The following is a 276,028-nucleotide window of genomic DNA, read 5'->3' on the forward strand; positions in this document are numbered from 1 at the left end:
ACCAACTGGAAGGTAAATAACTACAACTGAGTTACTGGTCCCTTTTCTAAGGATGTGGTAATCTCAGGTTGTGGGTACCTAAACAATTTCTGAAAATTACAGAGTGCACAAGTAGTCAATCACAAATCAGAAAAAGTAAGTGCACTTGAGGCACCAAGACGAAGAGAAAGTTTCTGGGAAAGAACAGAAACTGCAGTCTCTGTGCCACTTGTTCTTAGCTTTTCCATTTGCCAGCTGGGAAACAGGATGGTAGGAACCAGCAGCTGGAAAAAATGGTTTGCATTTGGGCAATTTGTAAAAAAAAATTCTGTAATAAAGATTCAACTTGAGCTAAATGAGAGTCCAATTGATTTTTCCCCCTCTTCTTATTAGTATCCCAGTGGTGTCATAAAGACATTTCACATCAGACCTGTCAGTTTTCTGTAATGACAATAATGCTAGAAACATGAAAAAAACCCCAGAGCAAACCAGACAAACAGAAGAGCAGTGAATGGACCACAGAAAACATATACTCCTTAAGGAAGAAATCCAGGTCTGTTATTGAGTATACTGGAAAACCTTCTTGAATAAAACAGAAATTTTAGGTATGCCCCTTTAAAAAATTATAAAAATAGGGTTGTGGGATTTTTGGATGGTTTCTAATGGATGGTTTCTAATTTGTTATTTCCCTTATCATTAAGAATTACGCACTGCACTCAGCCTTATTTGCAGTTTTGAAGGATAAATTCTATTCATCTATGAAAAACCTTTTGGTGATGGAGCTTCTCAAAGATAGACAGTAGTCGCTTCCATTCACAGCAGCATGTAATATACTATTTCATTCTTTACATTGTTGCAGAAATTATCTGCATCACGAAGAAGCAGTGAAAACATCTAAACTGGGTCTTCACTAATTTTTAAGACATTATTTTACACATGAAAGCAGGAGGAATGGGGAAGAAAATAAAATTTAAGTAGTTGTGCAAAATTGCAGAAATATACCCTTCACGTAGAATGTGTGGTTTTGTCCTTCCATGAACAGGGACAGAAATGAGAGTGAAGTTAAGTACATTGCTGCACCTAAACTAAAGACCAGCTAACTCCTGAAAGAATCTTGCAAATACACAATTTTAAGCACACCTAATCTCTATATACTCCAAATTCTAAGTCTTTCCTGCTTTTAGTCCGTTCCTTTTTAAGACAATACAGAAAAAGACGGTACCAACATTTTAAATGAGAATATAGTTTAAAAAAATAATAAAAATCCTCAATTCTCATGGAAATTTCCATGATTTCTTCAAGAAGGGCAAAACACCATGCAATTACATGCCTGAAACATTGATTTGGATCACACGATTTAATTAGCAAATTACACCTCTGTAGAACTTTTCACAGAATGATAGAGGAAAAGAAAGTAGGTCTTCAATTCGTCATTCTTAATTATCTCTTTATCAGAATTGTTATTTAATGAATGCCTCTGATTAAGTTTGTTTCATTAAATTACGAGATCTGAATCATGCCATAAGACCTGTATAGACTTATGGATTTTAAGAGGTAAGGAAGCTGGTCCAGTATGTGTCAGCTTGACATCTTATTCATATTTTTTCTAATGTGCGTATGAGTTGCTGGTTTGCTACCTTAATAAGAACTGTACAATTGTACAATTGCTGTCTTGTCTTTGTCTTTAGCCTGGCATTATGAAATAACAGTTATTCGTATGACCCTAATTTTTAATCACTTAGGTTTACTAACAAGACTTCAGACCAAGCGATTTTCACAAAGAAGGGTTTAAAATATTTACTTTGCTTTATTTCACATAGTGTTTGGGGTGACTTTTTTGTTGTTGTTTTTCTTTATTTTTGTTTTGTTTTCTTTTTGATCGCATCTGTTTTGAATGAAGTTGCAAATTATAGAAAAACTGAAGAACAAACTAAAATAATTACATGGTATGAACTTTTACTGTTGTGATAAGCATAATGAGATAAAGATGGTAGTTTTTTCTTTCATTAGTAGAGTAGTTTTGGCAATTTAATCTTTATCTCAGTGGAATTCTAGTTGCAGTCATATTTCTTTATCTTCCCCATTAAGCATTTAGACATTTAAAAGTTCTTTAAAGATCAACCTTAGGCAATTTGTGTCCAAGAAATGAGATGAGAAATGTTGTTGCACAGAAAATTAAGGATTTATTACACATCCCTGTAAGGCTTAGGATAAAAGTCATAAAGCCAAGGTATTCAACATAAATGTGCATCTTGAAGAGCAATTTTTAACAAGGCCCTTGATTCATTATCATCCCAATAGTTGTTCCTTTGTTGCTGTTCATGTTCATGTTCCTTTATTTCATCAATTCCGGTACTTCTACTGTAATCAATGTAACAACAAGTAGGAGTAAAGGAAGGAGTTCTTGCTAATGAAGTTATTAAAAGAATTTTGCTTTTTCTTTCTTGAAAAGAGTTAAAATTTAGTTTTCATATTGTTCTTTTGCTGCAATAGATATTTCTTAGAATCACTAGAATTCACATATTATATTACTGGAGTTACTAGAATAACTAGGATTTACTAGATTCCTAGAATTTACAACATTATCTCTAGAATATGACCCAATGAGAGAACGATGAAACTCTTAATTACAAAATAAAATGTCTAAAATATTCCAAGTTAATTTCAAAAAGTGCAATCTTGGAAAGAAAAAAATGACAAATATTAGAAATAGCTTTCTAAATACCTCTCTTTTAACTTAAAAATAATTTTCTTACCCAAGCAAAAATATATCCCTAAATACAAGCAAACCAGATGATTCTTCATTCATAAGAAGACATTAAATCAGCTTTGTTTATAAGGTGAATTAATTTCCAGTATGGTCACTTTCAGCTACTACCAGAATATATCCCAAATTTCCCATATGAGCAAATAGATTTGTGTTCTTCTAAATGCCTTTGTATCATTCATGCAAAATTCAATAAGACTAGCTCTAAGGGTAGAAAAAGAAGTTACAGTGACAAGGAAATTGCAAGTTACCAGAGAAAACTCCTTTCCAGTTGGAATTACTAGCTTAATCCAGCTAGTATCTATAGAGACGTTTTAATGGCTGGTAAAGTGTTTTCTATTCCACCTTGAAAATAGGCTGGTTCTGGCTGAAATTATATTCACAAAAGGTTTTGTGACACATTTTTATGTTATATAAGCCGTTTCGATTTCCTATTTATGATTTATAGTGGTTGTGTGTTTTTCTTCCTCAGTTTAAAAGCAAAAAACATAGGAATTAATATCTAGTTCTAGGCAGAGTCAGTAATAAAATCCATAAGAAATAATTCAGGTTTAATGTCTATTCTGCTAAAGATTATTCCATAAGAAGATTACAATTTCATATGAACGTGTTTCACAAAACAGGTGAAACTAAAACTTTCTTCAGAATTATATTGCCCCACTCAAATACTTGCTAGATTTCACTATATCCCCAGACACATAAACTCCATAGTTTCACAATACAACATGGGGCGAAGTTTTCCTTCTGCTAAGCAGGAATTTAAGCCTTCTGGGTAATACCTCCCAAACTACTCAGAACAGGCAGGGAATTTCCCCCAGTTTTCACCATGGATTTATTATTGTAGCTCCACAACATGGAGCTGAACGACCTAAAAGCATGTTAATGCTGCTACAGGACACATTAAAGTCATACAACAGCATTTTCCCTGAGTGGGTGTATTCAGCTCATTTAATGAAGATTATGAGTGACTGCACCCTTTTTTTGGCTATGACACAACTCAAGGATAGAGAAATTTAATAGCATACTTTGCCTCTGGGCATATTAGTCATTTGCCCAGAGGTAAAGTGTTTCATAATGAATTGAAAAGCCAGAAAATTGTGTCTATGTGTGTGTTTTAATATTACTCTCTTCATACTAATGAAATTTATGCAAAGCACCACAAAAGCTGATAAGTGTACACCCATAACATGACTGAAAGACACTGCAGGTTGCATTAGGGTGAGTTGTTCAATTATTTATTACATGTCAAATTTGTTTTTTTCTTTTAATTGCTTTCCTGGTATTTTGAAATTATTTCCGATGTTTAGGATGAAATTATTAACATAAAGATCAAGTTAAAAAAAAAAAAAATCACATTTTCATTCCTGCTGCACTGTGTGCCTTGCCCAATGAAGATGGCAAAGGCAGGAATGTCCCAAAACATCTGTAGGCAGAAATTTTGCCCTTTTTACATCTTTAAAAATATATAAGCAAGCTAGATGTGAGTACAAGTGAGGGGGAAGCAGGGAAAGGACATGGTGATTCAGAGGACTGGCAGTGGAATAAAGAATATGTGGGAAAAGAGTTTTGCTTGCAGGCATAAGGATGAGTGCTGGCATGGCCGACCTGCTTACTCACCTTTGGAGCCCAGAGCCCTGAGGTTTGCTCCATGTGCCTTATGGGTGTTGGGCTTGGCTATGTGTGATGTGACACCATGACCACTGCTGAGCCTGCCCTGATCCTTACCCACGGAACACCGAGGTGACATTGATGGTGAGCACCAGAAATCTGAGTTTCCCAGCTTCTTGGACTTAGCGTAGCTGTCTACATTTTTGTACGGTCAGCCTGGTGCCAGGGAGGAATGCGTACCTGCCTTGGTACCCATTCTAGCTGAGGCTGGAAATCAGCTGAGGGTCCAAAAAGCCAAGAGTGGCCAGAAGACCTTCAATCCTTCACATGAAAGGAAATTTTCCCATTCTACTTAAGCATATGTGATAGCAGTGCTCCTTAAAATCCTCTGAAGAACAGATCTTGGGAGTCCCATGTGCCTGGTGAGCCTCCAAGTCTTCCTATGGAAATAGAGGCTCATTTGGGGTTTTTGCTGGGGGCTTGAGGAATGGGAGATGGCTCCCTTCAGCTGGAATGCCTCCCCCACTGGAGGATTACTCACAGCGTCTGGGTGCCAGCCAGGAGCCGGATGGCAGGCTGCTGCCTCACAGGTCTAGGTCTCCTCCTGCAAGTACAGATCTGTGAAAGCTGGCACATTCCCTTCTCTTGCAAACAGCAATCTCCAAGCTGGGCTGCCAAGCATGCTGGAGAATCTCCACCACTTCACCCCACCTTCAGGTGAGGCCATCTGATACATGGTCAGGGACAAGCTCACAGGATGTCTTGTGTGGCCATCAGTTGGCTGTGACTAGGGAAAGAGAAAAATGGAGAAAATACAAAAGTCCATAATTTTATGTTTTTAACTAGCAGTTTTAAAAAACTTGTTGCGAGTGCCTTGGGAACAAGACAATAGATTGGTGTCTTTGGATTTAATTTTCTGTATTTCTATTAAGTAGCTTTTAATAAGATTTTTACTAGTAGCTGTGTTGTTGCATAAGAACCAAGTGACTATTGCTAATTTTAAAACCTACAGTGATTATTAAGTTTTTCTCCAATCATCTTAAGTAAACATTTTATTCCTGTTGGCAGTGTGCACCCAAGAAGAGGTTAAGAAAGCCTGGAAGAGACTCTGATTCATGTTAGAACACAATGCTTTGTGATGAGCAGCAGCAAATTTTAATTTTTTGTTTTAAGGAAAGAGCAGTAAAAGCTACAGACCCAAACAAATGGGCAAGTGCTGCAGGCAGCACTGCTTAGAGCAAAGGTGTGCTTAAATGCTTTACTGAACTGAGGTATGACAGTACAAATTATCTCCCGAGAACCAAAATCAAGATTCCTAAATCAGTTGACATGTGTTTGATGTCTTAGCCCTAATGCTATTGTGATTTATTAAAATTAATGTATTAAAATAAATATTAAATATAGATAATGTAAATATATTTATGTCTTTGATCAATTTAATAGAATGGGTAATATCCAAACAGAAATACTCTTGATCTCAATCACCACCACCGTACAGCAGAGCTATCTATTTTTTAATTGTCCAGAATGCATGGTTTGGTAGAACCATGCTTCATAAACCCAAAAAGCTCTTTTTAGCTGATTCTGTTGGTTCAGTTGTTTGTTTTTTTTTTAATCAGTCCTCCACATCTTTACTTTCATTTGAGCCGTGCTTAACGTTAATAACTCTGCAAAGGATTTGTTTTCTTTAGGTCTTGAGGTTTGCAGAAAATCTGCAAAGATGGTCGTTGGTCCTGAAAAAGTGTTATGCATGAAATTTCAGAGTACATGAAATTTTTTCCTTTCCTAGTGAGGGCAAAGCATATTCACTCATGAGCAAGAGGACAGAATTCTCTGGCTTGTTGAAAATCACCTTTCTAGATGCATGCCTGGGCAAACGAACACTATAAATTGCTCTTTCCAGAAACCAGTGCAAAAATCTGTAACAATGTAACAAATTTATTTATTTTCATAATAGCATAATATTTATGGAATTCTAATGCACTTGTTTCTGTTGTAGAACAAGTATATAGAGTACATTTTACCTGATTGTAAGGAAGTTTGCTTTTCTGATTCTTAATTATAGTTTGTAGGAACAGTCTCAAAACCAGATCTGTGCAGCATCAAAGCATCTGGCTACAAAGGGCCTGAGTTTATTATGCATTGACTAACATCAGAAATAAACCCCTCTGAATTCAAACAGAATTGATATTTGCCTGTGCTTCTCTTACTGCTTACTAATAAACATTGTTTAAAAGTTATGCACTCCTACTTACATAACCTGCTTTCATGTTATGTTGTTGATTGTTTTGCAAAATCTCTCAGTTGATTTGGCTAGCAGGATGTTAGTTGGAAACTCAGAGATAAAATACAATCCTCTAAGTGTTTTTCTTCAGAAATTAAAGAGTTATTTTTTTTACATTGCCTAAAAGAAAAGTGTGATTTCTGGTGCTCAGACTTAGCATGTCAAAACTCAGCTTTCCTGTAATGTTCCTCCTGATTTATGGTTTTAAGAATGACTAAATAAAAACTACCTTTTTTTTTCTCCACGCAGACATGCAAATACGTAGCTCACAATTTTTTCCATCTTGTTTTTTAAATTTGCTTCATGTTGGTTTTGTTCTGTCCCAAAATAGATCACTAATACAACAGTCAATATGCCCATGTTCCTTATATAAATATTATTTCAATGCCTAATAAAAAATTTAATAATTGGGAGAGAGAAACTTATCCATTTTTAAAGAAATTTTCAAAAGCTGTGTGAGATAACAACCACACATGATAAAAGTTATTTATATTAAAGAACACCTCTTTCAAGCTTCCACAGAATTTCACTGAAAAAGTGAAAGCAGCTGGTGATGCCAGAGTGGGCAATGTAAACATGATTATGTGGATAGATCACAGTATATTCACATACACAGAATACTGAGAAACTATGTACAAGTTCCCCAAGAAAGGCCAGAGATTTTATGGAGACTTTTGTATTCCACCCCACCAATAATTTCTAAACAGGAGGGAAGAAAAAGACTTAAGCAAGTTATGTAACCCAGTCTCATACAGTCCCAGACACTACCTACCATGACTGCTTTTATAAAGGATCCCATAGCAACTTGAATTATTTCTGACATGTCTGTTAATGTCTGTTATAAATGAGGTTAAAAGTAATGTCAGGTTTTTTAAGCATCAGTATGCTCTCGTGAGTCATTCTTACTCATCCAAGCAACCTGTTTTTGGTGTAAAGGGACGGTAGACAGATGCACTGCAATTGTACCTCTTTTGATTTTTTAAAAATAAAATTACTACCTTGTTTACTGTGTGCCTACTTGTTAGCTGAGAAGGAATATATTCTAAAATGTTATAAAAAGCAGGAATATGAAGTTCAATTGCAGTATTACATAGCCTCACAGACAATTATGGAGATCTATCAAACTGGAAAATAATCAGGGATTTTTCATCAGACCTACACAGAAACACTCTCTTTCACTACAAAGAGCATGTAAAATAATAAATAATTCCACTTGTGATATTGGAAAATGGAGAAATGAGGAAGACTTAAAGTGCAAATGAAAAAATATGCCAAGTCTGTCAGAAAAGAACATACTTTTTTTTTTTTTGCCAAGCCTTTGACCTCCCCCGTAAGAGCATTCAAAAGTCTGCATTGCTCTGTGTGATTCTGAATGGTCTATACAGAAAAAGGATATCAAATCCTATCAAATCAAACAATAATTAACTAAGTAACTAACTAGAAACCCAACAAAAATTCTATCTAAATGAACATCTTCTAGAACCCGGTGTCCTGAACTTGGGATAAGAAAAGTAATCTGCTTCAAATACATTAAGTTTGGAAGACCATTGGCATAAATGGAAGAACAGAAGAAGGACATGTGTGATGCTTCAGAGAAAACACTACAACCTATTATTGGGTAAAAAAAACACATGCTCTATCCTACAGCTCTTTGGGACACAAAATGTGGGCCAGAATCAGGAAAGTGTCTGGGAGCAGAACTAGGCTTCCAAAGATCTGCAAGAGCAATTTTATCTCGAATACCACTTGTCCAAACCTAACAGCCCATGGTGGCTCTGAGACATGCAGCGCAGTAACTTTACACAAACAGCTGTACATAACATCTGTGCCAGACATTACTGCAAAGGGTCCCACACAGACACCATCTGCCCCTGAAGATGACTCTGTTCAAGCTACGGGTCACTTTGCCACTCCAGATTCTATCCATGTCTTTGAAGATTTATTTGCTGCCTTTTTCTTTGCCAAGTGTCTCCCAGCACTGTGTAAGACCCAAGTACTAAGGGGAAACACAACAAGTGAATCTAATCTTTCCAACACTACGACATGGGACAACTCAAAAATGACAAAAAGTGGTTTTGTAGCCTACAAAGTCTCACTTCAAGGAAAAGACACATCTGCTTTCAGATTTTTAGCTTTACAGTCAAGCCTTTACTTTTTCCTATTTTACATATGCTTACATATAAATACATATGTTTTCACGTGCATATTTCTGTGTTTGGAACATATAGATCAGCATAGAAACATATTGGCTTCCTCTCCTTTCCTCATTCACAAAAATGCTGATATGATAGCTTATAAAGAAGCCTCTTACCCTAAGATTGGTTTTAGTTCTTTCATTTAATTTGGCATCTAGAAATACCCATGCACACATATACATACATGTGCATGCACATGTGCATGTGCTTAGATAAAGGAGAGGTAACATTCTCATCCATGTAACTCCCTCTTTAAGAGGAAATTTGACCTGGGATCAAGGGTCAGGATTTCCACTCTGCTTACCATACATTAATATCTGTTCTGATTTTTAATTACTTACATTAGTCTTAGATGATCACGTATTTTTGCTGTTCTTCTATTCATTATAATTAACAAGTAAAGTGAAAGTCCCATAAATTATTGTGACACTGCACATACAGAAGACCCAGTTTTCAGCGATAGATATCTTTGGCCATTCACGTACTCCCAAGTTTGTTCTCAAGGTAGACAGGTCGTGCAATGATGCCTGGTTTCAAAGTTTTTTTTTTAGACTAATGCTTGCTCTTTTAAAAACAGCAGAAGCTTCACCTTTAACAATGTAACATGCTTCAAATTTATTTTTGACATTAAAAAGAATGTGAAAAGTGCAGCTATTTTTACACCACACTGAGAACCTAATAAAATAAAGTGGACTGTTTCAAGTCATACAAATAAAAAATTATTCTTTTGCTCTTCAACTGGCATCTTGCCTGCCAATATTTAAAGAAATGTTTTAAGTTTCTACAATAAAAATCACCAAAACTCAAATAAATGCTCTGTTATCATTCCAAAATTAAGCCATGAATAGAACGCCTGTGGACCTTTTGTCTACTCTGGCACATCGCATAAGCACTGTAAATGCAAATATTGTGGCTGTATACAGCTTTCCCACATGTTAATATTTACAGCTGGAATTAGTCAATTTTTGTTGTTTATTGTATTCCAGTTTGTCTGAATTACAACTACAGCATCAGATTGATAAGACTGGAAAATGAAGAAGAATATAAGTAACATGAACCAGAAGTTAATTTATGTTAAGGTAAATCAACTAAACAGCGATATTATTGCAGCTGTTGAATTTATAGTCTATTTTGCTGTTAACACTTTAACTATCCCATCCTTTTTGGAAATATTGAGGTCTGCAGGCTGGAATTCTCTATCCAAACAACCTGTACTTTGCAGACAACAAAGTGAAACTCTTCACCAACACCAAGTGCACAGGTGACCCCAGAGTTAAAGGGGATCATCATAAAGAAGTGAGAATATGGTCAGTCTCTCTCTGCCCAGAGGTTCCACTCCTCAGGGCAAGAGAAGTCTCAGCCAACAGATCGAACGTATTAATATTGCAGAAGGGTTTTCACACACTAGGCATAACTTTTGGGGCAAGTAAGGAATGCTGTGTATTAAATATTTCAGTACAAACTTTATAAAAGCGTGGGCAAAGTAAACTCAGGCTGCTGAAAATATGTCCAGTTTTCCTCTGGGAAGAAGTGAGGGTATACGAAGATGATTTTTTTGCAACATTTCTCTTTTCTGTCCTATTATGTACAGCAACTAAAACTTCCCATCAAGTGCATCTAAATGCTGTATTTCACTTACCTGTGTAATCCCCCCCTTTTTTTTTTTTTTTTTTTTTTTTTTGAGAGTATATACTTCAAAGTGCAAACTGCACCTGGGAAGAAGGCATAAGACACCAGGAATCCAGGAGCATAATAGAAGGAAATCATATAAGGATTACAGTGTACGGCAATCTGAAAATTAGCCAGCAGGTCAAAATTTTGAACAAATGACAAAAAAGCAAACAAATGACCAAACTCAAATTCAAAATAAAACAAATAAAAAAATTCCCTCTAAATATTGCTGTCAGTGGTGGAACTAATGAAATATTAACTTGTATTTAGCCTCTTCCTGATCAACACCTGCAGCTATTTCTTCTTAAACATCAGCTTCCCTCAAAAATATTTGCAACATACTCTCACACTTATCAAATCGCTCTCTTTCTGACCCTTTTTTTGCCTCACGTGCCAGAGGAAGAGGAAGCCGGATGTGGATTTCAGTGACAGAATGGACAGGGCATACATGCCAACCACCCAGGCTGTCAGGTGTCTGTATCTAGGAAGGTAGCTGAGTTATCTATTACCTGTTCAGACACAGATTTTCACAAAATTCATAAGAACTATGGATCCTCATGTATTCTTCAGTCAAACTTGGTTGAAATTGACAAATTTATATAATACGAATTTGCTCAGAAAAAAAATGGCACATATAAAATGAAATGGAGCACAGCATAGAATCCTTAGGAAGAATGAGAAAAAGGAACCTATCCTGGGATGTTATTCAGAGGAGTGGTATTGGAAGCTAATTACTCTAATATTCACTACAGATTTAGTCCTGTATCCTTTCATGGATCTGACTTTGAAAGAGAGATTACTTGCACTGCACTCCAAAAACATGAATGGTAACAGACTGGGAAAACAAGACCTATAGAATAAAAAGTGAGATGAGTGGATATGTTTACCTTGGATATAAAAGTACAGAGATGGGAGATTATGTAAAGAAGTTATTAATGAAGTGATCAATTGCTCTCTGTGCTGGAACAGAAGAGATTGACTGCATTAGCAGAAAAAAAAATCTGTATGAAATCAGTCAAGTCTTCCAAAGCAGTGTGTGATCTGCTGCCATGGAGGATTTTAACAGAAATTTACAGAAGCATAGTCTCTTGTAAAGACTTTCAGCTTTATGTTTCCGTCTCTGCATCTTAAACTTTTTTGTCTGGGGAGATTCTGGGGACACAGTAAGGATCACTACAGTTACAGCAGCACAGCTTGGGCTCCATTTGCATAATTTGCTAGACTTCTAAAAATGTCCTCCACTGATAAATCTGAGAAAAATCCAGTCGAGAAAATGTGAATCTTGATGTTGGCTTCAGTTAATTTTGGCTCAAGATCTGAATGCATGAAAAGACTGTGCTTGTGTATTTTAACATCTAATGGGGAAAAACGCTTCTTATTCATGGTCTCAGTTTTATCAAGCCAGTGAAACAAATTCAATTCAAAGAAAGTAAAAAAAAAAAAATTTCTTAATTTTTTTCCATTCTGTGTACTCCAGTCTCAGATTAAACAACAAAAGATTAAAACAACAAAAACTAAGCTGTATGTATGTATGTATGTATGTAATAATCTCCCAATAAATATTAATAGTGAGTTTTGTTTAGTGGTTATTCCCCTCTTCAACCTCTCTCCAAACATTTCTTTAAAAAATTAGTTAATGACTAGGGAGGCATCTCTTCATTTATGGAGAAGTGATTTTAATCAGTCATTTTCTATAGGGCAAATTGGTCTCAAACACTGTTTTTTTAGCAGTTGTTTTATTTTGTTTTGTTTTCTTTTCTTTTTTTTTTTTGCCTGGGATATAGTAAAATTTCACTCTTGTAAATCTGATCTCATGTGGACAATCCTTAGTTACCTAAACATTTGCTAGTTTCAAGGGAGACTTTTCCATGAGTAAAGTTCATAAGCAAATAAATTCCAAGTGCAGAACCTAGAATCACATTCCGAATATGAGAGTAGAAAAGCAGATTCTTTCTTGCTTGTTATGCTGCAAAGGGGGTTGTACTACAAGATGCTATATAAGATTTTTTAAATGGAGAAACTGGGATGCAGCTGACAGCATTTAAAAAATTTGGATTGCAAAAAATTGTGTTAAATTTGCTCATAAATATGTATTTAATTCATGTTAATTCATCCATTGTTATACACAAATTTGTATGAAATTTGGGGGTTGGGTTTTGGAAAAAAGAGAAGACCAGAATTGTGCCCCTTTTTACATATAAACTTCATATTTAATGAACACATCGATTTCTTGTCCTTAATATATTAAGTCTGACAATAGTTATTTTATGACTACAGCCCTGAAAACCAAGGTACTAATTGAACAGTCATTCCAAACTTTGAAATAACAAAGGAATAAATAGATCTCTCATATTAGTGTTCAGCATAAATTGTATTTAACATGGCACTTGGAAGGTGGATCAAAGGAGCAACAAAAAATGCATAATACCCCACTTGTGTAGTGAAGTATGCCCACATTATTCTCTTTCATCTGTTTATTCTCTTTTATCTATTTAATTTTCCAGAAAGAAACCTCTCTAAATCCAATGCTTTGGAAATCTGAATAGTGGTACATCAGCCACTAGTTTGGCAGCTCTCAAGTTGTTCTGATTGGTAAGGTTATGTAGCCATCCTTGTTAGAGGATTTTGGGGACTCAGAGCCCTTATTATAAGCATTTCCCTAAGAATACATGAGTAGCCCAATGGGAGCAAACACAATAACTTCCATGCAAAATGTGTGGATGGATCTGAGGCCAAGAATCACATCCATAAGATGAAGGAAAGGAAAGAGAAGAAATTCCACAATAATGATTGCAGCACTGTCAGAGGAAGAGTAGAGGTGCCAAGGCAGCAGCAGCTTCCTGAATGTCAGCCCTGAGCTGCACCATTTAGTGTCATCATGTTTGGTTTCAAGTTCATTACAAACAGGGTCAAAGGATGAAGAAAAACACCTCTAAGATGACAGTGCAAAATTTGCCCCATCACACCAAGCCAAGATTATGTTTGTTACCCCAAAACCTGATGCATTACTTGCATGTTCAAAATATCTCAAAATCAGCAAATGCTAAAAATGTTTCTGCTAAAAATTTCAGTGCCAAAAGCCATACAATTGACTCAAAGTAAAAAGCATTTCAAGCGAATCGCTCCTCCAGGCAAGCCCAGACAGGACACTGTTAAGTATCAGCTGGCCATCATAATGGTTATCTCTCTTTAGGAACTTCAGCGTCAACAGAACCAACACAGACCAATCTCACGTGCTGGGCCCAGACCTGTTCTCCTTCCTGCGGCAAAATTCCCACAGGTGGCAATGGAAATTCCACCTTTAATATCTGTGCAGCTCTGCCATTTGTGTGAAGAGCTGAGTCTTCTGTGGACAGCAAATAGCTACACACATATCTTGATATTTCTCTGCATTTTGTCCTAGAGAGACTAGAGAGACTCTGATGGACTGTCTGAGGAACAAAGGGTAAAAGAAAATGAAAAAATGTGGCCTCCCTCCCTTGATGCAGTTTATGCACCAGTTTACCAATCCTTCCTCTACACTCATGGTCAAGTTACTCAGCAGAAGTTTAGCCCAGTGCTCAACATTTTATTTCTGCCATTCCTGAATTTCAAGCGCGCAATTCCTGAAAGGCATGAGGAAAAAAAGCACTGTCTGTAAGAAGTGGAGGTGACAGTTCTGTCACCAGCAGAGTGAAGATGACCTCTCTCATCTACAATAAGCCAAAAGTGACACCATGAGCTGGAGCACTTTTAGTTACGCAACACCAATTCCAGCTTATGGGAATATATCAGATGACCAGTTGTTAGCTAAAACTCTCTCCAGTTCTCCAATAAGTCAGGATCTTCCACTAAATTCAGCCATTGGCTCCCTTAAAACAGAAATCGGCTGATCATAAGGTAGTTTCAGGAGCACTAGTAGAAAAACTTAACCAATAACTAAGGTGTTGAAAACATCTTAAGGGAGCTGAAACTGAAGAGCAGAAATTTTATCTGTTTACATGTTTTTCTATAGTTCCCACTACTGAATTTCTAATATAATATTCAATCTAAAAAGCCAAGTATCCTCGAGCTTCAGGACTGTAATACTACTTCAACCAGAACTCAGATATTTACCTTCTAGCTCTGTTAAATGACCCACTTGGAGGCAGTTGTGCTCACTGAAGGCAAGTGTATCTGGTGCGATAATGCTTTGCAAATCCTATATAAACTATATGGCACAAGTTATAAAACTTACCCATAAATATTTCAGAGACCATCTGATGTAATACAAAAGCAAAGTGCTGCTTTCAAATAATCATTGAAATCTTGCAGCTTGGAACACCTTTGTTATTTCATTGGCCCAACTATCGTGCATTTATTTTCAGCAGAAAACACTGCTTTGTACTCCTAAAAATTACCATGGGTGTGAAACCCCTCCCGTTTTCCATCCCCCAAACAGCTGAAGCAGATAGATGTAGCAATGGCAAAAAGCTTTCTTGCCTCTGTGAAATTATGTGGATAATGGGATTGTTTTCCATGAAGCTCTTCACAACATTCATTGCAGAAACTGCTGTCTAAAATCAACAGAAAAAACTCAGACTCTTATCCAATGTAATTAGTGAATAACCTATATTGTAGTATTTAATGATATTTAATTTCATTAATAAAATAAAAGTAAAATGCATGTTGGCATTTTAAATTAGCAAATAAGGAATAATTAATACAAAGTATCTTCCATGTCATGAAAGTAGTTTTATAATGAAATAGCAATTGCACCACAGGTGTGAACAAAGCCAAGCCGAGTCTTGGCTGTCACCAAGATACGAGAAAGATTCCCTTGTTACAATCAGTGATAATGTTTTATCTTAGGCTTCAGTGATTAGCCAATATTAGCCAATATGCTGACTTCTGCAGTTATTTTGATTGGAAGATGAAAAAATATGGAGGCACACAAAGGTTTTTTTTCCTGGAATCTAACAGAAAGAGAACAACAGCATTAAGTCAGTCAGCAGTGTGCTCAGAGAACTCTGACAATTCCCTTCTGCCCGTATTATTACAATCCACGAATTCCCTGACACCACAAGATTAACTTCCCAGCCACCACTGTTCAGGACTGCATTTAATGACCCCTTCCACGTAGACTTTTGGCAGAAAGGATGCCAAACATAGCTATAGGGCCAAATCAAGTCTCCAGCTGTCTCTAGTTCACTGTCTGATAGATCCTCCAGTATAACAATTCCATCCCTAGATCTGGTTTTTCTTCTACTGAACCTGGCAAAACATCACTGGGACTAACACTAGAAGTGCAGACACTCACAACAGGTTCAGGCAGCTACCTTTTATAGACAGGGATGAAAAGAAAAGCAATCAGGAGGTAAGATATAATTACAGGGTAATAAAAGTATAAACATTGTTAATACATTAATTTAACATTTGGACTTCACATCTAGGTGTACAAATCCACAGATGTCCAATTGTTACCATTTTAGGTTGGAGAAAGTAATTTTTTCTTACTGATGCCTATCAACAGATGTGTTTTTTTCCAGCAGCGACAGAGGAGAAAAGATATCAGAAATATTACCGAGGGAAGCTCATATGAGTTACACGTAAGCAACAAGAATAAAATAAAACGTCCTATTGTGTCATAAAGATTTAATTTATCTGGTTATGAAAAACACCTTACTGGAGGAAAATTGTTGATATAAAAAGTAGGAAGGGCAAAATGTTACTGCTACCATACGATGTGCCCCTGACATCCTACTTTCTGATTTCTTTCTGAACATTTCTGCTGAAATTCTGAAACCCTTGTTTCAGATGTTCTGAAAAACATTGTTTCAGATGAGGCCCATAAAAAGCACCATTCTCACAATTATCCTGGTTAAAACTTTGGTATTCTTACAACAAATCTCTGCGGACAGCAGAGGGAACATCATTCTGACCTTAATTTTGAATGAAGCAAGGAAGTCAGCTAATGACAGTGTGAAGAGATGATGCTTGCAGGAAGGGACAGTGTGACACAGAAGGTCTGTAAAGGGTTGGGTGGGAGGGAACAAAGGTGAAGGGACAGAAGAAGGGGAGAGATGCTGAGTTTGTTCCAGGAAATGACTGTTGAGCACAAGAGGAAGACTGCAGGAGTCAGGGATATCTGTGTATTTGGAGATCTGTCAGCTAATCATTCACCAAATTCAGAGCAGGATCAAACTTTACAGCCAATGGAAAACTCACAGAGGTTTGCCAGTTGCTGGTTTGAATAAAGTGAAAAACGTAAGTATCTGAGAATACCAGACATTTTTATATCGAGAATAAGACTGTGAAACTTTTTATTTATTTGTCTACTTTAAGCTACCTCTTCAAGGAAGAAGCTCTAATACTCCTTGAGACCTGCACATGCAGTTGTTCTTCTTTTACTTTACTTTGTACTTGAAAAATACAAGGAAAAAATGCTTTAAATGAAGCAGGAAAAGCATTAATGTTTCAATGGCTGATCCTATGTGTTAAAGAGAGAGCTTTGTGTCTTTTTCTTGTTACAACAAATGCAAAGCTGCCATAAAGCACTCCACCCCTTATTTAAAGGAAGAGTTTCTGGATATGAAAATCACGAGACCAAAAGCCATTTATACCGCCTACAGATGACTGAGACATTCCAACTATGCTCTATTTCACTTATCAACAATAATAACTGTAATTAACTCATGGTTCTGCTGCAGTCTGAAAAGTCTGTTGCAGTTAAAAAAAAACCAAACAAGCCAACACCAAAAATCCAAACCACAACCAACAAGCCTCCTGCAAAGTGATATTAAAAAAAAATTGAGACCTGCACAGTACTGTCGGGAGTTCTGTAGAAGCTTGCTAGGAATAAATAAGAATAATGTCTGATAGGTAGGAGAGAAACCTCTGAGTGACAGCAATAAGGTGAAAACAAGTAAGGTATAAAGATAGCCATTAGTGCAACAAAGTTTAGAGATTACCCTGTGAGGTTTAGGGATGCAATCCCTTTTTGTCTTGAGGAATAGAATAAATGTATGCTGCTGTGAATTTCACTGTATTTTCCAGAGTTTATATGTTGCTTTTCTGCATAACTGTGTACACAATTTTACTAGAAGCACTATATTTTTCGACTGATCAAATTACCCTTTGCAGATTATCACTTTCAAGGCTCATTATTGAGGAATAAATAATCAGGGTGTCTCATGAGAGGACATATTATACAACCCTTCAACGCAGGCAGCAATCTTTTCAAAAGCCATTTTACTCCCAATTTCCTTTGGGGAAAACACCATGCATACTTACTTTTCTCACAACAACAAAATGTCAGCTTCAAACAATATTTGAAAAGAATATTAAAAACTGGAAAAAAGTGGAAAGAGTTGAAAAACTGCAAGTGTTTTATATAAAATTTTATCTTGTCAGCTCTTTCAAGAGTTACTATGCAAAGGATACCAGTGCCCTTTGCTAAAATTAATTCACTGAAAAAATATTGCCACAGTAACTTATAAAGATTGTTATAATTTTTTACTACACCACCTTAAAAGTAAACACAAACTAATTTAAAAAAATCTATGGAGAACTCAAGCCAATAATATATTCTTATAAAAATTTCTCTGTGTGTATATTTATATAAAAATATATATACATAAATATACAAAAGTATATATATAAAATAGTAAACCTCAGCCTTACCTACAGTGAAAAATCTTGCAGTCATATAAGAATGAAGAGCGATGAAGCCCCTACTCATAAAGAGAATCGGATCACAAGAGGGAAGAAGGTGAAATCAGGAAGCTAGTTCCTACTTGAAAAACCACAGCTGTGAGGAAGGCTCTAAGTTTGTCTATGAATCAGCCAAACATCTGATCTCTGGTGGTAATTAAGTGCTGGAAAATAAATTCATCTGGAATCTTTTTGTGGAATAGGAGGTATGGATAAAATAGAAGCCACATGAAATAGCAAACTCAGGAGTTTTTGGCAGAAAACTTCTGTAAATGTTTTAATAATTTCTTGCTAAAAAATTAAAGACTATTGAACACAAAGGAAAGAAAGTATTAATTTTAGCAGTAGACAGTACTTTTTGATCTCCATAAGTAAAGGGAAAAAATGCAGAATTACTGAAATGGTAGCGTTATAATTTTTAAAGCAAAAGTGCTCCAATTGAAAATGTTTGTATGCATTTTTACCATAGACAGAATGAGCAGTTGACATGCAGGCTTTCTGCAGGCTTTCTGCAATACACAGATAACACAGGTGTTTCTTCACAAACTGACAAGTAATACAAAATACAAATCAAAGCTGAGGCACTTCTGATTTTCACAAATGCAACAGAAAGGTAAGTCCAGGCAAATCCAATTATCTTGCTTTCCAAGTGCTCTGTAAATAAAGTGTAATTGATGATGACTGTGACACTTCTATGCAAAAGAAGTAGGAAATAGACATGTACTTGCCCCATTTTGTGTACAATTATACATATTTATGTATTATAGCTTTATCATCTGTAGTGTATCTAAATTGGCTTTAACTCACTTTAAATATGAAAATTACTTAGACACCTTTGGCTATTTTAACACCTTTTGGACACATATTACAGGCAGAGGTTTAAAAAAATCACAGAAGGAAATAGTATTTTTATTGTAAGTTATTTAATTAATTCAAAATAAATAAATAAAGAACCAGTGCTGCACCATCCCAATGGTGTATTTTGCTCTAAAATCAAAAATGTATAGAACTGGGCTGTTTTATTGGCCCACTTCAGCCTGTGTATGTTCAAATGTTACTCTCAGATTGGGAGGATATTTGTGTCCTTTACAAATATCAGATTCCCAGCTGTGAAGTGGCAATTCTGAGGCTTTGTAACATCCAATAAAGTCTTAAGGTCCCAAAAGCAACTGATAGGTGCAATCTCCATATTATTATTTTTCTTTCAGTCAGAGAGTCCCTCTAAGAAGCATTACAAAACCACAAAGAAATATTACAAGGTACTGAATTGTAACCAGTACATTAACAATTGTAGAAAAAGAAAATTTTAATCTATTCTGACCTGCTGAGAATGTGAATGATACATTCTGGGTTTGCTCTTCCTGTAACAAATTTTAAGGGAAAGGCAGTGCCCAAATGCTGAGCAGCTACATGTCCTTGTAATAGAAATGTATTATTAGAACAGACAACAATCACAGAGAAACACAACAAAAACTGTAACAGTTTCCTAAAAACCTTGCAATAGATGACTCTAAGAAGGAAGAATACAAAAAGTACTCGCTGTGCAGAGAATAAAATGACACATGAAGAAAATCAGACTTTCAAGAGGAGGTCATGAACCTTCTCGACAACATGGAAGAAGAAGAGCTTGTCACAGAACTTTGCAGAGGGAAAAATAATTACAACAGAACAGGCCAAAAGATAGTGCAAATGTTTTATTGCTCCAAAAGAGTGTGCACATTTAACACAAGAAAGCAGACTTGATGGAAACAAGCTAAAATCAGTTTTTGGGGCACTTTTCCCTTGAGAAGCACAGGTGGAGACTGGACCATGCTGAAGAGCAGCTGAGACTGGCTCAGTTGGTTAGAGCAGGGTGTCAGTAAGACGAAATTGTGGGTTCAATCCCTGTTAAGCCCTTTGCTTAAAAGTTGGATTTGATGATCATCGTAGGTGCCTCTCAACTCAGGATATTCTGAGAATCTGTGGTGCCAGGTGGTAATACAGGATGGTAAGGCCACTATGGATTTTTGCTTTTGGGGACATTGGACAGTCATGACTTCTTTCCTGGCCTCCTTACGGACAGCATCACCTCTTGAATATGATCCCACCCTAAGGCATAGTCCAATTCACTTTTCATTCATGAAAAAATGACTTTCTTTCAGTTCCAATTTAGATCTTTCTTAGATCAAGCAGATGCTTGCTCCCTCCTACTTCAACCTACTTCAACCTACTTCCTCCTACTTCAACCTGAGCTAAGCTCAAGGTCTATTGATGTCTCTGACATTCTCATCAGTAGCCTATTAGCTTGATTATAGGTTCAGTAGAATCATCTGTTAAGACATGAAATAAAACCTTCCATTCATCATCTCCAACTGCAGGTCTTCAGTCTGAACATGCAGAGACCCAGACTATCATATAATTTATTATATATTATATCCCTTCACACACAGAGGCCTCAGTAGAGCCATCAATCAGAGGAGGAGATCCCTAAGGGATGTGAGTGGGGAATAACAATTCCTTGGTCCCCACAACTGAAAGTAAGGCAGTCCATCAGAGCAGGCTGCCAAACACAGACCTTTCCATTCAAACACACAGAGCAGAAGTACTGGTTATTGGGGGACATCTTCCTGTGCTTCAGTCCTACAGCAGCATGTAACTTGAGGAGAGCCTGCCATGGTCCCTGCTGCCTACTCTGAGCAGCCCATCCACACCCCAGGTACCGCTCATGCATCCCAGCACGGTGCTTTGCTAACTGTCACCAGTCCCTCTTTGGTAATGAGGCTTGCTCTTGTGAAACTCACACCCAGTTTCAATTACAGCTAGACTGTGTTTTTATTCCTCATCATGGTTGTGTGTAGGTGGATTATGAAAGGCCCTGGGCTCCTCTCTGTTTTGAACAAACTTCACTGCTGTACACCGGGGCTTGGAAGTGCTCCTGGAACTGATGGCGAAGCCAGCGCACAGTCATAGGACTACTTACAGGTGCCCTTGGCAGAAGGGCTGGATTTTATTTATGCTTTATCAATAAATCCTTGTACATCTTCTCCCCCCTCCATTTTTTAATATATTCCATGGGCTAAAATTCCATTCTACAGTGTCTGCTATGTGAGAATCCGCTGAGGTTTCCATGGGAGAATCAACAGAGCCTTCCACATAATTCTACAGAAGATAGTAAACCACATTTTTTCTTCTGCTTTTTCTAGAGCTAAGTTACGAACTTGTACTGTCTCCTAATCTATATACCATCATATCTATTTTCCTACAGAGACGCAAAATATCATTGGTGGCAGGAAGCCTGCATGTAGATAATTATTTCACCTACTTATGAATTTTCTATCTTATGGCCTTCAGTCCTTAGTACCATGATGATTTCCTTTTCTCCCTTAAAAAGTTTTTATTGATCAGATGACAAAAATCCTGTCATTCCAATGGCAGAGAAAATTCAATGTCTGTTCCATTTGTCCTCTTTTAATTTTCCTCAAAATTGTCCAATCTTTGCAATGGTGTTACTAGTGCCCATTTTTTGTTGTTGTTGTTGTTGGTTAGTTGTTTCTTTTGGTTTTTTTTTTTTTTTTTTTTGCATTTTTCATAAGGGCTAGCCATGACTAAATGATGACAGGGAGGTGAGTCCAAATATGCTTTATATTAATTTTTATTCACCTCAATTGATTAGTAGCCATTCAGGGAAGAAGATAAGGAGGACATTTTGCACATGCTGAAATTTTCAGAAGCATATTTATTGTATGAAATTACTTTTGGAGACTTCTAACTTACCTGAAGAGCCAATTGCCTCACCGATAATCTGTTGTTTAAAAAGAAATACATGAGATATATAGTGTTATATATGGACACAAAGCACAGATGGGATAGATTCCACTCCAAAAGGTGCATGGTTCAACCCAAAGAACACCACAGCACATATCTGCCATTCTGGAGATGCTTCCACATACCTGAACCCACATCTCATGTGAAGAGACAAACCAGTGCACAAAGGTGGTGGTAGATGTTTCATAGTATGATAGCATCAGGGATTCCTTCTGTCACTAAGAGCATGTAACCTATTCTTTCTGAGCTGGAAGTACCAAAAACACCCCTGTGTAGCTCCCCAGTTGTGAAGGAGCAGCACAAATCCTGATTTGGACTTGGTGAATATCTGTGGGCTATCTACTCAAGAGTACTGCAAGACCACTCACAGGGCCAGATCAGCTGTGTATGCAGGCAATAAACTTGCCAGTGCAGCCCCAAACCTAGGCAAGGACTGCTTTCCTTGAGTCTGTCTGGTATGTGACAGACGGACTTAAGCTGTCTGGAGGCCATTAGGTGCACATAGAGATGCTGCCCACAGGCTGACTTCAAAACCACTATATGGAGTGGAAGATCCGAAAAACTTGCTTATTTCCAGGCATTTCTCCAATGCCTGAGAGTACTGTAACAGAAAAATAAACAAAAAACCAAACCAAAACAAAACCAAAAACACCAAAAACCAACATCTTTCTTACTTGCCGCTGAATCTCTTTTGCAGTAAATATTTTGGCTACTCCTTGTTTTCAGACAGGACAGTCATACAATTCTATTTGCAAAAAGCCTAGCAAGCCAGAAATGGGCATCCGGTGTCCCTTAAAACACTCTATCAACACCCATTAGCAAACAACACTTAGAGCTTTCTATAAGATTGCATCTATTATCCCAGGCTTTTTCTTTCATGCTTTAGGCTGCCACATAACTTATTCATTGTGTTACCAAAAATTTGGTAAAATTAAAAAAAACCCACTCCTTAACGCCACTGTAGCATTAAGCAGGCATTCTATATTTGGCCAGAGGCATGGGGGAACAGCTCCTCCCAAATCCATGCATATTGTGTACATGAAAGTTGTTATTTATATGTATTCTACATACATATTCATTGATTGTCCCAGACCAAACATATATATAATAATGATTTCCCTGAAACATTAACCTATTTTCCCTCCCCTTTACACATGCATGCTTCTGTCCTTGGGGTCACTCTGGTGGTCCCTGGTGGCTGGAGACCCCAGTGTTCCAGTTGACCTGGCTGAGCTGGCAGGGCACTGGGACTGGCGAACTTCCAGTCCCCCTTCTTACAAAATGGGTATTGTGCAGTTCATAGGTCAGTAGTTTTAGAGAAAAAGGATTGTATTAGCTCACCAGGTGTAGACAATTTGTCATCTGATAACAATTGCAAAATGGGACTATTCTGTTCTTATGGCATACCGGTATATCTTGGTAGTTAAATACTGCCAAGAGACACAAATGTTCTTGATGTGATTTGCATTTGAATGGCACAGAGTTAACAAACTCATACCCTTTCCACCACTGATATCCAACAGGTAAGGCTGTTATTGGCAGCCAACACATAACATTTGAACTGTTCCAGTGCAATTGTCGGTGTTCTTTGAAGACAGAAATTACACAAAAAGAAGAAACAACAGTTTCTCAGCTGTGATTATTTGAAATAGGTAGATAAGTTTGTCCAAGATGTGAAAGTGACCATGAATACCAGTTTGAAATCTAAATCTAAAGTAGCTGCATGAGCTTCAAGACTTCTTTTGTCCCAGGCCATCTACTCATTATTGACAAGTCACAGACCCAGTAACAACAAGATTTCCTGGTGACTCATATCCATGAAAATCCCTGGCATGCAACATCTAACAAGTAAATCCTCTAATGAGATTAATCGCTGTGTCACCAAGGGAGGCTGAGAGTCTTGCAAAAGGGTGTTTAAGAGACAAGAATTTTACATGCATTGCAGCAGGTGGACTTGGGAAAGTACATTCTATTTTACTAAAATCCTTCCACGGGACATTGAAAAATCTATGGCTTTTCTTGATTTTGTTAGATAGACCAGCTGTGTGAGGAAAAACAGCTTTGTGGGAAACCATAAGCCTGTTGGAGTTCAGGTAAACTAGCATTTTTAAAAAAGAAGGGGAGGCCCATAGAAATGGCACAAGTATAAAAAGTGTCAAACTTATAAGGTGTTATGAGATGAGATGATATCTCCAGGGCAGAGGTGTAATAATATGGATACAATCGCTTGATGCCTATTGACTACACAAAGGGGAATTTGGAGTTCCCGGTTATTAAGGGATGGCTTCAAAAACACACAGGTTACTGGTAATTGTGAGGCACGTTGATCAAGAAAGCATCAAACTGGGAATTTTTCTAAATGCTTCTGTTTCATCAGAAAATGACAATTCATTAAAGACAAATATTTGCCAGGAAAATGATGTCTCTTCATGTAGTTTTCACCCAGCTTTCCAGAACATTGGGTTTAAAAGTTCGAACCTAAGATTATTTGGAGAAAAGTCTATATTGAAAGTAAAACTGAACTGAATTTTTTAAACTTAAAAATCTTTTGTGTGCAAGTTGTCAAACCTGATGGAGAGCTCCAGTCTTATGAAAATATCTGTAATGATATAAATCATTATTACTTTTCAATGTTTATTTGTAAAAACAACTCATATGTTTATTTTTGGGAGAAGTGCTACTTAGTTAATTTGCAAGGTGTACTCCTGATCCACTGATTAGAAAATACTACGAGGTGAGGTAGATTCGTCTATTAAAGGACAAAGACAAATGCAACTTCTTTGTCATTGCAAGGAGAAGGTTAGGAAATCTTCTGAAAGAGAAGCCAGACATAAGTCTTTTAATTTCACTATTACACATCCACCCTAACTCAGCACCAATGTGCTGTTTAGACACCTGCCTAGAAAAACAGAAATAAAAACTAAATAAAAATCTAAATCAGATAAAGTGAAGCCTGAAATGGTTCAATGCAAGCAATTGGGGTTTGGTAAATAAATAAAAATATGGAATACAATATTTTTTTAAGCAGATGGAGGGAGGAGGAGAAAAACCTCATCTGCAAGGAGTATTACCTGAGTCATCATGCAATTAAAATCTGTGGGCTAATTTTGGGTCTGTTCCACATGCTTTGCACCAGCTCCAGTGGTACTACGCATTTCAAAACCTACCTCAGCTACCCATCAAATTCTGCCTTTGGCATAAGGAAATTTTTAAACATTCCCTCCTGAGCTTTTGTGTAAGGGGCAGGGCCAGTGAAAGTGGATGTGCTTTGAGACACTCACAGCATACAACTAGTCTCACTTCTGGGGTGGTCCCTTGGGGACAAAGGAAGTGGATGTTAATTTCACTATCTCATGGCTACTTTAATTTACACTGGCAATTGTTATCAGGTAGCATCAAACTATATCACATAAATATTATGAACCAGAGAATAACCACAGGAAGAAAGCAAGCTTCACTTCGTGCCTGCAGGTAAGACTGTTCATGAATGCAAAACTAACAGACTGATTCTTTTAAAACAAGTCTCTTCCTTAGATTGCAAAGTGATATACAAAAGGAGCTGAGTTTCAACTGAATCCACTTAACTCATGCTGGATTAAGTAAGCCAACACTTGGCCAAGGAATGTGAAAGGAGGAGACAGAAAACAAAAAGAATGATGTTGATTCAACAGAATATTTTCTTGAAGATAAGTGATGCTATGCAAAGGGCCTTGCTTCTGTAAAAAAGTTTGCTGCAGCATGAATGAGTTATAACAGGGAAGGAAACAAGGAGGGCAGTTCTGCTTTGCCACCTTGAGGACTTTCTTGCAAACCCAGATTTACATCCTATCAACAACCTCGAGTGATGTACCAGAAACTGTACAACAGCATACAGTATTGTCATGGTACCACAAAAACCTTAAGACCATAGGACATCTTAGAGATTCCTAGCAAGCCATAAATCTCATTGAAGCCCAAACTTTGCATATTCCTTTGTCCTCCCTGACCTTGCCCACAGTGCAAAAATTCCTAAAGCTCTATGATCAGTTTGGTACCTGTCAGCAGGTACCAAACCGTGCCTTTTAGAAGGAAACAAAGCTGCTTGCTCCTAGTGTTGAAAATTTTATCCAAATAATGAGTGGGAAAGGTTATCTGGAGGGAAACAAAAAAGAAAATAATTTCTGTAATGAAGGCTGTATTCCAGTTTGCAGCTTTTTCTGGTAGTACAACACATAAGAGCCTGCATCTTAAAAATCATGATGGATATTTGTCAGTTCTGGCCATTTCTCACCACATATTCTCATTAAGTATAATTACTAATTAAAAATATTAGTAACCACATAAACTGTTTGACATATATCAGCAATCACTCTGAAACAACATGTTTTATTAACTGCTAAATTCATCCTGAATATCTGCATCAGTTACCTTAGACATGGAAATACAAAAAAGCCTTAACATAATGGAGGGGTAAATAAGTGTACAGGAGTATATATATAATATTTTTATGTATATATTCACACATGCACAGACACATACCCAAAAATACTTCAGTGGAGTGTACTGAGTTTTCAAGAGAACCTGGCACTACTGAAAGTTTCTTACAAATGAACCTGAAAAATGGTTGTCAAATAATGCAAACCAAAGCAAAGAACAACATACACAATATTAAATACTTTGAGCTTACTGAGTTGCTTGCTAGGACTTGCAAGAGAAACCTGAAAACTGAGATACAGCCAGTATGAAACAGCACTTAAGAGTTTTGTCTCCTATTAATGCATATTTTATCATTTATGTTAATTATGCCTTTTCATTATGAGTAATCTTCCAAGAGTTATAGAAACGTCTCTGAGAGAGAGGTTGAGTATGAGGAATAGATTGGGTACAGTCACAAACCAAGGGGTAGGGTGAGGAAACAACCTTGGCTGTGTGGAACAAACACTCAACAACATGAGGGGGCTAAACATGGCAGTGAGTCAGAGACAAGGCAGATTTTCTTCTAGGGGAAAGGGAGGGGAACATCAAGGATTGGTGCAGGGAGCAAACTGAAAGTAAGAGTTTGTCTGACATGGAGAAGAAGAAAGTTTTAAGAGACATGTTAGTGGCAGAGCAGGGAAGCAATGACACTGTCAAAATGACTGAAAATTCAGATTTTGTCATCTCCAAGTCTAAGTCATCCCCTAGAGGTTTGTGTCTCTCACTGTTGGCTGTAGGTAGTGTATTAGATAACACCTACTTCAAGGTTTCAGGTAGGAGCCCAAAGACAACTTGAAAAAAAAGATTTTCCAGAAAATCAACATATAAAACATACTCAGAAAAAATGTAGACTTTTTCCTGGTATTCATTGGCACAATGTATCCCCAAGCTTGACCCCTATTGCCTTAAAAGAAAGGAGGAGAAAAATGCTATTACAAATCATTACACAAAGGCCTGATGCTTTATAACCTTATAGTCTCCATAATGGTACAACCACTTGCTCAGCTTCCAACAGACAGGAACAAAATGAAGAAGTATGAAATGACCTTAATCAAGAGGAAAAGTTGCTGTTTACATCCATCTATAACTTGGTTAAAGAACAGTACAAACCTGGACCTGATTAAAGGACAGACTGCTACTGGCTGTATGTCAAAAGACGAGAGGCTACAAAGCAAACTCTTTGTATAAGCATGCATGTATCTTCAGTCTTCTGAAGATACCAAAGTGATGACTGCAGCACGGCCCTGCTGCATGAGCTGTTGGAGTTGCACTCAAAGAGAAGCAGGACAGAGAAAGGAATCGGATCCCCTTCATCTCCTTTGCTGTTAGAAGAGCTGCTTTTAGCCCAAATCTGTGGGAGTTCTTGTTAGGTATCACCTCCTGCTTCTCCTGCTAAAGTATGAAAACTAAGGCAGATGGATGTTAACCAGAAACAGTAGAAAAAATTCCTTTCTCATGCTTTGGAAGGACAATGTGAGATAACTCCATCTCACTTTATGGAACCAAATTCAAAGCTGAATTTTATTGAACACTTAAGTTTGACTATTCCTCATCTGCTAAAATGAGGTATATGGTGGCTTTCAATTCAATTGACAATTGTATTCAAGCCCTATTAGTTGACCATTTAATGAAAAAGAGCACCAAATAGGTCGTCGCCTGATGATTAGTTCCTCCTAACTTTCAAAGTTCTTGTCATTTTCCATCAATATCAGAAAACCTTCTCATTCATTTCTCAGGAAATTTGGGATTCAGAGTGAGATAAATAAACCATCATTTCTGTGATGTATCTTACTTCGTATAACCAAGAACCCACCCCTGCGAGTTCCTTAGCAAAGGAGGATTGGTGTTGTTCCACATGAAGACAGAAACATCCATGGGGCTTTCCCATGAAAAACACTGGACAACCATCATGTTCCTGCTTTTAACTGGCACCCAACCCTCTGTTGATTCCTGGGGGTTCTAAAATTAATTATTGTTGGTTGGGAGGAGTTAGGGTAACCTCTGAAATTCAGTCTTTTGGAAAGTTACATTCCAAGGAGCAGAAAGTAGTGTAGTTGTGCAAGAGTCTGGATTGTTGTATGAATAAAATGCATTTAGACGTAACCACTTTCTGTTAAACACAGCCCTGCAAAAAAGAAAGACCCTCCACTTTGCTTCTTGTAGAGAGGCACAGAAAAAAAAATAGCACATTGACAGCTCTTGAAGTTCCTTCATATTGTCATTTATCTCACAGAAATGTATAACCCTGTTATGACTAAAACAAAATGGCTAAAGAGGACTAGGAAATTGAAGTCAAGTGCACAGATCCATAGCTTTCCTTCAGCAAACTAGGTAGCATTTGGAAATAGGAATCTCTATTATGATAAGGCATGCTACTAGTACATTAGCTTGGCAAGAACACGCTTCAGAACAGTACTGAAAATTTTTCTTTCTGGTCACAAAATCTAGCTTTGTACAACAACAACAAATTCTGACAGGGTTCAGTGGAAAGGACCACTTCAAAATAATTGAATTTAAACACTCTTTTACATTTTCATTGACTTATGAGCTATGTTTTCTTGGGGAAAAAAAATCAAGAAAAGCTAATAATAAATTCCAGAGCTGAAATACTAACTATGAGTAAAATACAAGCCTGAGCAGAGCATGGAATTTCATTTATGCAATATTTACACTTGCACATACTCCTCCAAAATTGGGGTGCACGCCTGCTCTACACAAGGATAAACTTCAAAGGAAATGTTGAATTCTGTAGTCCACATTAATATTGTTACCTCAAAGTCTAACTCTCTCCCTTTTTATGCATTTTATATAGTCTAGCATTTAGGTCAGCAAGAAGAAATAACATCACAAGACAGTGCCTATTCTGCTTGCAGGCTGCTTGTATTAAAAAACCAAAAAATGTTGTTGCCTACAATTTAGTAAAGTACATGAATGTTCTGCAAACTAAATGAGCAAATCCTCAGTAGGAGATTATAGTCTGCATAACACAAGAAGTTGCTCTAGGTGCTGCAATGACTACTTTCTATTTCTTAAGTCTTAGCATATCCTGGGATGGACACCAAGCAAAGGATACCTGCTTTTAATCAAAGAGAACAGTTACAAGATAACTTTATTGTCATCAAGTTATTGATGCTATTAGGCATGGATATATAGGACTACACAACAAAGTCACAAGTAAATCCCAAACCTACATGCATTTATTTTTGACAAGAGTACTGCATAACACACAGATTAAAGCATGTGTAAGTTTAAACATTAAGGAGATACTAATGTTGTTTTACAACATTAGTTTCAGTGAGATTCATCATATCCTTGAAGTGAAGAGTAGAAATCAGTCTGTGTTTTCTCTGTGATGACTTAGTAATTTTTCACTCCGGAAGGTAATCCTCATATAAGGGTTCCCCATGTTGGTGACAGACTTTGCATTCGGTGACATTATAATTTCTTACAGGTGCTCCAAACTTAGAGTACAAATATAAAAGTCCGTACTGGCTTTCACCTTATAAGTACATTTGTACCTCACAAGAATTCTATTCACAATTTCCATCAACTTCTGCTTTTTATGTGTATTTCACGTACATTTCAGTTCTAATTCCTTTCTTTTGATTTGTTAAAAATTGCTTTTCCTTATATTCTTTTTTTTTTCTTTGAGGGAGAAAATAAAAAAGAATAGATCATAATTTTCTTTATCTGTGATCGTTGAATTAGGATAATTGGTTGAGACTTTATCTAAAACTGGCAGCTATAAATACAAATTTTACAGTGCCTAGGACAAGTGAAATATCTTTCTTGATTAAAAGCCAAATACAGTTTAAAAGCAAATAGTATCGCAGAGCATTTACAATGCAAATATTGCCACAAATGCATAAAAATCAATGAAGTCAATGATCTAGAAACTAGATAAAAATTTAGACTGGATGTCTAGGTACATAAATATTCAAGCTGAAAGAAACATAAAGTAAAGAAGTAACTAAAAGAAGCATCATTATTTTTAATAATTAGAAAGAAATGTTTCTAACAAAATGGAGGGTTCCAAAGCCCATAACAGAAAAGCACATAATAGAGGATCAATAAAAAAAGAAAGAGACGAATCAGAATCAGTCAGAGGTTTGATGCTGCTACAGCATACTTCTATATTCAGAGATCACATAATTGTCTGGTTGGAAAGGGCCCTGAAGATCATTCAATTCCAACTCCCTTGCTCTGGTCAGAGACACCTTCCACTAGACCAGTGTGCTCAAAGCCCCAGCCAGACTGGCCTTGAATTCTTCCAAAAGCAGAGCTTTCTGCAAAGGACAAATACTCTTTTTAACCTGGCATTTTCAGATGCCAGAATATGGTGGAAGGCCAAGTCTGAGTAGCAACAAAAATTGGTACTTTATGTGAAAATTGGACAGTTATGGGAAAATCAGCCAGTCTCCTAAATAAAAAGAATATTTTGGTAAAATGAAAAAATAAAAAGAACGGAGTCAAGCTCTTTAGCCTCTGGGTTGAAACAAGATACACAGAAAGTTATTTTGGTAACTAAACTTTTGAAAATATTTCCTCTGGGAAATATCAATACAGAGAATTCTTACGAAGAAGAGATTTCTATACTCATTCCAAGTATCAATATTTTATTTCTATGTTGTTTGGAAAAGAGAACACATGCAAGGAGTTAGGCAAAATAGAAACCACATCTAGAAAACAATACCACCTACTCCAAAAATTTTGTGCCTATAGTGTGGCTCATTTAACATAATCATAGCAAAGCTATTTTCAGACATGGCATTATCAATATCAATAGATCAAGAGTTGAAAGAACCAAAAATTATCTAAAATTGGACCCTGATTGAGCAAAGCAATTATTGTGTGCATAACCCTAGAGGCAATAGCAGTCCAGCTCACCACAGCAGCAATATGCAGCAACATGCTAGAGGACTTTGCTGGACACATTTCAGTCACATACTGGAAAACACTCACCCACAAAGAATATTACTCTGACATTTACTTATTTTTACAATCTTCCTACACAAGGGTGCTTTGTCAAGGAAAAAAATCCCCAAAACCAAATAGAAATCAAATCAACCCTTTTTTAAGAAGATGGTAGGGAACCTTTTTATACCCCAAAACATTGTTGGGCAGTACAAAACACTACTTCTTTTCTGCTTTCTTCCAACCAAGCAGCAAATTTACTCACTGCTCTGAAAAAACAGTTCAGTTTTGGGGTGGGCAGCCTCTAGTGAGTTCCTGCTGCTGCACTGCCTGCTGGCAGCAGGACCCACTTCAGAGAGATAGGCTCAGAAGCCCTAAAGTCATAGATTGCTCCTGCAATTCCAGTTAGTGCATAATACGACTCTTAGTTTGTCCAGAAGGGTCTGAGAAGAGCTAATTTGATGTCACAGGATTGGCTAATGGACACTTCTATAGTTGCTGCCCCCTTGGGTCACATGTCAGCCTGTGATGCTGCATGTGAGTGTCCTGTGGATGCTTGCAGGCCTTTCTCACCCACCTCTTCCCAGCATGTTTTGACAGGCCATAGGTACAAATCAAAGTACACTGATGAGACTTTGCTTTCAAAAAAATCACAAAGTGAAGCACATTATCTAACTTCTTAACAAAGTGTAAGGAAACTATAAATATACACTGTGTGGATAAGAAGGTGTTTTAGCACACACACACATATATTACTACTCTTGACACAAACATAATGCGTAAACTTAAGACAAATATTTATAGTTTAAATATGAGATGAATTTATCCTATTTTTTCTTTTGTAGGTCATCTTTTGACAGCAAAATCATATCAATCACGAAGTTCTCACGATTTTAATGTTATTATGTATTTTGTTTTTATTTGCTAACAATAAGCAGGAGTTATAAAATATTTCACTCATAAGAAAATTTATATTTATATTATTGTCTTAAATTAAAACCTACATGCCTATTTCACATACTTTCCTTTTCTATGTCTTTCCCAATAGAGAACCTCAGTTCTGCTAAATGTAGTCAGAAGAGAAATTTTGCTTACAACAATTCCAAAGATATCCATTAAATAAATAGGTTCAAAGCCAAAGTACACTTCAAACAAAGCCAACCAATCAGAAAAAGTGATCACTTTCTAAAACTTTGGCTTTGTATGTCTCTTTGGTGAAGTATCTTTCATAGCCTTTAGCTTCACTAAATGATTTGTACTACATATAAATTAAACAAGACCTAAGGACAGAGAACAAACTGTAAATATAATGAAGTCTAATTCTTTACTGTCTTTATCTTGCAAACATTAATTTATCAATGCAGTCCTGCAAGGATTTTTTACCTCCTTGCACACAGAGATATTTCACAGAGGTCAATGAAATTTCTGCAAGGAGGGAGACTCAGTATAATCACACACTTCAGGACTTGCTTACAGGTTAGGATTTACAAAATACACTGCATACACTGTATATATGCACTTCCTGTACACATACAGCATTGACCTTCTGCTGCTCTCTTCACTATTTAGTGGATTATTTCTTCTCTTCATTATTTTTGTATTAGTTTTTCATAACTAATACAAAAAAAAGGATTTGTAACTAATTTAAAAAACCACAAAATTTGGATATTAAGGATATGGAGGGTTTTTTGCTCTTTTCACCTAAAAAGGAGAAGTAGGCATAACAGGTACTATGATGTCCTCTATCATGATGGCTTAGTGCCAGTAGCTAACAGATCATACACAAGGACAACAAGTAAATGACTTTGAATAAACCTAGTTCTTTTTATGACTCATTCATTCTCAATGAGGATTTCCTTGTCCCAACTGTTAAAACAGTACAGTCATTTCACTTTTGACAACTAATACAAATTCCAGAGTTCTGCTGCCGTCAGAAATGACAACACCCATCCAATGTTAAAACCTGAGGTTTTTTTTCCAAATCCCAGAAGAGACAGTTATATTACATAAGCCTGCTTGATCCTGTGGTCTCCATTCATAAGAGTATTTTGTCTGCTTAATGACTTTGACACAGATACTCTTGAGTTAAAACTGTTGCAGTGTGCGGGCTTTCTTCAGGGTGACAGAGAGCAGGGAATCTCAAGCATATCCTGCAGAACTTGAACAAGAGCTTTGGAAAAGTACTTTATAAATCTTTACCATCTCAAGTCACAGAGCAGACACATTTTGCATCCCTAGCATGATATCCCATTCCCTATTTGGCCCTCCTTAAATACAAGTTTGAAAACTCTGCTTCAGGCTTGGTCCCGTAATACAAGGAAGACATTCTGAATATTGTGCAGTGAATTGAGTCAACAAATCAAGAGCAGAGAGGAAAAATTGTGCTGCCACTGTATCTGGTGGCAACCCCTCAAATTCTCTCCCATAAAACAAGCCAAGGAACAACATCACCTACAGAAAACCCATCTATCCTGTGATTGCTGAACTCATTTTAAACAGAAACAGGTCTGCAGTTTTACAGAAGAGAGAGTTCCTGATTTTATTTTGCCAGGGCTGTATCTGCTGTGGGTGTCTCAGAAGAGCTATCACACAGGTATCATTTGTCAGAGACTCCCTGCCACTCCTGATAGAGAAGATATGGCATCCATTGATAAATTTGTCTGCTTTCTCTTTGTGACAATAATGTTCTGCTACCATTCTTTTTTTTCCTGCTTTCATGCCATTTGCAGTGAAAATATTTAATGGAAAAACATTTGAAGACATGGAGGAGGAATCATGAAAGTAACTGGAAATAATTTGTTACTTAAAACAATTTCTTTAATCCAAGATAAGGAGCTTGCATACCTTTACATATCCCATTATTTTATTCCTGTCCTGAAGTTATTATTATGTGCTTCAAGGACTGTAACTTACATAATTTTTGTGTGGCATTTTGTCTAGCACTGATAAATGACCACAAGGAAGGGAGGACAGTAAATGAATTCATGAGATCCCATGTTTGTAAGATTTTATGCTATTACTGCATGATTGTAAGATTTATAAGATTTCTTGTTACTTTTGATGGTCTAGAGAGCAACCTACAAAGCATCTACAGATGTGATGTTTTATTTTGTTTTATTGTGTATTACTATATATGAAGACTAAGCAATCATCAAAATAATATACAAATAAAGTATTTTTCTGGAGAAGGTCAGACACTGTAACTCTCCCTTTTTAATGAAAGAAAATCAAGTTTCTTTAATTTTGAAATTAAAGTGACTAAACAAATCCATACACAATAAGGATTGAAAGAGAAGAAGAAAACAGACAAACGAAAATAGTAACAGTGATCTCTAATGCCTTAGAAAACTCACTTCACCACCAAGAAATACTCCTGTGATGCAGAACAAGTCAGTCACCAAGAACATGTTAAGACTGAGCTGCTGAGGTTGCTGTTCTATATTTTAGAAGGCTGTTCACAACCCAGTTCATTTCACTGGCTAAGAGGACACTCCCCACAGATTACTGAGGGTAGTGGTCTGATGAAAAGCTTTTAACTAGATTTTTCACCCAGAAACCATACTGTGAATTCTCACTTTAATGTGCAATGTTAATGCAGCCTCTTAAGAATGTTACAGGACAAAAAAAAATACAAACAGTCCCTTTTATTTTAATCTAAAATATCTCAAATAGGGTTTATGAAGATGTGGATGAAGATCCCTTGACCCTTCATTATGCAAAAAAACCCCATCCCTCTCATCTTCTAAGCAGGAAGGATGGATGCAAAGGGAGACTAAAAGCATAACAGAATTTTTTCAGTGCAGAGAAAATCATGAGGAAATTGTGCACTGGAATCAGGGCAAAGGGCTGAGCATGCCTGACTTCCATGAAAAACTACCTTTGAATCAATGTGCCAAGAAACCTAAATGGGACAGAGGCCTCAGAAATACCACATTCCTGCAGTTTTCATTATAGGCATTCAAGGACAGAAAAATAAGAAAAAACTGCTTATGTCTTTCAGGGCTCACTAATACACAGTGAATGGAGACAGAGAGTCTCTTTCAGAGTGCAGTTCAGACACCTTATGAAGAGTATCTTACAAGGAGCCACGGCTACATACAAGCATTCTTCACACAGCCATCCTTGAATGAAAACCAGTCTGCAAGTCACAGTTGTGTAATGCACTGTCTTGAGAGCAGAAACAAAAGTGTTCACAAAGACATCAAAACCAAAAGACAAGCAGTTCTTCCACAGGAGGAGACAGACCCCCAACACTGCATGTTGTACAGGGAGCACAACTCTATTTCCACTCTAGCTGCTGAGAGACATTATCAGTCATTAAATATTTTATTTCCTACTTTCAACCCTACATCAAATCTAAGTGTCTTTAATCCAGGCAGGGCTGTATTTTAAGCCTTATCTCTAATTGCTCCTTTCGGGCCTAGCAGTGGCACAACTGGCATACATTTGTGAGGCAACACCTTTGCTGAGGGCAATGCCTCCTGAGCACAGCTCACCTGCACCCACACCGGGACTTCTGACTAAGGGATGATTAATACCTGTAAAAAGAGATAGGCTTCTTCTTGAACGTAACAGGGGCTTAAAGCAAACACTAAAGGGCAGTGACAATAGGAAGGTAACCACCTGTATCAGTGCACGTTAACCAGCTTATTGCACAACCTAAATCACATGAGTTAAGACTTTGCCCAGGAACTCAATGAGATGTAAAGGTGTGGGAAAATAATGTTGATTCATTACTTTGAAGGGAGAAGACAAATTTCAGTATGCAAAGTGAATCAAATCGTTTTTTGCCTTGCATCACTTCCTTTGGCAGCATTCTTGTTCCTTTTGTACCCTTTTATATGAAGTAGCTCTGATTCAGACTGATTCTAATTCAGCTTTCCCAGAAAATTCAGTGTGTTTCTATTTGTTCTATGTATCTCAGTTGATTGCCAGGACTCTCTTTCCAGATACAGTTTGAACACTAACTAAGAAAAAGCATCAAGATTGTCAGAAACAGAGCCATGCAGATTATCCCACAGCAAAAAGAACAAGAAATTTGGGCGACAGACTCATCATACGGTCATTGTTTTGATTCTGGCTCTCAGGACACCAGTGTGCCAGAATCGCCAGACCTACTGATGATGCAAAGCCTAATTTCTCAGTCAGTTCCCCATTATTGGATATACCACTTAGAACTCTGATTTTTTTTCAGAAAAAATACCTGGTATCTCAGGTTTTCCTTGACTGCTTTTCTATCTACCCTGAAAGAGTTAAAATGCCATAATTTCACCATGCATTGCTAGGCTTGAAAGTATTTGCTTTTGATGTACTATGGATTTTCCAGATGGCAACAAGAATCCATCTTTCTACTTCTGCTTGCAAGGTCATATGTATAGCTATCTCTGTAAAGGTGTAAATAATAAAGGTATAGGTAATAAGGCAGCAGAAATATTTCCAATTAGAAGTCTCATTGTGTCCCTTACTTAAGATGACAGTTTTATATTTTTGTATATGGCTATATTTAATGATATACTTATATTAATTTGTAAAATCCCTTCAGAAGAATGAATGATTCAGCATCCTCTTAAGACAGAAAAAGTTGTATTGAGGGCTGTTGGAACAGCTTAAAATAGAAGGCATTGAGCAAAAAAGCCCCAAAACATTCAAAATGAAGGGGTTTGAAGAGAAGCCTTGTTCTGTCTTTGTACCGTGTTTCCTTGTTTCCCTCCTCCTTCCTCCTAGACTGAAGTTCAACAGCCTCATCTCAGCCATACCATTAAATTCCCTTCCTTCCTTCCTTCCTTCCTTCCTTCCTTCCTTCCTTCCTTCCTTCATCTCTGCTGTGGCAATGGTTACCCCATATATACCCCCCTTCTCTGCAGGGAACACTGGGTTCAAGGCCACACTCAATAACCAGTTATGTTGAGACAGAAGCTTAAATCTACTTCTCTATGAAGGGATTCTTGGTGGCACAAACAAGTTGAATATCACACTGTTGAAGCTATTGCCTGCACTCTTCTCACAGGCAAAGGCCAAAATTGTAGTAAATTCTACTCTAAGAAAATTGGTTCCTGTTGTATTGATTTGGGGAATACAGACCAGCTTCTGGGGACACCTAGTTCATATTACTCTCAATTTGGAATATGAAAACTAGTATGCAATAATGTGAAGCTAAACAGAAAATCTCAGAGTCCTTCAAAGGAGAAAAGGCTTTTCTTAAGCAGAAAATCTTCTTCGGCTTTAAGTAGAATAGGCCTACTTCACTGAGATACTATAACACATAAAAAAATTACTTCATAAAGGGAAACTTAATATTAAAAAACTACTTGTTCTCCCTACCCAGTTGTTGTTTCCCAGGCATTATGTTTAAAAATTACATCTTCTGCTAATTTTTTCCAAAAATATTCCATTTATAGCTTGCAAAATGAGAAATATTAGAAAGGCGCTACAAGTATAGGAAATTACAAAGAACCTTCACAGGATGTAAAAGAGCTGTTGCAACCACAATTTGTTCTAGCAAATGTGTATAGTGTTCAAAGACCATGGAAGCAGGCTCATTACATATACTGTGATAAATTATGTGTCTTGTAAATTGAAGATTCTCTCTGAGAAAAATAATTTCATGTAAGAAACAGTGGTTCTGTAAAGAGATAAATTTGTCTTTGGGGTTTCTCCTATCACATGAAAAATAATGTAGTCACATGTGGCAAAGTGCTGATGTAGTGTAAAGCAATTCTTCTTGTTCAAATTAGTTCAGAAAACTTTGAAGCTTTAATTTTGTATAAAAGGCTGCAGTCAAGATCAAGTATGGTCAATCCACACAATTCTAATTTCATGTTATATCAAGTTATATCTAATTAATATATCTATTATTATATTTAATTCCATGTTATATCATTAATGATACATAAAGCTGATGTGCTCACTATATTGAGCAGCAGTTTTATAAAAAGGCCCAAGATTATTTGAATGACAACAGGATTACAGCCAAAGACCTTGGATCAGGAAGAAAGGCTCAGAAGTAATTCCAAAGTTGTTGGCCTTGTTCTTGTCTGATTGTGCCTCAGCACACTGACATGAAACGTCTCTTCTTCCTGAGACAATAGGTTCAGAATTTGTCATTCTTAAGACTGCATTTAGGTGTAGGTGTAAAAAAACACAGCAGTAAGGTGTACCTGGCAAACCCAGGAAATGAGTCAATATTTGCTCCTACGTAGTAATTACATGAAAGAGAGGAAAAAAAGAAAAGGTAACAGAAAACAGCAGAAATATATTCCCTTAAGGCTGGGTTTTCCCTTGGTCCATAAACACTCCTACTAATCTCCATCATCAATTAATTAGAAGAATCACAGAAAGGATTAGTGAGAAGGATCACAGTACATCAATCACCAGTGAGAAGACTATTTGTTGACTAATAATTACGTGTCTCCAAAGGCCATGGCTCAAAAGTTCTCACTTGTGGATGGATGGACTCATTCTGCTAAATTTCAAACCTACCCGAACAACTCTATGTGTGGTTCGTATGTGTCTGGTCAGCCAAAATGCAAGCATGAAAGGGAAACAAAGCTGAAGAATAAGAATACTGCAAATTTTGGGAACAGCCAGCTAATAATGCCATCAGACTGAAAAACAGTCCAACAACAGTCACTAAAAGGTAAGGGCAACATTTCAGTGATTTTTTTTTTTTAGTGGAGCACTGAAGGCCATTCTGTGCAATTCTAAAATATTAATATTGATATAATAAGTATTTATATGTGGGCATTACTGTTGTATTTACGCAAGCATGTCTGGTAATGGAAATATTCAGGGCAGTGCTAGTAAACATTCCAAGATTATAGCCATTTTAGGACAAACTGGTTTTTAAGTGAGAAAATTTTTTATATAGCATAGTATCTCTTTCAAATTTTCAATGATATGGGAGAACACACCTTTGAATTAATTTCTAACTATCCATTCATTTATCTATCCTTCCATGCCTTTTGTGGTAGTTCTTTTGTAAAACACAGTACTAAGACCAGTCCACTCTCACTTTATCCTCATTTAACATCCCAGGTTACTTGCCAATGGTCCTTATAAACTTTGAACACGTCAACTAAACAGCCGAGACTTGCAAAAATAACAAGTTCATGTGAAAACAGACATTGTTTGAGCAGATAGCAAATACCCTTGCTTGTGAATATTTTTTTAAAGGATGATAAAAACTTCCTAGCCTTCCTCATCCCTGCTAACTGTAAGATATAAAATCTATCCCCTTTACTGCTTAAATCACACATTCAGAGGCCACGATGCTATTCAGAAAACATCAGATTGGTAAGTACTTTCAGAATGATTAAGTATTCACACATTTAACATCCTCACTTTAGTTTAAAACACACAATAGAAAATATTCCCTTTTTAGGTTGGATGTTTTCTTTTGTGATCTAGTCTAATTGTAGTTACTTTGTAATCTTACTTCTAAAACAAAGCTCCCCAGAGTTAGATAATTTTCTTCAGAGGTATTCCATGGTTTGGAGAAAATGTGATTCTGGTTAAAAATGACAATAGATGTTGTTTACTGCTGTTGTCCACCTCTGATGAATCCTACTAAATTCAATATAATATATACTGAATATATATGAATACATATTTACATATTGAATATAAACATCTCACTTGGGCAAATAGATAACTGTATATGTTGTGATGTGTGCTTCATGCTTATTCAGCTTGAGCTCTATTTGCCTTCATGTCATGGATGGTGACTTGGTATATACACCAGCAGGGTCTTTTACCATTTTGCTGCTGGCTTTGGAAATTACTTGGCACTTATGTTTCAAATAACACGAATTTGTACATTTAAACTCACTACAGATTCCTGGAATCCTATTTCTAAGAAGAATTAAATCTCTACATTAAGCATGAACATTATTCCTTATCAACTGTAGTAATCACATGTACAATGCTAATTCCTGCAGAAGTCCTTCAATGGACAAAGTCTGCTTATTAAAAGAGGAAAAAAACCCTTGGTTTTAAATGAAAGTACAAAGAAGCAAACATCAATAGTCCAGGAGAAACTAACTGCAACACCTAAAAAAATGAAAAATTTACCCAGAAATAAGTCAATCTTTTTTTCTACATTAAGCAACACACGCACTACAAAAATTTTCAATCTGGTAGTTGATTCCTTTTCTGGAGGAGAAGACATTTGAAAAGAAAACCTGCACAACTGCTCATGTGCTGCATTATTAATTATTTCCTTCCAAGTTCGGAACAAACATTTTAGTACTCAAAAAGTACAGTACAATGCTGCAGTATGCCACATACTCTGAAAAGCATAACTTCACACTTTTGTATAGAAAAGCAAAAAATACTCTAAATACATGAATTTTTTTTCTACAAAAATAACACAAGAGAACGCAAACATTTAAGAAAGTTGCTCAGCTGTTTTTAATCTTCAGTAAGTAAAATAGCAAAAGTTCTTTCTGTGCTAATGCAGTACTTCTACTTGAGCTAAGATACACCCTGATTTATCAATTCAGCAAATGGTATTCTTCAAAATACTTCAGGTAATTTGAAAAACACTTTTATTCAACATCTTAGATGTTAGTAAGTGTCCTACTGCAAGTGTAGTAAGAGTATTGCTGTAGACCTCAGCTTCACCTTTGAAATTCAGGAGACGACCCCAGTCCTTTATTGAGCCCAAGGCTGTACAATTGGCTGTATAGTGTCTGCACAATAAACCTAGGAATATTTAATGCAAGTTTTCTTGGCCTTTTGTGGTGGATGCACAAATGTGCCACCTGATCTCATCTGTCAGGCTTTACCAGCGAAATGTCAGACAGGTTGTGTCACTTCTTACGCTCCAGATAGCAGTAATCAGGAAACCAGTAGAGATTAAATAAAAGATATGTTTAGTGACTCCATGTGGTCTGCAGTCACCTCTAGTATTAAGGGGATTCTTCTTATGACAGTCATGTATGTAACAACAGCACATCAGCGTAATAAATGTTAAGTCAGTTGAAACAGGAACACCTGGTTACTCTTCACTTTTAAAAACACTCTCCACATGCCTTGCTTGCTCCCCAGTAAAATTAATCTCACTGAAAGGGCAGATATTAGAATCAGGTGGCAGCTGAGGGAATTAATAATAATAATAATTTTTTGAAAGATGTAGAAATCAAAACAGATACCTGCAATGTAAAGCCACAATGATTAGCAGCTCAAAGCAGGCTTAAAACTGGAACTGAGCAACATATGTTCACTACAGCATACAGATTTTTAAAATAGATAAATAGACCAATCTAACCCGTATCTACAAGCAGAAGACTTTTTGAGATCACTTTTTTGTTTAGTAGTCCAGGTGCTCAACCCTAGGCTAACTTACTGTGGTAATTGCTCATACAGCATGTGTGTCAATCACTCTGCAGCTGAGGAAACCCCACCTTGTCTCCTCTAGCCCCACCAAGAACGTGGTACTTTCCAAATTTCTGCCAAAGGCAGGATCTTAAAGTATAGATAGGAAGAAAAATCTGCCTTGAGTACGCCACTGCCTCTAAAGTGTATTTCTTCTGCTGCAGGGTGAAAGGAGAAGTATCCATACCAGGATTATTATCTAGTTAGCACAAAGAGGCATATGAGAGGGAAATGAATAAAACAAAAAAGAAAGAAAAGCAGGAGGAGTTGACTTTTGCCTTGCAGCCATACAGTTAAAACCAGATGGGACTGTCATTAGAAAGTCATCTTAACAAAGTGCACTGGAAAAGAAGAGAGCCAACTATAGCAGAAGCCTTGCATCCTCCATGGCTAAAGCTAGAAAATGTTTGATTACTTGCAATAGATAGCTTAATCCAGGGCCTGCTGATAAGAGTATGAAAAAACAAAGCAGAGCCTTATATAGTAGTACAAACAGTGAAAATTTTCAAAAATACTCAAGATATGATGACATTTGTGCAATTGACAATGCAAACTGTGGTTTAATCCCAGATTTTAACTTGGCTCCACAAAGATAATACAGGTGTAGCCTGTGATCAGCATTAGGAGGAACCAGAAAAGAAGCATACCTCTTTAGGATGAAGATTCTTCTGGTTAGCAGTGTCTTCACTGATGTATTTTGACAGAATTTTGTCACTCACTGATCAGTCTCAGCAGCTTCACACTGGTACAACTGCTTTTAATCAGATTGCTGACACAAGAAGAAATGTTTTTAAAATATTTGGCCACTTAAGTAACTTTCTGAAAAATACATGGTAAAATATTAGTTTTGTCTTCTAAGCCATTTAGAGCAAAACAACACCATGTTTTGGGACAGCAGAGGAATTGTAAGTCTTAGTAATCTAGGACATGAAATTGTATGACTTTGTCTCTTAAACATACTTTTAAGGTGTTCATAAAAGCAAGCCTTTGGAATGCCCCTTCTGTACAGGAAAAGGGCACTTCTGATGGCACAAAAATCCTTGCAAACTCAGACACAGTTCACACATGATAGGTGACTTTCCATGTTTTTGTTTTTTTTGTTTTTTTTTTTTTTTTCCAAGTGGACAGCACTGGTTTAATAAAGTGCTTTGGAAAAAAACCCACTGGATTTTTCCTCAAAAAGCATTTCTCAGATGAAGCCCTTTCTTCAGAAGATTAGATGGCCTCTGTATCTGGTCTAGGCTTTCTGAGGAAAAAGCATGTTACAACTCCATGCTAACGGTAAAAAACTCCTGAAGTACAGATTAATTATTAGGTGATATCTGGTAGCAATATTGTTTTTAGAAGAAATGTAAAAGCACTGACAACCTATTGCTCCCTATTGTGTTTCCTCTGAAACTTAAGGGCCTAAAAGACTTGAGAAGGCACTTTTTATAAAAGACCTGTCAGATGTAATCACCAAGACCTCTACAAATCCATCTTTGCTTTTCAGATTAAGGGGAGTTAAAGCACAGTATGCAGCTAAAGGGAGTTTCCACAATATTAATTTGCAGTTACTGTATGGTCCTTTTCTGTGTTCAGAGAGAGGTGCTAAAGAATTTTGTTGTAGATAGAAGCAAACCTACATCCAACTAAAACAATGACTAAATTTTTAAAAAGCCAAAAATTAACCAAATTTAGTATGATTTTCAGGGCAATCTCGGTGATTTAGACAAACTACCCTTAATGAAAACCCCCACACTGGATGGTTTCTTTTTTTTTCAGCACAAGTGTATCTGGACAGCTTTGAAAATGTCTGTCTACTTCTGTATTTGGAAAATCACTACCAAACCCTTTTCTTAGGTGCTGCATAAAGGAATTTACTGCTGAGAATTATTATTGAGACTAAAAGCTACAGCGAACAGGATAGACAGCCTTACTATTGGTCCAATAATGTCTGCTCACAGTGTAGGGCTTGTGTCATTTCTACAGGACATACCTATCATATGGCACTGATCTGCAAAACTCAAAACATTCATTGACATGCAAGGTAAATTCTAGCCACAAGTAAAAAAAAAGTGTAACAGAGTAATCAATGATCTCAATTCCGACTGGGATAACGTTGACTTGTTTGACATCCTTGGATTCATTAAATAGACAAAAATGTGTCTAAGAGATACTGCATGTCAAGATGGATTTATGTAAGATACTTCTTTTATTTTAGTTTCATTCTGTTTGACCTCGTAAAATTACAAGCATCCCTTTTTTGTCCTATGCCTTCTTTTGTCCTGCAAAAATTGCTAAGGATTGAAGGTGTTCAATATCCATCCAAAAAGGGGTTACTGTCTTTCAGCTCTGGAAACTCTTTCATGGACTGTGCAATGAAAGCTTTCTGCAGGTATACACAATAAGCTGCTAACAGCCAAGACATGGTGATGAGGACTGCAGCTGAGGACTGTGGAGTATATTTTTCTTTTCAACTGGTGGTTAAAATGTATGCATTTCCACCAAGACCCACAAATGCCAGATCATAAAAAAATATTTTGAATAAACTGTGGGCCTGATCCTAATTTAGAAATCTGTTGCATTTCATTGAACATGACAGCAAATGAACTGCAAATAAAAGCTGCTGTATTGAAGTTCCTCAAGACAAAGCCTTCAGCTGGAAGTGTTCACACAGCTGAGTTGAATGACATAACAAGCCACCTAAACTAAAAAACAGGTCTTTCAGGGAAAAAAAGATAGGGAAGAATTGAACAACATCAATAGTAGCTCATTTCTGGCATCATTTGTATTAGTAAGAAAATGCATTACTCTTCCATGGGTTGGAAAAAAATCATCCTCCTCCTTCAAGTAGTTTAAAATCACTTTAAAAGGGTAGCTACAACACTTAAAATATACAGACAATAATTTTATAATTTTAATGAGAATATTTCTTATCATGCATTGCCATTTCAAAAGACTCTATGAATAAGTAATTACAGAGTAAAAATGCAAGACTTGTTCTGCTTTTGATGCAGAAATCTTTAAGACATTCTTGATAACATCCTTAAGAACATTTCCTATGGGATATGATATTAACAATAACCTTAAATCTCAGATTAGCTTGCCTCTAAAGAGCAGGAAATGTCCAAACTGATAGCCAGTTATCAAGTGCAAAATGTTAATTATTATAAAAGGCAAACACAACAGCAGACAGGCAAATAAATATTTTTCCAGAAGATTCTAAGCATAAATTTAATTAATTAAAATAATCATGACTAAACAATACTTTTCTCATAGGTCCCATAAATGAAAGAATGATCATGTTTGCCAACAGAATTTGAAAGACTTTGAACCATATTTGTTACCCATAAGAGAAATAAAATATGCATCATAAAAGAAAAATAGCAGCGACATAGGGAAAGGCAAGAACTGTGCCATGCTTTCAGTAATACGAAAGCGTGTCTGTGCCCTATACATAACACAAACCTGATAGGTGCTTGTATCCCTCAGTCTACAGAATGCAAAAGGGAAGACTTAAATAAGATGCAGTAGATAATCTGGTCGTCCTACTAATTATCATATTTTATAGAAGATAAGAGTCTAAATGAGAGTGGAGACAACTGATATTTGAATAACCACTGAGTATGTATTTAAAATATTCCACCTATTCCCCAGAAGCATAGAACACTTGGTTTGTTACCTCTAATTGTGTCTGATAGTTCAGCATTACCAGAAGAAAGATAGTGAACTTTTTTATTAACTTACTGTCAGAAAGGTCTGACTACAAAGAGCAGAAAAAACAGTAAAATGAGGCAACTCCAATCCTCTGCACACAGGATTGCAAGAGCAGAACCACACTGTTGAGAGCACAAACCATGGAGGCTGTCACTAGCTGAAGTCACCTAGAGGACTTGGCTGCATGTGCTGGTTTGAGCTGCAAGTAATAGCTTACCTATGTGGTAACCTATTACAAAATGAAGTAGTGTGCACTCTGCATGTGTTAAATCATTCTTCTACCAATTTACTCCATACTGGGCTCCAGTAAGGTTTCGCTCAGCCCATCATTACAGTGGGCTTACAACAGGAAACTGATTGGTGCCCCCATGAGCAGTTAGTGAGGAAAAAAATATTCCACAGAAGGTCACAACTAGACTCCTGATCTGGTTTAGTCTAATGTGTGGTCTCCAAGGAAAGGACTGAAGAAGCCAGCTGCCTTTCTGACACACACTCTATCTGCTGCTGAATGAAAAGCTCCCCTTCAGCTCCAGACTGCTCTGCTTCACTCCTTGCCCTTGCTTCTTGACTCTGCACTCCTAAGCTTCTTCAAACCTCTTTATGGATCTTTACAATCGCATAAGGAAAAAAGTGTTAAGAGATTTTTTTACCCTTGGTTTAGAAAAAAATAGTCTCTGACCTTTGTCCATCTGCTTACAGAGGTTTGTAAGCAGACAACAGTAGAAAAAAGCCAGAGTGAGAGGAACCGGAGGGATCCCCACTACGTCTTTTAGAATCACTCTTAATGAGATTAATTGCAGAAAATAAATGCCTTTCACAATTTTTTCTCCACTTCCATCACTGGCTCTCCAAATTGCAGGAATGCCTAGAAAACACACTAAGAGCAACCAAAGTAGCAGTGCTCCAGTCCCTAGGTCTCCAAAACTACAAAACTAATTTTTTCTTACCTTTTGCTTTATATAGGAAGTTGCAAGTCCTGAAATACATGAAGAAATAAATATTTAAAATTCAGTATCAGGCATCAGCTATTTATTTCAGCTCCTGATCTTGCTCACCCCCAGCATCTGCTTATCAAAGCATGTTGTTAATACATTACAATAACTTGTGAATTACTTATTTTAATTTATTTTCTCTAATTGGTAACCCATCACACCTTAAGTGTTACTGATAGTAGAAAATTGTGTTTACTTTTCATTTGGATCTCAAATTAAAGGAGTCCATGGGACATTTTCAAGATAAAACTCAGCAAATATATAAGTGATTGAAAGTTTACAGTGGGACTTTAAGATAAGGACGAGACACTGAGAAGGAGGCATTCCTGAGTGTTTAATCTCATTTCAACTAAAAGAGGATCTCTCTAATGAATGAAGGAAACATTATATATAATTAGCATCAGAGATAGTGGGTGGTTAAAAATACAAGAAAGTTAGGTAAGACAGAAAAAAAGTTATTGCAAACAGTGAACGTGTCCCAGGAACCGTGAAAATTTACTGAGATAATGTAAAATGCACATGTAATATCTATTAGTGCTGGCTTTCATGCTTTCATGTAGTATTTCTGGCTCTCTTTTTTGAGATAATTTGATATACATTGTACCGGCATCTTAGGAAAGAAATTGATGAAAGAAACTACTTTTCTCTACAATTTATTTGAAAGAAACCCAAGGGTTTCTTTGTTTCACACATGCGCATGCCTATATGTGCAGAAGTAGTTTACACAAGTTAAACAACGCTCATGATTAATTTGTTTCTCTAATTGTTCCTGAGCACTTACTAAAGCAAGAATGGAAAATAAAGCTTCTTTATTTATTTCCAATAATGGAAAATAAAGTTCTTCCCCAAAGAAAATTCTCAGTACTTTAATTCTGCTTATTTCAGAGAAATATGAGACTTGACAAGGGTTTCTTTAATCTATGTTTAAATTAATGGTGGCCAGTGGTGACAAATACATCAAATGCAGTCAGACTGCAGTGTTTTCTAAATGGTCTCACAGATTTACTGCAACTAGGACAAATCATGAGCACCTTAATTAAAGATACTTTGGCTCTTAAAGGTGTGACACATTGTGTAAGGAACTAGCCACCAGATATCCCAATTTTTCCAATATTTACGAATAAAAATGATTCCAAAAGGAAAGGGTATGTTCCCCACAATCATCTTGCATTTATATTTATCATATTCCAATGATCTGTGAAGTCTAGTTAATAAATTCTCAAGACTAAAATAAAATATTTTCTGGCTTATAAAATGCTTACCTAATTGTGTCCAACATACTGATATTTGAGATTGATGTTGACTGCTATTGAAACAGTTTATTTATTACAGTCTTAGAATGACACATGCTTTTGTGTCAGTCCCGGGCCACTGTTTGAAATAGGTCCTGAAAGCAAGCTGGCTGATGTTTATGCACCAGACCTTCATCAAACATGTACCGTTAGAATGGACTCTGCAAGGAATGTATTTTTGCATTTCTTCCATACTGCAGTTGAGAATCCAATACCACATCATATAACAACATGATGTCCCAAAAGAATTTTTCAGAATAAAGCAACACCTCAATCAGTGAATGGAGATCTCAGATTTTGTTAAGGCTACCGGTTAAGAAAGAGGATACACTTTACCTAAATGTCAGCGATGCCAGGACAGTTCTCCTATGGCGAGTGTTTCTGCTCTCCTCAGGCCCCTACAATGCTTTAAAACCCAAACCAAAACCCCTCAAAGAATAGGCTGTGCATATGTGGGACACTAGTAATGATTTCTACCACCAAACTTGGGAGTGGTTACAATCCTACAGATGTAATCTTTCCATTTAGTGATACAACTCCATAAATGTTTGTTTTGGCATTCACCTGTGGAAGCCACATTGATAATAAAAAACTTAATTACTTGCTCCCATGATGGGTGTGGGCATCATGAGACCAGCAGATTCCTGTCAAAAGAGATTGCAAAATACTCTTTTCTGTCTTTTAGAGTCATGAAGATCATGAGAAAGTGGTAGAATATTCAATAAGTTTCACTGTAAAATTAAATCTGGTAGGTTGCATTGGGATTTAAATTCTACTTGACACGTGTTAACACTTTGGAAGGAGTAGCTGCCTCCAAAAAGTTATGAAAGCAGCATTTTCAGGAGCACTCAGATAGTTTGAGGCTATGTACAAGACTACATTTCAGTCTGTCAGAGGAAACAAGATAATCAGTCAGGTCAATAGTATAACTTCTTGAGTTTAGGCTCTAGCTCAGATCTCAGAAGCCACATTGCTCTGTTTGCTGTCGTTACCTCCAGCTAGCTGGTTCCATCTCTCAGAGTGATTGTCAAAAGGTCTCACAGTGATAGCTCTATATCTGAGCGGTTTTGAAACTTGCTCATTCAGTGCCACATGGAGGATCTTTGCAACTCATTTTAATGCAGTTTAGCATCTCCACATCCTCCAAAGGAGACCAAGAACAGTTTTGGAAAGTGTTGGTGCATCCACATCCCTTAAAATATTTGCCTACCAGTGGCAGTAGTAGCATGAAACTCAGCAGACTACAAACCCTTCACTCCACCAGCTGAGTAAACATTCGTGCAGTGGCCTGCGCTGCTCTCAGTGCTGCAACTCTGCCAGCACCATCTATTTCAATAGCTTAACTCAGGTGTGTCTGTAGGAGTGACCAAAGTGTAAACACGCCTGTCAGTCTTTCCAAAAAGTCCACTTCCACTAAACGAAGTGACAAACTCAATCAAGCTCAAACCAAGTTGCATACTGATGCATAAGACAACTGTGTTCATTGTAAGCTAAGCAGCTCTCTTAAGGATGCAGGTTCCAGCTGCATTCTGCACATATATGCACTTAAAGTTCAGGCCCTGCCTTTCTAATCTAGATCTCTAAAAACAGAGACCTAGCACTTTAGGGCAATATTATCGAAACTGCTACTGACAGTTTTTCAAACATCTGCTTCTTTTAAGACTTTACAGAATAATCTAAACAGATTCAACACTCATATTGCCCTATAAATGCAGTTCTCCTTTCTCCAGAAAGTTATATAATTGAAATAAAAAACTTCCTTCATATATAATGGTGAAAGCCTACCATCCATAATGAAGAAAAATCCCACCACTTGTTCTGGTCATTCATATTATCTTATTTTTACATTTTCTTAAAGTCTGTATACGTGTGACCAGCTACACATATGCATGTTGTTCAATTAAATTAAATGTCTCTTAAAACAACACAATTTTGAGATATATTATCCATAAAAGGAACCCTTGAATAGCATGAATATACACAGCAGCACTACTTCTGTTCTTGAGCATCCAGATACAGAATATTAAATAATTCAGGCATTAAAAAAAAAAGGCATTTAATATGAAAGAATTCTTTTTAGGTCTACTTCTCTCATTAGTGATTTATTATAGCCATACTATAGGATCTAATACCACTCTATATTTCAAAAGCCTTTCTGTGCTAGACAGCTCTGTACCATACAGTGCAAAGTTAGGAAGAGCCTCTGAGCTGTTACTCTACACCTTTCTGCATTCACACCTCTCATTTCAAGTTCCATTTTAGCACTTAAATGTATGACTGAACTGCTGTAGAGTAAGAAATTTCACAGTATTTGGCAAAATCCTAACTCTCCAAAAAGAGTAAATGCATCAGAACTAGTAAAGGTCTACGCTCCAGATGCCAAACGAAGATTTTTAAGACAAGAACCAAAAGTGAAAGGAAGAAGAGGGAATGAATCTGGCTTCTGTTCTGTGAAAATAAACAAAAAAATATTAACTTGTTTTCTAATTTCTTGCTTTCTTAAGCATCATACTTGTAATGTTGTGCCTCTATTGAAAGATTAGAAAGTGAAAACAAGAGGAAAACAGAATTCTCTGACTCTCAAAGCAGCAAAAATGGTGTCATCCAATGTTTGTTCTGTTGTGCACACCCAATTTTAATAAATACATTATCAGGAAGTCTATGAGTGCACACAAGCAACTAGCAAAGCTGATCGAGCATCACCATGGTTGAAGTCTTTGAGGTTACTTCAGGGGTAAATATGGTCGTGGAGCTGATTTTGCCACCTCAGACTGCCATGTCTGCACAACAAACTGCTAAGTGATCTTCCTCAGCCTTTGCAAGAAATCTCAGATTTGGCTGCACAGCCCTTTAAGCTGTTCCCAGATGTGTTTTTTCCACTTTCTGCACAAACAGAAAATTCTGATGGTTGGAGATATCTGACACCCTCCCCAAAGCAGGGACACCTGAGATCATGTCAATTATGACCAGGAATCATGAACAAATATGAGGAACTCCTTAGAAACAATAATAAAATTTTTAAACACCCAATTACTAATATCCAAATTAAAACTCAGCAACCTCATTTCAGTCAGTAGCACTCACAAGTTTCCATTAAAGATATGTATTTTTTATTAAAAAATAGTATGAGATAAGGTAGAAAAGAAAGGGAAATTCTACCTCAAAAATGCAATCCTAACTGCCCTAGTTTTCTTGTTGTTGTTAGGGTTTGGTTTTTTTCCTTTTTTTTTTTTTTAATACATGTTGGCTACAAAAATAATACATCAGGTCAAAAGTATTCTGAATGAGATGAGATAGCCTGACCTCTCAAGCAAAACCAATACTCTGTAGAAAAAGTAAAGGAAAAATCCTAAAGCAGTGCAAATGAGGTAAAGTGAACTGATACAACATCCCTGCCTGAAGAAAATTATTCTATCTTATTTTAAGTGTCAGAATTTTATTCCATGGAGTTTTGAGAGCTTTGCCTCTGGGATTCTTTGCAGTACTGCTAATTCATCAACAAAATTTATGTATGTGTATATATATATACATATATATATACACACATACTACATACATATTATGTAATATATGCTCATACATATTATATGAGCATGGAGATGCTCTTGTGCTCATACATATTATAAGAGCATGGAGATGCTCTTGAAACTAATTCTGTTCATTCATGCACATTACATTTTGCCACTGACAAAAAAAGGAACTGCTCAGATGTCACAGTGCGAAGCACTCACTCTATTTTTCTTTTTTTTTCATTCTTACAGACCAGCCTGCCAATAGTTTGAAGTTAATATAATTTTCTCAAACAAACAAGTTCTTTATCCTTTTCTTGTTTCTATATGCAATGTTCACAATACACAAGATAATAAGTTGTCTCAAAATATAAAAATCTTAATTCTGCTTTAAAAAAACAACCAAAACAAACTATCCAGGGAAATCGCCAAACACAGAAAAAGTTTTCTTCCTTTCATTTCTGCCTGACAGATTTTGCCTAAGAATAGATGTCTAGATGCTGAACATTTCATTATTGACATAGAGACCTGGGACATCCCAGAGCTTCTGTGTTTTCTTCATTTAGAACTACATAAAGATGCATCAGTCATTTGGAATTTATTGTTCCTTAATCATTTATCAACAGCAATAAAAAGAAAATCTTGAGGCAAAAATGGGCGGCTTAATATTTACTGAAATGATAACTTATAAATAGTCATTTATTACTTCCAGAAAGCCCAATCCACATTCAATTAAATTCAACTGGTGTGTTGGCTTCACACCATGGCAATAGTATACAGTAAAATCCCTCTCCCCAACACCTAGAGGTATTGTGTATCAAAACCACTTTCTGACTGATGTTGGATTATTTGCCTCTTACAGGGCCTTGTTCTCCAAAAAGTGTGTTTTAGCTACTCCTCAGAGGCTCTGAGGAGAGCTTCTGATTAGAAACTTCATGTATGTCAACATGTTTTATCAGATGCAATACCTGTATTAGACTTACATAATTTAGACTAAACTTTCAAAAGCAGCCCTACAAATTGAGTGTGCAAGCATATAATAAATAAATAAGACTGGTAAATTTAATACATTCCAACTGCATACAAAGTGAGGATTTTTGTTATTGTAGCAACTGGTCTTCAACTGTCTATTTCTGTGTGAATTTATTTCAGTCATAGAGAATAAATACAATTTCTGAATACATTCTCATCGGATATTTTCAGTTTGCACAACCTTCCCATGCAACAGTAAAGCACCTTAGCTTCACTATGAATGGCTAGTACCTGACTAGACAAAGAAAATACTCATCATAATATAAGAATTAAATTGATGTCTTAAAGCAAGAGTTCAAGGAAACAGATGCAAGCTTAAAAACAATTAGGGCAGAACTATACAAGAACTCCATGGAAAGTTTAGGGATGAAAAAGTTACCATTCTGAATCTACCAGAGATAACAAGAGAAGATCGGAAAAAGGCCATCCCTAGAAGCACACACACTGTCATAACACAACAAAGTTTTTCTTCCATAGTATCTCACCTTCTTACTTACAACCCACAAAGCACAGAGACTAATGCAATCCTGTGTGTCACTTTTCATGAGTATCTCCTCTCACTGTTGCTTTGAGGACAGAGCTGAGGGAAGGCACCAACACTGACAGCTGTACAAACTGGTGGGATCCCCAGAAGGGAGCACCCATGGGCAACCATTCACCAATTCCAACTACTGTGCTACCTTTCTGCTCCTTTCTCTCTATACCACATGGATCTCATTTACGGTAAGATCCATCATTCCAGCAGATCAGTAGCAGCTGTGCTGTAAAGCCAGGATTTTTTCATTTGTTTCTGAATTCACTGTTTCCTGCAATACCATCTGTATAAAGTCCCCATGGAGAGACAGCCATGACATCCAAAAAAAGATGAACAGTTTTAAGCCTGTCAGACACTTGCTGTACAGGTTTGGAGGGAAAAGGAGACCAATAAAGCATGGATACTGTGCTCAGACCTTTACTAGCAGACAAAGCCCAACACAAGGGAAGATGGTAAATTTGCTCTGTAACTGATTTGGTTCAAGAAATAGGTGAATCTGGCATTATATCCTCCTAGGAAGCATTTTCCTGATCAAAAGTTGACAGGAATTTCCAAATCAGTGGCGCTGACAGGCTGACAAAATCCAAGCAGTTAAACCAAGTGACTTAGCTGAAAGTCTAGCATTCTTGTTATCTCAAATTAGAGAATTCCTGTATTGCGGTTTTTCTAACACTAATAGGGTTTTTCTAAAACTGCCTCTGCATGACTGTAATGCACACAACTATGCCACTCTAAGGGACAAGGTTTCTTACCTTCAGTTTCAGTGCCATACAATAGCAAAAATCATTGACCTATCAGTGTTACTCAGTTGTCACGCTTTATCCTCTTGGTCATCTTCAGTGGTCATCAAGTACAGACAGTGCTCAGAATAGCTGGGAAAGGCACTGGCTTACCCCACCACAAAACTTCTGTTCCTTAAGACAGAAGCAACTCTCTCGGGATCTGTGTTTTAATGGAGAAAACAAAAGAGGCCTTTTTATGACACTGCATGTACTCACACAAATTACTTGAGTTGTCTGATCCCAAGCTTCCTCACCAGTAAAATGAGGCCATAATACCTACCTACTTAATGTCATTTATCTAGCACTTTGTAGGTGAAAAGTACTAAGGCTAATCTAGCTGGAGAAGAAATCCTGTTCCTTCTGATTTCTACTTTCATATTCTGGGCACTGGAGCTTGCAGCAACTTAATTTTTCAAAACAACAGAAAACAAATGCCAGAATTTTACAGTGGCATGGATAATGAAAACTTATGTGGATGGATCTATTTGATTATCAGTCCAATACATCATTTTGATAACTATTTATGTCAAGCCCATATGAACAGATGTTTACAAACATATACATGTACATATCTTTCTTTCATGCTATCTTCCATGTATCTTTCTTTCATGATAAAATGTGCTGAAATATATAAATCTATTCTACAAACAAATCACCAAGAATTTGTCAAACTATGGTCCGAAAAAAAAAAAAAAAGGAGAAAGCATAGAGATGGAACTCTTCAAATTAACTAAGTTTATGGAAAGAGTAACCCACAAGTTCCTCACTGACATGTATAAGGAAGCTAATACATAGTGTAGTGCTGCTTCTGGGAGAATTTCCTACGTAGCGGTCAACCTCAAACATACTGTTACTACATTTGACATGTCTGCAGCGTCTCATAATGCTTCTGTAGGAGTACAGTAAAGTACATATTTATGAGAGGCTTAAACTCTGAATGAAGAATCAGCTAAGAGTTGTGAAGTCAAAACTCCAGAACGACACTGAAGTTGTTCAGCTTTTAATGTAAAGCAGAGTAAACTAAATGAATGCCTAATACTGCAACACTTGGGAGAGGCAGAATTCTACAGTCAACAGGTTGCTAATTAAGTTTGGAGAGGTTTCTTTGAGGATTTTGTTTTCTACATGCAGGAAATTCTTTAATTTTGAGCAACTTCTGTTCTTTCATCCATGTGGCTTTCTAGGTCTTGTTATACTTTAAAGCACTAGAAATTTTCTGTATTTCAAGTATCCAATAAAAAAGGAAAAGCTTAACTACACTTCTTCAGCCATGCAAAATTTGGTGGTCAGACCAAATTAGCTCAGCTACTGACATTTAAAGAGGGGGAGAAGAGCAGCAGCAAAGTTCTCTGTATTAGAAAGCTCCATGTGAAGCTGTTTGTCAAGACAGAGGTCCTTTGGTATTATTGAAAAGCAGCCTGTAGGAGATCACCCGCCACTCTGCAGGCTGGCAGGAGGTCCAGTTCACATTCTCTTTGTTTTAATATTGTCACTAACAGAATTAATCAACTGGTCATTGAGAAGTAGCTGAGATCTGCTATTCACACCTTTGTCTTATAGCTGAATTAATTAATTTCACAATGTCTCTTTAACCTCATAAAAGACAAAGAAGTATCAAAAATGAAAGACAAAAGAGTATCAAAAAGCTGCAGCTAAACAAATGGTCCACCAAAACAGCTTGTACAGGGAGGGTTAAGCAGCACTTTCATGGTCTCTGCATGCATCTTCGATTCTTCCTGATGAAAGAGGTGAGTGCACAAGCACATACTTTCTATTGAACTCACTTCTTTTTGGCATGTTTGCAGCCTCTGTGGTTTGTCTGAAGGTAGTGGAGAAGTGAGGTGTGATTGGAGCAAAGGAATGGGGCAGGTAAGCTGGCAGACAGGATAGCTTGTGCTGTTTCACTCATATCACTCAAAAACACCTAGTACTGCCTCAAAATGGACTAGTACTGACACAGAACTCAGGGTGACTCATATAGATTTGAGATTCTGCATTTTATTAGTGTTCTCTGTATACTGGATTTTTTATCACTTATGACTCTTCCCAACAAACAGAAAAAAAGACAGATACAAAAAAATTATTCCCATTAAACAGGAGTTCTAAAACTATAGACTCCTGCACCTTTTTGCTAACCCAAGGGTTTTAAAAATCTTAAGCCTGTTTTCTTTTCCCTCTCCAAATCTAGGGGTTAGCTTAAAAAAGCTCACACAAGATTAAATAAACAATGCTTTCATTATGAAAAAAATGTCTTAATAATTTTTAGTTTCCAGATATTACTGCTATTAGAATCTTTTAACATAGTAATACAGTTGGCAAGAAAAGTGGTAGAACTTTCAATCAAAAGAAGATGGATGCTCTTGAAAAACAGAAGTAAAGCTCCAAACCAATAAGAATTTTTGATTCTCTGATATAACTAAGCAATTGTTCCATACAAAGAGATAATTTTAAAGAAAATATAATTTAATCAATAAATATTTTTAATATAATATATAATTTAATGCTGTATTTTCTATCAAATTTGAAGGGAAGTCAGTCCTGACCTTACAGGATAAAAGTGAGAGAAATGTCATGGCACTGCTGAACTACTTAAAAGCTTTCTATACCATTCCGGGAAGCCTTCTCTCTTTCAAGGAAGACATAAAAAAGACAGAGTAGAAGTTCATTTTGTATAATATGTTGGTAAAAGAACTAGTTACACATTGCCAGAAAAGCAACTGAAGAATTTTTTCTTCCTCCTCTCTGTTTACCTTACCCATGGCTCAATAACTAGAATACATGAATTCTGAGTCAGGTCCTTACCTCTCCTCTCACATTGCAAAGCTGATAGGAGAGCCAGAACTGTGTAAAATTCCCAGTTTTGCCTAAGAAGCAGTGGCTTCCCCTTCACCATCTCAGCTCTCTATGCAGAGAGCCCAGGGGAGAAGAACTGTAATTTACAATGCAATCCCCTCCACCATCTTCTCTACCCAGAAGCTCCCAAACTTGACCAGGGAAGTTTTCAGTCTTTGAAGGAGGTCAGCATACAGGGAATGCAGGTATTGGAGGTGAGCAGTCCCCTTCTCATGGGCTGCTCTTTGTTTCTGGCTAGTGAGGACTGTATGGTCTTTCTGTAGTAGCCTGACTAACCACACCCCTGACTCATTACAGCCAGCTCACTGAGCCCTGTTTCTTACCTGCACAAGACATGCAGTGGGTGACTTTTCAAAGAACTGTTTGCTTCAGTGGCTGTATCCTTGAGTAAAAACTGCTACTTGGGTGTGAAAAAGTGGCACTACTATACACTCAGCAAACCTAGAGACTGAAATTTAGGTTTTAGAGCTTTAACTTTCAACAGAAAAAGGCAGTAGGAACTATGTACAGTATTTCAAGCCCCACAATGTATATAAAAATAAAAGCTTCTGTCAGTGGATTTGTAGATGCTTCTAAAAATAATGTAGTTTGGACAATTACATCTTTAAACATTAGATGGAGATACATGCCCTTCAGTTTATTGACATATATTAGGGCTTTCACCATAAGAATTCGGTAATCCTTTTAGTATATTCATAGAATCATAGGATGTAAAGAAGTTCGAATGGAGCTTAAAGATCCTCTAGTAACAACTTCCTATGCCATGGGAAGTCACACCTCCCAGTAGACCAGGCTGCTCAAGGCCTTATCCAACCTGGCCTTGAACACTGACAGATTTGGGGCATCCAGGACCTCCTTGGGCAACCCATGCAGGTGTTTCACCACCTCACAGTAAAGAATGGCTTCCTAATTTTTTCCCCTCTCTCAATTTCTTTTTTTCTTTCCCATTTCATCTGCAGTTTTAAGTAGTCTGAAATCTTTCAGGTTTTGACCAGATGGGGGAAAAGAATCAACAGAATAGAGCACAGTTTTAGTTAAGTATTTCATTTAGGACATATCTCAAAATTATTTGAAAAGTGAGAAAGCTGTGCTGTCATGAGCTTCTGAAAAAAATTCAGGGAAAAAAAAAAAAAAGCACTTCTGGTCAAATCCATGGAGAAAAAAGAAAGCACTCTTGGTCAATAGAAATATCAGAAAAATCATTTTAAAAAATTAGCTGATGATCTTCAGTTTTAAGCTGCTCCAACAGAAATATAGGCTGGACATTAGGAAAAAAAAATTACGGAAAGAGTAATAAAGTACTGGAATTCTCTGCCCAGGGAGGTAGCGGAGTCACTATCCCAGGATATGTTTAAAAAATGACTGGATGTGGCACTTGGTGCCATGGTTTAGTTGAGGTGTTAGGACATGGGTTGGAGTCAATGATCTTGAAGGTCTCTTCCAACCTAGTGATTCTGTGAAATCTGTGAATCAAAGTTCTTTATAACACCTAACACATCACATATCATGTGAATTAATAAGCAGGTATGGCTCCAATTTTACTACAGGGTAAGGATTAGGTTTGACTGGACAAGGCATTAGAATCACAGCACATATGGACAATAAAAAGTGTAAATGTAACACACATGATACTTTATATATCCAGGGAATCTGCACTTCCTGGTATGTATCCATTCACATTGCATACACAAATCTCTGGGAAATTGTATGACCAGCTTGATAACACACATCTTTCAGCCTTGTGTGGGTGTTGTTGCTTTTCTCTTCTAATAATCCAGTCTGGTTCAGTGGTTCCTTCCTCCATTTCAAAAGATTTTGCCAAGGGACATTACAGTAGCAGCCCTGCATATATGACCAAGATATTTCTAGACTGCTCCCCAAATGTTATTTTTAAAGTAAGCAATTTCTGTGTTTTTCACAAAGTTAGGCTTGTATTAATCATGACTGGAAGCAGAGGAAGCCTGCTCAACACATGTGAATATTGTCTATGAAAAACACCTGAGTAACAGCTCCCACCACCAAAAATGAACTGAGTTGTAATGCATGGCATAGGCAGAAAGGGATTTCACACATGCCGTGGGGTCTATTCAAGCCTTGCTTGGTTGTGCAGCAAATTGGTGAGGGACTGCTTTTGTAGCACATGTTGCTTTCCTCTCACATCAAGAGGAAGATGATCAAAACTGACATAATTTTGCAGCTAGTAAAAAATCTACGGCCAGTTTTGCAATGCAAAAAGCAGAGAACTAATGGCTCTCTCAAGTCAGCAAACTTTCTCCTGGAACACAGTTGAGCCATCTCTTACAGAAGGAATAAAGGAAAAACAGTCTACATGTGCATAACTAAAAATCCTCTTAGCTAGGCACCTGAAGATTTTATCTCACTAGCTGCTCTGTCAGTTTTGTGGGTTTACAATTGCCTTCTTTTAATTTCAAAAGTATGTTTCAAATTGCTGTGAGAACACTGCATAAAAGAACATGGCACTATGCAATTAACAGAGCACAGAAGGAAATACTGAAAATTACTCTATACAAAGATTTTTGATAAGAGAACAAACCAGAACAGGAATAAAGAAAAATATATTTGCCTAATCACTGCTTTATAAAAAATGTATTGGAAGTAAATGTAGCTAAATTTAGAAATTAGCACAATTTTTAATTAGCAGCATGTTTCTCTGTGGTGCATGCCTAAGCACTTTTTGGAACAAAAGTTCAGAGTTGACTATCTCATATGTAAATGTTATTTTAAAGGTCACATTTTAAATGTGCTTTTGGCTTTTCTGTATTGCAGCTTCTAGCATAAACTCAGATTGTGAGTAAAGCATCATTGGAGGGAAATCGTGAGGGCTCACCTGCCATGAGAAAGAGGATACAAAACAAACCCATTGCCCTGATCTGCTACAACAATGTTCTCTATCTCTTTCCCCAACCAACCCAACGGATTACTTTAAAAATTGTATATAAGCTTCACTTTACTTTTAATCTTGCATTTTGCTGCTTCTTTTCAGACACAAGGAATTAGGTCCAAAAGTTTGACTGTGTTTCCCAACTGTCAGGTTGGATAATCATCATTTTCTCTGTGCATACAAAAAAAAAAAAAAAGACATTTGATTAAAAAAAAAATAAGATGTGGCTGTCCTAGTACCGTAAGAAGTACAGGAAGTATCAGGTAGTGTTGACACATTGCACATACTACGATATCTTGCTGGTTGCCCAAAAATGAACAGAAAATGGCAAAAGCTACTGAACACTCAACACTGGAAGGCTGGCGTTTGAGATGGGTGGTTTTGAAATGGTAGACGTTGTACAGATTTCCCTGCGTCCAGATGCGTACACCGCCTATGCGAACAGTCTGTAAGCCCACACGAGGAGATCAGCACTCCCCTGTCGCCGGCTGATGTCGCGACAGGGTGCAGCCCCGGAGGCCCCAGCGCCCGCTGCGGGGTTTTTGCCCGGCGGGCGGTCCCGAGCGACCGGCGAGCAGGGCGGCGCTGCAGGGGTCCCGCCGGGGCCTGCCGGCAGCTTCGGGGCCGAGGGGCGGGTCTGGGGCCGGGACCTGCGGGAGCACACGCTCCCGGCCAGGAGCTGGCTGCCACTGGGAGGCTGGCTCTCGGGGAAGGTGTTTCGGGCGCGGCTGCCCAGCGCAGCCCGGGCTAGCCCGCGGCGGGTGTCGGCCCAGAGCGCACGGGGGACAGCACCTGGGGCGCGGCGCAGGAGCGCAGGGCAAACACCGCGCCCGCGGGCCCGGCCGAGCCGGGAGCAGGGCCCGGGGGGACGCGGAGGGAGGGGAGCGAGGGAGGCCGGCCGTCGGGGCTGGCCGCGGCCCAGCGTGCCCCCCCCGCCGCGGCAGGCGAGGCGTGTCCCCCGCAGGCGAGGGCAGCGCTCGGGGCCCGCAGCGGCCGCTCCTGCGCGGCAGCGGCAGCGACAGGTGTGCGGCGGAGGGGACGGGCACGGAGCGGGGCAGCCGAGCCGCAGCTCTCCCGGCTCTCCCGTCCGCCGCTGCAGGTACGGACAGAGTCGCGCTGCGAAGCCGTGCCTGGCGGATGTGCTGGCGCAGATCGACCCTGGTGGTCCCCTGTGGGGGCCGGGGGCTGCGCGGAGCCCGAAGCCGTCGCGGACGAGACCGTCCTCGCTTCCCGCGGCCGGAGGCGAGCCGCGGCAGGGAGTCCTCCCGTCGGGACGGGCTTGGTTTGGAAGAAGGGGAGCGCGGTGTCTCCAGAGGAGCAGCCGCCCCATGGGCTGAAGGGACCCGAGCGTCCCTGGCCAGACTGTGGCCGCAGGCGATGCACATGGAGGTCTGGGTGCCCCGCAGCCCCCGGAGCGGGCGCGGAGCCGGCAGCAGGCCGTGCCTCGGAACCGGCGTCTCCGGCGGGACGCAGGTACGTGGAGAGGGACGCGGATCTCCCGGCCTCGCCGGCGGCACTCGGTGGCACCCGGCTCCCTCCCGCCGGCCTCTCCGGACGAGAGGACGGTTCTGCTTGCCGGCCGGAGACTCGAAGTACTGAAATTCACCTTCCTGTTAAAACAGTAGTTGCGCTAAGGCAAGACAGGTATCCTGTTAGGTGCAGTGTGTTTGAGGAGTGAGTGAACGGTAAGGATCACAGAACAAATTTCTCTCACGCAAATAATGCGGAAAGGGACAAAGCCACAGGCAGACCCTGCCATGGTGCTGAGATGTGGTGTAAGGTAAATGCTTTCATAGGGCAACTACCTTGTTTTACAGCTGGCCATTGGCAAGATGTACTGTTCTATTACATACTTAGTTATGTTTAGCCCTGTTCAGATGTCTGAAATAGCTCTTCCTGCAGATACTGTCAAACATGCCGCGTTTTACTTGCAAATAGTGGCTCCTCCACAATATTTAACTGGATCCTTTCATTCCTATGACAGTTTAGCCATAGCACAAAAATATTTCTGAAGTTTGGGCTCTCACTGAGCAAAAACTTATAAACAATACAACATTTTAATTTTTTTACTTCTCTTTTTGGTCTCTGAGCTACTTGAGTAATTTTGTTGGTGGTGGTGGTTTGGGGTTTTTTTTGGGTTTTGCTTTTGGGTTTTTTTTGGTTGTGGTTTTTGTTTGTTGTTATTGGTTTTTTTCTGCATATGTGTTTTTTTTTTTTTTTTTGGTTTTTGGGGTTTTTTTAATTATTTTTTTTTGCAAGCTGGTAATTATTCTATGCTAGTGAGTTTTAGACCTTTATGATACAGACCACTGTTGACACCTTTGTCTTTAATTCAGCAAAAAGGTGCCAGACACTATGGACTTGCAGCCCATGGTTTGCTGGAATCTCTTGATTTTAATTTTCTGTATTTAGAAAGAGCCCATGAGCCCAGTGAGGCTACACTGGAAGTCAGATTTCCCTTTGACACTGCTTCAGTTTAAATGCACTTAACTTAGTTTCTTCAGAAAACTTCTTTATATAGTAGAACTAAGACAAAAGTATTTACCCTGCACAGGTATTCAGAGACACATAGTTTGATGAGAGGATTTTTTTCTAGATTATTTCAAGACAAAACTTTTACTATGAGAAGTAAAATACCCTCTCAGCTAATCTATAGAAAGATTTGTGTAACTTTTAACACTGAGAAGAGTCTGAATCCATGTGCAGTAGGGTTGGTTAAAAACAGGATAAAAAATCATCCATCTGTACCATCTGAGTAGCCCAAGTCTATGCTGAACAGTCATAACCTTTATTTTATTCTTCAGTATTTGACATCTGGACTCTATAAATGTCACAGTTGTGTGTAGCCATTATTTTTTTAATGCTTCTTGCATCTGGTTTGGGGAGGAGTAAAGAAAAGTTAGATAGGAAGTTAGCTCGGTATAATTAGCCCAGTATATGATTGAATTCTCAATGGGAATTAAACTTTTCTTTATATGGAATGAGTTTTAAACCTTTAAAATCAAGACAAGATTTTTCCTATTGAGTGACACAAGGTAAGTGTTGTTTTCAAGGTAGCAGACTACTCCTTGTAGGCAATAGCATAACAGTATGTAGGGAAAAAAATCTCTTAAGTGTCATTGTAGCTGTAAAGGCTGATTACTAGTGCATTAACACTATGATTGACCTCAGATTTTGGACTTTGTGCAAGTAGTGGTGGCGGCAGGTTTATGCCTTTTTTTGGATTTTGTAAAGCAAACAGGCTGCTTTGAATGTTTGCAGAACACTGCAGTTACTGCAGAAGAGTTTCTATCCTGGGAATAGAATTGGGATTTTTTGCTTTGAGGTGATGTGTTGGGATGCTTGGCAAAAGAACAAGCCAGTATTGTCCTTAGCTACAGGAGGAAGCCCATTCCCTGGTTAGTTTTAAGTGGTCCCTTATCTTGTAGTTTTTGTTTGACCAAGTTACTCCAAGAAATGAAGCAAACTGTCATCTTGACTTCCTAGAACTCTAAAATCTCAGATATGGAAATGACATTTGTTCTATTATGTGCAGTTGTTTGGGTTGTTTTTTACTTCTTAGTGCACGGGTATTGTATGAAAGAGCTGTGAACAGAAGGAGAAAGCACAGGGCTGGAAGAAAGTGAAGAAATTATAAGTAAAAAACAAATCCTTGTCTAAATTCTAATTGTGGTCTTAGCTAGTGATTCTTCATGATGTTTCCATTTATTTCAGCAACCCATGTGACTGTTGTGTCTCCTCAGGAGACCAGTGGTTAAGCAATACTCTTTCTCCTTAAAAATCAATAGGGAGGACAGTCAGGTTCTGTCCAGAAAAAGAAGGCACAGCATTCCCTCACATGGTATGAGCAGTAACATGTCTAGAGGGTGGGACGAATTACAGGATGGGCAGAATTGAGGAATTGAAGCACAGTTTTATTCTTGGTAGTTCAAAACCCACAATAAAAATAAAGTTCCATGAAGTTCTGTGAATACTGGGGATTTGGTTGTTCTTTAAGGAGATTGGGAGCAGAAGGTAAAAGGATTTGCCTCTATAGTATAGGTGAATTTAATGTTGGGCTCAGCTCAGAATAGTTCTGTCTGTCTCTTCTGTGCCTTGGTCTTCCCTCACTTGTTGGTGATGCTGTGCAGTTGTCAGATGAGCAGATGCTGTGAGAACAGTCCATCAGAGGGAAGGTTAGTGATAGGAAGAATGTCTTTATAGGAATGAGCTATGACAAGTTTGAGAATAGGACAGATGCATTAGTTCTTAAATTTGACATTTGTTTTTAAAGAGAGACCTAATGCTGAATGATAGGATAGTACTGTCCTACTGTGCAGTCTGTAGATCTTCCTTCTCTGGCGTTCATCTTTTGCTGTCGGTTTTCGATGTTAGTAGATGTGTTGATACAAATTTTACAATTATATTATCTGTTGTCTTTTAAAAGAAGTCACATCTTTCTGTTTTGACCAAAAAAAAGTCAGTTTATAGTAATGTCCATTTTATCTACTCATATACAGGCTTAGAGTGCATGTCCATGGATCCAGGGCAGCAATGAAATGAGTCTGCCTGTGGCACCAGCATTGGTGTTTCTTAGCAAGGGCTTCTGGCCTTCCCAAGTTGCACACTTCTTTGTTTCTTCCCCTTTTTTTTGGGCACAACAGAGAGATGTCATTTCTTTTAAGGGACAATGGCTAACTTTATTGTAAAATTACTATCAACACATCTACTAAACTTGAAAGCAGACAGCAAAAGACAAAATCCAGACAAGGAAGATATACTGACTATTTTTCATTTAGTAGAGTCCCATCTTTGTTTTGTGAAATGATTATTCTCGCTCTTTAAAAAATTTAAAAAAATAATTTAATACCTTTCACCCCATTTATTTAATCAGGTTTTGATTTTATTTAATTTTATCAATTGTGGACCAAAGACCATTTCTTAAATTTTTTTTCTAAATGTGCCTTTAGTTCAAGTGTTGTGTATGATTTCTGTGTCTCATAACAACCTAATTAAATTTCACAAAACCTGCAAAACTGGGGTAAATAGTAAGGTTAATACGGTCAGATGCATGTTCTGGATGTCCCGGCTCAGTTGGATATCCTTTCAGTGACTATTTCTGCAGCATAGCAGGGAGCTTCTCATCACACATGTTGTTCTGTCTTTGTGTATTTCATCCTGGCTATTCAGAAAACAAGTTGCTAGCAACTAGTAGGCATTTGTAAGAACTTTGAAAGACATCTGATACCTGCTTTGCTTAGGAAATGTAGGCTTGAGAAGGAATTCAGTTTTCTAGGAGGTCTTTCAGCAAAATAACTTTTTTCATCCCTCCCACCCTTGTTATTAATTCACATATCTCCTGTCACGTCTGCAACAAGTGGTGCAAAGTCTGTCCTTTCATGTACTACAATTACTGATTTGCTGGGTCATAGTCTTTTGAATTGACAGTGCAAGATAGAAGATTTTAAAAACTTGTGAGAAGAAAACCTTTTGAGCATATAGCTAGTAAATGTTGTTAATACAAAATCAAATTTATTTAAGAAAGTCAGTGAAATAAAAAACTACATTTGTGTTTGGCAGTAAATAGTTATCTGTGGAGATTTGATCTGGTAGGGTGCAATGCACCAGTCATTTCCACACACTCACTTAGCAGAATTAGCTCTGACATCCAGAGAAATTGAGCCAGTACTTCCTGCAGCAAAAGACAAGAAGCAGTTGTCCTTATAAATAGTATTCACAAATTTTCAAGATAACCAGGCGATGAAAGTCAGAGACTAAAATGTGTAAGATTTTTAAAACAGAGCAAATGAGCGGTAAACTGTTATGCTCTGCATGCATTTTAAAGCTTCTTTAAAATGAGTATAAAAAAAGAAGAATATCAAACTCATAAGGCTGGAGTCCATTTTCAATATTTGTACTATTTTAAATAGATACTATATTATTTGCTACTAATAGGATGCCTTTTTTTCTTGACTTTAACACAAAAGGTGTGTTTAGAAATTTGTTGATGGATACCTTATGGTCACAAAATCTTGTTTTAATTAACTGTTGTGGTTTAGGGGTGCAAAAATATATTTCTTCCTTTTACTGAGTACATGTGCATAATCCACTTCAATATATTATAAAATTAATGAGAAATTTTCAATCCATTGCACTTTTTAAATACAAAATCTATGCCTAAAATAACTCTTACATAGTTTTCATCCTTTTATCTTAGAGTTCAAGAATTAAAATAATGGTAAATCATTTAACTATTAAAAAAAAAACAAAGAAACAAACCAAAAGTCAGTACATAAGTCAGTATGTTTTCTGTAGATTTTCTCAAGTAGATCTTAAAAAGAAGGTAGCTTCATATAAGCAAAACAAAATAATGGAATTATTTTCAAAATCCACTTAGAGCTTAGCTTGCCTGGCAGTAGCTGTGTAGATGTTCTCCAATCCGATGCTGTTTTAGGGAAATCTTTCTGTTACTGTGTGCAACAAATAATGTAATTCATTTTTCTGGCTAAATTAGTCATGCTCAGATATTGGAGAACACTTACGGAACATAAAAATCTTTGCGTGTTTATAAGCAGGACAGGAAAAAAAAAGTTACTTTTTCTCTGTTACTGTGTTGGTCTTGGTGTGCTACCTCTCAGAGACCAGTTCATCAGGTCTTCTCCGTGACTGTCCAAGGAATCCTCCATCAGAAGTAACCAGCCACTTTGAGTCTTCTGTAGTGATGCCTTTTGTGTCCTTAGATGGGATTCAGTATGTATCTACCAGCCACACTACTTGTAGACCCCAGAAAACTATTCTCTAGGGGCTGTTGGGTTTAACCAGTTGTACAGAGGGATGTGTTCTTTAACCTGTTCTGCATGAGGAAGAGTAATTACTGTGTGCTGTCCACATAATTTTTACTGGCTAATCATGGTAAACCTTTCCTTTTTCCTATGATTCTTCTTTAGAATTGTCAATCTACTATCTTTTAAAACTCCACATTAAAAAAAAAAAACCAAAAACAGAAAATACAAGGAAGTGCAAAATTCTGTGTCCCCAGCATTTCATCACTGATGCACTTTAATTTCCAATAAGAAGTTGTATCTTTATTGGCAGCATCTGCAATGTAGGTCATGACATGAAGGGGAAGAAAGGCAGCACTGTGGTAGACATTAGACAACTTTCTATGCAGTGAACTGAAAATGTCTGAGCCCAAAACTGAAAACCAAAACTCTCTTGGTTTGGCCTGAAGCAGGATTAAGCCATACTTAAAAGTCAGAAATCCGGATCAACCGTGGTTAATTTGCAAATTTCTTTCCAATAAAGATATTCTTGACACAGTAGGGAGCTTTACTTAATCAGTGTTTCTTAGACCTACTTAGGAACATGCTGCTCACAGCAAACTATTTTAAGAACATTTTAAATTGCATGAACACATTTGCAAGACACCTGCCCCTGTAAGAAGTTACCCAGGAATAGTAATTAACACCTTGCTTTAAAGTGCAACAGAGAATTTCAGATAGATAGGGTCAGGAACAGTAAAATGAAACAGAAAATGGCACAGAATAGTTGATTTCATAAGTAGATAAATTTTAATTTTTTTTTCAAAATCTTGAAGGAATAATGATGTTTTTTCAATGCTCCAACTCTTACTTTAATGACGGATATCTATACAAACTTTTTATTAATTTGTGACCAAATGTAGTTGTAGAAGTCCTAACCTATAAACTAGTAAATTGTAATTGTGTCAACAGTAACAGACATCAGTTTGTGGGTAACACAAACATATGTCCCTAATGTTATGGCTAATATGAACTAATCATAATGCAAAGGTAAGGATGGATGTTGTATGCTTCTCTGAGGACTATAGTGCAGTAACTTGCCTTGTAACTTCTGAATTTTCCTATGTTGAGAAATCACTGTCTTGTTTCTACGCTGAGTGGAAAAAGGGGCCTGTATAATTTGGACAACTGACAGCCTGTGGGCTGCAGGGTGATTTATACCTCATGTTGTTATCATTTATTTTTCTAGACTTAGTGGTGCATTTGGTAGACTGGGAAGGAACAGCAGGTCAGTAACTAATGCCACTATATGCCTGCAAGTACTTTGTGTCTGCCTTACCCTGCAGTCCAAGTGAAATACACAGGGTAGAAATAACAAAAGGCTTAAAGACTCTTAACAAATACCGTCATTCTGCTTTTGGCTCCATACAGCCTTTGCTATTTACCATGACCTATTGATGAGAGAGAGGGTTTGTTACATATTTGTTACATATTTGTTTAGACCCAGCTGCGCCCTTAGGTCAGGGTATCACGATGCACTTAGATGCAATTTTACAAACCAAAGCTATTATCATTACCACGTCCCATGATCACTCAGCATATGTATCCTACACCATCACATGCAAAGTGAGGATCTCCTTTAAGGATAACTCTAGTAAAAAAGTTATTTGTATGAACAGGACAGTGTGGGCAACACTTCCGTGTTGCTACAGCACATTTGAATTTTTCGATTGTGCTTGGGATCTGCTTCTCTTAATCTGTTTGGACAAATAAAGGAAGTAAAACCTAGGCTGTTTCTTTGCCAGTAGAGAACATGCAAATATTAGTTGGCTTACATTTTCACAAAACAGCATTTACAGTAGTTGTTCCACTTAGGAGTGTTATCTGTCATATATATATCAAACTTTGTTCCAGTTGAAGGGTGATAATCTTATTGAACAATGTGTTCAGGTGCTATCCATTACATCCCCTTTACTGTGGATGTATGTACTAGCAGTATACAAGGTACTCCGGAAAAAAGAATCGTACACATTATTTTCATTATTAAAATGCTGTTAAAATTAGTCTTCCAGGGACAAAGCTGTATTTCCTATATATTTCTATTCCTATAGAATGCCCTGTTCCTATTTAAAGATGACAGAACTTCCTATCATCACTGATATCTATTATAGCAATTTAATATTTATTTTTTGCATTTGGCTGCATATTAGCTAACTGACATCATCAGTTGTCATTGCAGAAAGAGAACTACTGAGAAGACCTGACTTCTTTTTTTTTTTTTTTATGGCAACCTATCATTTCTCATGGCATACTAATGCCTCACAGAGTGTGTTAAAAGGACAGAATTCACCCGGGAAACTGGAAATGCTATTAACCTCAATCTGGTTTCATTCACATTCTGACTTCCAAATGTAAGCATTAGTCTGTCCATGTTTTCACCAAGTCAGTGGCAAAATCCTATTTACAGGAGACTGAACTGTCTGCTGTGAATTAATTTTGATTTTTGGAGTTTTTACTTGCAGTAAGGATGAGAAGTGTCACGTTACACCTGTTTGAATCCAAGTACAGGGTTGAGAAGTCTCAGGATCTCATATTCCAAACTTCTTCCTAAATATTTCAATCTTAAATACAGGCAAGAAGTCTAATGTAATTGTGACAAGCACCTTTATCAGATGTACTGATGTCAGTCATTGATCTTGATCTTAAAAAATTACTGGTTTGATTTTTCGAAAAATATGCTTACTTTCCTGATTAGTCAGGTGACTGACTTTAGTGTTATCTCATACAAGTTTGGATTCAGTTTTTGCATAACAGACATTAATATGATGACTTTCTAGCTAATAAAAATAAAATATCTGAAAGTGTAGTATCACTTTTAACTTCTACAAATTGGCATAATGAGCAGACTATTTAGATAAGTTGAAGAGTTAGTTGAGGAAATGCATATATCACCTGCAGTGAAGTTTGAAACCTGGGGCTTTTTTCCAGATAATTTTTTAGTATAGGGGCTGACATTAAAATCACAGGAATTTCTTCATATATAAGAACAACAGGAAAATTGGTGGATATGTAGCATAAGATATCTTGGCATGTTTTATATGTTGCAATCTAGTTTTATCTGATTCCACTTTTATTGGTTTTGTTTCCATCTAACTCATAAGCGACAGAGATTGAAGTTGTTATTCACATTGCAGATGTCACCATTGGAACATGCAAAGTATATTGTTTAATTCAAATATTGAAAAAATATGTATTTTATTTATATTTGCATAAACATGAATGTAAGTGAATGAAATTAAACTGAGGCTACATTGTCTTTAAACAAACTCACAGGCCATAATTTTTTGAAAGTGAGTTGTTAGAACCAAACACCTGCATAAGGGTGACAGCTTTTCCATTATCAGGTGAAGTCAGGAGTATTAGTGGGTCAAGGTTGAGTGATGCATCATTAAATACTGAGACAAACCCGTTAAATCACACACCTCAGTTCCTTGGCACTGGGGCCACCTTAAATATTGCTGAGTATTCCAGAGACTTGGAATTCAGCTAAATCTGAGAAACTAGGCCCCCACAGGATTAATTCTGGGATCTTCCCAATAATCTTTAGTTTTGAAACCCCACTTTCTTTCAGCATCCATAGAAAGAGATAATGCATCAATTCTCAAAAGACATAGTCTGTCCTATATGTCTGTTATTCCCACAGCCATCTGCAAAATTAGATTATTTTAAAGGACAAGAATCCCAGTTTAAAGAAGATTAGTTCAGTGATTGAATTAATATCCAATGCGAAGATCAAAGGATCTCACAGGCTAATTTTATTTAAAGTAATTTTAAATTGTTTTTCAGCTTGAACTTAAACACCGCTATTTGTGAAGGTAGATGAGGATCAGTCATACCTTAGCTAACTTCAACAATGGAGATACAAAGATTCACAAAAATTTGCACAACCATTTTTTAAAAAATGTTTTAAATGCCAACACATGTCCTAAAAGAAAATGGGAAAAAAAAAAAAAAAGCAGCAGCATATATATACCCAATAGGCTCAATTAAAATCTCACAGAAGTTAACGGCAATCTCTTTGACAAGGCTGTTTCTTTTGAGGCCATGCAGGAAAATTTATGTGCATTAGGCTGTGGCATAATCTCATAGGTTTTAGAAACAAAGGAGGGAAGAAAATTTTTTTCTAATTTAACTAGAAGAAAACCCATGGAAAATGTAGTATGGAAGAATCCTTCAGTTGAAGGAAGAGGACAGTTCTATTCAGTCAAATAGAATAGATAGAATTAATAATGGTTTATACTGTAGTAAGTGAATTAATATTTCTGGGTTGATAATTTATCAAATTCCCCATGGTCAAATAATTTGGTGTGAGGGAGGAATATATATGAGCCTTTATAAAAGAAATATGACAAGGTTTTCCTCAATGAGTATTTCAAGCAGCTATATGTTTTTCAATTTCCAGCTGCTGCTTCTCTATTGTTGATACATTCCCAGCTGAAAATTTTCATGGCAACTAGGTTTGCAGAATCTTCTAGAAATTGTTTGCCTGTTCATTCCTTCCATCTTCTTCCTGGTGCGGAATGCTTTCGGATTTTCAGAAATCTACCAAATGTTCTTTGGGAATCCAGTCCGTAGGAGACTTGACATGTCTTTGGCCTTAGTCTCCATACAACTTGGTGCTCCTCCTGGTTGTTCACCATTCTTGTTGGATTAAGAGTGTTACTCAGCAGAGTTGTGTGTGCATATGTTGGGTTGGTCTCCTTGAAGTGAAGTATTTCTTTCCTTCAAAAATGTGCTTATTCTGCATTTACTGGGAGAAAGTACTTTAGCCAGTGCAATAAATGAAAATTAATTAAAATGCAATTAAGTCAATTTATGACAGACTCTTATCTTTAAAAAATTCAGGCTATTATTCTGAGGAAATTAGGCATAGTCTCTCTATAATTAGTGAAAAAAATATATTGAAATGGATCATGCATGTCAGAGGCTGCCAAAATACTTGGTTTAAAAACAAAGATCCTTGAGGGAATGTCCCAAACTCTCAGTTTTATGAAGCTTCAGAATTTGTTTGTAGATCTTTACATTACCAGGTCTGCATAATTACAGGGATTAAACTATGCCCGTAAGGCTGCCTATTTTCTCCTGGTGCTTTCCCTCATACTCTGCTAGTGCTAATGCCAATGCAGCTTCTGGTTCTGATAGTGGAAGTCCTATAATACAAGAGGCTCCAGGCAGCTGCCAGTGCTTTGAATACTGGTTGTCTAAACCTGCTCCAAGCAGGTCTATACACAATAACTGTGTAATGCTGGGCTTTGGAAGATAGCTTTGCATTCTCTACTGCAAGGTTCCTCCCAGTGAATCAGTATCAACAATCATTATTTCTCCCTTCATTTTTTCACTCCCAAAAGCTTAAGCCCCATTGTCCATGTGTAGTTTTCCCTTTGTTTCAAGATTCTTTTAAAGCTACAGCTTTGCTTCAGTGAAGGGCTGATTCTGTGTCTGATTCAAGCACTTTTCATAGAATCACAGTATCACAGAATGGATCTGGTTGGAAGGGACCTTAAAGATCATCGAGTTCCAACCCCTGTGTCATAGGCAGGGACACCTTCCACTAGACCAGACTGCTCAGAGCTCCATCCAACCTGGCACTGAACAGTCCCAGGGATGAAGCAGGCGCAGCTTCTCTGGGCAACCTGTGCCTGGGCCTCACCACTCTCACAGTGAAGAACTTCTACATGAGAGCTAATCTAAACCTTCCCCCTTTCAACTTAAAGCCATTACCTCTTGCCCTATCGCTGCATATCCTTGTCAAAAGTCCCTCTCCGGCACCTTTCAGGTGCTGGAAGGCTGCTATAAGGCCTCATCAGAACAGCATTCTGTCCAAGCTGAACAATCCCAACTCTCTCAGCTTGTTTTTATAGGAGAGGTGCTCCAGCCCTTTAATGTTTCTGGCACTCCATGGGACTCTCTCCAGCAGGTCCACATAATTTTTATGTTGGGGCCCCCAGAACTGGACACAGTAATCCTGGTGGGCTCTCACCAGAGAAAAGTAGAGGGATATAATCCCCTCCCTCCCCTGCTGGCCTTACTGCTTTTGATGCAGCCCAAGACATGCTTGGGCGTCTGAGCTGTGAGTGCACATTGACAGATCATGTCCAGCTGATTGTACACTAACACTCCCAAGAGCTCCTTTCCAGGACTGCTCTCATTCTATTCTCTCCCCAGCCTGTACTTATGCTTGGGATTGCCCCACCTCAGGTACAGCACCTTGCACTTGGCTTTTCTGACCTTCATGGGGTTTCCACAGCCCCACCTCCCCAGCCTGTCCAGGCCCCTCTGGATGGCATCCCTTCTCTGCAGCACGTTGGCTGCCCCACACAGCATGGTGTCTGTGGCAAACTTGCTGAGGGTGCCCTCAATCCCACTGTACGTGTCACTGACAAATCTTGAACAGCGCCACTCCCAGTGCTGACCCCTGAGGGACAGCACTTGTCACTGGTCTCCATTTGGACATCGAACACAACTCTTTTAAGTGCAACCATCCAATTCCTTATAGATGGAGTGATCCATCTATCTAATTAATCCATGTCTTTCCAATTTAGGGACTAAAATGCCATGTGGGACAGTGTCAAATACTTTTCATAAGTTCAGGCAGGTAATGTCGGTTGGCCTTCCCTTGTCCACCAGTGCTGTAACCCCACTAAAAGACCACCAGATTTGTCAGTCACATTTGTCTTTAGTGAAGCCATGTCGTTTGTCATTAATCCCCTCTTTTTTTTTCCACTGCCTTTGCACAGTTTCCAGGAGAATCTGTTCCATGATCTTGCCAGACAGAGGTGAGACTGACTGGCCTGCAGTTCACCAGGCCTTCCTTTTTTCCCCCCTTTTAAAAATGGGGATCATGTTTTTTGGTTTAGTGGGAATTTCTTTAGATTGTCACAACTTCTCTAATTGGATAGATAGTTTGCCTTTCATCTGCCAGTTCCCTTGGGTGCATCTCATCATGTCCTATGGGCTTGTGCACCTTCAGTTTCCTTGGATGGTCTCAAACCAGATCCTCTCCACAGGGATTGGCTCTTCATTCTCCCTGGTCCCTGCCTCTACCTTCTGCAGCTTGGCTGGAGTACTTGCTGGTAAAGACTGAGGCAAAAGAGTAATTGAGTACCTCAGCTTTCTCTGTGTGCTGTGTAGTCAGGTCTTCTGTTTCTGTCTGAAGAGGATCCATATTTGCCTTAGTCTTCCTTTCATCACTGATGTACCTATAGAAGATTTTCTTGTTGCTCTTCACATCCCTTTAAATACAGGCCAGATTTAATTCTATCAGAGATTTCATTTTCATAGAATTATACAATCTGTCTGCTTGGACAATCTCTCTGTATTCCTCAGAGTCTGTCTCTCCTTTTTTCTATGCTCTTTAGGCTTTCCTTTTGTGTTTGAGTTTGTCTAGGTGCTCTTTGTTCATCCATACAGATCTCTGGGCAATTTTGACATGATCTGACATGATCTTTGTTGGGATCACTCCTGGAGGAGTCTGGAGGAGGTGAATCTTTAATATTAACAAGCTTTCTCTCTTCCCTCCAGGATTTTATGCCATGGTACTCTACCAAACAGATCCTTCAAGAGGGCAAAGTCCGCTCTCCCAAAGTTGAGGGTAGTGAGCTTCTTCTGCCTCTTTCTTGTGGCCTAAGGATCTTGAAGTTCACCACTTCATGATCACTGCAACCAAGGCTGTCCTGGAGCTTCGCATTCCATACCTCCTTGTTGGTGAGAACAAGGTCCAGGATAGCACCTTTCCTTGCTGGTTATTCTGCAGCCAGGCCTCTGTAGTCAGTCTTTCTTGATACTCCTCAGTCTTCTGGCTGTGTCACTGCTGCTGTATCATGTGAAACAGCAGCAGTGTGTAATACTCAGTGGACGGTACAAGGCTCAGCAGCCTATCAGTGACATCCCTGCTATGACTGCCCAATAAGCAGCACCTCTCTAGACTGTGTGTCAGGTCTCTCAGTACCTCTGAACCTCTCAGAAGTCACCTACTGCTATCACCCCTTGCCTTTTCTTGTGCTGGCTGTGGTATGGGACCAGATGGGGCTGCCTTACTGGTTGTTACACAGGGAGCAGATGGGGCTGCCTTACTCAGCCCTGGTGCTTCTCCTGATCTGACAGGTCTTTCTTCTCAGTCTGCAGGGTGTTGAAGTGATTCTGCAAGGGCATCTCAGGCCTTGGGGAATTCTCTTCTTTCTGTGGGTCCTGGCTGTAGCAAGCTTCCATTCCCCTGTGTTATCACCCCACTTTCCTCCTGTGTTTGTTACATATTCCTGTCTCTCTTGCCTGCTCCCCTGTTGCAGCATGTTTGAAAATTGTGAAGAGCAGTCTTAGAGTGGGAGATGTTTTAATGCATCAAATGAATAAGCCTGTATCAAATGAATAAGCTTTCTCCCCTTTCATGTTCTGGCTTGGCTGTACTGAAGATAAGTTGTGTTCTGCTACTGAACTTTTTAACAGGGAGAGCAGATGAAGTTAGCAAGTTATTTAGAAAAATGCTCTATCCCACCTCTGGTTTTATCAGTTATAATTGCATGCTTTTCCTTAGTCAGAAAATGGTTCTTTCAACAGCTTTATGTGTTTGGTAGCATTTGATGTATTGCCAGATACTTAACCTGTTGTTTTTTTTAGCTCTTAGGGTCCATGGAAAAATCTACAAAATATTCAGAAAACATTAATTATATTAATTTTTCTTACTTTCAGCTTACTTTTTCTTTCACAGTAAACTTAGTCTAAAATGAGCTGTGACATTGAAGGGACTTTATCAGCAGATTGTCAGAATCTTGTGCTGCAGGTTTCTCATGTTAGTTCTGCAAGCTCTACACATCTCTGCCTTCAGTTTCAGTGGTGGATTTGTCAAATGGGATGTTAACTTCCAGCAGCAGTTACTGCTGCAAAGCATAGTCTTGGCTGTGTTTGAACTGATTAGATTTTAGGTCATCATAGCATGCCAAGTCCAGGCTCTTTGGGTTAGTGGCACAACCAGGATATGAAGCTCTGAAATAATGCCTCCCTTGGCCTAAGTCCAGACTACGCTGCATTTCATACACTGCCCTCCAAAAAACCAGGCTTTGTTAGGACAGAAATGATTGTATGAGACATCAGATTGGCAGGTCAGAGAGCATCGATGTCAACACACCCTGATCTTGTCTGCTGACACAGCTGTTTAATTTAAATCTTGTTTATTTTATGTCATGTCAGAGTGTAAAAACCCTCTACTCATGTGAGTACACGTACACACAAACATTCTGTAGAATATGATCCCAAATGTAAGCAGTTTTCAGTTCAGAAAAAACGTAGTGGGAAAGTTGTTACCTTAATCAAATTCAGAGATTATTGGAAAAGTTTTAAAATAACCACACTGACTTATAAGAGATCTGTAAGATAATGGTAAAGTTATATATGAACATAAAAGCTTATATAAGGCTTATAAAGCTTATAGCTGATAAAGCTATATATGAACATACAAGTTATATATGAACATTCAATCATACAGATTTATAAACTAAATTCTAAAGGCAGAAAGAATGGCTTAGCAAATACAAAACAGGCAAGTAAATATGTTTTTTTTTTCTGTACATCCATGAATTTTTTATGAAATAAGCATTTGAAACTTACAATTTACTTTCCATTTTGAAGAATTTAAACTTTTTCCCATCCTGAGATATGTAAATGGAAAATTCTAATAAAATTCACTGATAATATTCCCAAATGGTAGCTTTAAGAACTTTTCCTTAAATATAATTTTAAAGGGAGTCTTTGAAATGTAGTGTCATTCATATGTCTTTAACTTGGCAATTTTTTTAGATGAGAGTAATTGGTGGAAAACAGGCTTTCATTTGTGTGAGACAGTTCACATGCTAGTTGTAATGGTAATTAAAGACACAAGTGTTTACAAGGACAACAAAAGATGCTCTCTTGTGGTATTTTGAAATGTGATGAAGTTCTTGGCTTCAGAATGTTTTCTATTCTATTTATGTAATATGGAAAAATGTGCTTTTCTATGTTCACTCCCTTTTTTGGAGAGTTCTAGGTTGTATATTTTGGAGTGGCTTGATCATTGATAGCAAGGAAACACCCAAAGGAGGCTTCATTGTGCAACCTCAGCTTTGAAAGATTTTACTGAACCCCAGCTTCTTTGAAGATTACTGACAAAATTTTAAAATACCAGGGTGTCTAGTGACAATGAATGCACTTATGTTAAAGATGTTGCAACAGATGTAAACAACTTTTCCTTTGCTTTTCTCTTCATTTTTAAAAATCTGTCGGAAAAAAACCCAAAACTACCCAAACTCTACAGTGGTGATACGAACTCAAGGTGTTAGGTTTGAATACAGAGTTTGAAAATGAAAATTAAAGGTACATTTGGCAACTACAGCTGACAACGTTATCTGTTCAGTAAACCACATGTTTGGTACATGATTAGAGAAATAAATTAAAATCTCTCTCCTTGTTTGTTTAAAATAAGTGAAAAGAAAACACCAAAGAACCATCAAACACTGTAAGTGTGCACTGTGGGCAAGGTAAATTGGAGGAGTCTGTCTCCACTTTTGTAATGACTACCACTTTCCGCTTGAAAATCTGTCTCTTTGGCAAATCCACTGGCCCCAAAAATACCATCTGCAAATGTTTGTGTGAATGGAAATAGATTACAAGAAGGTGGCATTGTGATTTTTAAGTATGAATGAAGCTGCTGATGTATTTTTATGACAGCAAATATGTGTGTTTAAATCTTTTCCTTTGTAATCACTTCTTTGTTTAGGTGAATGTGGGGGAAAAAAAAAGAAAAACCAAAGAAAATGAGTTTAAAATGAAGTCACTTGAGAATATGATTCCACTGCAGTGTATAAGATACAGCTCTAGATCATCCACTCTCTCTCTTGGATTTTACTGATGCTTTGGTAAGAAATGTCCTGAATACATTATTGCTTTGTGAAAAATAGTTAAGAAACACTGTCTCTGCTCTGCAGCTGTTATAGACACAGAACTACAAATCTTTTGTCAAAGATTTTTTTTAGATCTCATAGCCTAAGGGGTAAAAATCCACTCACATTAGCATTACTGTACACTGTATGGTGAGACTGATATTCAAATTTTTCAAATTTATGTTTTACATAACAGTGTGAAGCTTTTACATAAATTTTGGTTTTCTATTTTAGATCAAACAAATCCCACTTAAAGATTGTACAGACACCTTTCCAAGCAGCTCCTTTATGCAGAGCTGGAGAGGAGGCAAGATGTTGGCATAGCTGTTGACTTAAAAACCTGCTATGCCAACATATTGTCATCTTTCCTGTCTGTTTGCGGCAGAGGGAGGTTATATTGTAATGGGCATTTGGAACAGCTTTAGTCTTTATAGATAACTTGAACTGTCATTTTTCTGGCCCTGCTTTTGAGTCAATGAGGCAAGTGTTTGTTAGTTACCTAACAACCAAAGGAGGGACAGAACTTGACTTGGGTTTTTTAAATACTCAAATGACAAACAGCTTAATGTGCTCTGAAATAGTTAGTGTGGAGATGCAGAAACAAAGGGGCTTGAGTGGGCCTTCAGGGCACAGGACAAGAATTGAGAGTTTTTTCTGTCTGACCTCTACATATTTGCAGAGAGGTTATGAATTGTCCGCATATGAGTATTTCTGTTTACATATTTTTTCCTTTTCTGATTGTATTCTCCATCCCTTTGTGCTTTCATGTTTGTACTTTCTGTTAAGAGCCATCTAGAAAAGGGTGTTGGGCAATGAGAATACGGTAGTAGTCATAAAATTAACAAGCATCCCCTAATGAAGTGTTGTAGCTGCATTTCACTGATCTGTTTTCAATACTTAATTACAAAAACAAAACACAAAAACAGTAGAACTTGATCTACAAAGTCTCATGATTACTGAACGAGGAACCCATAAAAAATATAAATTCTATGTTTCTAAGCAGTTCCATCTTTCATGTACTTATTCTAAATAAGGTGTTCCTTCACAGAACTAGAATTTTGCTTTGAGAATCTAAAATTAGAGGCTGGATCATGAGTAGTAGTGCTACTTTAAAACAAACATAATGAAGCAGAACTTAATTCCACATTGTCTACACAAAATTCTAGGAAAGTACACATAAAATTAGTCCTTTTACACTTCTAACTTGTTTTTGTCACTGAAGTACTGCATTTGATCTGTATATGAAAAAAAAAGTTTATTATGATTAGGCTATGTCATTGCCAAACATAACTTTGGGTTACTATCTTCACTCACCATAACAAAAATATTCTAATCAAATGTTCTTACTACTTTCAGCTATGTAATATTCAGTTTTTTATAGCCTCTACACTTAAGCCAGGTATGTATCTGTAGTGGGAAATCTTTCAAGTGATGCCTGAACTTTTATATATATATATATATATATGTTTATTCTATATAACACATTTTAATATTTTAATGCACTCATGATGACAAACATGGAGTAGCACACCAAATATAGCTGTAGAAAATTACATCATTCTAGCAGACATAGAGAATGCTCCTCTCCTGGTTGATGTTGAAAGTAATTTGATATTTAAATAACAAGGTCTGAAGACTAAAACAGATCAACTTTGTTTTAAAAGCAGGATAGAGACAGAACTGAAAATTCAGCTCCCCTATTGTGCCAAACCTACCACAGATCCACAGAGCAGCTGTCATCTTTCTTGTGGCAAGGTGACTTCTTGCTCTCAAACGAGTAGTGTCCCCTTATTTGAGCATCTTGCCTGTGATACTGATCCTTGTGCCACTGTTCTAATAAGCAAAATAAATATTACTTGGTTTTCTGAAAGGAAAATAATGGTGCAAAGATACTTAACCTATTAAAATGAAATAAGGAAAAATGGAGACAGGGATTTGATATTGGAAAACAATGATTGTGGTCTGGTCCTTGTGGAGAGATAGTAATGTTTGGCATAATAAGCAAGTTTTAAGTAAGAATAAGGCACTTATAAGGCACTTAGAGTTACAACACAGTGTGATATAGTATGTTGTTTGCCTTGAATTTACTTACTTTGGCATGAATAGCTGAATTTTCTGGAGTTGTACACCAATAGTTGCAAACTTTCATCTAGAGATGTTTCTGGCTGGAATAATTTTCTTAGTAATTTTCCTACTAGCATGTACAGTGAGAATAATGCTGATTACAAACCAGTGTTTAAGTTATTGCCTAGCAGTCCTTACTTTAAACCAATGGTTTCTGAATTTCCCATTCTCTACCAACTAAACTAGCTCATCAGAAGCACAAACCAGAAGATGAGGAGGCTACAGTCCTCAGCAGAAGCTGAGTCTCAATAAGATAAGAACAGTTACTGGCCTGTCTGTGGGGTCATGGGAAAAGAGCTGTTAGGAGGCCCCAGACCAAAAGTTGCCATTGCACCAAGAAGCATGTGCAGGGCACATGAGGAACAAATGCATAAATTCTGAGGCAATTAAGGCCCATGGGTCTTGGTATGGGGTCCCTCAATAGATTAGCTGGGCTGTAGCTGTCCTTTTGATGTACCATTTAATTATTTGGTTATTTTTTCCTGCAGCTGGATGACAGAAACTCTCCTGTGAGGAACCTAGAATGAAGAAATTTCTTCTTTAACATATTCATTACATAGGGCAATGTTTTAGTAGTGTGCATGTAGACCCTAAACAGTACTGGGCCTTATGTTCAACAAACTACATAGCATAAGCATATTCTATGATGAAACAGAAGTTATGGCAAAATCTTACTATTTCTCTAGGAAACAACTGTGTTTTAGGAACAATATGTCTATGATACTCTAGATATTCTAGACTGTAAACTGTCTACTACATCATAGGAAACATACTCACTAGGTGTCCTTCAGGTAAAGTGTAACTGATTTACTTGTTTTGTGCATATAAACTTAAAATTTATGTTAAAGGTGATCTGATATGTTGAGAAGAATGATAAATGGTTCAGGAAAGAGCTGAACAAGAACAAGGAAAATTTTCCATATCTTTCTTGCCAAATACAAGACTGGGCAGAATTAAAAGGAAGGGGAAGGCAAGGGCCTGGGGTGAGATTCTGACCTTGCTGGTGTCAGCACAACTATTGTTCTGTCTTTGTTTAGGATGAGGATACAGACATGGAATTGAATTCATTGTTAGCAAGGTCTGGTTTGGAACATCTTCTATGAACCTCTATCCTTAACAATGCTCAGTTGTTGTGCTTTATTTACCATCCTAACAATAGCATTTCAATACCCTGCTCCTACTTTGTGACACAGGAGTAGAGGGAACTTGGAGGCTTCTTTGTGTTGATAAAAAAGAAGAGAAAGGGTCCAGGAGGGAGCTGGGCAATGAAATACATAAGTACTCCGCCAGGCAGCCCAGTTGATGTTCTTTATTAGTCATCAACATTCAAGAGCAGTTGGCCAACTTGGCTCCTGTGAAATGGCCATGGAAATATACTGTGAATATAACACATGACCAAAATAAGAAAATACCATGAACTGGGAAGGGGGAAGGCAGGAGAGGCAAAGGTGACTGAAGACTAGTAGCACAAAGTATCTTCTGTAAAAGAGGAAGCAAAGAGACTTGATTTTTCCAGTGATTCCATTATCCTCTACTCTGGATCTGGTGCTTGGAATCTCTATCTGATTTCGTGTGACTACACGTTCTGTATAGCACAGACTTTACTCTGCCCTGCTACCTGATAATTGCTAACACAATTGAGACATGCAGTGAGGCAAGAAAAAGCACAAAGAAAAAAGAACAAAGGTTACTGTTGTTTCATAATTTTGTGATCAGAGCACAAAAAAAAAAAACCAAACTGCTTGTTTCAGTGTGTTGACTTGTCTGGAGAGTAGCAGTCAGGACTCTTCTGGAAGACAAAGGCCTATCCTCATCCAGACCAACTGCAAAACATATTTTCCAGAGGGAGACTGTAACTGTTCACTCACAGTGCGTAAGTCAAAACTAGAAGTAGTCCTCAGATGATGCACAATATTGGAAGCTGTTTGTCAACAGCATTGTTCGCTTCTTACTTTGGAATTTTTTTTCAGTAAATTACAAAGACTTTGCTGATCTGCCATAAAGAATGAAATTTCTTTATGGAAAGGAAGAACACAAAGGAAGGATAGAACACAAAAAGGCAAAGCTACATCTCAATTCAAAAAATGAATTTGAATCTAGGTTGACTGCTGGTAAAAATTCCTTTAAATATTTTCTTTCATAATCAGGTAATTTCCTAGATTATTTTCCAAGAGTATGCTCAAGCTACTACCTGATGAATACTCAATTTTTGATAGCTCCATTGACAAATGTCCGTGACATTAAGTATTTTGTATGTACTTAGAAGCAGTTTTATTCATGGTGTCTGCCAGCTCTTGTAGAGCACTTCTTCAGTAATTCAAGAGTAAATTGCATTATTTTTGTTAGCTGGTTTCTATTCTATTCAATCATTACTAAGATTAGGTACCTATTTAGGTTGTGGGAGCTCACTTTTGGTGTTCACTGCTGCATTTGTATTCTTCCAGAACTAAAAAGTTTTCCAGTGCTGAAGTACATGCCTGACTGCAGAGTAGAAAAAAGGAAAAGAGACATAACTGAATAGGAAATGGGATTAAACTGTTTACTTACTGCCATTTCAATGAGAGAAAGTTAGGCTTGCTTAGGAAAGATGATACGAAGTTACTAATGGTACTAAAGAAGTAGTTCTGCTTGCTCAAGAACAAGAAGAGACTGGATAAAAGTTGGCATATACAAAAGGAAAACTATTGCAAAGCTCTTTCCTCCTTTTCCATCACATGATGGAACTTGCTTACATCTTCTGCTGACCTGTGTGCATACAGGGAAATTTATTGGTTGATTCATAGATAGGTAAGTGTGTGTGCCTGCAATAGCAATTCTGAAATACATTGTTGAGAATGCACTTAAGATATTTTAAAATTAACACAGCAGCATGTCATTTTTGGATTGTCTTTCCCACGTCAATATCAGTCTCTCCTGAACCACAGTAAACAACAAAAAAAGCACACAAGCTTGAATAAGTGTCTTGCACAGGACAAACCCCGCCACCCCCTACCAAAACCACAGTTTCTCTGAATAAATTCCATGTTTCTTAAACCCCTGTCTTACAGTCAAGAAGCTGGTTAATAAATTCCCAACATTCATAAGATACTGCAAATCAAAGCATAGGAAGTATGTCTATCTTCAGGTGTGAAATATCTCATGTCTTCTCCAGGTGTGTATCTGAACTAATTTTAATTCAAGTGGTACCTCCTCAGGCAGTGTACCAGGTTTACTCAGGTAACCATTGGCTGGATGGTCAAATTGGGCTCCTGGCTACTCATTTATGCAGATATCCCAATTCTAGGCACAATATACATCAGCCAGCAAGCTGATGTTGGACTGCTAAACTGTTTTCCAGCAATATCCCAAGGAACACTGCACACTCCTCTGCTTCCATCTTTTGCTGAATTTGTAGAACATGGTCTAAGAACTAATCTGTGTACATATTTAACTGTGTTTGGATGAGCATATTCTCACAGTGGAACCATAAACAAGTCAAAATTGACTAAAAAAGCCCATCCAGAATTTGGATGGCATGAAAAGTCTCCAGTGCAGCATGCCTTCTGAGCCCAGGGGTAACCTTGCTAAACTCTCATGTGGGAGAGCTACACAGTTGCTTTAAGTGCCCAGACCTGCTGAAATGATGGCATGGGGTTGCATTCTTTCTTAATGCTACTTCATTTTTTTTTTTACTTCAGGAAGAGTAAAGGATGGATGAAGAAGGATGCAAGCAATAAATACCTGTAACTTCAATTCTGTTAAGGAAGGTTACTTGAATAATTGTAATTTCATGCATACTGGTGACATCATGTCTCTTCAGTACACGACATATGGGTCTTCAGGGCAGCAGACTTCCCTCTCTCTTTTCCATTCTAGAACCAGGAAAAAAAAGTTATTTCCTAAGGGAAAGTCTCCGCACAGTAACTAGCACCCTCTTGTGTTCACGGCGAGCAGAGGCCAAGCCCCGTACCGAGTACTCTGGATAACTCCGGAGCTTCATCCTGCAGCGCCTTCCACAGCCCCAAACCTGACATAACAGCAGGAGCCTGAAGTCTTATACGTTTTTCTCCAATAGCTGCTGGCTATTGCCCAGACAGGAAAGCAGTAATTAGCATGGCTTTATGTACCTTAATTTTCTCAAACACCATCAGAAGTATTCTGATAATGAATAATCTGAACAACTTCTGCCCCAAGTCTTTCTTTTGAGCTACCACGAAGTTCAAAGGAGCTTTCCAAGAAGTTTGGGTGTTTCTCAAAATGGAGTTTACACAATGTCTTCAACAGATATCGGGAAGTTTTCTATGGCTCTTCAGATCTCCCATGCTTTACTCAGTTAAAGATTTATGAGATAGAAATAGCCCTATAAATAACGTAATAGCAATGAAATGGCATAAATAAATCCCAATCAGAACAAATATGCAGTTTGGCTAGGGTACAGTACTGATATCTAAATAAAAGAACAACTGATGCCAGTACTGGTATCTAAATAAAAGAACAACAAAATCCATCAGTGGATCAATTCTCCAGCCACTAAACTGTCCCTGAAGTGTGTTCTTGTTTATGTTGTTTTCCTGTTTGGATTACATTGAACAGAATTCAGAATTGCATGTAGTTTGCATACAGTTCTCTGTAGAAACTACTTCATAGCTGCAGAATTTAATACATACAGGTAGTGTGTGATAGCTCTGAATCCATGCACCCACCTTCCAGAGGAAGTTAAAAATCCACAAGTTCCTCACCTCATTAACCTATAAAGCAAACTGGGTAACAGCCACAGGAGCCCTAATTATAGGACCCATGTTTAGATAAGGCCCTGCAAATGGGAGAAATACAGCCACGACCACGTGCCGCCCAAACCGGAATAAACTAGACCACATAGTGACACTTAACGAGGTTTCTATCTATATCTAGCACACAAAAAAAGAAAAATCAATAGATTACTCAAGAGCCATTATTCCTTTTTCTTTACCCTTTTTCTGTCAATGTCCTTGGGGCCCACGCTTGGGCACTAAAATCTGTCTCAGTTTGAAAGACAGGTGTCTGCTAGGGAAGGCAGGAGCCTCCCTTGGAATGGATAATGTAAACCCTTTCCCTCTGAATTATTATAAATTTAAATTAAGGGGCTCTCAGGCAATGATATTGGAGTAGGACTAAGAGTTCTTTGGCAGTATGTATATCAAGGAGAACAAAACAACAACAACTGCAGCATCCAGTAACAAACAGAACCAGGAACTCGCTCCCCGCCTTCCCGGCCGCGGCGCTCTCCCCTCTGCTGCAGTTCCGGGCGCGGCCGGCAGGGGCGCTGCTGCTCGCGGCGGGCGGGGCAGGTGCGGTGACTCCCCGCGCCTGCAGGGGGCGCTGTGGCGCGGGCCCGGGCAGCACGCGGCAATGGCGGCTGGGCCCAGACGGGGAGGGACGGAGGAGAGGCTGCGCTTCACAGCCCTGGGGCAGCTGATCCCGGGGTCACAGCAGGACTCTGAGGAGCATCGAGCTGGGACGGCAGGGATGAGCAGAAACCCAGGGGCAGTGGATGAGATGTATCAGAAACTCCACAGCCATCGGTGGAACCCGCGGGGTGTCTGGGCAGGGCAGGGGAGGGTGCGAGACCCAGCAGCAGGAGAAAAGCAGCTGCCAGCTGGGTTATGGTGGTGGCAGCAAGATCCTTTCCCCAAGCCGCAAGTCTGACCATCGTCCTCCAATGCCCAGTGAGAGAAAGAGAGCCCCCAAATCCCCAGCCCCATCTTTTTCCTGCCTCTGTTCTTGCAGTATCTCTGTCGTGCCCCCCTGCCCCCCCTTCCCCCTGAGATAAATTCCCAAAAACCAGAGGAGTACTGTCTCAAACACCCAGCCATCAGTGCTTCCTAGCAACTCAATGGGAAAAAATTCCATAAGTAACAAGGAAAGAAAAGGAAAAGAAAAAACCCCAACCCCTGACAGGCTATTAAAGAAAGAGGTGAACAAATGCATGGTTGCTCTACAGAGCATTTTAGAAAAAGCAGATAAATTTCTAGCTGATACAACCAAGAAGAGTGTACTTGAATGTAGGTACGCAGTTCATGGTGAGTGGGACTGCACTCCCAGTGGGCTACAGCTGTGAAAAGCAGGTGAACAGCATTGAAAGCAAGGAGACATGGAGGGCCCAGGTGCGCTGACCAAAGGGAACAGAGGGCACACAGGTGCAATTCATGAACATGAGGGGTATAAAAGGTTGCTAAAGAACAAGAAGGGCAGATGCTTGCAGCCTTCTGAAATGATGTTGCTCTGTGTGGGCAGATGCTTAAAGCCTTCTGGAATTGCATGGTGATACTCTGTGTATCATGGCTGTCTCAACTGCGATGTATCCTGTGGCATATGCTGCGACACCTGAAAATTGTGTGTCATTAATGAGTTCTAAATAGTCTGGAAGGCTAGTCAGGGGAAATGTACTTTAACCAGATCAGTGCAAACAGGTGCACAGGAGCTCCAGCTCCATAAGGGAGAAAATCAGCACATCTAGTATGACCACTAAGTAGAGTTAATAAGTCTATTGTGAAGAATGGTAGGGTGTGATGTCTTTTTTACAGAGTCATAGAATCAATCTTTTGGGGTGGAAGGGACCTTTAGAGGCCATCTGGTCCAATACCTCCCTACAATGAGCAGGGACATCTTCAACTAGGTCAGGTTGCTCAGGGTCCTGTCCAACCTGACCTTGAATATTTCTAGGTTGGGGCACCTACTACATCTCCGGGACACCTGTGCCATTTTTTTTGCCACCCTCATCATAAAATTACTTTCTTAATTTACTCTCTTTCAGTTTAAAACCACTGCCCTCTGTCATACTATAGCAGGCCCTGCCAAGAGCAGTGCCCATCTTTATTATAAGCCCCCTGTGAGTATTGAAAGACTGCAGTAAAATCTTCCTGTAGCCTTCTGTTCCCTAAACTACCCCAACTGTCTCAATCTTTCCTCACATCCCTCTGATCATTTCTATAGTCATCCTCTCAACCTAGTCCAACAGGTCCATGTCCTTCCTGTGCTGGGACCCCAGAGCTGGATGCAGGGTTCCAGGTGGGCTCTCAGCAGAGCAGAGCAAGGGGCAGAATCCCCTCCCTCCCCTGCTGCCCACGCTGCTTTGGATGCAGCCCAGGACACGTTTGGCTTTCTGGGCTGGGAGTGCCCATGGCTGGGTCATGTCCAGCTCTCACCCACCAGCACCCCCAAGTCCTTCTCACAGGGCTGCTCTCCATCTGTTCATCCCCAGCCTGTCCCCTGATGCTGGGGGTTGTCCTGACCCAGGCGCAGCACCTTGAACTTGGTCTTGTTAAACCTCATGGGATTCCTGTGGGCCCCTTCTTGAGCTTGTCCAGGTCCCTCTGGACAGCATCCTGTACTTTAGGAATGTCAGCTGCACGACACAGCTTGATGTCATCTGCAAACCTGCAAACACTGTCTGTGTCATTGTTGAAGGCATTTAACAGTACTGATCCTAATACAGATCACTGAGGGACACCGCTTTTCACTGATGTCCATCTGGACATTGGGCAGTTGACCACTACCCTCTGGATGTGACCTTCTGGTCAATTCCTCATCCACCAAGCAGTACACCCATCCAATCCATCTCTCTCCAATTTAGAGAGGAAGATGTGTGGGGTGTCAAAGGTCTTACAGATGTCCAGATAGATATCTGGAGCTCTTCTCTTGTCACTCTACCACAGAAGGCCACTGGGCTGACCAGGCGGGAATTGCCCTTGCTGAAGCTCTGCTGGCTGTTTCCAATCATCTCCCTGTTCTCTGGGTGCCTTAGCACAGCTTACAGGAGGATCTGTCTTCCCAGGCGTAGAAATGAGCCCTCACCACCATGCACTCTCTCTGTGCCAGAGCCTGAAATGTAATTTGTGGTTCACAGCTGGAACTGAGCAGCTGGTTCTTTGTGTTGGTGTGATCATTTCTGTGAATCCTGTAGGATCCTGCTAGACAATCACAGAGGACTGGAAGATGGAAATTACTTCTGGGACGAAGTCTGGCTCCTGTGTGGTTGTGGTCATTCTGTTACAGTAGTGTCTGCAAGTGAGAGTCCATTCTGCCTCCCAGGCAAAACAGACAGGATCTCCAAGTTGCAATCAAATCAATTACCACATAGAAAAGAGTATTTGCCATTTACTTGGGAGGAATTAAAAGAGACACCCTTGAATGCTTAATCAGTATTTATGTTTTCATTTCCAGTCTCCTTATGGCTGCTACTGCAGACAGAATGTGTGGAAGGGCTCCAGGCAGGTCCCACACACCTTCTGCACAATCTTGTCAAAAGACCTGAACTGAAAAAGTGCTCACACACATGGGATGAGGTACTGGGGGAGGGGGGGGGGGGGGAGGTGAAGAAAGGCTGCTCAGGTTCCCGAGTCTCTTTTTGTGCAGCCTTCCTTTCCAGCAAGGGGTGTTACCACATCTCCTAGGGACCTAGATCTGAAGGGTGACTTGCTGGGACCTGTAAGAGGTCACAGATTCTCTAGACAGGCAAGGTATGGCTGCATGTTCCAGATTGCTCTACTGTAAAAAAAAAAAAAAAAAAAAAAAAAAAATCCATTCCCCAAAATCTCATTCATCGCTGTTAAGCTAACACACTCATTTAGACAAGAGACAGCTGCATCCTGAGAATATCATTCCATTACAACACTGCCACCTCTTGTTCTTTTGCTGGTTTCATTTTTGCCCAGCTCCAATCTGTGGTGGGTCCACCACCAACAGAAAGGCATAAAGTCTCCACTACTTTTGTTAAACAGAAACCTTGCAAGGAAGAGCAACTGGCTGGATGCAATGTCATGTACTTCTATACAAGTTGCAAAAAAGTAGCGCGCTTGAAAACAGTCACATATTCTATCAATCAGTGTTGATTAGTGTGTAACCATTTTCTCTGCTAACTCAGAGAAGGAGGGACTGAAAGAAATGGATTGGGGAAAGAGGGGGGAACAAAGCATACAACAACAAAAAACCCACCCAAGAATCTGAGAAGCAGCAAAATCCATCTCAGGAGAAAATGTCATGGGATTTGTCCAGTATATGGGAAATAAATTTTATCCATGCAGTGTTACCTTCAAACTCTGTGACTTCAGATGTGAACCTCAGTTTTCCTCTCAGTACTTGCACAACCTGTTACCCCAGGGGCTGCCACCCATAGGCATACGTTTTCCGAATGCTGGTTAAAGAAGAGCAGTGCCTGCCTCCACCAGGACCACCAAGCCTGAGAATTATGTAGAGCCTCCCAGAGAAGACTTGACGCAGATAAATAATGTAAGTTGTTTGAGTAAGTAAGTAAGTAAGTGTTTGAGTTTTGACTAGGTGGTCCCTGAGAAGAGGTTTGCTCTAGAAGGAGGATCACACTGTGCTAGCAGGCATGACATAGGGAAAGCCCACAGATGGCAAGGAAAAGAGGCAAACTGGATAGACTGGCTGGGCCTCTTTGTCCAGCTGCATGATGTTCAACTAGTTCTCCACTGGGGTTTGACTACTGACAGAGATGGGGTTTCTGCATGGATTCCTTGATTTCTAGCACTGTATTTAGTTTTTATTTATTTCAGATAGCAATTATATGTAACACTCTCTTGAATTAACACCTTTTTGCTAGATTTTTTCATGATGTCTCCCTATATTTCAGTCTGCATGTGCAGAGTAGCTGAAAACAGGGGTAATGTTTTAGCCAAACCCAAGTACCTGGGAGCTGCCAGAAGCCTCTGACACTGGTGAGTCACCCGTGTGGCCAGCTGAAACTGCTGGTCAACCCACCACACAGAAAGAAGTAAACTGACAGCCAGCCTGTCAGGAGCAGTTTTCACAGCTCTTTCTAGCTGGAAGATCCAGTCAAAAATAAAAATTTGTTCTTCAGATGGAGTTGGCAGGAGGCAAGCAACATTTATCTATGGTTGACTTCTAATACAATAGGACTTGAAGCAGCTGGGTTTTTCTACTTCATGCTCAGTAAACATTAATTCTGAACCACATTTATTGAGTCCAGACTTTCTTGCAACCCTCTCTGGTGTCTAAATCCAAGATAAACCCTCAAAATCTGTGCTTCTTGATTTGGACACGTTGTATGCAGGGCCCACCTTGGAAGTGTTAGTAAGGTGAAATCAGGAGATATTTTAAATTAAAAAATTGTGTCATTTCATGTAATTGATTTCAAGTGAAAAATACACAAATGCCAAGTCTGTCTTGACTCCTACAGTACAAGCTTCTCTCCTGACCTGTTTTTGTTTAATCTCTACAATAGAAATATCTGTCATGTCATGTAAGTGGTCGTGTATAATCAACAAGATAAGAGCTCTGAGGTTAGTGCACACAATATTGTCATAATGAGAGTATCGTCATAATGTCAGTATCGTGAAAGCAATCGCAAAATCCTGATTCCTTAAGTTAGATTTTAGATTTATTATTTTGATCTTTATGTAAGCCATATTTCTAATTTTGAGCACTATGATCTGGCAAAACAAGAACTATAAAATCAACGCATAAGCTGAATATTTCTTCATGTATTTTAGTCCAATATTTCATGTTTCAGTCCAATTCTATGTAAATAAACCTTCAATAAATGCTACATGTAGAGTCAATCTACACAAGCAGTTCATTGAGATGCTTGTGGTACTTGGGGCTGGACACAGCCATTGATTATTAAACCCCTTATTAATCTAGTTTCACCTCTGAATGATCCTGAAGTAATAATATTGTACCATATAAGGTAGCAGAAGGGGATATTTCAGATGAAGGAAGCATGGAAAAATTATCCTGTGTGGGAAAATTAAATGCATCCAGAAATTGGTGCCAAGGAGTGAAGCTGGGTGGCTTAGCTTACATCCTGGATTGTAAATATACCTGTATACACAAAAAACCCCACTCTGTCTGTAAGCTACTTTAAGTAAAAACCTGGATTTACAGGACATAGTTGTATGGACATTCATCACCAGCTCTGTACCACAATAAATACTGACAAGACTATCAAACAGACAGAGTATAAAAACCACTGAAATATAAGTCCTTGTTGTTGTTTGTATGGGAACCAAACAGAGATGCTACAAAAATTATTTCATTATTCATTGACAAATTAAGGATGTCTGCAATATCTCTGGGAAATACCATAAAAAGCCATCCACAGGCAGTTACAAGTTTACAAAACCTGGCACTTGGCTCCAGCCCTGCAAATGCACTATCACACCCCTCCCCCAGAGGTGTTACTCACCCAGGGTCACAAAAGTTGCAGGCAGAGCTGGCTGCCACTCCTGACTGTTCTTGCCCTGGTCACAACATATCCATTTCTCTTTGTCAAGTCCTCCCTGAAGAGTGTTCCCACCAAGAGCACCATGGCTCCTGCTTTAATTTAACCCTGCCCTCCTGACTCCCCCACGTACACAGTCTCCAGGCCAGTCCTCCCTTGCCCATGAATGGCATACCTCAGTCTTGTGGCCCCACCTGTTAGAACAGCCTTCACACTCTGGGTGTTTTCAGCTACCCTTCATTTCGTCCTCCTCCAGGCTAAGAAGAGCGCATTCCAGTCCTGAAAAATAATAACTAATAACAACAATAAACCCAATAAACCCCAGCAACTACAATACTGGCAATAATAATAGTAGTAATACCCATAGCAAAATGAGCAGTGGTGGGTCTCTTTTGAAGTCAGCTCCTCTGTACCTGTTTCAGTCAGAATTCCTTATGTGCTCTTACTGTTTAGAAGTAAAGCAAATGCCTTACAGATGCCTATTTCTCACAAAACTCTGGGTTTCTCACCTACATTTGTGCTCTCTTTAGCATGAAATACGAAATTCCCTTGTATGTCTTTCCCCGGTGTCTGCCTTGGTCCATGCAGCCCCTCATCTCCATGCTGATAGAATTAAGAGCTGGTTCTCACAAAGACATGCACAGATGAATTGAGACAAAGGAGAGGCAAGAAGTTCCTTCAGGCATCCATCATTTATTGGAATCTAACACAAAGTAACACAAATGATCCAGCTCATGGTTGTTGCCTCCCATACACTGCCTCCCCAGAGGAGTCCCTCTAGCCAGGATACACCCTGTCCTCTCCCAAAGAAAAACCTGAGGTCCTAAGCCTCTGTATTTGTCACAGTCCCTCTGGGTGCCTGTGGGGCGGGAGCAGACATCAGCTGAGCAGCACCAGAACACATGAACCTTGGTTTCTAGTCCTGTCCTGACCTGGCTTATAGCCTGGCTAAAGCACACAGTAACACTTGTAGTAGTTTTGGAGATACCCTTAGCCTCTTCCTCTGAGTGCTAGGGATTCCCATGTGTGAATTAAAACACCCAAAATACTGTCATCAGAACACTGACTTTATTAATAGAGACAAATAAAGGATTAAAACACATCATGAGTTTGCTGAAATACACAGTGTACCTGTGGAGGACAGACATACTTATATACATCAGTTCATTGTAGAAACATGAGTTGGATATCCCCAGGTAGTTTGCAACGAATCCAGACAGCTTTCTCTCCGTGGTGGCCCTGGTAAAGCAACCGATATCCCCCCAGCCCCACCCCAGCCATGCTAGTGCCAGACCCCCTGCGCACCATCAGTGTCTCATGCTGGACTTTTACAGCACAGAAAGTGATGAGGTGAGCACAGCTGGATTTGGCCTGAGCCCAGCGGTGCGGGTGAACCCCACCGAGGGCTGCAGGCTGCTTGCTCTGGGGTGTGCCGAACTGGGTCCTCTCAGCGGGGAGGCAAGAGAGAGGGGCCAGAGTGCTTTGGACACACCCGCATCCCGCCTGCCCCGGTTCTCCCAACCACCTCAGGGGAGTCCCCTGGCCCCGGCTCCTCCAGCCGGCAGTGGGTGGATGTTTGCCGCCCGAGGAAGGAGCCGAATAGCCCGGGGCACGGCACGGGGCCAGTACGGCTTCCCGGCACGGCTTGGCACTACTCGGGTCTGTACTGGGACGGCACTGCAGCTCCCAGGACCGGCACCTCTACTCCCAAGGCATGGCCCGGGATTTTCGTGGACGGACAAAAACAAGCGGAGGAGGAGGGGAGGAAGAGGACGGGGTGGGGCGGAGGAGAGAAAAAAAAACAGCTCCACGGATGTCGGATGTCACGGACGGCGTTACACGGGCGACGCGGGGACTTCTCGCCGCGTTTCTCGGGCGGAGGAGCTGCGGGAAGTCGCCGGCACGTCGGGGCGGCCAGACGTCAGTGCCTGCGCTCCCGGCGGCCTGTCCCGGGACGCGTCTGCTTACAGGCACTTGAGAAGGAAGGAATTGCACGACGTCCCCCGGGGGCAGTCGCAGAGCTTCCCGATGCGAGCCCCTTTCCTCACGGCGCACTGCTCCCCGGCGTCGCACTGCGGGCAGCGGCCGGTGGTGAGTGGGACCGCCACCAGCGGCCGCCCAGTTCTATCCCGTCGCGTCCCGTGCCGTCTAGCCCAATCCCATTCTCCGCGTGTCGTCCCGTCCCGTCTAGACCAAGTCCTATCCCTTCCCTTCCCTTCTCTTCCCTTCCCTTCCCTTCCCTTCCCTTCCCTTCCCTTCCCTTCCCTTCCCTTCCCTTCCCTTCCCTTCCCTTCCCTTCCCGTCCCTATTCGGTTCCCATTCCGTTCCCATCCGTCCCTTCCCCATTCGGTCTCTTCCCGTTCCTTTACCATTCCGTCCCGCCCCGCCTTCGACTGTTCTTTTCCCTTCCTTTTTATTCCCTTCCCGGCTCCGTCCCGACCCGTCCCGCCGGGACACCCACCATGGGCACCTGCCCAAACTTCTTCTCGTAGTGCGGTCCCCTCTTGCTCTTGAGCTTCTCCAGCACCTCCTGCAGCGCCTCGATCTGCCGAGAGACCACAGAGCCGCCGTCAGACCGCGACCATCCCGCCGGCGCCCCCCGCCCGGCCCCGGCCCCCGCCGCACCAGCTCCTTCTCCCGGGAGGCGCCGCCGCCGCCGCCGGGCGGTCCCAGGTCGCGGGCGCGGCGCGGCGGGGTCGATCCGTGTCCGCGGGCGCTCAGCAGCAGCGCGGCCGCCACGGCGCACAGCGCCAGCGCCCGGCAGCTCTCCATGGTGCTGCCGCCCCGCCGCCGCCGCCGCCGCCTTTATAGCGCCGTGCCCGCCCCGCCGTGCGTCAGCGCCCACCGCCGCCGCGCCCCGAGTGTCGGCACGGCACGGCACGGCACGGCTGGGCTCCGCGCCCCCTCCTCCCGGCCGCCCCTGTCGGCGCCCCAAAGCGCCGGCCGTCCCTGGCCCTCGGGCCAAACAGCGGATCCATCTCTGAGGGCGGCCGAGGGGAAGGCGGCCAGCCCAGCCGCACCCTGCCCGCGCCCCCTGTGCTCGTCCACAGTCGAGGGCTGTGAGCAGAGTAGGAAACTATTCCCCCGTCCCTGGAGGCTGGGATGGTTGAGGGAGAGGGTGGACATTGGACACACAGAGATGAAAGTGGAAGTTGGGCTTGCAGACTAGGGAGACTAGGCTTGGAAATCAACACAGGGATCTGACAGGAGGGAGGCTAAGTAGCCCGTGGGCTAAGGAAAAACACTAGATGTGCTAGAACGAAGTAAGAGCCATGTGGGAGGATTAGCCTAAAGGAGTGGGGGGGATGGGGGGGTGGTAGATAGTGGTGATGAGCAACGAGCTGATGAGAATGTGAATGCTTGAATAAGGACAGGTGGGAACCAAGAGTGTGGGGAGGCTCAGGGCCGCTGAGAGCAAAGTAAGAAGCAGCATCAAAAGGCCCAGGATAAAAGTAACTGCTTTTATCAAGCAGATATCAAGCAGAGCTGCAATAGTGCTTGTGGTCAATTATCATAACACTGAGCAGGTTCTTGGGGAGCATTATACACCCTGGGTGTGGAATGATGCCACCTCTGTTTTGGGAAAGAAAAAGTGCAGTTGCCAAAAGGCGACCTACCATCAAACATGTCATTCAGACCTTCCCACTGACATTTGGTTCCCAGTGGCCTCGTGTCCATCAACATTCTCACTAAAAAGATCCTTGGCAGGTCAAACCTGCCCAGATCTCCCGGGCATGGTAGTGGCAGGGGCAGCTCTTCCCATTAAGAAAAGCAGTGGTATGCCAAGAAGAGCATGCAAGATGAAGGACAGTCAGTGCTCAGCCTTTCTCCAGCCTCCTCTGGGCCAAGGCTGGGGTAAAACAGGGTCACTGAGCAGCAGTTTGCTGGCATGAGACATTTGGCCATCTGGTTGCTGGGACAAGGAGGCAACAAGCTGGGTCTGCCTTGTGAGGAGGTTTCACTTCAAGCTGATGGCCCTGAAGTGTCCAAAGGGATGTTCCTTTATGTCAACAGCAGCAGGAACTGGGCTATGTCTCCTTAGATGAAGGGAGGATCATTTGGAGAAGGAGGAAACTGGAAAACCTTGTTAACAAAACTTTCCCAGCTTGTTAACAAACGCTTAACAGCTGGTCATTTGTAGGGAAGCTAGGAAGGGGAGCTAGGAACAGCTTGGAAATGCAATGCAATGTGAGCACACACACAAGTTTGTTTAAAGAAAAATTAAACAGGTCCGGGCATGTATTTTTCCAAGCAGACAGGCATTTTTTCAAGGGAACAAGAGGAGTGTGGTTCAACAAGTAATTTTGAACAGCAGCATTTTGTTTGAGGTTCTGATCTCTCTATCACATTGCTTGCCTCCAGTGCTGCGTGTTCACCTCTTGCTGTTACCTCCTCCTACACACTCCTATTGATCATCACATCCAGCAAAGGTCTCATTTGTAATTGCTGGTCAGAGTAGAGATCCTCTGTCTGTCTGTGTGGATCCTCCAGTTTCATTTAGCTAGAAGGAAGGTTAAGATTTCTGATGTCAGCCTGGTAGTAAACCACTCATAGCAAAGTTCAGGCTTTGTTCCCAGGCTGGAGCAAAACCACAACCACACAACCATTTTCATGCAATACTGAAAATGATGGCTATGCCAAAACAAAGTTTCTTAGAACAGAGAAATAACCCAGGCTGTGAAAAATGCAACACTTCATACAGAGAGGCAGATATATGGCCTATTCAACTTTAAAAGCAGCATCTGTGAAGCCTGACCAAAAATTCAAACCATATTTTATAGTATGAGGATTACTCATGCAGTGTTGAACACACCAGAGATGCTCAGAAAACATCACTATTTTCTTTCCAACATACACTTCCAGTAAAAAGCTGAATTTAATGTTAGCTACTCCAGTAAAATTATTGTTGAATACAGAGGCAATTACAAATTTCTTTTTCCAAAAGTAATTTTGTCTGTCTGGCTACAGACACCCACAGAAATATACAAGTTTCTGTGCCTGTTACTGTCTGTATCGCACTGTCTCTGCAGACATCACTGTCCCTTGTTCCCCATTCAGCCATTTTTGTACACTTCGTCTCCAGCACTAGGGGATAAAAACATCAGCAGGATAGCTGAATATTAAATAAGAGTGTCAGAGGCTACCAGAGTGTCAGAGAAAAGGGTCAAGATACAAAACCAGAAAATCACTGTTTACAATTACAAAAAAGCAGGTTCTTTCCAACAGCATCAGCAACCAGTCATAAAACAGCTGGGTAAGGAATGAGGGGAGCTTGTGGCACTTAAGCGCTTAGCTCTGGGTAATCCACATGAAATGAGATTGGACCCTGGGGATGGATGGCCCTGTTGTACCAAAGTACTAATCCAAGTTTCTCAAAGCTTACTTTCTCCATGCAAATGTTATTGCACACAAGGTACAAACAGAACACTACCAATGTGCATTAGCATCTGTACATCAAATGGATATTTTGAAAGTCATACATGCTTTTCGTAATCACACTCTTCCATCATGATCAATTAATTAAGTGTACTTCTAAAAGTGGGAAAATAATGGAGGTTTATGTTGATGGTGGTGAGCAGTTCTAAGGCATTTATGTGTGTTCTAGTTTTGGCTTGGCATAGACATAGAGTTGGGCAGATTTTAGACTACTAGACTGTAGAGATTAGTGTCAGCATTTGAACAAGTGCTCTACTGAAGCACGGACACGCAAATGGACATCTGGCTTTAAGTGGATGCTTTAAGGCTTTGCAGAAAAGCAGCAGGCTTTTATAACTGCCTTGTTAAATTGCCTTAATTTATAAACCACAGTTAAAAAATAATATACCATCATTGGTTTTCTGAATCAAGACTTTTTTTTTTTACTGAAGCCTTGAAAAGTGAGGAAAATCTAAGATAAATCAGAGTTACTGCTGAAGTAATAAGAGTCCAGAGGCACACTTGAAAGATATCTATTTCAGCAGGAGATAGCAATTCATCTTGATGAGTAATAGATTGGAAAGAAGCCACTTAAATAAAAGATGGGTTCTCAGAACAACAGTATATATACCAATGCCCACACAAACAGTGAAGCTACAAACTCCCCAATAAACTAACCCTGCATGGGTGGAAGAGCAGTGGGAACAGGTCCCCAGTGGTTTCTCCATTTCTGCAGGTAGAGCTATCGCAGAGGCTGTGCCCTATCCACATCTCATTTCAGCCCTGGAAGCAGGCTTGTTATGATTGTGTTCCAGAGGCTCTACCTTGATGTTTGTTGAACAAACTGCCACCAATTTTGATTGAAGACCAAATTGTAGCTTCCAGGTTCCCAGCACCTTCGTAGCTGCCGTGAAAATAAAAAGGAAAATGGCAATGGGTACGCTTTTACAGTCCATCCTGAATTCACCACCTCAGCCCAGGTCATTTGAGAAGGAAACCCTTGGTTACTGCAAGAGTCTCTAGTGACATGAAAAGAAGCTTAGCCCACCTCATTCATGGTTTCCCATTTCCTTCTGTAGAGGTGTTTGAAAACACCCTCAATGTCACAGTATCAGCTCATTTAAACTCCTTGCAGTTAAGTGTTAACCTCTTAAAGAGACCATGTCTAACTATCACAGAGAAATGGAACTTGGCAACCTCTTGGCCTCCCCTCTTCTCAGGGGCTGGAGGAAGCCACATAGCTCAGAACAGCTATGCCCAAGGAAAGACTAGATAGAAGCAAGGGTCCCTAGATGTCTAGAGCACCTGGTGTGATGTTCTGGTCCACCACAGTTTGTGTGCTTGATATAGCACAGCTATTTCCCTTGTTCCTCAACCTCCATTTGAAAAATCAGTGTCATCCCAAGCACCACCCTTTCCAGTAAGGAAACAGATTAGTGGTTGTGAGCTGCTTCAATACCACAGTGAAGTGGTTCCACGTACCAGAGACAAGTAGGAGAAGTCTTGAAATAGTCACCCACAGCTTTTACATTGCATCTGCCATCGCAAATATTATGCTCTTACAGTGGCAGCTATCTTTAATCTAGGTTTATTTAAAATTTCCTTTCACTCCAAAAGAGATCCTACTGGTAGCACAGTGCCAATGAAAACTAAAAATTACTGTTGTAATGTCATCCACGTTAAACCTAAAAAGGAGCTGCTACTGCAGAAGCATGAGAGTCCTGGTGGCAGACAAAATCGGAGAGCTCTGCGTGATTATTTTGAGACAGCATGAATAGATCTACAAACATCATCAAACGTAGTACAAGCATGGGGTCCAATTCCTCGCTCCTGCTGACTCTGCAGAAAATGTTTTTCAGCAATCCTTTGGGCAGCAAGAGACCATCTCAGCAATCAGAACACCATCACACGTGAGGGGCACTGCACACAGTCAGTGCCCTATACAGAATGCAGCACGGTAACATGCAAAAGCTTCTCCAAAACAGCTGTGTAGTGGAGGAGTGATAACCACTAGTGGCTCTCTGAACTGCTGTTTTGCACTGAAGATCCTGCTTGGTAGTGACTGCTAACCAGATCATGCTGATAGGATGCTAAGCCTGTGATGATTAATTTCATTTGCTTAACATGTTTCCAAAGCTAAATATTATTAAGGCAGAACACTCCTATTTAATCAGACATGTTTTGACTTTACTTGCGTACATATTCAGAGGAAGAAATTTTGACAAGTGTAAAGAACTGTCTTTTCAGATGTAACAAGAAACAGGGAATTACCATTCTCAGAAGCATCTTTCCAAACATACCTTCTTCTGTCACCTGTATTCCAGGATTATCTATTACTGTCTCCAACTTCCATGATTTAATTACCAATGTAATTGAAAGAATGTATTCAAAATAAAAATATTATTCAGAAGAGATCAGATTTCCTAGCAGAAACAGGCAGTAGTCCTCATGACTTTGGAAGTGATAGGCAAAAGTGACCCCCATAATTAAAAACAGAGAGTCAAGTGCCAGAACTGATTATTCAACTGGAGTAGGAGAAAATACAGTGCATTTCTTCTTATTGAAAGCCACTAACAGCATTTCAGGGTCTGGAACTCTTTTTTTCCTTGCTTATATTTCATATATATATTTACATATTTTATAAATAGGTATTTAAAAGTAGGGTATTTTAAAATGCATTTCAGAAGCCTACTAACCATAAATAATTTCACCTTGCTTTCAGGATCAAGAAATCTTGGGTCTATGCCAGACATGTTCACAAATGTGTGTAGTGAGACAAGTGGCAAAAAAGCACAGCTCTGTGCCTAGTTGGCAGTTGTAATAAACTATTATTATCTGTTAAATATTTATTTAATATACTAAGAGTAAGCATGAGAATGCAAACCCACAGAAGTAATCTTTCTAGTGGCACAGAACACACCAGGTTTTGGATACATTTCATCTCGGCAAAAAGAGAGGGAAAAATGCTCTTTCAGTGCTATTTTTGGCAAGTGTGCCAGACACCACACAGCTCAACATACACTAGGCTGTCTACATAGTTTGTTTTCTACATTGAAGATCCCGATTCCAAGGAATTATTTCATTTTCTTTTTTGCATCTGAGACCCAACTGGAAAGGGTGGTAGATAGTAGACTTTCCATCCTCCTCCTGGATCCAAGGAGAACTCCTTTCCACACAAGCCTAGGAAGATTTCAGCTAGTACCTTACCTCGGGTGATCACTCCTCTTAGCTGTCTTTCCTCTCCCCACAGGCCAGCACAGGAGAGGACCTGTATTCATGTACACTGGCTCTTCTTGCACTTGACTCTCAGTTAAGGACATTTCTGGCAATGGGTATCTGGGCACCTGCAGAGCAAAGCTAGATAAACTGAAATCACCTCCCAGCTAGAACAGTATGTAGTTTCTTCAAGGTGCAATGTTTCTGAAGAGAACAAATTAAATGACAGACACTGAGTTCTTGAAGAACTTTACACTCCAATAAGCTACCCTAAATAAATCAGAAAGCACTCCAGCATCGCAGAACTCCTTAAGTCAGTGGATTTCAGGCTTCTGCTCTGAGCAAAGCATTGATCCTTGTGGAGAGAACACTCTGTCTTTGTGAAACCAAAATTACCAGAAGGACCACATACCAAGATGTTTAAACACTTTTGTAGCCAGTCTCTGTCCTTACACATGCTCTCAGCAACCTGCTGATTTCATAGATACCAGCACACACCTCCCATCTCTTCCAGAAAACATTATAATTCATTAGTTGTTTTGACTTCAGAGAACCACACAGAAAAGCAATGCTTTTTGGATGAAAGCCAGAGATAGAACAAGATGACAACAAATGCATGAAATCTAAAATTTCATGCTGTGTTGAAATCCCTGGCTGCCCTTACAATGCTTCCCTTTCACAAAAATTATTTATTAGTAAAAGTGGGGTTTTCTTTGTTGCTCTGCAAAAGTACTTTGCATTTATAGGAGACATACAAAAAATTAAAAGAAACACAAGGGCTGATAAGCACCAAATATGTAGCTTATTTTGTACATTTATTTATATAAGAGATAGTATCAATGGTTTCTTGTAACATGAAGTACAATGCTAGAAATGGCAATTTATTCATGCAATGCAGTTATATAAGCACTTAAATGACTAATCTTAAATCACTATCAAAAAACTGAAGCATTGTGTGACAATGACAGTTAGTGAAAATAATGATGAAAGTTTCATTAAAAATAACATCTTACAAATCTTTATTTTTAATCACCACAATACTGTAGCTAGTATGCTGCCCAGCCCCAAATAAAATATACACAGGTAATTCTGATGATCACATGTTTAAGTTTACATTCTGAAAACTCCAAATTCTGTCTTCTTTGTGGGTGCATTTAGTGCTGCGCTGAGACTGAGGCCCAAAACCAGTCTTGTGTCAGCTGGATCAATAATTCCATCATCCCATAATCTGGAGAAAAGCCAAAAAACATAACAAACCAAAACTTTTAATAATTAAAGGAAATCAACATATACAACTGGTATACTTTCACACCCATGAAATTTGAAATGCTTCAGAAAAAGAAAGAGGAGTAAAGAGCCAAATTGTACTTAAAACAATGGAGTCAATTCATGCTGTTCATCAATGCAATAGACTGGTATGCATTACTCCATGGAATTTGTCTTCTAGAACAATGTTTACATTTTAGCTAAGTGAAGAATGTCCGACCTACATATTTTAAATAGATTCTTCATACTTAATCATCTCCTTTAAGAAAAAAAGCCCTCTTTGCCTGTTAATGTTCATGTGGAGAATGACCTTTTGTCAATGACCTATCTAATTCTATTAAGAATACTTGCACTTCAAGAATTATGTCACATCATTATTTACACTATTCAGGTTAATTCAACTGCCAGATGAGGATTATACAAGTGTTTATTCTTTCATCATTAAAAAGCCAGAAAAAAATTCAAGTATTTTCAGAATTTCTGTGGTGGGTTGACCTTTGCTTGATTCCAGGTGCCCACGGGGCCGCTGCATCTCTCCCCCTTCCCAGCTGCACAGAGTAGAGAAAATAAGATAGAAAACAATAGGTTGAGATAGGACAGTTTACTGAAGCATAAGTGAAAGTTTGCATCTGCACCAAAAGAAAAAAAGCCTTAACAACTTTATTCTCTACTTCCCATCAGCAAGTGCTATCCAGTCACTTCTCAGGAAGCAGAGTTTCAGTACATATGGCATTTGTTTGGGAAAGCAAACACTGTAAATAACCATTGTTCCATCTTCCTCCTCCTCTCCTTAGCTTTTGGAACTGAGCTGAAGTCATACGCTATGGAATATCCCTTTGGTTTATTTGTGTCAGCAGGCCTAGTTGTATCCCCTCCCAAGATCTTGCCCACCCCAGAATACTGATGTGGGGTAAAATGTTGGAAAGAGAGGCTGGCGTTGTGCCAGCACTGCTCAGCAAGGCACTTCTGTGCTGTCAATACCCTTCCAGCTACTAATGCAAAGCACAGCATTATGAGGGCTGCTGTGGCAAAATGAACTCCACCTCAGCAAGACCCAACACAATTTCTTTCATTTATTTTACCATTAAGTTCATTTCTAAGCAACTGGAAGATACCACCTTCCTTAACCAAAGCCTGGGCAATTAAATTATCAATGAGCAATTGTCAAATTCCCAGGTCCCCAAAATTGCCAACATTTGTAAATAGTCTCTTTGATATTGTCCAAAAATTAAAGTCTTAGTGGCATCAATTCTCAATGACAGCTCCATCCTACCTAAATTAAAATCCACATTGAAATTCCCATGTTGAAATGAAACTGTAAATATTGTTATTTCCCCAGCAAGATATTTAAACAAGATACCACATTGCTCATTGAAACCCAGTCTCACTTAAACAAACACATACTTTAATCAGCATCTGCAGAACACATGCATCTTTGGTTAAGCGAGGAATGCTCCTCCTCTATCCCATCTCTCCCTAGAGACTTATTTTGCATTCTTTGTGAACTTACTTCAGTGTTAGCTAATGCTTAATTCTTTGTGGAAAATTTAAAAATACAAAAAGCAGCCATGAACAGGGAGCCAAGAGTGACTCTACCAAGAGAAGACACAGCCTTTCCCTTCTAACTGAAGTTCCATCTGCAAATTTTATATTGTTTGGAGATAATTTTTGGCAAAACCTGTTAGACAGGAAACAAGATATTTTGCACTCTTCTTTCATTCCTAAATGTGCCAACCTCACCCCCAAGAGGACTGCAAACTGTACATAAATGAATGCTGATAAACTCAAGGCATCAGCACACTTGAGTGTTTTCCATATTTGCTTTGTCATTTGCTGTGAAAGTAATATTGATCAAATCAGACAAATATACTAAGAGACTGACAATATATGCTTTTCATTTCACAAGGTGTATCTATCCTAAGATGCACAAAATGGAATTGCAGTAGAAGACACCTTTAAGGAGACTAGGCACAAGGGTTCAGGCTCACCTCTAGGAGCTTGTTTTCATAGTTAGAGAAGAAAAAGGGTACCCAGCTCAGAAAGAATACTCTACTATAAATAGACCTTATCACAGTGCAGCTTCCCAAGCAGCAGACTGTTAAACTAAATGGGGCACAAGAGTAAAACTGAAGTATACAAGAAGAAAGGGTTTGGAGAAGGGAAGGTTTTGCTGCTAATTGAGCAAAATCAGGCTCTTTCTTTTTTGGGAGAGAAAATCAAATTTTGATTTAAGAAGTCTTGTACTACAGTAGTTGTGGCACTCACTGACCTGGCTGCCAGGTCCCAACAATAAGAGAATGAATTCTGGAAAAATGATAGAATCATAGAATGGTTTGGGTTGGAAGGGACCTTAAAGATCATCTAGTTCTAATCCCCCCACCATGGGCAAGGACACCTTCCATTAGACAAAGTTGTTCAGAGCTCCATCCATCCTGGAACTGAACACTTCCAGGGATGGGGCAAAGGATTTCTCCTCTGGGCAACCTCTTCAGTGCCTCACCACCCTCGCAGTAAAGAATTTCTTCAAATGTAAAAAGGAGAAAAACTTATGCCATGGCATAAAAAAAAAAAAAAAACAAAAACAAAACCAAAACCTGCTATAAACCCAAAATACAACTCTAAGAAAACTGTAGCTCTATCTAACTTCTTCTCATTTTAGGATTCTCAGTTAGTATCTCCCTTCTAGTGGGCTAGTAACCCAAGCATTGGAATATTCTAACAGCCACACTTGTACCTGCATGGAAGTGCTACTAATAGCAAATTCTGTTTCAGATGACACAAGAGCTGTCTGTATCATAACTCGGATAAAGTGCATGGTCTAAGCTCCTGCTGTCTGACTCCTGTGAGTAACTTCTTTCCTAATGGTATTTTTAAATTTAAGTAGTAATGAAATTTTAATTAGTAACTCATTTCATTAAAGTATTTGGGCTTATTTGGCTTATTTGGGCAATACTCAGCTGAAAAAACTCAGGGGAAGTGCTTCTTACCATACAAAAGTAAAAGCAATTGGAAGCTTTTTTTTTGTTCAAAATACCCAAAGAAAAGTATAACTTGGTTTTACAGAGACTTACGTAAGAGATCTTTGAATTTTCTTGATTTTTCTCAAGACAATGGTTGTAGCTCTTGATGTAATCTAGCATGACAGAATGGCCAAGACAGTATTTTCTATACTTTCAACTTCATAGTGTGCCTTACCAAAGTTTAATGCATGTGCTTTTCTTTCCCTTCACCTTGTATTTATATTTTGATTTAGTTATGATGAATATAGTCAGATTAATCTGACAAAGGAATGGAGAAGATCCTCCTTAATAGTGAAAATAAAAGCAGTTCTGTGAGATCAAATCAATCCCAACCTTCTGTTTTCTTAAGACTATGAAAAAACCCCCAAATTTATGAACAATCTCAAATACATTAATTACTATTTTTAAGCAATTTTGGTTTTTTGACTGCTACAGCTTTGTTTGCTCTCTATATAAACTTTTTTTTTCCCCAATAAATACCTGCGATTAACTTTCTTATTTATGAAACACACTGAAACAGAATAAGGAAATTCATAATATTTAAACTGTTCGACACATCTGCTCAGGGCCTGGAAAGGGCAGGGATGAACTGACTCCAAAAGAATTACCAACTTAGTGCAGTACCTTGCAAGACACAACTTCATAGTGATTACTGCTGTAATAAATATCCAAACACGATGCACATTTCAATGGTAGATTTGGGTTTAGTTTTCCTTTTTTTGTAACAACACAATTGACTTATATTGACAGCTGCAGAAATTTTATGTTGCATGAAGTCAAGCTGCTTTCATATGGTCACCCCTGGCTTCTGCTTCTCTTTGTTTAAAGAAAACTGCATTCTCTACTGGGATGTAACATTAATAATTAAACTATCTATTAAAACTCCATTGCAGGAACATGAGTCACACTACACTCATAAAATATCTGTAACTGAGATAGTGGGAGTAAAAGAAATGAAGCTGCCTAAAGTAAAATGCTTGTGCAATTTGTTAAGATGCAAACCAGTGAAATCTTTTAAGAAACCTGTGAGCAGATTAATATAACTCATTAAAAAGGGTGCTGCCTAATGACTGCCATTAATTAAGACTGCTCATTGTGAAAGGTTCTAATCAAAAAATTGGTTAAAGTCTGATTAGAAAATACAACTGCAGGGAACAGTATTGACATCCTGTACACATAACAAGTTATCACTTATAAGCAAAACAACATAAACAGAATAAAGAGGGATATTTTCTTGTCTTTTAAGATCATCGGGGCATTTTCCTTTTCTCTCCTTATTACTGCTAAAAGCTTGATTCAAAGCCTAATGAAGTCAAATTGAAGGGTCACATCAATCTCAATGGCTATTAAGGGTAAGGCAGATATTAGGCAGGAGGACAGCATGAGGGAGCCTCCAAACCAGCTGCACACAAGCAGCAATTCAGACAACAATCTTCGTGCCCATCTATCATTTTTTGCTCTCTCAGAAATGCAAAGCTGTTTGTTAGACTTTCCTTGATGACCTCTTTGGTGGAGGGCTCTTACAAAACAAAGGCTATCTAGATTCTATTTCAATTGCAGTACCCTGACATTTGGTAGACAATCAGCTGGGTTTTTACTGTGCTTGGAGCCCAACAGCAATGGGCTGAAAAAGGGACAGGGTTACTCCTCCCTGAATTACAGTAAATGCTTGCTAATAAGCAGCTGCTGATGTTGGCTGATTGGAAAGGGTTGTCTCCAAGGTGCAAGGTGAGTGGTACATCCGTCCCCCTGAGCACACTTGCTGCGAAGATTGTAATCCACTTCATCTCATTGTCTCTGCTTGGACAGCCTACTTCACAGTAATGAAAACTTCTGAACTATTGATCTGAGATCTTGCTTAGGAATTAGTTAATGCAAAGCATGAAAGGGCAGGAAACATGAGTATATCCCCTGAAATACCCAATTAACTCTACAAGAGAGCAATTAAAAGTTTCCTAGACAATGCAGACTGCACCTACTTGAACTGAAAAGCGAGAGAAACCAGCCAGAACTGCTTTGACCTAAGCCACGCAATACACTGTTCTCAAAAGCACTCCTTTGTGAAAAGAGGCATTTTACCTTCACTGCTTATAGCCAGGTAAGCCTCAGTGGGATTTCAGATCTGACATTTGACTTCATGTCTCAGCTGGGCTTATTATCTTGAATGCAGCATCACATAAACCCAACCACATGCAATCCAGACCCACGCTAGCTCTCAGCCAGCTCACATCTGTGTACGTCACATTTCCTTTCCAAAAGGAAACTGTAAGAAGCGCATAACTACCCTGCTTTTTCAAGAAAATGACACGTCACTTAGCACTAAAAGCACTTTTCAACACCTGGGCTGGGCAAATTTAAGCTATTTCCTGGGGTGACTACTAGATTAACAACTTTAACTTCACAAAATGGCCAGATATTCTGAAAACTGGTAAACGTTCATCAGAGAGCACAAAGTTGACATTAAACACTCACGTTTCATATCTAAAAATCACACATTATTGAAAATTCAAAACGTGATTTTTTTAATGTTAGTCTTAACTTTACATGTAAAACTGCCTTCTTACAGATTAGTAACTTACTGTTGTAAATACTGACAATCATCTGTCAGTTTTTGGGAGAGGATAAGTTTTTATATTTCTAGTATTTCTAATATATCTAATATATTGAATGTTAAATAAATCATGAGTAAAAGAGTCTGTTTCCAGTGAACATATAAAAAAACCCAAATGTAAAAACAATCACATTATTCATCTTCTCTGGGGTAGGGATTAATTTTAAATACAGACAGTTTGACTCATTTTTAAATGTTATTATATAAGTGGAATATTCTACTCCTTAAAATCCAGTTATAAAAAATTATACATATTTTTTCATTTTTAATTCTTGCCTTAGAGCACAAAGTCAGCTGTTAAAGGTCAGATGTTAAAAACTTTTCTGCTATTTCTCTTACTACCCATAGAAGATCAAGCTTGATGAAGGTATTCATTTGATGAAACATTAAAATTAATGTTGATTTCCCAGGTACAAATATCTCAGTTAAGTATATTCCACTATCCTTACACAAATGAGTAAAGGTTAACAGTCATTTCATATCTTACTTCTGATCATGAAGAAGGAGCTCTTCCCAGGTTACCTGCCCCTGCTTCCACAGGGTGTATACTTCCTTCTTCCACCTCAGTTTGAGGAGAAAATCCTTGCTCAGCCATGCCAGTTTCCACCCTGCCACGCTCAATTTCCTACACACAGGAATAAAGAGCTCTTGTGCTCTAAGAAAAGTGTCTTTGAAGAATTGCCAGCTCTAATCAGCACCTCTGTCTTTAAGGAGTTTCCCAGGCGATCTCATTCACTAACCCTTTAAACATCTGGAAGCTGGAAGTTCACTCTTCCAAATTTTTGGGTCTGGAGTTTCTCTTTGCTGCCTCATTTTCCTTGAGATCCTGAACTCGGCCAGGCTGTGCTGGCTACTTCCAGCTATAACCTCTTCAGTGAGCCCCTCTGCACTGGTGAGCGCCAGGCCCAGGAACGCTGCACCTCTGGCTGGCTTGCCAGATACCTGCACCAGGAAGTAGTTCTTTACTATAGTAGTTCTATACTCCATGAGTCTCCTGGGTTGTTCACTGCCAGCTCAGCTGCTTTCACAGCTGACATATGGGTCACTGAAATTTGCTACCCTCTACCATCATTAGCAGCTGAGAGCCTGCGGAAAATTAGCTTTTGGATACCACAAGCAGAAATATATACAGGAAGATTAGTACTAACAGGATGAAACTAATGCGGAATAACCATCAAAGGCCAAAAAAAGCCCCACAAGCTACTTTCCAGATGTATCTGGATCACTTCAGAATGCCACCTTGTTTCACTAGCCTAACTAGTTCCTGGTCATTTACTAATATTGCATCAGCCTGAGCATGAAATGCTGCAAAGGACTTCTCAGCAAACGTGAGTGTGCAGCACCCATCAGCTAAAGCCCTACACCATCACTACTATCATCTAACACAATTATCTACCATGATCATGGTAGATAATTATCTACCAAATTTGCCAATGGCTTCAGGTCATCTTGAAACTGCTACCTCCTTTCCCACTGGCCTCTTCTACTTGCAGGACCCCACTAAAATGAATTCCTCCTAATACACATACAGCTGCTCATTATATTGTTCAATAAGCTTTAGAAAGGTGACCAGATACTACACTGGGGAGAATGATATAAAACTCATCCAGAATAAAACATGTAACATAGAAATTCCATGCTACCGTGTAATTTCTTACAGAACCAGTGAAGTACTTCCTGCATGCGCGTGCTGTCTTCTGAAACAGTTCATGGTACCAGATCCCAGAGGTAAGACAGACAAGGCATTGGTTTGAATGCACATCAAACACAGTCTTTGTTTCCAATTGCTCTGTTCTGCTATTCTTTAATACCAAGAAAGAGAAGTCAAGTCCCGTGATGACAATTAGGTTTTAGAATAGTTATTTGTATGTTACCTTGCACTGGAATAATAAGGGTTTCCTTCTTCCTCAAACCTCCTAATGATTGGCTCCTTCAAAGCTGCTTCATCCGCCTCAGACAACTAAAAAAACCAAATAAAATATTCTTTAATATTTCTTCTCCAATGATAGCAGAGCTTTATATGCAGTATCAACCTGAAGAAAATGCCTAAATTATCTGCCCAATTTTTTTTTTACTCTTTTAGCACACAATTGTCAATTCTGCATGTTTGATAATGAAATTCAAACAGCACTTTCCAAATCAAGGGAGTGCAAAAAAGAGAATAAACATATACTTAACTGAATACAAGAGTAATTGGTGACTAGCACTTGAAAAATTACTGAAGCTAGTGTATTGGAAAAAATGTTTGGGTTGCCTTTGGCAAGATTTTTTAATAAAGTCTGTGCTATTCTAATACTGGGTTAGATCCAGTGTGATCCAGACTGGTCACAGTAATTCAGAAAACTTTCAAGTTTCTAACACGTTTGACTGACATTTAACTACTACTCATTATTTTTCTTGACCTTCTTTCTAGGTATCATGAATTTGGGAAATTAAGACAGACAGAGACAAGGGTGAGTATATTCTAGCCACAGACAGAATAAGTCAAGTGTTGAAAAGTAATAACACTGAGATAACATGTTCATACTGCTTCACTATTCTGATTAACTGTTCATGATAAATATGAACAATTTTTAGACATCAATAAAACCACTTCTTATAGGATCAAGGCAGTAGTATAACCATAAACCTTGCAATTAAAAAAACTCAACTCAGTAGAAAAGAGTGTGCAGTGAATCTAGAAAGTATTACTTTAAGATTTAATAAGTTATGTTTATTATATAAACAATATACCTCTAATTTTCAATTAAAATGTTGAAATGAGCAGAAACTTTTCCAAACCTCTCCAGACTTCTGTTGTTACAAGTTTAATAATTGTCAATCAGTGAAGGTCAACTTTCTCTAAAATTGCCAGCTTCATAATAACAGGAAAGACACTTTTTCCTGACATTGCTCTTCATACTCCCAAACCAAGGAGGTTTCCTGGTTGCCTATCTCAGGTAGAACTAATAACTTGTTGCACAAAGTACAAAACCACAATGGTATATGAAAAACTCCTCTTTTTAACCAAAAATAAGAAATGTTATGAATGATCTTCACATTTCAAAGAAGTAAGGAATAACCTTTCACAAATGCTTCATGTTTGTCAGAGCACTAGTTGGCGCTGGGATAAATCACTGGTGTCTCACTCTCTTCCACCCCTTCCTAGCTCACAAAGTGACCAACTCCACTAAAAGAGTGCATGACAGTGACTTTACCAGAAATGAAAGAAGAAAGATATACCTGTTTTCCCTCCCTTGCTTTTTGATCCTTAGCTATTGTAGCTAGAACAGTTGCAGCTTGTTCCCCTCCCATCACCGATATGCGAGCATTTGGCCACATATACAAAAATCTTGGACTGAAAAAATACATATTAAACATTAAGGTAAGACACTGTCACATTTCCTAGTGAAGAATTTTCACTCAACTAAGAATACATTTTTAGGTATGACAATTTTACAATATAACATTTTTTTAAAAAAGGTACATTAACATACTTCAATGCTTGCAGCATTACATTTGAAAATGTAAAAATTCTGTTAATTTCCATTATTCACCTTTTAAAAAAATTTCTCTTTCTTGGGTCTCTTCAGCTCACATTCCCAACCCACAGGAATTTTTCTCCTAAACATCCCAACTAACTTCAATAGTATGGGGAACCTTGAAAAATTAAATTTAGAAAATCACATAGTCCATGTCCAAAGGGTCAACAAAAAAGTCTTTAGGGATTATACAAATCTTACTCATAAAATCAGGCTGTCTGAAGTGAATAAGGAGTTTTTACACAAGCTGATATACTTTTCCTAGGAATGCAGAATAAAGGACCAGCCTATTCTGCCCAATGATTGTTTAACATTTTAAAATTTTTCCACCAAGAACTGAAATGGGAGAAAAGGATGTGAACAGGTTTACTTTTACAAGGTCTCCTCTGTCACCTCATTCAAGGTGAATCATAAGCCTTATCAGTCTCCACAAATTTCAGGCTGTTATTTACTTATGAACATACTCAATAAGGACTCTTTTCCAAATAGCACAACTTCTTCAAGAGTTTAGACGATTTTTTGGAATGGTACTTCAAGGTTATGTTTTCTTAAATTACTTCTATCTGCTGTAACAATCTGAAGCAACGCTTACCTATATGCTCTTCCACACATCCCATAGTTTCCAGCTCCGTAAGAGCCACCGATAATGACGGTTATTTTAGGTACATTGGCACAAGCTACAGCAGTTACCATCTTGGCACCATCTTTTGCTATCCCTCCAGCTTCATATTCTCTGCCTACCATGAAACCTGAAGAAATACAACAAGAACAAAAGGCTCACCAGTTTATATTATAATACTGTGCCCTATGTCATACCATGTGCTTCACAGAAGAAAGAACTGAGGAGCAAATCATAAGGCAAGGCCTCCACCAGCTGCTGACAGGCTGATTTCCAAACAGGCTGGAGATGTAGGCACTACAAAGCACACAAGAGGCTGTCTAGAACAGAGCCTCAACAATTAACAGCAAAGTCTACAACAAAGTGAAACCTCAAAAACTTGATCTTACTCACCAGTAATATTCTGCAAAAACACAATGGGAATATTTCTCTGGCAACACAACTGGATAAAATGTGTACCCTGTGGAGAGAAAAAAAAGAAAAAGAGTAAACCATTACAAGTTGGAAGAATGAAGCTACCACTACCAGCATTCTGAAGCCTGTGCTAAATCCTTCCACTGAAGTCCATCACAGTATTTCCATCAGGAAGTGCTATACTACTTCTCCTTCACCCAAAGTTAACTGCAATACATGCATTCACAGTAGCAGAAGTAAGAGATTTCCAAAACTGTGTGAGACCATGGGTAAAACAAATAATATCCTTAAAAAGCATTACTACTAATACTGAAAAGCTCAACTGCTGTGACTGAGCTAATATGCAGTTAAACAATGGACAGCGCCAGTGTGGCATCTGACATCGACTTGGTAAGACTGTGTCAGACAAATCAAGTCAGTCAGTCACAAAAACATATCTCTCCGTTTTCTGTACAAAATAAAAGTATTCTCTAAAACTGGGAAAGGCCCATATACATTATTTACCCATGGCCCTGCCAACTGCTGTAACATTTTCTCCCCTTCCTGAAGGCAGATGCCCTCTCCCTATTTACTAGCAAAAGATTGATTTCCTAGCAAAGTTACAAATAGTAGATTCCAAGCCTCTGTTTCAACCAATCCAAATCAATACAGTTCCTTGGCTTATTTTTACACTCGCTGGTAAATAAAACGTAACAAGGTTATGTAGCACAACAACTGAAAAAATATCTAACCTCTTCACTACATAAAACCTGCAAAGGTTATAAAAAGAAAAAAAGAGAGAAAAATAATTAAGTATAATCTTCAAAGAAACATGTAAATAGTATAGTGATGATCATGGGGAAAATGTGCAACAATTCATTACCAAAATGCAAGAAAAGAAAGGAGCACTGCTAAGGCATGTTGCTTATAGAACCAACACCATGGACAAATATTTCCTTTTCCAGTAAAAGTCAGACAATGAAGATTCCTTACATTTTTTTCATTGTTGGGGAATAAAGTTATAGCACTAAATTGTTAGAAAAATAATGAAACCATTGGAAATACTGCAAGAGTTATTTTCTACCTGGAAGTAACTGTTAAAACAAATGTCAGATGAAAAAAAATATCATGTACTACAGCGCTTGAAGTTGGAAGTATTCCTTCAGTACATGAAACTAAATTTTGTGTATTATTTTATAACAGCAATAAATCCAGTAAAATTACTTCCTTTCTCCATCTCTTTCATCAATGCTTCCTTTTTCTGCCTATTCTCAATACCAATTTCCTGACCATTAGCTCAAGAAGCCTGTTAGAATAAAACTAGCATATACTATTGCTGTTAAAAAAATTCAACTGACAATTGTTTCTTGAAAAAATAAAGAACTAAAGCAAGCAACACAGACCAAGGTAAACACTTTGCAATAACCAGACACATTTTGTCACCATCATTCCCTGAAGTTCAAATTGTAGAGCACTGTTAATTGTGATAAAATCACATTATTCCTTCACACACAGCCTTTCATTCACGAAACAGGTGTTTTAGCTCACAGATTTTGAAAGACTGAACAGGTATTAACTCATTATTCTAAGCCAGGAGATGCTGCAGCAGAGTACAAAAATTAAAACTGTGGTAAACCAATGAAGTGAGTACTAGAATTCAGGTTTAAGATTTTCCAGTTATTACAAAAAGAAAGATGTGATTTTCCATAGTACTTCATGGTTTAGAGTTTAGAAATGCCCAACAAGGTATTTGATATAATCAGGATGGACTTTTCTTGCAACAGATATAAGTTTCAGGATATCCAATCTCAACTCTGCTGTATTCACATGAATCCAAATGCTGTTCTGATGTTGACCTATCTTCTTCCCATCAGAAAAATCTACCAAACACTGTTTTTAAATTATGGTCAGTTTTTTTTCCAGCTTATTAACAGCTTATACCTGTTACACATTTACATGAAAAACATGGAGCCAGTACTCCCTAATTATTTAAAAAAGTTCCTCCTCTCAAGAGCAAGTTGTCCACAAGAAGTTTTGTTTCTCAATGGCAAAGAAGCTAATAATCTATTTATTTACCTTTTTTGCTGACTCCGAGAAAAGAACTCCATTGTTTCCAATAATTCCTACTGGGTAACCGAAAATTCTTGCAAATCCTAAAGGACAGAGATTAATTTGTAAATTTCCACATGGATTTATTTTTCCATAGCATATAAAGGTAAGACTTTCTCCTGGTAACAGAAACTGCTACTCTTCTGAAAATAAACATCATTAAAAATATCAGTGGTGAGCCAGAATAAATCCAACTATAAAACCAGTGAGAAGATATACAGAATAATTATATTTCTACTTACCTGTAACTAAAGTATCCCCATACAAGGCTTTGAATTCATCAAATCTACTTCCATCTACAATTCTAGCGATGACCTGAAGAAGAAATGGAAAAATAACATTAAATTCCTAATCCTTCAAGGTTTTTAATTGTTTTGAAAGGATGGCCATGACAACATATAACTTAAAACCTTTCCATTTATAGAACATCAAGCACCCCACCATATAAAGAGTCTGGATGTCAGGCAAAGCCCATTTAGTTTTTTAAGTGTGATTCATTCACATGTTTGTAAAAAATGGATTTTCAAGATTAAGAATGTTCTAACCAAATAGCTAAATTACACAGGAAAAGCATTTTCCTGATTAGCTGAATTTCAAAGAAAAATCCCTGCTTATATTAAACATTAATCAATAGCCTCTCATTTGTAAAGAAAAACACATATACAATCGTGAGTCACTTTCTTAGAGATATGATTATTTTTAGGCTTGCCTGAGTTTGCGACATACAAAAATAAAGAAGATCTGATTTGAGGTTTCTCTGTGATGCAAAGGAGCTGTTTTTTATAAATACAGATCCACTGCTAGAAAGATTTGCCAGAAGATACTTAATTCCACTTTAAAAGAACATAAATCCAAACTCTTCGAACTTTTGAGAGTGAAGTATGAAACTCAATGAAACTGTTCATCTCTTTTCCCCCTTAATGCAAAGCAAATCCTAGTAATTTCTGCAAAATATTTTAAGACAGGTACATATTAAGACTCTTCCTAAAATACACATTTGGCTAGTAGTGAAAAAGGCTCTATATGTGAGATTTGTGGAAAATATGAAAAAGCCTGTTGGCTCACATGAAGGTTCCAAGGCAGATAATTACACTAAACCTTCAGTAGGGTACAATAGTCTTTGTACACAGATGGAACAAGCCTCAATTGTTTGGTGTGTTTATACTCCATAAATACTTCAACAAACTTTCACAGGACTGACAGAAAAAGCAAGCCATCATATCCGTGGGCAAGTCTATAGCATGCTTTGCCAATGAGGAGTTCCCATTTCTGTCAGCTTTTTCAGAATGTTACCAATCTCTCATCCTTGCTCATCCTTCTCTAAAGTATAACCAAAACCGATTATATTTTCAACAAGTCACTGTTATTGCAATTCATCTGCTAGACAAAAATATAAAGAAGTAAGTAACCAAATCAGGTATTATCAATTAGGACAATACAAAGAGTGATTTTCTGCAAAAAAATGGGTGCACGTATGTAGGGGCATATGAATCTTGCATTAATACTCATACCTCTTTGACATCAAAATTTCTTTTCAGCTGATCACCAACTATTCCATATATTTCATCAGCTGGAAATAAAGGTTCTTCTGATGGTTCTATAGTCACCTATAGCAATTTAACAAACAATTTACACAACAAAGTTCACATTATGATTTAAAAATTCAAACAGCAATTAATTTGTCAACTTCCTTGAGCACATACTTCTCTTCACCAACATTAAAATGCCTGTACTGGCTTGTCATTTTGCATGAAAGACCAAGTTTCCTAAACTGAAGGTTGATAACAGTTTCTCACTTACTGTTACCTTTTTCCTACTCCTGCATATATTTCCACATACGTTCCACTTCTTCCATGTTATAAAAAAATTAGGCATGTCCTCCTATTTCCTCACTTTCCCCCTGCACCCTCTAAGGCAGGCAGCATTCTGAAAAATGGGTGAAGATTTTGTCACACAACTGAATGCAGCATCTTGCCTTCCTTGAACTTCCATTCACCCTCTCATATCTCCTACTAAAATAAAATACAGCAATTCCACCCCCATATCCTATCCATCCCATTTACTACAATAAATTTTTAAATCAATACAATTCAGTGTCAAGATTTAGGTCTATCCCTTTGGTTTTCAACACCTTAATAATCCCAGAAAATGTCTACTCAAAAAGATGCTTTAGCAGGTATCTAATTTTAACTCCATGGAAAACGATCATGTGGATTTAAAATTAAGTATCTTGCAAGACTGGATTAATCTAAAAGTGCAATTCTGTTACTCTGAAGCACTCTTCTAGTTGCTTCATTCCTGCATTTAATCCCAGTAGTTTTATTGGGAATAATACAGCAGGAATGTAATTGCAGAACTGAAGCATCAGAGAAATCTTTAAGGACAAGAACTGTAATTTCCATTTTCAGATGTGTAAAGTCATAGACAAACATGTGTTCTATAAAACAAGTGTTATATCAATCAGGCAGAGAAAAGCATTCCTAATTTCAACAATGCAGTGTTTTCAGACTCTATACACTTACATCTACTTTCTTCTGCAGATTCAAACTTCTTACAACTTTCCTTGCCAGATGAAGTGCATGATTGTCATCCAAAGCATAATGATCTGTTACACCAGATTTTCTGTACATAAACAATAATAGCAAGATGAATACTTCAGGGAAAAAACCAACATAAATCAGGCAATGAAAACTTGACATTTTAAAGCTTCTAAGACCTTGGAAATATAGGTGAAACAATTCAGCTTTGTTTTATTATGAAGTTACTTTAAAAATAAAAACCATGTCTAACCTTTTCTTCAAAATAGCACATTGAAGTTATCAGACATGAAATAAGTGCAGGAAATAAAAAATCTAAATGGCAATATAAAATATAACCAGCATTGTTCATATGCAGCAAAAATTAATTTCAATTACCAAGAAAAACATGCTTACAAAAATGGTATGACCTGCCCTTCAAAATAATTATTTATTCACTTCAAATTGAAGTAACAAATAAATGTTTATTATACAGCAATACATAACTTACTGTGCAATAATACCTAATGTTGTTTATTATTAACTGCAGAACTTGAAACTGCACATATTTTTTGGGTTTGCTAAGAAGTATTTTTTACAAAAAGCACAAGCTATTTTGATCTTGCTTGTAGTGAATTCTACATGACAGTAAGAAAGATACAATATGCAAAATGCATTCTCTTTCTCAATACCTATTACTCTGTTAAGACTCAGTATTAAAGTCCTCCATATTATGCATGATGCTGAAGTACACTAGACATGTGAGTATTTTAAAGCAGTAAATGAAGGAACAATGCTAACTAGAGTAACACAATGTAACTGTGATAGTCTAAATATAAAACAATCAGTCAGCATCAGATAACACAGAAATAATTTTCAAAAGGTAAACACAGCTTAAGAAAGATCTAAAACCAAAATAAAATAAAAGAAGGGAAGGGCAGGGAAAGGAAAAGGGAAGTCTACAATACGGAAGAAATTAACTCTAGGAAAAGATTCCTTTAAACCTGCAGTGAAGATCTGCCCCTCCAAGATCCTCTGCTGATACCTGTTCACCTGTTGCTGCTTTAACCTAACACAAGGAAAGGAAAATGAGCTTCACAGTTGACACTTGTCCTGCATTAATATTTATACCATCTTAGGTACAGTAATAACAGAGATCTTTGCACAACACTTCTTCATTAATCACGTTTCCCTGTTTACTCTCCCCCAGAGCATCAAAATATGACAACACTGAATCTTGTAAAATTTATTTTTCTTTGACTTTGCATACTTATTCTAGTGTTAATACGTAGGTTTTATTTACAAAGATACTCCCCACTGTAATACTTACTGCTGTGTTCATAATTTGAGTGCATGCACTTATGCATCCTTCAGATTCATAAATATGCTTTTTCACAAAAATTTTCTCAGCACTTACTAAGAAATTTCAAATGGGATATTTCCAAGCATTGTTTCAAGCAAACAATACACCAGGAACCTAGGATTTTTCAATTTTACTCTCTCTACATAAACACTCCTGTGAATTTTAACTTACTAATTTAAATAGTAATTTAAATACTATTATTACTATTATTTAGTAATTAGTACTATTATTACTATAAATTTAAAAACTATAGTACTATTATTACTATTAAATACTAACATTAGTAGTTTGAACAACCATTAAAAGTTTTTATTTTCTAAATGTTCCAGTAAATACACAATAATTTAGTGCTTAAAAGAGCATATCAGTAGCATGTAACTGCTTGGATCAAGTACAATGTCTCCAAATAAGTACCTGAACTGTACAATCCAAAGCCTAGATCTGTGTAATCTTAGACCTGAAAGGGTAATTTAAAAGTGAATGGTTCCCTTCTTAGAACAAAACAGTATAATTTACACTGAGGTTTAAAAAAAACCTCAGAAGACTTCTTCAGGCATTTCTACTCTACAGTAAGCAATTTGAAAAGGATTCCTTGAAAGACAAAGAAACCATTCATCACCCACAGAGATTACAGAGGTAGAGTACAAGCAAGGGGAGGAAAAACTATCATCATTTCCAAAACAGATTTCAGTTTCCAAGTTTCACATCTAAAAATGAAGCACACTAATTATACAAATACATACATATTCTCACACACACTTCCAAACTGTCAAGTTTGCAAATTTAAGTATAGATATTTCTTCAGCAGTGGATTCTTGCTTTGAAATTGGAATTGCCTGTGGAATATGAAGGTGTGGTATACTAATTAATGGAAAGTTTCTGTCAGAGACATAATTAACTTGAGTCTTCATTAAATAGTGAACATAAGATACTTTTAAGAGAAGTGAGGAAGATTTCTTCACTGGAAGGGTTAGGCAGCATTGGAACAGGCTGTCCACAGTAGTGGCTGAGTCACCATCCCTGGAGGTATTTAAATACCTACAGATGTGGCATTTAAGGGTTTAATGCACAGTCTAGTGGTGCATTTGGCAGTGTGAGGTTAATGGCCAGACTCAATGACCTTTAGGGTGTATTATGAGATAAGTGATTCCACCATTTGATTATATGATTTCTTTCTATGATTCTATGAAATAGTTACACACATCTGTCATTATGCAACCAGTTATAACGAACTATTAACTACTGCAGAACTTGGCACAAAGCTGAATAGTGCAATCATTTCCATTGGCATGGAAATCCAGAGATTAATTTTAAAATATTTTACAAACCCAGCTTTTTTATTTTTCCACAGAGGTGAAGTTCTCCTTCCCCAAATCACAGTATTGGAGCTGTGGACTCTGTCTGCTACCATGTGAGATTGCAAAGTTTAACTCCTCTGCTCAAAGCAGGGTCAAGCAGAGAAGGTTGCTAATGGCCATGTAATGACCATGAGTTTTGAATAGCTCAAGAATGGAGACTCCATAACATCTCTGGACAACTTGGTTTGGCATGAGCAGCCTTGCAGCAAATGTTTTCTTATGACTAAACAGAACTTCCTGTATTTCAGTTTGTGCCTGGCAGCCTCTTGACCTATCACAGGGTACCAACAAAAATCTTGGCTCTGCTATCTTTAGTTCCCCTTGCAAGGTATGGACAGACTTGCCCTAAGACTCATCAGATTGAAAAGCCTCATCTCTCTCACACCCTCTTCATTTCACAGATGCTCCACTACATCATCTTCATGGATTTTCACTGGCTCACTCAGGCTCATTCTTCAGCACACAGAGCTGCATCCTGCAGCCCAAATGTGTCTTATTCTGTCAGAGTAGGTGAGAACTAGTATTTGCTCCATCACCTTTCCAGATGCAGCAGAGGAGCAGAGCATTCTACAAACTGTAGAGTTCAAGTAACAGTTAAATTTACTTAGAGTTAGTGACTGAAATTACCTAAAGTTCTTTAAATTCTAACAGACTGCAAGTAAGAGTCTCAAAAATATATGTGGGCATTTTCTAAGAAACACCTGTTCAAGCTACTTCAGCTAGAAATCATTGAAAGCTATAAACATAAACTTTAGCTATAATATGTATTTTCCACAACAGATGAGGCGAATATGCAGGAAACTCCCCATTACATAAATGCACATGAAATTGAAAAACTTACCTATTTTTACCAGACTTTTTTCACCTCTGAGCATAGAAAGTAGCAAATTTTACCTCAGGAAGGAATAATCCCAAGTTTCTGGTACAAGAGCCTATAAGTCTACATGACATACTGCCAAAGATGAGGATATAGATTGAGAAACTTGAGAAAATGCAGAAGAATGGCCCTGAATACTACTGCTACTGTGACACTTGTCCTCTTCTATTGAGATCTGTCTGTTTATGAAGTCATTACTCCTCACCTTTCAAAAAAAGGAGGCCAAGAAACTTCCATTTTAGATGGTGGACTGTACCTACAATTCATTTTTTTTTTATCATACACATCTCAAGACTAATTATAAGTAACATTGGAGATACTTCTTTTTTCACTTCCTTGGGATATTTTGTTTTAGGCAGGTAAGCAATAAAATCCAATCCAATTTCCTTCATATAGGAAAGATGTTTTGGGGAACAGAGCTGACTCAATAACAGCTACAATATCTGCTACGGCATGGAATGGAAGTTTCTATGGGAATCTGAAGTAGTTTTGATGCTTAGAAGAAGGCAAGTAGAATATTTTCAGTGAGAATATGAAAATCTCTACAGAACAGAAAGGCTGACAGGTGGAGATAATAAAGTTTGACATATACGCACAAAGATAAGGATCATTACATCTGCACGTTGCTAAGAAACAAATTAAATTGGAGGATAGTTGTGAAATCTTCCTCTGAAAACGGGGAAAGATTTTAAAACTTTTAAACTTCACAACAACTCTTGCAGTCACTGACTTGCCTAGTCAAGTCCTCCTCTTGAAGCCTAACTTGGGTCATCCTTTTCCAGATGTCTATCCTGGCAAAAGTCTCATGAGCTACATCTCAGTGGCACACACATATGATCTACATTGCCTTGTGATGTTAAATGATTACCATTCCCAGAAAACAAGCATCTGGTTCTCTTTTTTAAATCTTCCAATCCAGTTTTCTGGGTCATACTGGGTATTAGATGTCTTACTGAAAACCTTTTGAAAAGGTTTGTACTTGAACAGCTCAGGTGTTCCTGCAACCAGGGCAGTTACTCTTAGATATAGTAACGAACCTACTAACACTCCGATGTACAAAGTTCATGTCTTTCATCACACTAGTTTTCTTATCTCACACGGAAGACATACAACCCACGTGTTACTCACTCAACTAATATTCTCAAATAGTACCTTCCTTCATGCTTATGCCACTTTTCAGCAAGAAACTCCAAATAATCTAAATTACGGTGATATATTTATAGAGAATTACTTAATTTTGAGGATGATTTGTCTATGTTTACCTATAAAAAAGTGGAAAAACACTAATACAAACAAGATAAAAAGGAACAGAAACCTAGGTAGGACATTTGAAACAATTACTGTCAAATGTCTAACAACAAAATCCTAATGAGCAGTAAATAAATTATCATTACATTGCATAGTTGCTATTCATTACTTAATTTGCTTTTCCTGATTACTTTGTTTTTCTTATCAACTTGGAAAGCCTCCACTAAAATAATAAATTACTTCAAACTAAATGCCTTTTTTACTAGGGTGAAAAACAAAGTATCCTTATACTTTCAGGTGCATGTCCCATGCCCCTGCTTTCCATTTGCCAGTTAAATTCTGAATTTATTTAAGATGTACAAATGTAAGACTTTATTTTCTTCCTTTTTTCTCTCTTTTCTTTTTTTTTTTACTGCACAAGAATTTAAAAGCCATCTATACACTGAACTTTGAAAGAAGTATAAAATGCCAAATCTACTTTTATAAACAAGATGATGCAATGGGGAAAAATTCACTCTAAAGGAAAAGAAAGCAATACAAAAATATGCTGTGGAAATGAGAGAAAAGCTATACAGGTAAACACGAAATCACATTAAAGGATGAGTCCTTCATACTTTTAATGAGACTAACACAATCATGCCTTAGGAACTAGTCAAAAAATAGATCTGTCAATGGCTGTTTTCCCACAGTTTAATGGGACACACCACATTTTCCTAGTATTTTAAGTGTTGAAGAAGTGACTTCCAAGAGACTTTGCCTCCTCTGTTACTAGAGGAATCAATGGAGCAGTATCTTCATTAACAATGCTGTTACAAAGCAATTTCTCCATTTTGGCATGCTCTAGATGGAAGGACTCTTGAAAGACATTAGATTTACATTTGGGTTTGTCACAGGAAGCACACCTTAAAGTTCCCAAAAGACTGGAACCAAAACAGAGCCATTGTGCCGCCTCAGACCAGTTTGTACAGTAAATTTGACACATATTTGACTATTTCAAAAAAGCAAGTTTATCCAGTCATGTTTCATTGAGACTTGAATAGTTCTGATGAATGATGCTCCGTTAGTTCTAGCACTAACAATTATTACTAAAAATTTGTTTTTTCTCACAAAGCTTGTGTTAAGTAGAATAATCCTAGTCAGCAAAAGACTGACATTATAGTATTATTATTTGTATTGAGAACTGAGCCTAGACTAGGACACACAGGTATGTCTAAAATAACAAGCCACATTCAAGCATTCCTTTTGTTGTGCCAAGCTACTTTAATTTTAAAGCTCTCTTATACTGTAGTACTTCACAGTCACAAATTCCACTATGAGTTCCACAATAATGCAAGGTTTAATTCACAGGAATTCATCAGGTCAGTTTCCTTAGACACAATTTCCTTACACAGGACAGCAGGAAGGAAGGAAAGATGGAAGGACAAAAGGACGGAAGAAAAGAGAGAGACAACTAGGACAAACTCCACCATAAGCATGCCTCCTTTGGCAGTAAACTGACATAGAAATACAGCACACCAGTCCTACTTCAGAAGTTCTTTCACCTTTGATCTTGACTTTGAGATACAATACACATGATTGTGATTTTTTCAAATTTTGTGTCAAACCTAGAGAGTACATAATTGAATATAGAAAAAAATTTTATTATTTAAAAAATGCACAGCAATCTAAAAACAGTACTATAAAACACCTGGACACAGTCTGATTTATATCTATATACCTCTAATGAACAGAAGAGATTTGACTTAGGATAGAAACATTCAGATATACTTAAAAATACAAACTAATCTACAGAGTATCTACAAATACCTCACCAAAGAATGACTCAATTGTTTAAGGTGTACAATTATCGCAGCATGATTTGTTGGGGAGGGGGAGGAGAGAGGCCAGTTAACAGAAACTTCTGTATCCTTACCAGCGGTGGCCCTCCCAGGAATATTGTTCCCTGTTTGCCAACAATAATACTTTCATCAGCCATTGCAGGTACGTATGCTCCTCCTGCTGTACAGGATCCCATGACTACTGCTATCTATCAGAAAAACAAACAGCACAAGTTAATGAACGTCCAACCCTTAAAAACAGCAAAGCCACATGATGTTACATATTTTAAAACAGGTCATTGGACAGCACTGCAGGATTATTTCTAATAGAGCAAACTTTTTCTGTTTTAGCATTTCTTTATAAAATAAGGAATCTTCCATTTTCAACAGTCTGTTGAACTATGATCTTCAGTCTACCCTACTGGAAAACTCATATATGAAGTACCATGATCTAGGTATGTGATATGTTTGAAGAGACACACATTCTACCATGGAATTTGGTTTTACTCATGAACAGTAAAGGTTAAAAGCTATAGGTTTCTCCTGGTATTTACACTTAAGTCGGGGCTTCAGTTACTGCTTATTGGCATAATTGCACCAATGTTAACATCCTTTGAAGAAAATTTCTCCCATCTCCTAGTATGCTACTTCAGGTCTTCAATGGATCAACTAATTAATTTTGCCCTTTCAAGATGTGTTGAGTATCTCATTATAGGTTTCAACATAAATAAATTCTGCTTCATCCTTTTGCCTAATTTTCAGATGAACACCTACCCAGTGAACATTTTCTACCAGTAATACCTTGGTGATACTTTTACAAAACTAACTTGACTCCAGATATGACGCATACTGTAACTGTAGACAATCATGGAAGTGAAGTTTTGCAATTTCTCCTTCATAGGAGCTCTTCAAAGACCCTTTCAAGGCACTTGTAGAGCAGTAGAAAAGGAATACTCATAAGAAAAAGGCAAACACTTTCTTTCACAACCACACATATACACACACATCACCACTTAAAAAAACTTGGAAAACAACATTATTTTATGTTAAGTTTGTTTCAAGGTATTTCTAAGGTGACATCAATTAGTGTTCTCTGTTGCATGACAATTTAGAAGAAGAAAACAGTAAATCACATTATACATATCTAAAGAAGGACTACATGAGCTGTGTCACTCTGCTATCATCAAATCAAACAGCCTTTCCAGCAAACAGTTTTCAGGATCTTAAAACTATATATAGTCAGAGTCACATGATTAATCTGCAGTACTTCTCTTGTGCATTTAATAAATAACTCCTGGCAAATGCAAAAATAACGTAAGTCTCTAGAAATGGGAGAAACTTGGTGTAAATAAGTTTATTTCGTTTTTCCCTCTAGGATTTGCGTTTTTTTTCTATTCTTAATTTCACCATGCTCACACTGAGAAAACGTGCCTGCATTTAAATTTTAACTCAGTTGTTAATTTTTCCAGCATAAAAACTGGAATATGTAGCTACAGGAAAAAATAAAACCTACTTGTCAGATTCCCAAATTATGTCCTACCTCCTGACTTAATTTTCTAAATTGCTGCAAAGAAATTCTTGATGTGTTCAATAAAAGTCAACAGTCCTGAGTGCACATACACTATACTATTTCATATCCATGGATCCATCCCCCACTGTATCCATGCAGCATATGAGTGTGAGAGAGCTCAGGAAGCAGCTAATGAGGAGCTAATCACAGCCTTCTGATTCACACCCATATAGACAATAACATAATTTAAGCTGTAGTGGGTGAATAATAAATTAGTCACAGGTAAAAGTGGAGGGGGAAATTAAAAGCACTATCAGCAACTAGAAAACAAAAGAGGGCAAAAAAACCAGGCACTTTGAGGGCCAAACTGAGAACTAATGAACTGATAAACAGAATTTCAAGCAAGACAGAACACAGACCATCAGGTAGCAAACTAACAATGTCCAGACTCCCATCTCGGAAGAATTGACCAGAGTGGACATCAGAGAGAGCAGCATTTCCTAATCCCATTTTCTAAAGAAACATGTTTTCAGACAGGGAAGATGGTTTTATCTACCACAATCTGTTAGCACAGGACTAGTAATAGATTTACAAATGTTAACAGCATCTCTTTGAAATAAAACAAAGCAGATACATCTCCCAAACAAAATGCACCCTTGTGACATCCTTTAAATAAAGGAAGTGCTTCAGTAAAACATTTTTCTCAGTCTTACATAAATATTTAAAGAATGATAAACATTCATAAGTGTCATACTTGGAAAATTTAACTTTCATCAATGTCATAACAAACAGAAATGTGTTTTATTAAAAGACAAGTCTTTCTTATATTTAGTTCTTATTGTATATGAATACAATTAATTACTCCTAATACAACACCATATGGTAACTGAAAGAAAAACAAATTCAACTTTTTAATGCAACTTTACAAGTATGTAAAATACATTTCAAGATATGCTGGAAACAAGAGCATGACTGGAGGGTCAAGCATTTCTAGAAAGGTCCTGCCCAACATCAATAATTTCAGCCTTGCAAGCTGGGTATACGCATCTATCTTGGACGTAACAAATAAAAATCATTACTCCCAAAGCAGATCATGACTGAAGTCTCTAGGAAAAATAAGGTTTTCCAAAATTTCTCCAAAAAAGATAATTCAGCAAAACATCACTCCTTTGGCATTTGCTGTTCCACAAAAACACTACAATCAATCTAGATCTACCAGGGAGTCTTATATGATTACAAACTGTATTTTTCTCCTAAGTATTTTTGTTCTAACTAAACACTGCTTTTCTCTAGAGGCCTACCTAATCACTACAACTGGTCCACTTCTACTGTTGGAAAGAACTGCAGAAGGTAAATTATGTCATACTTCCTAAAGAGACAGTGCATCGTTGGAATCTTCAGCCTTGGATTTTTATAGAGGCAATGGATTGCAGGATTCTTTGGAAGAGTAAAAGAAGGTTGAAGAATTGAACTCTTACTTGCTTCCACAATGTGCCAAAAAGGTATCAAGGTAACACAGGCAGTTTCCTCAAAAATCCTGCGGAGCCAGTGTCTGTCATGTAAGGAGTCAGACTGAATACTGTGTCCTTGACTGGTGCATCTGCTTCACCCTTGAAGTACTGGCTTCTACTAATTCCTTCCCCCAGAAAAAAAAAAAACCAACCCACCCAAGCCCCAGTGGACTCTCTTTTGTGAGTGGCTGGATTCGTGTCCCCCTGAGCCTCAGGGCAGCAGAATCCAGTAATGATCGTCTCTCAAGGGTTTTATTCCTTCTGAAAAAGAACACTGGATAATGGTATTAATGGTGGGATTTGTGTCATTGCACTGCCATGGGCTCTGGCTGGGTGACAGCCCCGTCTCAGACAACATGGAGTGAAATAACTGCTGTGACATATAACTTGGGAGAACCTCAGGGCCCATTGCAGGCACCCACAAATTAAACTCAGTATCCCAGCCCTTTGCTAGGATAATGACCAGTTTTTTCAGGGTTTCAAATCACGGTAGAGAACTTTTTCTTGAAAATAAATATTGTCATCACAACTTCCACAGTATGCGTGACCTGTTTCTCACTCAGAATAGATTTTGCTGTTCTCATTGTATAGAAAACAGAGGTTGAATAATTTTTTAATGTTCTGCATTCCTCAGCTCTTACTGTATTTAGCCATAGATTAATCTGTGAGGATTGTATAGATCACAGGTCTAAAAGAGAACCTGGATTTATGATCATAACTTCTTTTTGCTCTGACCACTTGCAGATGCCCATAAAGAATACAGGTTTCAAACTATGTCTTTATTTCTTCTATTGATTTACTGTTTTGTTGGAAGGTTGTCTATACTTTCCACTGGTAAAACTGCAGAAAGAATTCTGCAGTTCAAATGAATTTTTCTGTGCCTCAGTGCTAAATGAGGAAGCTGTCTGCTCTCCCTTGTGGTCAAAGAAAAAAAAAAGACTAGTTCTGAGAACTGGTGCTCAGAACTGGTAGTTCTAAGACACTCCATACAATTTCCCTTTTTTGACTTGTTCTAAGGACTGTTGGTGCAGTCTGTCTCCTTCATGCTAAAAGAGATACAGTAAGATCAGGAAAAAAAGATGAACTAGGACCATCAGAGGTGTGGAACACTGCAGCAAGAACAGCTAAGTAAGCTTGAATTTTTTGGTCTGCAAAAGGAAGTATAAGGCGAGCATAAGAGAGGGCTACAAAACCATACAAAGAGGTAGGGAGTGACTGAGTAGACAGCTACTCTGTAGGTTGTAAATTACCCAGTTGTTTGCTCTTCTGTAGTGTTCCTTTATTTGCAGTAGGTTATCTTCAAAGATCATGGATTTTTCCACCCTCCCTGGCAGCTTCTCACAGGTCCCTGCTAACAATTCCCTTAGAGTCTTTATTCTGTTACCTGTCTTTCTCAACTCCATCAGGACTGTACATCCTGCCCTTCACTGTCACTGCAGCCATAGCTGCCCATCACCAATCCTCAAATATTTTACATTCTTCATGAATAATACATTCAGCAAAACATATAGTTTTCGTTCCTGAGCACACCACCTGCATCAAAAAACTGATCCTTATGTATTACTGAGTGAACCATGACACAAAAGCAGTTCTAAATCCAGGACTGTGACTAACAGTGATTCTGAGCATCATTAACACATTAGAAAATAACCTTATTGTCAGTGCCATTTCAGCATAAAGCACATCAGGGTATAAAATAGATTTATATATATACACATACCCCTGTTAGTGAAAATATGTCTCATGTATTAGCCATCCTCCAGGGGGTCCTCACCTTTGCAGTGCTGATGCAGAACTGTTCCAAGAGATTTTCTAGTGCTTTCTCAAATGGCCCCACATACGATGTTCCCAAGTTCATTTCTCTCCTACTCCCAGACAGGAGTAGGTAGGTCAAACCATTAACACTAAGACTAAGAAAGTAGACAGTTTCTTCAAAACTATAATGAATTTTTGTTACTATTACAGCTACTGTGTTTACAGTGCTTCCAAGCCCCAGACTGGGCCATCAGGTTAGCACAACACAATGCAATCAGAAACAAAACACAGGCACAAGCCTTGGAAAGAGGTAATGGCAGCAGGCACAAAAACTATTTAGAACATTAATTCTTAGATAAAAGCAAATTACCTGTGGAATTCCTTGTGAGGACATGACTGCTTGATTATAGAAAATACGGCCAAAATGATCTCGATCTGGAAATACCTCTGCTTGCCGAGGTAAATTTGCTCCACCTGAATCAACTAGAATGAATGAAGTTATATTAGCATGTTTTGAACAGTGTTACATACTTGTTGGTAAAGTATCTGCATGTTGTCTAAAATATACAGCAATTACTATCAGTAATACTATATGTATTTCCATGAATGTAGGTATAATAGCACATCCTTTTCAGAAAAAATAAAGAAGAAAAACAGTAAACACCCCTCTCCAAAATAACATCTATCCCAATGATTTTCATGGAAAATAAACTCAGACATGCTTAAAGATGCAACCATACCTCCTTAAACAAAATTTTAAACTCATCTTGCTGCAAAATATTTAAACTAAGAACACTTTTAATGTACAATTTTAACTCAACTATTCTATTGCAATTCTGTCACAAGCTCCAGAAAAAGGCAGAGCTAATCACCACTGAGTTCAAAAGGTGCTGCCTCTGTTCTTTCATAGCTTGATTAAACTTCACAACAAAGACATTAAACTATCTTTAGGATGATTCATTTATTATGTGCCCTTGCCTCAGGATACACCCTCCTGCTCACAGGTCTCCAACAGCTACCTCTCTGCTCCCAATTAATGAAAATACGACCCATCATGAGAGGTATCCAAAGAAGGACAGAAGACTATGAAGAAATGCACAGGGAGATAAAGCATCTCTAAGAACTCTGACTCCTTGTAATTAATTTTTATGTACAACCACAGTCTGTATGCACACTCTTATCTTACATGACTGCAGCCAAAACAAAATGTCCACACCAGTGACTGTGTGACTCAGTGAAAAATGGCACCAGATGTCCACATGAGAATTAGCACCTAGGCAGCTGTTATCACTAGTGGAAAGGCAGTTCAAACAACATGAAAATTACATGGTCAGCACAGTGCTGACTGACTACAAAGCGCTCTCTCTTATCGCATTGCTCAAATCAACTGGAACAAGTCCAGGTACGGGAACTGCAAGGCTAAAGTAACTTACCAGGTATTAATGACATTGCACATTCAAGGACTATACTTCTCAAAGATGGAATAAAACCCCTAAACTTTTATTTCAAAGGCATAGCTGTGTCCCACAGTTCCTCATTCCATAAAATCTTAAAAGAGCAGAATCATCCACAGTTGCTCACTGATACTCACTAAAAAGACTTCTTTGAACAGACAGAATTTGTGGATAACTCAGATGAAATAAATGGTAACAGCTCTTTTGCAATCAGCAAAGCTAAGTTTCTTCTGTTTTTTTAACAACTAAAATCAAATTTAGTCCTCCCCTCCCATTCAGGACTCCTTCTAGGGCAATCCCACAAAATCTGCACCCACATTGTCCCTGTATCCACCTCACCAAGAGTTTCAAGTTCACACTTCTCCTAATCCTTCTACTGGTCTTATTCACATGTTTGATTTATCAGCAGGACAAGAAACTTCAAATACTTGGGCTGGCCAGGACCTGTATTTATGCTGACTATTTAACTAGTCCAAGCATCCAGACTGGCAAACTTGATATTTACCTTGACTGGCAAAGTTGATATTTAAGTTGCTAAACTAAGCTGAACAGACAAGGAATAACCTGCCATATTTCTTTAAATGGAGTAGAAGGTCTTTCTCCTCTGATGCTGACATACACAAAATCCACAGAAATACACATTTTCTTACAACTCTGTGTCAAAGCTGACTGAAACTGGCTAATAGGTTCAGAAGTCATTAGATTGGGAATTCAGGCTGAAAAGAAGACATTGATAGAAACCTCTCGTATTTGTATAAAACCAGGATAAGAAAACACTACCAGTAATACATTACAGATATCTGTCACTCTGTTCTTCTTTTATAATAAAAGCATATGTAGAGTAAAACTTACATGAAGGTTTGGCTAAACACTGATCTAATAGGCTAAACTCAAAATGTAAAATAAAATACAATTAAATTTCTGCTTCAAAAAAATTCATCCCAAATCCTAAAAGTTTGTTGATCCAAACTATTTTGACAATTTTTTTCACTCTTATTATTTTTATTTCCTTGGTACGTTTTCTCCTACAGATACATCCTGCACCAGAACGCACTCTTTTTTTTAACAGTAATTTGAATTGACTGGATGAGTCTACAGAAAATATTGCTTATCCATGACAGAAAGAAGTGATATAGTGTTAACATCTGTATTTTATGAACTCAGCCCTACAGCAGGAGTGTACACACCCTCCAGTTAAGATATGACATCCCTCTGTAGAGATAATACAGTATGGATGAAAATATATTTGAATAGGTGTACTTGAAATACACTGCCTGTTAGTCAGATCTGCAGACACATTAGCTGCCCTTAACACTGGACCTTGGCTACTTCTGCAATGGGACTTACCCAAATAAAGGCAAGGGAGATGATTTTGCATTGCAATTTCTTGAGCACGTAAATGTTTCTTAACAGTGATGGGATAATAGGTACCACCTTTGACAGTTGCATCATTAGCAACAATCAAGCATTCCGTCCTAAAAATAAAAAAAGAGTTTATGAGAGAGAAAAGTATTTCTAATGAGTAAATATGTATGTTGGTTAAGAACTGCAATGTGTCAAGGACTCTTGAAGCCCTGATGCTCTTAAGAGAGCTCTTCTCACCTGCACTCGCAGAAGGGCACATTGTAACAGCAGCCCCAGTACTATAATGTCCTATTCCATTATTTTAGGGAGTAAAATAATCCTGCATAGCACCACAATTAACTTCAAGAACAGTCTTGGAAGTACTTTGAGTAAGCAAGACTAATTTTTAGGCTAAATACCACCCTATTTTTTTAATAGCTTTCCAAATGCACTGATGTCTTCTCTTCATTGGACACCTGAAACTCTATGTATGTTCTGTTTATTTAGTGGGATACACTAACTAAAAATCCCCAACAAATAAAAAACAAAACAAAAAACCTCACTTCCTTTTAGCTATGGCCAAATGAATTCAGATACTGATTTTGTGGATTTTTTAGTGTCCGAAACAAAACACTAAAGACACTAACAGCCTCATACTGGAAACTGAATAAAATTATACCTTCTTCCTTTTCATATCATAAGTAATGTAGATGACTGGTATCTCTCACCCAGATACTCGTCCAATGCCTGTGATAATGCCTCCTGCAGGTACCTCTTCATTACCATACAACTGGTAACCAGCGAACTGGGAGAACTCCAAAAATGGAGATCTGAATAATGACAAATGAAACAAAACTGTAAAATATTACTAGTTCTGTCTGTCACTGAATCTTACTTAAAAGGTTAAAGTTTAAAAGATTTTTTTTAAAAGGAGATCAGTATTTCAAAGAATACTTCTGTAAAATTTCAATCAAGTTATGCAGTGTTTATCATGTTAGTGATTATGGAAGCTAAAGAGAAAAGAAGTCTGTTGCAATATTTACCTGCAAGAGACAACCTGAAATGTTTAAGGAAAAATAAAGGAAATACCTACCCAGGATCAATAAGCTTGTCAATTCTCTCTCTGGGTAACAGCTTTCCTCTTGATGTATGAAGCTTACGAGCTTTTTCCCCACCTCCTGTGACACAATAGTAAATTGTCACATTTTCTATGGACGCAGATAAGATAAATCGTCAGTTATATTAAAAATTTGAATGGAAACGCTGACGAGTACACCACTTTTTGAAGTATGAAACTTAATAATAAATTTAATAAATAATAGTTTCTACTTCAAGCAAATTTAAGGTATTGATAAAAAGGCTTGTTTTTTAGAACCTATTTTATTTCCCACCTCATTTTTTACAGTTAGTCTTTAGCCAAAGATTTTAATAAACATAGTTGTCTGCAACTTTTCCCCACTGCTTGGCAATAAACACAAGGGCAGAAAACATAAATATGTAGAAGGCACATCAGTAGAACAACAGGAAATACTAATCCCTAGAACTCATTTATAATAGCTACGCTGAATGCAATCTTGAATGAACCAGCAGTATCTAGATTAATTTCCTTAGACCATGCCAAAACTGTGAGTAGAATTCAGACATAGAGCATTTAATATCAAGTTTATGTTTGTTTCATTTCAACCCTTCACTAGAGGTCATCCTAAATCTTTTGCTCTCTAGAGCTTTGTGTCATTCAATACTTCAATATTTGTTGACGCACCTCAGCCTCTTTGTAACAACAACTTATACAAACATTGTCTCTCAGTGTAGACAGATCACTGATCTACCTCATTACTCTAAAACTGTCTCCCTGTCCAAAATAAAGAAGCTGCATTTTGCTAACATTTCTCCTGAGACTCCAGGACTTCTCTGTCAGCTAGGCATCACTGAAACAGAGCCTCTAAGCCTCCCTTGAAGTCCTTTTTCCTACTTCCTTCCCTGATCACCACACACATAATTTCTTACCTGTCAGGCTTGCCAGAAAGTCCTCAATTTATTTTCCGTTCAACCAGGTCATTAGATCTATATATCCAGACTAAGCCTAAATCTTGTAAATTCTTTCTGTACAAGTTTCTTAAAAAACAACCTCTCATATCCACCCACAGAGATGCTACTCTCATCCATGTTCTCAACATCTCACTACATCATAACTACACTGTCTCCAGCCTCTGAAGTCTTTCATTTACACTGTGTGATGCTGCAAAAGTAATTTCCATCACGAGACTTTTGTCATCTCTGTGTATCACACATGTTTGCTTCCCAGGCGTGGTAGCCATTCCATTGAACATTCCTCTTCCAACATCAAGACACTCTACCCCACACTAACCTCCATTCTGAGAAGTAGTGTCCTTAACAATGAAACAAACTTGGAGGCTATTAATTTGAAACCTCTTCTTAATTTCTCCTTTACAACAATGCCTACACCACAGTAACTGCTGATACTCTACGATCAGTCATGGAGATTAAAGGTATCTCACCTGCTTCTTGTGCTTCCTGTCAAAAAAACACCTGTTGTAAAGGGGCAGGGACCACTTCCTGTTGCACAGCTGGGGATAACTCAGTAGAGTGGGATATGGGTTCAGAAAAACCCTACATACTGAATAACAGCTAACAAATGAAGCATTCATTGCAAAGACCTCAATCAAGAACTCATTCTCTGACAGCTTTTACAGTGAAATCTAAAGATGCTGCACATATCCTTCAGAAGTATTCAACATAGGTAACTAACTTTTCTTACATACTTAAATGATATGTAAAGCAATTTCAGTCAACGTCACTCAAGACTGTGCATTAACATCCTGGTAGAGGTTGCTCAGATGAAGGAAACACTATGGTCTTGTCCTGACATTGTGTAGCAGGCAAGAACAGGCAAGCGAGCAGCAAGGGAGGCCATAACCATTAGTTCATGACGCACACATCATTAGTTCATTAACTGCTGAACCATCTCTACACCCATAAAAGACAGAGGCAGCCCATAGGTTTTAACATCTCCTCGGGAAACTCTGGACCCCTGTTTCACAGCAAGAAAGAAAAAGCACTGAGCACAAAATTTTAACAGTGCTCCATTCCAAAGTTGTAAAAGAAAATGCATTATATAAGAAACAGTGTATAAAATGACAAAACCAGTATTATGACAGTCACAAAAAGGGCACAATTAAAGCTACATGCTCAGCCTCTAGCAGCATAATTAAGCATTTATTAAATGTTTTCATTTTATTGTTTCCACTAATTGTAGTCAACTGCAATTCATTCAGATAGCCTTATAAGTCAAAAAGAAGAAACAAAGATTTCGATCTTTAAAACTACAGACCTGCTTTCTGCTTGCCAGCTCAACTACAGCTAGGAACTTGGAAAAGATCAACCAATAAAAGGAGGACAAAGGAGAATCCCCATCCTTTATTGGATGCATGGGGAAATATAGTGACAGAGGATGAGAAAAGGCAGAGGTACTTAATACCTGCTTTGATTCAGTTTATAACTGGATACTAGCCCACTGAATTGGAAGACAGGGAGCAAACTGAAGTTCCCTTAAGCCAAAGGGAACGGGTTAGTGACCTGGGGCACTACTTATACACAAGTTTATGGGGGCAGATGTGATTGACCCAACGGTAGTGAGGGAGCTGCTGAAAGAGCTCACAGAGGCACTTTCCAATATTTAGCAGCAGACATGGCTAAAGAGGGAGGTCCCAGGTGACCACAAGTTAGTCAGTGTGACACCCATCTCCAAGAAGGGCTGGAGAGACAATCCAGAGAACTGCAGGCCAGTCAGTCTGACAGCGGTGCCAAGGGAGGACGTGGAGCAGATCATGTTGAGTGCCATTATGCAGGACATACAGGACAACCAGGGGATCAGGCCCAGCCAGCAAAGGTTTAGGGAAAGCAGGTCCTGGTTAACCAACCTGATCTCCCTCTCCAACAGGATGACCCACTTAGTGGATGAGAGAAAGGCTGTGGATGCTGTCTCTGTGAACTCTGATGAAGCCTTTGACACCATTTTTCACAGCTTTCTCGTGGAGAAACTGGCTGTTCATGGCTTGGATTGGTGCACTCTTGGCTGGGTAAAAGGCCCTGTCTGGACAGCTGGGCCCTGTCTCTGGCTGGGCCAGAGACTGGAGGTGGCTGGAGCTACATTCAGCTCATGTGTGGTAACTAGTGGGGTTCCCCAGGGCTTGGTTTGGTGTTCAGTCCTGTTTAATAAGTTTAACAACAATCTGGATAGAGGATTGAGTGGACCCTCAGTAATTTCCCAGACGACATCAGGTTGGATGGGAGTGTTGACCTGCTGCAGGGCAGGAAGGCTCTGCAGAGGGATCTGGACAGGCTGGATCAATGGGCAAGGCCAAAGATGTGAGGTTCAACAAGGCAAAGTGCCAGGTTATTATACTAAAATCTAGACTATCATACTTACCTAACCTGATTTTTTCTGCTTGTTCTTGTAGCTCAGTTACCAGTGCCTTCATTCGTTCATAGTTCTCCTAAGTGGGGAACAAAAGAAAATTTTAAATTCAACCAAGGGTGACTAATATTTAAATTTTTAATAAACAAACATAAGAAGTACAAGACTAATTTCTCTTCCAAATCTAATTTTACCTTACTAAATACCATCCCTGTATTGTCTTTAAAGTAGTAACATTTCTACCTATGTACTGGCTTCTCTCAAGCATCCCAAAGCATTTAATAAAAGTGCTTTACAAAAAATCTTATTGTGTTAGAATGGTAAAAGACTAGTTCTGAATTTGATAAACTAAAATAGAACAAATCACTACAGAGCTGAAGTGCTTTTTCTTAGATTTTGTTTATCTTTGGCATAAGTTTGTTCATGTTTTAAATCTAATTTTGTAAAAAAAGCAGATTGAGTGCTCTTATGACTTGTACCAAAGGAAGAATAACCTAGGTCAAACAGATTTTGGTAAACACTTCTTAGATTCTTCTTGTTTAGGTTGAACAATAAGATAAAACAAGTTTGTTTTGTTTTGTGTTGTCTTGGTTTGGTTGTGTTTGGTTTTTTGTTTTTTTTAAGCTGGTGTTCTTGCTATTATACTTCTAGAAAAACAAAGATTCATAATCTGAGTATGAGTGAATCAGTACTGAGCTAACCATTTTCATTCAAATTATACAAAACTCCATGCGCACATTACAGCAGATTGGGTTATTTTAGAGTTTCTTAGGAATTTAAAGATATTAGTCAAGCTTAATTTGTTGGGGTTTTTGTGCAGACACATTAAGAACTTTACAACCTTTTTGAAAAGTGAAACTGCAATAAAAGAACATGCTGCACAAAAAGATCTGATTTCCTTGTCTAATTCTCATTTATATGATGTTTGAGCCTAGTTTGACAGGAAAAAACCAGCTGGTAACTCTATGTTAACTCTCTATAACTCTCATATATACTCAAACACAGAGACTTAGGGTTTCCCTTAGGAAGAAGCTGCAAATGTTGCAGTTGAGTTTGTTCACTTAGGCACTGAAAGGTAAAGAAACAAAGCAGAAATAAAATAATAACATGAACAGATTCAGCTCACATTTGAAGTGCTTTGCTGTAGAGTGACTTTCAAAACAACATATTTTTCTCCCTTTGAAATTGCCACAAATAGATTAAACATACTCTCTTGAAAGGTAAAAATGTATCTTGTAATTCCATACTTGTTGTCACAACACCCAATATTACTTTGCATCAGAGTTCAGCTTATCCAGCTGGGTCATTTTGCACCTATACACAACAAAAATTTTGTCCTGTTTCTCCTTGTTGTGTCAGCCTTTTTTCTCTAAATACATCACCTTTTGCACACAATACTGTGCTTAGAAACTTACCTTTAACATAGGGAAAAAACCCCCAAAAAGCAGCTAATATAGCAGAGGATATTAATAGAGGAACAGTAATCACAGTCATAGTCTTTTTCATAAGGTTTTGACTCACTGTAGCTAGTTTAGCTACTCTACATGAAAGGACTTTTTAGATAAACTGTAAAAAATACTGCACAAAAACATCTGAGTTGCTTAAACTCACTCAACTTCTATCATGATCTTTCATGCCTTAAACCAGAATAGAACACTGCCATACTTTAACAAAGAGAAGTAAGGATGTATTAAAATAATTCTGAATACACACAGAAAAGACTACTCTCAGAAATAAATGTGCTAGTTCTACCATGTATTTGTGGGCTCTTCATTATTGTCGTTAAATAATGAAAATAAGGTCAGTGAACTGGCATCAAATTTTTTCTGGAAACTGGTCTTTGCACCAGCAAGTTGTATAAAATTCTGCTGTTAATATGAGGATTTCTACAAATTTCAATACAAAATTAAGGGGCAAACCCTAAACACCAATCCAACAGTAACTGCACAAGCTACATGAATTACTGCTACGTCACCACAGTGTATGTAAGAGCCAGGGCCTGAAATCTTCCGAGAATTTGTTTCATTTTCCAGAATTTAGGCTCACTCACCTTTAAATTACATTTTTGCCTATCTGGTTCAAGAGACAGTTTGCATCATCAAGGGCAGCCTGTCTAGTTGAATTCACAGCCAGAAAAGTAAACAGTGGCCAAAGAAGGCAAGACCCTCATCACCTATCATAATGTCTTCTTGTGTTTGCACTGCTATTCCTTGTATTATTTTTTTTTCAGATGGTGAAATGTCTCACAGCAGGGACCTCAGATCTTTGTGTCTGTAAAGCAGTGCTTGCACTTAGAGTGTTCCATAAATTATTTCTACCAAATACTAACCCTATTAGCTATTTTACCAAGCCTTGCTTTTCTCTTGACGTTGAAAGGTACCCAGTCATAAGAGTGAATCTGGGGGCAGCTCAGATGAGTGAACACCTTTATTAAAATACTATCATTTTTTGGCACCCAAAATATGAATGTGCATGTATACATAGCCACACTTCACATACACAAGCTTTGTGTGTGTGTATATACACATACATGCGTATGAGCAAATACACAGAAGCTTCAGTCACCTAATTTCTGTCCCAAATTTAGTTTCTACAAAACAAAGCACAGAACCAAACACAGAACCAATGGACCTATCTCAGTAAGAATACATGCCGTTGCTTCACACACTGTTTTGTATTTTACATGAACAAATATGAAAACAAACATATGCCCTCCTATCAGCTTCGATCCATACCTAAAGCCATGTTTTTCTCAGCCTAACTGTAAACAATATTTTTGAATATGATGGCGTTAAGAATGCCCCATTAAAATTAAATGTATTAATACCACATGGAAGTATGGCTCTCTTCCTAAAGACAACTGGAATTACACCTTGCTCTCCTCCTCAAAAGATTATGTTTTTCGACGCAAGTCCATGACTCCGTACAGCTATTCCACCTGTTTTCAACTCAGGAATCAATTTGCAAACACAAAAACATCCAACTTTGAAAGCATCAGGCTCCATCTTCCACTGCCTACAAACCCCGCTTCCACTTCACTAGCATCGACCATCCTGAAACGCAGCAAGAGCTGGAAATCTGATTTAAAAGGGCAAAAATATCCATGACGAGCCAGGCGACTGCACCCATCCACGTTTTTTTCACACAGTATCTGCAGGCTCAGCGCGCAGAAACGGACAGGCCTGGGCGCTCGGGCAGCGGGGCCAGGGCGCGGCGCTACTCCCGCCGCCCTGCAGGGCGGGACCGGGACGGGGACTCGCCACGTCCCGCATGCCCCGGCCCTACCAACTCCTCCAGGGCGCTGCCGCCCCCGCCCCGCCCCGCGGCCCGCCCGGGCCCTGCCGCCCCCCCGCCCTACCTGGTAGAGCGCGGAGCTCGCGTCGGGGCGCGACCCGACGGCCGCCACCGCCTCGCCGCGGTACCCGCGCGCAAGGAGCGGGAGCAGCAGCCCCAGGCAGCGGCCCGGGAGCCGCGGGGCGCCCAGCAGCATGGCCGGGCCGGGCCGAGCCGAGCAAGCCGAGCCGAACAAGCTGAGCCGAGGCAGCCGTCCCAGGCCGCCGCCGCCGCCGCCACTCCCCCCGGCGCAGCCAATGGGCACAGCGGGGCCGGGCCCCGCCGCGGAGTCCTAGACCGGGCCCTCGGACAAGCTAATGCAGTAGAAGGCCCTTTGAAAGAATTGTGCTTGGACGACCACACGTGAAAACCGTATGTTTTCACGCACAGCCTAGGAAAGCCCTTGCCCTTCTTAGAAACTTATCATACAGTAATAGGGACAGATCTTTTTCAAATCCAAAACATCTTTGGCCGAGTTTCTCCCTTCCATGAAAACTTTGCTATTCTTCAGTATTCCAGTTTTACTTTAAGTCAAGGCCCTTATCTTTAGAGAAAGGTAACAGTAGGGAGTCTGATACCAAGTAAATTAAGCTCTATTCTAAAACAAAACCAACAATGACAACACCCCTGCTAAACCACGCTCGGCCTATTACCAGCAGGTCTGTGTGCACCCCAGTGGTGCGGCCCAAACTTCAGCTTTTCCTTTAGTTCACACTTACTAGCTTCGTGGACTTCCAAGTATTTAAAAACTGTAACTGATACTTAAAGAAGTAGAAACACAGGTAAAAGAAAATAATTTATTCACATAATTTACATACTACAAAGGAAGTAAGACTACTTCCTTTGACACAGAAAGCTTTAATGTGATGATACAGGGTGTCAGACAACTCTAAGCAAAGCAGTTTTATGCCACATCTTTGTAAAAATGCTACTCATACGTATTGAGATTTCAACAATATTTTCTTACATCCTTCATCATTATAAAACTTCCATACACAAAACAGAACACAAAATTCTCTTATTTCTATTCAAATTAAATTTGTTCTTAAAAAAATCCTCTAACAAAGTGCATGTTATTTGCTGCAAGGAAAAGAAAGCACAACCCAAATTAACAATGCAGATAAGGCACCATAAATCTTAGTAATGAAGTAGTTGATTTTTTCCCCCTTTTAACATGAATGCAAGCTCAAATGTATGCTACTAAATGTAGAATGTTTATCCCCTCAGAACTCAGTCAGAAGGTACTCACAGCAATTACTTCATAGCCACTCCCCAATAATCTTTTTTAGGCTCTATGTGTGCAATTGATATAAACATGCCAGACATATCAGGAAGTAAATACTTGCATACTTAATATCTACAAGATATACAATACATACAGTTACACGTATACATTAATCTCTTTCATAATGTTTACAGTAAAACAATATTTAGATAAACATTTCAAGTTAAACGGATTAGGCAAAGCACAAGATACCATCTGAACAGAAACTGTTGTTGGTATTTCTGAGGGTTTTTTGGGGGAATGAGGTGAGTTGATCAGATGGTTCAAGTAAGTTACTCTACACTGGGACCACTAGTCCCTTTTCCATCACCTCAAGGAATACTGCTAGTGAAATTTCACTGGCAGAGCTAATATACCAATTTGCAGTAACAGTAGCTTTATTCTGTATTTCTCCTCTCTGACAAAAATTTACATGTAACTTTGGAAGCTTTGCCAACAACTTCTGAATAGAGAAACATTCTCTAACTTCATCAACTATTTCAAAATTAACTACATATTTATATTATTTACCTGCCAGGAAAGGATTACTCAGTCCAAACCTGATGATAGGTTTCTTGAGAGCATTAACAATACCATTTAAACATCAGTTTCCCCTTCATAATAAATTGCTTTGCAAAAGTACCTGCAAGTATTAAGTAATGGGAAAAAATTTAAGACTACTCAAGCTCATGCAAGCAAGAGTTTCAGACTAAATACTGACTCTTTCAGCGATCACCCGACTTTGAGAGTGCATAAACCTAATTACCTCACCCAGACAAATTTCTTGATGAGGTAAATAAAAACTTAAACTAAAATCTAAAGCTAAACTGGAATTTTATGGCAAGTTACAGTACAAGCAGACATGGACATAAGAAAACCCCTTTAATTCAAGTGCTTCAAAGCAGCAAATCCTCAAAAGTGACATTATATAATCATGGTTTAAATCCAATCTCTTTGTGCTACTTTGCACAAGGGAAACTGAGGAAGTCAGTAAATATACAAACAACTACATGTAAAAATAAGGAGAAGAAATTGTATCTATAGCTTTGTTTTCCAATTTAGAAGAAAATTAGCATTTATACTAGGAAACATCAATCTCCTCCTCAAAGTTATAAAAAAGGTTGCAAACATTAACCTTGTGTTATCATCTTTTAGTAAACTGTGTTTTTAAGTTTTCAACAAATTTTTAAGGAACCAATCCTACTGGGCTTTTCAGGTTACGATCTTTTAAATTATGTGGTTAAAAAACTGTTATAAAAATATGTAATTTGGAGATTAAAATAAAAACACCTGCAGTGCTTGATATAAGTACATATGTATTTACTACACTACTTCCAGTATTTGCATTCTGATCTCCAGATATTACATTATACCCAAAAGGTTAATTCCTCCTTTTAATGTAACATACTTCACAAAAAGAAGTAAAGAACTTGAATAATCAGTACCAAGAAGCTTTAGCATTAAAATGGAAAAGAATACTTGTTGCAAGATTAAACATTATTTCATTGCACTTTTCTGTAGGATAGTCAATGCACCCACTATCAGTGTCTAAACAAGTGAAACCATAAGCTGGTAGTCAGTAAGTAGTCTGATCCTATGACATCATTGTAGTGGTGTAGACTATGTCAGCATTTTGAAAGTCCCTGGGTTGCTTCAGAAAGAATCCATTTCATCTTCACAGCATTAATTAACAACATGTCCTAGGGTGGCTTTATGATGCTTGTATCCCCAATCATCTGTTCTGTTTATGCTGGATATTAAGTTTTGCACCTTTAAGACTGGTTCTGAGAGCGAAGAGGGAGAGAAGAAGTGAAGAGCTCGTTATCAGAAGCTGCACTTGCTCCTCTGCATTCTCTCGCACAGACTGTGTTGTCTGCAGAACAGACAGACGGCAGAAGAGAGATTTCCTTTGCTTTTAGTTAGGTTTTAGCTAGCTGAGGCAGAGATGTTCCCTGGACTGCAGCTTTTCTTTTTTTGGGAACTGATTAGCCTTGTTCTGGACTGAAAACCCAGAAAAACACAGGCACCTCACACCTGTGGCCCACTGGAGCCCAGGACGTGGCATTTTCCAACACAAGAGGAATGGGTAACAGACTGAGTGAGCTGAGCTACACCCCAAGAAAAGACTTTCTGAATTTGCCATCTCTTCAGAACAGCAAGAGGTTTTATTGTTTAGTATTGTTCATTATGTATGCTTGTGAATACTTTGCTTGTTAATTAAACAGGTTTTTTCCACTTTTCTCCAAGGAAATCTTTCCAAACCAGTTGGGGGAGGGGCCGCTTGAATCTGCTTTCTAGAGGGACCCCTTTGAAAATCTCCTCCCAAATTTGTCCTAAACCAGGACAAATACATTTTTTTTGGTGCCCAACATGTGGTTCGAGAAAGTGAAAAAAAAATGTACTGATTGCATTTTGGTTCTACTTACTCTGCACTGAGATAAAGCAGTCAGTAGCCATGTTGACTGAATTCATGTCTCTCTAGGTGGAGGCCTTCACCTGTCTCTGGTCCCTAGGCTGTTTTGAGGTTTTAATACCTTTCTGGTCCCTAGGCTTATTTTCTTATCTGGAGATAGATCCAGTATTTTGCCTGACATGTAGCTTTTACAGTAGAGGGGCAGAGATTTGAGTTGCTATTGTGCTGGGCTCGGTGATAATGGTTTATAGGGAATTTACATAGGTACTGGAGCTTGTTCAAGATATGTTTGGTTTATGGTTTCTTTGTCTGACCCCGCATCCCAGTTCCAGTAGCATGTTTTGGGAGTTTAATAGAAATTGCACCCAGTTTGTTAAAGGAGGAGCAGGAGATGAGGCTTTTCAGCCTTTTCTTTCCATCTTCTCCTTTGAATCTGTTACATCATTTTTGGAGAGTGTTCAGTTTCCCCTGAATGTTAAAGAGATCACTTTCCTGGTATTTTATCTGGTACTGTTATTACTGGCTGACATTAAGTGTGGCATAATGAGTATCAGAACAAATTGTAACTTTTAAAATACTCTTTTCTTGTTGCAGTATATTCTGTGATCCTAGGTTTTTATAAAACCCATTTGCTATTCTGAATCATCCACTTCCATAAAGATGTCACTGAAAAAGTACTCAGAGATTTTGGTTGGCTCTCCTTCCTTCTCTTGATCTTTAGCACAGAGAGGTGGCTTCACAGACGAGTTGTTACTTGGGACCTGATAAAACAAGAAAAGGTTGCTCTTAACAGTCTTCATCAGTGTGTATGTGCAAATATATATACATATATATGCACATGTGCTATTTGTAAGGGTATTTTATTTACATAAGAAGTTTTGACCAAAGAAAAAAAAATCAGAGTTTACTGAAAATGAGAAATAAATAAATATCCACGCAGAGAAAAATCAACTTAGTTTCCATACACGTTTCCTAAACATGCCCAAGTCAGAATTTGTCAACTGGAACAGATACTGGACTCAAAACATGAATGCTACACACCCATTTACTCACTCCTGACACAACTAATTCTCTGTTCTTCACACCTCAGAAATGCATGGCTGTTCGAAAGTAAACTCATACCGTAACTGCAGCATCAGCAGCTACAAGCTCATGTTCCACAGATGATGAAGTAGAGGGAAAAGAACAAGATTCCCTCTCATCTTTAGTGGACGGAGTGGGTTTCTTTAGACTTCGTTTTGGAGTCACAATTCGTGGCTTTTGGATCTTCCCTCTATTCCCTTTGGTGTCTTCTGCAGATTCAGAATTACTTTTTTGGCAAATTAAAGATAAAAATCCCAATGGTTTTCGTCCACCCCTGTTCAAAACAAATATAGTCAGGATGTCATAGGATTGCTCCATAAAAGGAAGATGTAAATAGCATTGCAGGAGTCCAATTCTATATACAGGAAATAAACACACACCTACAGGACATGAAAATTCTAAGGAAAAAAAACCAAAAAGTCATGGTAAGAAAGGCTTTGGCATTACTGAATATTCTGGTACAAGAGGTTTTTTGAACAGTCACAGAGATTCTTGACAATTTTTAAGCCTGAGAACAGGAATCTATTATTTGCTGCTAATCCACAGCCTCTAACAAGCTACCAGACTTTCAGAGAGTGGTTCCAAGAAGGACGGAGGCACACTTCTGAAGAACAAACTGAAAATTCTGAGCATCCTTTATGTAATCAATGGAGAACCTGATCCCCAAGGATGGGGCTACAGCAGACTACCTGCAGGGTTTTAGCCTATTTACAGCAGCAAACCCAGACCAATGAGCTTATGGAAGTCAAAGCACTGAGGGAGGTACAGAAAGCATAACTTTTCATATAGTTCAGAGTTTACAAATTAGAAAGCAAACTTTAAGGCAAGGATTCTGATGTTAATGCATCTCCATCCAATTGCTGTGGATGTCCCAAATATAAATAGACAATATTGGTACTCACAAAAGCATAATGAAAAAGTAAATGACAGATTAGAAGAGGCCAGTGGAGCATTACAATCAAAATAATTAGCACAGGAGCAACAGAGAACATGAACTCAAACATTTAAACAAACTGTACAGAAAGGTATATTTAAAATATCAAGTCAACATATAGGTAAGAGGAATATCCTCTGAGCTGCCAAGATTGAAACTGCTTTGGAGAAATTACTTATGTCAGTCCTAAAAATTCAGTGTGCTCAATACTGTACCAGTAACAAATCTTACTGGCAGGATGAACACCTGCAAAGGTGGCAAAGGCCAAACGAGTGGATGGGTATATATGTCACAACATGAGACTTACCTATGGAAAACAACAAATTATCGTAAGTTCCTATCACAGCCAATGGATACCTGCCTGACAAAAGGTATCTATCATGGCTAAATAGACATACAGTATGTCAGCAGTGCCCTTCAGTTGATCTTCTCATTTAATGAGTAAAATAACTCAAATTTCAAAGCAGACAGTTTGATGCTTTCTGATTTACAGGAGAGCACAGATACTGTAATTCTTAGCCATGCAGGTCACAAAAAATGGTACTGAAAAGATGTCAATATAGAAACATGATCTTTTTTACAGAACAAGCTGACAAAACATTATTTCAATTACTGCATACCTGAATAATGGAGTTTTTGAAGATGATGCTGGGCTTCTAGTATGTTTCAACTGTGCAGATTCATGCACATTCTCCTGCTTTCCTTGTCCACTTATTTCTGATCTTCTGTTAGAGGTTAATCTAGACATAACCTCTTCTTCCATTTCAGATGCTGCATTCTCAAGTGGTGATTTCCCTAAGCTCTCCAAATTCTCAAGCTGGCTTCTCTCAGGCAGTTGTGAGATAGACTCAGACACCAATACAGAAGTAAGTACTTTTTCCTTTGCTGAAGACTCTGTTTTTTGAAAAGGATTCCCTGTAAAAAGAGTCAAGAGTCAAAGACTTCCGTGATAACACAAGAGCCCAAAAAATGCATGGTATTAAAATGGTTTGAACCATTACAACAGAAGGGCTGAATTTTTGTTTAGTTTTATTTGTCAATTTATTTTTATGAGTCACCACTATGAATTAAAAGTTCATGGTCTATTTTTAAAGCCTGTAAGATCATAGAGATGTTATGGGAAAAAGCTGACAGAAGTGCGGTTTTAAATTTTACAGCACACTCTCCCCCCCCCCAATCCTCTATTAGCATTCCACAGAACTTAGTATAGCCACCTAGCTGTTTAACCTTCTACAACTTCCCTTAGAAGTCTTTTTCAGAGCCAAAATTATAGTTCACCATGCCCTTTACTCAGATCAATGAACATTGTATTGCCAGTAGTTCTGCTTTTTCTCTGTTTCTTCAGAGGCAGATTAATCTCCTAAACAATTCCGTACTTTTTCAGTAAAAATGCAAAACAAAATAAAAAATAAACTATTTTGGCATGGTGTGGTTAAAATGCCAGTTAATACTTTTGATTATTAGTGCTCTTTAAAAGGTGGAAATATTTGCTTAAGAGACAGTAACATGTTTAGTCAAAAATCCTCTCAAATTTCACCAATAAACTAGATACAGCAATGCTTTTAAAACCATTATTAAATAACCAAAATTTATGTAATTTGGCACACCTAGTTTATAGCAGAAAGCATGGAATGGTGGTATTAAGAAAGGAAACAAGGAAACAAGGAAAACTTGTTTCTACTGTTGTGTTAGATGGCCTCAGACAGAATTATTTAGCATGACAACCAGTAATAAATTGTGATGTGTTTACATTCATTATACTTCGGTTTACAAGTTCACATGTACATACCAGAAGTTACCACTGGCACATCTGTGGATTTAACTGAATCACCCTGTATTTAAAAAAAGGAAAAAAAAAAGGGTTTTTTATTGCTGTCAATACAGAAGAGATGATGAAGTAGATAAACTCATATCACACATGCACAGTTCTAAGAGCAGGACTGATACAGAAGACAGTGCAGCATCATTCATCACTTAACTCATTTCTTAAGCAGGCTTTTCAAGGTGTTCCTATGACAAATTACTCAAGACAAGGATATTGAGATAAGAGATCAAAGAAGGAAGAAGATTGTTATCCATCCCTTCCTAGAAAAGCTCTCTGAATCATCTGGGGAATTACCACCCATTCCTACACCAAGGTACACCATACAATCTTAGCCCACTTACAAAGATCAATGGTAGTTGCTGCCATAAGCTTGGTTATATTGTAAAAAAGCACAGAAGGATGCTGGAAAGATCGTGGCTTGTTTTCACTGGCAGCTTGCTCTTTTAAACTAGTACCTGCTATGTTAAGAATCAGTAGGAACGTATCTAACAGCTTCTTCAAGTAACAGACACAATGCAGATTCAAAACATCATTCAGTGTACCTAGATATCCTGCCAGTCACCCAATATACCTCCAGAGTTTCCTCTCCTGCAATGCCATTGTCATAAGGGTGATGCAGAATGAACCAAGTAAGACATATTACCAGTCTATCTGCTAGGAAGTTTTATTCAAAAACACCTGAGAGCCTACAGATTCTCAAAAAACCCAATAATAAATAAACAAATACCCAAAAGATTGTAGATTTAAAAACTAAAAGTAATCTATAGGTGTTGATTTTCCTTTTAAGTTGTATAGGCATATATAGTACATATTTAAGCAAGTGACACCATTAAAAATAAACATAATTAAAATGCTCTATTATGCGTTATGCATCTAACCCATGGATGAAAACTCACCAAATTATGATCTCACCTTGTAAGTGGTTTCCAGGTCATTTTCCACTGCAACAGTAGATGGAGTTTTCTTGGAAGGAGGAAAATCATTCTCTTCTAGCTCAGCAGCCAACCGTTTTTGAGCTGTCTGCAACTTTGGAACAGAGTCTACTGCACTCTCTAGTTTGGTTTCCATACTGCTATTTAAAGGTCCAGCAACCTTACCAGCTGCAGTTGTCAAGGATCCAATACTGTTTATAGATATATAAAGTCATAATTGCAACAGTAGAAGAAGCCAAAATTTACTTTGTATAAAGTTTCTGTATGGAAATTACACACGAATCTCTGGTGGTACTCTCTCTTGCTTAATGTCAATATTAACTTCAAATGTACCATTTACTACCAAGAAACAATTTGTTGTGCTATCTGGAGTTAGTTTTAGTAGTCATATTGAATTTAGTTTAGCTGCTCTATTTGAACTCCACTTGGTCTTTTCATATGATGCAAAAATATGGCAACTTATTAACTGCCTTAGAAAAATGCTAAAATACAGTATTATTTATCTGCACAATTGAACCCCCACATGCTGTATGGTCTCAAAAACATACAGATATATATAAGACATACAGAAAAGCAGCAGAGACTAGGAAAATATGGTAAAGCTGTACAGGAACAGCAAGACAGAACATGTACTCTAACTCAGCCTGTCAGCAATTTTGTTTATCATAAGTAGTTCCAGAGGAGTTAGAATTATTACACTGTGTAGCCAACATTTACTCAAAGACCTATCCTTTCAATAAAGGAATGATATTAGTATCTGATTTCACAGGGCAAGATTCTCCACAATTATATGGAATTGCATTACACTCTAGTTATGATCTGAGGACTTTCATTAATATGGTATTAGGGTTTGCGAGTTTTTTACTACTTTGCAACAATTCCATTTTACTTTGCAACAATTCCATTTTTCGTAATGTCTTTTTCCTTTGGTTTTGCTTTTTTTTTCTCCCAAATGGACTAAGAGATTTAGTTCAACTTGTCTGCCTTTCATCTTGTCTACCTTTTAAACAGCAAATTCAAGACAATAAGAACTTACATCTACTGTTTACCATGTTTTCCAGAAAACCATTTCATGAAAAATCTGGACAAGCAATTAATAAACAGCTACTCTACGAAACTGTTGAAGTACTGTAAAATGCAAACATGCTTAGATTTTTTCATTTCAATTGCTTTGCATTGTAAGTATCCTTAAGGTAAAGTAAAGCTCAAGCTGGGCAAATGACTTCTACTAAAAAGGAAGATCTACTCTAGCCATCCAACAAAGTTACTTCCTCTAGCATTTCTTCATTTGAGAAGTTCTAATCTGTACTACATAGTCAGAGAACAAACAAGGTACACAAAAACTACTTCACTTTGATAAAAAATGAAGCATTTACCTCTCCACTTCAGTCACAGTTGTTTCACTTGCATTTATTGGGCTGATAAGTATTGGGGCTGGTAGTACTGGTTCTGAAGTTTGTTCCACCATAGCAGATGCATCAAACTCTTTTGAGCCAGCTGGGATTTCCACCAATGTTAAAATGAATGTCTGTTCTTCCTCTGGACATCTATGATCATCATTCACTACTATAATTTTTTCAGGGAAATAAATAACAAAAAACCTATTAATCAAATATGAAATTATGCTGTTGTCTTCATCTCCTCTCTACACAGAGTACTGAAATTTTAGGCATTCATCTCTCTGGAAAAAGGCACTGGACGTATACTTGAGACAATAAGCTTCCTGACTTCCCAGATGAGATATACATCATCATCTCCTGGTGCTCATTCACTGCAGAGGAATCCTGATTACCATTTAGAACGAGGAATATTAAAAATGCCTAATAATGATGAAGATTTTAAAAGGGTGTTCTAGCATTAAAGAGCAATTTGCTGTTTAATTAAACTTATGTCATGGTGGTTTAGTGACCTTCTGTCTTTAATTGCAACTCTCAGGTATTAAGAGTTACTTCTTTAAATGGCAGATGTCTACTGTTTTGAAGGTAAGCACAGGATTTTTCCCCTCACTGCAGATTGGCAGAACAGGATCTGAGAAGCACAGTCTTGAATTTAACAGATGAAAAATAGAGATAATTTAATCAACAAACAGATATTAACAGATAGCTGCCAGCTGCCATCTGTTAGAATTTAAGCAACAAACATTTGTAAAGTTTTCAAAAGATGGAAAACAACAATGGTACTCCATTATTTAAGACAGTTCTCAATGAGGTAAAGCTGTTATTCCAACCTCAGCTTGCTAGGTTGCTAGAATCCTTGCTAGGATTCTTCATCTAATTAAACACAGTTAAAGATGCTTCATCCCAAGATTCTTGCAATAATAGAGCATAGCAACAGATGTCTAAGAAGAAATGAGTTACAGCTTTGGACTGCAGTTTCCACATAAAGTAAGTATTCTGGGCTTCTGTCACTGTGACTATCCTGTATGTTAGACAAGTAGTGGTTCCAAACCAACCATTTCAATTTATTCTAGGGAACAGCAGACATCACCTTCGTAACTTTCATAATACTTGATCTGGCATTAATCTGTTGACTCAGTACACCTAAAGAAGGAAGTTTGATTGTTTTACACTTCCTGTCTTCCTCTTTCCCTCTGCTCCACATTTGCACAGCACAGCCCTCCTACTCACAGAACTCTGACAACAGCATTCACTTGGTAACTTCATGAGCAACTGTAGCTCACTAAGCCAGTGGAAAACTACAGAGTTTCTCACCCTCTGTCATGTTTAGTTTTTGTTGGGTGAGTCAGAGGTGCCTAAAGGACTCTAAAAACTATATACTATACCTACCACAGGGTAAGCAGCAGCAGCTCTCAACAGGGCAAAGAGAGCAAGTTTCCCTTCCACTGATACTTAAACTTAATGAAGGGCTATTCAAATAGTTCTCAAGTCTAGTTTCTATTAATGAAATGTAAAGACAAGAGCCTAGGGAGGGGAATGTCATTATCCTGTGGATCATTATTTGTGTTAATGGAATAGATTGATTAATCACGTATATGAAAATTTTAGTTCATCTTTTAGTAAGCGCAAGATAAACAAATGTGGGCTTTTGCTAACTTTGAATATTAGCACATTATACCTGAAGTTTCTTCTGTGTTGCTTATGCAATGTGGTCGAGCATCTTGAGTACAAGCTTCATTCTAGAAACAACACAGTTGAAATTAATAAATCTGGAAAATTACTCTAGGAAACAGGAAGAAACAAAGCATGTCAAATGCTGAAGATCCAAAAAGTCCAATCACATCATCATTATTTCATTTGTCAGCTTTCACTTCTAGCTGTTCTAGGCTGAAGAGTATTAGCCTAACAAGGACAAGAAGAAACACTGGGGAAATACAAAATTTATATGCAGCTTGTTGTCTGTATTGATAGTTTGTCAAAATAAATATATACTTCCTACAGCACAATTCTGTCAGAGATGACTCACACAATAAATTGTTCAGTGGCACTAAGAAAGCAGATTCCTACAACCCTTAACAAACCACTGAGTGCCAAATAAAAACACAAAGCTCTACAGCTCACCTATCCCTTCCCTTCTACAGCTTGTCCATTTAATAAAACCAGGAATTAATTGAACCAGGTGATTGAACCAGCTCTACTGCAAGCTGCCTTTTCTCATACTCTCTCTGCCAGGCCTGTAAGAGCAACATCATTCTTGCATGTTGTCCTAATATGAAATCAGCCTTGACACAGCAACCTGCTGCACTCAGGAAACAAGCTTCTATGCATCAGCTGTTCCAGTGTAACTACATGCTCACTGATCTCAGACAACACTAGTAACCCTGGGGAACTGCGAATGAACCTTTTCTCTCATGACAAAAATAAGGTAACTCTCATTTTTGGAGTTACTATTACTGTATTATTCCATTGCTGGAATACAGACACACAACCCGCTGCAAAGAAATGGATGTAAAGGACATATTGTTTACCCATAACAACATACATGATGATGATGACATAAATGATATAGATATATGTAAAAATATGCAAAATTTGTGTATGTCATATAATAATATGCATGTAAAGCTCTTAATTGTTTTTTTTTAATAAATGAGAAAGAGCATAACAAAGAATGCAGTTTCTTTTAAACAAAGAACATGCACCATCCAAGCAGTAACATTTTAACTTTATTTTAATGTAAACAAATATAACAGTAAGAGGTCACACTGAATGGATACAAGAATCCTAGGTAACTTCTTCCATCAAGACTTCTTAAAAATTCCTCCCAATTTTGCTACTGTGTATCACTTATTATTGAACCGTTCTAAACAGAGTTTGCAAAGATTAAGTTTGTCTGAAAGATTGTCTGGATATGCCCCCCGAAAAAGCAAGTTTTATTTACCAGCTGAAGTACCAGGTGTTTAGAATTGGTGAGTATATTTGCACTGAAAACCTCTTTACAGAATTTCAAAATCTGGGCACTTCTGGACTGTAATTAAGTTCTTGTTCTTTACCTGAGTAAAGTTGACTGTACATATATGGTGCTCAAGAGGACAAAGACTCTGCTCAGACAGTTCATCCACAGAACTTGGATTTGGACAATCTTCTAGTCCAAGGTGTGATTTTTCAGGTTTTGGTGATGCAGTTAGATGTCTTAAAGCTCCTGAATTTCCACAAGCATCTCTTTTCTGCTTTTCAGTTCTGCAAGGTATATATCTAGTTAATTTGAAACCAGATGAAGATGCCCTGTGCAAGTGCTAAATTCTGTGTTACAATGTATTTAATATGAATAATGTGTAATTACAGGGAAACAAAGTGCCTGTTTAAAGACTACATAATTGTACTAAACAGAATGCATAAGCTTTGAACAAATCTACATAAAGAATTTCACTAAAAGGCCTCTGTAACTTCACTAATGGAGACACTCCTACTGAAAGTATGACCAAGCAGGAAGCCTTATAAGCTTATTAACATTTCTAAATTAATCAACTCATTAACATTTCCTTGCAGTTTCATGAAAGACAGTTAAGCAGCAAGGTGATTACTAAATTCTGAAATAGAAAACAAAAGTTAATGTTCTAGCTCCAAAAACTGTAGCACAACATGTAAGGGAGAAAAACCTGAAGTCTAAACTGTACGCTATCTGTATAAACACATACATGGTGTCTGTGAGCACACTTTTTCCATTACAGTCGCATACTACACCTGAACTTCAGCTGCATATTTTAAGAGACAATAGGAATAAAGTCAGTATTAAATGATGAGTCTTCTTACCTCTCAGTTTTATCTACTTGTTTGGTAAGTTCCATACTTCCAGATGCAAAGACATGAAGAACTGAAGAATCACCTGCAACTTGTCTGATTGGTTCTGGTTCCACCTTCTGCATTTCTGCATTACCCCTCAGGGTTGTAAGATCTAAGTTTTATAAGAATAAAAATTAAAATATTGTCTTTGCAGTCTGCGGGTGTGTGTATATATATATTTGTATTACTTTATATATATAGTCTTATATAAATTAAAGTTTTGTAGTATGTTTATATAGACACATATACATGAATGTGCACAATGTATACTTGTGTCTTACATAAATAAGGCATATACACATATCTCATCTTGCCTTTCCTATTTTGCAAGTGGCATGAAGACAATTAAGAGTTTGAAGACTACCTTTTTTGCAAATGCTTTAAGAATAGAAAGCCAGTACTTTCCATCTCCTCTTCTACTTTTAATGGAAGGAAAAGACAGTAATAATAGGAAAAAGTACACTGTACTTGACTGTATTTCTGTAACTGGCAGTCCAGTAATTTAAGTGCCTTCCAGTTATTTTAATACCTGCAGAAAAAACCTGCTATTCAAATTTCATTTAATTTCATACTGAAAGGTATTCTCATGTATAAAACGATATCACAAATGGGTACCCTACGTTACAATGGCAATGTATCATCTGTGAACATGAATGGAAAGTGAAGACTTTCAGCTTTGTTTCATTTCATAAACAGATGTGAATCTATTGAATAACCATTTTCAGAGCCCTAGAATAAGAAACAGGCTTACCAGTTTGAATTTGCTCTAGTTGTTCCACAAGTACATTTGCACTAAGTATCTCCGGCATTATGTTTTCACTGGACCTCAGTATTGCAGAGGTTGGCTTGGGCTCCAGGTGTCCGCCTCCTGTCAATCTCATAGTATTCACCATAGGCAATGAGTTACCACTATAAGTAAAAGGACAGATGTCATCAATAGAGTCCCTGATTTTTGACAGTTAGTGAAGAGAAGATGTAAGAGATACGGGGTAGATCAGACAATGAAGACCTGAAATGCAGGCTGCAACTGCCAGAGAAGACAGAAAACTACCTGTCAGGATAAAATAAATAAAAATTATCTGTGAATAGAAACAGACAGGTATGCTGCAAACTAGTATGTTTCTAATGCAAAGGAATTTTTTAAAAAAATAAAAATTGAAATGTTTAAATAACAGAAGAGAAGGCCAGAAATCTAATACATATGACATGGTAGTAAGTTCTGGTTTAATAATATAATTAAACTGGATGCAAAATAAATTATCTTGGATTAAGATTTTTCAAAGAGCATAATCTCATACTTTGTTCAAGCAGTCAACAAGTTATATAGTCTTTCAAACAATACATGATCACCAGCAGATGTTTCTCTGAGAAAGTGTCCCACTAAGCTGTCTTGTAGCTCACAAATGCAAAAATTATTAATGATTAATCACTAAAACCATAATAATGGAAGATCAACTGGTTTCTTTCCATCCCTTTGCTCTAAATCTTTGATCTACACCACCACAGCAGCAGTGACACTTAAGCAATTTGCCTTGGTCTGATTAGCTGTCGAGAACTTTGCAAGAAAGAGCTTCATAATTAAGAGTGATATAGTATATCATTAGTTTGCTTTTTTTTTCTCCCTCTCTTCCCTGGGTAAACCAAATTTCATGAGAGAAAAACCAGTCACAGATACCCAAAATTATATACAAACACTTCATGAAAGTAGTAAGAAAGAAATGAGAGGAGTTTTTGCAGATTACATACTACATACATACATAAACTGAGAAACCTTTACTTAAGCAAGACTGCTTGCAAATTGATAAAAATTCGAGAAAGAGCCTAGCAAAAGTAAGCAGTGCCAGAGGATCTCTCTCACTAAAGAAAATGAAGTAGTAATTTAACCTGGTATCAGTAGCATCCATCTCTGAATATTCTTCTACACCTATTCTTGTGCCAGTGCTTTGATGCTCTACATTGATGTTGTTTACATCCTCAGAAGGCAACAATTCCATGACAGAAGTGTCTGAAGCAAGCAAATACTGACTAGAAGTTCTATTTTCTTTGGAGCAGGAGTGATTTACAACGCTATGAGCTGTGTCCAAGTCATCTTGAGCACGTAACATATGTGTCTGTTCTGGTTGTAACAATAAACAGAATGGAAAATTTCATTTAAAACACTCAGGTTTGGCAATTTCAAGACTCATTTAACAAAGTTTGTATTCTCCAAAGACACAGATTCAAATCCCAGATAAACAGAATCCTAAGAGAACACTTTTGTAGTAAGAACACAAAAACTAACATTCAGCAAATGAAAGCAGATAATAAATGCTACACAAAACCTGTAACAAACCCAGGTAATTTCAGGCTGTAGCTAGTTAGGATGCAAAGGCTATGCTTCACATTAAAGGTCTGAAAAGATCACTGGAAGTTAGAGTCATTTAAGCTTGATCCCTTTCTTTTGTCCAGTTTATGTGCCCAGATCAATTTAAACATGTGCTTCCTAAAGATCACAGAAACAACTTTCTAGCAGTGATACAGTTGGCAGTATTCAGTAGGGTGCCTGCTTCTTCCCATCCAACCTGCATTGGCTGGACTCACTACGTGTTACAATGCAACAGGACTAAAAACATAAAAGACTTTTGACCTCCTGCTATGAGCAGCATGTGGAAGAGCTTTGCAGCCACTACTCCATCCCTCCTTAGGTGGACCCAGAAAGCACAAGAGCAAGGCTTTGTCCCATAATCAGATCATACCTTCAGTGCTTGCTTTTAACTGGAAATTTGGATCACCCATGGCAAGTAAAGTCATAGCAGCTTCAGTGCTTCCATCATTAATTCCTGTGAAGTTGTTCACACACATCAAAAGTCACAAGCACATTAACCAGAACCCACTTATCCATATTCAAAAAGTATTTGACACTACTACCACCAATACAGTGAAGTACGTATTTTTTAAATTGACCTTATTTATGAATCAAAATGCTTGTAGGCAAGCAGCCATTCTCATCCAGCAAATTCAAACTACTGTTAAAACACTGAGCAGCAACATGACTGCCTTTAAGGGTGTACTGGATACAGGTGGCAAGGTGTTGGCAGCAGGGGCCTACCCTGGACACAGCCAGTTCTAGCTGACCCACTGCAGGACACAGCTGAGCCTGTCAAGATGGTGGCACCTTTGGAAACATATTTTAAGAAAGGGGGAAACGTGTATATCGGTAGCAAGTTAACAGGAAATATATAAGCAAGATTGTTTCATATCTACCTTTGTCCACATCTGGATTTTCATGTATGATTGTTTCCTTAAATACAAAGAAAAACAATATCAAAGTTCTATATAAAATGACCCCATAATTTTTATTTAATGCTTACATGTAAATTCTGTGCCCACAAGTTACCCTGGTTTTAAGGCTAACAATATTTACTAACAGTTTTCCCACAGGTGTGCCTCACATCTGTATGAGACAGGTACCAGTCTAATAAGCTACACCATTACATTCAGACACAGAAACAAGAGACTGCTGAAATAGCTTTGTATGACCAATGAAGCAAACAAAAGACATTCTTACAGCTGTTGAGGTGCTTTCTTCTTCCCTCTGTACTACTGGTTGGATAGAAGCACAAGTAAGACTTTCAGCATCTGTAGCCACCTGCACATCTGGGATATTCACAGATATTTCCAGCTGTAAAAGTAATTTTACAAGTATTTCAGTTCATCAGATGCAAAAGAAAATCTGTCAAATGCAAATTTTTATAAACCTCACATATTTAACAGATGTTCAACATCTAGAGAAATCCTTTGCAAAAATCATACCTTCTGATTTGAGAAGGAAGCAGTGGTATGAACAGAAGGCAGAACAGGTACTGCTACCTGTAGCTAAGTGGAAACATCAGACAACCTAAGGCCTTGTTTCTAGTCACTCACTTCTCCACTGAACTAAGTTATGCAGCTGAGATCTTTTACAGTGACTTTTTACCTCAAATGGGTTTTCTTAGTTTTTACTCTTTTTCTGCTTTTTAAGTCATCAGGACGCAAAAACGGTACAGACTTACTTCCAAAGCAAGATAGGGAATCAATATACAGACACACAGAAACATAACCACTCACCATTTCATCTATTTTTTTTCTTCCTCAGCCATGTATTTTCACTGAGAACTTCAGACATTTGACATTTTCAGAAATGAAGACTTGAAATTTGACAGTTTATGTTATTTCCAGGGAAGTTCTTACAGAAAACACTGCTCAATCTGGGTTGCTCTCAAAGGCTTGCACTTTACAGACTTTCGACTGACCTATTTAAATTTTACAACAGCTAGGTCCTTGGTGCTAACCACATTCCTCACTGGTACTCATGTCTCCTAAGCGTTAAACTAGGCAACTTGACTGTAATTCCCACACATTATATATACTCCACATCTCTGAAATCAAGGATTCAGCAAAAGTTTCCATACAGCAACTTTGCTGCCAATTATAATTCTAAAAATCCCTTTGTGTTTTGACTGAGCTTTAAATTATTCTGCTGTTTAAACTGGAGAAAGAAACAGCGTGATTCATTCAGGAGACAATAATAAGCAGGAATTCAATGGGCAAAGAGAGGAAGAGGACTAGCAGTAGTGGTATGAAAAAAAGCACTAGAAAGCAAAAAGCACTGTAGTGAAAAGAAAGTAGCGATGACAGGGAAAATAATAGAAAAATGTCTTCTTCTGGATGGTGTAAGATGATACAATGCACGATAAGCATGATACAAATGGTATGAAATAAACAATGAAGATTGTACTGGCCATCACTGGGATGAAGTTAATTTTCTTCATACCAGCCCACATAATGCTGTCTTTTGGATATTTAACTACAACACGGTTGGTAACACATCAGTGTTTTTGCTATTTCTGCACAACATCCAAGTTTTTTTCCTATTCTTTTACTCAGCAAGGAGGCCAGGGGTAAGCAAGAGGTCAGGAGAACACACAGCTAGCACAGCTGACCCAAGCTGATCAAAAAGGAATTCTGTATTGTATCATGACACGCTCAGCAACAAAAGCCCAGGGAAAGGAGGGAGAAGAGGAAGCCATTTGTGGTTAAGGCATTTGTCTTCAAAGTTACCCTTACATAGACTGAGGCCCTGATTTCCAGGAACTAACCTGACAATGGAAAGCAGCAAACAAATTCCTTATTTTGTTTTTCATTTACATGTGGCTTTTCCTTCATGTATGTAACTGTCTTCATATCAACAGAGAAATCTTCCGACCCTCCTAATCTCTCCTTGTCTCACAGGAAAAGGGAGTAAGCAAGCACATGTGTGTGTCTGGCTGTGGTCAGGTCAGCCTACCTGACAGTTAAAAGCTTCTTGGCAAGGGGGACATGACATACGGAAACATTTTCCTCATACCCTAATTTCCTAACATTCAAATATGAAATTGAAGTGCTCCATTTGATCCATCTTGGGCCTCAAAACACATGGACGAGCATCGAGTCTGGGCCTATATTCAATCCCAATAAACAAACTGGTGAGTTCCCTGCAGCAGACCTATTACCAGTTTGTAAACATAACTACATAACTGGAATTTAGGCTGTTGCAGTGTTAAGTTCAAAACCAAATGTATGTGCCAAGTAACATCTCTGCTACTCTTAACATCATTCTTAACTTGAACTTGGATAAAACCCACATACCCAGAGATACAATTAGAGTAAAATCTTTTTAAACAATCAGAACAAAATTACATATGCAGAACCCAGCTACACAATACCTCCTCCACGGTTTCCTGTATCTGCATAGGAATTGGTTTTGGAGATCGAAGACCTATAGGAACAAACACTGGAGCCTTGTTTACTTCCTCTGATGCAAAGCATTCATCTTCATCATCAAACTCAAATTCATCTGCCTCCTCATCCTCCTCCTCCTCCTCTTGAGAAGCCCGGAGGGTGACAAAGGTTATCTTTGAACTTCTGGGTTCCTTCCCAGATTTTCTTCTCTGTGTAGTTTTTAAACTTTTGTCTCTGGTAACACTCAGTTTAGCTTCTTGCCTTTGACTCCTCTTCTCACTGCAATCAGCCTCACATTCAGAGACAGAAGTAGCAGTTTTTGGCTCCAACACATGTTCTGGCAGTGCTGTCTGTTTTGATGATCTCCTGAACTGCCTTCTAAAGTACAGAACAAAACCAATGAAATCCAAGACCTTTCAAAGAGAGGAATACTAAAAATCAAAATAAACTCAATTAAAAAAAAAGTTATCATTGTCACCAGCAATGCAAACTATTTACTTCTTAACTTGATAGTGACAAAAAAGCATTTAATCAGAAATTTAATTTTGTCCTGTATACATAAGGTACTTAACTGCAAATATGTATTAAGCAGTTTCAAAATGCTAGAAATGCTCACAATTAAACTTGCAAGATACACGATTCTTTGATTAGAAAAGTATGAAATAATTTTAATTTTGAGGGATGTGGAAGTCACATACTTTTTAAGTCATAGGAACACTTCCAGTTGTCTTTTTGCTAAAGCTAGACTAGAAGCCCCAAACTATGATACTTTAATTGATCAGATTACTGTTTACAAACTGAAACTGTTAGGTGATAACTACTTATCTGCTTTGGTTTCTTAGACAGCATTCTCTTCAATAATCAGTTACCTACAATTTCCTCCTTCAAAATCATGGGCACAACCACTCAGAGGACCAGAAGCAACAACAAACTTTTCCCCCAAAACATCCTCCTTGGTAAACTGGTGGAGAGTGGAAGCAAATGGTAGCAGAGGACACTACTAGCAGAAAGTTTCTCTTTAGGTTAATCCCACAATGCCTGTGATCCCAAAAATGGGTACTCTTGTGTCCTCCCCTATAAAATCAGGAATTTCTGTTGAAAGCATGGGATTGATTGGTGAGAGTGCTGGCTGTATTCATTTTGTGAGAATACAGGCAGAGTAAGAGACAAAGGAGTATCTGCACATATCTGCTACGTTCAGATGGAAGACACAAAAACTGACACGCTGCATGCACTCACATTACACATGGTAGAACTATGGCCAATAATTATCAATCAACTGAGTTTCGTTTATAAAGCAAAACAGCTGTTTTACCTTGTGAGATTGCCTGAACACTTTTCCTGGGAGGTAGAAAGCTGAGAATCATTATCTTGCTCTACGTGTCTCTCACTCTCTGACAATATCCCCGGAGACTGGAGTGTAATGTCCTGCCTGATTCTCAGATGAGATGTTTCTTCAACATTCTCTACAAAACTGTGTTTCCTTGTAGCTTCTGAGAAGGATCCAGCTTCCACTGTACTACTGGAGTTTTCCTGAACAGAGGAGATTATTATTACCATATTAAGTGCCAAACATTTGTAACGGTTTTGGGACTTAAAGAACTTAGTTTGAGGATCTTGAGAATGTGCCCAGCTGTGATCTCTGATAACTTAGGATACTCTTCCTCATTGTCTTTAATTTGGGTTCTATAGCAGAGGTGTCATTAACTGGTATTACCTATGATACTTGAATTCGCAGTACTGCTGGTAGTTAATAGAGCAACATCATGCTCAATTTATCAAGAGCAACAACTCTTTAGAAGCTGGAAAGATGAATAATTTTCTAAAATTACCTATTAATTTAAAAAACAATTTGCAGGAACGATTTTTTTTCTGCTTTGGGAACAAGGTAGGAAGAAAAAACTATCATACTTTATATAAAAGCATGTAAATATTATTCAACATATACACAGACAAACATCAGCAACCACAGTTCTGTCAACTATGGATACTTGGCTAAAAGAATATGTTAACTAGAAGTTTTAGTCATCCATATAAAAAACAGGGAACATCAGATAAACTTTATCCAGTTATCACAGATTTAGACAGAGATGGAACTAGTCTGGACTAAGTTAGACCTGCTGAGCAAATATAAGAAGGTCTGAACTTTGTTCACACTCATTTTAATTTTTAAGTATACTAACACAGATTTTAGGTAGTATCTGAAGTTAGGTAATTGCCTTAATTTGCATTGTTCAATGAATAACAAATAGTAAATTATTTTTCAACACGTTAGCACATATTTATTATAATACAAATTTCTGATCATATAAACCATCAAACTTAAGACAACAGTGTATATATTAGGTATTTCCACAGGTTTTAAATTCTAATTTCATTTATTCAGCATTGTTTCCAATGGTGAATTCTAAAAAAATCAAATAACCACATTAACATTTTCCAGCCACATACTGCATTTCTGCACCACATATCTTTCTAAGAACTTGGGCGAAAGGACTGAGGTATAACTGGTTCAAATACATGATCAGCACTTACCCCTGATACACCTGTTTTTAATAACACCAAAAACTCTTCTTCATTTCTCTCAGTATTGTCCTCTTCTCTGTTTTCACACTCTTCACGATAATCTCTTTTCCTAGTAAGTCTCATTAGGTCTGGCCTCAGGTTCCAATGGGGTTCCCTTCCTCTCTGTTCACTTTCTTCTCCAGAACTTAATTTATCATTGGACCTACAAAAATATGTTTCATCTTTTACTTCCGAAGAACCAAAAAGTACACTCTCTAAGTTTGGCTTACTATCAGATATTTAGTACTTCTAGCTAGAAATCAACTTGTGTTTTGAATTTTTATTTGCTTAATTTGCTACATGTAAAAAAAAACATAAAAGAAGAAAAAAACACTGCATAAGGAAGATAATTTGTCTGCAGCAGTGGACCTTCCTGATTAGTTTTGGGAAAGATTTTAGGAAAGAAAAGAACATTAAATCAGATAGACTGGAAAGTGTCAGATATACCAACACAAGTCTCCAAAATCAAGCGCTATAGGAACACTATATTCACTTATTCCAGTGCTCAAGGTTCTACTGCTTTCAAAAAGGATACAATTCTTACATCTGTTCAAACAAGTTCAGATTGGTAAGACAGAAATCTTGGTCTTCTAAACTCATGGCTTGAGAAGAAGGGACTAAGAGTAATCCAGAAGAATACAATTTCGTCAGCCTCATGTCCATCCCTGGGAAAGCGAAGGAACAACTAAATCTGGAAACTACTTCCAGACATATGAGAAACAACCTAACTTGGAGTAGTGAGCATGGATTAGTAATGGGGAAGTTATGCTTGATCAACTTGATAACATATTTCAATGTAATGACTGGGTCAGTAAATAAAGGGAGAGCAGTAAATAGTGTCTGCCTGGACTCCAGTAAGGCTTGTTAACACTGCTGAACAATGTCTCTTCTAACATGCTGATAAGTGAGCTCATGAAGTATGGACTGAAAGTACATTAAAAATTGACTGAGTTGTCAGGTTCTGCGGTTTGTGATCAGTGACACAAACTCCAGTTGGAGACCAACAACCAACACTGTGCCGAATGGGTTAGTACTGTATCGACTCCTGTCCAGTATCTCCACAAGAAAATGATCTAGATAATGAAGCAGAGTGTAACCTCAGCAAGTTTACAGATTAGGCAGATGTAGAAGGAATTGCTTCCCAAGGACAGAGACGCCCGTTACACTGGCCTCCAGCGGCACCTGGAGAGGCTGGAGAAGTGGGCTATGGGAACCTCAGGAAGTTCAGCATGGAGAGATGCAAAGTCCTGCACCAGGGGAAGAACAGCCCAAGGCACCAGTGCATGCTGCAAGCCACCCAGATGGAAAGCAGCTTTGCAGAAAAGAACTCGGCTGTCCCGGTGGTCTCTGAGTTGAACATGAACCAGGAAAGTGCTGTGGCTGCACAGACAGGAAATGGTGACCTGGGCTGCAGCAGGAGAAGTGTTGCCAGCAGGCCAAGGGAGGGGATCCTTGCCCCTTGTTCAGCACTGATGAAGCCACACCTGGAGGACTGACCAGTTCTGAGCTCCCTGGTAGGGAGAGACCTGAATGCACTGGAGACAGCCCCTCAAAGGGTCACACGGATGGTAAAGGGCCGGAAGCATCTCTCCTATGACAAAAAGCTGAAGGAGCAGGAGAGAAGGCTCAGGGGGAGCCTTCTCTGAAGGATATGAAGAGATCCCTCTTCAACAGTTCCACAAAAACCCAAGGGGAGGGTGCAAACAGGACAGAGCCAGGCTCTTTCCAGGGGTGCCCAGTGACGGGATAAGAGACAATGGGCAAACAGTGCAAGACAGGAGGTTCCTTCTGAGCACCAGGAAATCCTGTTTCACTATGACAGTTACCAAGCACTGGCACAGGCTGCCCAGAGAGACTGCAGAGTCTCTATCCTTGGCAAGATTGAGAAGCTGTCTGGACACAGTATTGGGCAACCAGCTCCAGCTGCCTTGACTGGGGGGTTGGACCAGAAGACTTCTAGCAGACTCTTCCACCCTCAACCATTCCATGAGTCTGTGAAAGTCCACCATCATGGAAGATAAGAAGATTGTTAAGTAAGGCCCTTGTCTTGCTAGCACAAAGGCTCTGGGACATGATTTCAGCATAATTTATGGAAGAGATTTTAGAGAGTTTTAGAGACAGATGCAAAGAAGCTAATTCCAGAAAACAGCAAAATTTTAAAACAGATTTGGGACTGTGTACGTTAAGACTGAGCAAATGGTAGCTTATAACATATCCCAGAGCTGTCGCATGTAAGTGGCACTATCTGCCTCATACTGCACATACATTATAAGCATCATCACACAAAGTTCTACTACTGGAAAGAAAAATTGAAGAGACTCAGAATATATCTTAGGGAAACATAAAGTGAGCTCGCTGTCTTCTTGTCAGTTCTCAATTATAAGGGAGTGCAAATGGCATTGTTTAGTCTTTGGTCCACATTCATGGTGCACTGTACCCCAAGAATTTAGTAGTGAGAAATTCAGACAGCTAAACCCTGATTACTTGCTTCTACTCTCATCCATGAAGTATCTTCTAAAAAGGAAAATAGCCTTGGGGAAAAAAACCCTAATCCTGTTAAAAACTGTTATATTACTTAAGAACGCCACCTAGTGACTTGCACAGCACATAGCAGATAACAACTAGTACAGCTCAGAGCCTGTGCTTACAGAAGCAAGAGCTGTACAAAAACAACTGGACAAATGCACAAAATTTTTAAAGTACTGTCACAGCTTAACCACAGCTGACAAGTAAGTGCCATGCAGTCAGTCAGTCCCCAAACCCCAGGGAGGAGGAGAATTGGAAAGAAAAGGTAAACCTTGTGGGTTTAGATATGAACAGTTTAATAATCATAACAAAGTAAAATATAACGAAAAGGTGAGGCAGACACACAGACAGAGGGGAATTATACACAAGGAAACAAGTGATGCACAACTGCTCACTGCTTGCTGACTGACACCCAGTATAATGTTTTTGCACCCAGCCCGTCCCCAAGTAGTGTTCAGCATCTCCTGGACAGGTCCCTCCAGTTTATGGAGTGACCATGATGTTCGATGGTATGGAATATCCTTTTGGCCAGTTCACACCAGCTGTTCTGGCTGTGCTCCCTCTCAGCTGCTTATGCACCTACTCACTGGCCATGAGACACTGAAAAGTCCTCAACTCAGCGTAAGCACTGCTCAACAACAACTAAAATGTCAATGTGTTATCAATGTTATTCTCATATTGAATCCAAAACGCAGCACTGTACCAGCTAATAAGAAGAAAACAAACTCTACCCCAGCTGAAACCAAAATGAAAGATTTCTTTACCTGAAAACAGGTAACTTTACCTTTCTGTGGTATCCTGAATGCGTCCTATAGCATCTGCAGATAGACACTCTTCTTCCTCTCTTTTGACGTTATAATTTGGTGATTTTTTAGAAGAACAAAGCGTTCCTGATGTCATGCTTCTTGAATTTACGTCCAGATTGTCATTCTCAGCCAAATTTCCCACAAGCAACAATACCTCCATGTCATCCTTTGATTTGAGAAAAAAAACCCCAACAATATTAGCAAAGTATATAAAAGCATTTTACTTATTATTATAACAAAATATATCACCTGTAAAATAAAGTATTGCTAATTATGATCAAGTTGCTAACCTGAGATGAAACTTCATCTAAAAACTTCCAAGTAGTTTATGGTACCATCACTGCTCCTTGTTCCTCTAGGAAGGCATTTAGCTAATAAAAACAGACACTAAAACCTATATAGTCCTTCATGAGAAGCAACCAAGGAGCTCAGGAGAAACCCAGGAACAGGACACAGCATGCAGGTAACTATTCATATATCATGAATATGACTGAGATGTCAAAATCCAAGTGAAGTCTTTGTATGTCTTATCAATGTGTCACTAGCAGGATTTTGAAAAACCCTGTAATAGCATGCAAATACTGAACTGGAATTCTTACTAGGCTGAAATTAATTAATGCATTTACAACACCTTATTTAGAGGCCTTAAAAAAAACTAGTGTGGAACCAAGAATCAGTAAGTGCAGTCAGAAATAAAATCTCACTTTTGAGGAGAGAAGGTTTTCAGATTCTTCTGCCACAAGCAGATTCTCTCCATGATTCATTTCTTCTTCATTCGGGGCAGTAAGTTTTTGGACTACTGGAGATCCTTTTTTGCTGTATGTTCTTTCTAGGTTTGGTCTAGCTCTTGAAGACTCAATCCTTACAAGTTGTCCTGGATTCAGACCACTCAGCTTGCCTTCTTGGGAGGTAAGTTTTTCAGTACTGATGAATTTAAAGCAAACAAACAAAACCACAAAATACACACTTGACTTTGGCAGGGAGAGAAAAAAAGCACTTCTGCACTTAAGTTTTGAATTAACACTTACACGAGAGACTAACAGACTGCTTTGTTTAAGATTAATAAAATTATATTTTCAAATATATTTCTCCATTATGGTTAACCTTGGAGCAGAAATAACAAAATGTCTTTGTCAAGACATTTTTAACATAAAAAACAAGTCGTGTTGCTAACCATACCAACATCAAAGTATCAGCAGTCTAACACGCATTTAAGATCTTATTTTAACAACAGTGGCAGTAAAATAGAAGAACACATAAATGGACAAATGAAAGTCAAGTCTCTGACATTTTGCAAAATTTGTATGTTACATATCTTACACGTGTGATTACTACTTAAGCAAATACAGACCAAGTAATAAAAATCTTGGTCAGGAAGGCCAATGAGCTCATACACAAGTATGTTCCAGATAAATAATAATAAGGAGTGCAGCCAAAAAAAAAGTGCTCTGAAAACACTGGAAGAAGCTCTTTGTAGGCACTGAAAATGAAATATTGTAGAATGACAAAAGACAAGGAACAGAAGAATTGACATTTGCAAAGGTGTCTCATTATGCACAGAGAAAAGCTTTTCAAATGCTATTTTGCTAAACTCAAACCTCACCTGCTTTGTTCAGACAATAAGGTTTCAGAAATAGAGAACACCTGAGGCACGTCTTGCTGTTCCTGTTCCTCTTTGCTCAGTACATCTGCTTGACACAATACAGCTTCATTTTCACCCTTTAATTTACAGTAAAAGAAGCATGAAGAAAAATAGAAGTATATAAGTTTCTAAAACAGACATATATTTAATATACAAAAATAGAAATTATGCTATTTTCCCAATTGAAATAAAGGTAAGAATCATGTTATCATAATTCACTTTATATGCAGAAAGGAACAGAAGTCTTCATACTCCTGGGATACCTAGAGTTAAGTTCTTAAATACTGTGTGCACCCAAGCATTATGGGAAACACTTGTCTATTTAGTATTCAATAATTTCCCTAATACATGAAGCACTGTGGAAATAAGATACTTCAGCAAATGGAAAACCTGTGAAAACTGGACACTACAGAGGGCAGCGCAGACACACCCAAGCCACAATAACATAGCCTCAAGATCCAGAAGGCCTAATAAGCTTCATGTCTGTATTTGCCACACTGGTTCCACAAAGAAGCCCCTCAAACATGTCCTTCAACGCTTCAGGCCTGTGACAGCTTGAAAGAGGAGCATCAGACCTGCTCGGGTTCTACAGATTTGCCCAGTACAGAGTAGATGCATGTGCATAGTTCACAGGCCACAGGTCTAAAGCAGCCAAAGCTGAACCACAAGGAACTATCGCAGCTCGGGGTGAGCTGACTGGCACTCATGGGAGATGAGAGATGAATGTAGGACACAAGTACTTCTCATAGGCTCAATAACAAAACCAGCTATAACCACTCCAAAACATCAGCCACTCTTGCAAAATTTAGCTGTATTCCAAATCTAAGGCAACTCTACACAGATATCCCTACATCCATGACATTATTCATGTGCAACCCACAAAATAGTTACAGAGAACACATCACACTATAAATGGCTTTCGAGGATTTCCACATCTTTTACAAGTCCCTAGTAAAGTGTTCGTGGGGATACACGGTGTTATTTACTTGTATGAAATAGAGGAGTATCAGGTAGTGATGAAGCTAGTTAAAGATTATCAAATTATTAAAACCCCTTTTTTCATAAAAATAGCTGTCCTCTGCCTTCACTAGAGACATTACACTAGATTGCTCCACACAGACTGAATTCATCCAAACAGGAAAGATGAAATGAGAAAAAAAAGGTAATTCTTATGCATTTTTATTCTAGAGTTTGTATAAATGTGCATTTTTTCCTATCCTACAATTCAATCAAAAGCAGATAATTTGTAAAAAAATAATTATTACTTCAAGTTGTAGACCTCACTGATTTCATACCTACAATACCTCAGCTTACCAGGGTTTGGGAATTTTTAAAATTTAATATATTGTCTCAGCTTCAGGCAATGCAACTTCAATGTTTTCATTTCACTTCATAAAAGTGAACATGCAGTTCAAACCAACTTTGAAGGCAAGTCTTACTCTTATTAAGGCTTACCATGACAGTATTGTCAAACTCATCTTTTTGCTCTGCTTCAGGCTTTTTCTTGCTCTCATTTTCTGATATTTGTAACTCCTTCTTTCCAACAGTTCTTACCAAGTTTGGCTTGTACATCTTGTTCCTTGCCAGCTGAAGAGGTGGAAGAGGTGCATATTGATGTTCTTCTTGAGCACTGTTTGTGTCATCATTGCAAAGTTAAGACAGAAAAAATAATCCAAAACTTAGTACAAACACAAACACAGGTCCATTAGTATTACACGCAAAAACCACCGAGTTTTGAGAAGAAATCTCATGAACTAAAGCTTAGCTGAGTTTAAATTACAAACAACAGTTTGTTCCAGCGAAAATTTTGAAGCACCAGTCTTCTAAATACTTCCAACAACAGAATTAACTAACTCACTGAAGGTATTAACTTACTGACTAATTGTTGCTACAAAACCAAAGCAGTTTTCACATGGTTTTCTGATAAGCAAACTAGTATTTCCCTGCTCACATGAAATGAATCCAGTCTTATAAAGTGAATGCCCCTTAATGTCATGCTTAGCATAGAAGCTACTGAAATTGTAGTATCACTGGTGTTAAAACTATGAGAACAGAAATTTTGTGCAGTATTTTCATTTGACTATGTTTGCCAGATGGCAATCCACAGGAATAATAATTTCCTGGTAAAATTCTTTCATTGTTACAGTCAAGGATCAAAAGTAGGTAAGCCCTTACCCTGCAATAGTAGTAGAAATGTCATCTTGGCTAATTTCAGATAGGCAGAACTCCAGTTCACCATCCTCTGATGTTGAAAATGTTTTTGGGGACTTAGAACTTGGCCTCTCAGAAACCTCCTGAGAGCAAAGTGACTTCTCCTTTCCCAAGGATTCTAGAGTGTTTAAGACTTGACATTTTCCTGCTTTCTGAAAAATGTAAACACAAGAACTAGAAAAAGCTGTAATAATAAACCAAAAGGAGACTTTATGATGTTTATGAAGTTTGGTACTCACCACTCTCTGAAAACCTCAGAGAGTCTTTTTGCACTCTCCTACAAACTCCTCTGTAACTGCTCACTAATGATTTCCCAGTCTTTCTAGGACAAATACACACTTTTTTATTTAAGACAAAAAAGCCTGAGATCTGTGCCATCTTCTATTAATAATTTTTCTTTCTTCCCTGTCATCTCTATATGCCACTTTGGGTCAGAAAGACATCTGGACACGTAACAAGAGATTCATCATATCATCATATGTGAGTCATCTTCTTCTCCTCACATATGACCAAGTGAAAAATATATAAGTTTTAAGGTAGAAAATTTAAGCTTTTGAAAAAATTGTTTCAAAAAGTTAACTTTGTATTTTTTAAAGTCATCAGTACTTCATTTCACAAAACCAAAAGCTCATATATAACTAAAGGAAAAAAACAAAAGCCTTACATCTGTGTCAGGAGGGATGCTACATTCACTATCACACTGTGTCAAACTTTCTTCCTTATTGGTATCTTTCTGTGATGCATCTTTACTGTTTTCATCCAGAACTTCCTTTCTACTAGCTGTTCTCAAATTTGGCTTTGGTCTCTGGAATTGCGTCCTCAGTAGCCAAGCTGATGATACAACAGTTTTCTCCTCTTCCTTCTGAGGATGAGATTTCCTGCAAAAACAAGCAAAAGAACAATCAAAGGCATGGGACAATATGGCATCCTTGTATACAGCTCTCAGAGCAATACCAACATTAGTGACATGAAAAAGAGCCAATAAAAACACAGTGATCATCACTAAATGCCTCTGTATCATATTAAATAGGTAAGCAAAGAAGTTAACTGCCACTTCCACTTGAGACCTGGAAGACAATTTGAGACATTTTACCATGATACATGCATTTTACAAATACCTTCCTCTAATCATGTTTAAAACTACCCAGAAGACTTGCAGAATACCTGTGGTTGACTATTTTTTAAGGAAGCACTTTAATAGGAAACCAGACCCTGTACTCAAGGATCTATATAAGTACACTAGGATGCACTGTGGAGACCAACATGGAAAAGACAATCACAGGCACTGAACATTAGAAAAGAGCATTTTTTTGAAAATTAGGCCAATAGTCCAAAGATCAAATTAACACCCCACAGCTTATAAATTTAATGCTTTCAAGCTCTTGGGGTTTTGTTAGTTAAAGTCTTGTATTGTCTTGATTAAATATGTCTTTATATATATAAAACTTTGTAAACTTTGTAATGCCAGAGTTGAATGTAATATGGTATAACACCTAGAGATATTGATAGCTTCAAACCATTCCTTCTCTCAAAAGAAGTGAAATAACCTTACCCTGTACTAGAATCTGAAACACGTTTGGAGACATCTGACAATCCCTTTTCACTTTCATTGCTTTCTGCTTCTGAGAACTTTTCTTGGAAACACAGTCTTGTATTTGAGTTCATCTCAGAATCTGCAGAAACATCTTCTAACGTCACACTGGATGGCTGAATGCCTTCATGAACTGTTAAATCCTAAAATGAATAAAAGTTCCACTCTGGTAAGATTAAATATTTACTCAATTTCTCTTCTAGGAGAGCAGGAGGAAAATGAGAAAGTTTAAATATTTTCTACAGAAACACTAAGATTTCTCTTGCTTCTTGTCATCCAACTAATACCAGCGTCTACTATAAAAGTAAAAAGTTCTTTCTCTTTATATTTTCTCTTCTAAGTGGTTCATCTTCCGAGGCATTTTTTCTTTGCATTTCTCTTTTCAGATCTGGTATCACAATACAACCAAGTCAGATATATTCCATTTCCATGTATGCTGGTTTTGACTACAGTAGAGTTAGCTTTCTTCACAGCGTTAAGTATGGGCCTGTGGTCTGGGTTTGTGCTGCACACAGGGTTGATAATACAGAGATGTTTTAATTATTGCTGAGCAGGGCTTAACAGAGCCAAGGCCTTTACTGCTTTTCATATTGCCAAGCTGGAGAGGAAGCTAAGGGGGCATGGAAGGATGGAAGGGGACACAGTCAGGACAGGTAACATAAACTGACCAAAGGGATATTCCACGTCCTTCTGAGGCATGGACAGGCAGCTTAGTATACAAAGATGGGGAAGTGGCTTTTGTCTTCCCAAGTAACCATTATGTGTGATGAAGCCCAGCCCCCTTGGAGGTGACTGAACACCTGTGCCTGTTCATGGGAAGGAGTAGAACTTCTGGTTATGCTCTGCACATGAGTGTAGCTTCTGCTTTTCCTACTAAACCTTACTCAGGGTTATCCAGCACTCAGGGGTTTATCTCAGCCCCTGTTTTCTAGCTTTTACTCTTCCAGTTCTGTCTCCAGTACTGCTGGTGGGGCAGTGAGCTGGTACTTGGTTGCTGACTGCGCTTAAACCTAATACCATGGAAAACAGAAACCAAGTGTAAAAATAAGGAGATTTTATGACTATAAATTCAGTTTATTCTGAAATAATAAATAAAGCATGCAAAGCCTATCCCTACAAATTATGGAGCATGTACCCACGTCTTTGTTACCAAGGCCTCTAATAAGGACCCAACAAAGCAGTGTAAGCAATTGCTCAAGAAACTTACACTTTTCAGGAAGGGATCATTATTTTCATCTCGATGGTGTGTAACACCTTCTTCTACTTCTCTGCCTTCCGTTGTCTCCTCTTCAGGGTCTTTTTCATCTATCAGTTCTTGCCTTGCTACAGGTCTTCCTAGATTTGGTTTTGGTCTCTGTATTCTACCTCTTTTTAGAGGTGTTTGATTCAACACAATCCGTTTGCTATCTTCTCTTAAACCAGCTGTTTCATTAGACCTGGAAAACATATATGATCCCTGAAGTATATACCACATCTGAAAGTGGAAGGAGACTTGGAGAACAAATGCTTTTTTCCCCTTTCTTTTAAATAGTTATTAATATACACTTACCTAAAATGTAATACTAGCTTCCTGAAAGAATAAAATTGGAAATTTATCTACTAGGGACTGAGAGTTTAAACTTATGTTTGCCCTGCTATTTTCCTCTTCCCATTGGTGACAGGATATGACACTAGAGAGACCTTCTTCTGATCCATAATGGACCTCTTTGTATTCCTATCTAGTCTAGAGGCAGATGGACCTAATTTAATAAAGTGTTTAAAAATATGTAAATATTCAGAGTTTTTCTTTAATGAATTCAGAAAATACATAAATGACTTCTTTATCTTACTAATGTAAAAGTATCAGTAGTGCATTACTAGAATGGTCATATTCTTCTACAACTTTTTACACTGAGCATCAAGTCACCGAGAAGGTTAATGAAAGAAGTAACTGAAAATTGTTTTCTGGCAGATTATTACATCCAGTTTATCTCCATCGATCCTCCTCAAGTATCTCCCTTTAAAAGACAAGCTTGAGGTTTTGGATTTTTATTTCTGTTTTTGGTTTAGGTTGTTTTGGGAATTTTTTTGTGGGGGAGTAATTGGGGGAAAGTTGGCTTTTTTCAGTTTTTATTTTTTACAATCTCTTCTATAAAACATATTCCTTCTACACTACAGTGCCACTTCACTGAAGAAAAATGGAACACTTAATAAATATGTGCATTACATTGCCCACATATTGAAATTTTTTCTTCCTCATTAGACATCTAACACTTAACTACATTTTAAGAAAACTTACTCCTATTGTTTAAATACTTAACCACTTAAATGGATGCATTTTAGTATTAAAAGCGAGTAGCTAAGGCTTGTTTTAGTTTTTGAGGGACTAAATTTTCACCTTTTTTACATTTACCATGACTGACTTAAAATTTAAAAGTACAACTTTAAAAATAAAAATGCTTAATATACGTTTCGTAAATTAATGAAGATTCCTATTTTGCCCTCAATTTCTGTAGTGCAGAAGTTTCTTCAAAAACTTCTATAATTACCACACTACAAAATACTACGAGAAGCAACAAGAATGGTAAATTGCAGGACAGAAGTGCTTATCTTCTAATTTTTCTCATACTTACTGAGACATTGTCTCCAGGACTTTGTCATCTTTTTCTGCAATATCTTCCCTGGTATCATCAGATCCATTAACTTGGTCATTATTCTGAACAAAAAGAGAGTATTATGACATGAACTGTCTTTCATAAAGTACAGCATCACCTAACTGACCACGTAACTGTTCGTAAGAGGTGACAAAATAGATTGCTTATGACATACAAACAATTACAGGATAAATTTCTCAGTCAGACAGGTGCAGTAAAAACTACAGCAAACACCTGAAGTTGTATGTGCTGCAGGACATGAAAGACTATTGGTAGCTGCCATTTGTGTAACAACCCCTCACCATAACTGAGATTACTAAGCAATACCACACTACCACTGAAAGCAGGTTAATTAAGTGGCTAATTCCTGTTCATACTCAGCAGCAAAAAAGTAAAGAAAAAAAGATAACATTACTGTTGTATCCAGCAGCTTATCTTCAGTTATGTTACTTTATTAAATACCTTCTCAGTTCCCCCCTTAGGCTGTAGATGGGATATTTTATCACTTCCTGCATCTTTTTCAGGCTCTTCTTTCCTTCCAGATGGCCTTGTAACATTAGGTTTAAATCTCTGTCGATATCCTCTAACTATCGTCTTTGCAATTGCAGCTTTTTCAGGTTCTCTGCACAAAGGATCCACAATAGCGACATTTACTCCATAATATTCAAGCCTATAAATACCATACAGTCTTGCACAGATTTAATTAATTTTACTTGAATTTTGTGGTCTTCAGAAAGATTTGCCCAAACTTATGCAAGTTGCTTCACATAAGAAACAAGCTTTGTTTAGTCTTACAATGCATGAACACTCAATTTATCTACGTATTAAAAAGAGATTAATTTGTCACACAGGTGAGGAATTTAACTAGACTGCATATCACAACTGCTTCTGCAAGCATCAGAAGCAGAGCCATTACCTGATAACTGAGGCTGGCAGGAAAGCAAAGCCATAGTTATCACCCTCCCCCTCTCAAATTACAGGCATTGTTGGTACTTCAATGCTTTCATCAACTTTCTAGAAAAGAAGTATATACCTTCTACTTTAGTACCACCTGGTATCATCCAAAAAATGCCAAAGTCAATTTTGAAATTTACATTAAAGCTTCACAGTTATTGCTATCTTTTTCAAGGAGAACCAAATGGAACAAATTAACAGTTACAGTCAGTTCACACTAGGAGACTGGAAAAGTGATCTCAATACTTACTGAGATGCAGTATCCAAATCCCTGTTTTCTACTTCTGTGGCATCATTATGTTTTCTTCTACTGTCCTCTTCAGAGCACTGGAATTGAGGCAGGGAATATTACTCTTTGACAAGTGTTCAAGTATCATAGTAGCAGTTCCCAAAATGTTATTTCTGTGGCTGGCCCACAGTATTCCCCACTGACAAAACAGATGCAGCATCAAGAACAACATACTAAGTAACATTCCTCTTTCTGACCTTTTCACCTGCATTTGCAAGGGTTGGAGAAGAAGTTTTGGCTTCCATTTTGTCTTGTGTTGCTGTGTCCCTCCTTCCAGATGATCTCACTAAATTTGGTTTAGGTCTTTGCAAGCGCCTTCTATCTGCTGATTTTTCAGTTTTCCTTAAGATATAAAGAAAGGTGGTATACATTATTACCAAAGAGAAACTTAAAGTCTTACATGGTTCAAGATGTACCTCAAGACCATCACAGACTGCATGGGTCAAGACACTGCATGCAGCAAGACAATAAACAGAAAAAAAACCCAATTGCATCTTTCTGATACTAAAAGACATGTTACAAAGTTATGAAAAGAGCATCAAATAAACCTTAACTTTGCTGGCTTTCAGTGGAATCGACTTCAAAATACTTTAAAGAAGTATTTCCTGCTGTTAAATAAACAGGAACATTTTTTCTATTCGGGATTCACAATTCATGTAAGGGTGAATAATTTTATATAAAAACAATATAAATCTGCCCTATATACAATGTTTTGCATCTGCCTCTTCTGCCCCCCCATCCCCTTTCAAAGCTATCTCAGTCATGGAAAACCAAACTTTTTTTCAAATACCTTGTCCTACTGCCAGCATCCACATCTTACTGAAGAATGGAGTACGTACATGACTCTCTTTGTTCTTAACCACTGCAATGGCATGTCCTGGGATTCACTCACTGACACAGCCCTACATCTTATCAATAATCTTCAGATTGGGAACTACTACCTTTTCTTATATTCTTCCTAGAACAGGACAAATAAAGCTTTGACAGTCTTTATCATAGGAGTGACCTGCCCTTCAAAAAGGGAAAGACAGAAGTATGAAAACCAACTTAGGATGAACTAGTATCCCATCTCTAATTCACCCTTAAAAAACTGTATCATGAAATAAGACGTTGATGCTCCTGCACAAATGGAAACCTTAGGCACAGACTACTTCATATATGATTTCTCAGTATAAGAAAGACTCACCAAAATTAACTTCATAAAGGAGTACAGATAATACAGCGACATTTTAGAGTATCTTCTATCTTAGAAGTTTGCACCAAGTTCCAAAGAGGAACAGTTTCCAAATAGGAAAGAAGAAATACACCATACACACAGCATGTACAGCTATTACTAATTATTACTAATAAGCTCTCATGGACAATTATGAATGTCAAAGAATTCAGTGAGACCCTTCTATTAAAAAAAACAAAAATTATATTTCACAGCCAAGCTTTACCCACAATGTGGCAGAATTTAATCATTCTCTTGCTCTTGCTGGCTGTAGAAAGGCTAGGGTTTTTTCTCAAAGTTTAGCTAAGTCTTTCTCCCTATTCCTATCTACCATTTAGATCTTAGCCAATGCACTGCTACCGAGTAATCAAAATTTCTACGAAAAAGCTTCACTGAATATGGAAAACAAGTCATCATGATCTCCTGACTGGTTCAACCTCCTATGGTCAATTGGAATTATATTCAAATTGAGTAGATACAGGTTTAGTTCAAGTGCCACCGCAAAGTAAAATAATTCTACTTACATGATTTCAGACTGTGAACCACATTCTGAGGCACTCTGCTTTCTATCTGGTTTTTGTGAGTGATGTATTCCTTCACACTGAGGGAGAAATGTTGTAGAAAAGAAACAATAAACTTAAGATGATCTTCTACTGTAATGTAACAAAAAGCAGAAAAAATTGCCACAGTGGTTGAGAGTGGAAGGGTCTGCTAGAGATCCTCTGGTCCGACCCCCTTGATCAAGTGTATTGGGCTAACCTGGGCCAGATGCCACGCACCCACCAAAGCTGCTCACTCACTCACTCCACTCTGCAGCTGGACAGACAATAGAAATTTTAAGGCAGGAGTCACAGCTGGAGCTAAGGACCAAGAGAGAGATCATTCACTAAATACCATCAGAGGCAAAACAGGCTCAAGTTAGAAATACGAAATGAATTTATTACTAACCAAATCAGAGCAGGATAATGAGAAGTAAAAGAAATCCTTAAGAATACCTTCCCCCTACCTCTCGCTCCTTCCAGCTCTACCTCCCACCCCAGTAGTGCAAGGACACAGGGAATGGGGGTTATGGTCAGTTCATCACCCAAGGCTGCTCCCACTGCTCAAGGAGAGGAGTTGTTCTCCTGCTGCATCTGGGGTCCCTCCCATGGGAGACAGCTCTCCAAGAGCTTCTCTGATGTGGCTCCATCTCATGGGCACCAGTTCCCCTCAAACTGCTGCGGCGTGGGTCACTCTTCCATGGGGTGCAGTCCTCCAAGGACATGCTGCTCCAGCCTGGGGGCAGGGCCCCTTTCTCCACAGGTCTCCCACAGAGTCACAGCCTCCTCCATCCACTTGCTCCAGCACAGGCACCTCCATGGGGTGCAGGTGGATCTCTGCATCCCCCGTGGATCCCCATGGGCTGCAGGGGCATGCTTATAATGTATGTGCAGTATGAGGCAGATAGTGCCACTTACATGCGACAGCTCTGGGATATGTTATAAGCTACCATTTGCTCAGTCTTAACGTACACAGTCCCAAATCTGTTTTAAAATTTTGCTGTTTTCTGGAATTAGCTTCTTTGCATCTGTCTCTAAAACTCTCTAAAATCTCTTCCATAAATTATGCTGAAATCATGTCCCAGAGCCTTTGTGCTAGCAAGACAAGGGCCTTACTTAACAATCTTCTTATCTTCCATGATGGTGGACTTTCACAGACTCATGGAATGGTTGAGGGTGGAAGAGTCTGCTAGAAGTCTTCTGGTCCAACCCCCCAGTCAAGGCAGCTGGAGCTGGTTGCCCAATACTGTGTCCAGACAGCTTCTCAATCTTGCCAAGGATAGAGACTCTGCAGTCTCTCTGGGCAGCCTGTGCCAGTGCTTGGTAACTGTCATAGTGAAACAGGATTTCCTGGTGCTCAGAAGGAACCTCCTGTCTTGCACTGTTTGCCCATTGTCTCTTATCCCGTCACTGGGCACCCCTGGAAAGAGCCTGGCTCTGTCCTGTTTGCACCCTCCCCTTGGGTTTTTGTGGAACTGTTGAAGAGGGATCTCTTCATATCCTTCAGAGAAGGCTCCCCCTGAGCCTTCTCTCCTGCTCCTTCAGCTTTTTGTCATAGGAGAGATGCTTCCGGCCCTTTACCATCCGTGTGACCCTTTGAGGGGCTGTCTCCAGTGCATTCAGGTCTCTCCCTACCAGGGAGCTCAGAACTGGTCAGTCCTCCAGGTGTGGCTTCATCAGTGCTGAACAAGGGGCAAGGATCCCCTCCCTTGGCCGGCTGGCAACACTTCTCCTGCTGCAGCCCAGGTCACCATTTCCTGTCTGTGCAGCCACAGCACTTTCCTGGTTCATGTTCAACTCAGAGACCACAGGGACAGCCGAGTTCTTTTCTGCAAAGCTGCTTTCCATCTGGGTGGCTTGCAGCATGCACTGGTGCCTTGGGCTGTTCTTCCCCTGGTGCAGGACTTTGCATCTCTCCATGCTGAACTTCCTGAGGTTCCCATAGCCCACTTCTCCAGCCTCTCCAGGTGCTGCTGGAGGCCAGTGTAACCTTTGGGCATCTCTGTCCTTGGGAAGCAATTCCTTCTACATCTGCCTAATCTGTAAACTTGCTGAGGTTACACTCTGCTCCATTATCTAGATCCTTTGTGGAGCAGCACAAACAACCCAATGTGAGTTCCACTCAAATCAGTTCCCAACACCGTGCCAGTAAGCGTCTGCCAGCAAAATCCTGCTCCAAGGCCTAGCTATTCATATTGCAGTCATTCACTTTTGAACAATTAAACTGTTCAGCTGTTTAAATTACCTATGAGGTAATTCATGCATGCACAGTATACTCTCTGAATACACTTATGTTAATGGACAGCCCATTAAGCCCACAAGAAATGACAGTATTTCAATTTTGATGATTTTCTTAGGCCTGTTGATTGTTTTCCACTTGATGGTGAAAACATCACAAAAACAATCCAAAAGTGGCTTTGATTTACAAACCACTTCAATGATCAAGGGCAAGATCTTGAAACGAACTGCATTAAAAAAATAGTAATACCTTTGATTCTGTAGATTCTACACATTCTGTTTCCTTGCTTCTAATATTTGAAACTGGTGACTCTGGAATCTGGCTTTCCTGTGATGAACCATCTCCAATATCTCTGGTTCTCAATTTAGCAGGTTCTGCTTCTAGTATAACATCATTGCTATCTTCAACACTGAAATAAATAAAAGCATACAGGAACATTAGTGTACTTATAGAAAAAAAAGGTGTTTCTGCTTACAGGCAGAGGAAGTTGCACAGAAAATTTTGTGCACAAAACACAATTTTGACACTAAACAACTACCCATGTTTCAGAGAATCTCATGAAATTTTAATAATATTTGCAGACTATGAGCTTTAAAACAACTTTTGTACTTTTGCACTGCAGTTATAAGATGATGTAAAAATCTCATCTGATTATTCTACACTGTTTGCTTTTAAGAAAATCAACTTTAATACAAACAACTGCATGCCAATGGTTTTTTCCTCTGATCTTTCATAACAATCTAGGTTGAGTCCAAAGGCAAATAACTGTCCCTTCATATATGTCTAATGAACTACTAAAGAAAACGGAAGTTTCTGGGAATATGTATAAAATAACAAACAATTACAATACAGCTAAATACAACAAATTACCACACAAAATTCTGAAGCAGCACTCACAGTATCATAATAAATTTTTCAATTTACCACTTTCACATTAACAAGTTTAATAAACAAGCTTTCACTTTCTTTTTAGTAAAAGTATACCCAAAACTGTACCCAAAAGCTTGGATCTCAACCAAATTCTGCATAAATAAAATGTAAGCACCATTCCTTTTCCACAAGAATAATTTTATTGCAGATAAAAATTCCAAGCATATAGTAACTCAACTTAGCAACATTATCAATCCGTACTTCAAGAGAAATATTAGAAGTTAGGATAAACAATGGTCTTCCTAAACACTCTTAAAAAATGAAATAACTTTGGGAAATTACTTTAGTAATTATGTACATTAATTTTGTAAGGGCAGCCCATTAGGGCAGAGAGTATTTTGAGTATATAAATCATAAACAGCTTACTAAACACAAGGACAGTTCTCAGAAAACTGCACATTCTGTGGCAGTTAAATGGTGGTAATCATAAATAACTAAAACCATTATTAAAACTTAAAGCTAATTTTTTGTTTTGCCCAAGCTTTCCATTATAAACATTACCTGCATAAATTGACACCATCTTCTCTCTCCATTTCCTTATCCACTGATGAACAGGCCTCTGATCTCTCTTCCTCTGTAACAGCAGTCTCATTTTGCTTTCCTTCAATAGCACAATCCACTTCTTCTCCACAGGTAGTATCACCATCACTGCTTGCATCATGTATCACTTTTTTCCCTGATAATTATTAAGAATTAAATCAGTTTGGACATTCTGGGAAGCACCTTGGAATTCCAGTAACCAAAACCTAGCTACAGTGAAGAAGAGATAATATAAGACTAAAATCCCACTAGAAAAGGTTAAGTATTAAGATTTAAGAGAACTATTCTCATCTAAAACAAAGTATGTTTAGATTTAGAATGAAAGCTGATTTTAAAAAACCTTGTTCCACAACCTCCTACAAGGCAGATCAGCAACATAAATCAAAGACCAAATTCTGACTTTAAAGTTTGCAATGACTTTCTATAAAATTTCTATTTGAAAATTTGAAAGTGAGCATTTTTGCCTCTTACTTTTATTAGAGGACTTCCTTTCTTTAGCAGTTTTTGAAGGAACAGGCACTTCTTCTGGAATATTCTCCACTTCCCGTTCAAGATCATCTTTTCTCTTCCTCTTTCTCTTCTTTTTTGCTAATGCTGGCTCTAATGTAACCTCTTCTTCTGCTTGTTCAGAAATGCCCAAAGATTCCTCATTTTCTTTCTCAGCTGTCACACCATCTGCTTCTGTTTCTGCATCAGAAATTCCAGCTTTCTGAAGTTCATCTTGATCATTAGCAGCTTCTGTGCTGGCAGCTTTTGCTATTGAGAAAATATGGTTCTTGGTCAATAGACTGGTGGAGTACTAGGAGCCACAAAGAGCAAAGGCATTTCTACTAAAAACATTTGTGTACTCATGCATCACTGCTAATACACTGCCAGGTGTATGAGCAGAAGTGGGGAACATCAGTCACTGACTTGCCAGAAAAGCGTCAGCATTTCATACAAAACACATTCTGTGTCAGGGACAACACTTCACCAGGGGAAAGTCAATATGGGATGTAAAGCCAATTTAGTAAATGTTACTGTGCCTGTGCTTTTTTGCACTTTATACAGTCACATTTGGATTCAGGGAAAAAGACATTGCTACTCCTATAAATAATTTGTGTATGTGTGCAGGAATAGGTGATAATGGTTACAGACTGTATGCCATACAAAAGCAATTTTTCATCACGAAATGTGTAACAGTTGATCATTCTAGCTTGCATAAGGAAGCTGAAATATTATCTAGGTAATAATTAACTAATTATTTTCTGGGTTTAATGAGTTAAACCCCCCTATTTTTAGGACATTTTGTCTTGATGCTCTATTTAACCACCAATAACTTTTCCTTTCCTTTTTATTCATCTTAAATGAACTCATTTCTCTGTAATTAAGAACTCCAAAATGCAAGAGAAGTAGAAAAGCATACTCACATTATTTTATGCATGACATACCTTTAATCTACCACTGAAGTGTAGAAACAAGATTTCTCTACATGGTTTTAAGTCCTAATACACGAGATATTTTACTTAATCACATCCAAAACCAAGGGTATAGAAAAGCAGCAACTACTTCAATTTTAAGAGATCTTTATTCCTAGCTAACATCCTCTTTAAAAAGATGTTCACTTTTTTGTTTCACAATACCAATTACAAAAGGATAGGTCCTTGTGGAACAAACAAGTGAACAACACCACAAAATTAGCAAGAAATGTATGAAATGAAATCAGTATAACTGCTTTTAATTAAAGCACATCTGTCAAAGGTCCTTTCCCAGGTACCGAGGTAGTAAAACACCTCAGTAGTGGGTAGTGGTAGTGGTAATCAACAGTGGTAGTGGTGATCAACAGTAATTAAACGTAATCTTTATTTTGAACAGACCAGAAAGATAAAACAACTTTTACATCATTTTCTGAAAATATTCATACTGCTCAGACTCAGGAAGTCAAACTACTATCAAAGGAAAAACATAACCCTTAAAAGAAGAGACTTTTAAATGCAAGAAAACTTTCAACACAGAAGAGTTTGCCAAAAATATTATTTTGGCCCAAAAATTCTGTAAGTGAATTCATTAGCAACTCATGGAGATATGTACTAACCGGTAAATTAGAATATCAGCACTTTGCGGAACAGCACCATTTTCACCATGGTATCATGCTTCTGCTCTGTTACTAATTATTACCATCCTGTACATCAGTAAACTACATCTGAAAAAGTTCCACTATGAAGCTAGGATCTTCTTCTCCTGTCTACAACAGGGAAGGAAAATGTGATGCCCTACATGATTTCTCCTCTGCTAGCAACACATTACTGACCACTGCCCTGTAATGCCATCTCAAGCACTCTTTTAAAATACCTTTTGACTTCTTCTGTGGCCTTGAAGACTTTTTTTCTTTTGGCTTCTGGCTTTTAATAGTCTTTTGCTTCCTCTTTCCCTCATCTGCTAAGACCTTCTCAAGCAGCTGGGCAAAGAATTCAAAATCAAATGGTCGTTTTTCTCCTATCAGATTAAAGCAAAGAAATAAAACAGATTTCAAAGTTGATTATTTTTTTCAAGTTTCATCTCTGTAAAATAATCAGGGATGCATGACAAAATACTAAAAAGCAAAGGTCATATACATTTAAACAGAGAGTTGTTGACAGTATTTTCTATATCACTTGAGCAGGGGCTGAAGGTGACATAAAGGTGACTGGAATATGGTAGTTTGGCTTTAAAAAACAAGTTAAAAAACTAAGTAGTTAAAAAAATTTAAGGACAGACAAATCATAAACTATACCATAGTACCAAATAATGTCTCAACATACTACTGTAGGACATATGTACATCATTCAACTAAAAAAAGAAAGTGTTTAAGGAGTCTCAAAGCAGTTTACAATAGATAAATGTGCTAGAAGTTCCCATGAATAAGAAGAATTATCTTCAGCTGAATATACAGAGAAAGCTTATATTAATCTCATTAAGCAGACATCCAGGAAAGATAGACGACAAACCTAAAGATCGTTGTTGTGAACTATGCTTGTTATGGAAACCTTAGATTCCACAGCTTCTGGATTCATCTATGAGCAAAAACTTCTAAGTAATTCAAACAAGGCAAAGCACAGAAAATACCATCAAAATAGATGGCTACCACTTAATGACTCATTTTAGGGTAGGCAATATTTACTTACTGAAAGCTTTGTCTATTCTCCATCCATTAGTTTTTTCCTCACGTTTGAACTTGTTCTAAAAGCAAATGCACAGTTGTGTTTATTATTAAGCAAGAAATGAAACAATATGTTGCACAAAATCGCAGCTCAAGCTAAGCCTTCAGTGCGACAAACCAACTACAGTGTTGAAATTCACATGCATATCTACAGAACATAAGTTTGTAACTAATTTTTAAATATAAAATCTGTTACCACAGCTTATCACCAGCAATACGTTTTTTTATTATTTTCTTCATCTTTTCCTGACTTTTAATCGGAGCAAGGTTTGAAATACCAAAGACTTTCCCAGCTGTGTACAACAAAAAAGATCACACAGAAGCCCCATACCATACAGCCATTTAGGCCTATCAGCATTCTTTAACTAAAACAAAGTGTGTTTAAGGATGCTTGATTCAAGGAAATTCAACCAGCATTTTAATGTTTCAGACACTTACAACCTCTTGAAACAGGTATCAGAAAATAAGCACCACTGAGGTGAAAATTCAGACCAAAATTATCAACACTAGTAGAGGAAGCACAGGACTGCAAATAAGAAAAAGTAAAGTAAAATCAGATGTTTAATTTCTTTATTGAGTGCTTTAATTTTTACCTTAATTTCTGCTCTGGCTCTGTGAGGAAACAGCCGCCCAATCAAGGAAAAGTCTGTTCCTACCATACTGATAGCTAAAAAGAACATGTCTGTTTCTATAAGGGAAAAGAAAGACAAAATTACACACACTTAAATATTTACTAAACCATCCTTCTTGCTATCAGAAATAAAAACAACTTGCAAACTTAATTTCATAAGATCAGTAACTCTGAGGTTGTCTACTGTAGCTGCAAGTCCAGGTGAGTATGTATGGAATATGTTTGTTATTTTACTTAGGTCCCTCTAATAACATTGGCTGAATGAACTATCAACAGAAAGAATTGTCTAAACTGTTAGAAAACTGCAGAATGTGAAGCGTGCTTTCTAAAGTAAAGTAAATCAAAGCTAACCAACCCCAAATTGTCCATGGCCATTTTTATTACAGACATGAGCACAAAGAGAAAACAGAAAAACATCATGTAAATCTAGCATCTCCATGACCAACAGGAAAAGAGTGCATTCCAAAGAGACCACAGTGAATTTTGAAGATAATTTTTCCATCTATAGTGGTAAAAAGTAATTTCCAATCATAAAAAGTCTTGCACAGTGTTTTAAACCTAGAGATAACAGTCAATTCACAGCAGGGGTAATGAAGAGCCCAACCTACCCACTCATAAGAACACAGCTGTCCACTTGCACTGAAATACCTTAGTCCACACAGAAATACCTTACACAATCTATTCCTGCTCATGCTGGAAGAACTTACTTAAGCACCATATAGAACTCAAATATCTGTAAACCAGAATCCAAAATTATGCTCTTGGTAAAGCAGACTAGCATTTTCTCAGCATCTAAACATCCATGGCAGAAAAAAAGCACAGGCAGCCTGCAGATTCAAAGGCTGGATTTTTTTTTAAATGCCAATTTTCAGAGTAAATACCACAGCCCTGCCTGTTGTAAGAGTGTGGAGGGTTGAGATTACATGAGATGCCATGTAAGCAGATCCATTTACCCCATTGGGAATGAAAACTCTCAAGCATAAAGCATAGGTGAAAACTATTTTCTGTGGACTCAAAGCTTGAAATCAAAAATATATTCACCTTTATTTGACCATGGCTTTGTGTAAAAACTTTTCCTGAAGCTAGAATATGTAGTTGTAGAGCCACGCTCAAAGATGGGATCATTTTCTTCAACAACACATGGACCTTTTGTTCTTAGAACTTCTACAGTTAAGCTGGGAAAGAAAACACACAAGAAGACTCACCTCAAAATATTGCTAAGAAAACACATAATAGATGTTTATAAGATAGCTACTCAATTTTTTTTTCACAAGTAAGCATGTCTAGTGTGTAATTAATTTTAATAACTACACTAACACATACTTTAATGGGAGAATGCAGCAAGAAAACACTATCCTATTCACCCTCTGTAAGTAAATTTGCTTTTTCTGTTTTATAAGATATAATACAGACAGAACTAATCAAGTAGCTTAAAAAAATTACTTTTTAACATTTGAGAAATGTTTTTTGTAAAACCATGACAGCCTGTCAATATCTTTCTACAATACTTTCAAATTCTTTTACCTTGGCATAAATTTCATGTTAATACCTTTGGGGAACTCAGAAATTTAATGATCTGCTTTTTAAACATCATATTCTAAGCAAAGTTACTGAAAACGCTGGCAGGAGAATAAAGCAGCAACAGGCAAGATGCAAAGCTGGAGCAAATCATACTGATAACCAAAAACCAGTAAACAGATACATGTTAACTATGAGAAGCAGAAAAGTCAGCTAAACAGAAGACATTTGGAAGTTTGACAAATCTTCAGTGTTCATTCAGAGTAATAAAATATGTCATCTTCCTCTCTGCCTCCTTCCCCAAAAACATTTCTCATAAAGTATACCACTACAAAGACGCAGACTACTGCTGCTCATATTTTGCCACATCCTTGCACTGTTTCCTAAGTCAGTGTAGCTCAGCTCACGAACATAAATACACTCATATTCAACCCTGCCCAAAGTAGTCTTCTATTTACAAGCTGAGCAGCAATGCAGTACTGCCCATGAGTCAGGGCACAGAATTTGTCACCTTTCTTCATCCAGAATGATTGAACCATCTTCTGCTACTTTCACACGAGGAACGAGAAGTGGGCCATCCTGACTCTCTTCCCCATTCTCTTCTTCCTCCTCCTCCTCTTCTTCATGATCAGGAATACTTTTCTCTTCCTGTCTACAATTTTTAAGACAGCGCACAAAAATACTGTTCAGTGTTTTGAATTGCTGCTCATTCACCAGACGTTCAACAATTTGATGAACCACCCAGCAATACAACACATAAAGAAATCAGTCAATATGTGAACTTTGAAACCTGCTTTTTATTCTACTGTAAAATGGAAAACTTAACGTTGAAAGCAAAATGTTCTTTAATTACCATACCAGCCAAAATTGCAATTTTTATAAATTACACTGTGATATTTGAACAGTAAAAAAATGTACATCCACTTTTAGTATTATCACAGAAATGCAGGTTTTTTTACACCAGAAAAATTTTCGACTATATTTCACCATCAAGACTTACTCTTTCATTTGACTCAGTGCAGAGCTTCTTTCTGTTCTCTTTTCTTCTACCAATGAAGACCTAGAATGTCATAAAAGGCTAGAGATGATTGTTTGTACAGATATATTTCTTTCTTCCATGAAACTGGCTTTTAGTGCACAATGGATAAAGAAACACAAAGCTTTTTTTTTCTTCAGTTCTTTTTATCACGTCTAGATTGAACTACACAACCACCACTGCTTAGTAAATTTTGCCCTTTTTTGTACAAGCAAGGACAAAAAAAATATTTCAAGCAGAAATCCATTGTATGGATACAGGCAACGTGAGAGCATCTTGCTTTTTACCTCCTTGGGGACTATTCAGTGTAAAAGAAAAAAATAAGGGAAGTGATAAATAAGCATTAAGAAGCTAATAAGTAAGTGATAACAAGAAGCTAATAAGTAAGTGACAACAAGCATTAAGAAGCAAGCGATAACAGATGATACCAGAAAACTCATCTACTAGTGAAAGAACAGGACTTGGATAACTGAACTTCTATTCATGTGATTGCTTTAGGTAGTTGCAGGAAAAAGGCCCTGCTCTGCTCTGCTCTGTCTGTGGCAGTCTGTGCAGCCAGCTGTATTAGTGAAACATGTCAGTGGAGCAGCAGCAACTACAATCATCCACGCGGAGTGTAAACACCACTAGGGTCTTGCAGTGCATTTTGCACTTCAGCACCTAGAAGGAGAAATGCTTAGCTCCCTAAGTCCACTGGGTCTGGTGTGCAACTATCCCTAACAGCCACAACTAAAAATTTTACAGCAGGGAGTTGGAAAAAAAAAATTCGACTAGTCTGTATTTCTGCAGAGATAAATCAACATTAGGGACAGATTCACGTTTGTGTATTTCAAGAAGTACATTAAGCTCTATTCTCACTACTGTACTAGAATTACGCAGATGTGAAAAATAGAAGCTAGTCTAGAAGCTTTTGTTACCACTGCAACAACACTGTATCTGTGCTAATACTCCATATTGAAGTATTATAGAGGTCGAAAAGTAATTTAACCTAGTAATTAAAAAGTTATACTTACTTCATAGGATTGTTTTCTGGCAGATAGTATATTAAGTCTCTCATGGTCATTTTAGAACGATCTGGTGGAGAACGTCCTTCAATTACTGGAGGCCTGTGTTTCAACTTCTTCCATACAAACCAAAATGAAACAAAAGAAAACAATAAACATTTAGATTCACCCTGAAAATATTTTATATTTCACAAATTATTCCTACTTTTTTTTATTTATTAAGTACCCCATTCATGGAATTTTGTTGTTCACACACACACACACACCCCACTACCAAGAACCAAAACAAGATTATCCTTAAAGTGTCCCTTTATCAGTGAGGGCATTACAGACTCTTAAGCCACTTACACTTTCAGAAGCATTCAATACCTGGCACAAATAAGTTAAAAGTTATTCAAAATTACAGAACTCCAACAATGATTAGCTTGAAAAAATATTCCCAAAAAAATATCCCAAATCCAAGCTTCTAGCAGCACACCTCCCTGCTGTATTGAGAAACTTGCAAAATTAGAATGTTGACTAGAAAATAAAACCAGGTGTCATGCCAAAAAGACTTGTGGTCTAATCAAAGAAAAACTTAGGCAATTCCTTGTAAAATCTGTATTATTAGGGAACAAAGCGCTGCTACTACTTATAAACAGAATAAACACATAGGGAGTTATGAGGTATGAAAGATGACTAGCCATGAGCAGCTGACAATCATCAGAAAACACTACTGCAAGGAGATAATGTGTGCAGGGTGAATCAAATGTCTTGCCCTTCACAGATAAACACTGCTCAACACAGAGGCCTTACCATCCGCTCTTTCTTCAGCTCTTCTTTAAGCATTTCTCTTAATTTCCGAGCTTTGAGGATCCTCTCGCGGTCAGAACATGTTCGTTTGACTTTCTCAGGAGAAGGTTTCAGAAGTAGCTTTTCCTCCTGTGTTCGTGATCTTTCCTGTGTTGGTCTCTCCTTGAGAGGAGAGGGTACATTCTTCTGCAAGCTATCATCATTTTTCTGAGCAGCTACACCAACAGTTTGCTCTTTGTTCGCAGACTTTTTTAGCGGTGAAAACTGCGGCACTTGTGGCACAGGTGTTTTCTTCTCAGGAAGCATAGGAGACTTTACAGAGCTTTCAGCATTACTCTTTTCTGATGGGGAGGGATCCTTCTGAAGTGAAGCACTGCCATCAGAAGCTTGTGATGTTCGCCTCTGCGGTTTTGGTGCAGAATGCTGAGCTGACGATGGTCCGGCTCTGGGTTTGACAAGATTTGGCATGGTGGAGATACGTTTTCTTCTCTGTGTAAGCATCTCTGCAGGTTTACTAGCTCCCCCAGCGCCACTTGTATTGTCTGCCTTGTCATCACTGGAAATTTAAGAAAGTATTCTGAAGTTCTTTACAGTGATAGATTTGTTACTCTTACTTTCAAGATGTGTTTATGGGCCAACCAATATAAACATTAGGCTACAGGAAGGCAGTTATGCACAAGAAGCCATGCTAGGACCAACATGTAGCTGGTACTTCATCATCAAATAATCAGCTCTAAGAAGTGACATATTATTTTCTAATACTAATCCCTGATCTACAAGCTTTCAACAGTAACATATTTTCACATCACACCTCTTTTTTTGGAAGGCTCTCTCCTTTTAGCTGAAAATACCAGTACCATAAAGCTTTATAAAAAATTACCCAGATAACATAGGCAATATATTAAAAACACTTCAACAAAGCTGTATGTAACAGTGGTTTGATGACTTTTATTACAACAAAATGAACACTCCTCTTACACATTTGTAAGTAGATGATATGTAAACTGTGACTTCCAGAAAACCTTTAGCAGTCAAACTGCTGCTCACACTTAACACAAGAATAGCTCTTAGCTTCCCTGGAAAACTTTGTATGTAAGTACTTCTTCTATCACTTATGCCAAAATAATTTTCAAAGTGCAAGTAAAATTGCCCACCATTATGATCATTCCAAATCTGCTGACTCCACCAATGTTCAGCTTCATGGCTGCTGCTCATAGTAAGACTGCAGTATAATTATAACTGAGTCATAAAGAAAGGGGTTTTTTTAATTTTATGTTGGAACTATGCCTTGTTTCTGTACATAAGGACAACCATGGCTCACTTACATATTTTTAAAAATGGTCAGAAATAAATGCTTTCCAAGAAATATAAAAAACTATAAACACATAGTCAAACTTTTCACAATTCTCTCTGTGAAGTAATTCACAGTTACTTTCTGTGATTCAGGCAAATGCTGCACATGCTGTATTTGCATTTAGCAGCCTCTGTAAATGGCTGAATCAATTTGTACCACACTGAGTTCATGCACATTTTTAGTACAGAACACCCTTGGGCAAAGAGTTTAGAGGGCTTATCACTTGGTGCCTATACAGGCACCAAGTGTTTTGAATGAGATCTTGCAAGTTCCACTCAACACCCACTGTTCTTTTACAGCAGGAGACAATGGAGTCTGTCGTAGTTTGAGAAGAAGTGAGTTTTTAGAAAGTGGTGGTAGTCAAACCAATAGGTGCCCAGATGTAGATATTGGCACCTGGTTTGACTATTGAAGATATGAATTTGTTTCTGAGAATACAGGGGTTAAAAGCGAGAGCTTTTAGGGGATTGCTCTTTTGGTTCCGGTCGGTGGAGGAGTTCAGACCTCCCCTGCCCAGCTTTGGGCTGGGCGGGGGAGGGGAAAGCCATGCGGCCGAGGGAGGTGGGCCGGAGCCTCGGGCAGAGGACGGGAGGCGATGGTTCCGACGAGAGTGAGTTCTTCACAGAAATGGAAGGGTGGAGGAACTCAGAGAGGCAGCGGGCAGCCCCCCCTTCTTTAGGAGAGAGAGAGAGTGAGAGAGAGGTGCTAGTGCTATCTTGAATTTGATAGTATTGGCCTGGCTGAGGAAGAGAAGTGGGGGGGGCAATGGGAAGCGTGCCCAGTGAAGAGTGCAGAGCTGGTGTGGGAGTTCGAGATGAACAGAGACTGTAATTTTAACCCTTCTGTGGGACAGTGGAAACCTGGCAAATGCTGATCCTCCGGGAGTCGAAAGAGGAGAGAGACGGATGAGAGGAAATATAAAAGTGTGATGAGAGCTGTGCAAGTAAAAAACAACGAAGAGAAATTAAGAAAATCCTAAGTAGTAGAAATAATAGAGTGGCTTTTAGCTGAACTTTTTCTTATATAGCCATGAGCAGAATCTTTCCTATAATACAAAAACTGCATTTTAGGGGGAGGCGGTGCCAAAAAAGTGATGGTGAGACCCCTCGGCCCCAGGGGGTGAAATATTAGAGGGGACTGGTGTCCCGAACAGGAGGAGGCGGTGCCAAAAAAGTGATGGTGAGACCCCTCGGCCCCAGGGGGTGAAATATTGGGGGGGACTGGTGTCCCGAAAAAGAAGTGAGAGACTGTCATTCTCTTCTGGAACTGGGCAAGGCATCCTTAAAAGGGAAAACCCTAAAAGCAGCTCTAGTCCATATACAATAGTAAGAGCACTAAACATAAAAAAGTCATTCTTCATTCACCTTCTCCACACCACCTATGTTATATGGAGTTTTTAATCAGAGTGCAGAACTGGATTTCTGAACAGTTAAATAAAATCCAACAGAAAGTATATTAAAAAATTAGAATTCTCTTACAGAATTTTCACTTCCCTGATATTTAACAAAACTTATTCAGTATATAGAAAATAAAACAATGTAAAGTGACTGATGCTACAGACACAGACTTGAGCAGCTGTGAGTCAAAAGATCAGTGTCTGCCCCTCCACTTCCCCTCATGAAGAAGTTGTAGATTGCAATGACGTCTCCCCTCAGTTTCCCCCAGGCTGAACAGAACAAGTGACCTCACCCACTCCTCATCCAGCTTTACCTCAAGGCCCTTCACCATCTCTGTTGCCCCTCTTTGGATGCTCTCTAACAGCTCAATGTCTTTCTTATACTGTGGCACCCAAACTGCCCCCCAGCACGCAAGGTGAGGCTGCCCCACTGCAGAGCAGAGCGGGACAATCCCTTCCCTTGCCCAGTTGTGATTCTGTGCCTGCTGCACCCAAGGACACGAGTGGCCCTTCTGGCTGCCAGTGCACTGCTGACTCATGTTCAACTTGCCACAAACCAGGACCCCCAGATAATTTTCCTCCCATCTCTTGTTCCCCAGCCTGTCCATACACTCAGGGCTGCCCCACCCCAGGCACAGAATCTGGCACTTTCCCTTTCTGAACATTATATGCCTGGTGTTTGCCCAGCCCTACAATTTGTTGAGGTCCCTCTGTAGGGCCTCCCTGTCCTCAAGGGAGTCAACAGGTATCATGTGCATTTTGAATCATGTGCAAACTTACTTAATATACCTTTGAAACCTGTGTCCAGGTCATTTATGAAGCTGTTGAGGAGCACAAGGCTGAGGATGGAGCCCTGTGGAACCCCACCAGTGACAGGGCACCAGTCTGATGTCACCCATTCACTGTAACCCAACCCATGAACCAGCTGCTCACAGATCACATGTGTTCATCCAGGTGTGTGCTGCATGTTTTGTCCCGAAGGAAGGATAGTATGAGAGCCAGTATGGAAAGTTCTACTGAAATCCAAAAAGATTACATGAACTGGCTTCCCCCGGTCAGCTAGGTGGGCTACCCTATCAGAAGGCTATATGGCAAAGGCCTGTTTTTAGGCCATGAGAATAAATCAAGAGTGCCTTTCAGAGTCACATCAATACCTAGTTTTGAAACTTAAAATTATAGTACACTGATGCACCTGTTAAATTACAAGCACAAAAGTCTTTTACAAATCTGCTGAAACAGCTACAGTAGCATCTAAGCAAAAAATAGTAAAAATTTCTTCATTTAGAAAAAAAAATCACATAGTAAAAGATCCAGTAAGGGGATCGCTGTAACATAAAAATGTAATAAATACAACTTGAAACAATGACATCCTGAAGCACAATGCCAAACAAGCAAAGATGTAAGATACAAGTTGAATAAAAGGCAGTATGGGCTTCCTAAAGACATGCCATGCCAGCTAGTCTGATACCTGAATTTCCAGCCACTGAAACAGAAGACACTAACAGTGTTTCATCATACTGCCGTAAGGGGCAAGCTTCAACTAAAAGAACAGAGGTATTTATGAATGACTCAAACCCAGCTGTACAAAAGAAGTGTGAATGTTGGTCTGAAGAACAATTATCAGACTGAGGACATGTCCTGAAACACTGATCTGTACTGCCTTTGGTGGGGACAGAGTTCACTTCCTTCACAGTAGCTCACATGGTGCTGTTTCAGATTTGTGACACAACAGGGCTGACAGCACACCCCTGTTTTCAGCTAATGCTGAGCAATGATTGTGCAGCACCAGGGTTGTTTCTCACACTGCACCGCGGCTGACCACACTGGGGATCATCAAGAAGCTGGGAGGGGACACAGCCAGGACAGCTGATCTCAGAAGACTGAAGGGCTATCCCACAACATGTGGCATTGTGCTCCTCAGTAAAAGCCAGGGGAAGAAGAAAGAAAGGACATTTGGAGTTATGGTGTTTGTCTTCCCAAGTACCTGTTATGAGTGATCAATCCCTTCTTTCCTGGAGACAGTAAAGCACCTGGAGGTAGTGGTGAATGAATCCCCAATTCTGCTTTGCTTATGTGTACAGGTATTTCTTTATCTATTGAACTGTCTTTACCTTGACACACCTTTTCTCACACTTTTGCAGTTTTGATTTTCTGCCCATCCCAGAAGGCTGGGAGGGGCAGGAGTGTGGGGAAGCAAGCAATAAACTGCGTGGAGTTTAGCAACCAGCCAGGCTTAAACTACAACAGGGTGGTGCTCAGGGAGAGCCAGTCCTAAGGCCAACTTTACCATGTGCTTCCATCACAATAAAAAGCCCTTTTAAATCTTAAAAAATAGGCAAAAAACCCCACAAAAAGGGAGAAAGTCCTCCCTTGCCAATGTATAAAGAAATGAACACAAAAGAGCAAGTGCTGTAGGAATGCAAAATCAAACTCATCTGGTTACAGAGCACACAGAATTTTTGCTGCAGACAGCAAACCAGGGCTCCTGGCTGCTGTGGAGCCAGAAATAACGCATGTTGGACCACACTGGGCCCTACCTTTGCAGTCTTCACTTACAGAATCACAGGAGCAATTGGGCTGGAAAACACCTCGAGATCGTCGAGTCCAACCTGTGACCCAACACCACCTTATCAAGCAGACCACAGCACTAAATGCCATGTCCAATCTTTCCTTAAACACCTTTCACGAATGGTGACTCCATCACCTCCCTGGGAAGCCCATTGCAATGCTATTCCAAGCATCTGCTGCACAACGGCAGTGAAGAAACGCGGGTTCATCTTCGGCTGCGAACACCCACAAGTCCTTGTCTGACAACCCTGGACACGCAGTCACCGGGCACCGACCGCACGCGTCTTCCCCGAGGTCTGCAGGACGAGCCAGCGCCCTACCACAGCACCGACAATCAGACGGTGACAGGCCACGACAACCAGCGCTACGCAGAGCCACCGCTACGTCCTTGGATCCGCCGGGTCCCTGCCCTGCACAGCCCCGTCCCGCTCCCGGGGATCCGCGGCCCAGTGCCGCCGGCGGCCCGACACATTGCCGTGCCAGGGAGAGCTCGGCGGGACTCACCTCTCCGCCCGCCGCGCGTCCGCCGATTCCGCCGCGGTCCCTGCTCCGTCCGCCGCCGGGGTGTCCGGACCTGGGGGTTCCGGCGGCTCCGGGTCCACCCCGCCAGCGCCGGTGGCGGCGGCCCTGCCCGGAGGCCGCACATTGGGTCGCACGGTGAGACGGGCCCGCCGGAACATGGCGGTGGCGCCGGGAGAGGCGCGCGCCGGTCGCTCCGGGGAGAGGCGCGCGCCCGCCCGCGAGCTCGGCGGCGTCAGCAGCGCGCGGCGGCGAGGGCCCGCTGGTGCCGCGAGCCCGGCCGGCTCACGGCGTGCCGCCCCGGCGGCGCGCCCCGCGACGTCATCAGCGTGCGCCGACCAGGAGAGGAGAGGCAGGAGGCGGAGCCTCTACGGCACAACCAATAACGGCGCCGTAGCCGCCTGTAAGGCCGCGGCAGCTGCGCAGCGGGTTCAGCCGGCTCTCAGCAACTCTCCAGGTGCCCGCTTTGCCCCCGCGCCCAGGCTGCTACACTAGACCCTCACACCAGGCCCGGGCGGACGCCCCGCACGAACTGCGCAGGGCTCGCGGCCACGGGGCGGGAGGCGGTGTCGCGCGTCCGCTGATTGGGCCGGGTCCGCGCGGCGCCGTGACATCAGCGAGCAGCGAGGCGGCATAAGGGGCGGCGGCGGCGGGCGGTGCCTCAGACAGCTCCGGCGGTGGGAACTGCGGCCTTGTGGTCCTCAGGCGGGGATAGCGGTACCGGTGGCAGCCGTAGCGGTGCCTCGCGGCCTGATCGTCTGGCCATGACCCGTGAGTACCCGGGGGGCTGCTTGGGGCATGCCGGGTAGCGAAGTGGGCGGTGGGACTTGGGCCGCTCTCCTGGTCGGTTCCAGGCATGGGCGCGACGCCGAGAGCAGTCCGGCTGGGGGTCGTGCCTGGGCCGGGGTCTGGGAGTCGGCCGCTCTGTGAGGCCGCTGCCGCCTCTGGCGCTTTGCGGACTTGGCGTCCCACCAGCGAAATCTCGCCTGTAGTGAGTGCGTGGGGAGGAGGCTTTTTCCCACGTCCTGCCACCGACCGAAGCTAGAGGCGAAAACATCTTCCTCCGCCTTCTGGCGTATCAGTGGTGGCGGGACCGGGGGGAGAAAGTAAGGTGATGATGGGCTTAAATAGCCACACTTCATTTCAGTCCCGGCTGCCGCCTAGACTGAAAATAAAGGACTTTGATATAAGTGCTGAACATTGAATACTATGCTGTTTAAGCTGTGTTTGTTGAGGCTGTTGTTGAAAGGGCAAGAGCGGTCGGTAAATCGTCACCGTGTTCAGTGCTGACGAACAGCAGTGCTCGTACACCCGCTCTAAAATGGCGGAGAACTGTGAACCGGACCCGGGATGCTCCGGCTGCCCTGACTGCTGGGAGTGCTCCTGTGCCTTCTGTTATGTCTGGCAGTACAGAAACTCCTTGTGTTTAATTGAAGCTGTGCTTTCACATTCATCTCGAAAATACACGGTGATGAGGGCGCACTGTTGCTGAAGTGCAGCTGAAGACCTGAAACGTAAACAGTTTGTGCACAGAACATAATAAAGAAGCGCATTTAGGATTTTTATTGGCATTTTTCTTCTCCTGGAGTGGGAAGAGCAAGGACAGGTTGAAGTAAGGTGTATGTCTTGCACAAGCAGGCCAGGATGGGGATGCTTGAGGAGCAGTGTATAAAAGTGTATAAGCAGGAGGGTACTGCTCTTTTTGTAGTAGTTCATGCTTGAATTTCAGGAAGCTGAATTGTCTTCTGTTGGGACAATTCCATGGAAGATTTAGGTTGATATTATAGAATGTAGAAAACACCAGTGGTTCTCTTGATGGTAGGGACACTTATTCAGCATCCCAGATGAAGTAATGGGACCAAATTGTCCTTGGCAATGTTTACTTGGAAGCACTGATGGTAGAAGTAAGTTTTTCTTCAGAGAGTTGTTTGGTATTCTGTGCTTTGTGTGCATTCTGTATTGCTCAGCTTTATCTTCTCTGTTTTGCTGTGCCTGCTGCTTTTCATTGATACAATTGAGTTCTGTTCCTAAATTTAGAACCTTACCGTGTGTATGGAAAAACTCTGCAGAGCCTGTTCTCTTGGGTGTTTGCTTGGAAAACAAGGAAGGACTGGATGGAGAGTAACTGCTCATAAGGAAGTAAAAAAGTGAGGTTTGGGGGTGAGGGTAATTCTGGCTTTAGTGGATTGTTTTTACTTCCTCTCTGTTTTCTTCACGATAAAAGAAAATACTTCTGCTTTTGGGGGTTTTTATTGTTTTGGTTTGGTTTTTTTTTAAGCACCGTAGAAGAGCTCTTTCATTGCTGCCCAGTCCTTCATATAACGTTCTTGCCTCCTGAGCACCACAAAACTCAGGAACCATTTATGGCCTGGAATGTGTCATCTGCTCATGAGTCATCAAGTCCTAATCAACACTAGTACTGCCAGAGACAGCTGGTTTGCTTCAGTCTCTGAACAAACAGCTGCCCTTCTTCTAGATGGACTTAGGGGACAGGATGCTAGTGAGGATCATGAGTAGAAATTCTCTTCGCTTTTCCAAAAGCTAGTACTTATGTCCTGTCACAGACAAGAGTTATCTTCCAAGACGAGAGCAGCTCTTGGGAAGCAGCAGTCATACAGGGCTGTTTTCACTTGAGCTTCTGGCATCTCTTACCTGGCAGTCCATGGGCTGTTGTGAAGAATGCACAAACCCCTGCTTCTGCAGGGTGGATCTTCTCTACTCGTTGACACGGCGGGTACCTTTGCCTGCTCAGAAACGGTGTGGATACTAAGTGGTGGATCATACAAGCAGGTTGTTGTTTAAAAGTGGCCTAGTCCTAAGATGCATTTTTGACCAGAAATTACAGGTGCCTCAAGATTGAGATATCTGGCTTTGAGACTGAAAGATGGCATAGACAGTCTTAAAACTGTAGAGAGACTGAAAAGAGAGACAACAGAAATTGAGAGATGGAATCGTCATTTTTGAGTATAAAACAATGTGATCATGTTATTTCAACAGAACAAATGATTATGCGTAGCATATCTGGAACACTCTCAGTCCAAAAGAAGTAGAGCAAGAAGTACCAAGCCAGTGAACCAGGTCTGGCAGGTTGGAGCAAACTCGAACTAAGGAAGAGAATACTGAAGAGAGCTTGCCAGCTAATGCAGAAGAGTTTTCAGTCTGTGCCATTGCCTGGAAGACCCTGTGTATTTAGATAGATAGTTTTGATGTTGTGCCCTCAGGAACTTTGTGTGATCAAAGAAATTGTATTCCTATCTTGTTGGCAGTTTGTTGATTTGGTAGTGGTGGGGAAAGCTGTCTGTTCCCTGAAGAAGCGTCCTCTCTACTGACCATGGTGGGGGTTTGTGTCTTTATATAGATACAGAAATAATGTTACTCTTCTCAGTTTTGTTAGAAGTAATGCCACCCAGATGATAAGGCCCAGGCTTACATTCTGCGCTTTATTTCAAATGAAAAAAACATTTTGAGGTCATCTCTTCAATGGTATTTGAGTGCAGTCAATTTCAGTGCTGTTCTTTCAGTCTAAAATTAATTTGTAAGCTATATTGAATGCTGGAATCTGTTTGAGAGGGGATGACTCGTCTTTGGATGAGTTACTGACATGATTTTGCCCAGCCTATTGGTGTGATGGTTTTCCTTCAGACTTTTATGGCAAACTACATTTTGTGTCTGTAAGGAATATCAGAATTTTGGTAATCTCTTGAACATGACGTGTAGAATTGAAAAAGTAACAACTATGAGCCTTTAATTTCCCCTGTCGTACAGTGGGAGAGGACACTGAGATAGAAGGTATGACCTTACCAGCTCTACACGTTGTGCCAAACTGTACTGCCTTTATAACAGACTTTTACACAGGTACACTGTGTGGGGAAAACACAAGTGGTAGTACTTGTTTAACTGTACATTATCTTGCAGGTGGGAACCAGCGTGAACTTGCTCGCCAAAAGAACCTGAAGAAAACTCAGGAGAACCACAAAGGCAAAAGGAAAGAAGACAGCTTGTCTGCTTCTCAGAGGAAACAGAGGTAAGATCTAGTAAAGCTGAGTAAATGTTTAGGCTGAAAAAGGAGAGGGAGATGGATCAGAAAGAATCCAGTGTCTTAGCTGACACTTTGTTTTTATTAATTGGCTAATCACTTGCCAAAGCATAAACTGATGATGAAATTTTGCTGTATCTGCTGTTAAGAAGATGTATTTTTATTACGTCCTGTAAAGCTTTTTAATTTTTTGACCAGATTTTTGCCTGCTGCAAACAGGAAAAGATTGTGCAATGCTTTCTTGAAGACATTTGATCGATTTTGTCCTTTACTTCTAAAACCAAAAGAATTATATGAGGTCTACTAATCAAGTAAATTGTTTGCCTCATGGAGTAACACATGCACTGAAAAAAATGGGGTAATAAAAACACTGTGCTTGTGGCTGAGAAGTTTTTTCCTTTTTCAAGGGGGGGTTACTAAAGGGAGGGAACTCTTGCTAGAAAAATTGTGAGCCAGTATCTGATATCCAACTGTTTTTTCTTCACAGGGACTCTGAAATCATGCAGCAAAAGCAAAAAGCAGCTAATGAAAGGAAGTCTCTGCAGGCAGGAGCAAAATGAGCCGCCGCTATGGAGAAGATAGAGTGCACTGATGAAGCACCTAGAAGGATCTAGAAGATCATTCATAAAAGTGTCCGGCCATTAAATGATTAAATGTTTATTGTGCAGAGTTGTTCAACTATCATTAGAGTATTTTCTGGTTACTATAGGCCTAGTTGTCTACAGTGCTCTTTAAAAACTGACTACACTCTTCTGCATGTCTATGAATAAAAGTACCAAGCAATAGCTTTATTCTAGCTTTTGCTGCATTTGTTAGTTTTACTTAATGGTTCCAGTAGCAGTTTCTGAATCTACAGTTAGACCAGATTTGGTTGCCTGAATTCTTGAAAGTACAGCTTCATTCAGAATGGAACACACTTGTAAAATGTGCTTAACCTTGCAGAGGTCTGAACTGTAAATCTCAAGATATTTTTACAATAAAAAGTTGCATGAAATACTGTCTAATCTGAAATGGTTATGCTTCATAATCAGTTGATTTCCAGGAAGTTACCAAGAACATAAGGAATGGATAATCTTGCAGAGAAATTGCACTGTTACATGCAGTTTACATCTGCCCTATAAGAAAAAATGCCTCTTGACTTGCAGACTTTGTTAGTATACAAAAGTGACTCAGTGGAGTCCTGATATTAACATCAAGCCTGCAGCTTATTTAAGTTAGTGAGTTCCAGTGGAAGCAGATCTTGAAATTGTCACACCACTAAAATTATTTGAAAGTACTGCTTCAACCTGCCTCAGGAATAAAAGGTAGTGTGGAAAAACTCGGCCCTTGCTTCACAGGCATGCTTGAGTATATTCTGTACTGACGAGGGGGAAACTGTTGAGGAAGCTTCCCTGTCTGACCATCCAGGAGCCACTCTGGCAGTCAATTAGCACCACCTGAGCTGGGACTGAAGCCCCTTCACAGCTCCACCTCTCACAGTCAGACCAGGATTCCTGACCAGCAAAACCCCATGTTTCCCATAGCAGAGTCTCAGACATCCTGATGTTCAATATAATTTAATCTTGATGCAATACCTAACAAAGTCACAGCTCCACTTGGTGCCTCTGGGAGGGACCCTAAACAAAGGAACCCCTGGCTTTTATACCCTCACAGTCTAGGGCTGGGTCCTGGCTCCTGCTGTGTCTCAGTTCCCTGGCTGGTGTCACAAGTCCCTGTGTCTTTTGTTGTGCAGTGAGTTTGCTTCTAGCCTTGGGCTCTCACTGCAGCTGCACCGGGAGCTGCCTGCACTGAATGTGTTCCTCAGCAACTGATTGAGTCTCTAGAGAAAGACTTTGAAGCTTTTGCTTTTTAAACTGTGTTCCATCTAAGTGCATTCATTCATTAGTAACAGGCCCTTGGCACAGCTTGGAGAGCTGGAAGGAAGATGTAGCTGGGGCTGGCAATGTAACAGCTGCAATAGTTGAGAAGTTAAGCATATTCACAGAATCACAGAATTGTTAGGGTTGGAAGGGACCTGTGGAGATCATCCAATCCAAGCCCCCTGCCAAGGCAGGGTCACCTGCAGCATGTGCCACAGGAATGTGCCCAGGTGAGGTTTGAATGTCTCCAGAGAGGGAGACTCCGTGACTTCCCTGGACAGCCTGCTCCAGTCCTCTGCCACCCTCAATGTAAAGTTCTCAGTCTATAGGGGTGGAACTTGTTGTGTTTCAGTTTATGGCCTCTACTGTGTGTCCTGTCGCTGAGCACCACCAAAAAGAGTCAGGCACCATCCTCTGGGCACCTGCCTTAGAGATATTTGTGTGTTTTGATGAGATCCTCTCTCGTTCTTCTCTTCTCTGGACTGAACAGGCTAAATTCCTGCAGTCTCTGACCATAGGAGAGTTGCTCCAGACCCCAAATCATCTTTGTGACCCTTTGCTGGACCCTTTCCAGTAGCTCCTTGCCTTTCCTGTACTAACGAGCCCAGCACGGAGCGCTGCACCAATTCCTTCGCTCGCTTGTCGTTGGCTCGTCGTGGCTCCCGCTCTGCAGCTCGCCGGGGCGGGTTTCCCGGCGGAGCAGGCCCAGGGAAGCACGCGGAGGGCGGCGGCGGCGCATCCCGGCGGCGCATCCCGGCGGCGCATCCCGGCGGCCCGGGCCGGGCCGCGCCCCTTCCGGCGGCGGGGCGGGCCCGGGGCCGGGCGCGTGCGCGGCGGCGGGCGCGCGGCCATGGCGGACGCGGTGCTGTTCCGGCGCGGCACCGGGCAGGTGGGAGCGGCGGGCCGGGCCGGGAGCGGGGCCGGGAGCGGGGCCTTGCCATGGCGCTAAAGGGTGTGTGGCTTCCCCAGAGCGACGACTCGGACATCTGGGACGACACGGCCCTCATCAAGGCGTACGACAAGGCGGTGGCCTCCTTCAAGGTAAGGGGTCGGCGCGGCCGTGGCTGGGTGCTGGGGCTCAGGCCGCTGGATTGGCATTTATCGGTTTTCTCCTTTCTCTTCCCTAAGAACGCCTTAAAAAATGGGGAGTGCTCGGAGCCTTCAGACAAGCAGGAGCAGCGTCTGGTTATAAAGAGAAAAAACCATAAGAAGAACAGAAATAGAAACAAGAGCAATACAGCGCCTCTGAAACAGGTTGTCTCACTTGTAAATGCCAGTGGTGCTTGCGCTGCATGTTGTACTTGCGTACTCATAAGTTGCTGCTTCATCACCTTAGAGAATAATATTTTGGGATAGTGATGTGGGGTGATAACGTTATAAACTTTAGGTTACATAGAGGAATTTCAGGAAATACAAAGGAAGCACTGTACGTGGCATTCATCCTTCTGGACAAAAAGTAGCTTAGGAAAAGGTACGTTCTGTCCAGCCGTGTAGGTATTTACATGCTTCTCTTGCTTCTTTTGCAGTGGAAAGTTGGTGACAGCTGCAGTGCTGTTTGGTCTGAGGATGGTAATTTGTATCTAGCAACTATTGCCTCCATCAACCAGAAGAGAGGCACATGTGTTGTCACTTACACAGGATATGGAAATCAGGAGGAGCAGAACTTGTCTGATTTACTTCCTCCAGCCAGCGATGAAACAGTAAATGGGATGGGGCATTCTGGGGAGGTGAGGGACTTTTTCATTCTTCTGTAAAGAGTTAGGAAAGCGGGAGAATCAACTTCTTTTAGTGTGTCTGGTGATACTGCTGGTGTTCAGAGTGAGAAGTGATGAACAGTTCTGTTGTAAACAGACACAGGCTGATGGAGGGAATGAAAGCATCCCTTTACTTCTTGAACTCAGCATGGAAGAAAGGGAGTGGACAACAAGAAATTCACCAGTGAAAGACAACATAGCTAAAATGATGAGCAGATAAAGTTATTCTTGTGTAGGACTGGGAGGGCTGGAGAGAATGAGACTTTCAAAGCTTTTTTGCACTAAAATTGCTTTTGTAAACTCCTGTTTAGTACATGTCATAAAAATGTCTTTATTTTCTAGAATGAAAATGAGACTCCATATTCAACAGATGAAAGTGAAAAATCTTCCCAGTCACCTCGAAATAAAAACAATTGCACAAAAGCAAGATTTCCCCCTCAAAACTTGAGATTTCCCACACCACCACCACCACCACCAGCCCCAGGCCTAGGAAGGGTAAGCTCAACCTTAATTGAAATCATTTATGTACCATTGCTAAGCATGGTATTATTGTGAATCCTGAGACAATGTGATATTTATTATGGTCTAGAATTCAATTAGCAGCATTTTGAGAATGGATGTTCAGATATGCATGTCAGTATCTGTTGGTCTGCCATTCCCTAATTATCTGGCCACAGTACAGTCCTTCTGCAGTGCTGCTGTTACAAAAACCTTCTGGTCTTTAGCTAACACTTGCTTTCCAATTACCTTTTAACTTAAAAGAGGGATATTGTTCCCTGGATTCTGGTGATGTGATTAATGACAGTGCTGTTGATGCTTTAAGATTTTGCATTTTCTAGCCAATTAGTATGTTTCACTTTACAGGACATTCAGGGCATTAAAGGTGATGTCCACGTGTCATAGAGCCTCTCAGCTGTAGCTACTCTTTTGAATTAGGAGTGAATGGGGTGTTCACCCTTCAGCTTTCCTCTTGTGTAGGAGTCTAAATAATAGTTCAGTTGTTTTCTGAAACACAGCATTATGTTTTCTAAATGTTACTGTTTGTGCAAGATTTCTTTATAAGGTTTTATTTTATCTTTTTTCTGTTGTGTCAGTAGATTTGTATCTAGGTCTTTATTAAGGACATTCACTAGCACAATGGAATTCGGTCAACTTTTGCCGCCTCTGCACAGGAGCAGAGAAATTATCTGTTTTCCTGCGTTTCTTCCTGCTGAGAGTGTGACCATTGACTTCCACTTAGGAAAGCCTTTTAAAAATACTTTTATTAACCAGAGCCCTGTTTCACCAGTGTTTACTTCAGTGACATGAGTAATCTTAAGTTGTACTTCTCAAGTTATGGAATGTGCCTCAGAAATAGCTATTTTCATTATTATATACATGTCTGTATTTTCATTAAATTGCTGTGGTGTGTTGTCTGTTGTTCAAGGTACATGAATTGTTCCACATAATTCTCTTAAATAAAATGCTAATACCCCAAATGCCCTTTTAATTTTTACTCTTCCACTTTTTTTTTTTTTTTTTTTTTCCACATGTAGTCTGGATCAAAATTCAAAGCACCTCCATCATTTTTATCGTGCTGGCCCCCTCCCTTCCCAGCAGGACCACCAGTAAGTGACAGAAGAACAGGGAAGATGAGTATTAGTGATCTCAGGTTTTCTCACTGAATGTGCTCACTGCCTGTAGTTTTAGAACACATTTGTTCTGTTTGTCTGTATTTTTCATGTGTTTGTTAACACATTCAGTTCCAAATATTATGACAATCCGACATAAAAGGTCTGATTTGCACTCATTTCTGTGACAGTGAAGCTGTTGGCAAGAATATCAAGGGGTAAATTATTTGAAGAAACTACACTTTTAAGTTAACAGCATTTCACTGAAGAAGATTGTTTTTTCCCTTAATGACACTTTTTGTGTACAGTACTCCTGTGAAGCTACAGGAGTCTTGTTTTTCCTAGGCTTTAGAAATTACGTGGGTTCAGGAAGCATTATCTCTGACTCCTATTCATAGAAAAAACTGAAGAAAAATGTGCCTATTTTTCACTTTTATGTTTTAGTCTTTTAGAATTAGGTGCTCTCTAATCCGGGAAACACCCTATTGAAACGCAGACATTTCCTTTGTGGTTCTTTAGTTGATTCCTCCTCCTCCACCACCACCCATGAGGTCTGACTCTGCTGAGGACGACGAAGCATTGGGGAGCATGTTGATAGCCTGGTACATGAGTGGTTACCACACTGGATATTACCTGGTATGTGCTGCTATGGTTTTGAAGTGTCTTGGTAATTTTGCACTCCTATTGGTGCTCCTGTTTGCAGCAAGAAGCCATACAGGGAGGGCTGCTATTTAGGTCTTTTATTCTGATTTACAGTCACTACATTTAAGGGTGTTTTGTATTGTGTAAGTTCTGAGTTGAGTAGAATTCATGTGAGCAAGCATATATATATATATATGTGTGTGTGTGTGTGTGTGTGTATATATGTGTGTGTGTGTGTGTGTATATGTGTGTGTGTTCGTGTGTATTTAGTTGATGTTTTAGTACTTTGTTCGACTGGAGGGGTCCAGTCAGGTACTTTTATAGCCACTGTTATGCAGCCATTCTAAACCAACCAATTCTGTCTTTGTAGACAGGTGGAGTAAATATGACTATTTTTCAGTAGTCTTCTATGTATTTTCTTTCGGTATGAGTGGTGATATCACATTTAAGATCAAATTTAGCACTTTTGCAGAGGTTGTTCATCAGTAATTGTTTCATGTCATTGTGAAGGTCCAGTAGAAACTGTCAACATATATGAGAAAATCTGTGACTTGTATTATTGATTCATATTTTCATCTGTGCACTTATGAAGAAAGAAAATTATGTGATGAACTCATTGCTCTGAGGAGGGAAAAGGAGGATTTTGTGCTTCAGATTACGTATAACTGGATTGCTTTAATTTACTTTCAATTGAACAAGTATATATTTGAAATTATTTCATATAGCCTCTGATTATAAAGAGGACATGTAGTTGGGCTTTTAGAATTTCTAAACTGCCCATTCTGATTTCCAAAGAAAGTTTAAAACTGTTTGTGATTTGTAGAGGACTGAAAAAGATTGTTTTTGTTTTTGTTCTGTGACTAAAGCTTTTATTTGCATGTTGGCCAAACCAAGATTTTACTAAATTGTGTCCTGTAGGGTTTAAAACAAAGCCGAATGGAAGCAGCGCTGGAGAGGCAAACACATGCAAAGTAACCACATACCCATCATTGTTCTGAAGGATTGTAAGTATTGCAGCTTTGTGGTAAATGAAGATACTATGAAGTTTTGAATTCCCTTCAGAAACCTCTTGGCTTTGGGACTTCCATCCATTCTTACGGCTCTCTGAAAAGACTACTTCTGCCAATAGTAATCCCTTCTTTGCAGCTGTGGAATTGTATTTTTGTAGCTAGAATGAAGAGAGTATTCGTTGCTCTGATGAGAGTTTTAACTACAGCATCTGTCTACATCACGATTAACAGTGCAGCTTATTTGAATTAATAATGGTTTATAGTGGGCTGTTCTTGGAACAAAAGGTTGTAAGTGGAATGCAGTTTTTTCATCCGTGTTTCCTTACACAGAAGGGAAGGTTGTAGCTAAACTTTGTTTTCAGGACAAATTCAGTTTGTTAATGTTGAGTAGTTCTGTTCTTAGTACTTCAGTACCTATGCTTTTATTTGAAATGCTTTGTCCAGAATTCTCCAGTGTATTGTTCACTTCTTTATAAAACAAAATTGTATTCTTCTGGAGAATTGATTTCTGATTTTCTCTGACAATGTGTAATTTCTGTGTAATTTAGTAGTTCTTTGCGTGTTTAAAACAAAAAAGCTTTTTTATACTAATTTTTGCTTCTTTTTTAAAGCCAGGTACAAATCTTTTCCACCGAGAGGTGTGTATCACTTATGCATTGGTGGTTGATGGTGAAGAACTGAATTTTATCAAGACAATTAGCCATAACATTTTCTTAACACTGAGCTGTCCCTGTTAACAAATAAATAACTTCAGTCTAGTAATTAAATGTGCATTGAAATGAGCTCTTTCTTAAAGACCTCTAGTCAAATGTATTTCAGAGTACTGCAGCAGCAAAATACTTTTTACTTCCCTGAGGCAATTTCAAGTCTTCTTACCACATGATAGATTTAACTATTTTGACCCCATGTGATAGAATTCATACATCTCTCAACATGTTTTGCATTCCTCAGACTTTCTGTCTGAATAGCAGCACCAGAACAATTCATTATGGAATCCTCTTAGGAGAGAGCTATGGCAGCGATGTGTGTTACAATGGCCACTGGTGGCACTGGCCTGGAAAACAGTGTACTGTCATAGTAGGAAGGACATGTTACAGGTCTGATTAGAATCATGAAATATGACAGCTATTTTAGGAAGGCTGTTGTCTTGTTTCAGATGTGTGAATAAAGTTATACTTCTTAAACTTTTGAGTTTAGGGATGTAATTTGTTTTGAGGTGGTTTTTGTGTTGTTTTGGTTTTGCCTATGGTTTTTCCATAGGCATCTCTTGGTTGGATGAATGGCTGAAATACAGCAGAAAGTCTTGATGTGTTGTCTTTTTCTGAGTACCATTACTGAAAGCAAAATAGGGAAAGCCTGTGGAGAGGTAAGTATGGACATAGGTTTCAGCCTTTACAAGGTAGGGCTGAATTTTACTCTACTCTTAGTAGAGGCTGTAGCCACAAAACCAGGCAGTAATTTAGTTCATGCCAGTGGTTTGATTTTCAGTGAAATACAGGTGTGAACTTTACTGCATTCACTTCCTACTGTGGTCATGTGTCAAAAAATCAGTTTTCCCACAAGTGATTGAGCAAAAAAAGACTTAGTCATAACTTACTTAAGCTACCTTGAAGGCTTTTTTTTTTCTTTTAATTGTCTAGGTGACATAAATTAGGATTGATTGCAGTGAGGCAGAGGTTCTAAATAATCTTTCCAGATTGCTGAAGAGGCAGAACTGCCCTCTGCTTCAATCAATGGTGTTGTTTTCTGGCATTGTTAGAAAAAGTGACCTTCATCAGTTTTAAACACTAGTAAAATCTAGCATACAACAATTTTACTGCAGTTCTGACTTCAGTAAAGGGGCTTATGTTTCAAACAAATTACTCATGTAACCGATTTAACTGCAAGCAAAACAACTGGATAGAATGTTAATGAAAGTGTGTACAAGAAAGAGGCAAATGATTAACACATGAATGCTCACCACACTGAGAACTCCCAAAACCAGCTGGCTGCTCCCAGAATATGTGACCTGGAAAGGTTCCTTCTCCCATCCCCATCTAAGATGGGAGGTGGTGTAGAATAATCTGGGACTCCTACTCATGTTCTCTCCAGGCTGCTGGAAAAATTAACCCTGTCCTGGCTGGAGCCAGCACAAAGCTTATTTGCAATGGAGATGTATAGTTAACACAAGACAGGGGAAAAAAAACCCAAACCCTAACACTTTCAAACTTTTCTAGGCTTGAAAAATTGGTGAAAGGGGCAAAACCCATTGCAAAGGTAATTTTAAACTCCTACGCTAGGGATCCTTCATCATGATGTTAGACATTTTAGGGGCCTATGTATCAAGGAGCCAACCCACCATTGCTATTGTCACAGGACCAGACAATCAAGGAACAGTGATGAAGAGCCACCATTACTGCTGCTCTGGCTGTGCTCTGATGTGTGAACATGTGGATAATGGCCACTTCTTTTAAAGCAGGCACATTACAAAATATTCTAAAGAAATTTCTGTAACATAGTGATTTGCTAACAGCTTTCCAAGCTTCTGGAAACCTCCACAGTTTGCTACTTTCACTGCAAAATCAAACAGGCATTAATAAGGATTTAAAGATGCTCTAAAGCTATATAAAACATGAACAAATAAACAGTGAAGCTGAGGTATGGTACATTAAAAATAAATCTGTTGCTGCAAGGTTGAAAAAAATAGTAGAACTTTACACATTTGAGCATTATGATACTCTGACTGAGGAGACTATCTGATAAAGGATACTCTAGCAGGCATATCAGTGCCTAGTAGAATAGGATACTGGTGTGTTTACAACTGTTCAAATACCACTCCTACAGAACAAAGCAAATAAAGCACCCACTTGTGCAGACACTGGAGGTTGGACATCAGCTCAGCTCTGCAGAGATCAAGATACCAAGCATAACAATCTCTCAGGCCTGAGTACCATCACATGAGTTTTCCAGCCTCGCCTTATGGTCACCCTACTTACAAGATGTGATACCTGTAATTAAGTCACTATATATACTGAAATGTATATCAAAAATAAAGGAAGATAATATTACAGACTTGGCATTTGTTTACAGAAAAAAAACAAAACCATTTTTCCTGACCTATCATGGTAGTTTTAAGACTATACTAGAAAAGAATTACATTTGAAAAACATTTTGAAAATATGGAGTTTTAACAGCTAGGGCATATAGGCTAATATAACTAGCAACAAAGTTATGAAGCCCTATTTTAAGTCAGTCTATTTTTCCACTGCTTATTTTTCTTGTAATTTCTGTTGCTTTGTAGAAGGGGAACTAAGAAGGCATTTCAGTAGAGGTCTCAACAAAGTCTAGTATGTAAGCAGGCTGAATACACTTTGAGGAGCAAGACATATTTAGGGCTGTGTATAGAACAAACAAGAGGAAGAAGTAATACCTATTAAAAATGATGATTTGCAATTGTTATAAAGTATACAAACAGAAGATTAATTTATCCTGAAGCACTGTCTTCTCTACTCAGACACTTTTTTCATTTTAAATTCCCTCCTTTAAACTCACCTACTTCTAACAGGCTGTCATCCTGCAGTCACAGGATAAATGGGAAGCATCTGAGGTGCAGCAGATGTAGACACTGCTAAACCATCAGTTTGGCTGCAGACTTAAGTTTTTTACCCTGCAGGAAGGATGCGCTCCTTCAGATTAAGAAGAACAACAAAATTTTATGCTGCGATGAGAAGATGACCTTTCCTGTTAAAGATTAAACAACTATATATTTCCTGAATATTGCGCCAAGGAGTATCAGCAGCAGATGCAAGTAAAAAAAAAAATCCATTAAAATTTAGATTTTGGGCAATAGGTTACTATCTGCTTTCCTTTCTCAGGTCTGCCCCTGCTGTTGTTCATTGTGTAACTCAATAGCTTATAAAGGTCATCAACACAAAAGGCAAACTACATCTCCAGAGAGGATGTAAGAGGTCTCATGAGTACTATAGAGATACAAGGAATTTTCCATTGACAAACTCAAGGCACACACAGGAAAGGAAGGGAAGGAGGGACAGGACAGAAACAAAGGGTAAATCCTCCCTTCTCAAAATGCTATCAATTTCAACCTTCCCCTGTTCCCTATAAACCTGTTTTTTGCAGGTGGACTGTGTTTGGCTTTCAGAGGTGCTGAACACCTCTGATTCCAATTGAGGACAGGCATTCATCTCCTTCAGCTAATCCCTCTCAGAAGGACCTGAGCACAGGCCCTTCCTCACATCTGCTTTGTGAGACCTGAGTCAATGTTACTTTCCTAGTAACACCAGACAAATAAGTAAGTGTCCAGATAAATGCTTTCTCCTTTCTAAAAACATACCTCCTTGCCACTCTTTGCTTTGGCTTTCACCTCAGACAGGGCTAGGGCAATTTCATTTCAATTTACTTGTCACAACTTTTGCAAAAGCCATTCTCGTTTTTCAGCTGCATTACTCTCCTAATGGAAAGCCAAGACAAGATTTTAGCTAAGCACCAGGGCTATACTGAACCTCTGTCCCACTTGCACTGGAAAATGGATCTTGTCCTGTGTTAATGTAGCTAACCAGATCAGTTCAAGCTATGTAAAACACCTGGCTTTAGTAAGAGCAGTGGCTTCCACATGGGCTTCTGCAAGCCAAGTTTTTTAAAAATGGCTGGTCAGACTCCTCCATTCTCAAAGATGCTCAAGGTGAGATTGCCTTTGCAATCAAAGATACTTGATTAGTTAGGAAAGCATTGGCCTGCTATCGCATGCTCAAAAGAAGGGACAGAACTGGATTGCCAGCATCTTGGGCTTACTGGAAAACAAAACAAAATCTGGGGCTGAGAGTAGATCCAGCCACACCTGAACTTCTTTCTCTGAAGGAGTTTAGAAGGTAAGCAGGTCCTTTCTGCACTTCATGTCTCAATGGGAGGGTCTCCCTGATAAACTTTGTGTGAAGCTCTCATTCTGACCATGAAAGGAAGCATCATTCAAAAAACTGAAGCTTTTTTAACAAAGAAAACAAAAGGCTCAAAACCTCTGGCAAATGAAGTGGGTAAAATAAAATCAGACAGGTCGGGTAAAAAAATAAAATGAGAATAGCTAAACTAATTTTAACCTTCTTCCAGACAGCAGGAACAAAAAGTCTGTGAAAAGAGCTTGCAGAGCCATCTGCTAACCAAGCTGTAAAGGAACCTTTCCAAAGGGATAATATAATTGCAGAGGATTTGTAGTGACATTCTCTGGAATAATTTTATTAATGTCTACTGCAGACTAATTCAGGGAGATTCCCATTGTCTAAATTCAGGTAGATCCAAAATCAAAGCAATTATGGCTCAGTGGGGAAAACATACTGCCAATTTTTCAAAAGAGCAGCCTCTGGGGTAGAGACATTTTAACTGTAAGCCTGGCATCTGTTACAGACTAATAAGCAAAAAAAATATTATGTCAAATTGTAAAACCCCACAATTGATCCACATCTTAAACAGTGCATTTGAAAAAAGTCTCCTTTACTCAAAAAAATACTGCATTAGAACAAGAAAAGTTGCGGGGAACACAGCAAGAGTGATAAAGTAGAACAGTTTTTGCCTGAGGATCGAGTGAGTTGCCTGTATTCATCATGACGATGAGAGCATTTATGGAGGATACAGTGCATTGCCAAATAATGTGTGAAAATGTGTACTCATTCAAATGCTGTAAGTAGACTTGTGCCATTCTATAAATCAATCCCTCCCAGCTTTTCTTTCAATTGCCTGTAAAGAAAAGGCCAGCTCTGGCAAGTAAATCAGAGTTTGTTCCTCTGGCATACAACAGCCATCCCTCAAAGGACTGCATCCTGCACACTGTACCTGTAATTGTCTCTGCTGGGTTCTTCAACTTCTGAACACGGACATCATACTTTGAAATATTACCCACACTTTTGCCCAGGACAAATTCACAAGGGGGACAGAATTTCTTGTGCTGTTCTCATGGGGTACATCTAACCATCATGGTAAATAAAACTAGCCCACAGCAAAAACACTACACACTAGACTGAACAAGGGTATGTGAAAAAAAAGCAGCAGTTGCCATTTCTGTCAAAGACCATGATGAATGAGATGTATAGGACAAAAAGGACATTATCATACTAATTTCTTATGGTAGGGTTTTAACTCTTCTGCATTTGTTCATGGACTTCCTGGAAATCTGTCTCCATGTATTTGCCTAACTTGAGAAAACCAAAGACTACATGTGGGAATTAGTGCAAAGCAAAAAGATTCAGCTCACGTATTTAATTGTTATTTGTCTCCGCTACAGGATCTTTTTTGACATTTTTGGAAAAAACAAGAGTACTAAATTATATTATGTATGTCTTTTAGAAAACATTCATCATCACCTCTTTCCTTAATAACATGGTTTCTACAGGTTATAAAAAGTTGATTTTAGTTTACTAAGAAGAGATAAGGTAACTGCAGAGGTGGTATCTAACTAGCCAAAAAATCTGACTAGCCAAATTGAAATTGCCATGAACTCCAATAGAGTGGTGCCTTTACAATGACAATAGCAACTCTTAAGAAGGTGTTACAACCAAAATGGAGGGAAAGAAGAGACATGAGATTTGAGCAAGATGACATAGGCAACTAGCAGATCCAAAGAACTTCAGCCTGTAGCTTAAAAACCTAGAGTGGCCTCAGTGAACCAATACACCTCTCAATCTTAATTCTTCCATCTCAAAGCCATTACTGAATGTTGATAGCACATTTTTAATTTCTGCTTAGATTAAGAAAAGAAACAGGTGGTAAAACATACAATTCTGTCATGTTGTTATTAGTACTGTTATTAGTACTTCCTTGATTGGTCAATGTGGGATGTTTCTACTTGGTGGCCAATCGAGGAGGCAGCAACTCTTGGACTCTCTGGGAGTCACAGAACTTTGTTACTCATTCCTTTCTATTCCTGTCTCGCCTTCTGATGCATCTTTCTCTGTTCTTTTAATATAGTTTTAGTGTGGTTTCTTTTTAATATAATATATATCATAATATACTAAACCAGCCTTCTGAAAAATGGAGTCAAGATTTCTCTGTCTCTTCACCAAGACCTGGCTGCCCTGAAGACCACAACACTTCTCCTCTACTCTAGGATGGTCCTTCCCATGGGAGACATTCTTCCATGAACTTCTCCAATGTGGGATTCCATATTGTGGGACTCTGCTTCTCAAGGACTGCAGTTCCTAAAGAACTGCTCTGGTGTGGGTCCAGTCTACTCCACGGGGTGCAAGTAGTCCTTCAGGATCAGGCTGCTCCAGCATGAGTCCCCAACAGGGTCTCAAGTTCTGCCAGCAAACCTGCTCCAGGGTGGACTCTTCTCTACATGGGCCACAGAACCTGCTTCAGTGTGGACCTTCCAGGGTCATAGCCTCCTTCAGGCTCCAGTGTGGAGTCCTCTTTTACTCCTATTTTGATGAATGCATTTCTGCATTTCCATTCTTGGAAATTAGCTATGAGTGTTGTTGCAGAGGGAAACTTCTATTCCTACAAAGAAAATGTAAACTGGAAGGAAAGTGAGGGCTCTTGCCTTTTTGAAATCCTCTCCTTTCCACATGGCAGCACTCTCTAGTCTCGAAAATTCTTGCCACAGCTGCATCCTCAACCACACCACAGGGTGTCTTCCTTCAGCAATTTTAAGTCTGAAACCTTCTACACAACATCTTCAAGACCTACAAGAATTTCTCACAGGTCTCCTAATAACCTCATTGATTGCTTTTAAGGCAGATACAGTAAATAAATAAACAAGAATTAAGAAGTTTGGAACTTCCCACAAGCAAGGGAGACTTGAGAGCCAGTGAATCCCAGTCAAAAAGAACAGGTGGACGGAAGATTTCCTCCACACTGTTTTAAATACACAGGACACAGATTAAAGTCTTTATACACCAGAGAAATACTGCTTTAGTAGAGAATTTTCAGGAGCTGGTTTGAACTGTCCTACCAATGAGAAGGGTAGGAAAGAACAAACCAAATTATCACTTTGACCACAAGCTGATAATGGAGTATATGGCTGCAACTTCAACACAGTTTTTACTTTCAGAAATAGAAACTGGGTAGGAGTATGTTATTTTGGTATCTAGCAAGAGGAGAATTTGAAGTGTTCTGAAAAATCCCTTTTATTTCCATTAGAATATACTGACTGCAAAGATGAAAATATTACCAGAAAACGCTGTCTCAAGAGGCTGTCACCAGCATCAGAATATATAAGAGCCAGATGCTCAGAGCTTGGAGTGACCTGCTAGGCCAGAACACTCTATATCCTTCTTCTGCTAGTTTTTAGTAATAGGACTTTAACAACCTGACAGCACAAAGGGTTTATAGACATTGTTTGACTCAGCACAAAATGAGATGCAGATGCTCAACAGTCATTTTTCTGACAACACAAGAGAATGACTGCACTCTATCCAGCAAACAGACACTATCAGTAGAAAAAGCATAGAAACAGCTTACTAACAATTGAATGAAAACTGCCTGAAGTAAGTGAAAAGTAGCATGTATAACTTACATGAGGTGAGCATGAAAAAGTGAATCAATGTAAGAGAAGATGTTTGGGTTTGTTGCTTGTTTCTGTGTTAAATTTCAGCTGTTATATTGCCATTTCTAATCTGACAAAAAAACAAAGCTCAAAAATTAAGTCATATACACCCAGAGCAACTCAGTCACTGATGTATTTACAATCATCACAAGATAACTCAAGAAAACCCACTGTGATGTATTGCTTCAGACACTGCACCTATAACTTCCTTTTACTGAGGTGTAGCACATTACAATTCTCACAGGTTCAAGCAGCAAACACACTTTGAACAGACACTGCAAAATGGCAGTCTTGCATTTGTCTCAATTTCTACTCTTCAAAGTTCAGGTAAGGATGGACACTTCCCCTCCTGCACCCACCTTACTGTCTGTTGCTCTAGGGGTTTAGCCAAGGAGAGAAGATGACGTGCAGTTCTGTCAATTCAGTGTAGCTTCAAAACCAAACAGTGTGTCTTTTTGTCTTCAATACTGAGTCCACCAAACAGTAGTTTGTATTAACTCAAGTATTGCCCTTTTGCAAGTTCTCCGCCTTTCAGCAACCTTATCCTCCTACAAAAAAAATGAAACTTAACCCAGACACAGGAGTAATAGAATTCAGTTAGCTTTGAGTTGCACCATTACAACCTAAAATGTGTTTTCAGCACATTTATAACAGCTGTATTTGAGCTGCCTTATCGAATGCCAAGGTGAATACTCATAATACTTGAAATTAATACACGAAATGTCCACCAATTAATTGCTCAAAAACATCTTTGTTAAATTCTTGCAAAAGAGTATTTTGATCTTGTCTTATTGCAAATGCAAGATGTGGCTGGGGGTGTGTATTCTATTGCCATGTGTTAGGAGTTGGACAGTTATCATCTGTGAATTGGGCAGTTCTCTGTATCTCTTCCACAACCAGTCCTCCCTCCAGGAGATACCTTCTGTTAAAGGGCCTTTGAGTCTCACTGCACGACTGACAAAATCACATCATCCCATTGTGAGATGCTCCATCCAGGGGGAGGAGCCAAGCATTCCTTCCTGGATATAATCTGAGATATGGAACACCACAGGCAGCCTTTTCCCACTGCATTCCCAGAGGTATACCAGGCCCTACCACACCGTCAGAGGAAAACGACACCCTTCTACAGGGTCACTGCTTCAACAGAATCAACCTTGTTACCCCAGGAGGACTGCAGCCATCATTCAATCAGATTGCTACCAACACCCTGACCCACAGGGTGTCAGGTCATATTCTAACTCTGTCAGAATATGTCTCCTTTTTAATTTTTATTTTTCCTAATAAAGAACTGTTATTCCTACTCCCATATCTTTGCCTGAGAGGCCATTAATTTCAAAATTATAATAATTCAGAGGGAGGGGGTTTACATTTTCCATTTCAAGAGAGGTTCCTACTTTCCTCAGCAGATATCTGTCTTTTCAAACCAAGACAGAACTACAGAAATCCATCATCTGCCAAAACCAAAAGTTTGTAACAACAGATGTGTAAAATGTATTTTCAGGGCTTCTTTTTGAACAAGCAATGAAATAAAGATGAATTATCACATTATCATAAAAAGCAGTTTTATCACTTTCGCATTTACAAATATACATGTTATTATAATAACAGCTGGTAAAAGCCATAGTTCTTTAGACAAGAATAAAAAATAGATACAGATAGTTCAAGTATATATTTAAAGTAATGAAATAATAAAAAGTTAGTATTTGCTCCTACTCCGCTGTTCATCCCTCTGTAATCAACTTGTTCAGAGATGAGTCATTTAAAGCGGTGGCTGAATAAACTAATTAGATTCATGCAAGAATGACAAAGATACAGCATTTTTTAAAAGATATGACATCATACAGATACAGGAGCAGGGTGCTCGTGTATACAGCCAGGACAGCAGTGCAGCGAATCATGAACAAACAGATCGCATTCCACACAAAATGCGTTCTGACACACTTTGCATATGTACACCTGTGTGGGAAGGATAGAAAGACAAATTAGCAAAAGCAGAAATTATCATCGTAGCACTACAGTAGGGCAACAGTTACATCACCAATATAATGTAACTAGACTACACTGCTAGCATCACAGAAACTTAATTGAACTAAATCTTCTGACAACAAGTGTACCCGCAGGCTTGAGCTCAGGTCACTGTAAATGCTTCCAAATGGCTGAGAGTGGAAGCTTTTTTAATGTAAAAAAAAAGATCCCTAGGAAATTTCTTCCCACACTTTTACAGACTTTGCAGTCTAGAAAGTGTGACTGTTTAACACATAAGTCTAACTAACTGTGACATTAACTTTCACATGTATTTTTCTGGTCTTTAGAATATATTGCTAAAGGATCATCTCTATTTCTCACACCCCTCAATGCAAGTTACAGTGCCATTCAACATACTTACATTTTGGTCTTTCATTTCTCCCTGGCAGCCTTGACAATACCTAAAAGCAAAATTTTGTATTTTAACTGAAAAAAAAAGAGTCAAGACTGTGTAAATCAATGTTTCAAAAAAGATCTCATACATAGTAACAATTTCTGGCAATTATTTCAGCTATTCAACTGAACTCTCAGATCATGGAAACTACAAGTATTTCTTAATGCCAGAGGTGCCCCACACCACTAAAATACCCAGGATCTCCAGCAGCAAAGAAGCTGTTGCCAGCTATTCTTAGTTTTGTGACAAAAAAGTTATAGGATCCACAACTACTCTCACTATCACAAGTAAGATTTGCATACCGTTCCCCTTTGTATTCTTCCAGTGGAACTTCCTGAAAGGCATCTAAAGGAAACAAGTGATGATAAGACCGAGCCAGGTGAGGTGCAGACACTAATGTAAGACCTGCAAACAAAGAGACAGCAAAATTGTTACAAGGGAAGATTTACTGAAAAGCTTTTCTGTATTAAATAAAGTAAAAAGGAAAAATAGTATTTTTAATTACTCAGTGGTTGAGAGCTTCTAAGAACTTTAACAAGTAAAATTACTTGTTCCATTAGCCAAACATGTAATCCAGTTTTAAATCCAAACACAAAGAACAAGCAAATTGACCAAATTTCTACTGAAAAGGTTTAACTCAGTCTTTAGAAATACATTTACAACACACAGTGGTGAAGTTAGGAAGCTCTTTTTGGCAATGATGGTTCTGCTGTATCACACCACCAGCTAAATGATGCCCCATTACAAAGCTCTACTACAGCTTGCTATAGTACTGCCAAGACCATGCCACAGCCCCATTTCAGCTAACACAGGTCTGCTGGTTTTATACCAGTTGATTTTTGTCACACTATCATACGGCTGTGTTTTGGATCTATGCTGGAAACAAGGTTGATTAGGCAGGAATGTTTTCTTTACTGGTGAGCAGTGTTTACACACAATCAAGGCCCTTTCTGTTTCTTACTCCACCAGTGAGTAGGCTCGGGGGTGCACAAGGCATTGGGAGGGGATACAGTCAGGATTGCAGTCAACAGTGCACCAAGAGAACAAAGGGATATCCCATACCATCTGGTATCACACTCAGCCTACAAAGCTGGGTGGAGAATGTGGAAAGGGGAGAATGTTCAGGATGATGGCATTTACGTTCCCAGGTAACTGTTACTCATGACGGGGTCCTGCTTTCCTGGACATTCTACTGATGGGAAGTGGTGAATGACTTACTTACTTTGCTTGTCTTGTGTGCACAGCTTTTGCTGTAACTTTTCACTGCCTTTAACACCACCTGTGCGTTTTCTCACTTTTACTGCTCTGATTCTCTCCCCCATCTCACCAGTGTGTGGGAGTGTGTGGGGCTGAGTCGATCGCTGGGGTTAGACCATGAGAACAGGTGGGGCATTGTCACCCTGATTTTCTAAGACTTTGCTAAGCCTTCTGATGTTTGCATTCTTGTAACGAACTTTCTCACACACAGTTCTGTAAACAACTTATGTTTTGCATTCTTTCATGGAGGAGGAGAGAATTGATGGACTCTTGGTCTGTCCAGTGTCATTGGAGAGGTGGCACTGTCACCCTCCAATCCACTGTCACTTTTGGAAAACTATAAATGTTGGAGTCAGAAAATAAAGATCCCTTTTTTGTTCACCTGGAGAGCAGCAGTGTCCGTGTCGTCTTTTCGTGTCGTATTATGACAGGGCACGGGCTGGCACAAATGTCTCACTCACTCACTCACTCACTCACTCACTCACTCACTCACTCACTCACATTGTAAATGTCCAAACTGTTGTTCTCCTGATCACTGCAGCTGTGGAGAATCCACTGCAGATACACAGGATTTCTCCAGTTACACTATCTCCTTGCTGGAAAGAAACTTATGCTGGTAGGAAAAACTTGAAATTAAACTAGGATAAAGTGACCCAAAACCATAATTATTTCATCCTCTTGCCAAATACAGGCATCCCAGTAATACCTACTGTGTTTCAGTCATATGCCTGTGGAAGCTAGGAGAACAGCACCTCCTCACAATATTAATATTATAAACCACACTAATCCTCCCTCCCACCCTCACTAAGAGCAATAGAGGGAGGCATCATTGGTTGCACAGTCCATTAACATTTGCAAGATCAAAGGGCTCCCATTTACAACTCTACAGCCTGTCATGTGTCACTGTGCAGCTTGCCCTTGGGTTCAACTTGGAAATCTTTCACCCACATACTCATGGAGGGGAGAGTACTTCTGTCCTCCTGCTCCAAAGCACTCTATTTTCATGGCCTTGCACTGAGGACTCTGAAACATGAGTGTATTAAGTTAAATGAGGATTCTTGAGAAGTTACCATTCCCATGTGCATCACCTCTCCTCCCCACTTTGCCTTAGGTATATTCCTTATACCAAGGAATATGACACAGCTTTATTGTTACAAGTATCAGTCCTGAGAGACACTTGTACGAAGCTGACATCTCAGGTCACAGAAATGCAGGACTTTTTAAGCAGATATCTAATTAGTAAGTATAGCTGAATTCTTCTACCCCTTAACTCTCTTACCGTGAACTCCTGATTCATCTGCTCACCTCTTCTTGCTACTTACCACAGATTTTGCATTCCACAGGAAGCTCACAGTATTTGGCTCTGCACTGAGGACAAAAATATCCACCCAGTGTAAGACCTGGGTCACTGTTATTTTCCAATTGCCTACAGTAGAAAGAAACAATTCAATACTTAAGAAATAATACTACGCTAGTATATAAGTACAAATAATGTTGTTTTCACATCAAATAATTTTAAAAGTTTCACGAGATTGCATGTAACAGTTTAATGTGCAAGTATCAGAAAACAATTGATATGGACAGATATCAGTGACCGCATTTTCCCACAGGAACCAAATATTTCCATACAAAGGAGCCAATCTTTACAAATAAAGATATGAACAATAACTGCATGCTTGTTTCTTTTTAGACACAAAAATATTCTATTGCCTCTAAGATGCACATAGTAACTGTTCTTTCAAATAGCACATGCTGTTAGACGCTGTTTTATTCTGAAATTCAGACACCCCTATAACCCTGGAAAACAATGATTCTTTTCATTGAGAAGTGCACTGGTACAGTCATCAAATGAGGCCTGTATTTTAAACTTCCGTTTAAAGTCATGTTAAGAAATACATTAAAAATACTTTATTCAGATAATACCCTTCCATCCTCATAAATATCTTTTAAAATGATAGTAGTAATTAAATCAAGAGCTGCAAGTAATTACTTTAACACCTTGTAGCACCTGTGTGCCCCAATCACTGTCTAACAGAACTAAGTACCATTTACTACCTTAAAAAAACATAAATGCAAATTTTAAAACACATATTTAACAGAGGATACTGTTAATACTGGGGCTACCAATGGAAATAAAATGTCTACTGAGAAGCCAGAAGACATGACTTACTCTTTTTTCAGATTATTTTGCAACACTTTCACTGTCAAGCAGATTTTCTAAATATGACTAATTAATATTGAATTCTTATCACCTCATTGAATTCTAATCAATGCTACTTACGCCATGCTAAAGGAAGGCTTTGCATCTTGGTCAGATAGAGAAGCAATAGTATGCTGAGGAAAACCTGAAGAGAAAAACATCCCACAATAACAATTTTAAACATGCAATAATGTATCAGTTTCTTACTTCAGGGAAGCAGTTCAAAGATTATTCTAGACATTTACACTTAACTCTTTCCCATTCGTTATTACAGGAGAACTGAAACACTCTTGCTAGTAGCAAATTCTTCCCAAAGGTCTCTACCTACACCCACACCCTCCAGACTTTATTTCCCCCCAACTGAAAAAAAGTCTTTGCCATAGACTTTGTGTTAACTGAAGTGCACTGGAACCCCATTTTAGAAGAACAGTGAAAAACTAAAATATGTGAAATGGTAAGAAAGCAGAATGAGCAGCATACAAATGTTCACTTAAGCCGTACTTTCTCATTAAGGGGGAAATATTTTTATGTGAGTCCATCCAGCCTATATTCAACTTCTAAGTGCAATATATGACAGATAAGACTACGGGACTTTTTGGAGACAGATAGATAGATAGATAGATAGATAGATAGATAGATAGACAGACAGATAGATATCAATCTATCTATCTTTCTTTCTTTCTATCACTTATTTTTTACAGATCATGACAGGTGAGAAGTTGGTTTTTCCAACTGCTGCTCAGGCTTTATCTACCAGAAGTAAACCTTTTCATTATCTATATCTAGACATAAAAATACATACATTCTTATAAATCAAAAGTGTGGATGAAAGTGAGAATTCAATGCTCTACTTTGTAGCATTAGAGTTCCTATTCTGGTGTAACTCCAAGCTTAAATTTATTGAGAAACAGATAAAGAAAAGAAAAGGTAATCTGCTTCTTGAAAGAATATTCAAGAAGCTGCTAATAAATGTGTACTACCTATGGTTCTTAAATCAATTAATAGTTGTAACAGTTGCCTTCTGCAGGGAAAAAAGCAGAGGGAGAAATAATAGTTTTTCATCCTTCATTTCTAATTATTAAATTTATAACAATTATGGTGCCATCAATACCATTCCACTTCATTGTTTCCAAATTCTGTTCAGTAATTTGTCTTACTTAATAAGCTTTATTTAAACTTTTATTGATGTTATTCCTGCATGTTATTTCTATGCAGGAATAACATCAATAACAGTGATACATATCTAGCAAAATAAAAGTTAAAACAACCAAAAAAAATTACAAAATGTCTTTATTACACGTCTTACTATTTGTATTTTGTTAACACAGAAGAGGCAAATAAAGAAAAAGACAAGTCTCACGCAAGTGAGATAATCCATATCCTACCCATTCGAATAAGCGAGCACTCAGAAGTTGAACTGGCAGGTGGAGGACTGACATGGTGCATCAGCAGTTCCTTATAATGACTTTCATCCAAAATAACGTGGTATGTTCCTGTCAGACAAAGAGATGCCTTACTGTCGGGTTATGAGCAAAAAAAAAAACCAAAACCAAACATATACTCCAAATGACAGAAAACAACTTAGGAACAAAACACAATTTACTCAAACCTGCTCCTAAAAAGCAGCCCTGTTAATGCTACAGTAAATGACAAGTTTTAAAACTAGTAATAACAGAATGTTAAATTAGATATGAAGGCACGGACCTTTTCCACCAACATTACACTATGTAGTAACGATACTGTAAGAGTTACCACTGTAGCAATGGATATTAACATGTCACACTGATGAAGTTCCACATCACATAGCTTTATATATGGAACAAAAGGCTTGAGAATATAAGTATTTCTTCTCTCTAGAGCTGCAGCCACCAGCTGGTAATAACTTCATTTTCTACTGTATATTTTGCAGATTTGGGCAACCCTTTAATTTTCTGCCAGCACAATGGAAAATATTTACCCTTAAAAATGTCAAAATGCAGTAATAAATATATAACAAATTACTTAACATTTTGATTTTAAACCTGTGTTAATAATATAATTACTGAACTTCAGATACATACCACCAGTTTCTCGGGCAAGTACTGTACAAACTCGAACTTCAGCACTTAGGCCGATGACAGATACTCTGATCTTTACTGCTTTTAAACACTTAAAATAGAGAAAAAAACCATACTCAATTCATGTGCAGAACAAGAAATAGCAAAAAGGTTCTAAGTCTTAAACAAAAATTAATTGGTGATGATACTGCTATTGCCTGTTTTTCTTCCAGCAGCTTGGATGTTCAATGCAGTAGTGAAACTTCAGTTCTGTACCTTAATTAGATCATAGATGTTGGCTGGATCACATGTGGTCAGACTGCTGAGGACTACCAAAACCTCTCTGCTCGTATGTCCTGGCATGTGCCTAAGGAAAGCACACAGTTAATTTACTTATGCACACTAAGCTACTTGTATGATAACATCTCCAAGGACCTTAATGTCCTGAAGTCAGAAGATGACATGACATGAAGTCCTCTACAAACTGTGGTAAGATCCTTGTCTGAGCACCAGATTTTCACTTTCTGAAAATCAAACCTTTCCAATATCTAAACCACAGCATTTAATTGTGTAGTTGTTACCTGATTATTTGCTGTAAGGAATCTTTTGTACCTTAGCCATACTCACAGGTAAAATTCATCTTCAAACTAGCACACTGTAGTAAGACTTCCTGACTTCTTAAAAAGCTCTAATCAGTTTCTAAGTGTAAATCCATTACTTTTAACTACTTCTAGTTCTTAGCCGAAAACTCTCTTACTGCTAGTATTTAAATAGCTTTTCATTACACTGATTATCCGCTTTGTTCAGTTAGTGTCTTTAGCTGTAATTCTTTTTCAGTCTTCCACAAACTGGGATACATCTCAGTACCTCACATTGCAAAAAAGTGCTCCGAATCTATCCTACCTAAAAATTCATCTTTATAAAGTATGCCAAAACTCTCACAAGTTTATTGTGACACAATACTGTTTCTTCTCTTGTTCTCTTACATTATTAACCCCTATCTATGCCCTCTCTCATACCACAGCCCTTCAGGAAAAAAGAATTGCAGTGTCTTTCATCACAGTATCTACATACCATCATCAACTTGGTTTTCAAATTCCATTTCTGTAAGAAACACACCCCTAAATACAAGCATCTAGTGGTAGAAAACAAACGTCTGCACTACTAGAGTATTTAACTTAATGATTAAGGAGGTAAAGACACCTTTTAAAGACTCAAGTCAGCACCATGCAAGACGCTACTTGGAAACAATTCTGTCTCTGCCTCTCAAAAGTCACAATTACAAAGAAAACAAAAAAACCTCCTTGTATTTTACTAACTTTAAAGTCTGCATGGCCAAATTTAGGGAATTATATAGAGAAGGCTCTCCACTGCAGTTCATATCCACTGCTTTCTTCAGAGCAGTTACATGCTTTTTTGAGTTTCCTGTAAGAGAAAAAAAATGCAATCCATTTAACTGATACAACAAGTTAAAGAACAGAAATATTTAAAATGCATATGTAATGAAGTGTACTTGTACAACAGCTGGGACTGGTTTCAGAGTGGAACAGGTCTGTTTTTTCCTTAGAAATTGGTATTTTGATCAGAATGCAGAAAAGAGTAAAAAAGACTTTTACTCCATAGGCACTCAGCTGCTAGAAAGTTTAGAAGCCAAAAAGAGTAAAATCACTGCTGGGTATCATTAAGCACTCAACATGAGCGCAACATGTCCCACAAACAGAAAAAGAGTTTTGTTTCCTCTGTTATCCTGAAAGCATGGTTCAAAGATTGATTGATCCTCGATTTCCTCGATGAAACCTGCTGAAGCCACAGAGACTGGCGTAACAGCAGGCAGGAACCAAACCAACTTTGACTTTTTAACATCTGACCAGATCTCACAAAAAACACAGATGTTGTAACATACAAAGTTAACAAACAGGGTAGAAAATTAACTACAGGGAAACCTGAACATATCTGAGTTGCATTCTGGTCGAGACTTGATCGCAAACAAGCACACAAGGACAATTCTGGATCAAAGCAGATCAAAATGTAGATTATGGTTTCAAACAACTTGCAATAATTTATATTTTAAATGAAAACTAATTATGATAACATATCTTCATTTTCAGCAGAGTATTAGGCACAACTTAGAACACTAATGAAAAGGATAAAAACATCTGCAATTTAAGAAAAGAATACTACTTCCCTACCTGAGAGTTCTGTCATTTTTTCTGCTCTTTTACTCTTGGTTACAATTAAGCCAATCTGAAAAAGGAGGAAAAAAAGACTAAACTTTTCTTAGAAAGTTTTACAATGAGTTTATTTGGAATTTTGCTGCATTTTTTATGTCTTTATGGACCAGAATTATTTAAGCATCCAAGTCTGTAAAAATTTTACTTCAAGTGTAACAACAGCAGCACAACATGATGCATCAGTTTATAAACACTCCTGTATTTTCATTACTTCTGCCAAAAGGTACAAAAAGAAATCCTCTAAAATTCTAAATTGCAGAAACAGGCAGAAACAAGAATTTCACTAGACTGATAAATAAAGGATGGGAAGGTGCACATAAATTGAAAACAGTTTACTTGGTAGTGTTATAATCAAAACTACTTTTTAAAATAGTTTTCTGTTATTTGTTTCTTGCATGGTTGTACATACCTGACTAATAGGATTTTGGTCAAAGTACTCTTCAACAAAATATTCCAGTAACTATAAAAAAAAACGTTAAGGCAGTTAAAAACTAATTATACTTTTATCACACATGCATTAAGTAGATGGAAAACATCTGCTAAAATAAAAAAGCAAAACAAAGTAGTTGGGTAACACAAAAAGGGGGAATGAGCATTCTTCTTTCACCCTCTTCCTCCCCCTTCATCCCAAGTAACCAATTAAATGAGATTTCAGAAACCACACTCCCCTTATTTTATTCATGCCCTATGCTGAAGTTCTAGATTCCTGCTGGTTCAAATGGAAATTTTCAATACACCAAAAAGCACTACTCTGTACAAAACCATCAAAATCCAGGATTTCATGCTCTAGTATTGCTGGAGAAGACCATACAGAACACAATGTAAGCAGTTCAAGCCCCCCACAATCTGAAACAGCAATCCAGTCTAGCATATTTTCAAATAAGAATTCATAAAAAGACCCAACTGTAAGAAAAAAAAATACAAACCAGTTCTAGATGTGTAATGAGAACATGTCATCCCCTTAATTTGGGCAACACTTAATTTCCACATAGTTTCCAAATCTGTCTTCCCATCATATGCCCGTACAAAGTGCTTTTACTATACAGAAGTACAGGTGCAAGGCAAAATATTGCCACACAGATTTTACTGTTCAAAAAACAGGAAAGTGACAGGCAGAAACAAGGATACACATGTAGGGGTAACAGATGAGGCTATGCAGATACAGGAGATTGCAATTCTTTGAAATGCAAAATGCAACCCATTTATAGAGAAATGGCGGCTCAGTCAGAAAAAAAGTTGAGTGCAGGAATACCTTCAGAGTGCAAGTAAGCCTGTTCGGTTTTAAGTCTTGGTCCTCCATCGTTCTTGATCCATCAACAACCACATAAAGGTGACGCATCTGCATTTCCACCATACGCGAAAATCACTCAGAGAATACGTAGTGAAATGAATTCATTAATCCATTTACTTAAAAAAGCCACTACTCCCTCCCTCTAACAGGGAAGATTCAGTACATTGAGAGGTGCAATTAACAGCAACTGAAAAGTAATGAATTCTTCCACTTTTTTTCTTAAAATGAAAAAAAAAAAAACCCTCTCTTGAAAAATGCACACTGTTCTTCTCCTCTCAAGACTCTCACGACAAACTACAAAACATGCACAGTTTGAACATTCATGTCTTCATCTCAAGACCTCAGTGTTGTACAAAACAACACGGTTATTTACAACCCATTTCCATTACCATGTCCATTTTTCACATGAAGATAAATGGACAGTGTGAGCACGTGTGGTCTGACTTCTGCTGCCAAACACACCCTGTGCGTCAAACCTCCAACCCTGAATAGCCATGCTTCACATACACACTGCCAACAAAGAATGCTTTAAAAAAAGAAAACAAAACAGCGGAAACCACAAGGTTTGGCATGACCTACGCCAGGCCAGCAGAAGCATATTATAGATCTGGCATACCACCTCTAGCCAAACAGTTCTGGACTAAGGACAGAAGAGGGTTAAGGTATTAACATACCATTCCAAGCCGAACTTGTCCATGATGTTCATAGAGTCTAACAAAACACAGAAGGATTTAAATCAAATTCAAATGAGTGAATGGCTCCTAAGACAGAAGTCCAAACAAATCCAATACTAGACTTCTGGCTAAAATGTAGAAGCAACAAACTGCAGATGCTTATTCATGTGAAAAACCCCATAGCTCAATCGCAAATTTCACAACTCTCAGAAAATAAATAAGAACTATTTCTTACTCCCAGCTTTAATGCAGCTTTAAAATTCTATCCACATTTGACAAATCAAGTTCTAACATAACTTGAAATAACGAAAGACTTGGGATTTTTTTCTAGCCATTTTTCTGAAATTTGTAACAGAAATCTGTAGCCAGGATACCAGAGGGCAGATTCTGTTGTGACAGGACAAGGGGCAATGTTTTTAACTAAAAGAGGGTTGATAAGACTAGAGATAAACATGCTTTTACCATGAGGGTAGTGAGGCACTGGAGCAGGTTGCCCTGAAAAGCTGTGGATGTGCCATCCCTGGGAGAGCTCAAGGCCAGTTTGGATGGGGCTCTGACCAATCTGGTCCAATGAAAGGTGTCCCTGCTCATGGCAGGTTGGAGTGAAATGATCTTTAAGGTCCCTTTCAACCTAAACTATCCTGCGATTCTCTGATTTGTATACTAAAAAAAAAAAAAGAAAAAGATGGAAGACTCCTCTAAGCTGTGGAGATTGCAGCTGCAGCGCTCTGCAGCGCAAGATCAGATCAAGACCTGTAGCTGGCATACGCATGGGATGTACAGTCTGTATACATTCGGTATTAAAAGATAAAAATTAATTTTCCACCATTTTTTCTGGCATGCACCTGCCCCTCTGAAGGAGAAAGGCCATAAAAACACCCTGCAGGCATGCCTTACGGTTAATTCATCCCACAGGACCCAGTTTCGGGACGATCAAGCCCTTAAAACTGACCAAGACAGTGCTATTAGCAGGCTCGTGGCCATACCACGTACCTTTTCCTCTTTGCCTTGAAGAGAATGTCCTCGATGGTTGCCTTCAACGACCCGGATTCGTCTTCCTTAAGAATTTCCCTACGCAGAACAGACTGTTACTGTGGGCAGAGGAGAGGTTTTTCCTTCTCTTTCGCCAGAAGGGAGAGAAAGGTGAGGGGGGGAAGAACATACCATGTCCTTTCGTAGCCTCCTTCCCAGCGCTTGGTCCGCTCGGGTTCGTCATCCATCTCCGCGGAGGCAGAAGGGAGACCGGGGGAGATGCGGGGCGCTGAGGGAATATCAGGGGAGCTCAGGGGAGATGAGAGGGTCTAGGGGTGACGAGGGGGACTGCGCGAAGAAGAGGGTGGTGAGAGGGGGTCTGAGAGGTGAGAGGGGGTCTGAGAGGAGCCGAGGGACACTGAGCGGGATAAGAAGGGCCGAAGGGGCCTCCAGGCAGCCAAGGGGAGCCGCGGAAAGCTGAGCAGAGCCGCAGGACACGTACAGGAGAGCGACGCGCGTCCGCAGCCAGGCCCTGCCGTCCCCAACACGTTGACGCCCGCCCTCTTCCGCCTCGGTGCGCCGCCAAAGCATCCCGGCCGCTGCCCGGGCCGCGGAGAGACCGTTCCGGGAAGGTTCCGTTGTGTTTTCCACTGCGTCCTCAACATCCTCCGAGTGCGGCCATGGAGAGGACGGGCGCCTAGGGAAGACGCCTCACGGAGACATGGCTCGTGCGGGCGAGGAGCCCCTCGCTCGTGCGTCCGGGCGCAGCCGCCAGGCTCATGGCTCTGCCTGGGTCTGGGTGGCACTTCTGCAGTTAACCGAAGACATTTCAGTAATCCATGGAAGAACACAGGAGCCTGGTAAAAAGCACTGGATTTTAACACATAATTGTGCTCATACGCCGGTTAACGAAGGCAGCCATCTATCACCCCGCCAGCAAAAGCAAGAAGTTTCAGGTATTTTGATGTTAAGTAATCATGTTTTCCAATTACCTAAAATATTTCTGAGTAGTCATGTCACGTCGCCAAGAGTTTCCATTTCATAAGCGCCACAGTGAGGATTAGTTCAGAGCTAGCTGAGCTAATTGCTGATTGCTCTGCAGAGCAATTAAAACTTTACTGGATAGAGTGGAAGTATGCCAAGACTGGGCTTCAGCTCTTGAATTACAGGAAAGTTACTGAACATCCGTTTCTAAGGAGTCTCACTCTGCATCCAAGTAACACAATGCATGAGGAAGAAAACATGTAAACAGTAGTAACAATCCTTGAAACAGACTGGGGCAAAACTAACCACTTCCGTACCCTTCAGCTTACCGCATTTATCAGGAGCAGTGGATAATTATAACAGAAAGAGAGGAGAAATAGCTTTCAGTTAAACCATGACTGGGAAAAAGCAATTATATTTTTTGAAGGGAAGCAGTCTGAAGACAGGAAAAGAAGAATTCTTTGAAAAGTCAGGATTTGCTTCTTGGAACTGAAATAGTTGTTGTTTGAACAACTCCAATTAGAACATACACCATTTTTTCTTTAGGAGGGAGAAGTCCAGTCTATAAAACACTGAAAAGAAGTGTCTTATAAGCTAGCACTTTGAATAAAATAAGTGAGATATGAGACTTCTCTTAGAACAGGAGTATTTTTTATTCTCAAGACCAAGAATTTCAGTGCTGGACTGGAACACAGGGTATACAGTAATTTTGTAAAACTTTATTGTACAAGTGCTTGAAATCCCACCACGATTTTGAAATTAATAAATAACATACTGGACACCTTCATTTACAATTTCAAAGCAATTAAGTGTTTCATTGCCATAAGCATTTGTAGTCACTATGCCGGCATGAAAGCTGGTCAGGCTATTGTGCAAGACAAAATTTTGGGTATGTTTGTTCATCAGTACTTTATGTGGCCTGAAAAAATGTACAGTTTAGTAAAAAGTATGTGAGTCTTGCCACACTTATTTTGATCTAGGATACCCAACTGCTTACAAAGACAAGAAGAAACACAAATACAGTTTAGAAGCTATGATATTTGTAGAAACACTAAGAATCTTGAGCATCTCAATTTGTAGATCTGTGCAACCAGGTAAGCATTTTCTAAGAGGAAGACTGAAGTATAAAACTTCTTGTTGTATACACTCGAGGTTTGAGGACAGGCTGTAATTAAAAGCAAGCCCACTGATGTAAGACAGTATTCCTTGGTGATTAATTTATGTGTTAACTACCTTCTGCAAAAACCCAGTCACACAGGTAAGACCACACAGCACATTTTTTGCACATACATGCAAAAATGTAGATTAAGAACTGAGCCTAGACGGACTGCACAGAGAGATTGAGGTGATAATCATCTAAAACTTCCGTTTTGTCTGGAGTATGCCTTCTGTTCTTTAAGAATATCAAGAGGCCACTTTCCTTGATAGTTCTTATGGTAACTCAGATTGAAGGATTCTCCCATCACTTTCCTCCTAATTTCTGCCTTGCTCCATGTTGCTTCAACTTCCAGCCATTAATTCTTTCTCTGAGAGATGAACATGTTAGACTAATCTTAGACTAACAGTTTTTCTCCAGCATGTCTGTAGCATTGTAGACAAGACCCTTTTCATTTGTCCATTGGTAGGTTAGAGCAAAACCAGTGCACAGATTGTACACACCAGAGGTGCTTTAGCAGCCCTGAGGCCTGTAACAGACACAGGACTGAGCAAGTAATTTACTGTAATGGTTGAAACATGTTGCTGCAGCCTTAGGATGGCCTGTGTACCTTAGGATGGTAGCTTGCTCCTGTTGTGCCCTGCATCAATCCTGTTTCAAATCCAAAATGCAGGCGGAAGGGAGTATTGCTCTCCCAGCTTCTCTTCCCAATATTTGGAAAATCTACTTGGCCACACCTGTGGCATCTTGTCAGGAAACACAAGAATCCACCATACAGATGTTGCCACTTAATCTCCTTATTCCAGGCACAGGTATGCTGTTCCCTTTTCCCAATCCATTTGTTGGAAACTTTGTAGGAAAAGAAGCAGAACGATAAGTTCTCCACAGGCTATGCAGACATTGTCTGAGGGACCAGGAGCCATTTTCTCAAAGACTAAAACTCAGACCGTTGTCAAAAGGAGCCTGGAGCTGGATCTATCCTACAGAAAGAAGACCTATTAAGTATGCAGACTGGGAATCTTTCAAGGAAAACGTCATGTTATTGTTAGCACTTTATGAACACCAGATGATCTTCAAACTTGTGCTAATCTTCTCCTGTTATGGAGGCAATGCCCAGAACTCTCACTGAGAAAAAAACGAGAAACCTGGGTGTACAGTGAGAGGTCATTTATTTAGATTGTGGAGATTTGGACAAGTTCTTCTCTTACAAAGAGCAATTTAACAAGTATTCAGCACAACAAGTATAAAAAATTGGCCTATCTCCTTTATAAGGAAGAGAGGTTTCTCCTTTGATATGAATACAAACCAGAACCAGAGAGAAAGGCACTGAAAAGAGAGAGAGAGAGAGAGAACAAGGCATTGCACTGGCTGTCACCTGTTCTCAGAATGATGAAAATACTGAGGCACCTTCCAGTAGATGAGACTGAAAGCTTTGAAATGAAGAGGTCTCAAATTTTCAAATTCTGTCAGTGTTCCCATGGCATCTTGTGCTATTTACTTCATCCACTAAAGCTCCTGGAATTAAATGGCTGACAAAACTGGAATGTCAATTTTACAAGTATGAAGATGGGTGCACGGCCATCAGGATTGCAGCGTGAATGATAAGGGTTGAAAAACCAGCAGGGCTACAATGGTCAGAGTGAGGTATGTTAATACATTTCCAGCAGTGAAGAGCAGAGGTAGTACTACCATGACCACACTAAACTGGAAATGGCTTTCCTGATGTTGTTCCTTTAAATTAAGGCAGAAGTTAAAACTTTCTTTCAAAGAAGAAATCAAATCACTTACAAAAATTTGCAGTAATTGTAATCAGAGCACCTTTTTCAAATAAAATGTCTTTATAAGCAAGAGAGTAATATGGCTACACTGGTGGGTTTTTTTAATATTTAAAAACATATTTTAGAACAGACAAATTGCAGTTGTAGAAAACTGTACAAAAGCTATCAATGCTTCTAACAATTATAGTAAGTAAAAAAGGTAAAGTACATAAAGATATGAAAAAGGATACAAAGAGAAAATTTACTGGCTTATGAAAATACTTGCACATACAAACCTATTGTCAGCATAATATCCCCAAGAAAATATAAAAATATATATAGAATTTATGCAAGCATGCTCTGGAAAGTACATCTTTAATACATTTCATCTGGCCTTAAAGAGGATACTAACAATTTATACTTTGAATGAGAATTCATTCTGCTCTACTCACTCTCTGAATGCCAAGTTCATTAACAGCTGCTGTATAGACAAGAAGTCCTGTTACTTACTGATGAAGAGTGAAGCCCTTAAACGCACGTACCCCTAACAGCATGATCCAGAAGGTAGGCAGAGCACACTGACCTACAGCAACACTGATGGGACATTAATATGCCTCATCCGGTACCTCTGTTCCTTTAAGGCCAAGTATAGATTTGTTGCATCATCTCTGAAGAGTACATTACAAAAACCAAACCCAAGTCCCCCTCCCCTAGCTGGTTAAATAAGAAGCTATTTTTCCTCTCTTGTTAGGCAAAATTCAAGATGATTTCTGGTGTAATTGACAGCATTTGGAAATACAATACAAAATTTCTTATTAAACTAGCTTCTGAATTGCCCAAAATATTCAACACAATCAGGCAGTGCATCAAACCCCACACAGAAAGAACAGCTCAGCTCTTTCTGACAGCATTAAGATGTCACATATAAATAAAATCCGAAATTGTTAACAGCATTTCTGTGCAAAGTTTCCACAAGGTATGTGAGAACTGCTTTCTCTGGTAGGCTTTGCAAGTTTGCAAATGAAGTATTTTCAAATAAAGTATTCATATTTAAGAGGCCAGGATTTGCACTAATGAAAGCGGAATGTTAGCAGCAGTTTCCTAACTTATCTCATAACTTCAATTACAATTGGATCTGTATACAAAACCTATCAGTAATGTAAAACATCCAAACATACGACTGTGATTAAGTAATCCCCATAAGTGTACTGCTCAAAGAGTAAATAAATAGATTAAAATACACATATCAATTTCAAAACCAGAAAATAATATCCATGAAATGAAGGCATTACTAAGTTTCTACATTCCAATTCATAATTTTATCATAGTCCTGTATTCGTTGTTTTATGTGAGAAAGCTTATTCTTCAGATATTCACAACGCTCCTTTTTCTCCAGAAATGCAGGATCCTGCCAAAAATACAAAAACCTATACATTAATATATTAGGCTTTCCGACTCTTCCAAGAATAGTCTATTATCGATTATCTTTTTGACTAAAAGGACAAAATACAAAAGTACGCAAATATTCTCAAAAAAACACACTCTTTTTCCCTGACCCTTTCTTATTTCCTGTTTCCCCTTCCTTAATGAAAGCCCAGAAGAAAATGTTCTACCTTTATATGGTGTAGTTACTTAGTAAATAGAGCTGTTTTAAAGTAGAAATGTGCAAATATAAATGGCATCCTACTATGTAATTTAGATTTTACACATGTATTTGTTGTATGTGCAATACATCCTTCCCCTAAAAGCAATGAAGTTTAACTAACATGGACACAAACTCTGAATTCCATTGAGGAAAAAAAATTGTATTTGTACTGCATATGTTTTTAACGGAACACAGATACATATTTGCTGCCTGCACTTAAAAAATTACAAGGAGAAACCTCTTGGATAACACTGAAAATTATTTTTTTAGTGTGTCTAAATTCCATGCCTCAAAAAATACAGAACTTCTTTTCAAGTGTAAGACTATGTTTTCTGTTTTTATCCATTGGCTGTGTCAGTTAGTGAATATAACTGAACTAATCTTCTGAATGCAGAATGCTAAGAGATTAAACATACTCTCAGAAGATGAAAACGCTCAACTCTTGAGTTGTGGTTTGGGGATTTTCCCCATATGTGGCTACTGGAATCATTATTCTCAAAAACGTTTGTTGGCGCGAGTGTATGGGTTGTGTCATAACTTTGCTGAAGTTTTAGAAGACAAAATATACAAAACACTATAGGTACCCTGAGATACCGAAATCTGCCTAGCATCAGAAATATTAGCTATTTACACTCTCTTTGCTAGTAATTAGATTCAACAGCAATGTAAATTTAAAACACTTACATTTTTCTTCTTCTTGTATTCTTGCAGAACTTTTGATATCCTTTCCTGTTCCTAATGAGAAACCACAGATTTTTAAACTTTGAGTTTGCCTGATATACGCATGTAAATACTACAAAATACTCATCAGAATTCTCATTTGATCTATACTTTGTGATTATAACATTTTAGATGTAAATCTTGTATTTGAGAAATAATGAAAATACATCAGCTGTGACTCACTAGAACTTAAAAGCTACTAATATGAAACAAAGAAACAAAAACCCCCAGAAAACCAGGTCTATATCTTAATTGGAAAATGGTATCCCTAAGTAATGCCTCATTAAGAGATGATGTAACATGTGGGGAGACTTTGTCTCACACCAGGTTGTTTGTTGCTTTGTCTCACAGCCAGCATTAGAAGGCATTGTGCCCTAGCTGAAGACAGTAAAAAACTGCCTAATACCACCTAATACAGATATTTTCCATGAGCCCATTTCACAGGTACTTACATATATGGTTTCAGGATGATGTGGAAGGTGTTTCAGCAATGCATCCAGCTCATCAAACTTTTTTAATACAGCATTAACTTCCACAGACAGTTCTTTATACTCAGCAAACTGATCATTGAATACTGCTTTGTACCGGTCTCTCATTTCATTTGTTTGAATTACTGGGTATTTCCTGGGAAAAAAAAAATTAAGAATTAGTTTTAGAGATACAACTTACTAACAACATTTAGACTCTTCACTTCGACAGTGTATTTCTGTATTTTTTGCTAATCTCATAACCTGCTGAAATTTGCATGTCTGTAAAGCATTGAAATCAGAGAATCACAGTATAATTGAGGTTGTAGGAGATGTCTGGAGGTTATCTGATCCGATCTCATGCACAACCAGAGACACTTAGACCAGAACTATGTCCATACAGCTTTTGATATCTCCTAGCATAGAGACTCAGTCTCTCTGGGAAACCTGTGCCAACCCGCAAAGAAAAAATACTTTCCTAATATTCAGGTGCAACCTCCCCTGTTTCTATTTGTGCCCATAGCAAATAGTATAAAAAATAATTTATTAATTGTAAAGCCTACCCTTTAAAAGGGAGCATGTTACAAATGCAGCATTAGAAAGTATAAGAGTAGTCAAATTTCAGGCCCTAAAAAGACAATTTCCCATGTATTTTAGTTTTTTTCCTCTAATATCTATATAGTGGTCTTCTGCTCCTTTGGCAGTTAGCGTACTTGCTAGATTATGACATTCTCTTTCAACATTTGAGGTTTGTGGGGATTTATTTTTTAAATTGCAACTCCTTATTTATACTTACTGGTCTTATGCCACTGATACCTGCCCCAGCCTCTCTGTTTTTTAACACACAATTACGAGTTCCCATAGCATGTGCATGGGAGAGAAACCATTGGAGAAATGCAGAATGAAAAACATTACTTTCCACTAAGAGACAGTATCCTCCAGTGAACACCAGTATCCTCCACTAAGTTGGTCCATCAAAATCAAGTCACTTACGCTAAGTAGTCTGGCATCACTATAGGTTTAGGAATGTGGCCTGCAGGTATATGACCATTAAGTAGCTCTGGTTTTCTTTCCAGTGATTTGAGCTGCCTGTAACTGACTTCTTCCCTTGGTCTGTCATCACCTTCATACTGTTTTAAAAAAAGAATTTGTTCTTAATGAAATCAGTTTTACATAAACCACAAAATATGCAACTTTAGGGCAGAGATGCACGTGTTGAGCAGCAGTAGAAGCAAATCACAGATTTGCTTCTTGTATTACAACTCTTATTGTAATTAGAAAATCAGTTTAATGACTTACAGTAATGCTTTTCACACAGTATTTTTCCTAAGTTTGTCCTAACAGCCGTACAGATAAATACTTCTGGAGGTTTGGAAAGATTTGTTTGCATGTCTTAAAAAAACAGTGTAAGGAAGTTTCCTTCAGTATTCATTTAATATGTGAATGAACCGGAATCATTCAGTTCTTTGGAGTTCCCTTTTCTCCTTGTTTCCTATTGCACAATTCATCCCTTGATCCAGAAATAAAAAACAAAAAAGTGAAATCTTGGAACATAAACAAAAGGATCTTGATCCAGTACTGAATCCACGAAGAAAACAGTGGCAGGAAATTCACAGTGTCTATCAGGAGACATTTAAGGCTGAAACTAATACATCATAATTTCTCTGGAAAGCCCATACAGTCTTTGCAGTGTATGCAATGACACCATGTGTGGCTGAAACACTAACACTGCTGAGGCTTTAACTGGCAAGGCAGTCTTTGGAGCAGTCTCAGACACCAAGGAAAAAGCTCAACTCACAGGGCACCTACTGTGCTTCCACTGGCTCTCCTGCAAATTAAGCACACAGCCAGGAATAACCTCAAACCTATCATGCATCAGACGACCTGGTGTTTTAGTCATGTCCGCCAAGCTCCGTGATGAATGCTACAGAACTGGTCCTGTCATAGAAAAGGGTAAGAGCACATGGAGAGGCAGCCATTGCATCTGCTATTTTACAATTTTGTAGATTTTATAACCTAGCCTAACCAGGAGTAAGTTCATTGCAAGCTCATTTTGAATCTTCTGGGCAGGAGACTGCTGTCCAAACTAACTTAAAAAACGAAACCTAATCTCTTTGAGGTCAAATAAACAAATAAATTAATTAAAATAGTCACAAGGAAAATAATAATCGTTTAGAATTACCAGTAAACAGAAAAATAGATTCCTATTTCTTACCTTCTTTTCAGGAAAAGAGGATTGTGTTTTCATCTATCAAAAAAAAAAAAAAAGGAAAGAACTAAGTTTCATTTTCAGCAAAAAATAGTATGGAAAAGCATAGACTCCTAAAATTTAAACATTTTCAAAATCATACTATACAGAAAATTATACTTATACTTGGTATGATGAAATTTAGCATAAGGAATATTTTCGGATCCACTATTTAAAGACTTGTTTAAGGAAAACACCCACCCAAACTCCAGAACAACAGGATTTCCCAGAGCACAGCTGTAAGGAACAGCTTGCAGGAAATACTCCATCCACTTCTCAAGCTCCTTTATTATTGTTTCACATTCCAGCCCACGTTAACTCACTAACAACATGCTGAGCCTAATTCATTGCCTGGAACACACAACAGTGCACTAACAAATAGCTCAACCTGCAGCTGTTTTGTGCAGCATTGTCCAGTCTCTAACCTCTATTATTAAAGTATTCCCTTTAGAAATGTTTAGTAAGTGGACTAAAAGAACCTGGATAGTAACAGGCAAGAATGAACACCTTGTGTACAACTCTGGCAATCACCTCACTCTTGCAGGACATACTATCAGTTAAAAAACTTTTATTGAAGAAATATAATTAGTTTTCAAAAGAAAAGTCTCAATTTTATGCAAGATGTTGAACTGGAAACCAGCGTTAAATAAAAATACTGCAAATCAGACTGCAGACACAGAGCAAAGAAAACAAAAAGCAGCTTTAAACTCTATCCTTCTAAAATCCCTTAAATGCAGACCCCTCCTTAATTTAGGCTTGTGTACGTTTCACATGCATTAATTTTCATGCTATATTAAGTCTTACTCATTTTAAAGAGTCTTTTGGTGATGTTTTCAAATGAAGTAAGTTTTACACAAATTACTTTGAACTCTCTCGGTAAGAGTGTCAAATCTCTACTGTTATAGTTTATCATTAACCAGGCAAATACTGAATGCTTCTAGTATGGGCAAGGCCAATAGTTAGGCAAAATATTTGACATGAAAAAGATGTGGCTGACTGAAATTTGAGACATCAAAATCTAGCCAAGGCTGTTACTACAAATACTTGCTGATAACTATTGTGAGGAAAGCTGAAAAGGCATTAAGAAGTTGCTTGGAGATTTGCTTGCAAAGTAAAAATAAGTATTTCACATTCTTAGGTTTATTCACACTAGCACTTGCGCTGAATGCACAGATTTTGAATAAATGCTAGGTGGCTTTAAGCCACCTAACCCTGCTGAACAGATTAACATTGTTCGTTTCTTCCTTTGTTTGGAAAATACACACCAGGAAGTAGTTCATCAGCTGACTCAAGAAGAGAGCCCAGTATTATGAAGAGAACAGAGCCAGGTCCTTACCCAAGGTGAATTATGAACATTAAAAAGAACCAAAAAACAAAACACGTCCAAGACTTTGGATCTGACACCTTAAAAACGCCTTTCCTTTGGCAGTTTCTAATACTGAAAGACTGGTTAAAATTCAACCTCAGGGCTGTAGATCTGCTGTAGGGAAGACACTTGATTTGATACCGTCTATGCCACGGTAAGATCTTACAGCTGCTCCGCATCATGTGGTACCCGATAGATAGAAAACGATAACTAACGACTTACCTCCTGTTCTATTAATTCCCTGTGCCTCCTGGCCGCTTCGTGCCTCCACAACTTTAGGGAAACCAGCGCACTGATTAGATAGAGGATCACCGTGACAAACAAGAAGATGATTGCCGCAGTCTGACCGCCCTCCACACGGCAAAAAGCCGCATTTATCGGCGTCTTAAACAGCTGGTAATAGCAGAGCCCACCTCGGTTGGTATCGTTTACGTACACTATGGCAGCCGACATGTACAGGATGAACAAGGACACATTGATCCCAAACTCGGTCAGAGGCCACCAGTTGGAATCGAGGAGGATAGTTCGGTAGTACATGGACATGCCCAGCACGAGCAGCACTATGGTGACGATCCACGCCATTCCCGCCACCACCAGGATGAAAGGCGTCTTGGGCCCGCTGTAGGAGTATCCCCCGTAGGCGCTGCCCGCCCCGTACCCGTAGGGCTGCGAGTACCCGAACATGTTGTACCACTCGTTGTCCTTGTGTACGTAGGCGGTGACACAGGCGAAGACGGCGGCGCCAAGCAGCAGCTCGGCCACGCCGAGGATCCTGAGCAGCCCTGCCCAGGACTTCATGTAGGCGTACCGCTGGTGGTACTCCTCCACCCGCTCGCTGTAGGTCTGCCCAGTGCCGGCGCGGCGCTCCAGAGAGGCCGAGGGGTCTCCGGAGGGCAGCATGGCCTCGGCCTCCTTCCGAGAGTTGTAGCTGCCGCCCGACCCCCCGAATGGGTCCGTGTAGGAGCCAGGCACCGTCCTGGTTCCCGGTTGCAGCGGGGCGGGAGAGGCAGGCGGCGAGCACTCGACCCCGTCCGAGATGTACCTGATGTCGGAGGCCGTGCTATCCCAGCTGGAGCCGGGGTGGCGTCTCCCTTTGAAGAAGTTCTTCCACGAGTCCGGAATGAACCGCCGAACCGGCTTGAGCTCTGCCGGCCCGCTGGGGCCCGGGCTGGCCTCGCCGGGTCCGAAGGGGGGCTGCAGGGGCAGCGGGGGCGGCGGCAGCGGGGCGGCGGCGGACCCGGGGCTGGTCCCCCGGGGCAGCGGGGACCTGCCGTGTCGCCCGCCCTGCGAGCTCCGCGACATGGCCGGCGCTCAGCCCGGCCCCGGGCGTTCCCCGGCGCCCCTCGGCTCACCGACGGGAGGGAACTGCCGCGGGGTCCCAAGGGCAGCCGGCGCCGGAGAAGGACGAGCCGGGACGAGAGCGCCCACTGGCCCGGCAGCAGTCGCCCAACACCTGCAGAGTCCCGGCGGCCTCACCTGCGGCGGCCCCACGGCCTTCGCCCGGGGAGGCGGGAGCTTCCGGCCGGTCGGCCGGGAGTGGCGGGACCGCCCCGGCCAGGAGCGGCGGGAGTTTTCCCGAAATCGTGGAGCGCCGTCGGTGCGGTGCCGGAGGGGCGCGGCCGGCCCTCGCAGGAGGGCTGGGCGCCGTGACTCACAGTGTGACAGAATGGGTCAGGTTGGAAGGGACCGCAGAGGGCCATGTGTTCCAACCTGCCTGCTCAGCTGCTCAGGGAGGATCATGCTAGAGCACATCGCGCAGGATCGCGTCCAGACAATTGAATATCTGTAGTGAAGGAGGCTCCACTATCTGTTCAACGCGTCGTCACTCGCACAGAAAGAAAAGTATTCTTCATATTCAGGTGGAACTTACTTTGCATCAGTTTCTGCCCACTGCCTCTTGTCCTATTGCTTGGCACCACTGAGGAGAGCCTGGCTCCATCCTCTTTTTTTTTTAAACTTTTTAAAAAACTTTTTAAACTTTTAAAATTTCCATTTAGGTACTTACAAATATTGATAAGGTCCTCTCTCAGTCATCTCTTCTCAAGGCTGAACAGGTGCAACTTCCTCAGCCTTTCCTGGTAAGAGAGATGCTTCAGTCTCCTCATCATCCTTGTTGCTCTCCCTTTAAGGAGCTTCATGTCTCCTGCACGGGGCACCCCAGAACTGGACACAGCACTCCAGATGTGACCCTGCCAGCACTGAGTAGAGGGGCAGGATCACCTGCCTCGACCTGCTGGCAATGCTATTCCTAATGCACTGCAGAATCCTGTTGACCCTCTTGGCCACAGGGGCACTGCTGGCTCATGGACAGCTTGTCCAGCAGCACCCCCAGCTCCTTAGGTCCTTCTCTACAGAGCTGCACTTCAGTCCCAGCCTGAGCTGGTGCTTGGGCAGCACCTGGCACAGAGCTGGCCCAGTGGCAGGGAAACTCAAGGCACTGAGCAGTCTGTTTGGACAAACAAACACTTCTGCCACCATTTTTCAGGTTCAGGAGCTGAAGAAGCAATCTGGTGTGCTGCACCATTGTCTTCTGCAACTGGCTTTCTACATTCACCACAAGATCTGCAACTGAGTACAAAACTGCATGAATGCAGTAAGAGTTTTATTTACATTGTCAGTATGGACTATCAACTTGTCTATGGTATGCTTCAGTCTCTTCTTTTACAAGGTTTAAAATTCCAAACAGTGATTGTTTTTAAGGTATAAATTTTAATAAAACCTTCAAATGCTCACAACTTATCAATCGTGGACTCTGGAAGCAAACTGTAGAAATGCAAAGTAAATAAAAATGTGTTAAAAATAAAGAGTTATTGCTTAGTTTAATAAAAAATAAGGTGTTCTTAAAAAATAAGTTCTAAGCTTACCTCCCAAAATAGTAGTGTCTTCCTAATATCTTGCATAAAAGAAATCTGATCACCTGTACCATATTGGGTAGATCAAAATGCACTTAGAATTAAAGACACTGAAAAATAATTATTTCATATGCTTAGTTAAGTGGTCCTGTTTATGTTTGCATTATTTTGGATACCAAAGTGGATTTGAAGCATTTCTCACATTTTCAAAACATATTTACAGATTGCCTTCAAATAATAAGCCCCTACAGTCCATAAGCTATGTATTTATCACACAGTTATCATTACATACCTTCAAAAATTAATTAATCCAGATGGTAATGCCTTGGTTAAGACATAAAGCCTTTTATTAGGAGTAATTAACATAGCTTAGTGACCCACATGTCTAAACACTGGTTTTTGGATTACATACCATACACAGTAATCACCTGGTACTTGCCTCATTTTTAAAATGTCCTGCAAACTTTGGCTTTGTTTATTTTCACAGGGAAAAGCTTTTGAAGACTTTAAAGGGATCTGTAAGCAATAAGGATCTAGTTAATAGAGTCTATGGGATTTCCAAAAGACTTCTCACCACGTCTCCTGAAGCAGACTTATTTTGAAAGAAACCTTAAGCCTTAAAAGAAGGCTTAAGCCTAAAACAAGAACTTCACTTTTAGGTTTGATAAATAATTAACAGACGGGAAGGAAATTGGAGAAGGGAGTATGAGTTAATGGTTAACTCCTGGAATGGAGGAAACTTGCCACTACAATTCTGCAGAGATCAGTGCTGGGACCTGGGCTATCCAGTGCATTCCTAAATGTAACCTTGTGAAAAAAGGGAACCCGGTGAAGACTGAGATGAGCAACTTTGCTGCTGATGCTATGTTAGACAGGCCAGTAAGGACACGCTCTGCACTTTATTAGACTGAATGGCAAATAACATCACAAATTCAACACACACAAACACCTGAAATCCATGCAGTAAAAAAAAAAGATGAAGGATTTAAAATATTGCAACATGAGGACCCTGACTCATGTATTTATAAAGTATGACAAATGCCTCTTTTCTAACAGGACAGGTACTTATTGAATTCTATAAAGTTACTTAAGTTTTTAAGATGTTATTGGTAGCGTTTCAAACTGTGAGTTGACACAGGCAGGCAGCCAGAACACCTACAAACTTGCAATTAGAAGAAAACCAATAAATTTATTTCCATTTATCTTGCTAATGAGGAGATCCCCAGAGCAGTGCCAGGCAGAGGCACACAAGCAGAGATGGTTCACTCTAGAGGAACACTGGACTGTGGTACTCAGAGGCTTATCAAGAGTTATTTCCAACTGCAAAGTCACTTGAGTGATTTACAATCCTTCTCAACAGTCTTCCAAGCTTTAACCTGTTCTTTAACCTCAACACAAACCTAACAGGAGAGCTTCAATTTTGGCTATGTGGCTGTGTGACTAGAAGCATATTTATTTACCCCCCCATATCTATACACAATATGTGAGGTTTTAGTTAGACAAAAGGAGAGGTAGTAATGACATTTTGGGTTACAAAAAATGTATCAGAATGCCTACTGATAAAAAAATCAAAACCAAAAATCAGCGATTGAACAACTACCTCACTATTAAGTGCAAGAGTTACACTCAGTGAGTTTGCTGACATAGCATTTTAAGGCAGTAGCTCCATTTAAATATACTTTGGTTGTAAAGAGCAGCTTGAAAAGAGATTTTGGAGCAAGACTATTCTCTTGATATTGTAAGGGAGGCATAACACCAAAACAGGAGTGAAAAATCTGCTATGCCACAATTAATCTATATACTCTGTGCAAGGAAAACCAGCAAGATGGCTTTAATGATAACTACACATAAGCTGCTGAAGAATGAATCTAGAAAATATATAAGCAGTTAATATATACAGATCACAAATATGGTGAATTCCATAATTTCTGCCTTCCCTGGATATTAAAATTACATTTTTTATCATTCAATCATAAATTCTGTAATCTGTGCAGACCAACATACTTTTTTTTGCTACACTCTATGAAAGTATTGGTTCAAATGTAAAAAATTGACAAGTGCTTTGGTATCTCATGAAAAAGCTATTTTTGATAAGCACTTAAAAACTGTCACATTTACATGGCAGTTTAATCAGTGGTTGAAACTGCACAAGCTTTAAGTTAATGTCTGTAATATTTTGGGGTATTTCTACATTACTTTTTTCTCCATGAACAAGGGATTACAATTCTCTCGGAAATACAGAGAGAGACTAACTTGGACACTGAGAAAAAAAATTGTAAGAGGCCCTGAATTTATTTTTCCATTCAAGGAAAAATACAAGTGTACCTCTTCAAGCAACTATTTCCATAAAAGTAGCTTTTAGTAAAATATGTGACCAGTTTAACATTAAATGGAAATCTTATCTGCACTACTTACTTATCTAACAGATTTATGTGTAATATCTCCCTCAAAGCACAAGCACTTACCTTTTTATTGATAAGGAACCTCTGGGGCTCAGATATAGTCCAAAACCTCATACTTTGGATGTAGTTTAACAGTCATTAAGATCACTGTCACCTATACTAAACTAGACATACTAAGTAATATACCTTGTAAGGAAATAATTGTCTTGTACTCTTCATGAACAGTTAGAGAAGAATCTAGAAGTTCAGTTTCAGGGTATTAAAAAATGCATATATGAATAAGAAATTACATTCACATTTCTGGGTATTATTCCTACAAAGGACAGCAGCAGTACTCAAGTATTCATTGTCTCTCTGACATCATCTATGTAAAAAAAAAAGTTTGCACAGCTGTGGTGAAGGTATAGGTTGAACATTTTTGCAGACATACATGATTTTTTTCACAGCATCTTATTTAAAAAACATACAAACAAACAGAAATAAACAAATTAGAAAAAAAATTAGTCCAGTGTTTATGTATTGTAAAAGGAAAAATATCCTATAAAATCTAGGATTGATGGTTAGGGAGCTGGCATTCATGACCTGAGAAATGGTGCAGGAGGAAGGCTGTTTTCTTTGTGTCAAAAGCTAATGGTGAGGTGCAGGCATAGAAGGTTTTGCTGCCTTAGCTCTGGTAATTAGAGAAAGGTGGGCTCAAATTCCTCCTGACATTGTGGAGCAGAATGATCAAAGGCAGCTGTGAAAAAAGTTTGCAGCAAAGAAAATTCCACCCCCTATAGTCAGCTGGTTAGAGAGAAAGAGAGGCGATGTCTATCAAAATTAGAATACAGATAAGAAGGAGCAAGAACAGAGATGTGTAACTGCATGAATAGCAACTTAACATGTATCTTGAACAGGATTTCTAGCAACTACTGACTCCATCGACCATTATGTTACATTGTTTTCAGTTCCCAGGACATTCTTGAGGCAAGCAGAAGTACTCAATTGCCTAGTCAGTGTTACATAGTCGACATCTAATTAGTTACATTATGCTTTATTAAATTATTTTCATATCCCCCCCATCTCCTTATTTCTCCTCAAATGATTATGGAAATATACATTGCTGCCTAAACATGGACAGGCAATGGCGTCATGGATCCTGATTTAGTGGAGCGCAGATAGTATTGCAGTATAATAAGTTTAAAATTCTTATGAATCAGTTTTTAAATGTTAAAAACTCACACTGTGGCCCCATACAGAGAGCAGGCAGGAAATAAATTTACAGAAGCTGAGTGTATAAAATGTTGTATTTTCAATAGTAGGAAAGTGGAAAGTATTATACAGAAGTAGAAAGTGAGACAGGGCAGCAAAGAGAGCTGGAAGAACCTTCCAGGTCAGAGAGGAGTTCACACACGTTTCTCTCTGATGATAGACATAAAGGAGGTGAGATAAAAGGAGAGAAGAAAAAAAAGCAGATGGAATCATGCTCATATACACAAATAAGTGAAGCAGTAGCTGAGGGGCTGCAGGACTGTTTCATGATCTTTGAGAAATATAAAACGTAACGGCACCACTGTGTAAATTCTGTACAAAAAGGAAATTTTGCTTTTACGCAAGGAAACAATTGTGGTGACTTTTTACCCAGCTTGCTGTGTTTATGGCACATGAACCTAGTGCAATTAGTTATCCAGTTTTGTTACATACATGTAGTAGATCTTTATTGAAGCATGTGCTATTTAGCTAATAGAGGTAGACAGCTGCAATCCAAGTTACCACAAACTTTTAATACTGTTTTTATACTGTTGTTATGTCCAAGCATTAATTAGAGGTGAAGCTAAGCCTCACTTTAGCAAATCTGGCTACTAGAAGCTGACACTTCTTTCTCATTGAGAATGAAGAATGAATCAAAGCCTTCTAACGTTTGCAGTAAATTATTTCCCCTTGAACATGGAAAACACAGATCAAAGTATCTTTGTGTCATGGTTTGGCCGCTGGCCCAATGCCAGTGCCCCCATGAAAACCTATTCTCCCCTGGTGTCTGCTGTGAGATGCGATCAGAGACAGAGCAAAGCAGGCCTCCACTTGTGAACAAGGAGAAAAAAACTTTATTATCATACAATTATAAAATGAACACACAGAGCAGAATGGAAACCTTTCAAACATTTTCTCCTCCCCCCACTCAATTTCTCACAGAATAACACAAAACCTTAGATCTTTATCCAGTCCATCACCCTTCAAATAATCAACTCAGTCCATCTCCACTCTTCCAACAATCCCCTCTCATTTCATCAAGGAGAGAGGAGCCCCTCTTGCACCACAGGTAAATTCCCCTGGAAACACAGCCGAGTCCAGCTGTGTTTCCCCATCATTCAGCAACCACCTTCGTGACTTCTTCCTTCCATGTTCAGTGCTCTCACCACTGCACATGGACCAGAGCTGCTTTTAGGGTTTCCCTTTTCAAGGATGCTTTGCCCAGTTCCAGGAGAAAATGACAGTCTCTCACCTTTTCGGGACACTAGTCCCTCCCAATATTTCACCCCCTGGGGCCGAGGGGTCTCGAGAGCACCATCACCTCCTCACCTGTCGTCTCCGCTCACATCACTCCTTTGGCACCAAGCCACCGCCTCCCCCTAAAATGCAGTCTCTGTATTACAGGAAAGGTTCTGTCCATGGCCATACAAGAAAAGTCCAGCCAAAAGCCACTCCATCATCTCCTCCACCTAGGATTTTTCTCAACTTCTCACGGTCATTCTCCAACCTTAACAGCTTTCATCACACTTGCGTATTTCCTCTTATCCGTCTCTCTCCTCCTTCAACTCCCAGAGGATCAGCATTTGCAAGGTTTCCATCGTCCCACAGAAGGGTTAAAATCACAGTCTCTACTCATCCCGAACTCCCACGCTGGCTCTGCGCCGGGCACTCTTCCCTTGCCGCCCCCCTTCTCTTCCTCGGCCAGGCCGGTGCTATCAAGTTTCAAGGTAGCACTGGCACCTCTCTCTTTCTCTCTCTCTCCTGAGGAAGGGGGGGCTGCCCGGTGCCTCTCCGAGTTCTTCCACCCTTCCATAATCTGTGGGGGACTCACTCTTGTCCAAGCCATTGCCTCCCTTCCTTGCCCAAGGCTCCGGCCCACCTCCCTTGGCCTCGTGGCTTCGCCTTCCCCGCCCAGCCTGCAGCTGGGCAGGGGAGGTCTGAACTCTTCCATCCACCGGAACCAAGAGAGAGAGTTCTCCTGGGAGTTCCTCGCTTTTAACCCCTGTGTTCTCAGAGGCGGATCCATATCCTCAATGGTCAAACCAGGTGCCAATATCCACATCTGAGCACCTATTGGTTTGACCACCACCACCTCCCAAAACCTCACTTCCTCTCAAACCACGACACTTTGCCACCTTGCGTGTCCTACTTTTCTGAAATATCAACTATGCTTTTCTCATTCCAGATACTGCTGTCACTTTATGTTTGAGAGGTGAGGTCCCTTTCCTCTTTGACCAATATTGATTTTCCAATGAGAAAGCTAACCAATAATTTCCATTGATATTGCTTTGATATTGATATTTGAAAAAGAGCATGATTCATTTTTAAGCTCTCTACTTATTACATTGCTACTGATAATGTTCTAAATTGGGAAAAAAAGAAAAAATGAACAGAAAAGGTTTTATAAATATTTTATAAATAGAAGCACTAAAAGAATTTTGGTTTTATTAGGAAGGCAACCCAGTCACCTAAACTAGCAATCTCCACTCAATTTTTGTGCCTTATGCCAAATACGGGTGTGGAGTATTTTTTTGTGTAATGAATAATTGATCTAAAAGAGAACCTGGCATTCTTGTTACTTATTCTAGCTCTGATGAGTGTACAGCTTGCCTTTCTTTTAAATTTCTTCTTTATAAATAAAGCAGAAATACAAATATACATAAATCATATTTCAGTTGCATTCTCTTCAATTATTAATTTCTCATCAATTTGCATGACCTGTATAATGTTCTCACTGAACATTAAGAAGGCAAAAAACATTATGAGAAGGCAAAGAAAACCTTTAATTTAGGTTATTTTTCTAAGAACTCTTCTTACAATGATATGAAATACAAGGAAAAAAACCCTTCCTTAACTTAATATTTAAATTTTAAACCCACAATTGGATTTAGTGGCAGGTGAAAGCTCTTTACTGAACTAAGGGAACTTAACAGTTATATGTTTATCTGCCTCTTTTCCCGTGATTACCATGGATCCATTTAATCCATTTATGCTGCCAAAGGGAATATATTGCTTGTGTTACACATACAGAAATGCAGAACAAAAATTACCAGTGTAAAAAGCAGTATTATATTCTGATAGTGCTCAGGAGATCAGCATCAAGGTGAGGTCTCCCCAAAATTTACAAAATATCACTGAGTACAAATCTGTTATTTAAGTGAAACACCTGAACAACTGAGCAGTTTTTATTTGACACGATCATCCCTTCTCATTAGTCTCCATTAAATAAAATGCAAGACAACAGTGTTTGATGCAATATGATTAGAGTATCTAATTATGTCATATCATTTGTAGAGGTTGTAAAACTGTTATCTTTGTTTTTCTAAAGTTATCTTTGTAACTCTGGTTTTTATGGTTCAAGATAGTTTATTTAATATTTAAGGTTACCTTAGGACTATCTAGTTTTTCTACACTATATATGAGCTCTTTAAGTGAACTATAGTAAACTTCTCTTGGATATGCCCATACATTTACCCATGTAATGGCATGAACTGCAAAATGCCAAAATGTTTTTAATGAGAGGTTTTTGTCCTCTTTTACTAAGGCACACAGAACAATACAAACGTAGAATGTTACCACCAGATATTTTTTTTCATGTTTACAAGTTAAACCCAGAAACACAACTCTCTCCCCTCTGACATACAGCTAATATATCCCAAATATAATCCCAGCTCTTAAATTTACCATCAGGCCACTTCAAAGCAAAATAAATAATTTCAGAAGTGCCATACACAAAGTCAATGTGCTATTTCATAAATGCTGCAAGTGTGGAGGTAACAACCAAGGTAAGTATACAGAACTTATCTCCCCTAATATACGGAAAATATCTCCCCTAAGTAAAGGTCACATCATAATAGCTTCTGTAAATTCATAGTGGAAAAATAACTCTCAAGAATACAGGGTATTGCATTAAATTACATCAATATTTACATAACAGATAAATAATACTGGATTTGGGCTAACTAATTTTGAGGTTATACATGACAGACATAACCCTTCTACATATTTATTATCAAAAAATATTATTCATGCTCCAGACGAATATATCAAAAATGTTTTGCATTGTTGTCTTCACTGAGTTTCAACAGGGAATAGAATACCTTAATAGCAGAACTGGTCAAAATGTCATTTAACTTTCACAAAAATCATATGCCTTTATCTGTAGTAGAAAAGAATGGGAAATTGTTTATTGCATCACCTGAAAAACCTTGCAAATCACATCCAGAGAGCTTCTTGCATGAACATAACTCTGTTCTTTATTCTGCAAGGAATTTACAACATTCAAAGTAACAGGAAAGGGTAGGAGAGGGCTCTTACCCTTTTGAAGATAGGAGTGACATTTGCTTTCTCCAGGTTTTGGGCAGTGCCCACAGTTGCTGCAATTGGTCAAAGGTTGCTGAGAGGGGCCTCACAGTTACATCTGCCAACTTCCTCAACACCCAGTATTTCATGGGTGCATCCTATCAGGGCCCACGGACTTAATTATTTCTAGTTTGCTGAAGTATTCCCTGACCTAATCCTCTTGCACCAATGCCAAATCCCTTCCAACTTCAACTATGCTGTGATTCTGTGTTCTGTGTGTTCTCTACAGACAGCCTCTGGCTCTTTGAGTCATAAGAGCATTACATTCAGAGGAGTAAGCAGATCAGGATTGTGTAGTAAAGAAAAAGACAAAAGGAGATAAAGAAGCAGAGACAGCAATCAATATTGTAGAAGAGCAGCAAGCATAGTAAATATTGGAAAGGTTCTGCTTGTTGTAAGATTGTTGAAAATAACTGCTAGTCCTTCTGAAGAGGAGGGTTCGGGCTACTGGTCACAGTTTATGGCAATCTATTGAACAGAATAAAATCCTTTACTGAATGGAGAGGTCCGTATAGCCAGAGGGGACACCACAGCAGATGCTACTGCTCTGACAAAAGCAGCAGATCAAGAAACTGATAAAGTAACATCACTGGGCCACTTCTGGAGAAAACAGCAGGATAAAAAGTGAAAAATCTGCTGGATAAAGGAAATACAAAACTTGGTATGGAGAGTACAGTTTAGGAGCTTGCAAGTCTAGTGAGAGAAAATGACCTTGACAAAACTATCATAAATCAGTGACTGCTACACAAATGAATACAGCCTTTCAGGGTATCTAGCATGCAGTGAGACAAGTGTAACAAAGTGTTACAAAAAGAAAAAAAGGATGAGAAGTCCAAGTGTGGTCACAGTCTGTGAAGGAAAACTGATGGACACAATGAGGCCTCCTAAAAAGAAAAAGCAAAAGAACAAAGCACTGCAAATCTTAGTTGTCTACAGCTTCCTCATTAGGGGAAGTGGAGGGGCAGGTACTGATCTCTTCTTTCTGGTGATCAGTGATAGAACCTAGGAAATGGCATGAAGATGTATCAGGGGATGTTTATGCTGGATTTCAGGAGAAGTTTCTACACCCAGAGGGTGGCTGGGGACTGGAACAGGTTCCCAGGGAAGTGGTTAAGGCACCAAGCCTGTCTGAGTTCAAGGAGTGTTTGGACAATGCTCTCAATAGCTGGCAGGCAGATTTGGAGCCTCTGCTGGAGAATATTTTATTGTTGCATGGCAGTACACAGGAAGAACAACTCTGGATGATCAGGAACACTCAGCTACACAGAGGAAGAAAAGATGGGATTTATGGCTTCTGATGCAGTAACTGCAAAATGGCATCATGCTCAGCATTTAAAGTCAAGTGAGGAAGGAGGACTGGGAGGACATGCAGAGTTGTCGTGTTTGTCTTCCCAAGTAAACATTACACATGATGGAGTCCTACTTTCCTGGGAATGGCTGGATACCTGCCTGCGCATGGGAAGCAGTGAGTGAATTCCTTGCTTTGTTTTCCTTCTGTGTCCCGCTTTTGCGTTACCTATTACTGTCTTTATGTCAACCCAGGAGTTTTGTAACTTTTACTCTTCCAGCTCTTTCTCCCTTGCCCCTGGTAGTGGAATGAGAGAGTGGTTGCATGGTGCTTGGTTGATGACTTGGGTTAAACCACAATGCCTTCTCATCCACTGCCATTGGCACGTGCCCACAACTTCAGGTCCCACTCCACTTACCATGCCTGCCGTGCTTCTGGAAACTGGTGCTTCTGGCCAGCTATTGTATTGGTGATCCTCAAAAACACCGGCAATGGAACCCCTCCCACAGATATAGGAAGGAGCTATAGTTGTCTCTCCAGAATAAGGTAAAAGGCACAACCTTCTTTCTACTCCAGGAAGACCAAGATCCTGGTCTTGGTGGGATGTGCTATCCCATGAAATGTTCTCTTCAGTGAGACAGAGGTGCAGAAGAGAGACAGGGAAGAGAAAGTGGAAAAGGGAGGGGAGGGAGGGAGGGAGGGAGGAAGGAAGTGGCAGAAGGAAGTGGCAGAAAGAAATGGCGGAAGGAAGTGGCAGAAAGAAATGGCAGAAGGAAGTGGCGGAAGGAAGTGGCGGAAGGAAGTGGTGGAAGGATGTGGTGGAAGTGGCAGAAATGGCAGAAGGAAGTGGCAGAAGAAAGTAGAAAAGGAAGGAAGTGGCACGAGTGGTGGAAGTGTTGGAAGTGTTGGAAGTGTTGGAAGGAAGTGTCGGAAGGAAGGAAGTGTCGGAAGGAAGTGTCGGAAGGAAGGAAGGAAGTGTCGGAAGGAAGGAAGTGTCGGAAGGAAGTGTCAGAAGGAAGTGTCGGAAGGAAGGAAGTGGCAGAAGGAAGGCGGAAGTGGCGGAAGTGGCGGAAGTGGCGGAAGTGGCGGAAGTGGCGGAAGTGGCGGAAGTGGCGGAAGGAAGGAAGGAAGGAAGGAAGGAAGGAAGGAAGTGTCGGAAGGAAGTGTCGGAAGTGTCGGAAGGAAGTGTCGGAAGGAAGTGTCGGAAGGAAGGAAGGAAGGAAGTGTCGGAAGGAAGTGTCGGAAGTGTCGGAAGGAAGTGTCGGAAGGAAGTGTCGGAAGGAAGTGTCGGAAGGAAGTGTCGGAAGGAAGGAAGGAAGGAAGGAAGGAAGGAAGGAAGGAAGGAAGGAAGGAAGGAAGGAAGGAAGGAAGGAAGGAAGGAAGGAAGGAAGGAAGGGAGTTAGAATCACTCAATCAGCTAGACACTTCCTGACTTTGAGGATCAGCCAAGTGGCCAGCTAAGGAGTGTCTTCCTTGAAGCCCATTTCGTCATGCAAGTGTAGCTTTACAAGCAGCATCAAGGTCACTGTTTTCTTTTGCCAGAGTCGATCTGTTCTGAGTGCTGTGATCAGTCACAGAACTCTGGTTATCCCTGCAAAGTGGTGTTTGGATTCAGAGAAGGTGCTCTGATGCCCAGTGCCCTGTATGCTCTGGGAGGAACATGATCCTTTCAGTTACATATCCTGTCATGACTTGCAGGCAGGAGCCATCCTGACAGCCTGTTTGCCCAGAAACTCCTCTGACCAAGGGACCACAGGGTCCTTCCTGTCCCCTTGGCCAAAGAGAAAGGCAGTGCATGGAGCAACATGTTGATTCCATCTGTGCCTAGGCACCATTGGCCTTTCTTTGGCTCATTCTCCTATGTAAATGCACTGCTCCCTTTTCATTCAGAACCTCTTCCACTGTCACGGCTGCAGCAGGATTTCCTGCAGGAGGAGGTACCACCAACAGGGCGCTGGGGCTCCATGGATCTTTGGACTATGGAGGGTCATAGGGACAGGCCCCAGGTGAAGAGAGACAAAGCAGTGCCCAGTGACTGTGTCAGGGAAATAACAATTTATTTCCTGTCTTTTGAATAAAGATTTGCTGGAGCCTTGATTGTGCCACCCCTGGAGTAGCCTCTTGCAGGGCTGGGAGAGTTCTGGGGGCTGGGGGCCCTCCTCTTTCGGGGGTGCCGGGACCCCCCATGTGAGAAGTTCCTGCCTTGGACGGAAGAAGAGGGTCTGCATTTGCTGCCCTGGGCAGTACCTGCCTCTTCCACTTCCCTCACCTCCTCCTGGGCCTGCACCTGCTCTGCGGACAAGGACACAGATGAGCGACAGTCATTATCCCTGCAGAAGGCAGTTTGTGAGGTGCTGGCTTGGTCCTCCATATCAGAGCCTTCAGGGCTGCTTGTAGGGTAGGCAGGATTTTGCTCCCAGGAGCTAGTGGAGCTGGCTGCAGGGTTGTGGTCGTTCTCCCCAGCAGTGTGGAATTGCAGAAGCCTCTGGGCCTCCGTGCTGCATCCATGCACAATGACATTAATAAGGCCATAGACCAGTGGTGCTGTATATCTCTCAAGGTGAGGGTGCAGCATCTGGAACAATAACTTCCCATTCAGACCACAGAGGCATAGGGCCTGCAGGATGTGTCCCTCTGCATTCTTTGCCAGCCACCACTGGGACCCATATATTGCTTCCAATCTTTGACACAGCCAGGGCAGCATGGGGTCTAGGAGATGCTTTTGACATTGAAAAAGTTCTGCCCACACCTCGGGCAGGAGGCCCCCCACAGTCCTTGGCCTCATAGGCTTCTGCTCAGCTGGGGACAGTATTCCCTGTGGAGAAGATGGCAGGGATGGCCCAGGGCAGTGGGGCCTGTTTTCAGCCAAGTGGCTGGGAGCTCTTCCTGCCTGGCTACAGGTCTCTGACAACTCTCCAGAGAGTGTGACAAGACACTGTAGATAGTCGTCTTCTTCACGCACGGAAAACTTGACAATCAAAATCGTTCTGCTGCAGACTGGGCACACTGGTTTCCTGTCTGTCCAATGCATGATGCATCCCAGGCAGAACTGGTGGCCACAGGGCATTGCATAAGCGGCATCCTCATGAGCATCATGACAAATGGGGCAGCTCCACTCTCTCTCTGTGGGCCTATCTGTACTCCATGGAGAGTCCTGGGGGCTGGGGGCCCTCCTTTCTGTGGGGTGCCGGGGCACCCTATGTGAGTGTTCCCAGCCCTGACAAGGTGCGATGGGACTGTGGCTGCTGCCCTGGGCAGAGGAACTTGGCAGCACCAACTCTGCCTGCTGTTTCTGGGGCTGCATGTGCTCTGTACCAATCTGCACAGATGACTGGAGCATACGGAGAGCACAGAGGGCAGCTTCTGACGTGCTGGGTTGGTCCTCCATGTCAGAGCCTGCAGGGCTGCTGGCAGGTCTTGGATGCCAGGTGGGAGTCCCTCCCCAGGAGCTGGTGGAGCAGGAACTGGCCTCAGGGCTGTTGTCCTCCTTCCCAGCAGCATGGGAGCGCAGCAGCCTCTGGGCCTCCTCACTGCATTGGCCCACAATGAAATTGACAGTGGCATCAACCAGCTGTTCTGTGTATTCCTCCAGGAGAGGCTGCAGCATCTGGACCATGACCTCCTCATCTGGACCACAGATGCACAGGGCATACAAGATGCTGTTCTCTGCTCTCACTGCAAGCCACCACTGGGACCCATATATTGCCTCCAGCCTCTGGTGCAGCCAGGGCAGCATAGGGTCAAGAACATGTTCCTCTTTTTGGAAAAGTTCTGCCCAGACCTTGGGTAGCAGGCTACCCACGGCCTCTGTCCCTGCAGACCCCTGCTCAGCTGGGGAGGGTGTTCCTTGCACAGGAACTGCTCCAGGACGCTGGCAGCTGTTTCCATCCAGGAGGCCAAGAGATCTTTCTGCCTCGTTGCTGGTCTCTGGTGATTCTCCCTGGGGTGTGATGACACACTCTAGGTATTTCTGTTCCTGCAGAGAAAACCTGACAGACTCTATCAATCTTCTGCAGAGTGGGCACTCTGGTTTCTTCTCTGCCCAACGCAGGATGCAGCCCATGCAGAACTCATGGCCACATGGTATCACATAAGCCACACCCTCTTTCTCATCATGGCAAATGGGGCAGCTCCACTCTGTCCCCATGCCTTTGTCTGTTCTCCATGGCAATTCAGGGAGTCCTGAGAAGCTGCTCCCCATCACTGGCACTACCAAAGAATCTCACACACTGCAACAAAATGGAGAAACCTTGGTCCCTTGCTGTTCCCTGTGCTCAATACTCCAGATTTTGTGGATACGCATGGCAGGAAATCAGACCTGAGTCAGCCTGAGTCAGGTTCTCTCTCTGCTTGAATGAAAGTCCCAAGGGACGTGAAGTCGCAGTCTAATCCTAGAGACATCACAGTTCAATGCCAGGTGACTGTATATGTGACATCACAATGGGATGTCCAGCTCATTGGGATGGGACACTTGAACCAGCACAGCACATTGAAGGCCAGTTTCTGTGTGTATCCTGACTGGTACCTGAGCATGCTCCAAAACCCAGTGATACCAATCTTTGTTACACTCATTTTTACATTAACACATAGGTCTTTTATCCCCACCCTGATTAAATGAAGTCTAATTCGTCTTCTAATACTTCTAAGGTTGCACATTTATTTTGGTTCCACATGAGCAAACAAACAAAACTGCTTTAAAATGTATAGCATTCCCCTCAGAGGGTGATTATTTTGATATATTTTCCAGCTGACAAGTGATCCTGATAGCAGTAGAATGTACGCTTGCAAGTACTTAGATATGTAAGTAATCCATTTAAAATAAAAAGATTCTTTAAACTTTAAAATTAAATCTTTGCACAGTGGTAGGAGAATTCAGTGAAGTACAACAAACTTCTCTGGGGAGTTTTTAAAGCAATGGCCAACTATGTTTTAAAATAGGATTCAAAATGCATTTTGTGTTCCCTAGAGAGAACTTTTACAACAAACTTGACATCACTGTCTTCATTGTGAAAGCAAGATAATCAAAGGCTTGTAATTGATTGTGAGCCCTGTGGGACAACACTGTCAAATAGGCTGCCTGGACCTGTCAGGGCTTAGGGAAAACAGGTGATGGCTTTGGGATGGGTACCCAAAGCTGCCAACACTATCCCCCAATGCACCATCCTGCACCAGGAAAAGCCTTGCTCAAGTTTTTCAGTATGTTTTCCAATGATTCTTTTTTTTTTTCTTTTTGGTACTTTCAAATTCAACTTCTGTACATAGTCATCTCATTCCTTTGATGTTTCTACCTCTTCCTTTCTTTGCACCTTCCCCTCCCTGACTGTCAGCTAAGCTACTCACAGATGGCTTTTTTCACCCTCCTGGTACCTGACGTGCCAACACCAAAAGAATTCTCATCATTTTGCCCCTAACCGCCTTCTCTTTGGGCCACTGTCACAGCTGGCAAAGCTTCAGCCTTTCACACGTGTGTTTTGGGCAGCAGGTGGGTAAGGGCTGACAAAGCAACTTCCTAAGGCCTGCAGAGCAATGCACTGCAAGCCAGACCTGCTCTCTTTCAGGCAAGGCTTCTTGGAAAGGACTTCAGAATTCCCATCATGGAAATGAAGCACTGTCGTCAGAGCACTAGACGGTGAAAGGATTTGAAAGGGGATAGGAAGCTCAGCTTGCAGAGGAGACACAAGAAGCTTTCTCCCCACCAGACTTTTGGCATCACAATAGCAGTGCTCCATGCTGGCCATGGATCCCCAGGACATGCCCTGTTTGCACACCCCTCCTGCTGGCAATGGACTCACTTTGGCTGTGGTGTGGGGCAGAGAAGGAAACAGGCACCCAGAGAGGGATCATTTCCCTGTGTTTCAGAAAATGACAGCAGAGCAGCCTTTCTCAGTAAAGTCATCTGAAATTCCTTCATAGTTGTAATAATCTGGATTGTCTTAAGGGTGGGGGTCAATGGTGTAACAAAACTCAGGAGGCCCCAACCTCCTCAGCATATCATTTCCGTCAAGGTACTGGCTTCAGACCAAGTGCCTTTCCTGACTTCACCTAACCCTCCCGGGGTTCTCAAACTCAAATGTTTCTTCTTGTCTTTTGTCAGCTTAACCACTGATGCCTTCTTTGCCTACAGCTGGAGAGAGCTTTCCAGCTGCCACCTCTGCTCCTCTGTCAGCCCCTTTTCTCCCTGCTTCCAGGGGCCACCCGCAGTTCCACATGCCTTTCTTCTGCACATTCATGCTCGACACATCACCTACCATTACTACACTTGCCCTGGTGGAGTAATTTTATGCTTTGCTCTGAGGAGATGGGAAGAGGTCTAAAAATTTGCCTAAGATAAATTGAGGGAGGAATCTTCCCCAGCCACTGTGGCAAGCAGAGGGAAAATACAAAAATGTCTGAATATTGCTTGCAGCAGACTTGTATAAAACATATGAACATGAATGTCTTAAAACTTAGCAAGAGAAAAACATGTAAACACTCAATGCAGTGAAGAACAGCAGTGCTTCAGTCCTGTCACCACCTCATCTTTCCATGAAACATCACTCAAAGAAGAAAACTCTGTCCCACTTGGACCTACTTCATGCAAAGGAACTATCTGCTTGGTATTCTTTTGTGTTCTCTGCCATAGAAAGTTTTGGTGATGCTTTAATCAAACCGACAATAAAAGTCTGTCAAAAGAAATTTAGAAGACATCGAGGAAGTGAGAATCACAAATAAACCTGATTTGGCAAAGGTTATCTTATTTAAATGCTCTAGGAGCTTAAGAATACTGATGAGGATTCTTAGCACCGTGTAGGCAAACTTAAGTTAGAGTAGGCAACCATCCTTTAGAGACCTTTTCAGTTGTAGGGAACATGGGTGTTTTGTCAGATCTACACATTCTGTTGCGTTCTGGTTTGCAAATTTGGACTGAAGTGCAGAAACCACAATTTCTTTTCCAAGGCTCAGGTAGTATTTGTTCGATGTGTGTGATGTTGGAGAGGTCCTTAGGGAAAAGGACATGCCTCTCTTTTCTTTCTTGGTCTCCTACACGCTCTGGCACGCAAAGCCATACTTGCTGTTCTAGTCATTAGGTACAAGGTGCTGCTAGGATGGCTGAGTAATTCAGGAACAAAGAGCCATGCTGCCCTACTAGGGACATAGCTCTGGAAATGAGCAGAAAGATAAACCATGTGATGGTATTCACTTTAGAAATGTTCCATTGCAGCGGAGTCACATTTCCTGTACTGTCTGAGACAATTCCGTGCGCCCAGAGCTGCCTTGAAGCCCATCATTTAGGAGTCTCCAGCTGTAAATCTCACAGCCACGGGATCAAAAGTCCTTTCCACTGCTGGTCCTTTCCACCTCTATTCCAGGTCTGGGCATACACCCAGTCTCCTGACTGGTGAGGATAGACTTGAACATTCAGGGTTATTAGTGTCAGGAATGAGGTCCCATACGTCCAATTCAATAAACCACAAACTTCAACTTCAGCAGCAGTTTTAATTGAGGTCAGCCATTTTACTTGCGATGAAATAATGCAATCAGATAGAATTCAGGAGTTACAGAAATTTGGCAGTGGTTCGGAGAAAGCATGAGCAAGAATCAATTGATCAGGGTACAGGGAGTGCTTGCCACCCTGTTTAAGGTACGAAGGGAAAAGGATCCCAACAGAACTTATACATACTGTATGCTAATACAGATTCACCAAGAGTTTCCCATAAATCTCCGCCTATTTTTGATTCTTGAAATCTACGTCACTCAACTGCAATGTGCAGGCTGCAGTTGTTGCTATGGGGTCTTGTGGTCTCTTCAGGGCTCTTGTTGGAGGAAGGCCAAAGGTCTTCCTCACATGTCCTCTGGATAACCTGTCAGGTTAGGCATGCGCATTATGTTTGGTGTTCTACTGTGGGAGGACAAAAATGGGGCAAGAAACGGTGGTGGTGCTTTGGTCCCAAGGCCTCTCTGCTAGAGTGAGTCAGACAGAAGGATCCTTCTTGCATTTCCTGTCACAGCATTTCCCTGCTGAAATCACAGCCATGGCTATGATGTAAAATGTTTAGAATTAATAGTGCTGAAAGATCCCTTGTCTCTGTAGCTAGGAGAAAGCTGTAAATGTAATTAAAGTAGTGCTTCTCCTTGTTTACTGCTTTCTAGAACTAAGGAAGGTCCAGCTGGAACAAGCCTTCTGGTTTTTGCTCAGAAGCAATAGTGACCAAGGAGCACTAATTTGCTTCCTCACATCCTGGTCCCTTCTCAGTGCTCAGCTCCTCAGGATGTGCTCTAGGGGCTTAGTGTGCTTTTACTCTTGGATGCCTTGAGCAAGAGGTTATGGACCAGGAGGGCTTTTTGTGTTGCTTTGTAGCAGAGGAGAACTTTGCAGGCTTTTTTTGGCATTAGCTGTAGAGAAGGTCTGGTTCTATGCATGAGTTCACAAAGCAGCCTAGGGCGGTTGCTATTGTGATGTCAGCGTTTGCATCGCAGCGATGTCAAGGCAAAGTTGCTGTGCTGAGGCCCCGAAGGGCTCAGTGCGCAGAGCAGCTCTGTGGCACGCTCACTGCTGGTAGAACCTGCTGATCAAAGAGGTCTCTGCCAGCAGCACTCTGGGTAGTTTTGGTTTTCCCCTGTAGGAGTTGTCTGGTGCAGACTTGAGCAGCGCTTCTCAAGCCATGGAGGGAGTGTGTGCCGCAGCGTTCACGGCTTTTTCCGTGGCTTATTCCGGGTACTTTTTCACCCACCTGGCGCGTAAGTTGACCTTGCTGCATATAGAAACCCAAATGCCAGAAAGAGGCCTTTAGTTGGGTAAAGCCGCTGCCCAGAGCTCCAGCTAAGAAGGAGGTGTCTCTAGCCAGCGGGGCGTGGGCAGCATTTGTAATGTAGCCTGCAGGGGTTCCGCTCCTGCCGAGGCATTGCCTGTGGCAATGGAGTCTGGAGTCTCGTCAGTTTGCTGGCTCAAGCAAGACAACTTCCAAGATGGGAAGACTGGGAGAGCTTGGCAGGAGTCCTTGTAAAAGCTGTGCACTGCTCTCCAGGACTGAGGGAAAGTCCCTCAGGTCAAGTCTTCTTGTCTGCATTCCCTCATCCCAGCATGTGCCTGTGGAACCTGACACCTGCCGCGCGCTAAAAGAGCCATTTGTTCTGTGCTGAAATCACAGAATCCGCTTGCAAAAGGCCTCTGCGAAGAGGCATTTCAGAGGAGTTCTTGTATGCTGCCGAACACAGGAGCTGTTCCCGTGCTGTGTCACGATAGAACTGCCCCCACGGCTAAGGGGGACTTGGGTGAAGCTTTTCTGGCGAAAGGTTTTCAGTAAGCTCATGGCAATTGCTGCAGGCAATGTCTTGAGAAAACTGAAGTACAGGAAAGAGAGGAGCTGTAGCTCCTGCTGGGTGGGGTGGGGCAGAAGCAATGACTGTTACAGAAGCACTTGCAGACTTTCTCAGTCTCAAGTTACTATGGGTTGAGTAGCCACAGAGGACAAGAGGTAGACACCAGGCCATATTCTGTACTTTTGTTGTCTTGCTTGCTGTGTGACACAAGGGCTGCTGCTGGAGTGATGTAGTGAAAGCAGAATGCTCTGTCTTTGGGTTGACTTTTTGGCGGGCTTGCCCAACACAGGCAGTTTTCTTAAAGCATCTGGTTCTTTTTGCCTTGTGTGTTGCAGGTCACATCACCCGTGCCTGGAGAGGATCTGGTCTTTGGGTGAGTGGCAAAGGAGCCTCTGGTGCTGGAAGCATTTGACAATTGTGGGACAAGCCGTGAGCTTGGCCTGTTGCAGTCCAGTGCCAGCCGGCTTGGATGAATGAAAGTACAGTCCAGACTCTTTGCAGCAGCAGCAACCGCAGGAGGATCCCGGGCTGTTTTCTCCAGTTCCTTTCAAGAGCTTTTTAAGCAGCTGAAAGTGGGGCTGCTTGGTGCTTTAAGCCATGATGGAATTTCTCCTGTACAAGAGAGTGCAGTCCCATCTAAGTGGCCCGTTTTACTTGACGTTGGGCAAGTTAGAGTACCATTTCTCTGCAGAAGATTTCTCCTTAGTGCATCTGGGTCTAGAGCTGAACAGAAAGAAGGTTAGGTGTCCCTGCCGCTGCTGTCTGTCTGCAGAGCCCAAAACCAACCTGGGAGTCTCCTGTGGCTGCGTGTCTTCCTGAAGAAGAGGCCAAAGGGGAGGAGGATGCCCAGCCAACTGCACCTGCTGCCACTGCAGGGCCTGAGCATCCAGCATCAGTAAGTGGCAGTTCTGGGTAGTCCTGTGGCTGGAGCAAAGCGTAGCTAAAAGTTGCTGATCTGAGAGCACCTGCCGTGCCTGGCTGAAGTTGCTGAGAGCTGGAATCTTTCCAGCCCTCCCCCCAGCCAGTGAGGCCTGGAAAAGGGGTGTGGAACTTGGATGTTTAGGCATCACTTTCCTCCTGTTCTGAGCGGGGCTATGAATTTGTCTTAGCAAGAGACAAGAGGTAGCATTAGGATGTCTTTGGATGCTCCTGGGGCACAAGTGAGGCCCTTGGTGCAGCCCAGTGGCTGTGCAGGCTCCCTGTCCCCAGCGGAGAGAGCAGTGCAAAGATGCAGTTCAGAGGCTTGCAGGATAGGAGGAGACACTGTCCCCAGGAGGGACCTGGCCCTCCCCAGAGAGCAGCTGTCAGTAGCTAAAGGAAGAGCTGAGATGCAGCGGGGTATATAGGTAATGAAGATAGGTAAGGTTCTGAATGGCAGGTCCTTTCCTGTCCCTCATGCTGCTGTGTGTCCACAGAGCACAAGGGCAGGGTCAGCACCTGCTCCGGCTGCCTCTGGACCCGAGGAAGAGGCTGAAGAGGAGGAAGGTGCCGATGAACCTGCCCCCGCTGTCATCCCACGGCCCGAGGAAACATCATCAGTAAGTGCCTGCTTTGGTTAGCAGTGCCTGTGGTGTCATTTTGTCCGTCACGCAGAAGCAGCCTTTGGCTCTTGCGCCTTGAGCTGGAGAAGCGGGCTGCAAAAGCTGAGAGGCGAAGAGCCCTGGATGTGGCCAGCAGCATCTTCCTAGGGGCTTGCATTAGAAATGGGATGGGAGGGGCCTGTCTGCCAGGCCCATTTGTGACCCAAATTCCTTTCTTGTCGCAGAGCTCCACCTCCTCTGTGCTGGCACCTGCACGGGCTGCAGCGGAAGGCTCTGAAGAAGGCTCCGGTCCCCAGGCTGGAAGCTCAAGCACGAGCAGCTCGTGCACCTGGAGCACGACTAGCTCCTCTGGCAGCAGAGAGCAGCTGCGAGAGAGGACAGAGGACAAGTGCCTGGCCATGCTGAGTAGGTCCTTTGTGATCCCTGTCTGCTGGAGCAGTGCCTTGCGTGTGCGTGTGCCGGCATGAGCTGTCCCGCCTGCTGCTCCTGCTCAGCTGAGTGCCGGGTCCTGAGGCCTCGACACAGGACCTGCTGTTGTGCTTTGAGGTGGTGAGGGATCACCGGGCTGTTGCTGCTGCCTCTGAGAGCAGCTCAGCCTGGTTTGGCTTTGCCTGAGCTTCCCTGTAGGCAAAAGGCAAAACAGAGCTAGTTTCTGGCTGAGCAGGAGGCTGTGACCTAGCGAATGAGTAGGCCTGCAGGAGCTCCTGTGGGGCCCAGCTGCTGTGGGGCACGGCCAAGGTCATCTTCAGAACTCAGCCTGTCCTAAAGGCTGAGGGACCTCATTCCTAAGGCCCATCCCAGTAGGCTGTACCAAGAGCTGCTGCAGGCAGAAAGGCAGGACGGCATTGTTTAGGGAAAAGTCCTGCTTCAAGGTGGAGAGTGTGCTTCTGTTGCAAGCACTGTGCAATATTCTTCCTGCTCTGGAAAGGGCAGCTGCTGATAACAATTCCAGGTTCTGATTCCAGAACCCAAGATGCCTTTGATGTTTGCAAGGATTAAAGCTTTGGTTGAATGTAACCCAGTGCTCATTGCCAGGAACAAAAGGTTCTGTTTTTCCTGCTGCCCTGAATGTTTATAGCCAGCAATCACTTCTCTTGGTTACAGTTTTCTGATCGCTGTCTCCTCTGCACTGCTTCTGCATATGCTTATATATTAATTTAGACTTTTTAAACTTTGTGCAGGCCATCTGTGCTGCAGGTCTGCTTGTCTTGCTGCTGTTGTTTCTGAGGTGCTGGTGCTGTGGTTGTTTCCCGACTGCCTGAGTTGAAAGGGCCCAGTGTCCCAGAGAGTGGGGCTGCCTTTGTGATCTGCTGCAGGATGGGATCTCTTTTGAAGTGAGCATCTTTCCTTGGGACTTTTCCAGAGATGCTGGTGAGCGAGGGAGATCCTGAGGCGAAATACACAGAACTGGAAACTATTGGCAAAGGGTGAGTGCAGCCAGAGTTCCTTCTTCAGAGGGAGGGGCTGTGTATTTTGCTGGTGTCACATCTCCCCAGAGTGACCTCAGGCAAGCTCCAAAGCTGTTCAGACACTGGGTTAGGCTGATGCCTGATGCTCTCTCAGTACTGGTCAGCATTTATAGCTGTGGTCCGAAGGCGTGGCATGGACACCTGGATGCTGGCAATGTCTTTTCTGCGGCAAAGAGCAGCGCCTGGCAGATCTCCTGACCCTCAAGTGTGTTGCACCCGTTTGCCGCTTTTTGTAGGAGAAATCATTTTTGCATGTCTCACAAGAGTAGAGAAAGTGTGAAAATGAAAGGAGGAGAAAGTTCATTGCCTCAAAAGGTCAAGTGAGCAGCTGAGAGCTGTCAGGGAACAGCTCTCGGTAACATTTCTTTCCCGCATTTTGCTGACAACAAGGTTCAGTGGTTCAGGATGACACCACCTAGTCTAGAAGCCAACAGCAGAAATGAAAGAAGCAGCTGTCTTTTGTAGTTGAGGTGGCAAAAGACAAAGCTTCAGGGCAATGCCCAGTGCCACTGCACTCTGGAGGAAAAGGCATCATGTGCCTGATGGCAGACCCCTCGTGGATCCTGTGGGGTTTAGGCCTTTCCTGCAAAGAATCCACCAAGCTGTTCCCTTTGAAAGCCAGCTGTGCTGACTGAGAATGGGACTGATTTGCAACATGTTCTCTGGGAGAAGCCAAATGTACAAGAAGTCGCCAGAAAAGCAGAGTCCTTCCCGTGTCTGGTGCATGGAAGAGAAGCAGCTGCCCGTGGCTCTGGACTCAGAAGGCAGCTGTCTAAGCATCCTGTGTTTTGAGTACTTCTCCATATGTGTGTGCAGCAATGGAAGCCTTTGCCTGCTCTGGCTGTGGCTGCAGCTGTGGCTGAACACTATATTCCTTGCAAGCTGGGGAAGGGATCTGTGTCTAGAGGCTTTCTGCCAATGGCTGTTGCATGGCTTCAGGCTTCTCAGAAGGCCTGAGTGGTGGTGCTTGAGTTTGGCAGGTAGACCCCAAGGAGAGGTGTGAGAAGGCCCAGCTGATAGGTTCCTGGAAAAATCCCACACATGCACAGATAGAGGAAGAGCAAAGGGGGAAGAGACCCAGACGAGAATTTGTCATGTTCCATTTCCTGTTTTCCCAAGGACTTTTTTCCCGTTGGACTGCAGTGTCTTGCACTTGCAGGGACTAAAGGACTTCTTCTTTCTCCGCTCCTGTTTTGTTTCTAGGGGTTTCGGCACTGTGTGCATGGCAGTGGAGACTGCCACAGGAGAAGAGATAAGCGTCAAGCAGCGCCGCAGCTTCTGCAGCTCTTGAGTGCCCTCTCCTCTGCTGTGAGCTGTGGCTGAGCTTTGGGTCGCCAGTGGAGCTTTGCTGCAAAGGCAAATGAAGGGCAGAGCAGTGTCCGCCTGCCAAATGCAGTGGGGACAGATTTTGTCCTTCTCAGCTGCCCCAGGCAATGCAAGGAGGCCAGGCGGCATCTTTCAGAGGAGGACACGCTGGCTGGGTCTTAGTGCCCAGGTGGTGTCTCAGAGCATGGCACTGCTCTTTGGGGCTGCAGGGTTCCTGAATTATTCTCATTTCTGGCTGTGAGCAAATACATGGGAATCGTGCTGGTAGTTCTGTAGCCACCTGCAGGGCTGCCCTTGGGAATTGCGCTTAGAGAGAGAGGTCTGCAAGGAGTGTCCCAAGGGCCTAAGCCCTGCTCAGAGCCCGGTGTAAATCCCTAGAAGATCAAAGCATGGGTTATTTCTTTTTACAGTCTTTTCAGCAGTAACTGCAAATGTCAGTGGTGCAAGGGGAAGTATTTTAGTGGAGCAAAATGAAAATTCCTGAAGTAGGGAAGTGCTAGGATTGTCTTTTTTGGAGGTGTCCCTCATGATGTTTTCATCATCATGGCATTTTTTCCGTCAAGTATGTCGGGTTGTATTTCTTAGGGAGAATAACCCTCGGGATGTTTTTCAGGACAGGATTTTATCAGTCCCGTCTGTAAGAATTTGCTTTGTTGTTGTGCAATGGAGAATGCCAGTGGTGGCTGGAGTAATGCTCAAGCCCACTAGAAGTGCCAAAGCTTTCCCAGCAGTTTTGCTCCATTTGTACTGGCACAAAATTGCTTCCTGCTTGCAAGAGGTGTGTGAATGAAAATGGGAATGATAAAGTAAGGCCCTGGGGAAAGACTGGCCGTGGGCACAGTGAGTGTTGTTAGAGCTTTGAGGTGGAGAGCTTAGACCATGTTTCTCCCAGGTTTACAAGGCAAAGGGTGTCCGTGTCTCTGGGTCCTGGGAGGTGCCCAAGCACGCTGTCTGACGTCCAGTCACGAGGCAGTTTGGCCCAGCCCAGCACTATCATCCCATAATCAGTGTCTCCACGTTCCCCTTGTGGTCCTGGGCCACAGACTTCTTTGGTTGATGGTTTTCTATGTCGTTTTAGGTGGCCATCAAGAAAATTAGTCTCCTGCAAGAGAGCAGCAGCGAACTGTGCCTGAATGAAATCCAGGTCATGCGTGGCAACAAGAATGCCAACCTTGTGAACTATGTAGACAGGTGAGTGGTTCTGCTGTTCTGCCATGAGAGGTCATTCACATCCTGCAGGCCAGAGGTACAACCGCTCCTTTGGTCGCTGGCAGAGGATGGAGCTGTTAATTTACCTGTTTCTGGTCTGATCTGCAGCATCTTGGGAGGAGATTGCAATGGGGCTGCAGTAATCTTTCCTGGCATAGTGAGCTTGAAGGGCACTTTCAAAGACCGGACGTGGCCCTGTATGACTGAGCCAACCGCCTCAAAGCTCCTGTCCTCTCTCCACATTGTTTTCGTTGATTTGGGGTTTGATTTTTCCCCATGGGCCTGAAGTACTGACAAAGCACTGTAGGTTGTATTTCCCTTGGCCTGTTGCATTGGTGTGCATACCAAGCAGTCTTTTAGAGTGCAGAGAGTTCAAGCCCTGTAGAGCGTAGGGAATGACTGCTCACTTCCTCCTGTCGTCCTCGGAGAGAGACACAGAGACAGGAATCCTTCAGGTGGTGTAAGTGCGCGCATTGATCTCCAGGCTGTTGTTTGCTCCTTTCAGCTACCTGGTGGACGAGGAACTCTGGCTCGTGATGGAATACATGGACGGAGGTTCTTTACACGATGTCATCAGGGAGACTCATCTGGCAGAAGGAGAGATAGCAGCTGTCTCTCGGGAGGTGAGGGATGGCGCTTGTGCTTCCCATGGCTTGGTCGGGATGGGACTTCCAAATGGGTGATAAGGAGAGGAGAGATTTCATCTTCCGAGCTTCCTTTCTGCCTTTCTCTTATGACTGGCAGTAGCAAGAGCATCTGAAGTGCCTGCCAGTGTCCCTGCCCTTCTTCTAGTGTGCTTGTGTTTACCTTTTTAAACACTTGCCTGGAGCCTGTGTCTGCTGCATTCCTTGCCCGGAAGGGCACAGCTGCTGGTGGCGCAGTGTGGAGCAAGTGGCAAAGACCAAGAGAGACTCACAGGACTCTGAGAGAGCTCAGCCTGAAAGGAGAGCCTGGCAGGCAAAGTGGTGTTTGCAAAAGCATCCACTGTTGTCTGGCTGGAGAGAGCACAGCCAGTGCAGCAGTGCTCCTTGAGTCTGTGGTTGCAGGGCGCTGGCCAGAGGAACAGTTGCCCTTTCAGAGGCAAACACACCCTCCCTTAGAAAGGCTCTGCTGTGCTCATGGTAGAGCAGCAGGCTCTTGCCCTTGCCAGCAGCCTGTCCTGCCATGGCTCAGCATCCTCCAGGAAGTCAGTGTTGCAGATGTGCCGCTTTGCTGCCTGTGAGGTGCAATCCACTTAGGCTCGTGTTTCTTTTTGCTCTCTCAGTGCCTGCAAGGCCTGGATTTCCTTCACTCCAAGCAAGTGATGCACCGAGACATCAAAAGCCACAACATTCTCCTGGGCCTGGACGGATCTGTCAAGTTGGGTGGGTGTTGTTGGCCAGGCTCAGCCACGGCAGGCTGCGGTGTGGGGCTGCCTTTGGGTGCCTGCCGGTTCCCTGCAGTGGTGCCTGTGGCAGTGCAGGCTGCCCTGGTGCAAGCGCAGAGCACGGCCACAAGGTGCAGGGAGGTGTTGCAGGGAAGAAGGGGTCAGGAGAGGCTTTGGGTGGTGTGTGTCCCTTCTCAAGCAATAGTCTAATAGCTTCAAGGGACTAAAAACCACAGCCTGAAACCGGGGGCTTTTGCTAAGCGGCCAGTTCCGCATTTCCTCGGCGGCAGGCCCGAGGAATGGCAGCGTGGCCCCTTTATGGCAGCTGGGTTGCACAGTGCCTTCCTGGACATTGGTCCAGTGGGGATTTCTTTGGTTTGCTTTCCTCATTCACGCTGGCGTGATCAGAGTGGTGTTTTCTCCTCAGCTGATTTTGGCCTTTCTGCTCAGCTCACCGCTGAGCAGAGCAAACGGAGATCAGCTGTTGGGACCACTTACTGGATGGCGCCAGAAATCTTCACCAGGAAATGCTATGGCCCCAAAGTGGACATCTGGTCCTTTGGCATTGTGGGGATCGAGATGGTGGAAGGAGCGCCTCCTCACCGGATGAAAACCTCCCGCACGGTACGCTGCAACTGCTCTCAGATACTGCTGTCACTCTAACCAAATCTGCTGCCATTCTTCTGCCTGGGAAGCTTGCTTCTACCTGAAAATGACAGGTTCCAGGCTGCATAGTCTCTCGTGCTCCTTGTCCAGATCATGCCCTTGCCATTTCATCATGAACAGCACCGAAAAATCGTGATGCCTTTAGCTTGACAGAAGCTTGGCCCAAGGGAGCAGTGAGCAGGGCTGAGCTGCATTTTATGGAACGCTCCTTGGAAAGAGGAGTTAGACAAAAGTCCGTCTTGCAAATCGCCTGTAGAGCTGGTGTCAGTGCTCAGAGAAGCCAAGTGTGCTTTTGCTGATGGAGTTGCTCCTCATTCCATCCGCCAGGGAAATCAGGGCTCAAGGCAAGAGCCTTTGCATCTTGGACTGGCTATGGCTGCCTCTGGCTTTGGGTTCTTTGAGTAGGGGTAGGAAAGCTATTACTGCCACCCTCTGGCAGGGAGTAAAGTGCCACAGGAGAGTGGAGCTTGTCCAGTGGGAACAGTTTGTGTGAACTGCTTGGGCTGCGAAGGAGATAGGTAGAGTGTGGCATTTCCTTCTTGTCCAGGTTCAACAGCTGATAAGCACCGGGGGCAGCCCGAAGCTGCAGAACCCCAGGCAACAGTCCGCGTGGTTGCGAGACTTTCTGCACTGCTGCCTGGAGACGGACGAGGACAGGCGCTGGTCTGCCCGGGAACTTCTGCAGGTAAAAGGCAAAGCGGCTGCAGGCTGCGCCAGCTGCCCGCTGCCAGGGGCTCCTCATCTGCTCAAGTCCAAGGCGTCTGATGGGCCCCGCTGCGAAGAATCTCCGGTCTGGGGCTTCTCAGAGGCAAACAAAGGAGAATCATGGCCTAGGACACGTTAGAGGGAGCCTTTCTCGGGCACCCAAACCTAATCTCCTTAAGCTGAAGCCATCTGGATTTGTGGCATTTGTGGGATTGGAGCCATGTTTGCCTCATGTAGCAAGGTCTTGGAGGTGGAGACAGAGTTGCACAGAATGCCCTTGTCTCTGTATCTTTCTGCTAGCCAGAGAAAGCCTGTTTCAGCCTGTGAGGAAAGTAGAAGTTCATGTTTTCTTTTTCTCTTTGGGCAGCATCCGTTTGTAACATCAGCCAAGCCGACCTCCACGCTGACGCCTCTGATCATGGCAGCACAGCAGTTCATGGCCGACAGGAGATACTAGCCCTGGAAGAGGCCCTTGTTGTTTTTCATAGTTTCTAGTTTCTAGTTTCTGTCTTGTAGTTTGTAGTTTGTAGTTTGTAGCTCGAAGTTTGTAGTTTCTAGCTCGAAGTTTGTAGTTTGTTTAGACTAGTAGTCAAAATAAATGCTTTAATAAAGAAAACCTTCACTGTGTTGGAAGCTTCCTTTTGTTCTCACCATGTGAATAAGCTCTAAATTTGCTTCTGAATGGCCAGGTGTTTCTTCTGTGTGGGAAGAGCCGTGGGTGGGATTTGTGGCACGGATTGGAAGCGTGCCTGTCATGGTTTGACGCTGGCCCAATGCCAGTGCCCCCATGAAAACCCATTCTTCCCCGGTGTCTGCTGTGAGATGTGATCAGAGACAGAGCAAAGCAGGCCTCCACTTGCAAACAAAAGGGAAAAAAACTTTATTATCATAGAACTACAATAAAATTAACACACAGAGCAGAATGGAAACCTTTCAAACATTTCTCCTCCCCCCACTCAATTCTTACAGAATATCACAAAACCTTAGATCTTAATCCAGTCCATCACCCTTCAGATAATCAACTCAGTCCATCTCCACCCTTCCGACAATCACTTCTCATTTCATCAAGGAGAGAAGGAGCCCTCCTTGTGCCACCACAGGTAAATCCCCGTCACTCAGCAACTACACGTCGTGACTTCTTCCTTCCATGTTCAGTGCTCTCACCACTGCACATGGACCAGAGCTGCTTTTAGGGTTTCCCCTTTCAAGGAGGCCTTGCCCAGTTCCAGAAGAGAACGACAGTCTCTCACCTCATTTCGGGACACCAGTCCCCCGCAATATTTCACCCCCTGGGGCCGAGGGGTCTCACCAGCACTTCATCACCTGTCGTCTCCGCACACATCACTCCTTTGGCGCAGCCTCCCCCTAAAATGCAGTCTCTGTATTACAGGAAAGGTTCTATCCATGGCTAATACAAGAAAAGTCCAGCCAAAAGCCACTCCATCATCTCCTCCACCTAGGATTTCCTCAACTTCTCCCAGTCCTTCTTCACTTGCACAACTCTGCATCACACTTGCGCATTCCTTCTTATCCGTTTCTCTCCTCCCTCAGCTCCCGGAGGATCAGCATTTGCAAGGTTTTCCATCGTCTCACAGAAGGGTTAAAATCACAGTCTCTGCTTATCTCGAACTCCCACACTACTCATCGGGCACTCTTCCCCTCGTCGGGCCCCCCCCCTTCTCTTCCTCGGCCAGGCCAGTGCTTATCAAGTTTCAAGATAGCACTGGCACCTCTCTCCTTCTCTCTCTCTCCTGAGAAAGGGGGGCTGCCCACTACCTCTCCGAGTTCTTCCACCCTTCCGTTTCTTCCAAGGCTCTGGCTCACCTCCCTCGGCCGCGTGGTTTTCCCCTCCCCCACCCAGCCCAAAGCTGGGCAGGGGAGGTCTAACTCCTCCATCCACCGGAACCAAGAGAGAACGATCCCCTGGGAGCACTCGCTTTTAACCCCTGTGTTCTCAGAGGCGGATCCATATCCTCAATGGTCAAACCAGGTGCCAATATCCACATCTGGGCACCTATTGGTTTCACCACTACCACCTCCCAAAAACTCATTTCCTGTCAAACCACGACAGTGCCCAAGGTCTTTTTCCTTCATTGCCTCACGGCCACAACCCCTTGTGGAGATAGAGGCTTGCAGGTGTGACTAGAGGAGCAGAGTAGGGCAAAAAGGGAGCAGAGCAGTGGTGTCACTGCTGGGGATGCTGCTGTGGTTTGTGTTGCAGCTCTTGGGAAAGGTTGGGAGTGTCTGTGTTGCTGTGGGTAGAGGGGGAGGGAGCCGGGCTTCTCCACAGGCTCAGGCGCAGGCGAGTGTCCAGCGGGAAGGCAAGTTCTGCCACGGGAACTAAGGACAACATGAGGGAGTGAAAACGTTGTGCAGTTTGGGTCTGCCTGAGCCACTGTAGAGGCCTGTGGGCCTGCTAGGGGACTTCCTGGGGCTCAGGCCTGGAAGAATGTCCCCTAAGCTTTAACCTCTCCCTTGGACTCCCATTTTTATTTCAATATCCGTTCAATACAGTGATTATAGAACATCATGCACTTGGTGATGTTTGTTGGTAACTGAACAGCATATTTGATGACCATTTAAATTGAAATCTTAGTTGCCCAATATTTAACTGACTTCCTTCCCCAGTTTTCATGTTCCATCCCCCTGCTTCCCTGAACCCACTATCCCTGAGAAGAACAGGACGGGAGGTAGAACCTGCTCACGAGCAGAAGCCAGCCACCAGCCATCTGCCATCTCCCCTCCTTTTCTGTCCTTTTGCCAGGATGGCAGTGGCCATGTCGCTAAGGATTCTACCCTAACCCACTTGCCGACAGCCCTCAACCCTGGCCCCGCTTTCCTCTTGTATTAGCAGTCCCCCATTTTTGTTGTAATTCATGGTTCAGAGATTACCAATGTAGGTGACCCTCAGAAGCCAGTCAACCCAGTTATTTTATTTATCTAGACGGGAGGGTCGGCATCCTCCGTGCAGCCGGAGGACCGACTCTGTTGCCCCCACAGGAGACCTGTGCCCGGCCCCACTGGAAGGTCCCCCATGAAAGCTTTTCTTGTGACTTCTGTGTTTGGCTAAGGGCACCAGCAGAAGGTGCTGTTATGTCAGACGTGACGTACACACAAGTGATTGGGGTCTAAGAAGAAAAGGTTTTTATCTTGCGTCTTCTCTATTTTATAGACTCTTAACAAAGCATGATCTTAAGTCATTCACTGCATCACAGTAACTTATTATATTCTTTGGTGCAGAGCAATTAGCGTCAATATAATTGGCAAAAGTTTTACAGAAATTTAGTAAGGCACCTATACAGATTTACTTTTGCACCTAGTCTAGCTTACAAAAATTTCCACGTATCTTTTCTAATCTGTTTCCATGTTGACAGCTTTATCTTCTTCCTTACTATGGATACACTTGAAAATCATCCATTGTTATTTCTTCAATTAACTCCGCTTTACTTACAAGCCACCTATCATGCGCCCCTATAGGTGCCACCACAAGTCCTTTTGATTTTCTGGTCTCTTATGTTTTATGGGTAGGTGAATGGGAATGAAGTGGCGGGGAGCCACACAGGACTCAGGCCCTGAGAACTGATGGAGAATGAAAATCGTATTTGCTTATTGTTTAGTTATGCTCTGCAATATGAACCCACCTCTTTATTTCAATTCTCCAGTTTCATTGAAGTCCATTAAGTCTTGTGTTGTTTTGAGTTAAGAGATGATTATTATTTTTACTGTGATTGTTATACCTTTCATTTTGAATAAAACAAAGAAAAAAAGGGGGAGTCGTGGGAGCTTGTCCTGGAGGGCACGGGCCAAGAACTGACCACACAGCCCCCCGTCGGACAATCAACCACCAAGACCAAGCCTCAGGAGAAGAGAAGCCGCAACGGATGACACCCAGACAGCTTACGGTGAGTTTAGCATGAAGGGCAGAGGACTCGGGGACTGACTGGGAGCGGCCATGCAGATCAACAGCCTGCCTGGACCCGTCAGGGCTGAGGAAAAACAGGTGATGGCTATGGGATGGGTACCCAAAGCTGCCAACACTATCCCCCAATGCACATTCCTGCACCAGGAGAAGCCTTGCTCAAGTTTTTCAGTATGTTTTCCAATGATTCTTTGTTTTTTTCTTTTTGGTACTTTCAACTTCAGCTTCTGTACATAGTCATCTCATTCCTTTGATGTTTCTACCTCTTCCTTTCTTTGCACCTTCCCCTCCCCGACTGTCAGCTAAGCTATTTACAGATGGCTTTTTTCACCCTCCTGGTACCTGACGTGCCAGCACCAAAAGAATTCTCATCATTTTGCCTCTAACCGCCTTCTCTTTGGGCCACCGTCACAGCTGGCAAAGCTTCAGCCTTTCACACGTGTGTTTTGGGCAGCAGGTGGGTAAGGGCTGACAAAGCGACTTCCTAAGGCCTGCAGAGCAATGCACTGCAAGCCAGACCTGCTCTCTTTCAGGCAAGGCTTCTTGGAAAGGACTTCAGAATTCCCATCATGGAAATGAAGCACTGTCGTCAGAGCACTAGACGGTGAAAGGATTTGAAAGGGGATAGGAAGCTCAGCTTGCAGAGGAGACACAAGAAGCTTTCTCCCCACCAGACTTTTGGCATCACAATAGCAGTGCTCCATGCTGGCCATGGATCCCCAGGACATGCCCTGTTTGCACACCCCTCCTGCTGGCAATGGACTCACTTTGGCTGTGGTGTGGGGCAGAGAAGGAAACAGGCACCCAGAGAGGGATCATTTCCCTGTGTTTCAGAAAATGACAGCAGAGCAGCCTTTCTCAGTAAAGTCATCTGAAATTCCTTCATAGTCGTAATAATCTGGATTGTCTTAAGGGTGGGGGTCAATGATGTAACAAAACTCAGGAGGCCCCAACCTCCTCAGCATATCATTTCAGTCAAGGTACTGGCTTCAGACCAAGTGCCTTTCCTGACTTCACCTAACCCTCCAGTGCTTCTCAAACTCAAATGTTTCTTCTTGTCTTTTGTCAGCTTAACCACTGATGCCTTCTTTGCCTACAGCTGGAGAGAGCTTTCCAGCTGCCACCTCTGCTCCTCTGTCAGCCCCTTTTCTCCCTGCTTCCAGGGGCCACCCGCAGTTCCACATGCCTTTCTTCTGCACATTCATGCTCGACACATCACCTACCATTACTACACTTGCCCTGGTGGAGTAATTTTATGCTTTGCTCTGAGAAGACGGGAAGAGGTCTAAAAATTTGCCTAAGATAAATTGAGGGAGGAATCTTCCCCAGCCACTGTGGCAAGCAGAGGGAAAATACAAAAATGTCTCAATATTGCTTGCAGCAGACTTGTATAAAACATATGAACATGAATGTCTTAAAACTTAGCAAGAGAAAAACATGTAAACACTCGATGCAGTGAAGAACAGCAGTGCTTCAGTCCTGTCACCACCTCATCTTTCCAAGAAACATCACTCAAAGAAGAAAACTCTGTCGCACTTGGACCTACTTCATGCAGAGGAACTATCCGCTTGGTATTCTTTTGTGTTCTCTGCCATAGAAAGTTTTGGTGATGCTTTAATCAAACCGACAATAAAAGTCTGTCAAAAGAAATTTAGAAGACATCGAGGAAGTGAGAATCACAAATAAACCTGATTTGGCAAAAGTTATCTCATTTAAATGCTCTAGGAGCTTAAGAATACTGATGAGGATTCTTAGCACCGTGTAGGCAAACTTAAGTTAGAGTAGGCAACCATCCTTCAGAGACCTTTTCAGTTGTAGGGAACATGGGTGTTTTGTCAGATCTACACATTCTGTTGCATTCTGGTTTGCAAATTTGGACTGAAGTGCAGAAACCACAATTTCTTTTCCAAGGCTCAGGTAGTATTTGTTCGATGTGTGTGATGTTGGAGAGGTCCTTAGGGAAAAGGACATGCCTCTCTTTTCTTTCTTGGTCTCCTACACGCTCTGGCACGCAAAGCCATACTTGCTGTTCTAGTCATTAGGTACAAGGTGCTGCTAAGATGGTTGAGTAATTCAGGAACAAACAGCCATGCTGCCCTACTAGGGACATAGCTCTGGAAATGAGCAGAAAGATAAACCATGTGATGGTATTCACTTTAGAAATGTTCCACTGCAGCTTTTCCTGCAGTAGAGTCACATTTCCTGTACTGTCCGAGACAATTCCGTGCGCCCAGAGCTGCCTTGAGGCCCATCATTTAGGAGTCTCCAGCTGTAAATCTCACAGCCACGGGATCAAAAGTCCTTTCCACTGCTGGTCCTTTCCACCTCTATTCCAGATCTGGGCATACACCCAGTCTCCTGACTGGTGAGGATAGATTTGAACATTCAGGGTTATTAGTGTTAGGAATGAGGTCCCATACGTCCAATTCAATAAACCACAAACTTCAACTTCAGCAGCAGTTTTAATTGAGGTCAGCCATTTTACTTGCAATGAAATAATGCAATCAGATAGAATTCAGGAGTTACAGAAATTTGGCAGTGGTTCGGAGAAAGCATGAGCAAGAATCAATTGATCAGGGTACAGGGAGTGCTTGCCACCCTGTTTAAGGTACGAAGGGATAAGGATCCCAACAGAACTTATACATACTGTATGCTAATACAGATTCACCAAGAGTTTCCCATAAATCTCCGCCTATTTTTGATTCTTGAAATCTATGTCACTCAACTGCAATGTGCAGGCTGCAGTTGTTGCTATGGGGTCTTGTGGTCTCTTCAGGGCTCTTGTTGGAGGAAGGCCAAAGGTCTTCCTCACATGTCCTCTGGATAACCTGTCAGGTTAGGCATGCGCATTATCTTTGGTGTTCTACTGTGGGAGGACAAAAATGGGGCAAGAAATGGTGGTGGTGCTTTGGTCCCAAGGCCTCTCTGCTAGAGTGAGTCAGACAGAAGGATCCTTCTTGCATTTCCTGTCACAGCATTTCCCTGCTGAAATCACAGCCATGGCTATGATGTAAAATGTTTAGAATTAATAGTGCTGAAAGATCCCTTGTCTCTGTAGCTAGGAGAAAGCTGTAAATGTAATTAAAGTAGTGCTTCTCCTTGTTTGCTGCTTTCTAGAACTAAGGAAGGTCCAGCTGGAACAAGCCTTCTGGTTTTTGCTCAGAAGCAATAGTGGCCAAGGAGCACTAATGTGCTTCCTCACATCCTGGTCCCTTCTCAGTGCTCAGCTCCTCAGGGTGTGCTCTAGGGGCTTAGTGTGCTTTTACTCTTGGATGCCTTGAGCAAGAGGTTATGGACCAGGAGGGCTTTTTGTGTTGCTTTGTAGCAGAGGAGAACTTTGCAGGCTTTTTTTGGCATTAGCTGTAGAGAAGGTCTGGTTCTATGCATGAGTTCACAAAGCAGCCTAGGGCGGTTGCTATTGTGATGTCAGCGTTTGCATCGCAGCGATGTCAAGGCAAAGTTGCTGCGCCGAGGCCCCGTAGGGCTCAGTGTGCAGAGCAGCTCTGTGGCACGCTCCCTGCTGGTAGAACCTGCTGATCAAAGAGGTCTCTGCCAGCAGCACTCTGGGTAGTTTTGGTTTTCCCCTGTAGGAGTTGTCTGGTGCAGACTTGAGCAGCGCTTCTCAAGCCATGGAGGGAGTGTGTGCCGCAGCGTTCACGGCTTTTTCCGTGGCTTATTCCGGGTACTTTTTCACCCACCTGGCGCGTAAGTTGACCTTGCTGCATATAGAAACCCAAATGCCAGAAAGAGACCTTTAGTTGGGTAAAGCCGCTGCCCAGAGCTCCAGCTAAGAAGGAGGTGTCTCTAGCCAGCGGGGCGTGGGCAGCATTTGTAATGTAGCCTGCATGGGTTCCGCTCCTGCCGAGGCATTGCCTGTGGCAATGGAGTCTGGAGTCTCGTCAGTTTGCTGGCTCAAGCAAGACAACTTCCAAGATGGGAAGACTGGGAGAGCTTGGCAGGAGTCCTTGTAAAAGCTGTGCACTGCTCTCCAGGACTGAGGGAAAGTCCCTCAGGTCAAGTCTTCTTGTCTGCATTCCCTCATCCCAGCATGTGCATGTGGAACCTGACACCTGCCGCGCGCTAAAAGAGCCATTTGTTCTGTGCTGAAATCACAGAATCCGCTTGCAAAAGGCCTCTGCGAAGAGGCATTTCAGAGGAGTTCTTGTATGCTGCCGAACACAGGAGCTGTTCCCGTGCTGTGTCACGATAGAACTGCCCCCACGGCTAAGGGGGACTTGGGTGAAGCTTTTCTGGTGAAAGGTTTTCAGTAAGCTCATGGCAATTGCTGCCGGCAATGTCTTGAGAAAACTGAAGTACAGGAAAGAGAGGAGCTGTAGCTCCTGCTGGGTGGGGTGGGGCAGAAGCAATGACTGTTACAGAAGCACTTGAAGACTTCCTCAGTCTCATGTTACTATGGGTTCAGTAGCCACAGAGGACAAGAGGTAGACACCAGGCAATATTCTGTACTTTTGTTGTCTTGCTTGCTGTGTGACACAAGGGCTGCTGCTGGAGTGATGTAGCGAAAGCAGAATGCTCTGTCTTTGGGTTGACTTTTTGGCGGGCTTGCCCAACACAGGCAGTTTTCTTAAAGCATCTGGTTCTTTTTGCCTTGTGTGTTGCAGGTCACATCACCCGTGCCTGGAGAGGATCTGGTCTTTGGGTGAGTGGCAAAGGAGCCTCTGGTGCTGGAAGCATTTGACAATTGTGGAGCAAGCCGTGAGCTGGGCCTGTTGCAGTCCAGTGCCAGCCGGCTTGGATGAATGAAAGAACAGTCCAGACTCTTTGCAGCAGCAGCAGCAGCAAGAGGATCCCGGGCTGTTTTCTCCAGTTCCTTTCCAGAGCTTTTTAAGCAGCTGAAAGTGGGGCTGCTTGGTGCTTTAAGCCATGATGGAATTTCTCCTGTACAAGAGAGTGCAGTCCCATCTAAGTGGCCCGTTTTACTTGACTTTGGGCAAGTTAGAGTACCATTTCTCTGCAGAAGATTTCTCCTTAGTGCATCTGGGTCTAGAGCTGAACAGAAAGAAGGTTAGGTGTCCCTGCCGCTGCTGTCTGTCTGCAGAGCCCAAAACCAACCTGGGAGTCTCCTGTGGCTGCGTGTCTTCCCGAAGAAGAGGCCAAAGGGGAGGAGGATGCCCAGCCAACTGCACCTGCTGCCTCGGCAGGGCCTGAGCATCCAGCATCAGTAAGTGGCAGCTCTGGGTAGTCCTGTGGCTGGAGCAAAGCGTAGCTAAAAGTTGCTGATCAGAGAGCACCTGCCGTGCCTGGCTGAAGATGCTGAGGGCTGGAATCTTTCCAGCCCTCCCCCCAGCCAGTGAGGCCTGGAAAAGGGGTGTGGAACTTGGATGTTTAGGCATCACTTTCCTCCTGTTCTGAGCGGGGCTATGAATTTGTCTTAGCAAGAGACAAGAGGTAGCATTAGGATGTCTTTGGATGCTCCTGGGGCACAAGTGAGGCCCTTGGTGCAGCCCAGTGGCTGTGCAGGCTCCCTGTCCCCAGCGGTAAGAGCAGTGCAAAGATGCAGTTCAGAAGCTTGCAGGATAGGAGGAGACACTGTCCCCAGGAGGGACCTGGCCCTCCCCAGAGAGCAGCTGTCAGTAGCTAAGGAACAGCTGAGATGCAGCGGGGTATATAGGTAATGAAGATAGGTAAGGTTCTGAATGGCAGGTCCTTTCCTGTCCCTCATGCTGCTGTGTGTCCACAGAGCACAAGGGCAGGGTCAGCACCTGCTCCGGCTGCCTCTGGACCCGAGGAAGAGGCTGAAGAGGAGGAAGGTGCCGATGAACCTGCCCCCGCTGTCATCCCACGGCCCGAGGAAACATCATCAGTAAGTGCCTGCTTTGGTTAGCAGTGCCTGTGGTGTCATTTTGTCCGTCACGCAGAAGCAGCCTTTGGCTTTTGCGCCTTGAGCTGGAGAAGCGGGCTGCAAAAGCTGAGAGGCGAAGAGCCCTGGATGTGGCCAGCAGCATCTTCCTAGGGGCTTGCATTAGAAATGGGATGGGAGGGGCCTGTCTGCCAGGCCCATTTGTGACCCAAATTCCTTTCTTGTCGCAGAGCTCCACCTCCTCTGTGCTGGCACCTGCACGGGCTGCAGCGGAAGGCTCTGAAGAAGGCTCCGGTCCCCAGGCTGGAAGCTCAAGCACGAGCAGCTCGTGCACCTGGAGCACGACTAGCTCCTCTGGCAGCAGAGAGCAGCTGCGAGAGAGGACAGAGGACAAGTGCCTGGCCATGCTGAGTACGTCCTTTGTGATCCCTGTCTGCTGGAGCAGTGCCTTGCATGTGCGTGTGCCGGCATGAGCTGTCCCGCCTGCTGCTCCTGCTCAGCTGACTGCCGGGTCCTGAGGCCTCGACACAGGACCTGCTGTTGTGCTTTGAGGTGGTGAGGGATCACCGGGCTGTTGCTGCTGCCTCTGAGAGCAGCTCAGCCTGGTTTGGCTTTGCCTGAGCTTCCCTGTAGGCAAAAGGCAAAACAGAGCTAGTTTCTGGCTGAGCAGGAGGCTGTGACCTAGCGAATGAGTAGGCCTGCAGGAGCTCCTGTGGGGCCCAGCTGCTGTGGGGCACGGCCAAGGTCATCTTCAGAACTCAGCCTGTCCTAAAGGCTGAGGGACCTCATTCCTAAGGCCCATCCCAGTAGGCTGTACCAAGAGCTGCTGCAGGCAGAAAGGCAGGACGGCATTGTTTAGGGAAAAGTCCTGCTTCAAGGTGGAGAGTGCGCTTCTGCTGGAAGCGCTGTGCAATATTCTTCCTGCTCTGGAAAGGGCAGCTGCTGATAACAATGGATTCCAGAACCCAAGATGCCTTTGATGTTTGCAAGGATTAAAGCTTTGGTTGAATGTAACCCAGTGCTCATTGCCAGGAACAAAAGGTTCTGTTTTTCCTGCTGCCCTGAATGTTTATAGCCAGCAATCACTTCTCTTGGTTACAGTTTTCTGATCGCTGTCTCCTCTGCACTGCTTCTGCATATGCTTATATATTAATTTAGACTTTTAGTTTTGTGCAGACCATCTGTGCTGCAGGGCTTCTTGTCTTGCTGCTGTTGTTTCTGAGGTGCTGGTGCTGTGGTTGTTTCCCGACTGCCTGAGTTGAAAGGGCCCAGTGTCCCAGAGAGTGGGGCTGCCTTTGTGATCTGCTGCAGGATGGGATCTCTTTTGAAGTGAGCATCTTTCCTTGGGACTTTTCCAGAGATGCTGGTGAGCGAGGGAGATCCTGAGGCGAAATACACAGAACTGGAAACTATTGGCAAAGGGTGAGTGCAGCCAGAGTTCCTTCTTCAGAGGGAGGGGCTGTGCATTTTGCTGGTGTCACATCTCCCCAGAGTGACCTCAGGCAAGCTCCAAAGCTGTCCAGACGCTGGGTTAGGCTGATGCCTGATGCTCTCTCAGTACTGGTCAGCAGTTATAGCTGTGGTCCGAAGGCGTGGCATGGACACCTGGATGCTGGCAATGTCTTTTCTGCGGCAAAGAGCAGCGCCTGGCAGATCTCCTGACCCTCAAGTGTGTTGCACCCGTTTGCCGCTTTTTGTAGGAGAAATCATTTTTGCATGTCTCACAAGAGTAGAGAAAGTGTGAAAATGAAAGGAGGAGAAAGTTCATTGCCTCAAAAGGTCAAGTGAGCAGCTGAGAGCTGTCAGGGAACAGCTCTCGGTAACATTTCTTTCCCGCATTTTGCTGACAACAAGGTTCAGTGGTTCAGGATGACACCACCTAGTCTAGAAGCCAACAGCAGAAATGAAAGAAGCAGCTGTCTTTTGTAGTTGAGGTGGCAAAAGACAAAGCTTCAGGGCAATGCCCAGTGCCACTGCACTCTGGAGGAAAAGGCATCATGTGCCTGATGGCAGACCCCTCGTGGATCCTGTGGGGTTTAGGCCTTTCCTGCAAAGAATCCACCAAGCTGTTCCCTTTGAAAGCCAGCTGTGCTGACTGAGAATGGGACTGATTTGCAACATGTTCTCTGGGAGAAGCCAAATGTACAAGAAGTCGCCAGAAAAGCAGAGTCCTTCCCGTGTCTGGTGCATGGAAGAGAAGCAGCTGCCCGTGGCTCTGGACTCAGAAGGCAGCTGTCTAAGCATCCTGTGTTTTGAGTACTTCTCCATATGTGTGTGCAGCAATGGAAGCCTTTGCCTGCTCTGGCTGTGGCTGCAGCTGTGGCTGAACACTATATTCCTTGCAAGCTGGGGAAGGGATCTGTGTCTAGAGGCTTTCTGCCAATGGCTGTTGCATGGCTTCAGGCTTCTCAGAAGGCCTGAGTGGTGGTGCTTGAGTTTGGCAGGTAGACCCCAAGGAGAGGTGTGAGAAGGCCCAGCTGATAGGTTCCTGGAAAAATCCCACACATGCACAGATAGAGGAAGAGCAAAGGGGGAAGAGA

The 276,028-nt window shown here is 40.2% G+C and overlaps 10 protein-coding genes and 1 long non-coding RNA gene across 20 annotated transcripts in view; 5 read left to right on the forward strand and 6 right to left on the reverse strand.

Moving 5' to 3' along the window:
• Nucleotides 1–92,304: 92,304 nt before the first annotated feature.
• On the reverse strand, nucleotides 92,305–93,222 carry CARTPT (CART prepropeptide). The gene is made up of 3 exons (XM_038124813.1): nucleotides 92,996–93,222; nucleotides 92,832–92,915; nucleotides 92,305–92,442 (listed from the first exon to the last, which is right to left on the reverse strand). The coding sequence occupies exons 1-3, from the start codon at nucleotides 93,140–93,142 to the stop codon at nucleotides 92,335–92,337; spliced, it is 339 nt and encodes a 112-aa protein (XP_037980741.1). The 5' UTR covers nucleotides 93,143–93,222; the 3' UTR covers nucleotides 92,305–92,334.
• A 6,573-nt stretch (nucleotides 93,223–99,795) lies between these two features.
• MCCC2 (methylcrotonoyl-CoA carboxylase 2) lies at nucleotides 99,796–137,309 on the reverse strand. 2 transcript variants are annotated; one of them, XM_038123466.1, is made up of 17 exons: nucleotides 137,090–137,309; nucleotides 133,744–133,810; nucleotides 130,387–130,471; nucleotides 130,022–130,123; nucleotides 129,297–129,424; nucleotides 126,866–126,978; nucleotides 121,815–121,928; nucleotides 116,061–116,125; nucleotides 115,063–115,162; nucleotides 114,052–114,147; nucleotides 112,783–112,855; nucleotides 112,508–112,584; nucleotides 110,432–110,498; nucleotides 110,012–110,168; nucleotides 109,121–109,235; nucleotides 107,773–107,858; nucleotides 99,796–100,229 (listed from the first exon to the last, which is right to left on the reverse strand). In XM_038123466.1, exons 1-17 carry the CDS (start codon nucleotides 137,219–137,221, stop codon nucleotides 100,112–100,114), a joined length of 1,695 nt encoding a protein of 564 aa, XP_037979394.1. In that variant the 5' UTR covers nucleotides 137,222–137,309; the 3' UTR covers nucleotides 99,796–100,111. The 2 variants fall into 2 exon arrangements, with proteins under 2 accessions (XP_037979394.1, XP_037979393.1); XM_038123465.1 differs by lacking the exon at nucleotides 99,796–100,229 and adding an exon at nucleotides 100,355–100,815.
• Nucleotides 137,310–137,847: 538 nt separating this feature from the next.
• On the reverse strand, nucleotides 137,848–191,477 carry BDP1 (B double prime 1, subunit of RNA polymerase III transcription initiation factor IIIB). Of its 5 annotated transcripts, none has more exons than XM_038123461.1 (42): nucleotides 191,154–191,477; nucleotides 185,335–185,887; nucleotides 184,549–184,652; nucleotides 183,500–183,559; nucleotides 183,011–183,181; nucleotides 182,023–182,156; nucleotides 180,944–181,038; nucleotides 180,316–180,370; nucleotides 179,504–179,647; nucleotides 177,644–177,928; nucleotides 177,134–177,308; nucleotides 175,952–176,111; nucleotides 173,449–173,525; nucleotides 171,909–172,053; nucleotides 171,673–171,749; nucleotides 170,931–171,090; nucleotides 170,448–170,530; nucleotides 169,043–169,271; nucleotides 167,797–167,978; nucleotides 166,909–167,122; nucleotides 166,209–166,396; nucleotides 165,489–165,663; nucleotides 163,995–164,110; nucleotides 163,096–163,315; nucleotides 162,370–162,557; nucleotides 159,030–159,222; nucleotides 157,810–158,027; nucleotides 156,479–156,872; nucleotides 154,303–154,416; nucleotides 153,999–154,035; nucleotides 153,491–153,574; nucleotides 152,640–152,871; nucleotides 151,507–151,664; nucleotides 150,726–150,867; nucleotides 149,966–150,152; nucleotides 148,591–148,651; nucleotides 146,892–147,081; nucleotides 145,496–145,706; nucleotides 144,548–144,590; nucleotides 143,379–143,673; nucleotides 141,864–142,098; nucleotides 137,848–141,502 (listed from the first exon to the last, which is right to left on the reverse strand). In XM_038123461.1, the coding sequence occupies exons 1-42, from the start codon at nucleotides 191,327–191,329 to the stop codon at nucleotides 141,374–141,376; spliced, it is 7,089 nt and encodes a 2,362-aa protein (XP_037979389.1). In that variant the 5' UTR covers nucleotides 191,330–191,477; the 3' UTR covers nucleotides 137,848–141,373. The 5 variants fall into 5 exon arrangements, 4 of the variants coding, with proteins under 4 accessions (XP_037979389.1, XP_037979390.1, XP_037979392.1 ...); XM_038123462.1 differs by having other exon boundaries at nucleotides 183,011–183,151; nucleotides 184,549–184,655; XM_038123464.1 differs by having other exon boundaries at nucleotides 165,588–165,663; nucleotides 184,549–184,655.
• A 3,343-nt stretch (nucleotides 191,478–194,820) lies between these two features.
• LOC119695293 (small EDRK-rich factor 1-like) lies at nucleotides 194,821–196,215 on the forward strand. Its single transcript, XM_038123467.1, has 2 exons — nucleotides 194,821–195,192; nucleotides 195,692–196,215. Exons 1-2 carry the CDS (start codon nucleotides 194,960–194,962, stop codon nucleotides 195,762–195,764), a joined length of 306 nt encoding a protein of 101 aa, XP_037979395.1. The 5' UTR covers nucleotides 194,821–194,959; the 3' UTR covers nucleotides 195,765–196,215.
• A 1,681-nt stretch (nucleotides 196,216–197,896) lies between these two features.
• LOC119695954 (survival of motor neuron protein-like) lies at nucleotides 197,897–203,263 on the forward strand. Of its 2 annotated transcripts, none has more exons than XM_038125321.1 (9): nucleotides 197,897–197,952; nucleotides 198,033–198,104; nucleotides 198,192–198,317; nucleotides 198,590–198,790; nucleotides 199,160–199,312; nucleotides 200,353–200,424; nucleotides 200,947–201,063; nucleotides 201,988–202,073; nucleotides 202,691–203,263. In XM_038125321.1, the coding sequence occupies exons 1-8, from the start codon at nucleotides 197,914–197,916 to the stop codon at nucleotides 202,042–202,044; spliced, it is 837 nt and encodes a 278-aa protein (XP_037981249.1). In that variant the 5' UTR covers nucleotides 197,897–197,913; the 3' UTR covers nucleotides 202,045–202,073; nucleotides 202,691–203,263. The 2 variants fall into 2 exon arrangements, with proteins under 2 accessions (XP_037981249.1, XP_037981250.1); XM_038125322.1 differs by having other exon boundaries at nucleotides 198,590–198,763.
• Nucleotides 203,264–209,072: 5,809 nt separating this feature from the next.
• LOC119695721 (general transcription factor IIH subunit 2) lies at nucleotides 209,073–224,391 on the reverse strand. Of its 2 annotated transcripts, none has more exons than XM_038124730.1 (16): nucleotides 224,192–224,391; nucleotides 223,882–223,978; nucleotides 223,711–223,788; nucleotides 222,718–222,754; nucleotides 222,005–222,091; nucleotides 221,162–221,212; nucleotides 220,711–220,765; nucleotides 219,841–219,946; nucleotides 218,798–218,888; nucleotides 218,546–218,633; nucleotides 217,871–217,978; nucleotides 216,567–216,630; nucleotides 215,608–215,711; nucleotides 213,331–213,433; nucleotides 212,996–213,035; nucleotides 209,073–212,565 (listed from the first exon to the last, which is right to left on the reverse strand). In XM_038124730.1, exons 1-16 carry the CDS (start codon nucleotides 224,352–224,354, stop codon nucleotides 212,446–212,448), a joined length of 1,392 nt encoding a protein of 463 aa, XP_037980658.1. In that variant the 5' UTR covers nucleotides 224,355–224,391; the 3' UTR covers nucleotides 209,073–212,445. The 2 variants fall into 2 exon arrangements, 1 of the variants encoding a protein (XP_037980658.1); XR_005255346.1 differs by having other exon boundaries at nucleotides 212,498–212,565; nucleotides 212,996–213,060.
• On the reverse strand, nucleotides 224,369–236,770 carry MARVELD2 (MARVEL domain containing 2). Of its 2 annotated transcripts, none has more exons than XM_038124729.1 (7): nucleotides 234,255–236,770; nucleotides 232,634–232,666; nucleotides 231,412–231,548; nucleotides 230,404–230,575; nucleotides 229,916–229,966; nucleotides 224,682–228,994; nucleotides 224,369–224,497 (listed from the first exon to the last, which is right to left on the reverse strand). In XM_038124729.1, the coding sequence occupies exons 1-6, from the start codon at nucleotides 235,332–235,334 to the stop codon at nucleotides 228,878–228,880; spliced, it is 1,590 nt and encodes a 529-aa protein (XP_037980657.1). In that variant the 5' UTR covers nucleotides 235,335–236,770; the 3' UTR covers nucleotides 224,369–224,497; nucleotides 224,682–228,877. The 2 variants fall into 2 exon arrangements, with proteins under 2 accessions (XP_037980657.1, XP_037980656.1); XM_038124728.1 differs by having other exon boundaries at nucleotides 224,409–224,546.
• A 17,945-nt stretch (nucleotides 236,771–254,715) lies between these two features.
• LOC119695604 lies at nucleotides 254,716–256,332 on the forward strand. Its single transcript, XR_005255256.1, has 3 exons — nucleotides 254,716–254,884; nucleotides 255,802–255,839; nucleotides 256,239–256,332. It is a non-coding gene; the product is annotated as an uncharacterized LOC119695604 (long non-coding RNA).
• LOC119695603 (serine/threonine-protein kinase PAK 3-like) lies at nucleotides 256,332–264,231 on the forward strand. Of its 2 annotated transcripts, XM_038124450.1 has the most exons (11): nucleotides 256,332–256,361; nucleotides 256,882–257,004; nucleotides 257,232–257,412; nucleotides 258,371–258,434; nucleotides 259,680–259,728; nucleotides 260,881–260,993; nucleotides 261,517–261,634; nucleotides 262,276–262,375; nucleotides 262,805–263,001; nucleotides 263,591–263,728; nucleotides 264,116–264,231. In XM_038124450.1, exons 3-11 carry the CDS (start codon nucleotides 257,406–257,408, stop codon nucleotides 264,203–264,205), a joined length of 876 nt encoding a protein of 291 aa, XP_037980378.1. In that variant the 5' UTR covers nucleotides 256,332–256,361; nucleotides 256,882–257,004; nucleotides 257,232–257,405; the 3' UTR covers nucleotides 264,206–264,231. The 2 variants fall into 2 exon arrangements, with proteins under 2 accessions (XP_037980378.1, XP_037980377.1); XM_038124449.1 differs by lacking the exon at nucleotides 256,332–256,361 and having other exon boundaries at nucleotides 256,535–257,004.
• A 6,988-nt stretch (nucleotides 264,232–271,219) lies between these two features.
• Nucleotides 271,220–275,827, forward strand: LOC119695770 (serine/threonine-protein kinase PAK 3-like). The gene is made up of 6 exons (XM_038124870.1): nucleotides 271,220–271,372; nucleotides 272,290–272,327; nucleotides 272,727–272,849; nucleotides 273,369–273,491; nucleotides 273,719–273,899; nucleotides 274,847–275,827. Exons 1-6 carry the CDS (start codon nucleotides 271,297–271,299, stop codon nucleotides 274,912–274,914), a joined length of 609 nt encoding a protein of 202 aa, XP_037980798.1. The 5' UTR covers nucleotides 271,220–271,296; the 3' UTR covers nucleotides 274,915–275,827.
• Nucleotides 275,043–276,028, reverse strand: part of LOC119696059 (serine/threonine-protein kinase PAK 3-like) — a 6,719-nt gene continuing 5,733 nt past the window's right edge. Inside the window, exon 7 of the mRNA XM_038125574.1 lies at nucleotides 275,043–275,115. Within this exon, the coding sequence (XP_037981502.1) occupies nucleotides 275,043–275,115 (73 nt within the window). The remainder of the gene's footprint in view (nucleotides 275,116–276,028) is intronic.

This window comes from Motacilla alba, chromosome Z (assembly GCF_015832195.1).
Source record: "Motacilla alba alba isolate MOTALB_02 chromosome Z, Motacilla_alba_V1.0_pri, whole genome shotgun sequence".
In the NCBI taxonomy this organism is placed as follows: Eukaryota; Metazoa; Chordata; class Aves; order Passeriformes; family Motacillidae; genus Motacilla; species Motacilla alba.

What these genes read in the sequence shown, in the direction of transcription:
- CARTPT (XM_038124813.1), bottom strand. Translation starts at nt 93,142, where the DNA reads ATGGAGAGCTGCCGGGCGCTGGCGCTGTGCGCCGTGGCGGCCGCGCTG. An exon ending in CCTCCCGGGAGAAGGAGCTG is followed by an intron (nt 92,916 to 92,995) that starts GTGCGGCGGGGG and finishes GTCTCTCGGCAG; the next exon opens with ATCGAGGCGCTGCAGGAGGT. An exon ending in AGTTTGGGCAGGTGCCCATG is followed by an intron (nt 92,443 to 92,831) that starts GTGGGTGTCCCG and finishes CGCTGCCCGCAG; the next exon opens with TGCGACGCCGGGGAGCAGTG.
- MCCC2 (XM_038123465.1), bottom strand. Translation starts at nt 137,221, where the DNA reads ATGCTGCTGGGCGCCCCGCGGCTCCCGGGCCGCTGCCTGGGGCTGCTG. An exon ending in CGAGCTCCGCGCTCTACCAG is followed by an intron (nt 133,811 to 137,089) that starts GTAGGGCGGGGG and finishes TTCCCCACTTAG; the next exon opens with GAGAACTATGAACGAATGAA. An exon ending in GGCATTGGACGAGTATCTGG is followed by an intron (nt 129,425 to 130,021) that starts GTGAGAGATACC and finishes TTTTATTTTTAG; the next exon opens with GACGGAATGCTTGATTGTTG.
- LOC119695770 (XM_038124870.1), top strand. Translation starts at nt 271,297, where the DNA reads ATGGAGGGAGTGTGTGCCGCAGCGTTCACGGCTTTTTCCGTGGCTTAT. An exon ending in GGAGAGGATCTGGTCTTTGG is followed by an intron (nt 272,328 to 272,726) that starts GTGAGTGGCAAA and finishes GTCTGTCTGCAG; the next exon opens with AGCCCAAAACCAACCTGGGA. An exon ending in CAAGTGCCTGGCCATGCTGA is followed by an intron (nt 273,900 to 274,846) that starts GTACGTCCTTTG and finishes GGACTTTTCCAG; the next exon opens with AGATGCTGGTGAGCGAGGGA.
- MARVELD2 (XM_038124729.1), bottom strand. Translation starts at nt 235,334, where the DNA reads ATGTCGCGGAGCTCGCAGGGCGGGCGACACGGCAGGTCCCCGCTGCCC. An exon ending in GGGAATTAATAGAACAGGAG is followed by an intron (nt 232,667 to 234,254) that starts GTAAGTCGTTAG and finishes TTTTTTTGATAG; the next exon opens with ATGAAAACACAATCCTCTTT. An exon ending in CCTCTTTTCCTGAAAAGAAG is followed by an intron (nt 231,549 to 232,633) that starts GTAAGAAATAGG and finishes TTTTTAAAACAG; the next exon opens with TATGAAGGTGATGACAGACC.
- LOC119695721 (XM_038124730.1), bottom strand. Translation starts at nt 224,354, where the DNA reads ATGTTGAGGACGCAGTGGAAAACACAACGGAACCTTCCCGGAACGGTC. An exon ending in CGGACGCGCGTCGCTCTCCT is followed by an intron (nt 223,979 to 224,191) that starts GTACGTGTCCTG and finishes ATATTCCCTCAG; the next exon opens with CGCCCCGCATCTCCCCCGGT. An exon ending in ACATCTATGATCTAATTAAG is followed by an intron (nt 218,634 to 218,797) that starts GTACAGAACTGA and finishes CTCTATTTTAAG; the next exon opens with TGTTTAAAAGCAGTAAAGAT.
- BDP1 (XM_038123460.1), bottom strand. Translation starts at nt 191,329, where the DNA reads ATGTTCCGGCGGGCCCGTCTCACCGTGCGACCCAATGTGCGGCCTCCG. An exon ending in CCAGAAAACAATCCTATGAA is followed by an intron (nt 183,560 to 184,548) that starts GTAAGTATAACT and finishes ATGACATTCTAG; the next exon opens with GTCTTCATTGGTAGAAGAAA. An exon ending in TAGAATCTACAGAATCAAAG is followed by an intron (nt 173,526 to 175,951) that starts GTATTACTATTT and finishes TTTCTCCCTCAG; the next exon opens with TGTGAAGGAATACATCACTC.
- LOC119695954 (XM_038125321.1), top strand. Translation starts at nt 197,914, where the DNA reads ATGGCGGACGCGGTGCTGTTCCGGCGCGGCACCGGGCAG. An exon ending in CCTTCCCAGCAGGACCACCA is followed by an intron (nt 200,425 to 200,946) that starts GTAAGTGACAGA and finishes GTGGTTCTTTAG; the next exon opens with TTGATTCCTCCTCCTCCACC. An exon ending in ACCACACTGGATATTACCTG is followed by an intron (nt 201,064 to 201,987) that starts GTATGTGCTGCT and finishes TGTGTCCTGTAG; the next exon opens with GGTTTAAAACAAAGCCGAAT.
- LOC119695603 (XM_038124449.1), top strand. Translation starts at nt 256,816, where the DNA reads ATGAAGATAGGTAAGGTTCTGAATGGCAGGTCCTTTCCTGTCCCTCAT. An exon ending in CTGGAAACTATTGGCAAAGG is followed by an intron (nt 258,435 to 259,679) that starts GTGAGTGCAGCC and finishes TTTTGTTTCTAG; the next exon opens with GGGTTTCGGCACTGTGTGCA. An exon ending in GGATGAAAACCTCCCGCACG is followed by an intron (nt 263,002 to 263,590) that starts GTACGCTGCAAC and finishes CTTCTTGTCCAG; the next exon opens with GTTCAACAGCTGATAAGCAC.
- LOC119695293 (XM_038123467.1), top strand. Translation starts at nt 194,960, where the DNA reads ATGACCTTACCAGCTCTACACGTTGTGCCAAACTGTACTGCCTTTATA. An exon ending in GCTTCTCAGAGGAAACAGAG is followed by an intron (nt 195,193 to 195,691) that starts GTAAGATCTAGT and finishes TTTTCTTCACAG; the next exon opens with GGACTCTGAAATCATGCAGC.